Here is a 276219-nt window from a genome sequence, read left to right as displayed (position 1 = left end):
CCCGGGCTCGGTCACTGCTGAAAGCTCCATACTGCCAGTCACCACGCACTAATTCCTGGCTAGGAAAGTGAAGACCCCTCACTGCTCTGCAATGGCGAGTGGGCTGCCCTTGCTTTGCTCCTGCCCCTTGGCATGGGTGCCATGCACACCACAGCGCACAGCCTTCTACTCCCTGCTGGCAGCATTTCTCACAGCCATGGGGAAGGATCTGCATTCCTCCCTGTCAGGCCTTTAAATAGCACACTGCCGTCTCTGGCTCGCCGACGTGGTAGCATTCATCCAAGGCCACGGGCTGCCAACCCACGGGGAATCGTGTGGGAGGGAGAGGCATGTGACCAAAGCTGTCCCAGGTCTAATTCGCAGAATTAAAAGCACATGTCCCGGGGGGGCTGGGGGCAGCATGGAATAGGTGGGGCTGGGAAAACCCTACAGACTCTGGCTTATGCCCATGGATGACCCCTGTGTGGATGGCTGGGTGTCCTTCCTGCTAACAGGCCCATGCTGCCACTGGCTTTAGCTTCTGTGCCCTACCCGCCTTGCTGAGAGGCCTGGTGGGCAGGGCCCATGCATCCCCTCGCTCCCACTCTCTTCTCCAGTACTTGGGGGGGGGGGGGGGAATAGGGTATTCTAGAGGTGCAGCTCCCCCTTCTGCAGTCCTTGGCGGGGGAGGGAGCTGGCCCCATCCTGCTCCCCTCTGCACCATGCCATGGAGAGGAGCATCAGGACACGTCTACTGGAGGGGAATCTGGGTTGGGGAGTGCGGATGGGGTGAAACCAGCCAGCCAGCACACACCATTCCAGCTATGCAGCACTCCCCACCCCTGGGTGGTGCTAAGCCAGTATTCCCAGCCCCTCTTGGGTCGGCAACAAAGTGCCTCATGGGGGTCAAGAGCAACTACTGTCAGAAGCAGTGAGCGGGGCTGTTGGGCTCCATAAAAGAGCCCTGTCGTGTCCTCCTGAGTCCTTGCTGTGACCTGGGGCAGAGCAGGGGAACCCCCAGTGGATCTACAGCTCTGCAGTGCAGGGCAGTCAAGGTGCTGTTGAAGGAGACATCCCCCGAGCCTCCTGCCCTCTAGGGCACAGCCCATCTCTTCCCGGATGTCTCTGCCTGAGGAGTGGCCCTGAGGCTGTGTGTTTAGCTTATTTGAGGGTCAAAGGGCCCACAGATGTGGGTTATAGTAATTCCTCATGTGGTGCACTGTGCCCAGTACCATCTGGGATGGGAGTGTTTGGAGGGATTCTCTGGGCAGCCTGTGACACAAGCCAACAAAAGACAGGAAATTCAGCATTAAGGCCCCCAGCTGCCCATCTATACTTAACCTCCCATGGCTCTGTCAACATTTCACGCTGGTGTGAGCTAAGGGCACAGCCCCTGTACATGTAGTTTGACACAGCTGTTAACCACTTGTGTGCTGCCAAGCACACCAGGGATGCAGGAGCCTCAGGCAGATGCCCCCACGTCTCCTGGACACCATGCATCCCTGGAGCCTCTGTGCTTCAGAACAACATCACCGCAGCCCACTGCTGTCCAGCAGCTCCAGGATAATTCACAAAGGAAAGGGTTAATGGACGTTTCTTACCCAAATGTCTCGGAGACATGAACCACCTAGGAAGTGAAAGATCCCCGACAACGTCTATTTATCTAACAAGGCTGGGGTGTTCAATGTAAGGGGTGAGGTGCCCAAGCCCCACTGAAATTCAATGGAAATTGGACACCCAGGAGAGAGGAAGGAAGGTCCAGTGGTGGGGGCCCCAGCCTAGGCGCCAGAAGATCTGGGTTCCAGTTTCTACTCTGCCACAGACTTGGTGAGCGATGTTGGGCAAGACACACTGAGTCGCTGGGCCTGAGCACACCACTCTCCAGTGGACTTCCCTCCCTCACATGGGTGATGAGGACAAATGGATTGAGAGATGCTCAGATGCTATGGTAATGGGCGCAATTAGCAGCCTCTCACCAGCCTCCTCAGAAAGAGCCACCTCCATTGCCTTGCCTCAGGCCTTGTGCACTGGAAGTGTGAATTGTATCTAACCATCCACTGGGGGCGTTTTGAAGTAAATAACATTCTCTGTGCGACAGCCCGAGTACAAAACACCTTCGGATCATGGGCACCTTGTTTTCTTCTGGCTCCGAGGCTGGCTGAATGGTCAGAGAGAGAAAACATTCCTCCTCAAACATTAACCCTTTTTTTCAGTACTCACAGGGCGTTAGTACAGCTGGCGCACTCAGCATATGATCACAGATTAACTAAGCCTCCCAAGCCCTCAGCACGGTAGGGAACATTAGCTTCATTCGATAGGTAGGGAAACTGAGGCAGAAATGTTCAGTGACTTCCCCAAGAAGTCAGTATAAGACCCAGGACAAGCTTAGGACTTCCCATCCCCAGGTCTACACTGCCGGACCAGCCGCCTTCTTTAGTGTGGAGGGTGTTTTGTCTAGACTGGAGGTCAGACGGAAGACTAGGAGCCGGGGGGTCAGGACTCCTGGGTTCTATTCCCATTCTGCCACTGACTCACCAGGTTTACTGCTCCAAGCCTTTTTCTCCATCTATAACATGGGATAATAAAAATATACCTACCAACTCAGGAGGGGTTCTTCATGAATGCTGTTATGCTATTTTGAAATCTTCAGATGAAAGTCACTGTTGAAATGCAAAGTATTATTATTGCTCTTATGCTTTTAATGCAGCCTGTGAGCAGTCCAGCACTGTCCTGAGCATCTCAGATCCTGCATATTAGGTCTTGCTCCCCTTTATGTCCACTGTCACTATAATAGTGTCACTTGGGACTAATGATCTTCATGCTCAGTGTGTCCCTGAATCCATAATGTCTGGTCACTTTGGTAAAAAACCACCCCAGAAAGCTAGGGAACCAACCCAAACACAGACTTGATGTTTCATCCAGCCAAAAGGCCAGCAATCAGTACAGGTCCTTGGAACACATGGGAGCTCTTATTAGCAGTCAGCGTTTTACATGTGCTGATGACTGCCAGATCTCTGTGACCCATAATCATCTCTTCATTATTATTCATCTTGCAGTAGCACCAAAAGCCCCAGCTGAGATGGAATGGAGCCCTGGAATCCACTCCCTCCCAACTAGCTTTCAGTTCCGGCTGGTGTTTTGCAGGATGCTTCCGCCCATAAATGCATGCCCCTTTTCTGGTGGGTGAGCTGGCAAGGGGCTGTTAGACACATTTTCCCCTGTTTGTGCTCCTCATGTGTGCTATTGAGGGGCCTTACATAAGCCTCCCGGGACATCTGCTATCGAATCTGTCAGTATGCTGCAGCATTGCCTTCATGAGCACCATATGCTCTGCTTTCTACAGCAAGGTTGACAGAACACAAGCTCCATCGCTCCAGATTTTGATCTGGAGGGAGATTTCCTCATGCCAAATTTTCTGCAGTTGGCTGAATGCACCTCTTGTCTCTGCTGAACAAACTGGATCCACATACAGTCCTCTGGGTGATGTATGGAGATCACCTTCCCCCAGCGTGATGACGCGTCACCGTGCAGCATGCGAATTCAGAGCTTTCCAGCAGCAATTTGCTACCAACAGCCACAAGATGCAAAATGTTCTTGTTTTTCTCTCTCTAGCGACGTCACTGGCTTTGTTTCCAATAAAAAGTCATGGACAAAAACGAGACTCTCTATTTTTTATCTCGATTTCTTCTTCCTGGATTAATTTTTATGTGGCAACTTCAGTATTAAGAGACTAGTGCTCAAAATTTTACACTTATTCAGCTCCTAGATAAACATCACTTAATTTCTGGACACTGGCGTAATGCATCCTAGCCCAAAAGAAGTAGTAATCCAGAAGGAAAACAGCGAGTATCATGTTTACCCAAGGCTATGTCATTTCCTAGATCTAAGTCCTAACAAAGTCCACACAATTACTTGGAACAGGCTGCATAAACCAAGCTCTGTTAACAAACAAACAGGGAGCTGCCAGATTGACAATCTGACGAGAGTGCGTAGGGCTCAGGGAACGAATGTCCCATTTGCAGACACATGAAAATAGGGGGTTCCAAACTGCTTCAAGGTACATTAAGAAAAGGAGTACTTGTGGCACCTTAGAGAGTAACCAGTTTATTTGAGCATAAGCTTTCGTGAGCTACAGCTCAGTTGTTTAAAAATGTAACAGTCTCCAATATTCAATTAACCAAAACTTGTTTTCAAAAAATATCAGGATGTACTGTGCAACAACTTGCAATCGCCCTCTTCCTGTGCATTCAAGTGGGAGCTGGATTCCCTCTGACTCCTGCTCAACTTCTCAGCCTGGAGCTCCTGCTGGGAAGTATCAGTAAAATGATACTATCTACTGAGAGCACTGATCACAGTTATGGGGATCATGAAAGGCTGTCAGGGATTGCTAGAAACTCTATTGAAAATGCACCTCTTATACGACGGGCCTGATTCTCCTGGCACACCTGCTTTATACTGATGTAACTCCATTGACATCCTGATGTATTCTTGCATAACGGAAAGGAGAATCGGACCATATACCCATCTAGAAAATATATAATTAACTATGCAAGGTATTCCTTAATCCCTGTAATTTTCCTCCACGTTTCAGAGTGATGCATTCTGCCTTCAATGGATTGCTGCATTCTCGTTGCTCTGTATGAACTCCTTCTCATAAGTTCAAAAACATCAGCAAACACAAGCTCTACATAACTTTTTATGAGTGTTCCATCAGATATCGAGGCACCGTTCTAAGTATAGGGCTTGAATCTGCCTCTTTGTCATCTCCCAGGCATGCATACAAACATCTGGGTAATTTCTCTGCTGCATAAGTCTCATATGGCATCTAGCCCCTTTGTAAGGCTTCTCTGCTCCCTCAACTCTTGGTTTCTCAGGAACGCAGTAGCATCTTGTGACTCTCCATAAAGCTGCCCATCCGTGCTGTGCAAAGCTCTCACGTAGTCAACAAAGCAAAGCAACATCATGATGCAGCTGCTATATCACCAATAGTGAATGGATGAGGGTGAGTGTGTGTGACCATGTGTCAATGATTGTGTGCATCAAAGAGGTAAGTGTGTACATGTGTGTATTGGGATGTTCAGTGTGGTTGCTTGTGTTATGGATGGTAGCGCATGGATTGAATGTTTCTGGAGAGTTTGTGGAGTATCTGTATGTTTACTAAAAAACAACAACGAGGAGTCCTTGTGGCACCTTAGAGACTAACAAATTTATTTGGGCATAAGCTTTCGTGGGCTAAAACCCACTTCATCAGATGCATGGAGTGGAAAATACAGTAGGGAGGTATAAATACACAGCACAAAAAGATGGGAGTTGCCTTACCAAGTGGGGCACCCGATCTTTTTGAAGACCGTGACTTTTATTTTTGCAAAATAATTGTTGTTGCTTTTATTTTTGTTGACATTTTTCATTGATTGTTTATCGTTTCCCATTTTCAAAATAAGTCATTTTCAAAATTGGATTTGTATAATTGAAAAATTAAATTCCACCGTGGCCAAAAAATTCACTTGTAAGATATTTCTTATTTTGACAATGGAAACCAACAAATTACAAATGAAAATGTTTGATTTGATAAAAATTTATGACAAAAATCATGATATATTTTTGGATACAAAAAATTTTGAAAAATGAAAAAGTATTTAAACATTTTTCTAGACTTTACTTTTCATATTTTGACTAGCTTTAATCAGAGCATGAGGATGTGAATGTGTGTTGTGCATTGAGGAAGTATCTGTGGATGTGTATATTTGCAGGTATGTGTATGAGTGTCAAGGAGAGTTTCGGTTGCTGTTCCTAGATCCGTGTATGTGGGAAATGACTTATGTAAATTTGTGAGAAGAGTGTATGTGTCTCAGAAAAAGTGTGAATATGAAGCTCTACCTTTTAGTGTGTTTTAAATACCAGCATGCACATGGAGAGTACATATGCACAGGGCTGCTGGAACAATTTTTGTAGTGGGGGTGCTGTGAGCCATTGAACAAAACTAAAACCTGTATATAATGTAAACCATTTCAAGTCAGGGGGTGCTGCAGAACCCCACACAACCTTAGTTCCAGCACCTATTCATATGCATGAGAAAGACTGCAGGTGCATTTGGGAGAAAGTCTCTATGAGCGTTTGTGGGTGTTTCTAGGTTTAAATAACAGCAGGTGATGAGAAAAGGAGTACTTGTGGCACCTTAGAGACTAACTCCTTTCCTTTTTATGGATACAGACTAACACGGCTGCTACTCTGAAGCAGGTGATGAGCGGCAAAGACAAAATTTAGGATGTGTGCACAGGTCATAGAATATTAGGGTTGGAAGAGACCTCAGGAGGTCATCCAGTCCAATCCCCTGCTCAAAGCAGGACCAACACCAACTAAATCATCCCAGCCAGGGCTTTGTCAAGCCGTGCCTTAAAAACCTCTAAGGATGGAGATTCCACCATTTCCCTAGGTAACCCATTCTAGTGCTTCACCACCCTCCTAGTGAAACAGTGTTTCCTAATATCCAACCTAGACCTCCCCCGCTGCAACTTGAGACCGTTGCTTCTTGTTCTGTCATCTGCCACCACTGAAAACAGTTTAGCTCCATGCTCTTTGGAAACCCCCTTCAGGTAGTTAAAGGTTGCTATCAAATCCCCCCTCACTCTTCTCTTCTGCAGACTAAATAACCCCGTTCCCTCAGCCTCTCCTTCTAAGTCATGTGCCCCAACCCCCTAATCATTTTGGTTTCCCTCCGCTGGACTCTCTCCAATCTGTTCACATCCCTTCTGTAGTGGAGGGACCAAAACTGGACACAATACTCCAGGTGTGGCCTCACCAGTGCCGAATAGAGGGGAATAATCACTTCCCTCGATCTGCTGGCAATACTCCTACTAATACAGCCCAATATGCCATTGGCCTTCTTGGCAACAAGGGCACACTGTTGACTCATATCCAGCTTCTCATCCACTGTAATCCTCAAGTCCTTTTCTGCAGAACTGCTGCTTAGCCAGTTGGTCCCCAGCCTGTAGCAGTGCATGGGATTCTTCCTTCCTAATTGCAGGACTCTGCACTTGTCCTTGTTGAACCTCATCAGATTTCTTTTGGCCCAATCCTCCAATTTGTCAAGGTCACTCTGGACCCTATCCCCCCAGCTTAGTGTCATCTGCGAACTTGCTGAGGGTGTAATTCATCCCAACATCCAGATCATTAATAAAGATGTTGAACAAAACCAGCCCCAGGACTGACCCCTGGGGCAGTCCAACTAGACATTGAGCCGTGGATCACTACCCATTGAGCCTGACAACCTAGCCAGCTTTCTATCCACCTTATAGTCCGTTCATCCAATCCATACTTCTTTAATTTGCCGGCAAGAATACTATGGGATACCGTATCAAAAGCTTTGCTAAAATCAAGATATATCACAACCACCACTTTCCCCATATCCTCAGAGCCAGCTATCTCTTCATAGAAGACAATCAGGTTGGTCAGGCATGACTTGTCCTTGGTGAATCCATGTTGACTGCTCCTGATCACCTTCCTCTCCTCCAGGTGCTTCAAAATGGATTCCTTGAGGACCTGCTCCATGATTTTGCCGGGGACTGAAGTGAGGCTGACCGGTCTGTAGTTCCCCAGGTTCTCTTTCTTCCGTTTTTTAAATATGGGCACTATATTTGTCTTTTTCCAATCATCCGTGACCTCCCCTGATCGCCACAAACTTTCAAAGATAATGGCCAATGGCTCTGCAATCACATCAGCCAACTTCCTCAGGTGTCAGTGTGTTTATATGCATCTGTGTAAATGTATAAACAATGATGACATAGCTGCCTGCCTCAAATAGTTACAAGACAATGGACAACCCTCAGATATCATCACCCCAAACACATCGCCAAACTCATCCACTTCATCCTCACCCATTAATTTTTTACATTTTTTTACATTCAAACAACAAACACCTTTGTCCAAACCATGGGACCAGCCATGAGTGCTAGGATGGCTCCCCCACATGCCAACTTCTAAATAGGCCTCCCTGAAGAAGAATTTCTGGACAAATGCACAATGAAACCAATGATATACCTGAGATACAGCGATGATATTTTCATCCTCTGGACAGACGACTTCAACTGCCTTATAGATTTCCACCACAACGTCAACAACCACCACTCATCCATTAAACTCTCTCTGGAAAACTCCCAAACCAGCATCAACTTCCTGGACACCATAATCAGCTTCAACAAAGGAATGCTACAAACAATGATATTCATGGATCACCACACATACCTTCATAGATCCAGTAACCACCCTAAACACACCAAGAAATCTGTTATCGACAGCCAGGCACGCAGATACTACAGGATATGCTCTGAGGCAAAAGTGGGGGAAATACACCATAGTGCACTCAAAATTGCCCTCACCAAACAAGGACATTCCACCAGAGGAGTACATCACATCATGGAACAGGCCACCCAAATACCCCAAGAGAACCTGCTTCAATACAGAAATAAAACCCCGTCTGACCTCAACCCACTACTTGTTACCTACCACCACACCTACCACACTGAATCCATATGGAGTATCATCAAACAACTACAACCCATACTCGATGGGGACCCCATCCTGAAATAAATCTTTCCTGAACCCCCTCTTCTGGCCTACAAACAACCCCCCCCCAACCTTATCATCAGAAGCAATCTCCCCACGGATCAGGACACACCAACTCAAAGGGGCACCAGACTCTGCCAGAACAACGGATGCAAAACCTGCAGACATCTCCACTATTACAATGATCAACACTCCCCACAGCATACCTTGCAAGATCCCTCTTCCCTGGGTCCTATATCTGCCTATCACAACATGGGGTGTACCTTATCCAGTGCACTAAATGCCCCAATAACAACTATGTAGGTGAAACGAGACAATCACAACACTTTCAAATGAACTCACCGAGGAAAATGATAAAACACCCTGTCACCTGTGGGTTAATACTTGTCACAAAGTGATCTCTCTGTCTGCCTTATTATGCCTCTTCCTCAAAGGAAACCTGCACACCACTTTCAAAAGATCAGCCTGGGCATACACACCGACTTCCCCTCTAGCCGAGGGGTGCTCGACCCCACCTTCACACCAGGCCCCGCCCCCACTCCACCCCTTCCTCCAAGCCCCCGCCCCTTCCCACCCTGTCCTGCCTCTTCCCCGCCTCCTCCTCTGAGCGCGCCCCATCCCTGCTCTTCCCCCTCCCTCCCAGAGCTACCTACAAGCCATGAAACAGCGGCTCCTGTTTGCAGCGGGCGGGAGGTGCTGGGAGGGAGGGGGAGGAGTTGGTCAACAGGGCCATGGGCAGGTGAGAGATGCTGGTGGGCAGGGGGAGCTTGGCTGCCGGTGCTTAGCACCCTCTAATTTTTCTCTGTGGGTGCTCCAGCACCCACGGAGCTGGCACCTATAAGCCTGGGAGCTTAAATCCATAACTTTGCTAGACACTAAAAATCATGGTCTTAAAAAACACTGGATTTATGGTTTATTACAAGCAGCTGTAATCCACTAACTCCTCTTTTTGTCCTATGACTACAGGGGTGTTAATAGGCCACTTCACCTCAAATATTCACCTTAGAATATGTGCTAACTACTTATGCTAAACAATCTGTTCAATCTTGTATTTCTCTGTGATGCTCTTAGGGCTTGTCTACACTTACAACACTGCACCGGTGCAGCTGTGCCTCTGTAGCCCTGAGTGAAGACGCTACCTATGCCAATGGGAGAACTTCTCCTGTCGGTGTAGGTACTCCACCTCCTGGAGAGGCAGTAGCTATGTCCGCAGGAGAAGCCCCCCGATTGACATAGTGCTGTCTACACTGGGGGTTAGGCTGATCTAACTATGTCACTCAGGGGTGTGGATTTTCTGCACCCCTTCTTCTTAGCATATGTGCAACATGCCTCAGCTGGCATGTCACCAGGATTCATCACCGAATTTGGTCTGCTGGTTGGATCATTAGCTTCCCCAGCCTGGCTACTGATGGGGAGTGTGACGTGAATGCTTACCGATATAAGTCTACAGTGTAGACCAGGGCTTAGTACCTTTCCCAGACCTGGAGAAGAGCTCTGTGTAGCTCCAAAGCTTCTCTCTCTCACCCACAGAAGTCGGTCCAAGAAAAGATCTTACCTCACCCATCCTGTCTCTCTCTATGTCTACACTAGAGACACCCCTGAGTGGGTGAGCCTGGGTATGCGACACTGGGCACCTGCCAGGCCAGATTCTGAGCTCACCGACCCCAGCGCCCACTTCCAAGGATTGGCTCGGGGAGCTGGGAGCAGCGGGGTTACTCTGAGTGTCCGGGAGATCCGTCTGGCCCTGCGCCCGGGCCCGAGAGTGCAACCCTGGTGTGCCTTGGCGTAGGCTCGAGAGGCAGCTGCATTTGCTGCACAGTTGTAAGAAGCAGCCTCGGGGGGGGGCCGAAAATGGCATCTCCTCCCTCCCTCCGGACCCGCTGACCGCCTGGCCCCCAATTCGAAGCGCTTTCATCGCTCAGCGAGCCCAGCGCCGTCGCGCCGTGCCGCCTCCCCCGCCGGAGGGACCCCGAGAGCGGCAGGGCAGGAGGGGCCGGGGCGGGGCCGAAGCGAGCGGCTGGGCTGGGCGCGCACCGGGAGAAGCAGCCGCCCGGGAGCTGGGCGCGTTCGGGTGCCCGCCTCGCTCCACGCCCGCCGGCGGCCGGAGTTTGCGCTCCCGGGGGCTGGGGGCGAGGCTCGGCGGCGCGGCGCGGCTCTGCCCGGCGCCCCAGGCTGCTCGCCCCGGGATGGGGGCTCCGCGCTGGGCGCGACTCTGCCTCCTGCTCCTGGCGGCGGTAACGCTGTGGGTGCTCCTGTGTGGGCACGACCGAGACACGCAGGCTCCCAGGTAAGGCGAAGGCGGCGGCGGCGGCGGGGGGGTTGGAGCTCACAGCGGACGGGAAGAGACAGTTCCGGAGAACTTCTGGCTACAACATCGTGTCCTGCGGTAGGCAGCCGCGCAACACATGCTCTGCGGCGGGGCCGGGGCAGCGGACTTGCACGCAGAGCGAAGGACAGACAGACAGACGGACACACACCGCAAAGAACACACACATGGAGCGAAGGGAGGACAGACAGATACATATAATGAAGGACAGACACACACACACAGAGAGAGAGCAAAGAACAGACAGACAGACACAGTGAAGGACAGACACAGCAAAGGAGTAAGGACAGACAGACACAGTGAAGGACAGACACAGCAAAGGAGTAAGGACAGACAGACACAGAGCAAAGAACAGACAGACACGGTGAAGGACAGACACAGCAAAGGAGTAAGGACAGACAGACACAGAGCAAAGAACAGACAGACACTCACAGGGAGAGAAAGACAGACACACACAGCTAAGGACACACACGTGGAGCAAAGGAGGGCCCCACAGAGAGCAAAGGGCACACATGGAGACAACAGAGGGGAAAACACCACCCTGGAGAGTGAGGCAGGCAGCAAAGGGCAGGAGAGAAGAGGGGCATTTTAATCTGGGCCTCAAGGGGCTGGGAGTAAAAAAGACAGGGAATGTTAAGTGCATAGGGATAAGCCAAGCTTCTGGCTGCCCTTAGCTTTCTGTCAAGCCTCGGGATGTTTTGGCCAAGGGCTGTGTAATGTGCTGCACAGAGGCCTCTCTCTGGGCCCAAACCCGCAGGGTGCGGAGAGCCCTCCATTTACATTGGTTTAGGTGATTGAGCCCCATATGCACGCAGCGCTAGAGCTTCAGCTGGTGTCAATCAGCACAGCTCCGGTGACCTAGACTAGAGCTACACGGATTGACTTACCCCAGCTGCAGATCTGGACCTTGGACTTCAATGGGCTGAGGCTGATTTATCCCAGCTGGAGATGCAGGCCTCTGAATTCAATAGAGCAGTGCTGATATACACCTGCTGGAGGCCTGGCCCCCAGCACTTTGAAGGTACCTATGGCACCTTGTGATCACTGACCTGCAGTGATTCCCAGCACCTGCAAAACTTCATGGACACCATTTCCTAATCTCCTGGGATCAACCCTGCTCAGCCGCCAGGCCCTGAAAGGACCCTAGGAGGGTTCCATCCACTGCCAACCCAGATTGTGAAAATGTTGAAGTAGCTTGTAATGTAGTGGCCATGCATGTGGGAGGCGAGTTTCACTGCAGGGCATTTTGCTTCCAGGGGCATAATCCATCCTGCTTTGCTGGGAGGATCACAAAGCTTGCGCAGTATTTGCACTTGCATTTACCTTTAGGAGCATTGCTCACCTCTGTACCACGCAGCCTTAGGTCAAGTAGATGGATGTAAGGAGCATGGATGTAACAAGCAACTCAGGGTGATGGTTTTTACTGTATCATCCTGCAAAGTGAGTCTGTGATTGGTACTAGTGCCGGCATCTTTCTGTGCTATATGTAAATACAGTAACAACAAGGAGTCCAATAGCACCTTAAAGACTAACAGATTTATTTGGGCATTTATTTGTTTTTGTGGATACAGTCTAACACGGTTACCCCCTGATGTAAAGACAGTGGGAATCACCCAGCTGTAGGGACTGGGGATTCATTTGGATATTACTGAGGATCTCAGACATGATCCACACCCTCCCTCCTTTCTAGCCGTCGTCTAGCAAAGCTCTGCTAAATTCTCCGTCCCTAATATGCATTTCTACTCCTGTGAATCCTTCTCCTGCTGGGAAGTGGCAGAGCTGGAAACCTCTTTACCTCTGCTGCTCTCTGCAGCCCTGTTTAACAGTCAAGCAGCAGTGAACAAGTTGTGGGGCAGCCACACACTTCCTGTGTCTGCACTGAACAACAACATCTAGTAATCAGGAAGCAAGAAGGAGAAAACTTGGCTCTCATATAGAGCTTTTCATCCTACAGAGTGCTGTAGAAAGTGTTATTGTCCCCATTTTATGGATGGGGAAACAGAGGCATAGTGAGGTGAAGTGATTTGCCCAAGATCCCACATAGCAGGATCAGTGTCAGAGCTGGGAAGAGAAATCAAGACTCCTGACCCCCAGTCCAGTGCCATAGCCACTGGACAGAGCTGCTTCCGGGGGGCAGTGGGGATGCTAAAAAGGAGGAATATATTAGTAAAATCAAAATCCTAATCCCAAAACAAGGTTCAAAGTGCCAGCCTGGGTCATTAACCCCCATACATTCTAAACAAAACAGCAACACCTGCCACCCCATATTAAATCAAAAGCCCTAACCCTAAATCCAAACGATACAACCAGAGACATGGAACCAAATTCCTTTTCTCTGTGCACTCCATTGGATTGTAATTACTTCCCTTGAATCATGAATCTAAGTCAATCTGTATCTGACCTCAAGGCCATTTCTATAACCAGGGGCTGTGTTGTGTTTGTTTGGTCTGTACAGCCAAGCGCTAGGCCCACAGAACTCAATCCCAGTTTAAAGCAAGCATGCTGTTCCTGCACTACCTACAAGATTGGGAGATGAGCTTGCTGCCTTGCTTCATTTTATAGGTAGCTGAATTTCACTGTTGTCTCATGTTTAGTGTGTAGTTTGGGACCCTTCCAGGTAAGAGTGCTTTATACATGTAAGCCGTACCTATACACATGCCCACTTCCGCACCATGAGTCTGATTCTCCAGTGCTTTTGCGCAGCTGATCACACCTGTGCAAAGTGGATGTAAAATGCCACACTATCCAAATATGATGCTCCAGAGCTACAAGCATGAGCCTCTACTTCTTGAGCTCAAGCTCCTTGACTACTTGTTACAGGTGCAATCCTCTGGCTTGGCACGGAGGGGGACCTGTAACACACACTCACTCACTCACCCATGGGTGACAGTTACACAGGGTGTAAAGCAGTGCAGAATCTCATATACCGAAGTCCGTAGGAGTTCATGGAACATAAAGGCCTGGCTCCTAATTTTTTTTCCAAATGATGTACTTAGAAATGTCCGGTGTTGGCAGGATGGGAATGATTAACCTTGTCATTAATTATTAGCACATAGGAAAAGATGGTTGACATTTCCATAGCTCCGTCTGCCCTTTTCCACCAGTATGATCCTGTAAGGGGTGGGCAGCCGTCGGAGGGAGTGCCACATCTCGCAGCAGGTGCTCAGCGCTTTGCAGAGCAAGGCCTTTTTCAGAAGGTCCTGCTTCGGCTCCCTCTCCTGTGGATGTGCTTAGCCCCCAGTGTGTGTGAGCGTGTGCTTAAGGCAGCGGAGTTCCACGGCGGGCTCACAAGTGAGTTATCTACAGGGAATGCGATGGGGAAATGAGCCATAGGAAATGCCATCTTTTTAGATTCCACAGCTATTAAGACAACCCACCTGCATGCTTTGGGGACGCTGAAGGGTCCCAGGAAGGGTTGCCAGCAGACACAAGGTCAGAGTAGTGCTTTGGTGCATCACGTGGTGACGTCATGACTTTTCAACGTGATGCCCTGACAGGGAATCTGGCGTGGCTGCAGCTCCTGGCAGGCCTTGCAAGGCCCTGATGTTACTGCTTTAGGTCATGGCCTCGCTCCATGATCATTTAGCTCAGCAGAAACGTGCAAGGAAGTGACCTGCTGGCAGAGGTGTGCGTGTATGTGAGGCATCACATCACACAGGAAGGCACCCTGGCAATACAGGGCCTGAGGAGATCCTGGAATGCCTCAGGGTTTGACAAGCTCTGAATAAAATACATCGGGCTTGAGGCTGAGATTTTCAAACAAGCCTAAGGGAGTTAGGCCCCCAAATCCCACTGGAATTCAGTGAGAGTCAGGTTCCTAATTCCCTAGGCAGCCTCACTGCCCCTGCCAAACCTACTCTTCTTATTGGGGGCAGCATTTTAACAAACGGCTACTCCACCAGTAAATACCTCGAATTTGAAGTGGCCCAGAACCACCTGTCTTTCCAGGAATGCACCAGGGGCCTGATCCAAAGCCCACTGAAGACAGTGGAAAGGCTCCCATTGACTTCAGTAGCCTTCAGCTTAGGCCCTGATTGAGTAACCTCTCCCGATGCTCTTGCAGCGAAGTGGGTGCGGTTCCTCGCCTGAGGGAGGGGGCAGGGTCTGTTCTAAGAATCAGGTCTTAGCTGGTATGTGGGAGGGCTCTGTTGCTCCAGCTAGAGATGAAGGACCCAGGTTCAGGATTGACCCACAGCTTTTGGGGTCGTAGCAACCCCAAGGGGGGGATGGGATGACTCCTTCCTAAGCTGCCACTTAGGGGTGTTTTGACACAGATGTTTTAACACTGCAGCCACCACCTCTTGCTAATCTGTCTTCCACTGTCCCTGCTGCAGGAATGCTAGGAATTAGGGGAGGGTTCAGTGGAAGGCAGAACAGATGGGAACAACCTTCCTTTGATGGGGTGGAAGTCCCTTGCAAAGCTGTGCCCCAGGCCTGGACAGAGAAGTCACTCACAAGTCAGCTTGAAGCTGGAGCGACTCCTGTCTGCAAAGCCCTTTGACAGTCATGACAACAGTTACTTACCTATGGAAGCCTGTTGTGGGGGGGAGGGAGAGCCCATTAAAGGAAAAATAACTTTCTGGAGGGAGTGGGCCCCAGTTAAAATTGGGCCACAGCTCCTTGTGGCAGAGGGGCTGCAGGCCAGGTGTAAATTCCCCTACACTCCAGGGAATTGTGAGTTCAATCCTTGAGGGGGCCATTTAGGGATCTGGGCCAAAAATTGGGGATTGGTCCTGCTTTGAGCAGGGGGTTGGACTAGATGACCTCCTGAGGTCCCTTCCAACCCTGATATTCTATGAAATAATTCCCCCCTACTGCAGGGAGCCTCTGCACCAGCCCTGGGTGCTGGAGTGTCCTGGAGCATGAACTGGTATGACTGGGGCAGGCCTGCACCTAGGCACTTCTGCACCCCTGCCATGGGCCATAGTGACCATTATGGGAGGGAGGGGGCATGCAAAGTAGGGCAGCTGGTAAAGAGTTGTTCTAAATAGCACTGGGGCCTGTACATGCCCTTGTGATCCCCTAAAAGGCCAGGCACAAGTTCTCTCTCCCTTGATCCCTGCACCGGTGCCTGTGCAAGCAAAGGGATGAATTGGGCCCAGTGAGTTTAAACTGCTGGTTTGACACCATATAGTGCTTAATCACCACTGGGAGTGCTTAGATCTCCCAGTGCCAGGAGCCTTAGAAAAATCGTAGGGGTGGGATTTCCAAAAACGATTGGCCTAACTCTGCTGCCATTGACATCAAGGCCAATGCTGAGTGCTTGTGAAAATCCTACACTAGGTAAGTAGAGGGAGAGAGACATGTGTTACTTGGTTTGTTGGCAGATTGCAAGTTTTTCCACCTGTTTTGATTTTTCCAGTCTTTCTCTTGAAACATGTAAGTTTTTGATCAGAGATAGGCCCAGACCAGGGCTCTTCAGCTTTGAGAACAGTCGACTGTAGATCTGATTCCGGCTCTGAATGTCACGACTCTGCTCCTCTGACTCTACTTTTTAGCTGATTGCATTTTGCAGTAGAGTCCCAGTCAGATGTACGTATATGCCTTAAGCCTTATTTTAGCAGGAATGGTCTGTACAGAATTTAAAGCTCTTTATAACTCCACATACTGTAAGGTCCCTGGAATGCAATGTCTGGAGAGGGGAGGGGACGATCTTTCTTTTTAGTCAGGACCTTTCTTGGAGAAAGGGAACAAAATATTCTGTGCCACTCAATTGTTTCACAGACATATGCCTCAGAGATTCAGATCTTATCATCTCTGCAAACAAAGAGTCTGAAAAAGAAGGGTGGGGAGTCTCAGATAAACTAAATTCCCTTTCCCAGGCCTCCCAGACAATATCTGATCACAGTTTGGCAGGGTTGGGGTAGACACACTATTTCTAAGCACGGGTGACTTGACTACCTGTGTCTGATGGATCATTCAGAGACTGGGAGGGGACAGATCTTAGGAATGGTCGCAGTTCAAAGAAGCATCCCTGTGACTTCAATGGGACTTAAGTACATGCTTAAATGTAAGCGTATAACCTCCAGTGGACTGGCTGACAATACAGAACCTGAGGAAAGCCTTGCTGTTGGGCCCAACCTCTCTGTGGTCTCAGGGCATTGTCCCAGGAGCAGCTCGGGGTTGAGAACTTCAAAGCAGAGCAGAGCAGCTCTGGCTACCATCCCTCCTATAACACAGGCAGGGATGACTGACAGGGGTTATCAGCCACTTTCTATAGAGCATGGGGAATTTTTTAAAAATTATGTTGGGTATTGGATACGGCTGTGGGGAGCTAGATGGATCACCCCCAGAAAGCACTGTGAATTTCTCCCTTTTGCCCTTGGAGTCACAGTGGAGAGCTGGGCTCCCTCCAGAACCCATCGAAGGTGCTCCATCGATTGGCTAGCGGTGGACACTGCAGCTGCTGGGGGCCTCATGTGCTTGATTAAAATACAACCAAGACCCACCTTGTGGTTTGCCGCTGCATATCCCGTTCAGCAAACAAAAACGTATTGCTGCCGGCCCAAGACTTCCAAACTCATTCCACCAATGACCCCTGCTTTGATGGGCCCGCAGTGCTTGCACTTTGAGGAAGCATGTACCAGTGAGCAGCCTGCTGTGTAAGGACAGCAGTAGCTGGACAGCTGCCCTGCACTTTAGCCTCTGAGCACCCTTTGCAATGGACACCTCACTATGAACAAACTATACAGGTATAATTTGGTTTCCCAGACAGTTTGGAACGAGCAAACCTCTTTGGGCAGGGTAGATTTATTTAGTTTGCTTTCTGGATCGCGTACCCACACGTGGGGAGCTGAGACTAGAATGCTTCCTGTAGCTCCAAAAGCTCTCTGCCTCTTCACAGCAAGCTCCCGTAGCTGCTACCAGTAGCAGGTCTCTTATCCTCTCTGTACTTCAGCCACGAGGAGGATGGCATCAACTGAAGGCTCTGCATGAGCAAGGCCTTTCAATTCATGCTTAACTTTATGTGGCATTAATTCAGGCATGGGCTTGAAGTGGATAGAGCCACTTTAACCCTGCTACGTGTTGTGACAGTTTCTAACCAGGATAACTAATTTTTGAGTGTTCAGACCTGTTCCTATGTGTGCTGAGGGACCCCTGCCCCTCCATGCTTGCCAGTAGCAGCTGCCATCTTGATGTGGTCACCAGCAGGTGACATCTTGGAGCTGACGGCATCCCCCACATCGGGTTGCTAGGCAGCAGCGTCTTTGGCACCTGTTTCTCATCTGGTCCACATCACTGAATCGGAAAGAATCCAGCACCATGAGTGTAAGTCCTGGTGCATGCCGCACAAAAGGCGCCAGGGGATATCTGCCCTTCGAGTTGGGGGGCTGTTCTCAGTTCAAGGACACGTACCCGGTGTAGCTCCAATCAAGCCAGCGTGCTAAAAATAGAGCATAGCCATGGCCGCTCCAGCAGTGAGAGTGGCTAGCTGTTCTGAGTGTGTATCCAGGCTCTCGGACAGGTACTCAGATACAGTTACTCAGGTTTGCTAGCCCTACTTGCCGGGGCCGTGCTCTATTTTTAGTTCAATCAGAGCTAGTACCAGTCTATCTCCTTGAACTGAAAATTATATGCTTGAAGTGCGGATGTAGTCGCAGTGCCTACACCTGGCCTGAAGCTGAGGCCTTGCCAGAGAGCCTGAGTACATCAGGAAAGGCCAAGTGGAGGAGTCAGGGGTGAGCTGTGTCTCAGAGGGGTGAGGCTTGAGGAAGAAGGTGGCAGGGGCTCAGGTTGGGTTTTCTCCAGTTTTTGCCTGAAGGTGGCAAACTTTCTCTCAGGAATCTCCTTCCGTACAAGGGTGAACGTGCGCTGGGTCAGCCAAAAATATCCGGAGCCTGTAGTGGGTCTGGATTGGGCAGACCAAAGCCCTGTAATGTCATAAACCAGGGGTGGCCAACCTGTGGCTCTGGAGCTGCATGCAGCTCTTCATGGGTTAATATGCGGCTCCTTGTATAGGTGCTGACTCCGGGGCTGGAGCTATAGATGCTAACTTTCCAATGTGCCAGGGAGTGCTCAACCCCCTGCTCTGCCATGCCCTCGCTCTTCCCCCCTCCCCACCAGAGCCTCCTGCATACCGTGGAACAGCTGATTGCAGGAGACATGGGGAGGGAGTGGTAGGCACTGATTGGTGGGACTGCTGGCGGGCAGGAGGCGCTGCAGGTTGGAGTCGGGGGGAGCTGATAGGCTGCTGACGTATTACTGTGGCTCTTTGGCAATGTACATTGGTAAATTCTGGCTCCTTCTCAGGCTCAGGTTGGCCGCCCGTGTCATAAACTAATCTTCACCACTGGGCGATGAGAGACCCCGAGCTCCTCAGAGGCCACTGCTAGAGCACCCCTACTTGGAACCTCATCTCAATCTTTCCTCCACCCTAGCCTCCCCTGTAGCTTATCAGAAGTCTTGTTTTTTCCCTTCCTCCCACCATGTACCATCCTGTTTGCATAGCCCCTTCCATTCTCTCCAATCTCTGTTCAGCAATCCAGAGTCCTTCAGAATGTGTAAATATGCACGTAGGGAGTTAGAAAGAGCAGGCTAGTATGTGGGACAAGAAATCTTTATGAAAAGGGGTTACTGTCTATGTACAAGGGCTACCTTTCAAATCCAAACCTCCACTCTGTGTCATTTTCTCCTCTCAAAATACCCAAAGCGGTAGATTGTTCTCTGCTGCCCACTTTGCAACCCTGCAACCCGCTATGCCAGCTATGGACATCTTCCACCTCCTTGAAAGCATCACAATCATTTCATTGCTGCTTCAGGTCTGCAGAAGTGCTGGGAACGTCAGCTAAAAGGGGGCTGCAGTCCTCAACCCCTGCCAGGCATACTGGGGAAAAAGGCAACTCACCATTACTGTATTTGTTAGGGAATCAAAAACGCCTACTGAACTGCCAGGTATCAAGCGAAACACAGGTCCACCATTTGTTTATTCAGATGACAGTAGTGTCTGCAGGCCTCATTGTGCAAAGTGCTGTGCGAATACACAGTTAGGCACCATCCCTGCCCTGAAGAGTTCACAATGTAATTAGACAACGCAGGGAGAGGGGGAGAAAGAGAAAGAAAGTTGCCCTCGGTCAAACGGCAGGTTAGCAGCAGAGCTGGGACTAGAACTCACTCCTCCTTCCCTCCAGTTCAGAGCCATTCAGGCCAGCTGTACCAGACCAATCCGCAGATCATCTAGTCTGACCTCCTGTATAGCACAGGCCAGAGAACTCCCCCAGAGTAATTCCTAGAGCACAACCATCTGTCATGAGCCCACTGGAACGTCAGTGAAAAGTAGCAGCTCAGAAGGTGGCGATGGGGGAGCCGGGGGAAACAGCTAAGCTGGTAAAAAGACAAGAATGAGCCATGTTCCTCGTGGCTGGCTGAGACCAGGTTCGCTGAGATTCAGCCCAGAAAGAAGCTCAAACTGCAGACGAAGCAGATTTCTTTGAAGGGGGAGACAGGGGAAAAGGGCAGGGAAAGGACTGTGTTGGCAATGCTGGTAAGATCTATGTTTGTGCTGCTCAGTAATTAGCATCTTTGCTTCCTCACCAACTGGAGCATTGGTTAAAGGAAAACATGCACTTGGTTTGATCAGCAGTTAAATCAGAAGTTTTCCCAGCCTGAAACAGCGCCTAGATATCACAGGAGATAGACAGCCTGTATTGTATGTTAGAAAACAAAGAGGGATTTCACTCCGAGGAAGGAGGCCACTGCGAAAGTGACATCCTTAGTGACACTACAGGCAACCCTATCATTACAGTGTTTAAGGAGGACCCCTCAGCAGGCCAAAAGGAGGGGGCCACATCCCTTTGCTCCCCAGTGGTTGCAGCTGTGCATTCAGCTCTGTTTGGCACACAAGAACCCACCCCAGGTCTCACGGTAAGTAGGCAGAGGGCACTGGGGAATGGCGTACATCCTGGGAACCTGGTGGAGCTATCTGGAAACCCAATCCGGGAGTGAGCTCTGGCATTTTTCATACAGAAACCTGGGAAGAAGGGCCAGGAGGCAGGCTACATTATCCGCCTGCCTCTACCTGTCCCAGGCTCCTCAGACAATGTCTCTAACAGCATGCTTCTTGTCTTGTCCACAGTAAGGCATTTTAATATAGGCACCTCATGATACGCATCCCCTCCCCAGATGGGCCCCCTTCATCCAGAACAGAGACTGCCACGGGAGTCGCTTTGAAGTGAACCTTCTGTTTGCTGATGAATAGGAACCTCTTCTCCCCTTTCTTAGGGGTCCCAGCTGGCAGGCTGGAATGTGGAGCTGCTGTAAACTTATCTCTCCTGCCTCTGAAAGTACAAGTACGCAGGTGGCCTGCAGCCTCGGGAAGGCAAGCTCTCATCCACTAGATCCATCGCTCTCTTGCACACAGCGCACACAATCTGAGCACCTGGTACTGTAAGCCCTCCGATTTCCTACGGAGAGGTTTCAGGATGAGGGCGGTTTTCCATGGAAGTCAAAGCAGTTGCTCAGAGCAGTCTGGGCATTACCCCAACTCTGTTGCACAGCCTTGATCAGCTTTGAGGCTTAGTTTGTTTTGAAGGTGATCCTGATATACTGACAGGTGTCATTGTGGACAGAGTGGTGGAGATGGGGCGGTTGGGAGGGCATATGCCCTTTGCTCCTCCTATCAAAGGTTTGTGGTTCTTTCTTGGCAGCAGCTATGTACCAACACCCTGCGGGACCCATGCAGTCAGTCTAGCTGGAGCCTGCAGAACAGCAGCCTAGATTCAGCCTTTGGAATTCATTCTCACAGGGAGTCAGCGAGTCACATACGTAGACTCCATTTTGAAAAGGTCTGGGAGGCTTGATGAGTAGATCTGCAACCTGAGCGTGTGGTACAGATGGTTAACTGTTGTGCTTCCAGGGTAGGAATCCTCCCAAATGGCCCAGCATTGCACAGTTGCCCAAGTGTGTTTTTTATCTCCATTGGAAACATGAGGGATTGGCCAGTGGCGGGAACTGGCTGCTGGATTCCGTGGGCTGATGTGCAGATGTGTCATAGCTAATCCTGAGTTGTTCTGATCACTCCCAAGAGAGGCTTAAGGAAGAAAAAGATACTGGAGAGGCTGAGAAGTTCAAGTTGGATGCTGTCCACACCGAGGCTTAGTTTCAGCCCATTATAGATGTAGGAGCCAGCCATGGATTTCAATATTGGATCTGACTGAACTCGTCCCACTTTTGAGTGTGTTTCTATCCAGGGATTTGGCCTGGGCCTTTCTTTGGTTTGTTTATTTTAAAAAAAACTCAACAGGAACATGAGTCTTTTTCAAATTGCAAAGGAGTAAAGAAAATAATCCAGTAGGCCAGGAGCTGGTGACTAAAAGAGACTATTGTTTGCAGAGAAATTCTCCTTGCTCAGAGAGGGCAGCCCCAGTGAGCAGGTGACAACTGGCTTCCTGCCATAAAGTGATCTACTGACAGGTGACCTCTCACCCCAAGGGGAACAGTAGGTAGTTTAAAGAAAGGAACCCCAAGGCTGCACCCTCCCCTCAGTGACCTCCCATTCTGCTCTGGGTCGTGTTACCATGGTGACTTTGGGAGCCATGTTAAGTCAGAGGGCTGGTATGGAGGGCCAGAACTATCCGAGCTTGGATCTCCTCGTGCCATGCCAGGAAGCATATGTTTCTGGAAGGGGGTGGGATAAATGTGAATGTGAATAAACTCAATTTTCCCCGTGTGGTTCTCCTGGACTGAAAATCACTGCCGTGAGCACTGTCGTTCCAAAGAGACTGGATATCCAACCTACACAGGTGGTGTCGGAGAGAAGGCTTTGGATTCTTTGACCATGGGATGGTGTTTCAAGAAGGAGGAGTGCTAGGCAGAGACGGGCTCCACCTAACGAAGAGAGGGAAGAGCATCTTTGCAAGCAGGCTGGCTAACCTAGTGAGGAGGGCTTTAAACTAGGTTCACCGGGGGAAGGAGACCAAAGCCCTGAGGTAAGTGGGAAAGTACCGGGAGGAAGCACGAGCAGGAGCGCGCGAGAGGGCAGGGGTCCTGCCTCATACTGAGAAAGAGGGATATCAGCGAGTTATCTCAAGTGCCTATACACAAATTCAAGAAGCCTGGGAAACAAGCAGGGAGAACTGGAAGTCCTGGCACAGTCAAGGAATTATGATGTGATTGGAATAACAAAGACTTGGTGGGATATCTCACATGACTGGAGTACTGTCATGGATGGGTATAAACTGTTCAGGAAGGACAGGCAGGGCAGAAAAGGTGGGGGAGTTGCACTGTATGTAAGGGAGCAGTATGACTGCTCAGAGTGCAAGTATGCAACTGCAGAAAAACCTGAGGGTCTCAGGATTAAGTTTAGAAGTGTGAGCAACAAGGGTGATGTCGTGGTGGGAGTCTGCTATAGACCACCGGACCAGGGGGATGAGGTGGATGAGGCTTTCTTCCGGCAACTCATGGAAGTTACTAGATCGCAAGCCCTGGTTCTCATGGGAGACTTCAATCACCCTGATATCTGCTGGGAGAGCAATACAACGGTGCACAGACAATCCAGGAAGTTTTTGGAAAGTGTAGGGGACAATTTCCTGGTGCAAGTGCTGGAGGAACCAACTAGGGGCAGAGCTCTTCTTGACCTGCTGCTCACAAACCGGGAAGAATTAGTAGGGGAAGCAAAAGTGGATGGGAACCTGGGAGGCAGTGACCATGAGATGGTCGAGTTCAGGATCCTGACACAGGGAAGAAAGGAGAGCAGCAGAATACGGACCCTGGACTTCAGAAAAGCAGACTTTGACTCCCTCAGAGAACTGATGGGCAGGATCCCCTGGGAGAATAACATGAGCAGGAAAGGAGTCCAGGAGATCTGGCTGTATTTTAAAGAATCCTGATTGAGATTACAGGGACAAACCATCCCGATGTGTAGAAAGAATAGTAAATATGGCAGGCGACCAGCTTGGCTTAACAGTGAAATCCTTGCTGATCTTGAACACAAAAAAGAAGCTTACAAGAAGTGGAAGATTGGACAAATGACCAGGGAAGAGTATAAAAATATTGCTCGGGCATGCAGGAGTGAAATCAGGAAGGCCAAATCACAACTGGAGTTGCAGCTAGCAAGAGATGTTAAGAGTAACAAGAAGGGTTTCTTCAGGGATATTAGCAACAAGAAGAAAGTCAAGGAAAGTGTGGGCCCCTTACTGAATGAGGGAGGCAACCTAGTGACAGAGAATGTGGAAAAAGCTAATGTACTCAATGCTTTTTTGCCTCTGTCTTCACGAACAAGGTCAGCTCCCAGACTGCTGCACTGGGCAGCACAGCATGGGGAGGAGGTGACCAGCCCTCTGTGGAGAAAGAAGTGGTTCGGGACTATTTAGAAAAACTGGAAGAGCACAAGTCCATGGGGCCGGATGCGCTGCATCCGAGATTGCTAAAGGAGTTGGCGGATGTGATTGCAGAGCCATTGGCCATTATCTTTGAAAACTCATGGCGATCCGGGGAAGTCCCGGACGACTGGAAAAAGCCTAATGTAGTGCCCATCTTTAAAAAAGGGAAGGAGGAGGATCCTGGGAACTACAGACCAGTCAGCCTCACCTCAGTCCCTGGAAAAATCATGGAGCAGGTCCTCAAGGAATCAATTCTGAAGCACTTAGAGGAGAGGAAAGTGATCAGGAACAGTCAGCATGGATTCACCAAGGGCAAGTCATGCCTGACTAATCTAATTGCCTTCTATGACGAGATAACTGGCTCTGTGGATGAGGGGAAAGCGGTGGACGTGTTGTTCCTTGACTTTAGTAACGCTTTTGACACGGTCTCCCACAGTATTCTTGCCAGCAAGTTAAAGAAGTATGGGCTGGATGAATGGACTATAAGGTGGATAGAAAGTTGGCTAGATTGTCGGGCTCAACGGGTAATAATCAATGGCTCCATTGATTATTACCATTATTATTACCATTAGGGGCATTGCCAGCAGATGGAGGGACGTGATCGTTCCCCTCTATTCGACATTGGTGAGGCCTCATCTGGAGTACTGTGTCCAGTTTTGGGCCCCACACTACAAGAAGGATGTGGAAAAATTGGAAAGAGTCCAGCGGAGGGCAACAAAAATGATTAGGGGATTGGAACACATGAGTTATGAGGAGAGGCTGAGGGAACTGGGATTGTTTAGTCTGCGGAAGAGAAGAATGAGGGGGGATTTGATAGCTGCTTTCAACTACCCGAAAGGGGTTCCAAAGAGGATGGATCTAGACTGTTCTCAGTGGTAGCTGATGACAGAACAAGGAGTAATGGTCTCAAGTTGCAGTGGGGGAGGTTTAGGTTGGATATTAGGAAAAACTTTTTCACTAGGAGGGTGGTGAAACACTGGAATGCATTACCTAGGGAGGTGATGGAATCTCCTTCCTTAGATATTTTTAAGGTCAGGATTGACAAAGCCCTGGCTGGGATGATTTAGTTGGGGATTGGTCCTGCTTTGAGCAGGGGATTGGACTAGATGACCTCCTGAGGTCCCTTCCAACCCTGATATTCTATGATTCTATGAACCTGTAGGGGGCACCACTCCCACCTATTGCTGCTGCCCCTTCTCAGTGGGGCAGAGTCAGGGAGATAATCCCTCACCACTCCCCTCACCTTTCAGGCCTGAGGACCGAATGAAGGGATAGAAAGGAGGGCCTAGGAAAGTCAGACTTCCAGCTCACTGCACCCAGCTGCTGGCATGGAACTTCCATTTCACTGCCACGCATCTTTCCAGAGCACAGGGGCAGATTTGGATCTGCATTTACTGTTGACTTTAGTCACTGCTTCTTTGAACTCCAGGACAATGGCATCTTGACCCACCTGGCAGTGAGCCCATTGCCCTTTGTGCCTGCACAGAATAACAGAGACTTCTAGTGGGCTAAATCCTGAGCGGGTGAGAGCACGCTCCACTCCCGTGGGCTTCAGTGGGAGCCATGAGTCCTCAGCACCTCCCTGGGTTTAGCATGATGACTTCAGTGGAAGGGGCCCAGTCTCTCACAGGATCAGAGTCCCAGGTCGTAAGCAACTTGGTGCAGAGACCACAAACAAGCCTCACTAACATCCCAAGCCAGGGCTTGAACCCAGGTCTCCAGGGCCCTTGTCTAAACTGGGAATTGGTCTGGCACCAGCTCCATTGCTAGCCCAGATGGAGCAGCAAGAGCGCTAGTGCAGCCCAGGAGCTAGCATCTTTACTGTTCTGTCATCTAGAATCTAGCCCTGCTCAGAACATGGTTAATGCCACGATGCTAAATACACAGGAGCCCTGTCTACACTACAGCTGCACTGGTGGTAATTACGGATCTTAAATTTGCCAGTGTAGATGCAGCCGGGGATGCAGGGCCGGAGCAAAGCTGCATGTCTGAGCCCCACTCAGGCCCGTTACTGTGCCTTTGAGGGTCAATGAAACGCCAGCAGGCCCGTTTCTCTCACTGCTCCAGGCAGAGCATATTGAGGGAACACCAGGGGCTTCTCTGCTGGTTAGCACTGGCTAAGGCCAGATTAACCCCACCCCACCCTGGGCTGGCCTGTTGTGTGCCCTTTGGGGGCTGGGTTGTCTCTCATTCCCTGCATCACTGCCTTGATGGGCCACAGTTAATGTTTAAACAGGGACATTTTTTGCTGAATGATAAATACCGGTCACAAAGCTGGCTCGCTGAATCCCAGCCTAAAACGCCTCTCCTTTCCTCAGCCTCTGACTCCAAACACCATGACCTCATCTTCCTGAACCTCCTCTTCAGACTCACCCCCAGCAGACACAGCCATGGGCAAAGGCAGGACACTGTCCTAGCCCACTTGCTTCTGTTCTCAGCTACCAAAAAAGACAGAAAAACCTAGACTGGTTCTCTGGAATTGTGGCCTCTCTTTTTAAGGGGGCGTTTCTGCTTGTGAAGGGTGTCAGCCATGAAAGCTGAGGTTTGCTGTTTGCCCACAGGACAGTTACAGCATGGACAGCAGCGGTACAAGCTTCCCCTGTGACAAACTGTCAGTGCTCCTGCGTGTGGGGACCCCACTAGGGGCAGGAGGGGAGTTCAGTTTCCATTGGCCTCTCCATTAACAGCTTAGCCTCTCTTCTGAGAATGCCCACTTTGGGCAAATTGAATGGGTAGTTTCTCAGATGTGGACATGTGCCCACTAGGAACTCTTCTGAGACCCACCCACTCATTTCGTGTGGGCCGTGAAATAGCCATCAGATGCCAATGACTACAGCTGGTCGGAAATTGCCTGATAGAACAGTTTTATCGGAATATGCTGATTGGACAAAGATCAAACTGTTTCCTGGGAATGTTCCAATTTGGTCTAATGTTTCCTGGGAAGTTATCAAAATGTGTTTTGTTTGTGCTGTTTTGACTTTGATATCATATTAAAAGAAGCATTTTGATAAGATCAGAGTGAAATATTTTCAGAATATTTCATTTTGCAAAAAGTTCTTCGAGAGACTTTTTGTCCAAGATCGGGACAAAACCAAGTTTTGGAATCTTGGAGTTTCCCCTACGATGGAAATTCCAAATTTTAACCAGCTCTACTAAGGACTTATTCCCGGAGGTGAATGGCTCCTTAGGAACCTGCAGGATGGTCCAATGTCCCCACTTTTTCCAATAAAACAATCAAATCTGACCCCTTGAATTTCCCAGATTGCCCCAACTTCCGTCATTGGTCTCATCAATTTGGTATTAGTTAATGTTGGTGAAGTGCTGGAGACATAAAAGGTGCTAAATGCTCGGCTAATGGTGTAAAATACTATACACCTTTCATGCTCCTCAGGCATGCCTGGAGTTCCTCACTTGGGTGTATTGTACAGTGCTATAGGATAGATTGGTTCCCTGCATGTCTCATGTTAGAAGATGTACATGTCACAATGGGCAAAACTGTTGAGGGCCCAGCACTGAAGAGGGAAAACCCCTGGTTTGATGTAGCACCCAAGTCACAGGGAGCCTGTCCAAGCCAGTGGCCCCTGAATTTTCCATAGGGCCCCCCAGCTTTTGCAGGTCTAGTGCCCCTCTACCTGAAACAGACACTGTTGGGGTTGTTCAGGCCCTTACCTTTTGGCCCATCCAGGCCATGTTCAGATGTATCAGATCTCAGGTTGTCTCATGAATCCGGTTGTTACACGACTGGTCTATGCTGCTGCTGGTACTCCTGTGCTCAGTTGTTCTCACTTGAAGGGGACGGGGAGGCCTGATAAACACGGGAGGTGATGGCTTGGCTGCACCTTCCCCCCTGAGGCTCTCTCTGTGTGGTCTGTTCTAGCCTGCTGCAGCAAGAGTCACTGCTGTTGGTGCCTGGAGGGATGTCCCGACATACTGGGAGCCATGACCTGAGAGGAGAAAGCAGCATGGTCAGGTGAGTAGTGCTGGGATAAGGAGGAAATTAGTTGCCATCTCTCATGTTTTTTCCCTGCCGATTGTTCTCATTGGAGGGGCAGGGGAGTTACTGTGGCCTTCTAGACAGGGGATGGTTCCATCAGCATCAGACCGCTGGGTTTTGTTGTTTTCCTTCCCAGGTGACGGTTATGCAAGGGGAAGGCACTGGGCTGACAGCTCTGCACAGCAAAGCCCTCTAGGTATCCCCAGACCAGGCAGCAACAGGACCAGCTTCTACCTTGTCTTCCCAATGCCCCCAACCCAGCCCTCGAAGGCCCATCTGTAGGATGGGATAGAAGTTTAGTCCCCTGCCTCTGTGCTGAGACTGCCAGCCAGGGGCTTGCTTACTCCCAACTGCTTTCCCGTGATTGGACTGGAAGGAGGCCAGCACCTCAGCTCACAAGGGACCCCAGGCACCTGCCAGATGGTGACAGCCTTCCGTGCTATCTGGACGGGAACTGGCCACCGCGTGGTTTATTTCTTTCCATTCATCTAACTCCTTGGTGAGAGGGGAAGGGCTGCTCTTCCCCCAGGCTGTGCTGCCCATCTCACCTTCACCCCTCCCCCTGGTGCATTGACCTCCAGGAGAGAGCCCACACCAGGCCTGTACATTACCGATGCCCCACAGAGTTTTCAGCCTAAATGGACAGGGGCTGTCACCCCCAAGTTACAGCGGGAACCGGGGCAGAGAACAATTAAGGGACTTGCCCACAGTAACGGCGGGCAGTCGGCCGAGGCAGTAACAAAATCCATAACTCCTGAGTGCCTGTGCCAGAGCACGCTCACCATCCCCCCCTTGTGCCAGGCCACAGTGTGGCAGGGGTTTTTTACTGTCATGCCCCTTGTTGCTGGGCAGATTCCATGGCTCAGCCCTCCAGCCAGGTCCCCTTTCCATTTCTGGCCCTTTCCAGGGGTAAGGGAAAAGTCCAAACAAAACAAACCCAGAGTCTCCAGGCCATGATGCCCAGCCTTCCGTCCCCATCTGGGACTCCTGGTGCCGAGGCTTGTACTTCCCTCTCTTGTTTGGGGAGGGAACCCAGCCCACCCGCTCCTCTGGGTTCCAGCCGAGGGACCCGCGTGGGGCAGCTAAACGCTGCTCTTTATAATCCCTCACTGCTACTCTTGCCTTTGCCTTGTTTGTCAGCCTCTCTCACAAGGCTGCAGACTCCACTGCCCCTGCTCTGTCTGTAGTTCAGTTTCCTCATGTGTCTTCTTCCCAGCCATCCGCTCAGATGCTCCCTCAAGTCCACTCCCTGGCAGCTGGGTTATGCCTCAGGCATTTAATAGCTCTCCCCTTAGCTCTTCTCCTAGAGCTAGGTTCTCATTCAAGCCAGCTGTAGGTCCTCAGCCGGCTTCTCCTTCAGTTGTCCCTTTCCCCCCTCATCTGCCCTTTCACCTTTTTGTGTGTGTGTGTGTGTGTGTGTGTGGGAGGGAGGGAGGGAGGGGATGGAATGGCTCCAGCTAATGCCTCATCTGCCCCCGCTCTGCGGGAGGCAGCAGAATATATGCTGGTCCCCTTCCCAAAGCTCATCCCAATTGGCTGGGAGGGAGAGGAGCCTTGTCTCACGCACTCTGCAAGGCTTCTGGTCCCAGGCCCTTAAAGAAATAATAACAAGTTTGCCCCACAGACACTACTTATTCCTGGGACTCTGTCCCCCTATGTCTCCTATTCCTAGGTCTCTGCATACATCTGCCTGGTGGCCAAAAGTTTAAAGGGCCATGCTATGGGATAGAGGTGGGCTGCCATCACAGAGTCAGTCTGGTGCCTTAAGATAGTGCTTAATTTGTGCCTGGGCTTGCCACATCAGTTATGGAAAAAAACAAAACAAAAAACAAAACAATGGCTTGAGCCCCAGCACCTCTTTCATTACAAATTAAGCACTGCCTTAACCAGAGGACCAATCTTCTTCCTTATTGACTGCAAATGGAGTCACAAGGGCTCACCTCTGAATCGCTGAGCATCTCAAACTGGGCTCCCAAAACCCAAGGCGCGCAAAATTAGTGCATAGATTTGAACGCTTAAAGCAAAGTGACTACCTCAAGGTCACACACTGACCCAGTATTGCAATTGGGACTAAACCCCGGGTCTCCTGACTCCCAGCCTCCGATTCACTAACCATTAGACCATCAGGAATCCCAGTATGAGGGATAGGAAGAGCTACAGCAGAAGCTGTTGGATCTTCTTATGATTTCCCCGCACATGAAAGAGAAATGAACACAAGTGAAATTCAATGCAAAAGGAATATTTAGCTCTTCTCTTCTTTTTTTCCAGAGGGAAGCCATCTAAATATTCTTCTGAGCCTGGGAAGGCTAAACCCACCAAGGAACAGGTAATAAGCATATGCTTAGCGCTGTCATTCTCATCACTTTGTCCTTGTCTTTCCAAAGTTTTTAGTCAGTTTGGGGTCTGGGAAAAGAAAGGAAGGGAAAATGTTCTCTGAAAATAAGGTCTGTTTATTTGAAAGGTATTTGACTTACTCACCCACACACCCCATGGCACTTCTCCTAAGAGACTGAGTCATCCTAGATTTGCAGGAAGGATAGGCAATTCTGAAAAGGTTAGAGGTTTGGTTTAGAGAAGCAGACAGAGTTTCAGCCACTCATTAGCTCTCTCCAGACCTCCTGCCAAACTGGATTGGGACTCTCAAGAGACAGGCATTTGCTTTTGGATGCGAATGACTTTCCTCACGGCATGTTTGTGCCTGAGAACCCAGCTCTGGGTGGAACCCAAGGAAGCGAGAACATGAAAGATACGAATGAAAAAGCAAGCCAAACTCTTCTGAACCTCAGAAGAGCTGTAGCATGGGGTGAAGGTGGGGGAACCTCTTCTTTAATCCAGACAGCTATACCAGTGACAGCCTGCGTGGTGACACTGAACTAGTGCAGGAGTTGAATGTGAGCTCTATTATGTTTTGCCCAGGATGTGACTGGCAAGGAGCTGGCCTTCTCTGCACCTTCCCAGTGAAAATAAATAAGCAAGAAGTCATAGCTGGTGGGTGGAAGAGGAGGAGTGTTAAGCAGCATGTGTGGGAGTGCTAAGCCCAGGTCTGTACTGTTCATACCAGCCAAACTATGGTAGAACAGTGGTGGAACATCGGTGTTCTACCAAGGCAGGAGCTTGCTCCAGTGCCATTTGAAGTCAGTGGGAGTCGGATCTGGTCCACAGTACCTAGTCCTGCAGCTCTTGCTTACCATTGGGCCCACTGTTCTACCCATCTCCACTAGCTTGCCAAGCTGTGGCAAAACCCCATTTAGAATTCTGCTTTTGCATGGCTTTCACACTGGCTCGCCTGGCCACTGTAGATGGGATCTATCTAGTGCTCAGCTCCTCAACCCTGTATTCATGCTTTCCATGGACATGCTTGGTCTGGCTACGACTTCAAGCTTTAAAATCAGCCAAGGAAAGTACATTTGAGCTGTGATGAGGAATCATTAATAAGGTATTGGAAGCCTCTTAACATAGAATAAGTCTGTGGAGGAGACAATACTGCTATTGTTTATAGAGCACTCTTCATCTCTAAGTGATTTGTGAGCTTTGATTAACTGATTCTACCAACACCCCTTGTGAATTGGGTATCACCATGCTTCTTTTACAGATGGGGAAACTGAGGCAGAGAGCAGGGAAGTGACTTGCCGATGGTCACACAGCAGGTCAGTGGCAGAGCCAGGGACAGGATCTAGGAGTTCCCAGCTCACAGTCCTATGCTCAGACCAATATGTATAGAAGCTCCTTGGGAGAGGGTCCATCCTTTTGTTCTGTGTTTGTACAGCACCTAGTGCAATGGGACCTTCCTGGTCCATGATTAGGGCTCGCAATAATAACGAATAATTCAAACAGCTGCAGGTGCTGAAGAGAAATACAAAAACTTCCCTGTGGGGTTAGCAGATGTCTATAGGTGAGTGCATCCCTTTCACACCTCCCTGGCACCTGGTAAGGAATGGAGGTGTTAAGGAGAAGTGTGGGATGATTTCAAGACCGAAATGTGGTTCATTCTTCTTTCAGGCCAGCTCATGCCCCCAGTCACTGACGTCAAAAGTGAAGGCGGACCCCAGGTTTGGGAAGCTCTTTCGATTCCACATCCCAGTGCTGATGTGGGCGCGGCACGTCACCCAGGAGACCCGGAACAGACTGAAGGAGCGCAGCGTCCCATATGGCTGGCAGGGCTTGCCCGACACAGGTAATGGGAGTGATGGTGCACTGCAAACCCCTTTGTGACATGCCAGACGCCCCATTCCTGGTCCCAGGAATAGTCTACCCAACAGCCATCTGAGGGGGACAACATTCCCTTGAGGCCAATCGAGGCTGGGACTGGTACCTCCATTGTGTTGGGTCCATTATAAATACAATAGGCTGGATAAAAGAACGAAAGGAAAGTGATGTAGAGATGGAAGATTATGGATCTCATCACCAGTTCTCTTAGCCGTCTGTCCCCTGCTTTCCATCTATAATTCCTAGCTCAGTTCTAGTTGTGTCAGCATAACCCTATATCCCAGTGCTGCCCCTGCAAGCTTCCTAGCAGACGCCCATATCATAGAAGCCTCCAAACTAATGAGCTCTGAGTGGCAGAGAGGCCAAGGAGTGAACATGGCCACGGAGCGTGAGCTCCCTGCTCACCTCGAGGAGTGGCTCCTGCTGTGGAGACACATGGGCAGGGAAGCTGCCCATGCTGCAGCTTTTGGGAGAACTGCTCCTCCAGCATTGGGACAGGCACCTTCCACCAGCACTTGCTTCCTGTGTTGAGTTGGGTGGCTATGTGGGATGGGAGGAGGGGGTGGGGCAGCTGGGGTGGGCAAGCGGGATGGGTGGGGAGCAGGGCAGCTGGAGTAGATGAGTGGGATGGCGGAGGGGAGCAGGGCAGCTGGAGTGGATGAGTGGAATGGGAAGGGGGAGCAGGGCAGCTGGGATGGGGGGAGGGATCGGGGGAGGGGAGCAGGGCAGCTGGGCCGGGGAGCGGGATGGGATGGGAGGGGGGAGCAGAGCAGCTGGGTTGGAGGAGTGGGATGGGGGAGGGGAGCAGGGCAGCTGGGGTAGGGGAGCGGGATGGGAGGGGGGATCAGGGCAGCTGGGTTGGAGGAGTGGGATGGGATGGGGGAGGGGAGCAGGGCAGCTGGAGTGGGGGAGCGGGATGGGAGGGGGGAGCAGGGCAGCTGGGTTGGAAGAGCGGGATGCGATGGGGGAGGGGAGCAGGGCAGCTGGGGTGGGGGAGCGGGATGGGAGGGGGGAGCAGGGCAGCTGGGGAGGGCGAATGGGATGAGAGGAGTGGGGTGAGGCAGCAGATTTACAAACCAAGTGGTTACACTAAGATTTCCCCTGCTCCCTGCGTCTCTGTAGAGCAGCCATCTCATCCTGTGCCTGAGGGGAGTGGGGGAGGTTGGGCAAACCACCTCTGAGGGTAAAGGGTGATCTCTGACAAGAGGCTCAGGTCAGGCTGGAAATGCTGGGCACTGGTTGTTTTACGAACTTCTTTGCCACGTAGACAGAGAGATTAGCCAGAGGGGCATGTATGGGCATGGCTGGGTAGAGATCATCCTACAGCCTAGGCCTTGATTAAAATGCCTGCTGTGTAACCAGAGAATTAAATACCTTTCAACTAAAGCCCCTCCTCCCCGGGGAGTCAGAGTCCATGGAGCAGGAGGGGACTGTTAGGAAATGCTGCAATCAACATCTTGTGACATTTTCCTGAATAAAAGGTCCCAGTGTCTGTGCAATGATTAACTCAAACCACAAGGCTCTCAAACAACATGCTCCATTGTTGCTGGCGACTGGCTGCTGGGAATTGTTTCCCTTCCTACCTCACACCCACCCTCTGCACCTCTCCAGCCGCCAGCAGCACGACTGTCTCAATGGTGAGGTGACAACGGAGGCATTTGGGGGCTGTGTGGGCAGCACCAGCTGCGAAGAGTTGTGCCTGAAAGGGACAGGGCAGGGTTGCTTCTGTCTCAGCACCCCTAGTAGGGCAATGAGAGCAGAGAGCTCCATACGCCCCAACCGCAAAGAGCCATGATTCCAACGGTAACCTTTACACTGCTCCCAAGCCAGCCAGACACACCCAGGGAGGGCCGGGGAGCCGGTGGAAGTCGGGGCTGCTGAGCTCTGAGCTGGGCCCAGTTTAGACCTTGTAGACACCTGCACCTCTGCTCTTGCAATACGAGGCTGGTGCTGACTAGCCTCTTTCTTGCCTGGATCTGCAGCCATTGCTTCCGCCTTGCATCTGCTCAACGACTCTGCCAACAGCTGGCTGTTCGACAAAGCCAGGTTCCCTGAAGGCTGCGTCCGCTGCGCCGTGGTCGGGAATGGAGGGATTCTCAATGGATCCCGGCAAGGCAAGGAGATAGATGCCCATGACTTTGTTTTCAGGTATGGAGAGCTCAGCAGCCCACACATCCTGGGAGCTGTAGTTTGAGGAAACCAGGGGCACTTACCTTTGACAGGGACCGGGTCATTGGGGCTGTTTTGCTCCTTAACTAGCAGAGGATCCTGCTTAAAGATCTTGTGTATTAACAGTGGGCAGGTCTAATGGGGTCCCAGGGCATTCTTAGTAGGGCAACTCCGGCTGTACATTTCATGCCCTCTTGCAGCCATGGCTATTACTGCTGCCCATTGTGGGCAGTGCTGCTTGATAGCTTGTCATGTGGCCCCGATGCTCCAACAGATTATTTGACATTAACAGAGGCCATATGGCAAATCCCTATCTCACAGTTCCCCTTTCAGGCTGCTTTGGTCTTTCCTGGATGCCCCATTGTAAGGCACGTTCCAGACACTTTGTACCAGCACAGCCTCATCCTGTGGGATTATCTGCCCCCAGGGTAGGGTTTGTGCAATTAGGAGGAAGGTGTAACCGCTGTCGGTGCTTCCAAGACTGCACCTGCACTTCGGCCAAAGGGAAGACATCAGTATAGCACTCTGCACACCAGTGAGGGGAGAGGAAATGTACACCAAGGACACCAGAGCAAATCCTTGGTGCTGTAAAGGGGCTGTGAGATATTTATTGCCCAAGCGAGAGAGACCTCAGTTTGTAGCATCCCATCTGAGTGATGCTCCCGTCTCTCCTCATACAATAACTGCATGGTACCCAGCATGGCTACCTCAGAAGGATGAGGGATGAGTCATCCCTGCTGGGAACTTGAACCAGGACTCTAGGCCTTTCAAACTGCATGTGTGGCCCTCTGTGCCATCCCTTTGTAATAAGGTGTGAGGGACTTTAGGTAACAACTCTACAGCTGTAAACTGGCACACAACCCCAATTAGTAGCAGCATCAATGGGGGAGAATCATACTTAGTGCTCTGTGGTGAAAGACCAGTCCTTAATCAGAGCCTTTGTCTTCTCCCTTCTCCACCCACAGGCTAAATGGGGCTGTGATCAAAGGCTTTGAAGATGACGTCGGGACCAAGATATCCTTCTATGGTTTCACGGTGAACACAATGAAGAATTCCCTGATCGCCTACGGAGAGTATGGCTTCACCCAGATACCCCAGTCCAAGGTAAGCCATCAGGGCTGGGAGGTGTTGTGCAAATATTTGATTGGACCTGGAGAGTCATGCAGGCCGTGGCAACACCCGCTGAGGGATGGAGCTTTGCTGACCATCTTGGCCTTGCTGGCCACTGACACATACCACCTTAGAACCCACATAAAGTGCAGGAGACCCTGAGACCATCAATCCGTGACTCTTCCTGTGAGGTCTCCCTGGCTCCTTTCAGCTCCACCAGAAACCTCCTCCATGTTTGAGAAGCGCTGGGTGTCCACGGCTCCCCACACTCAATCTTACCGCCAAAGAACATGTGTATGTTTAGTTGCCCTGCGTTTGTGAATGAGGCTCTTGCATCTAAGTGGGGCTGAGGGTATGACAGCGCCTGCTACACCAAAACATTGTATGTATTTTGTGCCTCCCGCCCCGCTGCAGGACCTGCGGTATATTTTCATCCCCTCGGACATACGCGATTACGTCATGCTGAAGTCAGCCATACTGGGCAGCCGTGTCCAAGAGGGGTATGACAGAGGCGATGAGTGAGTAATGCTTCCAACCTGCTTTCTGCCCACCCTGAGCCATCTCAGGCACAATGCTACTGGGCAATGGATGTCCTCCAGCTGCAGGGTGGTTACAGCATAGACAGCATTAGTGCATACTGCCTTCTGCAAAGGTGTCTCAGCCCTCTCTAAGGTACTAATGTGGCCCACATTACAATAGTATCTGAGTGCCTCACTGTCTATATGTATTCATCCTCACGACACCCTTTTGAGAGAAGGGCCATTATACAGATTAGAGTACAGAGACTTAAGTGACTTGACTAAGGTCCCACAGGAAGGCTGTGGCAGAGCAGGGACATAGGTCTCCCACATCCCAGGCTCGTGCCCTAAACACTGGACCATCTTTCCTCTCTCTGCTCTGTCTTCAGGCCTCAGCAGCACCTCATTTTCACAACCCTGATTGAAGCAGCTCTGAAAGTATCGCCCGGACCTCCCCAACACCCAACCCAGAAGTAGTTTAATACAGAAAATCTCTGCACACAAATTATTCTCCTCCTTCTATTAATGACAATCATTTTTCACAAGCACCCTTCATTTGTAAGCAAAGTTAGAGGGGAGCAGAATCAAAACAAGGCTTACACTGTACATCTGGCTGCAACCTTAAGTCCATAATAAAAATGAAAGCTCTTCAGTGTCTCTCTGAGTTTCTGCCTCAGAGGAAAAGTGTTAACTCTGCGCTCCAGGGAGTTGTATTTTTTTTCTTTGTTTAATATTTTCTCTGTCTGATACCTCTGCTGCTGACAACCGGCACCACTGGTCAGTCTAAATATTCAGATTCTTTTCAGGTTGTAATATAAACACTGAGCTGTCTAAATACTGACTTGAAATGAAACTATTCCTTTTGATCTTCCCACCACAGCCCGCGGACATATTTTGGACCAGAGACATCTGCAAAAAAGTTCAAGCTGCTGCACCCAGATTTCATACATTATCTAACAGCGAGGTAAGAAAAACCAGGCGCCACCTTTGAGGAAAACATTGTCTCAAAACACTCCAGCTCATTTGGCAAATAGCTCTGGAACTGCCCCAGTTCTGTTCACTGAAGCCTGCCCCACAATCAAACCCCTCCAACCTCAATCCCACCTGTTCACTGCAGTCTTCCCCCATCACTGAAATGCAGTCCAGTCCCACTCAGTGCATTACATCTCCGTCACTGGAGCCCAACCCACTGTGATCCATCTTGGATTTATGCCCACGTGCTCCTATTCATTGCAAGCCAATCCAGTTTCTTGCAGGCCACTGTGTTTCCATTCACTGCCGTGTAGTCTCATCCTTTCCTCGGCAACCCACCTTGTTCACTGGGATTCAGTGCAGCCCATCTCTCTCTGTTTCACTGATCTCACCTATTATAATCCCTCTTTGGTTACAGATTTCTGAGATCTGAAATAATAAATACTCAGTATGGGTATCTGTACATGCCCAGTACTGGTGCCCTCATGCTACTGACAGCTCTACATACCTGTGACCAGGTAAGAGCCTTCAGGGCTACCTTTCTTCAGTGCCTAGTACTCTGCTGGTCAGCATGAATAAAGGCTGATGGAATGAGTGTGGGGTGGAGTTAAAGCATGTTCCTGGCTTGGTTCTTAACCCTCCTGTTGTAGGACCCAGAAATATTTGGGTAGAGCTCACATGAGCCCCAACCTGGTATGAATTATTTCACTGATGGTGCCTGCTCCAGTGTGCCACATGGCTTCCAGGATGTACCATTTAGGACATAGCACCGAGGCTGTACCAGGTACACGGGGCAGCACTGTGCCCCACACAGCTACTCCAGCAACTTCTGACTGACCAGGTAACTCCTTATCCGAAGCCCAGGGTCCGGTCTGCCTAGGACAGGCTGGGCACTGATCCCGCCTCCCAACTGTTCTGTTACCCTTTTCCCCGTCTGCAGGTCAGTGCCTATGGATTTATCACGGACAATTACCGAAAGTTTTCAGACCACTACTACGAGCGGGAGAAGAAGCCTCTGGTGTTCTATGCCAACCATGACATGCTGCTGGAGGCGGAGCTGTGGAAGAGCCTGCACAGGGCAGGCATCATGAAGCTGTATCAGCGGTGAGGCTGGGTGGCACGTCCCTTCTTGCTGTAACAAAAGTAGTCCTTCTCCTCTTCCCCAAGGGCTCCCTTCTCCCTGGCAGGGGCCGTCCAGAATTCATGGGCAAAGGTGGCAAACGGAGAGCTCATCCAAAACCAGCCTTACAAGCTGGAGATTGCGTGAATTGCAAGGCTGCCTTCTGCGAGCCGAGGGTGCTGCCTTGAGGATTCTGCTCAGATGTTGCTGAGATGGCAAAGCAAGTGTGGTGAGGTCTCTTTCTAGGGAACCTGCTGATTGGCTCAAGACAACAGACCCCAGACACACCCCAGTTCCTCCCATCAAATAAGAGACCTGTGGGGAGCAACTTCTGACACTGGGAAATGAAAAGGGGATTTCAGCAGCAATAAGCCCGAATGTTCAATGCGTGTCTCCCAAAGGGGCATGATGGCCCTGAGAAGATGCTCGCTCACCAGCAAATTCCAGCTTCCCATCGCCTTCAAGTGTTACATGCTGAGCACAGAGCTTGGGTGTGAAAAATACCCCGCCTGCCATTTCCACCTTTCCATCACAAGGGTCTGCCACAACCCTGAAAAGCCTAATTTGTTCTGTGTTCAAACTCATTCATGATGGGACACATCACAGCCACAATCCTATAGCTGAAGAGACCTGGATGGAGCTTGTTGACATTGCTCCTCAAAAGACTGGAGGGGGGCAGCCATAACTGTATGAAGGCCTATGGAGCCACCACATGCACATAAACACTCCACTTTCCAGACAGAGCTCCCATCGCTAGCAGAATACAGCAGAGGCTGATTGCCCTCTCCCACCTGTGCTTCAGCCACACTCCTTGGGTTTTCACTCCACATTGTGATGTCAACAGAGGGTCTCAAACAGATGGAAGTGGGGTTGCCACAGCTTAATTAGGCCCCTGCAGCAATCTGGGGGCAGGTGGACCTGATCGGATGGGACCCTGGGCATTTTTTGCATTGCAAACCTAGGGGGCCTGTGTACATTCAGAGGAAGGCCCCCAGCCCTAGTACAGGCGGATGGAACCCACCACTCCATTACTTAAAACTAAATCCTCATCAACCTAAATAAAAAACCCAACTAGCCTGCAGTGAGGAGGGAAAGTTCTTTACCCTGAAGCTACATTTTGTAAGTTAATTACATGTAACTAGAAAGAGTAGATCAGCAACAGGTTGGTTTTGTTCTACAGGGAGGTTGTAATGACTAGTGATGGATGGATGCTAAAGCACAGTGGAGGAGTGTAATTTGAAACATTTTCCCACTTTGTATAATTGCATAAATGTTGAATGATCTTTTATGTTTTCTTTTGTTTTCGCTTGGGGTGAAGGAAGGGGGTAGAATATGACTGGCAGAGGCTGGCACAGAAAGCAGAGCAGCAATACAGTGTGAATGGACAGCAGAGGATCGCAGGGTTTAGAGGGAGGGGTCTGACCTGGGAGTACTGCTGCCGTGAATTTCTATATGGGAGGGGAGGATGAATAGTTCTGAACTCTGTGAGTGGCAAGGGCTGAGGGAAGTGATCCTAACACATACAGCCAGGGGCTCAGCACTCACTTGCTTTGCTCTGAGCCTAAGAATTAACATTTAAAAATAGTTTAGTCCTGGTTTGGCCAAGTCATCCTTGTAGAACAGCACTCAGCACTGCAGACTGTAAAGGAGAACAGCTAGGGTACAAGATTAAGTGTCAGGATACCCAGAAACTCAACCTAGCTGTGCCACTGGGTCTGGTCTCAGGTTTGATTTTCTGTATTGTAAAATACAGAAAATAGCAGTGTTCACACTGACTCATTCCATACCTGTAAAGCACATACATGTTATAGCTCAGTAGTTTGAGCATTGGCTTGCTAAACCCAGGGTTGTGAGTTCAATCCTTGAGGGGGCCAGTTAGGGATCTGGGGCAAAAACTGGGGATTGGTCCTGCTTTGAGCAGGGGGTTGGACTAGATGACCTCCTGAGGTCCCTTCCAACCCTGATATTCTATGGTTCTATGAACAGATAGGGTACTGAGACAGATGTGAATTGTCCAAGTCCACATCAGTGCCCGCTGTGGATGATCTAGAACTTTAGCTCAGTTAGGGAACAGTTCTACTATACCCTACTGGTGCAAGCAGGTCTCTTGCCTTCTGCAGGTGTAGGCTAGTCATGGAAAGCAGTAACCAAGTCTGAAAACTGTTCCAGCCATAAGCCCCAGTGTGGAGGGTCTTACATTCTCAAAACCCTGTAAAGTGCTGCATGGTACTTGCTTTTTCTATAGCCTAGTGATGTAGCCTCTTTTAGTAATGAGGGACTCGCCCTTCACCTTGCAGTCATATAGTATAGACTGGAGTCTGACATATCACAGGTGAAAGGGCTGTTTGGACTCACTTAACTTTGAGTTTAGAGCATCACCAAAACTCAGACACTGGATATTTTTTATTATTTATTTCTGAAAGATAAAACCTCCTTGGTCGACAGCTCTCTTTCTCTCCAGCCAGCCCTGCTGGGGGAAAAAAACAGAACAGGATCTAGTCAGTAAAGAGAGAGACATTAACAAGCCCTTTTCTTCTGTACTGTCAAATCTATTGTAAAAAAAAAATCAGAGTAGTGAAGGTGGCCAAGCGCCAAGGACACAAAAGAGACTTCCATCTTTATTTTACCAGGAATACAAAGATGATTGTTTGAGGAGGTTGGCAAGACTTAACTGAAATGATGGACAGGCCAGTTCTGACTGGCATGATAAAAGACCTGCACTTTGACAGGAATAGCCTTGCATCTATTTACGTCACAGCTAGCCTCCCTGGAGCCATGTTCCTGTCACTCCAAGCAATCATCCCTTTTCAGCAGCACTCAAGTCTAAGACCCATTCCCACCTTAACAGACACCATGGAGCCATGTCAAACTCAACAGCAAAGAGGAAATCTTGCAGCTGCCCACAGGTGACTTCACTGGCACATGTCAGGTACCAAATGAGAACTAATGATCAACAAGGACTATATCGAGACAGACTGAGACCTTGCTTCAGATCATTCTCCCTCTTTTGCAGCAGCATCCTGAAGTTAGAGACTTAAAGTCAACTGACATGTAAAGTCTGCAAAAAACAGCTGCTACCTAGATACAGCAAATAAGATTTGCGTTGAACCAGTTCCTGAATCTCCACAAGTACTGAACATTGTTTACTTTTCTAAAATTTTCTATTTCTAGCCCCTCTCTTCTTTTTGTTTTACTTGCAACCTGGGAGCAGACAGCTCCAGTTTCTCTTACCCAATAAATTATGCCTTCTAATTAAACAAATGCTGACATTGTGCCAAAGTGTGACATTAAAAATCCACATGACAGAACAGAAAGTTTTCTACAGGAATTCACTGCAAATCTACCGCATATCAAACACCAAACACTTAAAACAAATGCACTGCTTTTCCACTATATTCCTCCCCATCCCATATACCAACCTCCAAGCCTAGAGGAGTTCTGTTATCTTTGGATCCATTGTCCAATTCATTTCAGATCTGGGAACCATGCACGTGTTACAAGGACCTCCGGCAAAATCGATCACACATTCAAATCCTGTTGAAGTTTAGATTACAGTGTGTTGCTAGAAAGAACACAGTTAATTGTCAGTCATTTGAAAACTCTTTTTTTTTAAAATCCAAGATCTCAGAGTGCTTAAAAAGGTCAGTATGAGTTCTCCTCTTTCCTCATTGTGACATGGGCTACAGAAATTAAGTGACTTGACCATGGTCAAGCTGCAAGTCAGTAACAGAGTCAGAAATAGAATGCAAATCTTTGATTTGATATCCAGTCTCTTGCTCTAGCCTCGAGAGCAAGAAAATCCTCTTGCTCTCAACACTATTACTCTTATTGTTTTCATAAAAGAATCAAGGTGTTATTTGGGGATGGAGAAATAAAGTGTCACCAAAGGACAGTGGGGCTCTTGTGTTCCCTGCGGAGAAAACAATGACTTTGCATCTTGCACTGAACAGGGCAGCGTACTGAAGAGAGCATTATGCAATGCACTTGAAACAAACACTATCCCAAATCTGGCTGCTGACTATCGCTTTGGGATAGGAAGTAATTATTGGCCCAAGTGTAGGGGGGAGGTAAAACACTGGTTTTGCTCTGACATGCTAGTGGTACAGCACATAGATAAACAAGTAGTTAAGGACTGATCCAAATCCTGGCTTCCAGGAGTACATTCCTCTGATGTCCCATCAAATCATGATTTCACTGACACCATAGGAAGAGACACACCACAGAAGGCACGATCCAGTTATTATAGCCATTGTTTTGCCTATACGTCTCCCCACCTGTTAGAATTAGTTAAATCAGCATTTTGCCAACAGAACAAGCTTCAAAGCTCGTTTGGCCAGAAACAATGACAGTGTTATTGCAGGGTCAAGGTAACCAGCAAAAACCAGATTGTAGGTTAACAGAAGGTTGGTCACTCAAGTTAAGCACAAACGTGTCTCAAATTCTCCCACTAGCCAGGACAAGCAACATGAGTGTCTCTAAAAAACCCTTTGTCACACATGAAATCCACAACCAATTTTTTTTTTTTGCCAAAGATTTTACAGAATACACTAAAGTGGGCAATGCCTATTTTTAAGGGTTCCATTTATCCATTATGTCAAAAAAGGGTGGTTCCTGGAAAATGTCACGGCGTGCACGTTCTATAGGATTTCACCAAGAACAAAGCTGTGATGGTTGCCCCATAGGATTCAGCACAGACACATGGGACACTCAAAGGACAGCCTATCCTTTATCTTGTCTTTCAGATTTTAATCTTCTACAAAGGTCACCAAGGTAAGAAAATAAACTGCCAGGGGGGGGGGGGGGGGGGGTTCAAAAGCCTCAGAATATTTGTTTTTCCCCTCACAGCTGAGTTTTCAGACAGGGATAACTCACATCACTGGCTTATAGGCTTCAAGGGACAGAAAAGCAGACTGAAAACCTAGTTAGGATACACTTGAAGAGCTCTGCAGAGTGTTTCAGCCTTTCCCACTGCACGTATAACGCAGATATGATCATTAAGATTAAGCAACTGGCAGGGAGGAGGAATGTGTGGAAAACTAGACTCAAAGTATGATCAACATCAAGTTGAGTTCTGCTCCTTTCGACAACACTTGGACCATCATTTCCTCAGCCCTTTGTTATTCAACATGTCAGGTTATAGCCTGCTAAGAGACAGGATTCGATCTGCTCAGGAGGGCAACAGCTGAACACACTAAGGATCACCCACTACATTTCTATGCTTCCCTGGCAAGGAATAGGTTCAAGAAATCAGCACTCTGCACACCATGACCCACCCCTGCTGACCAGAAAGCCTTTGGATTTCTCACAAGGCACCGAGGCAAACATTTCTCTAGCAATTCCTTACCAGCTTGTAGTCAAAGTTACCAGCCCCTGGCTTGAGACAGGCACTTTCTTTAGTGCAGGATCAGTGGGTGGAAGACACATTGCATCCTGTGAATGCAAGTACAAGCCACATGTTAAAGATTCATCATAGTAGTCCTTAAAGTAAACTTTGATCCTCCAGTTTCATTAAAGCAGATGTGAAAGTGCTGAGCCTCAGAGAGTCAGAATTCCACAAAGGAAGGTTTCTTTTTCAGACAGGGATAACTCATCATCACCAGCTCAGCGCTCAGGCTAGAGACCTGCCCAGCAGGAGGCCAAAGGACTTTCTTTTTGCAGCTGTTTACTTGTCACCCACTCAAGAGTAGGCATCCACACCCCAAGATTTCTCATTATAAATCCTTGCTTTCTGGGACACCAACTTAAAGTGTTACCTGTAGTTACGAAAATGAAAAAAAAGTCTACCACTTCCCCAACCCCCTCCCAATTTGGGCCCTTTGTACAATCAACATTGGGTGATTAGAGTTAGTTTCCCCTGCATGAGAGACAAGGCTGTAAAACCACCCACTGACAGGGACAAGAAGGGGACGGTCCATTACCTGAAGCTACTTTAACATTCATTTTTATTTACTATATTTCAAGCCAACAGCATCCTTCTTGGTTCAAACTTTTCAGTGCTCATGGCTGGATGCTAGCTTTGGGGCACCTCCACCAGACACATACAGAAATATGTGCTCTACAAACCAATGTCCTCCACACAATGTGTCGTCACATACAGTGCATGCAAGGTCATGCTGCACCCTGGACACCATTTTCTAGAGCAGGTCTGCTGTGGAGTGGACACGTTTGGGGGACACCAGTTGGACCACCCTGCGCTACATTAAGAATATAACATAAGAACGGCCCTACTGGGTCAGACCAAAGGTCCATCTACCCAGTATCCTGTCTTCCAGCAGTGGCCAGTGCCAGGTGCTCCAGTGGGACTGAACAGAGCAGGTAATCAAGTGATCTATCCCGTCGCCCATTCCCAGCTTCTGGCAATCGTTATGTGGAAATGTTGTAACCCCCCCGGACTCACACATACAGGAAGAATCCACCAGCACTTTCTGTAAGACATTTGAGGGCTTATTACATGAAATACACTTGGACATACGGAAAATAAACTATTAACACATCCTTTGGAGGTGCCTTTAGCTTTTATATTCCCTGTTGAGTCATCACTTGGTGATTCTGATCTATGCCTCCCCTCCAGCCAAAGAAAGCTTAAAAAGGCTTCAGTGTAAGTCTGGATCAATTCACAAACTAATTACTCTTTCACTAGCTCTATTCTTGTAACAAATATATTTGTGGGATGAGCTGCATCAAGTGTCTCCATCGCGAAGTGTTACCTAATCCCTTCATATTCCATTCTCCAACTCACCTTTTACGGTCACAACACCCAGCTGTCCAGCCTAGCACACTGACAGATTTAAATCCCCATTCACAGAACACTACCTTTCATCTTGTGGTCTTTGAAAGCAAAGGGGTTTGCACTCAAGAGTCTACTGCACCACAGCAGCAGCCATGACTGGTGGGAGGGAGAGTCGGAGTAATTACAATAATCAAGCTATTGAGCTTTTATATCTGCACTCATTAGCCATAGGGATCACAACATAGTCATCCAAAACCACTAAATAGAGCAGCCTTGCCTCCATTTCCCAACAACAATGAAAGGCACCTAGTTTTTTGACTGCAGAAGACAAATGCTAATATGCCTCACCATTGTGCAGATGAGCAGACAAACAAGGCTGATGAAAGGAATTTTCACCTCCTTCCTTAGAGACTCATGGGCAGTTAGTGGGAGGGATAATCTCATCCAAAAGCCTCATCCTTGATTTCCAAATAGAAAGAGGTGCGGCACCCTGGGAATTTAAGAACAGGGTCACAGGGTTAGGGTTAGTCACATATGATCAGACAAACTTTCATTTCTGGGTTTCCTTAAATCAACTTTGCAGTGCTGAGCCTCAGAATCACAATTCCACAAGTGAAAAGATCTTTTTCAGACAGGGATAACTTTGTATCATCACCTGCTCAGCTTTCAAAACAGTTAAGACCTGTACCTGGAAAAGTTGGCGCATGCAAAGCCAAAGGTTCTGCTCTAACTGTATCTGTTCCTTTGATTACCATGCTCTCCACCCCATGTGATGACGACACCTGGTGGCATCAGCAGTATGCACCTTCAATATTATTCATTTTCTATTTTGGACATTTCAGTTGGAGGTTGTGTTGTGCAAAGGCAATGCAAGTTCAGCATGAAGGCTGTTTATTAGCCAAACTCATCACTCGCTCCAAAAACAAACCTTTCTTGTATCAGAGTATTGCTTTTGTAGTAGAATTCACACCAGAACTGCTTAGAGAAGCACTTCATGCTGATGGGAAAGTCAGCTTAAAAAGAAATCAATCACTTCTTTCTGAAGAAGTGTCACCATTACCAGAACCCCCTAAGATTAGCTGGAATGAAAAGAGTGAAGGCAAAGTTTATTTACAGCAGAACCTCAGCATACAAACACCTTGGGAATGGAGGCTGTTCATAACTCTGAAATGTTTGTAACGCTGAACAAAACATGATTGTTCTTTTAAAAGTTTACAGTTGAACAAATTTAATACAGCTTTGAAATTTTATGTTTAACGCAGTACTGTACTGCACTGCATTTGCTTTTTTTAATCTTTGCTACTGCCTGATTGTGTCCTTCCAATTCCAAATGAGGTGTGTGATTGACTGTTCAGTTCGTAACTCCGGTGTTCATAACTGGGTTCGACTTTACCTTTTAAAAAGCTTACTTTGTCCATCACAGATACATGCAGCATATTGTATCATTAGCTTTACTGTTAACCCAAATCAGTTAGGGCAATGGTTGAAATCTTACTGACGTGAATGAAAAGATCCCTATAGACTTTAAAGAACTCTTCCAAAATCTCTTGGTTTTCCCTGTTTGTGCAGTTCTCCCACATAGCAGGAGAGAAACACACCATATACAATTACATGTTCATGTTTTGTATAACAGTAGTTAGCATGAGCAGTCAGCAGAACCTGGCATGACTTAGCTTTGTTATATTGACTGGATTTCCCACTGACCGTTCGTTCCCTGTTAAGGGAACCCAAAAGAGACCTTAAGAACACCATGTAATCCAAAAGCCTGTCCCTTCCACCAACAGAAGTTGGTCCAATGAAAGGATATTACTTCACCTACCTTGACTTCCTGTTAAAGTGTCAAAGAAGTGCATAAAATGCTTAAGTTTGAGCAAGGAAGAAAACAGACTCAGTCTCTGTTCCTTGGGAAAACCATTCCCTTTAGAAGTGAAAATTCTCAGACACTTCCCATGAGCTACCAAGACCAGAAGTGCTTTTCAGTTTACAGACAAAAGGAAATGATTTCAGCAACAAAAGCAGGATTCAAGCTCTCCCTTCAAAGTATGCAATAATATACAGGAGTCATTGGAACAGCGTATCTGAATAGGTGGTGTCCCTTTAAATCACAAACCTTAACATTCATGTGACATATACGCACCCCAGACACATTTAGCAGAGGTCATTAGCAATGCCCAGTGGGTAGAATCAGGAACCATTATGAGTGCATATTATACAGAGAACCCTACAGTAGTTTAAGGCAGTGGTTCTCAACTAGGGGGCCATGAGCAGGTTTTAGGGGGTCCGTCAAGCATGGCTGGTGTTAGACTCCCTATCGCCCAGGGCAGAAAGCCAAAGCCCCCATCCCAGCACAAAACTGCAGCCGGGGGCCCTGAGCTGAAGTCAAAGCCTGAGTAACTTATCAGTGCTCCCTGTGGCATGCCGCCCTGGCTTTTATATGCAGAAACACAGCTGCTGTGGCACAGGTGGGCCATGGAGTTTTTATAGCATGTTGGGGGGGGCTCAGAAAGAAAAAGGTTGAGAAACTTTTTTAAGAGACAACTCAACGGCCCAGCAAGTCACTGTGACCTAGTAGGGGTGGGTTTTAAACCTGAATTACAGGGAGACTGTGTGCGCCTCAGCCCAGGCTCTTGAACGCAGCTTTCCGGAGGCAGGGAAGGGGGAGCTGCCAGCTTTCCCCTGCGCCTGCACTGTCATTTAAGCCGCACGCTTACCAGGATCAGCAGGGTGCTGCTGGCTTCTCCGGCTGGAGCTGGGCTTTCCTCCCTCGTGCATGATTTTGGCAGGGACCTGCAATAGGAGAAACCAAGGGGGTTAACTGGGGCACCTTATCACCAGCCCAGAGCCAACAGTCAGTTGGCGCTGTTCCCTCTGAAGCTACTGGCCCAGCACCTTCCCCATACCCAGCTGGGCCAGTGGCTTCAGCGGGAACAGCGCCAACTGACACGGGGGCACCCGGGCCCTAGTCACTCCACCATCGGGGGCGGGAAGAGAACAAGCTAAAAGCAGCCATGGGACTTGCGGCCAAGCATCCTCTGCACAGGCTGATGGGGAGCGGGGCAGCCCTTACACCACCAAAGCGACACGCTAACCGGGCACCAACCCAACTGATACATCGCCGGGACGAGGCACAATCGCTACCCGCTCACATATCACGAGACCGTATCTGCCCACAAGACACCGTTACCGAGGATGGCATCGGATCCTGCCACACTCCGAATCTACTCACCACCAACACAGCCACCACTCCGGACGGCAGCGAGCGGAACAGACCGCAACAGCCGAAAGTGTCCCGCCCTATCCAGGCCAAGTCTCGTTTCACCTCTCGCGAGGCTGAGAGGGGGTTGTGGGAAATGTAGTTGTTTCGTCTGGCCCCTCTGAGGTTTCTTTGGAGGGAGGCTGAGTCTTGGGGGCGGGAGGGAAGGAATGGCGGTGTTTCCATCATACAGCCCGCTTGGGTCTCCCGGGTGTTTTATATGCTACTGATCCCTGGGGCAAGCTGCTAACTTTGTTAACAATGAGCTTGCATGATGGGAAGGCCAAATTCTGCCCAGGATTGCCCCGGCCTGGGCAGTCAGAAGCAATGGGGATACAAATCAGAGCAGAACTTGGTTAATTTCTTTCTCCGACTCCTGTCTTGGTGCTTTCTTCCGTGCTAAATGCCCCATCTAGCAGAGTTCACAAAGCTGCCTCCATATCTCCATTCAAGCCCTTTCTAAAATTATTATTATTCCTCTTTGTACACCCACAGTGCCAGAGGGAACAGGTGCTACTGGACTAGGCATTGTACAAACACATAATAAAAGTCTGTGTTGCAAAGATCTTGCACTTTATGTCTATATGATGAAAGACAAACAGGTGGCTACAACAAATAGATGGGGAAACTTAAGGCATCAGTGATATGATTTTCATTAGTGTCATAAAGAGTGATCACATCATGCTTGCTGCCTAGCCATTGTCAAGTGTTTTGTAGGTACCAGAGTGGAGGTGAGTTTTAAGATAACATTTGAAGGACAGTGTAGTGACTTTGTGGTTTTATTATGGAGAGCTCTTTCCATGATGGCAAGTACACTGGTGCTTGTTGGAAATTTGACTAATGGGCATTAAAGGTTGGCATCAGTGGTGGAGCACTATACCATATACAAGATGATAGCTAAGGTGAGACTAAATGATGAAAGACCCAAAGCCTCATACCTTTTGTGAAGGAGCTAATAACATAAATAAATAATTCTCTTTACGCCCTTCTGTAAATTCCCCACTACATCTTGTCTTCTCTACACTTTTGTGATAAGGATTGTCTTATTTTGGATTTAGAACAGAGCCAGGCTTCCTGTTGGCACTTAACAAAGAACAAATAAAATAATAATAAAGAATGCAACAAATTCAGATCCTGGGCTTGGTTCTGATCTCACAGGTACAGCTGTCACATTGGTATAACTCCACTCCAGCTGCACAGAAACCACAGCAATAGTACACTATAGATAGATGGACAGATTTCATTAGATGTCAGTGAGTTTCTCCTGATTTACACAGATGTGAGTTCAGAATCAGGCACTAGTGCCTCAGTGAACACAGTATTAGCATTACTGGTCATTAATGGCGTTTGTTGAATCTTCACAATTAATAATAAAAATATGATCATACTTAGCATTGATACAGAGCTCTGCATCTCCAACAGGCAGTACCAGCCTTAACTTTAAACGGCTAATTAGCTAGAGGTTTTGGATTAATTAGAGATTAATTAATAAGTGTGTGTATAATACTTTGAATATGTAATACATTCTATAAGTGGTCTGATTATCATTTATTATTAAAAGATGCTGTAAAATTATTAGGGCCCTACTCAACCCATGAATTGTAACAAAATTTAAATAGCCAAAATGTATACTGCTCTAAAAGAAACAGACGGAACAAGTATACAAAGTATCCATTTCTAAACCTCTGGGGTTTATCTGCTCATGTGTAGATGTTATCTTTAACCTGCAGGTGTATAATCTATAACACAGGAAAAACCCTGAGCATCTTCCCTACATTAGAAATCAGAGGTTTCCCCCCGCTTTTCTCAGGATTCTTCCCCCTCCTCCATCCCCCCAGAAAGCATAGTGCTGGTGAAAGCCCTCATGAATGACCTCCTAATTATTACTAATGTTACAATAGTGTAGTGTGCTGGGTACCGTATGAACACCCTGGGGGGGGAGAGTCCCTGCTCCAAAGAGACTGAGAGAGATAAAGCGTGGGAGGGGAAATGGAGGTGAAGTCAGCCGAGGTCACACAGAAGGTGAATGGTAGATGTGTAAATAGAATCCAGGTCTCACAGACCATTTCACTAAATCACATGACTGTACTGCCTCTGGATGTCACCCTCTGTCTAACCAGAGGCCTGGCACAGCATGGGCACCAGCCATTCACCCTTACCCACCAATGCCCCCCACCCCCACCAATGACCTGACCTGGAGAAACCATTTCCAGGGATAAGACTGGAATTCAGTCTCCATGTCCATTCAATGCTCAACCTCTCTGCAGAGGGTGCCAGCTAGTGCCAGCTGAGTGGTGCTTTGTGTGATGTGGGCACCGGCCTATTAGGTGCTGGACTGAAACCCACCACTCAGTCTCTCTGTCTCCCCTTTTCCCATCACCATATATCGTTATAGGTGATTGAAACATTCTGTAAACTTTTATCCACTTTCCCACAATTAGGGTACATTTGTCAGCCCAGTTTATTACAACACCCCAAAAACCCTAAACTGGCCAACCAAACAAAAACCCTTAATAAACCAATCATAAAAAACAATAAAGGTGAATTAATAAAAAAATTTTAAAAGCCAAAAAAACTAAAAGCCTACCCCATGCAGAACTTAGACCCTGAAAAGAGAGACGAGTCAAAGACACATTAGGGATTTTGCTATTGCTATAGATTTTGTATGGAAGGCATTCAGATACTACAGTCATGGGCAGCAGTAAAAGCCTAGGATAGATCGCTAGATACCCATAGCAAATGAATTAATTTTGCTAAATAGCAAGTAAGCAAACCAACACAATAAATAAGTGCCACAATATGTACTTAGGTCCTTTATCTGAGATGAGTGTAGTTCATGGTAATTATTTAAGCTCCTACACTCACACTGAAGCAGAAAATGTTCCAGGGGCTATTTTGTAGAAATGAGAAAGTCTCTGGTTACAACAGTGCTTCCACTCTTAAATCTTTGCTGGGTGACAGAGAAAGCTTTTTGTTTGTGTGAGCGGTGGAGTTTGTGGCTTAACAAAGTTAGAATTAACGAGTTTCCACTAAGCACATCACCCATTAGGTATCTTACAGGTTTCATTGCTTATCTGCAAAGACTTGTCTGCTTGAGAATGCTGACTCTCCCTTCATCTCTAGGGGGCGCACATGTCAAACAAATCTTCAGTGGTAGAACTTTGCCTTACTATTGCAGTGTATGGAAAAGCCCCATAGAATTCAATAGAAAATGATAGTCCTTCTGTAGGCTTTATGAACCATTCTATAGAACTGAATAGAGAATTCTATCCCTGCTTAAAAAACTCTATAATAGCCAGTACCAGATGTTGCATAGGAAGGGCAAGACACTCCATAAAGAACAATTATAGACTAATCTGCGCATTGGGGAAGATTTTCCCTAACCTCTGTCAGTTAGGAGTTGGCTTATGCCCCGGAGCATTGGGATTTATATCTGTTACACAATTCTATCCTGTCTCATGCAACGGTGGATGTCATCATCACTGTAAATATCTAACTCTATTCTGAATGCTAATAAGCTCTTGGCCACTGGAAGATTTTGTGCAAATGAGTTCTTCAGGTTAATTAGGTGCTGTGAAAAAACAAAAATTAATCAATTTCAACAGATAAGTAATGAGTTCTCCTGGATCAGTCATACAAATTAATAGCAGTCCTCACTGTTTACAAAGCTGTTTGAGCTCTAGTTTGGGGTACAATATTTCTGTGATACTGCTGATCCCCAGCTCAGATTCCAGGGTGATGAGCAAGGTATATGAGGGATGATCGATCGTTCGATCCCAGGGGTAAAATAAAATCCTGTCTCCACTGAAATCAAGGGGAAAACCTCCATTGATTTCAATGGGTCCAGGATTCCACCCCAGAATTGCAGGGTAAGGTTGCCTTTCCAATATTGTCACTTGACCCCACTCTTTTAGCATAACAAGCATTTCCACCTGGGGAACTCTGCTTACTTACTAAATGTATCAATTGAATTATGCTGCTCACTTTCCATCTCGGAGCCCTGCCCATCACAATCTTGCCAAGCAGCAAACGCCATGGGTATGTGAGGCTAGGAAAAGCAGCGCATGATTTCGATTTGAGACCAGCCACTGCAGTGACCTGCTTAAATATATGGCTAGGAAAAAAGGATATTTGGATTTATTTTAAAAAAGCCCCCCATTACTAAATGTTTCCTGTGGGCAGCCATTCACAAATGGAGTCTATGAAACAAAGTGGGAAGCAGCGTAGCTGAACTGACTGGAAGTCTAGTTTGTTACCTCTGCTCTTTGTGTCCTCAGATTTCAGCCTACTGCTGTACATATCAGGTTGGCCTTAGATATATGACTGGGGGCCAGATCCCTGTAATTCAGGTATTATTAGACCGTGAGGAGGAAAGACCTTTATGTTCCACAGTTGTACTAAAGAAAGCATAAGATGAGGCACTCAAATCTAATTCTCTGGAGTCACTGGAGGTTCAAATCAGTTCCAAGTGGTACAAAGAAGTGCCACTCCCTCCCCCCCCCCCCACAAAAAACAAAACAAAACCCAGAGCACAATGGACAGAAATTATACCCCACCAGCACAGGACAAGGCATACTGCAAACTAAGGCTCTGTGACCGAAAGCACTCCCGTATTCACATCCTACACATCATTGTAATAACCTTTGTACAAAATATGCCTTGTAAGGTCTCATTTGAAAACTAATAACTTGCTGGTCAATAATATCATGGTGAAATGTGTGCAGCAACAGTCTATGTAAAGTTATGAATTTCCCTGGTATGATGTTGTTAGCACATGTTCAAACCCACACAACCCTGACTAAGCAAAGGTTGTTTAACAGATCTGTCCTAGAATCATAGAATATTAGGGTTGGAAGAGACACGAGCACATGTGTTTATCTCAGTTTACATATAAGTAGTAAACAGAGTTCTTGAGACTGCAAGGGGGGGGAAACGGTGGGAGACAAGGCAAATCTGCATTTCAGCATACACAGGGGAGAAGAAAGAGCAAGGAGCCACCTTCACCACCAGACTCTACAAAGTCGCCTTTGTTATTGTTTGCATAAACTTTGCTTTGAGGGGTAATCCCCAGAAGAATCCACTTCGAAGGGTGACTGGACTATAAAAGTGAAAGACAAAAAACACCTCAAGGGATCTCTCCTGATCTCTGTCCCTATCTCTCTCTTTCTCTCTCTTCCCATCTCTCTCTTCCCCCCTATCCCCGCAAAGTCAAAAGAATCAGCCCTTTGACTTTGAGGGGATCCTGACTTGAGATTTTGGTCAGCAACATTGCTAGCTTATTAAGTTTTAGCTACCAGAAAGTATTTTATTTTTATTTCTCTTGTAACCATTTCTGACTTTAATGCCGTATACTTGTACTCACTTAAAATATCTCTCTTTGCAGTTAAATAAACTTGTTTTATTTTTTTAATTAAACTAATTCAGTGTTGTTTGGGTAACTCCAATTGAAGTAGCCAACTGTTGCATATTGACCCCTTACAGGGGCAACAGACTGCTGAGATCTGAACAGCTCAGGAGTGGGTCAGTGCAGAACACACATTTTGAGGGTATGTTGGGGTCACCCTGCAAGGCTGGTGGAAGCCAGTGTGTGACTGGAGTGCTGCTGACAGGCTGCTGTGGTCAGAGCTGTTGGGCCAGGGCTGTGTCTATATACACTTACTCAGGCTCTTACCTGCATGCTCTTAAGTTGTTTGTAAGTGGCCCAGGTAGGGAGCTACAACAGCAAAGCATTCTGAGGCACCCAGGGTTACTGGGCAGGTGGTGACTCAACCTCTCACTGGTCTGGATTGCACCCTGGAACCAGACAGGCCCCAGTTCAACAAAGCGCTTAAATACAAACAATTTTAAGTACACACTTAAATCCATCCCTCTTGATCAAGTCACTTAAGCACTTGTTAAGCTTTAAACACGTGTGTATGTGAATTGGGGCCTAACTGAGGGCAGAATTCAGCTGAGAACTGGGTGCACTGACTGATGGACCCCTTTGTCTCAAGGTGGAATATTAGTAAGGGCCTGGGCTGCAAACTTCAGATACAGATTCAAAAAGCAGCGTGTGTTCAGGGCTTTGATTTGGGCCCTTCACTACGGAGAGTTTATACAACGCTACAGCTGCACCATTGCAGCCACTATAGCAAAGCTGCTCCTACACCAGTAGGAGAGCTTTTCCTGTCAGCGTAGCTAGTCCACTTCCCTGAGAGGCAGTAGCTATGTCAGTGGGAGAAGCGCTCCCACCAACATAGCCCTGTCTACACAGGGAGTTAGGTCGGTATGATTATGATGCTCAGGGGGGCGGATTTTTTTCACAATTCGTTATACCAATGTAGGTCTGTAGTGTAGACCTAGCCTGAAACTGACCTCCTGCCTCACATCACATGTAAATGCCACCAGATAGCAGAAGAAATGGATGATTCACCCAGCCAGCCTATTATTTTGCTGACTTCTTCCCGCTGCGGCTCCACTCAGCCATTTGCGCATCCACCCTGTGTTTTGGGAAGAGTGCACAGGCTAGTCCTGAATGCAGTCTCCTCTGAATGCACTGTTGGGTGTATCGAGCTCACACAGAGGCATTGAGATACAACCTGAAGCCAGAGACCACTTGAATTTTCAGCTTCATGTAGGATGTTCCAGTCAGTCCAGGCAGCCAGGGTTTCAATATTGGTCAGATTGTAACAGCAGCTTGTCTTTGAAGGAGTAAATTATGACACGTATCCCAAATAAATCATTCCGATTACAAAAATAAATACACATAGTGGGGACACCCATGTGTACTTGTTGGACAATAACACTAGGGATCCAGGTTTTCCATGGGCAAGGGATGTAAACAAAATTTCCACCCATCACATGATTCCTTGCCAGATGACATTTCAGGCCTTGTGCCTTATAACATCCCATCACATCCAAGCCAGTGTCTGTGGCCCAGACACCTTCTTCTCCCACATCTCCCTAATGCATCTGACACCTTCCCCACCCCATCCCTCCTGCAGAGTCACAGCTGATGGGCTCTCCACAAGAAGGATGCTACATAAACCCCCATACCACCAAGTTCCTCTCTCTGATTTCCCTGTGTGCCCTGTCATCTCAGGGTACATCTATATGGCAAGCAGCAGCCTGCTGCTCTAGACCCAGGCTCTGAGACTCACTGACCTGGCCTGCTGCTTGCTGTTAGACCAGGGCATTCAAGTGTACGTATTGTACAGCACCAAGGAGGGAAGCAGCCTGGAGAAGGCACTTGACAAGGGAATTGAGAGATCCACATTCTATCCCCATCTCTGCCATTGACTCACTGTGTAGCTTCGGCTAAGTCATGGTGCAGCTCTGTGCCTCAGTTTCCCCATCTGTGTACTTCCCTTCTCTTTGTCAATTGTTTTGAGCTCTACAGATGGAAAGTGTTATCTAAAAGCTAAGAGCTAGATTTTTAAAGGTCTTTAGGTGCCTAACTCCCACTGCTTTCAATTGGAGTTAGGCACCTAATACTTTAAAAACCTTGGCCCTAAGTTTATTCGCAAATAGCAATTATCTTAGAGAGCCCATAGTGTGCTAGGTGTTGTGCAGAACAAACAAGATGGCTCAATACCTGCCCAGATGTGCGTACAATCTCCTTTTAGCCATGACGCAATGAAAAGGAGTAATAAAAAAACAGGGAGCATAATATATTAATACATTGCGTCTTGCCACACAGACTGAAGACGCTGGTCAGGGCTGGGCTGGCCCTTGAAACCCAGGCTGCTTTCTGTCCATTTCACGCTATCCATCATTAGCATCCATGTCATGTTTCGTGTCAGGCCACGGCAACGTCAATGGCACTGAATAATAGCAGTAATGATAATAAAGAGAAGCAGCAGCAGTTCAGTTTACTGGCTGGCTTTTCGTCTGTTGACCCTGAAACGCCTCCTCTGCATCTCAGCATCCTTTATCTCAAATGTGCAGGAATTCTTTCCTGTCAGGGCCTGGAAGGGATTTCAAACAAACAAACAGAGATTTGCAGCCAGTCAGATAATTAAAGTGAATCGGCCAAGTTCTAATTCCCTTTGTACTCGGAACAGACATCTAAAAAGAGGAAAACAAGAACGGAGGCTGCCAGTGGGGGAGGCCGGCCTGCTCTCTCCACCCCATCCCCCGTCCAACCTAAGCGGTTTGAATTCTATTTTGTCTTCCTTCAGCCTCCCAGGGGGAGCGCTCGGTGCTCGGGTCCATACGCCTGCCCGATGGCCAGAGTCAGCTCATGCAGCCCATATTCTGGGCTATACTGGGAGTGGGACGATGGGCCTGAGTCAGGGTGTAAAAAACACCCTGACATGACACACCTATGCAGGCCATGCAGGCTTTGGGCCCCTGGGAGTACCTGGTATGAAGTGCCAGTTTACCCCTTTCTGGGGGCAGGTGGGAAGGAAATGGATGGACCCAGGGTCTCCCTCCCTCCTCCCCCCACCCCATGCACAAACTTTATGGCCAGTGCAACTGCGGTAGGGGGCATTATTACTGGAATAGGGCAGGTGCTAATTACTACTTCCCACACACACACAATTCCCCCTCGGGCAAGGAGGAATTGTAATTGACAGAGGTGTTTCCGAAGCATGTTTTCTGGGGAGTATTTCTTATGTATCACTCCTTCTCAGGCCTGTGTTGAAAGGCATAATCTAGCCCTATATAAATCAACAGTGGCCACTAAAGCAATATTATCCCTGGGGCATGGCCCAGTTTAATCTCCGAGGTGTAAGGATGGGATTTGTCACCACCTCCTAAGCCTGGTCTGAATGGGCCAAACTCAGGCCAGGTGTAAATGGGGGAAACTCCATAGACATTGCATTTGGTTACACCAGGTCTGAATGTGGGACATCTTTTCTCAACTCTTCTCCCGCACGTTGGGTCTAGCAGGGATCAAGGGAGGCAGAGAGCCCTCCCCCAACACCCCTACATAATGGCTCAGCTATGGCATTGCAGGAAAGCACCTCTCTGCTCCCCAGCATGCTGCAGCTGTGACGGGCTCTGCCCAATGAGCCAATGCCACGTGGGACTGTAAATGGGCCTAGTTTGCAGTGAGAGTGGCTGGCAGTGAGAATGAACCCATGACAGGTTTTGCCCCAGATGGTGAAGCCTGGAATTAATAGAGACTAAAAATTCAGTGCGGATGTCAGGAGTTGGCAGGTTTAGTGCAAACATCCACTTGGACTGGATGTCTGCACAGGCTTGAAACACCCACCCCTTGTCCCAGCCTTCCCTAGAGCCTCTGCCAAAGTGGGCAGGGGGCATTTGGGGGTGGTTTGTTTTATCCTGGTAAGGAACATGGAGGCGGATTTTCCAGGTCATTACTTCAAATTGCTCCTCTTTGGCCTCCCCAAGTCCCAGTTCTCCAGACTCTGTCATGTGCAGACCAGACAAAGTGTTCCATTCTCATCCTTACACACCACTGGTTTCCTGTTCATTGGGAAGGCTCCACTTCAAAACCGCCCTCCTTGCCTTTAAAGACTTCTCTGCACTCACCTACAGCTTATCTCATAAATGGAGTCTCTGTCTCTCTTCCTGCTTCCACCACTCACTGCTCACCCATCTCCTCTCTGTCCTTTTACTCGGACTTAGCAATTGTGCAAGAGCCTTCTCCTCTGCAGCTTTTGCAATCTGAAACAGCCTACATGCCTCAGTAGCTCTCCGTCTCTTTCCAGATTTCAGCTGAAAACATATGAACCAAACCTGGGCTGCAAATCCACGGAGGTTTGCCCAGGACAGTTCAGGTGCTTCTCTTTCCAACTGAACTACAAACACATTTATTGTTGTTTTCTTGTTGATCTAATAACTCTGACATTGCTAAAGGCTGAAGCTAAAGGCTTCAGATGCCTTTGTAGCTGCACATTGCAAGCACCCCCCCCCCCAAAAGCTGGCTCTAAAACAGTCTCTCTGCTGAAGGAGGATGGGAGAGGAACACATATATTATGCGAGATGGTTGATCTTTTATGGCAGTCGTGTTTACTTGTGAGGAGAGAGGGGATAGCTCAGAAGTGGCATCCTCCTCTCCTCACTCAGGGAGATAATGTCCCTAACAATCATCACTCAGCATGTGTTCTTGATGTAGACAGTACACTTCATGCTGGGTTTCTCAGCCCTTGCTCTCTTCCAGATGCTGCCGCTGACTTGCTGCATGGCTTTATGGGAGTCACTTCACTTTTGCTTCCCCATCAGTAAAATGAGGATGATGCTACTTTATGTACCTTGTAGGACAGGGAGCTGTGAACCATTAGCTAATGGTTTTAAAGTATGTTGAGATCCTCAGGTGAAAGGAGCTAAAGAAGAACAAAATACTTATTATTAGTAGCACTTAAGTACTTTTCATCTCAGCTCTCACAGCATTTTGTTAAGGGAAGTCAGAATTGCTGTATCCACTTTACAATAAGGGAAAATGAGGCAGGGAGAAATTAAGGGACTTGCCCAAGGCTCACAGTAACTCAGTAGCAGAGTCAGGAACAGGCTGCAGCTAGCCTGCATGTTAGTTTAGTGTCCCAGCCATTGACTGTGCTGCCTTACACTTCCACAAGACCACAGTGCTGCTGAGTTAAGGTGTGATTAAACTGTGGGAGAAGCTGCAGATTGATTTGAGTGCCCCACAGTAATATAAAGAAGGGATTACAAGCTGGTAAATGCCCAGACTGCATGTAGAAAATCCATACATTGGGAGAGACTCCAGCTAAAAGGTTCAGCTGGGACAAGCGTTTGTGGACACGTGTACCTGATCTGCATGGGAATTTACCTCCCAGAACTTCATACTCCCTCGAGTTATAATCTCTGCATCCGTGATCATCACAGCACTGCCTGAGCCCCTTACAAAGAAACACCAACCCAACAACAAGGATTTTTTTGTGAGAGAAAAAGGTGGGCTTTTTTAATTGAAATTTTTAATGAAAATTTTGAATTATTTTCATTTTGAGGGGGAAAATGTGCAGTTTTAAAATATTTTTCAAACATTAAACAATTTTGATACTTTTTGCTATACATTTTTCAACAAATAGAGAAAGCACAAAAAATTTAAAAAGAGAGGCCCATTTGAACACTTTGAAAGGAAAACAACATTGACATTTCAGCGTCACCAAAACAGGTTTTGGTTCCAGCCTGCACGCCCCACCAGGTAGTGGCTCAGAACTGCCAATGCACATTTGTGTACACCTGAGCTACTAACAGATACAATTTGGGGCAAGAACTGTCTTTTGTTTTGTGTTTGTACAGCGCCTAGCACAATGGGGTCCTGGCTCCTAGATGCTGTGGTTATACACATAATAATAATATAGGTAAACCACAGAATGCAAAGTGGTGGAAGCACCATAGTTTAACTCACTTGGCTTTTTACTTTCAAGGACCTGGGTTCAAATCTTGATTAAGCCCCAGAATGAAATGGGTTTAGCAGTCTCAATGCCTAGCCTGTGCTGGAAAGATCACAGTTATGCAGCAAATCTGGTCACCTATTGGGGGCCTTAAGCAGGAATATTTGACCCCCCCACACACACACCAGACACAACACATACTAATAATTAATAGGAGGGCGCCTTGAGCTGCTTGGGGCCTGAAGGAATTGCTTAGTCTGCTTATGCCTAGCGCTGGCTCTGCCCACAAGAACCTCAGGAAGCCCCAGGCCTTGGGGGAGGATTTATATTTTGCCAACTGACCCTGTTGAGACTCTGTTCCCATTTCCTCCAGAAAACAGACCCTGTCCCAGGAAGACTCTGAGACTAAACTCCCTTCTCATCCTCCAGGTCGAATATCGATGAGGGAAACACCGGGGAAGCTTGTATGACAGTCACCATCCTAGTCAACCCCCAGGATCAAACCAGGGTGAGCCCGACTCATGATTTCTGAACATTTGGGGTTGGCAGTACTGGAGCACACCCTGACCAGTAGGTTACAGTTGTTCTGCCTGTTCCTGTTGTGTGGGCAGAGGGCTCATTCTCTGGGGATGGCCCCTCTCACTGGCACTGCACTCAGCAAGCAAGAAGAAAAACACACACTTTCTTCTCTTGGCTTGAGAAGTTTTTAGACCAATGGCCTGAGCCGGGGCTGTGACATGCGGTGACAGTTTGGGAAAAACAAAACTGAAGAAACATACTGAGGCTGTCAGGAAACATGACAGGCAGGTTCACAGCCCCACCAGGCCTTTGGCTTCTTGTTTCCTTCTGCTGATCTAGGAAAGAAGTCATCTCTGATGACCGAGCTAGAGACACCAAGTGAATAATGCAGCGGTCCTCAGACACCCGCTCAGTGGGTGGGAGAGCATGGATGGAGGCAGGGGCCTAACATTTTCAAAAGTGGCTCATCATTTTCGGGGCCTCAATTTTTGGATACTCAACCTAAGACAACTAAAAGGGGCCTGATGTTCCAAAAGGGCCAAGCACCTGGGCTCTGAAAATCAGGGCACTGGGATGTGTCTCAAGTCGGGCACTCACACTTTGCCACCCAGGCCCACTCTAGTGCTGGGCGGTGGAGAATGTGGCATAGCTTCCACCTAGCCTGAGATCATGCCCCCGTTGTGCGATGGCACTTGTTGCATGAGTGTCTCATTAGCACGGTGCAATCAGCTAAGCGCTCACTGCTGCCTAGCCCACACCCTCTGCTGCACAGTGAGCTCTTTCCCTCTGCTGTGACATGCACGGGAAGGGCCAGTGGGGCCCCAACAGTGTGGGCAAGTGAGGCAGAGACACTGGGACCCAAATCCTGCATTCCCGATGCACCTAAAATGCTCACTGGCTTAGATGGGGGTTTGGGGTGAGCCAGGAATGCAGGAAAGGGCTCTGGGGGAGGAGACAGAACAGAACCAGGCCTTGGCTACATTAGCAATGAGACACACAATTCATCGGGGTGCAGGTCCGCTACTGGTAGCAATGGTGGAGGCTGTAGTGCAGAGAGGGACCAGGCTTTTGCTATTTTGTTATTGCCTAACAGCTTGTTTACAGGCGGGTTTACTATGCACTGATCTGGGTTTGTGCTCACTGAAATGACCTGCATACACAAGCTGTAAACTCTTAAAAGTGTACTAGCTCCACCATTAAAGCGTAGTCTCTAGTACGTGTTGGCAGCGTAGCAAGTGCAATGCATACTGACGGATGTTCGCGTGCACACATTGCTAATTCAGACTGGTCTGGCAGTGCTCCCGCTATTCCCCCACTGCTTTGCGTGGCTCTGTGACTGACTGGTCTGTTCACCTGCGTGCCCTCCCATGCTCTGGGGTCCAGCTGACCGGCTGTCACCTTCCTGTTTAAATGCTGGTGCAATGCCAGGATCGGGCTATTTGCTCCTGGATTCAAATCCCTCTGCATTACAGCAATAGTATTAGGGAGGCCGCAAAAAAAGCCACCTAATAAAAAACAAACCTTGCGTTGTTTCTGAACTGAAAGAAGGTGTTGTGCAACACAAAGATACAGCTGGTTCCTCCAGCATCATCCTGACCTGCGCATTAGCTATCAGGACAGTAACTTCATTGATGCTGGGCAATCTATTCACGCATGCATCCGGCTGATCAATTAAGTTCCTCAGCAGCTTCCTCCAGCATTCAGGCTTGGATGGTGGAAAGAGTTTGTTATTCTAGGCACTGCTGGAATGGCATAAACTCTATTGAAAGAAAATTGGTTGTGCTCTCCGTGCGCTGGCATTTCTCGCTTACGGCTTAGCATTCTGGTTTCCCCCACAGTCTTCTCTCCATTCCCCCAGTCGACTCTGGGCACAGACCCTTCCCTTCCCACTATCATATTCCTCTTCAATAGGGCTGGCTTATTAAGCGTTGGGTCAGTGCTAGATTGTGGCCATTTATTTCTGGGACTGGGTGTCAGGGTTGCTAAATGTCCCAGCCAAAGGGAGAGGACACTGTGTATGGGGAGGGTAAATTTGACCATCACCTTTCTAGGGCTTAGCTCTTTGCATGCCCCCCCACTCAGTCCTGCAGCTCCTTCCTGAGCCATATGCAAATGCTGATGATGTGCAATGACATCGGTTTAGTTAGAGACAATAAAAGTGGGAATGGTCCCAGGATCCACAGGCAACACAGTGGGGCAGGGAGTGGGTCTCAGCGCTCTGTGTCAGCAGACACAAAGCCCGCAAGATGACTTCCTTCAGCATTTCCTTCCTTCTCTGATGGAGGACCTTAAAAGACTGCCCCATGTGAAAGCTCACTGGTGGGAGCGAGGGAAGGACAGGCAAGAGGGCAGTGGGAGAGAGCAAGAGAGAAACTGGCCTACGATGCTCTGCAGAGTCACATGGGTTACTCTTGTCCCCTCACAGGAATGTGCCCCTGATTTGGCTCTCATTTACACCGGTGTCACTCCATTAACCTCACTCCTGATTCAGCCCAGCAGCAAAGGAGCACTGGGCCCTGAGGTCCTCTGCTACGCTCCCAGCCCCTGCCACCGGATGGCAAATTCTCCCCTCGTCTCAGTTCATCCCTTTAGAACTGAACCTTTTCTGACCACTTTCTCTCTTCCTCCTTTTATTTTACTTTCTCTCCCTTGTAAGCTCTCTTCCTCGCAGAGCCAGAGCTGGGCATAAGCAGACTGAACAATTGCTTCGGGCCCCGAGCAGCGCAAGGGGTCCCCTTATTTGCTGTTTTAGTATGTGTTGTGGGGGTTTTTTGTGGGGGGGGGAGGGGAATGTACCTGCTTTGGGCCCCGATGGGCTAGCACCGCCTCTGCTGCCTTGCCTTTCCCCTTTCCCACTGTATTTCACGCCCCTCTCCCCCGATCAGAAGTGGCAGCTGTTTGATTTACACGCTGCTGCCCGGAGATACTCCTCAATCTTTGTGCATACGAAATACAAGAATGTTAAGTGGAAGTGAAAGGATTCCATGCACAGGTGGGGGCCCGGGGGTGGAGGGAGGCAGCAGGAGACATGGAGAGGAGGGTGGGATGGGGAATTTGGGGTGTTCCTGGGAAGATTAATGGCTGACAGAGACGAACAGGAGCTACTGCCAACTGGGCTGTAGCCTGGGTCTCTGCTAGCAGAAGTGGGGATATGTTTTCATCTGTGTATAGCAACCCAATGGCTTGCGTATGGGAATAACAGGGCAGCTGGGGGTCAGGAGAGGCAGCCGAGGTTTAGCAGGAATTCAGCAAATTATACATAATGGTTCTTGCTCCCCAGACTCCTACGTCTCTGTCTATCCTGTGACACACAGACACAAACACCACAGGCAGGCCTGGATCAAAGTACAGCATCCCCTGAGCATGGCCACTGCTTCTGTTGGCTGGGGGCTGGGTAGCCTAGCTCAGCGGGTGGGCAGACGAATAGAGAGCCTTTCACTTCAAGGCCACTGGCTGGGATCCAGCTCAGGTTGGTAATGAGCGACCGTTCTTACCATCTGGTGGCCTCTGTGAAATAAGCCAGCGCTCTCTGTTTGGTTCCCAGTGGAAATACTGCAAAAAAGAATGCCACCTTCATGGGCAATATCAGCAGAAAGGCCAAAGATCAAGTGGCTGTAGAGAATGAACTACTCTCTTATCAGGGCACCTTTACAGAACAAGGCTGGTGCACAACGATAGGACCAAGTCCAACCGAGTGTACTCCTCTCATCTACGCTGACGCAGCCTTATTGCTGTCAATGGCATCACAGCTGTGAGCTAAGTACCAGGTCCATTTTACACAGGCATTCGTGGTGAAGCCAGGAACTAAAGCCCAGGAGTCTCCTGTTCCAACCATTACCTGACACGCTTTCTCCAGGTTTAAGCCAATGGGAGATGTCTGGCAACGCTGCAGCTTATTCAGGCTTGGGAAAAACGTAGCCGGAGAAAGTTTGAAGCAAGTAGCTTCAAAGACCGATTCTGTTAAGAAGCATTTGGAAAAGTCTGGAAATGAAAATGAGAGAAACAGCTACAGCGAGTGGGGAAGTATCACGAGAGGGCCAGGGAGAAGCTGAAATCCCCCGAGGAGCGAGTGACCGTCAGAATTGATGAGAACATCTCATTTCCCATTAAGCCATGAGACATTAGAAATTGCATTTGAGTAAACAAGACTGCACAGGCTGGGGCTCCCAGTGGGAAGGGAGTCAAGGGAAAGACCACAAAGCTGCTTGGAAATTCCCCTCTGGAATGGAAATGCACACAAAGTGAATGGAACTGCAGTGCCAGCCCTCCAAGAATCCAGTGAAGGGCATGGCAAGGTCTGCAACAATGTGGCCGCATGCCTGCGTAGAGAAGAAATACCTGTTAATTCTAGGAGTGGATTTTGAAGGCTGTTGGACTTACAAAGGAAATACAGGGCTAAACTCATCATTGGCATCGTGCCTTTGGCTGCAGTGGCAATGCGTTAGGGAAGCATTTAGCCCATTGGTTTTGCTTTTGAGAACTGCAGAATACACATTTTTCCAGACCTGGCAAAGGTGGCCCAACTGAACTGGGAGGAATGAAGATGGGTCCCCAAAGTCTGGCTGTACAAACTCTACCCAGCTGTCTGAGGAGGGGTGTGGTGCTCTCTGGTCACTATCAAGCTGGAGCCATTACGCGAATCTCACCTGGGTGGCACGTGGGGTTGATCTTGAGATGGAATCTGTAAGCAAGTGAAACAGCCTCCGGCTGACTGCTGGGAGTATTGAGCGAGGAGGACACCCAGGCTGCATCTTGGCGCTGTCTGGAGTGCGCACGTGTACCAAGTTAAATGCAGTGCTCCCTCCTTAGGCACTGATCCCACACTTCTGAATTCTCTTGTGTGCTGTTCCTGCTCGTCTCACAGATGGAGGAAAGCTAGGCAGCTTCTCCGTAGGGATAAGCGCGGGTGCAAATTCCCTCTTCCTCTTTTGTTATAACTAGGATGGCAAATTTGCCACATGGATTTTTGCCTTATGATCACTGGTGATTTATGGGGGCTTTATGGAAAAAAGCCACAGTCATCATGAGGCAACGCTGCCCTTCAGCAGTTTCCATTCCTCTCCCCCGGGCTCCTATATCACCTACTTCTGCTTCCTAGCTGCCAGCTTCTAGTCTCCCTCCCTTCCCCCACACTGGGTTTTGCACACATGCCCGTCAGTCATTGCAAGAGCTGCTAAACTAACTCCCAGCAATTTCAAAATACCAGCTCCCCACCATATCTTTGGCCCAGATCTTCCAAATACCACTGGGGAACAAAGTACTGGTGTGGATCTGAGTCCAAGCCTGCTGGTCCAGAGCTGGGCTTGGAACCACTTGCTAGAAGTGGAAAGGCTGGAGGAGGAAGGAGGAGAAAGGAGAAAAGGCAGCTGCCTCCCCTCGCAGGGACCATGCTTAAAGAACCATGGAATCTGTGGCTGCCACAGCATCTGTGACAAGTTGGCCTCCCTAGCTACCCTCGCAAATGAGAGCCGATATAAACCTCACACTCGATTATTTCCATGGAGTATTAGAGACTCTCATTTAGTATAAACATTTTCATCTCCAGTAGAGCATGAACAACAGTAAATGAGATAGTTTAAATGTTTCAGGCCAAATATAGCCCAGGGGTAACTCCAGTAGAGTTACACCAGGGACGAATTTGATCCGTTGAGCTCTACCTCCCTTCCTAAACTAGGATTCCAGTGCGGGTACATTATGTTCTGTCTCTGTAAATTCCTGCCCTTTTAATTGGATACCATGGACCAGAACCTCAGCTGGTGTAATTCAGTGTAACTCACATATGAGCTATGTTGATTTACACCAGCTCAAGATCTGGTGAAATATTATTGTTCATTTCCTAGCCTATTTTCCTGCATAGGGTTCCTGTGTACTATCAGACCACTCCTACCTTCCACCCCAGGGGCGGCTGCACTGATCCTATATATACACTATTGTTTGCAAAGCACTTTGCTGTTCTGGAGCTGAGAGATATTATTGATCTCTGTCACTTGGCTGATACTGACCCCAATTATCACTGTTATACAGTGCAGATCTGAAGCATCCATATATTCCAATATAATCTTTGGGATTTTTTCCCCTTGCTTTTCTCTCCTTCACGCTTAGAAATACTGCAGTGTTATCATGAAGAAAAGACCATTTCTTCCCCCATCCATTTTGCCCTCCGCTCTTAAGGAGAGATTTTGCCAGTGGAGACCGGTGATATTTGAAAGCACGTGGGTGAAAGTGATGCAGAAAAGATTAACTCAACACCAGTTTACAGCAGAAGGTGAAGATCAGAAGGTATTTATTTCAAAACAGGCTAGGGCGTGCCCATGCTGCCTGCCTTGAGGAGCCTTCACAGAATTCTGGTCCCAGCAGCATCTCATGGGGCTGTGTGCCTTTAACTGAGAATAGAACATGGCTCCTGACCTGTTTCTAATCTGTTTACGCTAAATGCAGCGTCCTTTTATAAACATCCTTGTCTATGGACCATCATTGTTGCTGGCGCAAGCAAGAGCACAGAACTCTAAGTGAGGGGCCTGGTTCCATGTTGCTATGCTACTTGGCCCAGATACTCAAGGATATTGAGGCATCAGGGCCCTTGTGTTGTCATTTATACCAGTGCACAGAGAGTGTAAAATGCAACCAAAGTTGTTGTTCTTAACGTATGTGCAACATGCCACAGGTGGCACATGACCAGACAGGATTCATCACGAAATTTGGTCCGCTGGTTGGATCATTAGCTTTCCCGGCTTGGACCGGGTACTGACGGAGAGTGCGATGTGAACACTGATCCATGCCCCCCACCAAAGTACTGTGCACTTGTGTAAATGATGACACCGAGTACCTCTACACTGCCTTCAGAGGTCTGACTGCAGCGCAGGTAGGCATACTCATGTTCGCTTTAGTTTAGCTAGTCCCACTACAAATAGCAGGGAAGACATGGCAGCAGGCCCCCCTGTGCAACATGAGTACATATCCAGGGTGCCAGGTGGGCTTGTATACTCCGCTCTACTGCGGCTTCACTGCTATTTTCCACTGTGCTAGCTAGATTAAAACTCACGTGGGGAAACCTACCCAAGCTGTGTAGATGTTACCGGCAAGGTGTGGGCCGCTGATGAATCAGGTGCAAAGAGCCTGGTTTTCAGGTGTGCCTTTCCTGCGTTTGGAGCAGGGATGGCTTTCAGTCATCTTTGCACTCCCCATAGTCCCCTTTGCTACCTCTTGCAATTTTATGACGAGTCGGGTGATACTCTGGGTTTATCAAAGCCACAGCCTTTGGAGACAGGTGATTAATGGAGAATCTCAGATTTCCTTTTTGTTAAAAATACTATTTATTTCGGAAGTTTTAACAACTTTACAAATCCTTGCCAAGTAAATATCAGAAACAAAACAAAACAAAACAAAACAGTTAGCTTTTGTTTAAAGAGACATTGTACAGCAATCTAGTCATCAGATCTTTCTGTTTAACAGGTTGATGCTATATTATTGAGTGAGTGTCCTTACAACACCTATGTCATTTCTAATGATTTTATTAAATGGAGTGAAATCTCTATATACATATTTAATAGACCAGGTGTGTCTGTCAAATGTTAATATTCAAAAAAAATTGGACAGGTATGCTGGGTTTTTTTGCCAGAGAATGGGCTGTGTCTTGAGTACTGAATAAAAGATAAAGAAATATCTAAGTATCTATCTGTCCTTTGTCTATTTTGCTGGGTGCATAACTGGTATGTTAATTTTTCTATAACCACAACCTCCTATGTTTTGTTTTTTTTTGAACCATTCCTCTATGGTTGAGCTCTTTTTTCTTTTTCCAGATTTTAAGAAAAATCAGTTTCTAGCACTCGTGGTTGTAGAGGAAAAGTTGGGATACATGGCCTAGGTGCTCCCCAAAAGGCTTAGAAACCAGAAGGCAAATAAAAATACCCCAAAATGTTTTTTTTCTAAAAAAAACCTTTGTGATTTTTTAAGCCAATCTCATGATTTTTACTTTAAATGTTTGGGGTTGGCAGTAGAGCATATTCTAAGCTGTGCAGGGGCCTATGCAACTCCCAGTATGAGTTTTCACAGCCTCAGGGTTGCTCTGATTTACACTTTGCTTCTTATAGCCCAGGAAGCAGAAAGGATCTGGGGTGCAGAGTGCCTCCAACGTGGCTCAAACCCAGCACAGTCTGTGAGCAGGGCTGGTGTAGAGCCCTTATGCCATCTCTGTGCTGGGCAAGGAGGCACCTGAACAGGGGTATTTTCAGGGTGCAGTTTACACATCCTTTTTAGTACCAGAATGGCATAAAGGGGCCTTAGCAGAACTGAGAATCAGGTGCCAAGTTTTTAACGTAACTGCTGCTATAAGCCATCAGAGGAAATGAAAGGATATGAGACAACTTGAGCCAAAGTCTGTCCATGGGATACAAGTCAGGGAGAATTGAGCTCTTTTTGAGTCGGTCCAACCCAAATTGTGAGCTAGTTATTTGCTTTGGTTAAAAAAATCCAGAAGATCTTCCCCACAATCCCGTTTATTACAATAGTAACATAGGTCAAATTTCAGATCTAACCTACTTCATTATAATCATGATACAGCCCCTACTTTTTAGACTCGCTAAATCCTGTGCAAAACTGTCCCTTCTGGCTACAGACTCTGACATCTCAAATGCAAACAGACAGGAGGTGAATAGTCCCTCACCTATGTGCGTGAATCAGAATCCTGGCTCCAGATTTACTGAGACAGGCAGCTGGAGCATCTCCCGATCTTACTGCCTGGCCCTCTTAATAAATCAGCATTAATTAGTGGTGTGCAACCCCCTCTCTCCCCAAAGCAGCCTGAAAGGGCATGCTTTGTTCCATGAAATACTGGGAAACTTGCAGTCAATCCCTTTCCCCGCACCCGCTTTAGCTTTTCGGCCCTAAGGAAACATATAGGAGGCAAGTTACCTTCAGAACACTGGGCCTAGAACACAGGCTGCAGTCTTCTAACTGGAGCAGGGGGAGGTAGCACCTAGGGTACGTCAGTCTGGATGGAGGTTCTCTGAGTAGGACCAGCTTTGCCACAGAGAGCAAGACATAGGCAACACTGTGGTAGGAGCCATTCAGTGTGTGTGGGCTGGACTGGCACTTCCCCATTGGCTAGAACAGGAAAAGCTGCCACTAATCAGGACTTAAATTGATGGAGCCTCTTTGCTAAGATCAACCCCCTCTCCCTCCAAAGTCTGCATCAGAACATCTGGGAAAGAAACCAGGAAGACTAAGGGCCCAGTTCGACTCTCACTTGCACCTGTTTAACCTACATTGACCGGCGGGATGGAGGTGGGGAAGGGTGTCATGAGGTAGCAGAGCAGCATTCAGCCTTAATAGTGTCCTAAATAGCTGGCAAGCTAAGAAAAGGCCTTGTAATAGCACCTCTCAGGGCTGCAGGAAGCTCAGCTCTTCCCAGGACAGCACCTAGGGGTGTTTCTTCAGGCTCAGTTTGTGTGGGGTTTGCACCTCACCACTTTCATTCCCTCTTTGGGGGTTGAAAGAACTCTGAGAACTCCAGCCATAGAGTTTCACCTGCTTTTGTGAAGCTCACTGAGACGGCAACTGCTTTAAGGCGAAGGTCCCCAGGCACACTGGGCCCAGCGACCCTAGAGTAGAGAGATGGATCTAAACTAGCCCTCCAACATGGCTGCCAGGTTTGTATAATTTTTGGTGGTGCCCAGAACGGGTCCAAGCAGAGCCATCCTGTCCATAGGACGGACCGGGGCAACCACCCTGGGCCCTGCACTTTGGGGAGCCCCGTGCTTCAGGGGGACACGGGGTCCAGGGTGGCCTGGGGGACTAATGGGGGGGTGTGGCACCAGCAGCAGCGAGCGACCTGGCCCCAGCCTGCCCCGTTCCGCTTTGCTGGCTCCCAGCGTCGCTCAGGGCAGGGGTGTGGAAGCTGGAAAGAGGTGGGGCTGGGGCAGGGGCTTGGGGGAAAGGGTGGAATGGGGGTGGGGAAAGAGCAGGGGCAGAAAGAGGCAGGGCGGGCTGGGGCTGGGTTGCTCACTGCTGCCAGTACCAGGCCCCCCCACTATCTCCCCAGGCTGCCCTGAACCCTGAGTCTCCCTGAAGCGCGGGGCCCAGGGTAGTTGCCCCAGTCCGTCCTATGGACGGGATGGTTCTGATTAAATATAAGCCCAAACACTGATGGAGCCCAGCCCATGTTCCTGAATGTTGGTGAAGCATGGGCACCACAGGCCCATATAACTCACCGCCTATCCAACCTTAAGCATCCTAGAACTCTGGGCTCCAACCCGAGGTTTGCCGCCAGCCCCTCTTGCTAATGAGCCTTATCCAAAACCCCCTGGAATCTGGATTCCCATATCTAGACTGGGCTGAACTCTGGATCCACATGCCCCTGGGATCTGAGGCAGTTCAGATCCAAAGAGGGAGGCAAATAGGCCTGAAGCCGTGGGAAACTGGTTGGCGTTTCAAACCCCAAAGCAGGCAAGTTTTGTGCAGTTCCAGATCTCATTATGAACACTTCTTTCCTGCTCTGCTATTTCTGCTCTTCCTTTAATGCCCTTGGGCAGAGGCCTCCAGGCCAAAGTATCACAGCTCTCTTTAATGAGATCTGCTGCATACTGGAGATGGCTCTTATACTTTTTCCCAGAGGAATACATTGGCTGAGCTTCTGCACAGCTCTTCTCCCCATGTGGTGAAGAGAGGGAAGGAATTATAAAGGGAAAAGCCCAGCTGGCCCCAAAGAGACAGGGACCTTTCAGCCTCTAAGGAGAGGTTCTGAAGGGCAAGAAGTTTCTGTAGAAAAACCCCTGCCCCACACACACTTGGTTTCAGTCAACTGGCAGAACAATGATGAGCATGGCAAGGGGCTGAGGTCAGGTGCACATTGAGGGAGAAGCCTAAGGACTGAGGAGGAGATGAGACTTGGAGAGCATTCAGGGGAGAGGTGGACCAGTCGTGCATGGAGATAGGTGCCTTCCCTGCTGATTTCCTGGACTTTGTACTGCTGTATGGTCCCTTTATCTCTTCACAGGCACACTGGGAGAGATGATAAAGCAGCGGCACATCCACCAGTTCTGAAGTAAGCCAAAAATTCTTTCCTGGGAGCAGGTGCCAAGATCTGCCTTCCCACCATCATTGCCAGCTGCACAAGCAAGTTCTTCCCAGCCGACCCCATTGCCTCATCCCGCATCCACTCAGAACAAGATGGAGTCGTCTTTGCTGCATACTGGTTTCATTTCCCTTTGGCCCCGGGCACGTCTATTTTAAAGAGGTGGTGAGAGGAAAGAAGAAGAGAAAGTGAGTCACAACCCTTCTTTCCTCCCAGCACTCACAAGGGTCAGCCAGGAGCAGCCAGCAAGGGGAGGGGCCAGGATGGAGGACAGCGCTATGGCCGGGAAAGGAACTATCTTCTTCTCTAAAGGCGACGGCCGTGTAACATGGATGCCTTGACAAGGCTGCGGCCTGGCTCAGGACTTTGTTCCATCCACCTCAGGCCACCTCTGAGCTGCGGGCTGGAACGCATGTGACTGAGGCCGTGCCCCAGCTGAGCCTTTCCAGGCAGCATCTCAGTTCCAAAGAAGCTTGGTCGTTGTTAAATGCCAGAATGCAGAATGCCAGCGCAGCTGTGTCAGGCCAGGAAGGCTCCCAGAGGATTGGCAGTTCCAGTTTTGTTTTTCTTGCTAAGTGGAGTGTGGGTTTGGCCGGTAGTGAGGATGTGGATAATAAAATTACGCAAATTTCCCTCCAAACCATCAGGGGCCTTCTGGGAGCCACACAACTCTTAGCACAGACAGCAAATGCCTCATTGTGGGCCAGAAATCTTCAGTCAGCCATTCACTGAAAGCGGCTCCACCCATTATTAGCTCAGCTTCTGGCTGCAACTAATCAAGTAACTAAAGGGCTTCTCACGGAATGCACCTCCTTGGAGACTCCTAGGCAGGGAACTGGCCTTTCCCAAGACTAAGGGAAACGTCATCTCCAAAATCCACTATGCCCCACACACAGCCAGTGTTTGTTTACGAACCCATATCCCCATTCAGTAGTTCAGCAAGCCCGATCTCTCATATGCTTGGTGCCACAGCTGCCCATGTACTCCTCTCTTCTCACCTGTCAGTGCCCACTGCCCTCTTTAACTCCAGCTTATCCCACAATACTGCTTGCTAGACACTTTCATTACAGCCCTGAAGACTGAATGTAGAGATGGACTGGAGCTGCAACATTCAGCTCCAGATCTGAATCCAGACTTTCCCAAAGTTCTGCACGTGGGGAGTAGGGATTCCAGTTCCAACTCATCTAGGGTCTACTGCTAATATGGTTGTGGTTACCTGAAATGTATCTCCCCTCCACACTGATACTGTAACTCTGTAATAGCACTGGTCCGAGAGCATCCTCCTCTGCAGCTCTTAACATTTGGGGCACCCCCGTCTCTGCCTCGCTGACTCACCAGCTTTTTTGCAGCTCTTAACTGAAAATATATATTTCTTGGTCTAGCTCTTAGCTTCTTCTTTGCCTCTCTTTTTACTGGAAGGAGAGAGTGGTTGGAGCAAGGGGCTGTGAATTCAGAGCTGTGCCTTGGGAGACCTGCCACTATCTCAACATTTGTCCTTGTGCAAGTTGCTTAGGCCCAGATTTTTAAAGATACTCAGTCACTGCTGCGCTCAATGCCTAAATGATTTAGGAGCCTAAGCCCTGGTCTACACTAGGACTTTAGGTCGAATTTAGCAGCGTTAAATCGATTTAAACCTGCACCCGTCCACACAATGAAGCCCTTTATTTCGACTTAAAGGGCTCTTAAAATCGATTTCCTTACTCCACCCCTGACAAGTGGATTAGCGCTTAAATCGACGTTGCCGGCTCGAATTTGGGGTACTGTGGACACAATTCGATGGTATTGGCCTCCGGGAGCTATCCCAGAGTGCTCCATTCTGACCGCTCTGGACAGCGCTCTCAACTCAGATGCACTGGCCAGGTAGACAGGAAAAGAACCGCGAACTTTTGAATCTCATTTCCTGTTTGGCCAGCGAGGCAAGCTGCAGGTGACCATGCAGAGTTCATCAGCACAGGTGACCATGATGGAGTCCCAGAATCGCAAAAGAGCTCCAGCATGGACCGAACGGGAGGTACGGGATCTGATCGCTGTTTGGGGAGAGGAATCCGTGCTATCAGAACTCCGTTCCAGTTTTCGAAATGCCAAAACCTTTCTGAAAATCTCCCAGGGCATGAAGGACAGAGGCCATAACAGGGACCCGAAGCAGTGCCGCGTGAAACTGAAGGAGCTGAGGCAAGCCTACCAGAAAACCAGAGAGGCGAACAGCCGCTCTGGGTCAGAGCCCCAAACATGCCGCTTCTATGATGAGCTGCATGCCATTTTAGGGGGTTCAGCCACCACTACCCCAGCCGTGTTGTTTGACTCCTTCAATGGAGATGGAGGCAATACGGAAGTAGGTTTTGGGGACGAAGAAGATGATGAGGAGGAGGTTGTAGATAGCTCACAGCAAGCAAGCGGAGAAACCGGTTTTCCCGACAGCCAGGAACTGTTTCTCACCCTAGACCTGGAGCCAGTACCCCCCGAACCCACCCAAGGCTGCCTCCTGGACTCAGCAGGCGGAGAAGGGACCTCTGGTGAGTGTACCTTTTAAAATGCTATACATGGTTTAAAAGCAAGCATGTGAAAGGATTACTTTGCCCTGGCATTTGCGGTTCTGCCTTTGCAAAAGGTTTCTGGGGAGGGCAGCCTTATTTTGTCCTTCATGGTAGGACACTTTACCACTCCAGGCCAGTAACACGTACTCGGGAATCACTGTAGAACAAAGCATTGCAGTGTATGTTTGCTGGCATTCAACCAAAATCCGTTCACGCGGTGGGAGGAGGCAAAATGCGACCTTGTAACGAAAGCACATGTGCTATGTATGTAATGTTAACAGCAAGGTTTACCCTGAAAGAGTGTAGCGACTGTTTTATAAAATGTGTCTTTTTAAATACCGCTGTCCCTTTTTTTTTCTCCCCCAGCTGCATGTGTTTCAATGATCACAGGATCTTCTCCTTCCCAGAGGCTAGTGAAGCTTAGAAAGAAAAAAAAACGCACTCGCGATGAAATGTTCTCTGAGCTCATGCTGTCCTCCCACACTGACAGAGCACAGACGAATGCGTGGAGGCAAATAATGTCAGAGTGCAGGAAAGCACAAAATGACCGGGAGGAGAGGTGGAGGGCTGAAGAGAGTAAGTGGCAGGCTGAAGACAGGGCTGAAGCTCAAATGTGGCGGCAGCGTGATGAGAGGAGGCAGGATTCAATGCTGAGGCTGCTGCAGGACCAAACCAGTATGCTCCAGTGTATGGTTGAGCTGCAGCAAAGGCAGCTGGAGCACAGACTGCCACTGCAGCCCCTCTGTAACCAACCGCCCTCCTCCCCAAGTTCCATAGCCTCCACACCCAGACGCCCAAGAACGCGGTGGGGGGGCCTCCGGCCAACCAGCCACTCCACCACAGAGGATTGCCCAAAAAAAAGAAGACTGTCATTCAATAAATTTTAAAGTTGTAAACTTTTAAAGTGCTGTGCTTAAAGTGCTGTGTGGCATTTTCCTTCCCTCCTCCACCACCCCTCCTGGGCTACCTTGGTAGTCATCCCCCTATTTGTGTGATGAATGAATAACGAATGCATGAATGTGAAGCAACAATGACTTTATTGGCTCTGCAAGCAATGATTAAAGGGAGGAGGGGAGGGTGGTTAGCTTACAGGGAAGTAGAGTGAACCAAGGGGCGGGGGGGTTCATCAAGGAGAAACAAACAGAACTTTCACACCGTAGCCTGGCCAGTCATGAAACTGTTTTTCAAAGCTTCTCTGATGCGTACCGCGCCCTCCTGTGCTCTTCTAACCGCCCTGGTGTCTGGCTGCGCGTAACCAGCAGCCAGGCGATTTGCCTCAACCTCCCACCCCGCCATAAACGTCTCCCCCTTACTCTCACAGATATTGTGGAGCACACAGCAAGCAGTAATAACAGTGGGAATATTGGTTTCGCTGAGGTCTAAGCGAGTCAGTAAACTGCGCCAGCGCGCCTTTAAACGTCCAAATGCACATTCTACCACCATTCTGCACTTGCTCAGCCTGTAGTTGAACAGCTCCTGACTACTGTCCAGGCTGCCTGTGTACGGCTTCATGAGCCATGGTATTAAGGGGTACGCTGGGTCCCCAAGGATACATATAGGCATTTCAACATCCCCAACAGTTATTTTCTGGTCTGGGAATAAAGTCCCTTCCTGCAGCTTTTGAAACAGACCAGAGTTCCTGAAGATGCGAGCGTCATGTACCTTTCCCGGCCATCCCACGTTGATGTTGGTGAAACGTCCCTTGTGATCCACCAGAGCTTGCAGCACTATTGAAAAGTACCCTTGCGATTTATGTACTCGGCGGCTTGGTGCTCCGGTGCCAAGATAGGGATATGGGTTCCGTCTATGGCCCCACCACAGTTAGGGAATCCCATTGCAGCAAAGCCATCCACTATGACCTGCACATTTCCCAGGATCACTACCTCTGATATCAGCAGATCTTTGATTGCGTGGGCTACTTGCATCACAGCAGCCCCAACAGTAGATTTGCCCACTCCAAATTGATTCCCAACTGACCGGTAGCTGTCTGGCGTTGCAAGCTTCCACAGGGCTATCGCCACTCGCTTCTCAACTGTGAGGGCTGCTCTCATCTTGGTATTCATGCGCTTCAGGGCAGGGGAAAGCAAGTCACAAAGTTCCATGAAAGTGCCCTTACGCATGCGAAAGTTTCGTAGCCACTGGGAATCGTCCCAGACCTGCAACACTATGCAGTCCTACCAGTCTGTGCTTGTTTCCCGAGCCCAGAATCGGCGTTCCACAGCATGAACCTGCCCCATTAGCACCATGATGCATGCATTGTCAGGGCCCATGCTTTCAGAGAAATCTGTGTCCATGTCCTGATCACTCACGGGACCGCGCTGACGTCGCCTCCTCGCCCGGTATCACGTTGCCATGTTGTGGTGCTGCATATACTGCTGAATAATGCGTGTGGTGGTTAATGTGCTCCTAATTGCCAAAGTGAGCTGACCGGGCTCCATGCTTGCTGTGGTATGGCGTCCGCACAGAAAAAAGGCGCGGAACGATTGTCTGCCGTTGCTCTGACGGAGGGAGGGGCGACTGACGACACGGCTTACAGGGTTGGCTTCAGGGAGCTAAAATCAACAAAGGGGGTGCCTGTACATTAAGGAGTATTTCAGGCAGGACTGCACGGAGGGTTCCAATAAGAAATGGTGCACCTAAGTTATCGTTGTTATTGGAACAAGGAGGTTAGCCTGGCCTCTGATTGATACATGGCTAGATTTACCTCGCTGCACCTTCTCTGTGAGTGACTGCAGTGTGACCTAGAGGAATGAGTCCCCTAGACAGGGGAGGAGGCAAATGAGTACAAAACAAATCTGGTCTATTTCTTGTTTTGATCCACTCCATCTATCTTTTACATCTTTGGCTGGCAGCAGACGGTGCAGAAGGACTGCATGCCATCCACATCTCATGGCTGCTCGGCAGAAGATGGTACAGTACGACTGCTAGCCATCCCCATCTCTTGCCTGCCTGGCAGAAGATGGTGCAATACGACTGCTAGCAATCCTCATCTCTTGCCTGCCTGGCAGAAGATGGTACAGTACGACTGCTAGCAGTCCGTATCGCCTGCCCGCTCACCATAAGACGGTTCAATAGGACTGACTGCAGGACTAAAGAGAATGACCTGGTCAAGTCACTCCAAATTTAGTCCCTGCGACCATGTCTGCCCAGGCGCTCCCAGCCGACGCGGCCAGGAGCACCTCGGACACGACGAGGACGACTACCAATCGTATTGCACCGTCTGCTGCCAGAAGGCAATGGGTTGCTGCTACTGTGCAGCAAAGCCGTACCGCGTCTGCCAGCACCCAGGAGACATAGGGTGACGGTTACCTGAGCGGGCTCCATGCTTGCTGTGGTATGGCGTCTGCACAGGTAACTCAGGAAAAAAGGCGCGAAATGATTGTCTGCCCTTGCTTTCACGGAGGGAGGGAGGGAACGGGGGCCTGACGACACGTACCCAGAACCACCCGCGACAATGTTTTAGCCCCATCAGAGTGCTCCATTGTGACTGCTCTGGACAGCACTCTCAGATGCCCGATTGTTTGCCATTGCTCTGACGCTGGGAGGGGCGCTTACAGGGTTGGCTTCAGGGAGCTAAAATCAACAAAGGGGGTGGCTTTACATCAAGGAGTATTTCAGGCAGGACTTCATGGAGGGTTCCAATAAGAAATGGTGCACCTAAGTTATTGTCCTTATTGGAGCAAGAAGGTTAGCCTGGCCTCTGATTGATACATGGCTAGATTTACCTCGCTGCACCTTCTCTGTAAGTGACTGCAGTGTGATCTAGAAGAATGAGTCCCCTAGACAGGGGAGGGGGGGAAGCAAATGAGTACAAAACAAATCTGGTCTATTTCTTGTTTTGATCCACTCCATCTATCTTTTACATCTTTGGCTGGCAGCAGACGGTGCAGAAGGACTGCATGCCATCCACATCTCATGGCTGCTCGGCAGAAGATGGTACAGTACGACTGCAAGCAGTCCGTATCGCCTGCCCGCTCACCATAAGACGGTTCAATAGGACTGACTGCAGGACTAAAGAGAATGACCTGGTCAAGTCACTCCAAATTTAGTCCCTGTGCCCATGTCTGCCCAGGCGCTCCTGATCGACCTCACAGAGGCGACCAGGAACACCTCAGACATGACGATGACGGCTACCAGTTGTACTGTACCGTCTGCTGCCACAAGGCAAGGGGTTGCTGCTACTGTGTAGCAATGCCGTACCGCGTCTGCCAGCACCCAGGAGACATAGGGTGACGGTTACCTGAGCGGGCTCCATGCTTGCCATGGTATGGCGTCTGCACAGGTAACTCAGGAAAAAAGGCGCGAAATGATTGTCTGCCCTTGCTTTCACAGGGGGAGGGAGGGAACGGGGGGCTGACGATATGTACCCAGAACCACCCGCGACAATGTTTTAGCCCCATCAGGCATTGGGATCTCAACCCAGAATTCCAATGGGCAGCGGAGACTGCGGGAACTGTGGGATAGCTACCCACAGTGCAACGCTCCGGAAGTCGACGCTTGCCTCGGTACTGTGGAAGCGCTCCGCCGAGTTAATGCACTTAATGCACTTAGAGCATTTTCTGTGGGGACACACACACTCGAATTTATAAAACCGATTTCTAAAAAACCGACTTCTATAAATTCGACCTTATTCCGTAGTGTAGACATACCCTAAGCTTATGCTACAAAATTAAGTCCACCTAAGTTAGGTCAACATACAGCCACCACAGTAATTAAAGTGGTGGTTCATGTCCACACTTGCTTCTTTTGTCAGCGGCGTGCGTCCTCACCAGGAGTGCTTTCACCGATTGACATGAGGCATTGTGGGGCATTGACAGCTGGACCCCTGAGGCTGACAGCCAAGTGCCCCATTGCCATCCCTTGATGAGGGACTGGGGGGGCTGGGAGAAGGCGAGTCCAAGTCCAGCAGCCTCCTAGTGAGGAATGTGGGGGGAGCAGCTCAAGCCTGGGAAGTGGCTGGGCTTGGGCTCTCCTCCCGCCACAAACCATCATTGGGAGGCAGCTACAGGGCTCTGGGCTGTGAGCCCAGTGCAGGGCTGACAGCTAACAGGCAATGTAAGTAATGCACTGTTGATGCAGACGCTGCATTGTCCCAGCTACGTGGACCTATGCACTATGCCTATCGCGGAGCTGGAGTGATTAGGTTTGTGTAATGGGCAATGTTCATAGGCGGACCCAACATGGTAGTGTAGACACACAGTGTTAGGCCGACATAAACTGCCTTACATCGGCCTGACTCTGTAGTGTAAACCAGGCCTTTTAAGTCTAATTTTCTAAAATCCCATTGATTCCTAAGTGCTAAAATCCCTTTGGAAAATGAGAGGCACAACAGCACCTAAATACCTTCAAACATGACGCCTCTTTGTGCCTCAGTTTCCCCAGTTGTTTACAAAAGTAGGTGAGGATTTCTTTTTTAATGTACTTTGAGATGCTCAGCTAAAAGGGGCTCTGTAACGTATCCTGTAAAGTCTGTGTGAACCACGCTCTTATTGCACTAGAGCTAACTGTGATCATCAACGAGGTAACCCCGATACTGGCCATGGGTTTAAGCCCTGAGCTGATTAAAAATAAAAAAGCCAATACAACAAAAAATGTAAGGCCTCATAGAGCTAGGTCCTCAGCTGATGTAAATCTGCCTAGCTCTATTGAAATCAGTGGAGTCAAGCCAATTTACACGAACAGACCCTCTGGGCCCTACTTGGGAAGCTCTAGTGTATTCTAGCTTCAGCAGAACAGTCCTTCGCTTCATCAGCTTTGCCCTCACTGAATGCACGGTGCTGCCTCTTCCTTTCACCTGATCCTTCTTATATCTAATTATCTGCACCTTCCATGTCCTCCTCTTTATTCCTAATCTGCTGTAAAAATGGAAACAGCTCCAGCTAAGCAATGACTTTCTTTGCCCCAAGGCCATTGTTATTTCCAGACAAAAAACCATCATTACGATTGAGCTGAGGTTATAAAGACTTAATTAAATGCTTCAGGGGGAAAAAAAATCCATTAGAAAACATTTTGCGGACATTAACAAAAGTCTAACTATGGAAACTAGGAAATTATTGTCTACATTAGAAAGTTTAGTTAAAGCACTACAACCCCTTAGTGTGGGTGCAGTTATATTAGTATAGCGCTTCTGTATAGTCAGGGGAATAAGCTAAACTGGGATAAGACACCTTTACACTGGTATAATTGTGTCCACACCAGGGGTTGGATCGGTATAGCTATTTCAGTAAAAAAAAGCCACACCCCTAATTAAACTGATACTTTTGAGTATAGACTAGGCCTAAGGTAGAATTAAGAACAAGTAAGTGTTTGAAAGTCTAGAAGTTCTAAGTGAAAGTTCCATAAATAACTTCAATTGGGCAGGTCAAAATTTTTCCATCAAAACTTTTTTTCAGTGGAAAACTGGGTTTTTAATTAAACAAAAGATGTCATGGAAAGTATCTGTTATCCTCAAAAACAAATAGATTTTTCATTGGAAAACCAAGAGCCTGAGCCATTTTGTCCAAAACCCAACTATTTCCCAGTTTTGGGCTGTTTTCAGGCCCTAAGTTTTGATGCAAAATATTCCCCACTGCAGTAACAAGGGTCTTGAACGCTGAACGTGATGGTCACTGCTGCTAATAGGCAAAATAAAACCACCAAGAGATTGACATTTAACAGAAGCAAATGCGCCTTTAATGCTATAGGCTAGAGTGAGCTGGTCTTCAAAGTGATCTTTTATTAACATACTTATATAAAAGGAAACCCTCTCCAGGGCATGTATCCCTGATCACTGGGAGCAGGACTTTCTCCCAGGTGAACTGTGATCACTTCCTGGTTACCGCAGACCCTGAGGTTGCATCATGGCTTTTGGATGGCATTGCTGAGGTGACCTCCATGGGGCTGTCGGCCATCTTGTAGTTGCTGTATATTAAAGGCATGGTAACCTCTTCCCCTCAGCTCCAGCTGCCACAATAAGAGCCCTTGGTTGCATGGGGTTTGTCAGAAGTGTAGCTAGTTGCCTTGGCCAATATCTTCCAGCCACTGCTGCTTGTACCACGGCTGGTGTGAAGTGAAGGGCTGCTTCCGAACAAGCGGAGGTGATGACACGATCAGCACCTGCAGTCAGAGTGGGGGGAAGATCCAGAGATACTGAGAAACAAAACACAACAAGATTTTATTTATTAAATAGCAGCATGTCCTGAGATAGGCAAGAAGCTTGGAGACCAACGTCCCCCCTATATACACTGAACAGGTGGGAGGTCCCTGTACGCTGCCAGGGTTTATGGAGAGTCCATTGTTGTGATCAAGCCAGCTGTGAAATTTTGCTGTGGATCTGAGTGCACATACTGAGTGCCCATCCCCTACATACAACCCTGGTGTCCCCGGGTTATCCCGTCCACTCCCCTCCCATGTGAGAGGGTCTGAGTTTTCTGCCAGTGGCTAGTAGCATGCAATGAGGTGCTTACTGTTCCTTTCCTGATCCTTGGATCAGAGCCGTGGGGGGACAGCCTCCTGCAGGGATGGGAGCTCACTTTCTGGTTTCCCTGCACAAAGCACAAAACCATGGGTCGTCCCCAATGTCCAATACAAATCTCCCTCCTACATACACACCTGCTGTGAATCATGCACACAGCACCTTCCTGGCTGGGCGGGATGTGTCCTGCTGCCAGGTTGAGTTGCTCCCTATGGCCTCTTGGAAGCCTGGGCACACTCACAGTCAAATGGCAGAAGTGGGCTGATTCTCCTGGAGGACCCAAATTACGACTAGGTATCCACAGAGAAAGGACTTTTGCTGGGAACTGAAGGAAACCTGCTGCTTTTCCTCAATGGTTACTTGAAACAGCAACAACAGGTTCAGGACAGGGTTACTCAATCTCCAGTGTGTCTTTTCCCCCCGTGAAAGGCCCATGTCATGAAGCTATCTCAAAAAGCGACATTTTATGGGCCCGAAATTGTTGTGAAAATTTCCATGGGAGAAAAAAGCCCTGTCACCATTTTGCACAGCCCTGGTACAAACACTCAGATCTGTCCCTGAAAAGACAGCGAGGAACAGAAATATAATGATCATACTCTATGCCAGGCTAGAGTTTTGCTTCCAAGATTTTCCCAACTCCGGGCTCGGAAGTCTCTCACGCCCACACGGCCTTCCTACACCCAGCCACCATGCCCTGCTTTTATTTTGAAGCAATGTTACCTTGTGAGGGAGTCCGAGCCAACCTCCTGCCTGGGCTCCTCAGCTCCCCCAGGGTGTCTGAAAGAGGGAAAAGAACAGGGTGAACCAGCATGTACTCACCTCCTGGGGCAGTGCCAGGGAACAGCCAGGCACCCAGCATTCCCTCTTTCCCCTCCAGCTGGCCAAAAGCTTTCTGCTGAAACTTTTTGACAGAAAATGGACTGAACTCATTTTGTGTGTGAAAAGTGTCTGCTTTCCACGGGACATTTCGGCTTCTCAGTGAAAAAACCCAGCTCCCGAATTTCAGACTGGAAATGCCACTGCAGTGCCTCCTGGGAGCTGTGATTTGGGGAACTCATGCCCCATTGTTCTCTGTGGGCTGAGTTCCCTGCCTGGACAATGTGTCCGCTGGTGACCTGTGGCCAGGGACTCCCACGATTCACTGCAGTGGCTTGGCAAGAGAGGAGGCCGGGGTGCAGCGCAGGCGGTCCCGCCAGGAAGGCAATCTCATAGAGAATGGGGACATGGTCCTATGAAGTGCTGCAGCATCATTTCTGAATCAAAATACGAGTTTTGGGGTGAAAAAAAGACATTTTTTTTCACCCAACCCGCATCCCCCCCATCGTTTTCCAACCAGGTCACCTTCTCACCCTTATCTCACTCAGCCCTTCACTGGGGCTTTTGGGCTAGAATTTTTAAAGGAAGCCCAAAGGAGTTGGGCTTCCACTGAAATTCAATGGGAGTTGGGCACCTTACTCCTTTAGGTGTGTTTGAAAACCTCAGCGGGCATATTTAACAGTACAGTGGGGTTAGGGCTTTCCTCTTTGAATAGGGCCCATTCCTCACGCCTTTACATTGCAGAGTGCATAGAGACTAATGATGGAGCAGGGTAGTAGGCACTGCCTAAGCAGGTCTTAATTTAGCTCTTGCATAATCCAAGAGAAAAGCAATCCTGCGACATCCTGCAGTACATTGTGGGCAGGCATGTAAAAATACTTAGCACTTACTCTCTTCAGAATGCTTTACAAGCACTTGCTAATTAATCCCAGTCCATCCCTGGAGAAGCAGGTCAGTAGTGTTACCTTCATTATTGAGATGGGAAAACTGAGGCACAGAGACTAAGATGTTTCAGGTTGGGTGCCTAAGAAGTGAGGTGCGCAGACTCAGTGGCCACATTTGAAAATGGAGGCATAAGCAAGTTGCCTTCAATTCTAGCGCGAGCCAGTGTGAGAGCCAGAATTAGAACTCAGGAGCTCCTGAGTTCAGAGCATTAGAGCAAAATTGCCTGTGAGGAAGGCAAGTTCAGGAATTAAATGGGTTTTTTTAAAATTTCTATTCTCATGTGGTACAGACTTTTTCACCTGTGTTGTGATCAAGAGCACTGCCTCCTGCGGAGAGGGTGAACCAGCCTGGGCAAATACAGGGTCCCCTTACCTTCTGCCCCCAACTCAAACCTTTCAGAACTTGAAACAGTTCACTTAACCTTTGTTTGTCCCCTTTATTTTTATTTTTGCTCTGCCCGGTCCTGACACAGCCAGCAGTCAATATGCTGCAAAAACCAAATCCGCTACAAAGTTAAGGATTTCATTTTGCAACATGCCAGATATTTGTTAAAGCGACACCAGCACACTGAAAGGGAGACAAAAGGGCCCCACGTGCCCTTGAGTCCCCTCACCAAAGTCTGTGGTTTTACAGTCACATCTTTTAAAAAATGTTTGTGTACCTGGATTGTAAATTCTCTAGGGCAAGGACCATCACTCACTGTGCACGTGTACAATGCTTAGTACAATTGGGGCCCTGATCTTGGTCGGGGCTTTTAGGTGCTATTGTAATACAATCAATGAATGAATAAAGAATGGCTTTGAAAACAGAGTTCCTTTGGGTGTAGTGGGTTCAGCATTATTCTCTGCCAAGTTACATCTGATAGTGGAGAGGAATAAATACTTATCTGTTATGGTCCAGATTTTCAGCTGCTGAACACCCATAATTGGGAACAAATTTTTCAGCGGATCAGCTTTCATTTAGGCACCTAAACAGGGCCAGATTTTCTGTAGTGCTCAGCAGCCAACCTATTCTTCAGAAAAATCTGGCTGCCTGTTAAATGAGAAACTAAGCACTTTTGAAAATCTGAGCTTTATTAGTTAAGTGTTGATGGAGGATTGAGCCCCATACAAGACACACACTATACAATAGTCCTTGCCCTGGCGAGTTGGCAATTGATCAGATACAGCAAACAAGAGGCATTGGGAACCAGAGAAGGGAATGGTTAGGGTTATTTACTGCTTTTAATGGTTGTTAGTGTTCTGGTAACTCAATCAAAATGAAAAGAAAAGAAAAAGTCATAGATGATCAGGGAATTATTACTAGGAAATGCTAAGCTTCTTGATTGTGAATGAGGGATTAATTACATTCTACAAACAGAAGTTTTATCTGCATTGAAGGTAAAGAAAGCGGATTTTTATTCCAGTCCATGGTATGCTAGTAAACAGTGTTATGATAGATGTAAGAGTTTAGTCTTCTTGTCACTGTGGTTTAATCATCAGAAAACCTCTTCTTTTCTAGTACAAGGTACACTGAGAATTCTTAATATTTACACACAAGCGGGGCTTACTTCTTTGTTGATATATTCTGTATTCACTTGCCAGGCTATTAATAAGCATTGGCTGGTATTAACTGTAAAATAAATTCTTTTAAAAACCTATAAAACAGAAAATAATCCAATAAAGAGAGGGCTAAACAAACATCTATCCAGTTTGAGGGACAGCACCCTCCTAACCAGCAGCTCTCGAAATGGCCTTCTGCACAGATTTTTCTCTAGACTAATTAAAAACAGGCGCGTGACAAAACATTAGTTGCAACCAGTGTATCATCACCAACTTCTGTTTGTTCACAGACATTTATACAAGAATTGTTATAATTAATCCACAGACTAACATGGAACTGGCCCTGCTGATGCTGCACTAAAACATGACAATAGTGGAAAGTGCGTATCTAGCAACCTAAATGGATACAAGAAATAACCCCGGGGGGGGGGGGGGAGGATGTCATTGCTTGACAGACATTCTAGGAGAAGGAGGCTTTTCGCTTAGTTGTGCCATTTGCATGCATAGTTGTTTTGAAATGTATTTTTGGCCTTGATAATTTGAGAATATTTAAAGTCATTCAGAAATGAACAATACAATTGTTGTCTGTGCCTTTCTGCTAATGCTGATTGCACTGTTTGTAGCTACAAGCTCCATAGCACGGTTGAAAGAAGCTGCTGCTCCTGTCTGCAGCTCAGCCAGCCATGCTTCAATGGTGGAAATTATCTGAGGTCATACCTCCATTTCCATATGGGACTGAGCTGCACAACTGTTAAAGCCAAGAGATGTAAAGCTATTGAGTCCATTTTCACTGACCTGGGGTTCTGAAGACCCCTTCTTTAGCAGTAGTTTAGCTCTCATGCTTGCAAGCGACTTCTCAGGTTCCCCCTCATTAGCCCACCGGCAAGACTAGGAGAACTTCCGCCCTTCTGGGATAACAGACATCCAAATGAGAGTCCAAGCCTTCCCCCGTCACCCCCACAGTCAGGATATGAGAGCCCTATACATCCTGCTGGACCCACTCCATCAAAGGGGAGCTCATGTCCCCCTTCCTCCCCAAGCGCCAACCTTGGCAACTGAGATAAAGAACAGGCAGCCTCCGAGGGGACGTCTACGCTGCAGAAAAAACCCCAAACCTGGCAGCAGCGAGTCTCCAAGCCCAGGGCAGCGGACTCAGGCTCACGGGGCTCGCATGACAGGGCTCAGAAAGCGGCATAGACATTCCCACTTGGGCTGAAGCCCAGGGTCTGAGATCCAGCCCAAGTGGGAACATCTACACTGCTATGTTTATGTAACACCAAATCTCACTCCTCCTCCCCCAAAGCTATGTCCTTTGCTCTGCTACCATCCAAGTACCCATCCAACAGGTCCAAAGTCTTTTCTCCTTCCCAAATCTCCCCTGTTCGGTTGGAAGCCTCCTTCTCATGCTACTTCCCACGTTTCTTTCTAGCAGGCCTACAGTTCCCATGCAGCCTGGGAACTACAATTCCCAGAATTCCCCTGTTCCAAACTGGGACTAGGACCTTGTTGGACAGGTAGCCAGCCTTAAAGGGCTAGCATACCATCCTATAGCTTTCCTTCAGCCATATATCCGTCTACATAAAACAATGTATTATTAATAATTAACAGATAAACAGATATTACTGAAAGGCAGCGCCATCTAATGAGAACCAAGGAGGGGGTGCGAGAAACAAAGACAAAGCAGAAATACCCTCTGACATACAGCCTATAATCTCTATCATCTTCCCATCAACTATTGGCTAAAACTAAGAATACATCATAACTTATATAGAAAACAAAAGCTTTAAAGCCCAGGAAGTCACATTCCTGATCCCCTTTCCTTCCAGGGAAAGACTAGTTCAGCTTAGAATTTCAATTGGCTTTTATTTTCCCATGGACAGAAATCTCATGTGTACATTTGATCCATCCTGGCAAACACACCTGGGACCCTCACCCCTCTGGCAGCTGAGACCTGGAGGCAGGAGAGACTCAGCAAGGAGCAGAGGCAGGGCCACGCCAAGGCAGAAGAACAGTATCCACTCCACTCATGAGACTTTAAGCTGAGGACACCAGAAACTCAAGGGCTGACCCCTGCAACCATCAAGTTGCATAAACTGCAGACAGTGTACAGAGAATCTTACATAAGTTAATCTTCACTCTGCTGCTCGTTTGTGTCTGCACTCATCCTTTCTCATAACACACGCTCTGATTTTTGGTGCATGGGCAGAGAAAGAGGAAGGCCCCTATGTAGCAGATATCAGAGGGGTAGCCGTGTTAGTCTATATCCACAAAAACAACAAGGAGTTCGGTGGCATCTTAAAGACTAACAGATTTATTTGGGCATAAGTTTTCATGGGTAAAAAACCCACTTCTTCAGATGCATGGAGTGACACTACCTGGACACTCAATAACAGATTTAAAAGTAGCCATACTTCGACAAAAAAACTTCAAAAACAGACTTCCAAGAGAAACTGCTGAGCTACAATTCATTTGCAAATTAAACACCATCAATCTGGGCTTGAATAGGGCCTGGGAGTGGCTGGCTCACTACAAAAATAATTTCCCCTCTCTTGGTATTGACACCTCTTCATCAATTGCTGGGAGTGGACTACATCCGCCCTGACTAAATTGGCCTTCAGCATTGGTTCTCCACTTGTAAGGTAACTCCCTTCTTGTCATGTGCCAATATATATTTATGCCTGTATCTGTAATTTTCACTCCATGCATCTGAAGAAGTGGGTTTTTTTACCCACGAAAGCTTATGCCCAAATAAATCAGTTAGCCTCTAAAGTGCCACCAGACTCCTCGTTGTTTTTATGTAGCAGAGTGGCTTTTTTCCATGTCGTATTAGGTTGATGAGAGCTTTGCTTGACTATGGGATTGGTTTTCAGATGGGAACGTCTTCATCATGAGACGTATAATGACTAACCACCACAAGCATTGTGGCCCACACTTTGCAAGTGGGTTACAGATGGAAAGCATGGTCTTGTGCCTTTGTATGGAATTGGAACCCCTGAATGTGAATCCTTCCTCTACTCTGGGCTAGCCCCGTGACTGACTCACTGGGGCTTAGTAGCTCAAACCTGGAGTAAGACTCAGGGAGATGTGGGTTTCATTCCAAAGACGTTATGGGCTGGATGCAGAAATTATCGGGTGAAGTTCTCTGGGCTCAGTTGTGCAGGAGGTTAGACTCGATGATCACAATGCCCTCTTCTGGCCTTCAAATCTTCTGCTCCTGCTCCTATGACAACATCACACACACTTTGGAGTCTTTTCACCTCCTCACTGGCTCCCACTGAAGCAAGTTCAAACTTCACACTCTCACCCCAGACATCTTCGACCTACATTCCAACCCTGATCTCTACCTATTTCCCTCCCCATGCCTAGTGTTACGATTCATGTGTTGATTTAGGCCATGAGCTGAGAGCAGGGACCGGGTCTTCTTTTATTTTTTGTAACACCCCATGTACACTTACAGCTGCAGGGAGTAATAAATTATAACTGCAAGCCAGACTCTCTCTTTGCTTTGTCCCCCTGGGCTGTGAAACGAGCTGTGTTCTGGCTACCCACAAAGAATACTTGTGCCGAGAGTGGGAGTTCTCCAAGCAGAGTATCAGGGCGGTTGACACTCAAACCTACAGGCTGCTGTAGTGACATCACCATGGTGAAACACACCCTTAGACAACCATCTACAGTGCAACTGGGAGGTGCGATTGCTGCACGTGTAGACATGTCCCAGCTAGCTGTGATCTAGCTAGATCAGGGGTTCTCAAACTTTATTGCACTGTGACCCCCTTCTGACAACCAAAATTACTACATGACCCCAAGAGCGGGGACCAAAGCCTGAGCCCACCCAAGTCCCACCGCCCCAGGTGGGGAAGGGGTCAAAACCAAAGCCCAAGGGCTTCAGCCCCAGCCCGGGGGCCTGAAACTGACCCCGCCACCCAGGACTGAATCCCTCGGGCTTTGGCTTGGGCCCCGAGCCCCAGAAGTCTAAGCCAGCCCTGGTGACCCCACTAAAATGGGGTCACGACCCACTTTGGGGTCCCGATCCACAGTTTGAAAACTGCTGAGCTAGATGAACACTAGCTTGAGTAACAATAGCTGTGAAGACGCTGCAGCTGGCTACAAGGAGTAGCCATGCTGGCTTGGGACCCTGGGTACATACTCAAGTGGCCACTGGACCATGCTGCCACAGCTTCACTGCTGTTGTTACCAGGCAGTGTCCTGCCCTTTGCAACTCAGCATGTGGAGGGCCTGCAGAATGTCAGCTGTGCAAGTTCCTCAGCCCTGTCTCCCTCCGTGCAAGGGCATTTCCCTTCCTGACCGGATAGCACAGAGCCAGCATGTGGGCTTTTATTTATAACATGTTTTCTCGGGCAACCAATTAGTCTTTAATTCTGTGTCTGCTACCGGCAGTCCAGGAGGCAGCTTGGACCATCCAGACCCTGCTTAGAATCAGACACTTTCTCGTCTCTGCCCTGACGGAAGCTGGCTCTTTAAATGCCAATTTCACCGACCTGCTTTCAGATGTCTCCAGTCTCCGGCGGTAAATAGATTTCAGTGTCTACAAGAGAAACCTCTTCAAGCTGAGTCTCTCTTTGAAGAGAACAGCTGCGCTCTCTGCAGAGGCTCCCCCACTCCAGCTCGGCCTGCTAGATTGCAGCGAAGCCATTTGGGGGCTTTCATCCCTCTCCGCTGCGAGCACGGTCCCATTAGCGCTGAGTTGTTTCCATCTGAGCCAAACTGGGGCAGGTGCTGACCGAGAGCTGAAAACCTCAGCTACCCACTAAGCCCTCCTCTGTGAGAGGCGATGGAGTCCAGCAGACAGGGCAGTCTGCTGTGAGTTCAGAAACCTGCTGCTGGGTGACCTTGGGCATACTCTTTGGGGTGGGGACTGTCTCTTAGTGTGTGTTTGTACAGCACCTGACACAGCGATTGCAGGTGGGACCTCTAGACGTGACTATAATACAAATAGCAATATTACTGAAATCAATAGGCTTTACAGGTGCTCAGTGCTGCATAGGCAGGTCCCGCTGTACAAAACAAACCCCTGCTGCATGTGTCCGGAGAACTACATAGTGACCCTCACATTTACTTGAGTGGGGCTACTCATGGAATACGTAAGAAAGTGTGGCAGCATCTCAGGCTTAGCTATTAAATGCTCATTGCCAAATTCAGCCCCTTGTAGAGACTGCCCTAAATCATAACCCTCCCTGCACAAAAGGGACATTTACATATTGCCAGAAAATGTTACAGAGCAGCACTAAAACTGGCAGCAGGATCTTGCACCTGCAGGGTTGCAGGTCTGCACTCCACAGGGCTTGCTCCTGTGAGATCCCTGAGAGCTCTCAGCTCTCGTTAACGTCAGGGGGCTTTGAGGGTGCACACTCAGCACTTCTGGACCACACACGGAGAACACAGATGAAGGCTCCTTTGGAAATGCGGTTCTGCTGGTATGTAATTAGTGGCAGAAGAATGTCATTCCCAATGCACACACAGAGTCGGGCTGTGTAGATTTCTCCAAACCGAGACACAGAATTTATATACACGGCAATGCTAGTCGCAGCTTTCCCAATCACAGTAAACAAGGGCAAATGCGGGTTAATGTCCATACAAAACCATCTGCATTATCAGATACACTGAGTCATGGCATTGGGCATACACATTACGGAAAGGAAACAGCCTTACACTCTTGATCCGCAGACATTTCCCTAAGGTCTGAAAAGGGTTCAGGAGTGACGAGAACACAGCCCTGCCCCACCAAGCCCAAAGTTGTGCTAACAAGGCCCATAAAAGAGATTCAAGGATCCCGAAATGGGATTATAAGAGTCAGAGAAGGAAAAAGCTTGTTGGATAACAGAGGCCATGGATCTGCCAGGGCATGTATGGGACCTGATCCTGATCTCACACCAGTTATACAGCGGTGTGACTCTTGGTGGAGTCACTGATATAAGTGAAATCAAGCCTACCTCTGTATCAGGTGCCAGAGAGGTACAGTCCCCCTGTGTCTGGAACAATAAATGGAAACTACCCATATCCTTAGATCAGGTGCTGAGCAGTAGCAATAACCACTGTCCCCTGTGGCTGCAGACCCATACATTTCAAGCACACTAGATAGTGCCGGTGCAGCCGGGCTTCTTAGAAAGAACCAGCTCCCGTGCCCCCTCCCCTCCCCACTGCCCACCACAAGGCAAAGAGAGACGAGGAAGGACTTACGGTTCGACCCTGTTGAAGAAGTGGCGCCGCAGCAGGATGGCCAGGGTGCTGATGACCAGGAGGGTGGTGCACATGGCTCTTCCTCCATCACCACAGAAAGCAGGAGGCCGGCCACATCCCTGGCACTACCGAGGGGGCCGTGGCAGAGCAGCTCTGCTGCCCTCAGCCTGGTCCCGTCGGCTCCCACGGCTAGCGTGCGAGCCCAGCAGGTTGTTTCCCAGTCACTCAGTCACCTGCAGGTTCTCATGACCGGTTTTAGAGGGGATTAGAGCAGGATCAGATGTAATTAATGGGCAACAAATGAGGACACACTCCTCTGATCTTTGGGTAGGAAGGGGCTGGGCAGCCGGGCCATGAACCCTTTGGCTCTTAATTGGTTTAGGCTTTTCACCCCATTCTCATGTAATGGGCCAACCCCAGATATGTTAGGCCGGAGGCAAGTGTCCCCTCTGTGTAGTGATCCTGTCCTGCATGCACCCTTCCCCCATCACATGGGCCTCCCCTCCCCGACTTGCTGTCTCTGGCCATAAGGTTTCCATATGCTGCCTTCTGCCTTGTACCTACTTATATCCTATCCTTCTGATCTGTCTGAATGCCCTACAGTGCTCATCACAGCCATCTGCAGGTACTCCACCCCTGCTTTCTCCCTCTCTCTGGGTACATGGCTCCAGACTCCTTTTCCATCCCTTGCCACCCCCCATTCCCGTGCTTACAAGGCTCTGAAGCCTGGTTTCACCCCTCTCTCCATAGCCGGCCCTCTCCCCACATCTCCCTCCCTCGCTGCTAATCTGACAAGCTGCAGACTACATATAATTCCCCATGGATTTGCTCCTGCAGCCGATCTGTTAACCCTTGTCCATCTCCACTTCCCTCCTCTTTTCTCTGTCCCCTCATGCAGGCTCGAAAGTGATGCAGGTGCCTTCCCCTCTGCAGCTCCTGTCCTCCGAAGGAGCCGTCTCCTCATCAGACCTTTGTCCCTTTTCAAATCTCATCTGAAAACCTGCAGCAACGTCTTCTCTCTTCCCCATACCTCTTCATTCTTTCCTTCCACCGTTGGCCTTCTGAGAGTGTGCTTAGCTTATGCACCATCCCATTTCACTTTCCCATGCAAACCATGTATATCCTAGGCAAGGTGACTTTTAGTTCAGGGTCAGGAGAGCAACCAAGAAAGACGTCTCCATGAGAAAGACAAAGGCAGGGTCCAGGACACACATGTTTAGGCTTTATTCTCACTGCTAAAAGAAGGCACCTTTAACCACAGGCCGACTCACACGTGAGCTGTCCCACTGTAAAATCTTGGTGCAGACAAGCACAGTCGTTTTCACCAGAAGGAAAAGTCGTGAGGTCAGCCACGGGCAGAGGGATAGCACTGCCTCCTCTGGCTACCTCGCAGGAAACACTCCAGGTACCTTGTCTGCACCAGGATTTTACACTGAGATAACTGCTGCATGTTACTTATCTGGCTGAAAACCACTCGCCTTTTTGGCAGTAGCCACAGACCGACGGACCGACCGACAGACCACAGTGACTCAACCTGCCCCATTCTGCATCCTGAACTGATGGCAGCTCACAGCGGCCAAAGGGACTCCTCTGGGTTTAAAGGTCCAGCTTACACAAAGCAGAATGACCGCTTCCCCTTTCAAAAGCACATCTACATGCACTGCACATACAGTGCCTTTACCCCACTGCTTTCATGTCCATATCTACATGCACCGCACAGTTCTGGGTGCCACATGTCAGGAAAAATGTGGACAAATTGGAGAAAGTCCAAAGAAGAGCAACAAAAATGATTAAAGATCTAGAAAAGAAAAGGTCCTCAAAGAATCAATCCTGAAGCACTTGCATGAGAGGAAAGTGATCAGGAACAGCCAGCATGGATTTACCAAGGGAAGGTCATGCCTGACTAATCTAATCGCCTTCTATGATGAGATTACTGGTTCTGTGGATGAAGGGAAAGCAGTGGATGTATTGTTTCTTGACTTTAGCAAAGCTTTTGACACGGTCTCCCACAGTATTCTTGTCAGCAAGTTAAGGAAGTATGGGCTGGATGAATGCACTACAAGGTGGGTAGAAAGCTGGCTAGATTGTCGGGCTCAACGGGTAGTTATCAATGGCTCCATGTCTAGTTGGCAGCCGGTATCAAGTGGAGTGCCCCAAGGGTCGGTCCTGGGGCCGGTTTTGTTCAATATCTTCATAAATGATCTGGAGGATGGTGTGGATTGCACTCTCAGCAAATTTGCGGATGATACTAAACTGGGAGGAGTGGTAGACACACTGGAGGGGAGGGATAGGATACAGAAGGACCTAGACAAATTGGAGGATTGGGCCAAAAGAAATCTGATGAGGTTCAATAAGGATAAGTGCAGGGTCCTGCACTTAGGACGGAAGAACCCAATGCACAGCTACAGACTAGGGACCGAATGGCTAGGCAGCAGTTCTGCGGAAAAGGACCTAGGGGTGACAGTGGACGAGAAGCTGGATATGAGTCAGCAGTGTGCCCTAGTTGCCAAGAAGGCCAATGGCATTTTGGGATGTATAAGTAGGGGCATAGCGAGCAGATCGAGGGACGTGATCGTTCCCCTCTATTCGACATTGGTGAGGCCTCATCTGGAGTACTGTGTCCAGTTTTGGGCCCCACACTTCAAGAAGGATGTGGATAAATTGGAGAGAGTCCAGCGAAGGGCAACAAAAATGATTAGGGGTCTGGAACACATGAGTTATGAGGAGAGGCTGAGGGAGCTGGGATTGTTTAGCCTGCAGAAGAGAAGAATGAGGAGGGATTTGATAGCTGCTTTCAACTACCTGAAAGGGGGTTCCAAAGAGGATGGCTCTAGACTGTTCTCAATGGTATCAGATGACAGAACGAGGAGTAATGGTCTCAAGCTGCAGTGGGGGAGGTTTAGATTGGATATTAGGAAAAACTTTTTCACTAAGAGGGTGGTGAAACACTGGAATGCGTTACCTAGGGAGGTGGTAGAATCTCCTTCCTTAGAGGTTTTTAAGGTCAGGCTTGACAAAGCCCTGGCTGGGATGATTTAACTGGGAATTGGTCCTGCTTCGAGCAGGGGGTTGGACTAGATGACCTTCTGGGGTCCCTTCCAACCCTTATATTCTATGATTCTATGAAAACATGACCTAAGAGGGAAGATTTTAAAAACTGGGTTTGTTTAGTCTGGAGAAGAGAAGACTGAGCGGGGACATGATAACGGTTTTCAAGTACATAAAAGGTTGTTACAAGGAAGAGGGGAAAAATTATTCTCCTTTACCTCTGAGGAAAGGACAAGAAGCAATGGCTTAAATTACTGCCAAGGCAGTTTAGGTTGGATATTAGGAAAAACTTCCTAATTGTCAGGGTAGTTAAGCACTGGAATAAATTGCCCTGAGAGGTTGTGGAATCTCCATCATTGGAGATTTTTAAGAGCAGGTTAGAAAAACCCCTGTCAGGGATGGTCTAGATAATGCTTGGTCCTGCCATGAGTGCAGGGAACTGGACTAGATGACCTCTCGAGGTCCCTTCCAATCCTACAACTATATAAGTGTATGATTCTATAAAGTTAACAAAGCCATCAAGCTAAACAAGCAGGGAGACTGCTTAGTGATCACACCAGCAGACAGTCTGCACCTCAGGAAACCTTCCTGGCTTTCGAAACAGAGCCTAAAGGCTTTGGGTAACATAAGGGGGGGCAGAGACATTTTAGTTATCCTTCTCTGAGGGGACAACAGGGCACAGCACCATTGCCCCTATGAAAACTGGATCCTCTGGGTCTGGGAGGCAAGAGTTGCTGGAAATTTAACACAAGTGAAAAACTTGCTCAGACTCAGACTTTAACTGTCTGAAATTAAGTTTTACTCACCAGAGAGCAGGTTTTGTTTAGTTTCTAACCTGTCTGTCTCTTTTATTCTTGCTTAGCATCACTTAAAGCTCTGTTCTTTGTTAATAAACATATCCTTGTTTTATTACACAACCATCTGAGGGCTGTGTATTAAACTGGAGGGTGAGTCCTCAGCTAGCCAAAGAGACTGGTGTGTGTCTGTCTCTTTGGAGGCAGCAAACTCAGTAACTTCTGCAAGTGTCCAGTGAGAGGAACTGGGCACGGCAGAGAGACGTCTCTGGGGAACTCAGGGATTGGGATGCACTCATTGTTACCTGCCAGGCAAGGCTTGGCTGAGCAGAGTACTGAAGAGTTTGCTGGCCAGGCTGTTGAACAGGTGTGTCAGGGAGCTGAGACATATCTTAGCAGCATCAAAGCTCTCACTTGCTGAGGATGAGAGGGGTCACACAGGGGCTCACGGTTCTCAGTGTTGTGAGCAAGAAGTCGCACCTCCCAAAGAATCCAGTGCAGGACCTGAACTGTGGCTGGAATAGCTTCCCCAGTTACCGGGTCTTGATCTTCGGCTGGTATAAATTACCGTAGCTCATGGATTTGCACCAGTTTCCACCAGCTGAAGATCTGTGTTAATTGAACAGAGGGGATTTCTGGCCATTCTTTGGAATGACGAAACAGCACTTTTCCGCAGCCGGACTCAGCCCAGAGAGCTCAGTGAACTCACTTTAGGACACATCTTGTCCTGGGATGTAGCCTATCAGTTCCAAATGAGCTTGACTGACATGGCAAGAGACCCAGTTCAAAAGCAAGGTGATGTAAGCAGCCTAGTTAATGCTTCCTGCCCTAGACCTCGAGAGCAGGGATGGAAGGGAAAGGCAGACTTAATGGGTTCTGAAGGCTTTTCCTTTTAAGATTTGAATCAATGAATCTTTCTGGGGAGCCTGGGTAATGTGATCTGAATAAGAAATGGGGCTTGTCTTTGAACCTGAGCTAGGTTCCTTGACAGTGTTTGCTTCATGCTCTGGCTCCAAATGCAAGACGACAGGAATCTCTGAGCAGGCTGGCTTTCCGGCGCTCCCCCTGCCACGAGCAGACCAGCTTCACAAAGTAAAGTTTCAACAAAGAGAATTCTGTTGAAAGTGTTGGCTTGTTTCCCAATAGCCCTGTCGCTGCGGCTGAGCTGCCTGCCCCTGACAAGGGTTGCATTTATGACCGCTCTGGACTCGTGGTGGGGTCAGGCAGTAACATTTGGATCAGGTTCTTGAACATTGGCGCTTGGATCAGCTCAGGACCTTCCCTTCATTGTTCCACTAGGACTCCAGGAGGGGCAGATTACCTGGCCTCACAAAGTACGGGGTGCCCTGCCAACACAGTGCATAGACCTAAGCGAATGCAGCAGGGCAGTAGTAACTGCGGAAGGACATTTGAGGGAAAGGCTTTGCATGGCAGCCTGGAGCCTGAGGTGAGGAAGGAGAAATAGGAGGCTGATCAGGGCCCAAGGAGGGTTAGCAGCACAGCCTGGGGTCACAATCCTGTCCCACATGGCCTTATCTAATCTATCTATCCAATGTGGAGTGTTTTTAAAGCACCCTCTTGGTTACCCCCTACTCTCACCTGCCGTGCTTATCCACAAAGTTTCAGTTCTCCAGATCTCCATCTGGGAAGTTGGTGGTTTCACTTCAGTTCTCCCAACGGGTGAGTTTTGCACCAATCACAATAACACACACCCAGTTCCCCTCTCAGCTTCTCTGCCCTGTCTATGGAAATCTAACCTGCCACAAATCCAGAGGCATCCAGGGCTCTTCCTGCTATAGGGAGGGCAAGCAATCACTTACCCTGGCTCTCCATCACCCAGGGACCAGTCCACCATGCCTGCTTCAACACAGAGTGTGGCAGGGCCTCAGGCCCCCATCCATTTTCTTTTCTCCACAAGACTTTCCATAGAGGCTCGAATACTCTTTTTTTACAAGCTGGCTAAGCTGTTAGTCTCCGTAATATCGGATGGCAGCTCATTCCAGGGGGGGATATTTTTTTTTATTTAAGAGTCACCAGCTCCCCAGATGCTCACACTTAAAGAGGTCAGCAGGATACTGTACTTCCCCAAAAAGAACAGGAGTACTTGTGACACCTTAGAGACTAACAAATGTACTAGAGCATAAGCTTTCGTGGGCATCGGATGGAGTGAGTTGTAGCCCACGAAAGCTTATGTTCTAATAAATTTGTTAGTCTCTAAGGTGCCACAAGTACTCCTGTTCTTTTTGCAGATACAGACTAACACGGCTTTTACTCTGAAACCTGTACTTCCCCAGACACTCTCTTCCATCCTTCCCAGCTGTACCTATGCTGCTGGTCTGGCGCTGGGTGTGACAGTACATTACCGGCTTCCCAGGGCCCTCGGGCTACTCTCCCCGCCTCCCCAGCAGTACTCCCCCGTCTCTGCACCGTTTCTCTGTGATGCAGATGTGTGGCCGTTGTCATCTCCCAGATGGACCCTTGCAAGGACCTGCCTCAAGACCAGAAGCTGCAGCTAACTCAGGACGTGACTGCTGCCTCTTGGGGTATTCTCTGAAGCAGCACTGGCTTCCCGTTCAGGATTTCGCTATGGATTTCTAGAACCCTACATGGTCGAGATCCCTGCCGTCTGTGAGATCTGCGCTCTCCCCAGAGCTGCGGGAAAGGCTGGTCACTCTTACTAATGGCACTTGACTTAAACATCTGGGCCTGGGAGCTGGGTGTTCTCACTGGAGGGGCGCTGGCTCTGGAATTTCCTGCCCCAGTTGATCCAACAGCGCCATAAGCCTTGTCTACATGGGAAAGTCACATTGGTTTTTAAAGCAGTTTAGTTAAACTGGTGCAAACCCCTGGGTGGACATTTCTATTTCAGTTTAACAGAGGCTTTTGTTTAAACCTGTTCCCAATTGACTATAGTCAGATTTCAAAAGGCCTGGTTTAAACCACAGTAAGAATGTTCACCCAGAGATTTGTACTCCTCTAATTACATCAGTTTAAATTCATCCCTTAGGTTAAACCAGGGCTGCCATGTCATGTAGACAAGCCCTAAAGTTCTTGCCCTTCTGGCTCTTCTGTTGTGCCAGGCTCTTTCATGTGCAGGCAGTTGTGGCGGATGGGACTCCCCTGCCCCCGGGAATGGGGGAGCCCATATGAAGTTGGCCTGTGTTGGCAAACTCTGTATTTAGTATCTAAATTACCTAGTTGGACGGCTGAATAAATTAGCTGGGATTCTGTCACACTCCATGTCAGCCACTCCTCCTTGTGGCCCCTTCATCACCACCACAAGGCTCTCACACTCCTGGGCTACAGCAACGTAGAGTCCTGGAGTTCTAGGCCAGAAGGGAGTGTCACATCATCTCATCCGACCTCCTGCAAATCCCAGGCCACCCACCACCAGCCAGCACTTGCCCACTAAACCCAGCAACCAAAACAAGACCCAAGTATTACAGCCCACAGGAGGCCAAATGCAGAGAACAGGAAGGAGAGAGGTGCACTGACATCCTGAGCAATGGCTGGGAAATGATTAAGTGACCCAGATAATCCTGGCAAGTGACCTGCACCCACATGCCTCAGAAGAAGGTGACCCCCCCGCCCCCGTTGTTGAACGGATTCAGATACCTGAAGGCTTCGAGCTTCTCTCTGATGGGGGTGTGTGTGTGTGTGATTTCCCCACCCTCCTGCACTAATCACACCCAGAAAGGAGTTCTTCTAATTGCTAGGCAGGCAGCGTGCTCAGCTCTGCACTGGATAGGCCCTGTTTGCTGCCCAAGACAGGCACAGAAGTAGGACGCTCTGGGAAGCCCCCAGGACAGGGGTGAGTAGGATGTTTGTTTCCAGTTAAAATGTTTAACTTTTTGCGGGCTTCGCAGAAGGAGCGAGTCTTCAGGTGGGACCTCAAGGAGCTGAGGAGGGTGATTTGGTGGGCTGGGATGGAGAAGGATTTCTGGGCCTCCTTCCACTTTTATACCCACCTGGCACCTATTTCTTAGCCAGGCTGAGGAGCCCGTCAAAGCCACAGCATAACCTGTGTATGTTCCACGCCCTCCCATACTCTTCACGCTGCTCCCTGGGGCAGGGCTGCCTCCTGCAGGACAACCTCTGATGAGGGTTCTGCTCCCTGCTCCACAGGTGTAGCACACACAGGGCTCTGCAGAGCTGGCCCAGCAGCTAGGAAGCTGCAGGAAGAGCAAACTAGGGTGGGCATGAGTAGAGGAGGAAGCCAGCACAGAAAGATACCAGAGTGCTGCAGCAGAGCGAGGTTATCTCTGCAAAGAAAGGGAGAGCGAAGCAGCTAATGTCACAGCATTCGGCAGGCTCTGCAGGGCTTGCATTGGCTTTTGCGTGTTGCTTTAACCTTTTCTTTGAAGCTCAAGCTTGTGCTGCGGTGTCAGAGACAACACACATACACACAGGCACATTCTGCATTTGGTTATACCCTCGAATCCCCACAGAGCTCAGTGTAAGCGAGGGCACAACTTAAGCTACAGTTTACACACAAATCTCTTGGTGCTCAGTAATGACAGAGGAAAGAAACCTACAATGAGTCCACAGCATTTAAATGGGCTTTAGGCAAAATCTCTCCCTCGCAGGGTGCCTGGCTGTGGTGAGAGCTCGTTAAAGCCTCTCTCATTTCCTAAAGTCTTGTTAATTTCTTTTCACCCCAGGCCTTCCCAATCAACAGCAGGGTTATATTCAAGAGAGAGAGAAATTGCACTACACAGCACCGTGGGTAATGCGTGCAATCCGTTCTAGCAGCCAGAGGGCTTAGCCTCAGCAGCGTTAGAGGAGACAAGCTGAAAGATCCCAGAGCAAAAAGAGCAGCGACACTGAGCAGCGTTTTTTCCCTCCAGAGAATACAAGCACTGTCTAGGGTGGGCAGCAGGACCGAGATGGGCCCTGGGATTAGAAAGCCTACCCCTATACACACAAAAGGGTGCCCCCTCCTCCCAAAACACTCTTCAGGCACTTTGATTCCGATATGGGGTTGCATTCACACAGCATGCCTAACACACCATGCACACAGTGGAGAGTCCTCAAACACACACCCCCTTTCCTGGGGATTGCCTTGATTCTTAATTACAGTAACACAGGCCTAAGACAGGGCTGTACATACAGACACGAGCCCCAAAACTCTTTCCGGACAGGGCTGGTAGGATTTCTCCCTGCACGACCAATTGTCCCCCACCCCTTGAATTCTCTGTCACATCAAAGAGACTCTCTACCTTTAATGGAACTAATGCGACTCCCCTGTTCTGGCTGTCAGGGTGAGTCAGGAGAATGGCCCTACACCTCCATTCACGGACCTGAGACATGACAGCCAGTTGCAAGAAGTTACAAGGAAAAAGCAAGGGCTGGCACTTGTCATAAATATAAAGGGAAGGGTAAACACCTTTAAATCCCTCCTGGCCAGAGGAAAAACCCTTTCACCTGTAAAGGGTTAAGAAGCTAAGATAACCTCGCAGGCACCTGACCAAAATGACCAATGAGGAGACAAGATACTTTCAAAGCTGGAGGGGGTGGGAAACAAAGGGTTCTGTCTGTCTGTGTGTTGCTTTTGCCAGGACCAGAGCAGGAATGCAGGGTCAGAACTCCTGTAAAGGGTTAATAAGCAAACTAGTTAGATATGCGTTAGATTCTGGTATGTTTAAATGTCTGATAAAATAAGCTGTGCTGAATGGAATGTATATTCCTGTTTTTGTGTCTTTTTGTGACTTAAGGTTTTGCCTAGAGGGATTCTCTACGTTTCGAATCTGATTACCCTCTAAGGTGTATTTACCATCCTGATTTTACAGAGGTGATTCTTTTACTTTCTCTTCAATTAAAATTCTTCTTTTAAGAACCTGATTGCTTTTCATTGTTCTTAAGATCCAAGGGTTTGGGTCTGTGTTCACCTATGCAAATTGGTGAGGATTTTTATCAAGCCTTCCCCAGGAAAGGGGGTGTAGGGCTTGGGGGGATTTTTGGGGGAAGGACGTTTCCAAGTGGGCTCTTTCCCAGTTATATTTGTTAGACGCTTGGCGGTGGCAGCAATAAAGTCCAGGGAGAAAAGGTAAAATAGTTTGTACCTTAGGGAAGTTTTAACCTAAGCTGGTAAAAATAAGCTTAGGGGGTTTTTCATGCAGGTCCCCACATCTGTACCCTAGAGTTCAGAGTGGGGAAGGAACCTTGACAGCACTCAAAGTCAGGACTGCAGCATCCACAAAAGAAGTGCTTCATCCTGAGAACTAGAATTAAAGGTTAAACTAGAAGGTTAAACTGAGAACTAGAGTTAAATCAAACTGGGCAGCAATGCACAGGAATATCTAATGGGCAGACTCAAAGCTTTTGGGAGTTGGAGGAGGTCTTGGTTTGAGCTTCCTTCCCCCTCTGAGACCAGGAGCTGAGTAAATGTCACATCTCTCCCAGCATATCCATGGAACAGGAGAGGCAACACAGGAGAGCAAAGGCAATGGAAGAGGCAATGGAACTGGGGCAGAAAAGGGAAGGGAGAGAGGCTAGAACATTAAAGCTGGGGAATTGGAAAGGGAACATGGGCTGGGGAGGAGCAATGGACAATGCATGGTAGCATCGCTTCAGCACCTCCTGCGGCGGGGAACATGAAGGATGTCCTAGCAAGCACTTGATCTTGTAGGGCTGTGCTGAAAGGAAGCAAGGAGCCAGCACTGTCTGCCTCCAAAGCAGCTTGAAACTGACAAGACTCTGCTCTCTTCGCTCTCTGACTGGTGGCAGGTCAGCATCCTGTCATTTCCAGGACACTACAGAGGCAGCTGTGGTGGAATGGCTGGCAGAGCATGCTCTGGTTCAGAGGGGGGCAGGATGTGAAGATGGGAGACCGAGCAGAGAGGCAGAAAAGAGGGGCTGCCGAGGAGAGGGGACTAGAGTAACTGAAATGGAGAATGGCAGGGGCGGACAGAGAGAGAGAGAGAGACTGGGCCTGCCTAAAAAATTCAGAGGAGAGAGTGAATGAGACAAGGCAAATAGGAAGATAAATGATGCAGGAGGGAAAGTGACCAAACATAAATGGAACAAGGAAAAGCAAAGAAGGGAAGTGAAATGCCTGCAAAGAAAACGGGGGGACCCCTCCCCCACAAGTAGTTTTAAACCCTCACACAAATACAAGCACACATATTTGGAACAACTCTTCCAGCCGACTGGCCCACCTCTGGCCTCGCCTGCCATCAGATCACCTCCAACTTTCTTTGCTCTGCCAGCGGTGCCAGCCTGGAGGCCTCACCTGTTTGTTTCATTCCAGGTCATTCTCATGTCTTTTTCCAGGCTGCCCTTTTCCCACCCCAAAGAGCCCTTTCCCTAGTCCAGCCCACCGCGTCACCACTCTCTCTCACTCACTTCTCCTACAATGCCCACAAGAAAAGAGTCCACAAATGACTGGCCATTCCCTCCTCTGGGCTTCCTGTCGTGAGCTGTCTACTCTGCCCAGTTTAGACCGTAGGCCCTTCAGGCAGAGACTGTGTATCTTGTGTTTCGTACAGTGCTAGGCACAGCAACAATCCATAACGATAAATATGAGGCCACCGAGGAACTTCATGGTTTGTACAGCACCTAACACAAAGGGATCCAATCCTGCTGGGGGCCTCTGGGTCCTACCATCATATAAATACTAAATAATAGGAAGGGAATTATATGAATAAATAGACCTGTCAGGTATTAGCTATCCAAACACACCTTTTTCACTAGTGTAGGCAGAGCCCTACACATTCAATAGCATCTCTGCCTATCTAAGGTACTTTTATTTAGCCCCCTTCACCGCAGTTTCAGAGCATCTCACAATCTGTAGTGTATTGATCCTCTCTGCACCCCTATCAGGGAGGGCAGTGCTCTTCTCCCTATTTTGCAGATGGGAAACTGAGGCACAGAGCAGCCAAGTGACTCTCCCAAGGTCACACAGAGAGTCAATGGCAGAGACAGGAACTGAAGCCAGGTCTCCAGCTAGCATGCTAACCGGTGAACCACCCTTCCCCTCATTTGGTACCTACTTTGCAAATATATACATATGATACCATGTGAGCTGATCTAACTCCTAATGAAGTGAATTGAAAGACTCCCATTGACTACACTGGGAGCTGGATTGGGCTCATAAGGGGACGAATCAGGCCCTGAAAGTACTGTACCGTGCTGTACGTATATTTCACACACAATACTAACTTTACCTACCTTGCAAAACAATATTGCAATGACACGTGACAATTAAATGAAAATGCTGATTGGATGGTAGCATGACCAAGGTCCAGGATTTTAAAGAGACAGTGTCATTTTGAACTCAATTTTTTAAAATGAGTTAAAAGTGATTCATGTACTGAACCTGCCCGGAGTGCCCTGTACCTGCCCGGAGTGCCCCGCCTGTTGTTGTAACAGTAGCCAATGGAAACCATGGAAAATGACCACTGCCATGTGGCAAGAGGTACAACATGTTGTCCCCCTGACTCATGTCATGTGACCAGGGCCAGGCAATAAAGTTCAGGCCCTTACCAGCCCATCTGTGTGTCCCATCCTTATTACAGTGTTACAATCACATGCTCTTGTTTTTAAAAATGTGTCCTCTATCCTGTTGCTGTGTGAGAGATTTGCTCATTGAAAAGTGGTTACTGCAGTATTGCCAACCCCAAATGCTCAAAAAACAAGTCGGATTCCCCCAAATAATGGGATTTAGATTGTAAATTCTTAAGGGCAGGGATCTGTCTTTTTGTTCTGTGTTCATACAATGCCTAGTACAATGGAGGAGTCCTGCTCCACAGTAATACAAATGAATAAATTAATACTAATAGTGAGATTGGCTTAAAAATCATGGGACCTTAAAAATATTTTTGAGCCTTTGAATGCTGTCAGGTCTCATTGTTAAGCTTTTCTCTCAACCAACGGGGCTAGACACTTTTTTTTTTTTTAATGAAAGGTAAGATTCTCACATCCTTGCCTCCAGAAGCTGGGGCTTTAAGTAAAACAGCCAATATTGCCAGATTTATGATCAAATCAAAAGTTGGCAACAATGTAACTGACTATACTTCGGAAACAGTGAAATAGACTATACATTCATCCTAGATTATTTGCATGCACTTTCATATTTTCAGTAAGTGCAATTTCTCATTTTTCAATAAGTTGAAGGTTGCCCTAATGTTTATTTCTCTCTCTAATTTGGAAATTGATTCGGTCATGATTTCCTATATTTTCAATGGGAAGATGTAATTACTGAAATTATGAATTTACTGAATTCTGCAGCCTCTTTATGCAGTGTTGCCAACTCATGATTTTGTCATGATTCATTTTGGTTAAGGCCCCAGCTCCCAGAGTCTTGTGATTTTGTGAAAATCTCAGATGCCCAGAAAGGGGGGCGGGGGGAAGAAAAAAGAAAAGTACGTTTCTAGCCCTCGTAGCTGTGGAGCAAAGCTTGAAAATGCAAACCCCAAAAGCTCAAAAACCAGAAGGCAAATCAACCCCACCACAGTTTACGCCTTTCTTTTTAGAAATCTCGTTATTTTAAAGCCAATCTCGTGATTTTTGGAGGCCGGCCTGATTTTTTTATTTTTTTTGGGTTGGCAATATAGATCATGTGCAGTCGGGAGTCTCTCTTCCTGGGCAAATAAAATGCCCCTATAGTCTCCTTCTGATTGGCGAAAGAAAACACTTTGTCTCACCAAAATGGGGGAAAAGTTGCTCCACCACACCCATTCTTCTATCTTATAGAAGCATAAAATCATAGAACTGGAAGGGACCTCGAGAGGTCATCTAGTCCAGTCCCCTGCACTCTTCTCCCTGTTGCTGATCAGAAAAGCCCTGGCGGGAGGGGCAGGGGTCAGCAACAGAGACAGAAGTCAGGACCCAAAAGAGAAAAGGAAGAACATGAAACCCCACTGGAAGCAACAGGGAACTGCCAGTGCAACAAAGGGGGAAAGAAAGACATACAGTAACAACAAAGCACCATAGTACAGCCAAGGCAAATTGCTTTAGAGGGCATCTGCTGCTCTGGAGGATGGGCCAGTAGTGAGAGTGCTAGTCTAGGAGTCCCTAGCCATGAGTTCTATTTCCAGTGCTACCCCAGACTTCCTGTGTGTGACCTTGCATGAGCCACTTGGTCTCTGTGCCTCAGTCCCCTGCCTTTAGAATGGGGATAATAGCACTTTCCTCCCTCAGAGGGATGCACTGAAGATTGTCAGGTACTCAGATCCAATGGGGATCAACAGATAGCACCGCCCACTTCACTCTGGATTCAGGCTGGAGTGCTGACTGCTAGCCCAGGTTCTGCTCTTCGCTCCTAAGTTATGGAGGTGATAGCAACTCCCAGAGTGCACTCCACGGGTACATGCTTGCTCCAGCAATGTCCCCTGTGCACAGCTGCGTTACAGGCACATGATACACGCTCTCTGCTTTGTGGTGCACGTGTGCTCCAGCAGCCCGCTGTGCTCAGCATGGACCTGGCTTCAGAAAACAAATCAGACTGCACTGTGTGGCTATCCTTATGTAGCACCGGTGGGCCTGTCTTTCATACTGGTTCGGTCTGTCTATCTGCCTGCTTGCTGCATCTGCCTCTCCCTCTATAGCATTGGCCTGTCCGTCAGTCTGTCTGATCAATCTCTCTCCCTGCAAGAGAACACACAGACAGGCAAACAGATGAAGGAGAAGAGAGAGAGAGACTGATATGTTTACACACTTTTTCAGTCTGTCTATTTCTCTGTCTCCGATCCCCATCTGGGTATTGTCTATTATTACACGTCCCTGTAGGATTTTCTCTCTATCTATGCAAATGTCTGTGCTGCAGGTACAATATTCCTGATTTTCAATTAGTTTGAAATGTCATTTGGTTAAAAAAAACCCCAAACCCACAACACAAGTATTTCTCTTCTCTTCTAATTCAGTCTCCTTCCCTACCCGAGAGGTGGGGTGGGAATATCTGAACAATGCAATCTTCATTACAAAATTATTAACACTAATTAATAATAATACACCAATACACTTTCTCCCAGCGTGCCCTAAGCCCACCTTCCTCTACTACTGTGTTTGGAGAAAGGAAGACAAAGCAAAATCTTATCATTAAAAATATCCCCTTGGGACAGAAAATAATTTAGCTCATGTTGAAGTTAAACTTTGATTTAACAGGTATTTCTCTCCTTTGCCTTCCACCCGCAGCCTCAAACACACAGAGTAGAAATCAGAAGCAAGCAGGGATTTTCCCTTCAAAACACAATCTCCTGCACCATTAGGTAACGCAAGAGAGAGAAGAAAGAGCAAAGGCTAAGCCAGCTGTTGGGATAAGTTTAACTGCTCACTTTGGATGCTGCATTTCCTCAGAGTTGTTTACAAGGGCTGAAAAAAGACCTGTAGTCATAAAATCCCCTAAGCAGACGATCCTGATGTTCCACAGAACCTCTTTTTCATCTCTCCCTGTTCAAGGAGCGAGAGAGAGAGAGAGAGGAGGAGAGAGAGGGAGAGAAAGTGAGCTCACGTTCACACATTGGTAAAGAGGCTGGTCTTGCAATGCCTTTGAATATTTTACTTTTAGTCAGTTTCCCGTCAGAGTCAGAGTCACACATGCACACACTGAGCTGAAGCAAACTACAGCTATGGACAGCACTAGAAGATTTGAAATCTAATCACATGCATTATACCTCTTGGATATATTTTTAATCACACACACACACACACACACATATATAGACACACAGATATAGACAGAGACAATATCATCCACACCACCACCAAACAAACACCTTTTTCTTTTCTCAGAGGATACACATACCCACACATCTCTCTTTATCTCCTCCTGGCTTCCTGGAGGATTGTGCCGGCTGTTTTTCATGGAGAAAGTCCAGGGAGAAATGGAGATTGAGAGATGGGAAAGGAGCGAAGAGCTGTCAGATGCCGAGAGAAAGGTGATTCAAGAGACCTGGAGCAGAGTGTACACGAACTGCGAGGATGTTGGGGTCTCCATACTGATCAGGTATTTTAAAAGAAAAGAAACAAACAAAAAAAAAAAGAAAAAGAAAGAAAATGAAATGAAAGGAGTGACAAATAGACAGGAACCATTCTCAGTCCCTATTGGCTCTGATCATGGACAATTTCGCAGCACTTCTCTGATTTCAACATATGGGGGGGGGGAGCCTTATAATGTAGTTTGTGGGAATCGGTATTTCAGTTGGAAAGGTCACCTTATACCCTGTGTGCAGTGTTGGTGGGGGTGGGGAGGGTGTAGAAGGAGGAAATAGCTGTACACAGTTTTCTGCTCAGTGGTTTCTACTCACATCCCTGCTGATGGAATTATGTGTACTAGGTTCCTGGGTGAAATAATGCAACTTACAAGCCAGGATGAAACCAAAACAGATCTGTCTCTGACAGCACCATCTGTTTGTCGGACGACAGTGTCAGTATAAAGGATAATGCTGAAGTTGCCTGCTAAGGCTGGTACGAAGGTCATAAGGAGGCAGGAGGGGGGCATGTGGCAATAGCTAATGAGCATTGGAGGAATGAGGCATTATTGCATTGGGATTAGGATACGGAAACTACCTTACAGCACCATACTGTGTGTTGCACAGACCTTCAGGTAAAAGGAAAGATGCGTGTCTGTCCAGGGGTAAGAAAGGGGCAGGTTGCTACCTGGGTTTCTCATTCTAAAGTAGAAGGACTTGTTTTCTTTCGAAGAAGCTTGAACTGTTATTGAATGTTTATCTTGTTTTGTGCTTCTGAACCCTCTGGGTACGCCCGGATGAGCAGCACAGACTCCGGGACTGAGTCTCATCTCGCTCACACCAGTGTAAATCAGGAATAGCGCTGCTGAAGTCAGTGGAGTTACCCAAGTGCACCTCTGGTGTAGGTGGGATGGGAATCAGGCCTTAGGTGTAAAGGAGCGTGCAGAAGAACCGTAGAAGGAGCTGGGGAGGGGAAGCTGGGGCTGTAGAATCATAGGGTTAGATGGGGCTGCAAGGTCATCTAGAGTAGACTAACCCCCTGCAGATAGAAGCAATGACCAGTTGCCACTTGATTTGAGCAAAAATGTTTGATTTAAGGATGAACCTGAACTTCAGCCTCCAGCTCCAACCCCCCATGATTGCTGAGAGAAAGCTGAATCCAGATGCATATTTGGCCAATGCCCTCCTTCCCTTACAATGGTCCAGGATGAAACCCCAGACGGAGAAAGCTGGGGTGCTTGAAATCTGGCTGCAAATGTTGTTCCTTGAGATTAGCAGGTTGTGGTCTTGGGACTGATCTGTGTTATGAGAAACACTTGGATTGGTGCATTTCTCACTAGTAAGAATTACAACGTTTCCTTTAAGTTTGGGGGAGCGGCAGAGGTAGCAGAAACTGCCTCAGATGTGCAGATGACCCTTCTTGGCTTTCCCCTTGTCTGACTTATAGGAATTACTACAGGATTTCCTCACAGCATTCCTGTGCGGGGAACCGGTTTGGATAAAATACAAAGACGGCCCCATCCCACAGCCCTCCCTGAACCTCTCCCTACTTGTAGAGCTGGACATGGTTTGAGGCGGAAATATTTAGGTTTAGACACTGCTCAGAAGATCTCCTGCCTGAGTTCATAAACTCAAGAGGTTTAGCGAGTTTAGGTAAACATCAGGGGTGAGAGCTTGGCTCCATTGAAGTCAGTTGGAGTTTTGCCATTGACTTCAATGGGGCCAGAATTTCACTCCAGGATTTCCAAGTGTCAGTCTAAACCAAACCTTCCCTGTTCCCTCTCCTTGCGGAAGATCACCTCCAGATCTAAATCATCCAGCTGCCTCTCCCTCCCCCTTTCTAAAATGGGCCAAGCACCAGCCCCACAAAACACTAGGCCCCACGCAAATCCAAACAGGACCTGAGATCTGGATATTGTTAGGTCCATTTTCTGTTAGTCTTCTGAGCCACAAGTAGGGGCAAGTGGAATTGCCAATGATCTGATCTGCGAAGAGGGGCCTCAAACCTGCTGCTGGGAATTTCCCTAGGGCCTCCCTGCGGCTGATCATTCTTCCTCCCAATGTGCAACGAAACACCAAAAGAGTGCTCTGCTGGCCTACGCTCATGCCCGACATGACTGGCAGCTGCCACCTGCTTGCTCACTAGTGCGCAGCCCATCCAGCTGTGCCAGTCACAGGGGGAATCCAGACTGGATATTTAGTACCACTTTTCTGATTGTTAGAGATGGAGCTGGGGTAATCTGAGCCCAATTGCTTGGGCTCCTCTCTGCTGAAAGCAGGCTCTTGCCATGTTCCTGATGTAGGGCTGTCTCCTTGGACATCTGCCTCCGCCTCTAGGAAAACTGCTGGTGGTGTTGTGTGCATGCGGGATGGGGGGGTCAGTTCTTTGGTACGAGGGAGGGGAGCAGCTGTGGACAAGTGGTAGAAGTGGCACCCGACAGCCTATCCTGGGCAGTTTAGCATGGTAAACACCCTGGATTCCTATCTGATATGAACCACATGAAGACAGAACAGATCCGGTCCATCGGTGGTTGCAGGGAGGGTGTAAGTGACGCATGGGATGGGGATGAGCCAGAACACAGCAGTGAATGGCTGGTATCGATGCTGGGCAGCATGTGTGCACAATGCGTGTCATGTACATGTTGAGGGGGCAGGAAAGGGCTGTAGCCTTCATAACAGGATGGTGGAAGATGGTGCAAGGAGAAGCCAATAGCAGACATGCCCCGGGAGCCAAGCTCATCTCTCTTGGAGTAGAGGTGCTAAAACAAAGTTATTTCCCAAGTAGATGCAGCAATTCCAGCGGGAAAAGCAGTGGCCATCTGGCATGTGTGGTCTGGGGTGTTACACAACAGACCGAAAACCAGACAGAAACGGGAACAGGAGAGGGTGTGAAAACAGCTGGCAGAGGGGCCCTAGCTGCAAAGTTCCAACCTGGAGCTGAACTTCCTCAAAGCTTGGGGTGGTTTCTGTTCCAGGGTGGTTTCTAAAGACCACTGCATTCTGGGATTTCCCTGTCATTGTGCCAAGAGGAAAGCACCACCTCGCAAAACCAGCGCCAGTCCCTGGCAGGAGTGCGGACTCCTGTGGAGATGGAAGAATTTGTTAGCTAACGCTTAGCACCTGGGATTTACCCAAGTACAGGCCACTGCCAGAGACGGCTGCTGGGCTAGACGGACCATTGGTCTGACCCAGTATGGCAGCTCGTACGTTCTTAAACTCCAGCTGAGATCATTGCGTTTCTCTCCAGGAGTCCTGCAGGCAGAGGCGAAGGCAAGAGGCATTTAGGAAAGGATGAGGCAGTAGACAAGTGACCCATCCTTTCCCCTGGTGCAAAAGCAGCAGCTCACATTGTCACCCTGACATGACACGCTGCAGGTGACTCACTGCTCCTCTGCCACTGAGACCATGGAGGGAGGGGTGCTGAAGCACAGCCATAAGCCACTCACCCCGTGAATGCCAAGTAGTGAGCGGGAAGAGAGGCAGCCCCGGTCACAGGGGAACAGCAGAGCACAGGCTTGTCTCTGAATAGTGAGGACCGATCAAGAAGCTCTGAAATTGCATGTAAACCCTCCTTTGCTGGGAATGGATTCACTCTGCATAGCTCCCCACCATCCTCCCCGAGTTCATGCCAGAGCTCTCTGGGGAAATGCGGGCAGTGCAGAAACACGACAGCCCTGGTTTGAATTGTCAGTACCTGTGAGAACAGCTCTTGCCCAGCTGGCTCCTGCATGCCTTTACATTTCACAGCTGGCATCAGCAACAGCTCCCTCCAGGAGAACTAGGTCATGAGCAGAGGCTGTGGGGAGGCACAGGAAGGGAAAAGGAGACGGACTCACACGCTGCTTTTACTTTGTTATAAATGATGCAGCAGCTCAGCAACTACAAAGGTCACTTTCTCGTTCGGTTTGCTGACCGCATGCAGACACACTTAGAGCTATGTGTGCCTGGGAAAACAATCACGTCTGCCCATCACCCACAACCACAATCCACCGGTATACACTGGGGTATAGAAAACCCTCCCCTGTAGGCATCATATGCTTTGCAGTGATACAGCCCCTTTCACCTGCAGGTCTCAAAGGGAGTTGCAAAGGAGGGGTAGTGTCATCATGAAACCGAGGCGCAACGTGACTTGCACAAGGTCATCCAGCGAGTTGGTGGCAGAAGTAAGGAAAATAGGCTGACTCAGGTCTCTTAACCACAAGCTCGAACCACTAAGTCAGAGCAAACCTGCACAAATGAGCAACTATACTTGTTGCCTGTCAATGTCAGGTTTGAGGAGTAACTCAGGAATCATCTTCATAGCCTATTTAAAGTTTATCTGTATGTATTTATGCATTTCTTGACATGCCTGTGTATATGTTGTACCCTTTCCCCCTGCCCTTTCCATTCAGTTCTCTGCCTGTAGATTGTGAACTGGCCAGGGCAGGCAGGGCAGGGTGCCTTATTTTTTCCATTTGGAAAGAGCTTAGCACGTTGCACCCCTGGAAATAAATAATACTGATAAATATAGGGCCTGATCCTGTGCCCAATGAAGTCAATAGGAGCTTTGCTGCTGATTTCAACAAGAGCAGGAGCAGGCCTACAGGACAGGAAATCCAAGATCACCCAGCAAGGATAAGCACGTATCATATACAAAAGAGGCAAGATACACAAACACATGGCAACGGGAATATGTACAGCTGCATTGTGCAGTGAAACTGCATGCTGTATCAGCAACCAGACTCAAACAGCCCACAGGGAAATGCACAGTGCATGCCACCGTGCAGGCACTCTGATCAGTCACCACCAGACAGCTGCCCCTTTGCCATGCAGTAGCAGATTGTGGGTGGGTTAGTTTCCCATTGAAAGACAACGAGGTTCCTGGGAGCCAGGGTATTTTCTGGAGCACCGCATTTGCGCAAAAGTCCTGCTGATCTGGAAGAGAGAGGCCAAAACCGCAGCTAAGGCACCACTAAATCCAGCCCTGTTTCAAGGAACAGTTCCGTCCTCTCTCTCCTCCTTGGTCTATGTCCCTTTGATTCCAGCACACGCTGTCTGCTCCTATCTCCTGCCCGTACCCTGTATTTTATAATGGTCAGACTTAAACAAAAACCTCATGCTTCAGGATATAAACCCTACTCGTCTTTAAATGAAAGAAACTTTCCCTGGATCATAACCGCCTGGTGCAGGGGCTGGTACACAGGCTTGTTCAGGTACTGGGAGAGAATGGAACAGAGCACCCTGGTACGAGACAGTGGGTCAGTGGCAACTCAAGGGATTGGGCATGTGTTTGTGGCTCTGCGCTGGCCTGCTGTGTGGCCATGAGCAAGTCACCCCCATGTCTCAGTTTCCCCTCCCACTCATTGTGTCTTGTCTCTTTAGACTGTAAGTTCTTCAGAGCAGGGGCTCTCTCTTACTGTGCACGTGTGCAGTGCCTAACATCACATCTGGTACTCAGCTAGTCTGCACCCTCGCAGTAGCTGAGCACCTCACAATCTTTAGTGAATCTACCCTCCCAACATCCCTGCAAGGTAGGGCAGGGCAGTTATTCCTCTTGACCCGAGGCACAGAGAGGGTAAGTGACTTGCCCCTGGTCACACAGGAAGTCTGTGGCGGAGCAAGGAACGGGACTCTTGTGTCCTAGTCTGGTGGCCTAATCACTGGACCATCTTTCCTCTCTGAATCTTCCTTCAGGACAGGAAGGTTCCAGTCTTGGCTGGGGTCCCCAGGCACTACTGGAATATAACAATAATAATGCCATTTGGCTAAGTTATCCCTAGACTGTGGGAATAAAAGTTGTGTGGATAAAAGTATTTAAATAATTCATAGTTTCCTTTGCTGGGGAACCTCCTGCCTGAGGAAACACAATATCTTCATCTCACGCACCATCCTCCCCTGAGAAACCAGAGGTCTCTGCATTTAATATTATTATTATCTAACCATATGCTTAACTTTTAACAGAGCACGAGCGGAATCTAACTTAGGACGCAGCTGTGCCTTGGACAACCATAGATGCTGGAACTAGGGTTGCTGGGGGTGCTGCCACACTGCCTGGCTTGAAGTGGTTTCCATCATAGACAGGGTTTACAGTTTGGGTCAATGTCTCTTAGCACCCCCACTATAAAACTTGTTCCAGCACCCCAGGGACAGCACTAAATAGCACCTTATTGGGGCAACCAGTTCCACAGATCCCAGTACCTGAACTTCAGTGGGATTGCTCACAGCTGTATGGGGAAGTAGGGTGGCCCCAGTAGATCAATCACGTCCCCTCTCTCTGCCTCAGTCTTCCCATCTGTAAAATAGGTTGGCTGATATCCTTTCTTTGTAAAGCACTCAGAGCTGTAGATGAAAAGCCTCAATGTAACTGCACAGATTTTGCCCTGCTTAGTAGATGTTTCCATTGATGGTGTATTTGTAGATCACAATTTATTCTTATTTCTGTAAAGCATCGGTCTATATTGTTAAGGGTTATTAATAATTCAAACTGAAACCTTGCAAAGTGAAACACATACACATGACACATATCCTCACAATACACGCACACAGGCAGTAACCACCACAGTGCAGCTAGGCTGGGAGTTTTAAAGACACCAAAGAAAATAAGGTGCCTGCTTCCATTGCAAGTCAATGCGTCTGGAGGCCTAACTCCGTTAGGGACCTTGGAAATCCTACACCAATGCGCTTCTCATGGAAACACACACAAGGAATGCAAACACACGCATTCAGTGCATGTAACAATCACAATGAATGCAAACACAGGCACTCAGTTCACATAGAACACACACACACTCAAACCTATGCCACATGCAGTTCATATGTGCCATCACCATGCATATAGAAGATACACACGCAGGCGCTCCATGCTCGCAGGGCTAAGGCTCAAAGGCTGGAGCCCGGTGGATGCCCCTTCAAACGCTTTGGTGAAAAACTCAGATTCTTTCATTAGCTCCGTGCAGCAAAAGAGTAAATCAAAGATCGCATCCAATTTGACAGTTACACCCAGCAACAGAGCTGTCAAAACCATTGCAAGATGTACTGTCTCCTACTGAACCAGGTAGTAGTTGTGTGTGTAAGGCCCTGGCATTTCTTCACTAACTTTCCATAGTTCAATGCCTCGTCTCTGACCTTGCAGGGAGACTTCTCCCACATGTTCACAGCTCTAGTTTTAACTTCTCAACCTCGGAACATCTTCCTCCCTGTTTACACACCCTTCTCTCTCCTACCCCCGCTCTGTCACACAAACCAGAGCAGTGTAAAGTGGAGTTAGTACACATGGAGAATCAGGTCCCATTGTTTTCAATAGGCGTTCTGTCTGAGCCAGTCCATCAGGGTTTGCCCTCCCCACCCCCACTTGTAAAGGGCGTTGAGCATGAAAAGCACTCAATGAGTGTTAGACTTGTTCGCATTATTAGGTGTCTGGGGTTTAAACACCAAGCAGCTTTACTAATGAGCGGACATGGTAAGGAAGCTTATGAAAACACGAGAAAGGTTAAGTGGTTGTTTTCTCCTGGTTTAACTAGTGTGTACAAGAAGTGGGTCTTTTGTCTGAGCTTTGGGAAAGGCCCTTCAGAACAGGAGAGGCCAGAAAACAGCAAAACACAAACATGGTACGGTTTTACCTCGAATGCCCCAGTTGACCCATCAACGATCACTGTGGATGTTAGTCAGCAGCAGGGAGTCTCACTACGCCAGCGCTTTGCACAGTGTGGCTTGTGGAACACCTGCTGGCCTCATGCTACCAGTGGCCTCCTTTTCCTCTGCTGACCAGCTCTGGAAGATACTTAAGTGTGTTTTTAGCTGCCATTTTTCCTTGTGTGCGACTACTTTGAGGATGTTATACGGTGGCAAACAGGAGACGGGAGGTCAATTTGATGGCCAATGGGAGGGAAGGTGTCTGCATAATGTGGAATGCTAAGGGAGGAGGTCTTAGTGATGGCCAATGGGAAAAGAAGTGGTTTGTGAGAAAGTGACTGAGGGAAGGCCTCCATGAGACACTCTTTCTATTAAGTTGTGACCCCCACTTTTATTATCAATCTGGTTTATTTATTTGTATTACAGCAGTACCTAGGCAGAGGCTGCAATTGAGATCTGGTCCCCATTGGGTTAGGCGCTGGACACACACAGAATAAGAGACATTTTCTGCCTCATGTGTTTACTAGCTAAGTAGACAAGACATAAGATTGGGAGGGGAAACAAAGTTGTAGAGAGGTGTAGTCGTGTGCCCGATATCACACAACAGGGCAGTGGCCCAGCAGGGAGCGGAGCACAGGTCACCTGACTCCCAGCCCAGTGTCCTATCCGGTAGACCCCTACCCTCACAGTCACATGTAACATTTCTGTTTTAAGCTGCCATCCCGAGATTACGCATCCAAATAATTCATATTACATGTAACTGTCAACCGATCAGCTTCATTTCAAAACAAGTGCCCACTGGGGAAGAAGAACACAGGACATTTTAAAGTTGGATGCTTCTCTTCTTCCTTCCCCATCCCCTTTGAGACCTTTGTTATAATGATTACTTTTAACTCTGATCTGCTGTCTATGAAAGTTTCCCCTCCTGCAAAGCTCCTTCTTTAAGAGACATTCTGATGAACCAGAACAATTGTGAGAACCCCGCAGGGACTATTTCTCAGACTCACACGTTTGCCACAAAAGGACAATTCAGCAGCAGCAGAGTTAAGAAATTAAATGTTAAAGATAACTATTGATCAGCATGTGACGCGTCCTTAGGTGAACTGATTTGTACCAGCCCACGAGAATCCCTCATTTAGAACAGGGTACGTGGGCCACCTTCTCTGCTCCATTAAAGTGCTCTGTTTAATGGGGATGCTGGGCTGTCACTGCGAAGAGCAGAATGTGGTTCTCGGCGTCTATAAATGCATGTAACGTCTTTGCTGTGGGCTACAAAGTGCTCCTGTCTGTTGAGCTACAATGCTCATTAAAATCACTGAAAGGTAAGGACATTCCTTGTGGATTTGGCAGAAGCTAAGTGTTTCATACATTTGGTAGCAATGGGCAATGTTGATTAAACAGCATACATCTCTCAACCTTCAAAGTACAGGTTGACTGAAAAAGACACTCTTCCTAGGCTGAATCATCTACCTTGGCTGAAACATGCAGCCTTGGAATGTGGGTAACTGTCCAGGGTCCTTGGGCACCAAGGTATCAGACAGGACTTCTGAGCTGTGGAGCTGTCTATGGTATGTTGCCCATCCTTGAGGGTTTGAAAAGTCCTGAAGTATATCTAGTACTTGTGTGCTCCTGATGATCTGGGACCTGATGCGAAGTGTGAGGCACCCACTAAGCATATATTGCAGCGGATGTGGTTTGGGGATGTCAAGAACTCAGAGAAAATCGTGATCGTCAAAGGGCAAACCTCAGTCCCTTGCAGGGGTTGTGTGCCTCTTGAGAAATGCAAGTCTGAGCAAGGATGCATGCCACACGCATTACCATCATCTGGCAACTACAGCATACGCACTCTTAAGAGGCACAAGCAGGATGTAAGATCAACTTCATGAGCAATTGCCTCAGGTCTAAAAACGCCTAGCAGCGCGTGAGAGGAGAGTTATACAGGGAGCCTCGCACGCATGCCACCAACATTAAAACAAAGCGAGTGACAGGCATGATGTATGTCTGCTGCACTGCAAAGGGGATGTATCGGCAATGCTCCCCATGCTGCTCAGAGACTACAGCAGACTTCCAGCATGCTTCAGAGAAAGGCCAGCTGCCTGCCTGCCCACTGCACCTAGCCGGCTGTCCCATGCGATGCTAGCGAGGGGCTGTCACAGAACTAGTCAAAGGCCCCTCCTTGGGTACTCACCAGACAGGTGTGGGGGAAGCAGCTGCTGCATCCCACATGTTTTAAACCTCCAGAGCCTGAAGAGAGTCCAGGCACTGCCCCTGGGCCAGCACCCACTCCCCACTCTTCCCTCCGTAGCTTAAACACACCGTCTCCCAGAACTCCACCTGTGTGGGTGTCTTGGGTCCACAGTTAGCTCTGCAAGGGACACGCGATAGGTGTCACATGTAACACGCAGACAGACTCCGCGCAGGATTCTAAGGCACCAATGCTCTAAACAGATCTAAACAAAAATCATAAAACCTACACACATGCCCCTGCCTCAGTTTTCTCACCTCCCCAGAGCATTCTTTGGGCGGGGGTCAGAGTCTTCCGGGGGCAGTCAGTGCCCTTCTGCTGCAGTGCCTGGCTTCTCAACCATGGAGCCCTCAGCCCCACCCACTCAGCCTGCTTTGACTTTGCTCGGCCCTGCAGCTAAACTGGGTCCCCCGCTACACAAGCCTGCCAGTCTCTTCCCACATCTTCTGCCCAAAAGCTTCCTGTGAGTCTTTCCTTCAAGTTTATACATCCCACCACCAAGACCTGGTTCTTTTGGCCTGCTGCTGATAATTTTGACTATTCAAACCCCAACCTCCTACTGACAAACAGGAGGAGTGGCTTCTCCCTGCTCCAGTAAACCTCCTTAGCATATCTATTCACAGGTCAGAGTACAGTGGTTACGGTTAACTATTGTCCATTGTATCTAGTCTGGGATGTTCATGCTACAGGCCCTGTCAGCCCAGAGCAGATAAACACAGACATAGAGGCAGTCCATGAGACAGCAGGTTTCATAAGAACAACTTCCCAGTATCAGCCAGAATCCATAAATTGTACAGAAAAACTCCCCAAATTATCACAGACGGCAAGATTCCTTCCTGACCACTCCAATGAGCAGCTTACACTCTGCAGCATGGAGACTACATTCTGTTTAGGATAATTATTATTTAATATTATACTGCAGTACTGCCCAAGGCTCCATTCAGGATCAGGGTCCGACCCTGTGTGAGGAGGGGAACGTGCACATAATAAGAGACTGTCCCTACCTCCAAAAGCTTACAATTTCAATAGACCAAGCAGACAAACAGTAATTAAGAGACAGCAAACAAGCAAAATACTTGATGTGATGTCAGATATGCATGCAGGGCCCAACCCTGCAGGCAGCCCCAATGGATTTCAATTGTAGGATATGAACCCTAGTTATTTCTTTATTTCATCTTTACAGCTAATCATTAATAACTTCATTTTATGCTTAACTCTTATCTCCACTATTCCTCCTTTTCTTTTGTTCAAGCCAATTTTTTTTTTCATTTTAGATTTTAAAACCATTGTCTATTTTTCATTTACCATTTCTTTAGGGAAATGGGAGAGCCTTGTGGATCAGGCCTTAGACTAAGCCTGAAGAAATCTGGGGTCAAAAACCTGGCTGTGCCACAGATTCCCTATGCTACCTCAGTCAAGTCCCTTAATCCCTCTTACAATAGGAAGAATACTACTTCTACCTTGTCTATTTAGACTGTGAGCTCCTGGGGCAGGGGCTGTTTTGTACAGCACCTAGCACAACAGAGTCCTGAGTTTGGTGGGGGCCTCTGTCATAAAAAATCATCTCTATTTTTCTGCTTTGTAACAGTATTAACTATGTTAATGTCATGGCTGCCCTTGCTGGCTTTCTCCTGAAACTTTCATTCATTTCCATTTCCTTCTGCAGCCCCCACCCCCCCGATTTGTTATCCCATTATTAGCCTTTCTCAAATGTCTCCCCCCTTTCAGTCTAAACCCTGACATCCTTGCCTCTCCCCATCTCAGCTGGGGCCCAGAGATCACTGCCCCCACTCTCCTGCGCGATCACCCTTCACTGACAATTCCCACCTATGGCTGTCTGAGAGTTGTGGGGAATCAGTGCCAAAGGTCTGACCTTAGGTGGGTCCTCACCCACTGCTCTTCCTCCTCGAAATCTCTCAGGGCCTGATCCAAAGGCCATTAGCCTTGCTGCCAGTGGGCTTTGGATCAGGCCTTCTGAGGGCGATACCTGCTCCTCTGGGTTGGGGAGCTTCTCACTGGAGCTGGGCTGGGGAGACAGGGCTAGAAGCTCCCTGCAGAGTCTCGCTTGCTCCCTCCCAGGGCAGGGAGCACCTCCGCAGGCCAGCTGCTTGGCTGGGAGCTGAGAAGAGGAAAGGCAGTAAGACAACCCTTTGGCCGGACGATTTGCAGAGCTGTGTTGCCGTAGCTCTGTGTCACTGGCAGCATGGCGGTGCAAGTCGATGGCTTGTGAAAACCAGCACAGACAAGCTCTGTTCACAGAGAGAGAGAGGACTGAACAACGGGAAATGTACAAGTAATAATATTAAACAGTGCCAGCTGAAACCACAGCTCCAGTGAGACTTTTGGAAACAGGAATATGGGTTTCTTAGCGTGAGGCCAGATCACTTATGCCCGGAACTGAAGTAATTGCTATAATGGCTTTTGCAAGAAGACACTGCAGGAGCCATGTGCCTCCAAGAAAACCAAAATAGATACTGTCAGAATTAAGAGCTTGCAGAGCACTGAGTGGAAAGCTAGATTTATGCATCAAGGGGATATTTGGGTCTCTGGCAATACCCACAGCTTTAATGAAGACAGAGTGAAGCTGAGGCCCATTATGCAGTGTAGCAGGATGAGCTGCCTGTGGTGGCGAAAAGACTATACATGACCAGGGTTCACATTGTGAGGCTGGTAATTACTTCAGAGCACAGCAGTGGCCTCTGCTCTTTGAGGCGAGCCTCTTAGAAAGCCGCTGAGCAAGGAAAGCCAGAGCTGCTGAAATCTAGACAACAACATTACTAAGGACAGGCGGCTGTCTGCCGAAGGTCAACCGTGCGATGTAATGCTGAGGAAGGGACGGAAGCAGTTCGTCAGTTGCTAGGTGTTCCTTATTTTGCTGCCCTTGGGGGAACGGCAGAAACCATGAAAAGACAAAGCGGGAGGGAGGGGGAAAATCCACCCCATTGGATTTTGCTTTTTACAGAAGCGGAGACGTTTGAAACAGGGAAGACCTATGAGGTCATCCCAGCTACTCCCTTCCCCTCTCCAGTCAGGGCAGGATATTTTATCAGGCTTTCCATGGTCCATTTCTAAATACCCAACCTCTTCCCTTGGGAGACTAGTCCCAGGGTTGCTTCGTGAAGAATTGCTGGGAGCTACGGCAAGCTCCACTTTGGCACCTGAGACCATCCAGTGGATCTTAGTTCAAATATTGTCACTTTGGGTCACTTTCTCTGACAACATCCTCGCCTTCCCTCTGAGGATTTGTCCTTTCTCGTGTTCAGTTATGTGTCCCTCTTCTCATATGGTGCGTTTCTGCAAAGTCTGGAATGGGCGAAGGGTGCTCAGCGCCTCATGGTAGCAGCCAGCAAGACAAGGCCCTTTGCTGAGATCTCTGTGCACACACGTTTAGTGGGGTGAAGCCAGTCTCCAAAGAGGCATCTTACTCTGAGACTCCCAGCAGCAGCAGTTTCTGACCAGGCCAGACTAATTTTCTGCCCTGTATAAAGGTGAAGCATTGAGGATGGTGAACTATTGCTTTGAGCAGAAACTGTTCAGTAATTTACTCTATGTGCCATCTCCTAAGTCACATGGTATTGTTTCCGCTCCTTGATCGGATGACTCACAAAGCGCTTTCAAGATGGCCATATGAGTGCTCCTGGTGCAGATACAACTTTGCACCTGCATTCAAGGGAGACTCTTGTAGCTGCTCCTGGACCTTGAGAGTGGCCTTTTCTCACCCCTGCAATCAGAATGGACCAGGAGGGGAGAGGAGGTCTTTAAAATTGTCCCCTTGCTGGGCCTGATCCCCAGTGCTGATGAGAGTCCTCTGCAATGGGAGTAGAGGGTTCTCAGCACGCCACAAAATAGGGTGACTTTGATACTAGTGCTGCTCCTGGGTCCTGAGACTGGCAAGGCAGAGGGAGAAGTTTTGGTACCTCACAGTGAGCAGCATACTAACTGTAAGTTAGCTTTTAGCTTCAACTTTTGCAGCCGCTTTGTCCTTGGAGCAACTCTGTGGGCCTCGTAGCACATCCCCTTCCCACAGCTGTCACCACTCGTGGTGTTATGACTCATCCAGCCTGTGTTTTGTTGGGCTTGACGTCTAGGGATGAGAGGTTAAAAATATTTGCACCGCCAAACAAGATAGCCTGTGCGTATCTTCACAAAGAGCACAGCCTGAAGGAAATCTGTTGTATTTTATTATGTATTCCCGCTACTAATTAACTGTTGTAATGCCTGGGACCCCACCCTCATTTAGCTAGGCAATGTACACACATACAACAAAGAGAGAGTCCCTGCCCCAAACAGATTACAGTCTAAGAATAAGACAACAGGGGAGAGCACCCGATAAAGAGTGAGACAATTATAAGTCATTTGCAGTGTTGCTATAGCTGTGCTGGTCCCAGGATATGAAAGACACAAGGAAGCTAAGGTAATATCTTTTATTGGAGCAACTTCCCCCAGTAGAAGGTACAAGTTTTAAACTACAGAGAGTTTTTCAGATGTGGGGAAAGAAATCAGTGTCCGGGCTAAATAGAAGTTGGGACAGATAGATGAGCATAAAGAGGTGACATGTTGTCAGAAGTCACTTGAAATGAGGTGAGCAAAAAGAGGTCTGAAGTGGGCCATTAAGGGTTAGCAGGCAGGCATGTGTTACAGCTCATTGTAATGAGCCATGGAATCAGTGTCCCTGTTCACTCCATGGTTTCTAGTGTCTAGTAGCATTATGAATTTAAGCCCCTGGCTCATCTTTTGAAGGTGTTGTGCAGGCTTCCTTTGAGGATGAGTACTGCAAGATCACATGGAGTGATCCCTTTGTGAAAAGGGTTTGCCCATGGGGGACAGAGTGGTTTTGGTTTTTTATCATTTTTCTGTGTGAATTTTCTGAGTGTAGGGATTGTCTGGTTTCACCCACAGAGTTGTTATTGGGACATTTGATGCCCTGGATGAGGTATGTCACATGTTGCGATAGCCATATGTAGGACCCCTGGATCTTGAAAGGTGTATTGTGGGAGTGTTGATCATTGTAGCAGTGAGATTTCTGCAGGTTTGAGTCTGTTGTTCTGGCAGGGTCTGGTGCTGCTTTGAGTTGGTGGATCCTGATCTGATGAGAGCCTGGTGAGGTTGGGGGGGTTGTCTGAAGGGCAGAAGAAGGGGTTCAGGAAAGCTTTCTTTCAGGATGTGGTCCCCATCAAATAGGGGTTGTAACTGTTTGATGATACCCCACATGGGTTCCAATGTGTGATGGTAGGTGACAACTAAGAGTGTGTCGTCAGTGGGTTTTTTTCCCTGTACTGAAGCATCTGGAGCATCTGGGGTATCTGGATGGTCCTTTCTATGATGCAATCTACTTCTCTGGTGGAGCGTCCTTGTTTAATGAAGGCAGTTTTAAGTGTGTTTAGATGAGTATCCCACATTTTCTCTTTGGAGCAAATTCTGTGGTATGAATGCCAGGCTGTAGATAACAGATTTTTTGGTGTGTCTGGTATGATTGCTAGGGGCAGCAATGGAGAAAATACTGTGGGGCCTGTAGGAAACTTTAACAAATGGCTTCTAATGCTCAGTGCTTACGGGGCTCTTTTTATCTGTAGATCTCAAAGCACTTTACAGAGGAGGGGATCACTATTATCCACATTTTATAAATAGGGAAACTGAAGCAGGGGCACCAGAATGGGGGGGCGGGGGGGGGCAGGGGCCAGGGTCCTCCCGCTTTTTACTGGCAATAAGGGCCAGCAATGGGGGAGGGATGGAGAGGAATGAAGGGGGGGTGGGGTCTTGGGGGGAAGAGGTGGCATGGGAGCAAGGCCTCAGGGGAAAAGGTGGCTCAGGGGCAGGACCTTGAGGGGGATGGGTGGGTGCGAGGGTGGGGGCAGGGTCCTAAGTTCCCTCTAAGCTGTGCAGCCATGCAGCAGCCTATCAAGGGCCGCGCAGGTGCTCAGGGCTGTGGCGGGGAGAGGTGAGGAGAGACGCTCTCCCCCAGCCCGGGAGCTGCTGTGGCCAGGGAGAGGTGCCTCTCCCCCGGCCCCAGCCCCAAACCTGCCGTGGCAGGGAGAGGCAAAAAGAGATGCTCTCCCCCAGCCCCGAACCTTGCATGGCGGGGAGAGGTGCCTCTCCCCGACCTCAGCCCCAGATGGACCTGTCGCGGTGGGGGGAGGTGCCCTGCTCCAGCCCCGGGCTGCTGCAGGGAGAGAGGGCTGTGGGAGTCCTCTCTCTCTGCCACAGCCCCAGGGCAGCCTGCACCCCAAATCCCTCATCCCAGGTCCCACCCCAGAGCCCGGACCCCTGGCCAGAGCCCTCACCCCCCTACACTCCAACCCTCTGCCCTCGCTCTGAGACCTCTCCCACACTTATGTGCCTGCTGGGTTGGGACTTCAGAGCAATAAAATGACACGTGCTGCTTCTTCAGGTGTGTGTTTTGCAGGCTGTTGAACTGAATGTGGATAAATCAGATACTCGTTCAAATTCACAGTCAGGCGTTTGTAGGTCATTTTTTAAGGTCAATGATAGATATGAACTAAAGACCACCACATTGTCCAACCTCAGCTAGGTTGTCCTAAAGGGCCAGGCTCTGATAACTGCTCCCATTGAGTAGCAGGGGAGGCAAGCGCCCATCACCATAGTGTCTGACCACGTCACAGTCTTTCATGTATTCATCCTTGCAGCACCCCTGGGAGGGACAGCAACATTATGCCTAGTATACCGTTGGGAACCTGAGGCTCAGAAAGCCAGATTTACAAAGCATTTAGGCACCTCACTAAGGAAGAAAGTGGGGATTTACAACTAACTCCTGTTGACTTACATAGGCACTTTTTGTAAGCCCCACTAGGTTCCTAAATACCTTAGTAAATCCAGCCCCTGCCCAAGGTCTGTGACAAAGCAAGGGACTTGAACCGGGCTCACCAAAGTCCCGGGCTATCGCCGCAATCACTGGACCATCCTTTCTCCACTATCTTCCCCTGCAAGTTGCCCCATTGTTTACAGCAGGGCTACTTGTTGAGTACCTTCTACTTGGTGTGAGTAGGGATATCAGAACATAGCTCAGAGCTGTAACAAATTCATGGATTCAAGAAATTACACCTTTCCCTAGAAGAACTGAAATTTCAGAAAACAACTCTCCCGCTGCTAAACAAGTAAGTATTGCAATTACTGGAAGGGGAATCACCTTCTAAATACTTTCCTCGATCAAATATTTTATAGAAAATTCACTCTTCCGCCAACGTATTTCAGATTCCAAACAAATGAGAACAAAGAGCCGATTCCCAGTGCTTGCAGCCATCTTGCACTTTAATTATTTCCTTTAGTTCTGCTGCTGATAAAGGTCATGTACCTAAAATGGTTAAACGGGAAGAAGGAAAAAAATGACACTTAGGACATCCTGTCCATTTTGTCCAGATGTGTCTCATGCAATACAAATTAGGGGGCGCAGAATCGAATCACTTACAAGGAATTTAATGAAATCGGCATGCGGGCCTCTGTTTTGTATCAATCGCCATTTTGCTTATGCAATGGTAAATATTATATTTGTAATGATCTTGGATGAATCAGAAAACAATATTCCAGACACTGAGATGTTTGAACTACAGGAAAAGATGCAACATATAGAAAGAAAATCCCTATTCATCAGAATGTGTTATTTTTTTCTCTTCCTCCACCCCCTGCTTTTGTTTGTCCTTTATCAAAATGATAAATTAAACTTCTAAGTTAATTAACAACTACTGAAGAACTGCTTTTTTTAAAAGTTTCTTGAGATTCAAGTGAATTTTTATTTAATATGCCTTTCTTGAATTTAACACTAGTGTTTTTCTTCTGGATATAGGCCAAAAGTTTCAGTTTTGAATGCCCAGCTTTATTCACCCAGAAACAATTTTGGTCCAGTGCTCAGGGTACTAGCTTGCAATTCAGGAGACCTGACTTCAATTCCCTGTCTTGTCACAGACTTCCTGTATGAGTCACATAGGCCATGTCTACACTACAATAGCACAGCTGTGGCACTGTATTGTAGATGCGTCCTACATTGATGGAAGGGGTTTTCCCGTGTATGTAGGTAATCCAGCTTTCTGAGAGGCAGTAGCTAGGTCAACAGAAAAATTCGTCCATCCACTTAGCTGCATCTACAGTGGGGGGTTAGGCTGATCTTTTTCTATCCTTCACTTTGAGAGAGGGGACGTTCTGATTTCCTAGTCATGATACACATAGTGGCGGTTTCTTTCTACTCCCTTAGCCTCTTTCCCAGACACCATTTTTGCATTCGGAGCAAGTAATGCTTCCCAAGTACCTAAGAACATCACCAATTTCCAAGGGGGTTCCTCTTGATTTATATTGGCATGAGTGAGAGGAGAATCAGAACTTATGTGCTTTGAGTTGGACACACATTTCAGGATAGATGGTTTTCATCTTATGTGCCAGGTCAGCTATTCTTCTGGCTGCTGCTCCCCACTGCCCCTTCTCCGAGCCTGAATTCCCCTCATTCTGCCCTGTACAGAGGTGGTCGCTGCTGAGGGGACCAGATCTCTTTGTTAGCTGGGCTGCATGGGAGAAAGGCCGATCCTCTGATATTACAGCTTGCCATGATGGGTGAGACTCCAACACCCGGGATCCTCGAGAGGATGGTGCCATTAGCACTCACACTGGCCAAAGTGCCCCTGGCCCCACGAGGAGGAGAGATCTGCTAACGTGGGCATGGAGAAGACCAGCTCGGTCACAGAGAAGGACTTCTAGATATTGACATTGGGACTGATCCTTTCCTGTTGGCTCCGTTTTTTATGCTGAGTGCTGTAGCCTCTCTTATCTCCTGTGACAGCATGGTCAGGAGAAGGAAGAGAGAATGGGGGAAGAGAAAGAACTTCAGAATAATAGAGCCAGCAGGTATCCAGGCTTAGAAACCAGGGCTCAGGGTGAAGCAAGGATAACAAATGAAACCCTATTGCTATGGAGGGGGAATGTCTGTCCTGCTGGGAGACATTCTAGGCCGAATCCTGGGAACTCGGGGAAAAGGGGAACATTAATAGAGATGCTTCCATGTATATATAACAATAACCCAGACTGCTGCTTCTCCCCAGCCAGAGCTGCCCTGGCCTAATGAGACTCAGAGATCTCCCTAATGCTCTGTCAGAAGGATGCACGGGACCACAAGGCCTAGTTCCCGGGCCCTGGCACCGTGCGTATTCCACTTCAAAGCCCTTTCTCAGGCTCAGTCTCTCCCGGAAAGCTGTGAACGGACGGAGATTGGCTAAAAGAGGCGGGACGGTGAGACCTGGGGTTCAGGAAAATGATTTCCTCTGGCAAGGAGCAGACATGCCGTGAGGAGCCGCTTTAAGCTTCTGCCAGGAGAGGTTAAAAAATAATCCAAGGAGCTTGTTCGCGGCTCCCTCTCTGATTTTCAAACCGATGCCTTCCCCCCCCACCTTCCCTCCTTCCCCCTGCTGCTCACTCTTCACACATTGAAACCTATTTTGGGCCCGCTGATGAATCCCAGATGCCTGAGGGAAGCAACAGAAGCGATGTACGTTCCATTCGCTGCTTTCTTGGCAGCCCCCCGGATCCTCCGGGAGCCAGTGGAGGGGTGGGGGGAGAGGACAATGAGGTGGCACTACGAAGAGCAGGCTCTCGTTTGTAATTGCTCACGGGCTGGCGGGTACAGAGGATGAACCCACCTGGCCCTGGAGGCAGTGTGTGCATTGGCATGGGGCCGTGCAGTGCCTCCGAGGGGTTGCACCAACCTGGAAGAGGGAGGAGGCAGATGGCGGGAGGGAGGTGTTTGTCTGGAACTGCGGACAAAGAAGACATCGGGGGACAGCCCTGGGAGCTGAGTCTACCAGCTCCCGAGCAGCCTACGCTGGCTCCCAGCCAGTCTAATGTACACACATAAGGACGCAGAGAGAGCCCAGCTGCTCAAACCTTGGGCTGTTCAGAGTGGAGAGGATGGGCTGAATCCTGATCTCGCCCCCCCCCCCCCCCGTGTAAATCTGGAGCAATTTCACTGAAATCAATGGAGTTACAGACTGATGGAGGTGCCCCGCTGCAAGTGACAGCAGAATCTCACCTCTCATGCAGGGATTAAGTAACTCAGCAGAGATTTTTAGGATGTAGGTTCCTGCACACACACACACACACACACACACACACTCACTCCTCCGGCCCCAGGCTTCTGCCTCTGTTACCAAGCGGTGTATGGGTTCACTAGCCTATCGTAACAGAGCCTTCGCCCCTCCTCAGCTTGGAGTGGGACCCCCTGTGCACACAGCAAGTGGACTCAGAGCTTAGCAAAAACTTCCCTTTCACTCACAGCATTTCAGATCCATGCCCCGGGGGTTCTGCCCCAGGCAAAAGGATACCTGTTCCCAGCACAGAGCAAAGCTGCCCTTTCTATGCAGGGCTGGGGCAGCCTCAGCAAATTTGGGGAGTGTGTGTGAGACTCTTAAACAACCACAGCAAAGACACATGGACTCCCCCCTCCCCAGCTCTTTTCCTACTGGGGAATGGAGAGGGAGTCAAGGTTTTAGCTCCAGGTGGCCAATTCAACCACAATTCCTTTTATTTCAGTTGTGATTAATTTGTCCCGTGGCTTTAATCCCATCAGATTTGAGGGTCTCCTGTACCCCTTTCCTCGGGTCCAGGAAAGAGGGTTGGCCCCAGAACCACTCCACTCTCCAACAGGGGATGAAAAAGACATCCCTGTAGGGTGCAACTGTAACCCACACACCTTCTGGGTGTGGTGTTCTGTCCCATCTAGTGGCACCAAATCCACTTAGAGAGAGTTAAATGAGTCTGCTCTTCAGCCTTAGATGGTAGAGGCTCATGCACTAAGCTCCAGAGGCCCCATGTTTGATCCCGCCCACCGACGACCAGGGTCTGTCGGCATTAAACAATAACCTGGGATCGGTACATTGGAGACCCAGAAGCCCTAGGGCTCAGCACCGCCCCCCCGCAGGAACATTGGGAGCACTGATTTAATTTCTCATTGTGAAGCCCAGCTGGATTCTCTGGGCCAAGTGCTGCCCTTGATTCCCCCTGTGAAAACTCAGGGGAATCATGGGGGTGGCCAAGGGCAGAATTATTCAATTTGTGTGGACGTGCAGGGGCAGAGTGCAGCTGTTTCATTCATGAAAGCCATTGGAAAGCTGCTGCCACTGAATGGGCTCTGGAGGAAGGAAAACCTGTCTGCTGGGGGCTTTGCACAGACGGGAGACGGGCTTTGCAAATATCAGATTGCAAGCTGTGTGGGGCAGGAAAAATCTTTCACGTTGTGTGCATCGAGTGCCCTGCACAAGGGGGCCATTAGCCACAGCAGTAATAATGACTATGACAAATTCAGCCCCCCAGCACCTCTGCTAGGCGGATGAGTATTTACTGACAGGCCCCTGTTATAGCTGGGAAAGCTCCCAGAACATGGGTGGCAGATGGGCCACGCACCCCTGCCCCCGCTGAATTACTGGGAGATGCAGATGCTCAGGACTAACGAAACCTCACGCCATTGCAAGCCAGGAGGTCACACAGAGAGTATGTGGCACAACTGGGAATAGATCCGAGCTCTCTTGCCTCACTGGGCTTTGCTCTAGCCCCATGGTCAGGGGCTCTCAACCTTTCCAGACTACCATACCCCCTTCAGGAGTCTTATTTGTCTTGTGTACCCCCAAGTTTTACCTCACTTAAAAATGACTTGCTTATAAAATCAGACATAAATATACAAAAGTGTCACAGCTCACTATTACTGACAAATTGCTGACTTTCTCATTTTTACCATGTAATTATAAAATAAATCAATGGGAATATAAATATTGTACTTACATTTCAGTGCATAGTATATAGAGCAGTATAAACAAGGCATTGTCTGTATGGAAGTTTAGTTTTTACTGACTTTGCTAGTGCTTTTTATGTAGCCTGTTGTAAAACTAGGCAAATATCTAGAGGAGCTGGTGTGCCCCCTGGAAGACCTCTGCATACCCCCAGGGGTATGTGTACCCCCCGTTGAGAACCACTGCCCTAGGCCATTTCACCGCTCACTGAAATTCACGTGGCTTCTCTTTCTTTCCCTCTCCTTCTCTCGCAACTGCACTGTGCAGGTTTTTTGTCAAATTCCCATCTGCCAAGCAGTACTTCAGTCAGTTCAAGCACATGGAGGACCCCCTGGAGATGGAGAGGACCCCGCAGCTGCGCAAGCATGCCCGGCGGGTCATGGGCGCTGTTAACACCGTAGTGGAGAACATCAACGACTCCGAAAAGGTCTCGTCTGTTCTGGCCCTGGTAGGCAAGGCCCACGCCCTCAAGCACAAAGTGGAGCCTGTCTACTTCAAGGTAAAGGACTGGAGCGAAAGTCTCGGACACTAGATGGAAAGGGAAGGAGGGCATAAGGCCCACACTGATAAACGGGTGCTGGCAAGAGATGGTGGGGATGCACTGGTTTATTCTAGCCTCCAGGATGCTGGCCAGTCCTATGGATTTTTATATCAGGAGTAGTCAGCTTCCCGGGTATCCTGAAGGGGGTGGTATACCAGATAGGGTCTGCTGGCACTGGGAAGAGAGGCTGGAGTCGGTGCTACAAGTCAGCAAGTTCCCTCCCTGCTCACCTCCTCTCCTTACTCACTCAGCTGGGAGTTTTCTTTCGCTCCCGTTAGTAGCCAAGGGGCAGGTGGCACTGACAGGCAGCGAGAGAGCGAGGGAAGGGGTGAGGACTTCACAGGCTGCACCCCAGAAGCATCTCCATGCCCAAGAAACTCTATTGTAAGGCAGGTGCTTGCCAACAGTAGGGGCCTATTTTGGTGCTTCTGGAGGTGGGGGAGTGCAGGGGAGGGCTGTTACAGTGCCAGGGGGTGTGTCAAGTGAGTGGAAGGGGCTATGGGGCTGCATGCCAATGAGATGAAGAAGAGGGGAAAAGAGTTGGGATCCTCATTTGAGGGTTATCTCCTTTGCTGGGAATTGACCTGCCTTCAGATGGAAATGGCCAAAGGGTTAGCAGACAGAACAATCAGCTGGCTAGTGTAAGTGCAGCCTCCGAGCACCTCCGCATCCTCCGCTGAAATGCAGCTCGCAGGAAACGGCCATGCTCCTGCCAAGATGGGGGGAGAATTGCTTTCCAGCTTCCTCCAGGCACCATCCCCCCGCCCCGTGCCACACGGTGCCAATACCCAGTTCTGCTCTCACAGGCAGCACGGGTCCGCGGGATGGTTTTTAAGATGAACCTCAGGGGAAAAACCCCCGCCTCTGAGCCCATGAGGTCGGATTGAAAAGGGCTGTGGCCTACAGCCGTGGGAGCCTCGCCGCCATGGGCCACCTCCCCCAGCCATGGGCATCAGAACCCATCAGTGGAAGAGACGTTGGGTTTTCATTGTGAAACTGGGAGGGGTGGATTGTGGAAGAGAGAAAGCAGACAAGGGGCTAGCTCTGGACCAGGTCACCTACAGCTGTTTTATTTGCCATGGCAGTGGGGTACCGAGCTGCCCCAGCCCATGGAAGCCTGCCTTTCCCCCACAAGGAAGACGCAGGGAACTCCTTCTCCCACAGCTTCTGATGGAGGTAAAGGATTTCCTCCCACTACCAATTGCTAGCGCTCCAGTGGGGGAATGGGATAAAGACCCTGGGAAGTAGGGGAAAGCCGCTCTGCCCCTGCACGGCCAAGCGTGTCAGAAAGCAGCATTGCAGAGCAAAGATGAGGCGACTCAGGGCAGGCAACTCCTACTGTGTCCGTGGGCAGCCGGCCAACGTTCTCCTCTGCCGCACCTGGAGAAGCAGAAAGGAGAGGAAGTTGCCGAGCGCCTAGAGAGTGCACCTGTCCAGAGCTCCGCAGCTGTGCCGTTAGAGCAGAGGTGTGGGAGACAGGACACCGGGGTTCTGTCCCTGGCTGACTTGTGGCGTGACCTCAGGCAAGACACTTAGGCCAAACTTCTCAAAAGTGGCCTCTCCTTCTGGGCACCTGTGGGCGGGCAGCGCGAGATGCCTGGGGCTGATTTTCAGTAGCGCTGACTCAGGAAGGCAGTGGGAGCTGTGGGCGGTTAACACCTCTGAAAAGCAGACACTATAGGACAGATTTCAAAGTGCCTAGTACCCAGCAACTCCCACCGTGACGCTTGTGACCTGATTTTCCAACCAGCTCCATACCTGCCGTGCAGAGCTCTTTGGAAAGATCTGCCCTGGTCTCTAGTTGGGAACCCAAAAAGTGGGGCCCCTAAAATGAGCGAGCTCAAGACAATGTAGCTCACAACCTGCCTGGGGTTCAGTTTCCCCTCGGCACAGTGGGGCTAATAACACGGCTTTACATCTCCTGGAGCCTAATGAGCGTCTGTCAATCTCTCAGAGCAATGGCTGGGGGTAATGCAAAGCAGAGTAAAGTATCCCCATGGACCTGCTCAGCAAGATGGCAGAAGCCCCCTGAACTCATTCGCAGGGTTGCTTTGGAAAAGGGGCTGCCCCAGTGGCCCCTGACCACCTCCCCTTGTTTCCCGGAGAATCTAAGAAACCTTTCCTGTCTCCCTCTCCCCCAGTTCTTCACCGGTGTCATGCTGGAGGTCATCGCTGAAGAATATGCCAACGACTTCACCCCAGAGGTGCAGAGAGCCTGGACCAAGATGAAGAGCCTCATCTACACCCACGTGACTGCCGCGTACAAGGAGGTGGGCTGGGTGCAGTATCCAAACTCCACCATGTGAGCGGACAGAGGGGCAGGGAGGGGCGGGGAGGGACGTGCATCAAGACTTCACTTTGGTCTCCCCTCAAGAGCCTCACGAGCTGAGCAGCCTGGTAGGGTTAGCTCTATAATGGCAGAGGACAAATTTGATCTCCCTGTGGCAAAAAAAGTGGGTTGGGAGTGGCAGAGGGTGGGAATGGGGAATCATTTCACTCGGTGGCCCAGTCTTGTTCCAGAGGCCAGTAAATTATTGACCTCCCCAAACCCAGAGCCTGGCTTTGATTTGATCCCTGAGAAGTGCATTGGCTCAAATTCTGCGGTGAGCCAGAGACACACTGCCCGAATTTACTGAAGAATTAAAAGCCCATCCTAACCCACTACAGTCTGCAGTGCCCCCCGCCATCCTGGGCTCCATACCCATGGGGTTTGTGATTTATCAGGGTCATGTCCTGCTCTCCTGTCTGGTTTGCAAAGGCAACACGTAACTGTTGCATTTTTAAAAGAAAAAGAACCCAGCTGGATTGACTCCAGCCCGGAATTCGTGTGGGATGCAGAGAACCTCCCACTAAACTATAAATCTCTGGTACAGGAGCAGCCCACTCCCTCGCCCATCCTCACCCCATCCCTAGGCAGCAGAATTTCATTGGCACAGAAACGCTTCTCCACGGCTGTCTGTTGCCCGTAGTCCTGGGGGCTCAGCCCACCTGCAAGGTGTGCTGCTGCATTTTCAGAAGCAGTTCCGGCACCACAGAGCATGTCATGGGATGCCATTTATAGGGCTTGTAGCACAGCCTTGTGGGTAGAGAGTATGCCTCCCGAGGCAAGGGGGAGGGGAGGAAATTAGCACAGGATCGGGGCCCTGCTCTCAGAGAAGTGGCAGCAGCAAGAGAATGGGCAGTAGGCAGCGGATTGCTGCTGGCCAGGGAAACGCAGGCTCCGGGGAAAAGGGGAGGCACTGCGGAACCAGGCTGTCTCCCTTCAACTCCCTCAGTCATCCCATAGGAGGTGTGGGAAGCTGGGACAGGCCCCTGAATTGACTTAGCCAGTAGGTTCTACTCACAGTGGCCATGACCCAGGGAGCTCGCAACTGGCATGTGTGCGTCTGCAGGAAGAATGGGGGGTTTAGTGCACCTAAGCCCCGGCTACTCTTAGCACCCTCTGGTTGGGGGAAGGGGAATTATGCAATGAGCAGGAAAGGGGTGAAAAGATGAACTGAACATATTAAGGGTCAAATCCTGAGTGTGATGAAAAGTCTCTACTCACTGGAAAAAAAGCTTTGCTCCTTGAAGCATACATTTGCCCTCAGAGTGAAACTGGGTTCCTCCATATAAAGTGCCTGATAAAAATCACTGCATGAAAGACACTGATTCCGTCCTCGTCAGTATCATGAGCACCTGATAAATCCCCACATTAATTTATAACAAATGACTCTCCAGCATCCCCCTCTGGGAGAGATACATAGTTTAGCACAGCAGTTCTCAAACTTTAGCAACCTGAGGACCCCCCATTTTGATTTAAACATTTTCATGGACCCCCAAGCTTCCCGCTCAGACCCAGGCTCTGCCCCTACTCCACCCCTACCTCCAAGGCCCCCCCCACCTCTTCCCACCCCAACTCTGCCCCTCCTCTTCCCCGCTTCTTTCCACCCCCTCCCCCATGTGTACCCCGTCCCCGCTCCTCCCCCTCCCTCTGAGCACCTCCTGCACGCCACTGAACAGCTGTTCTGCAGCGTGCAGGAGGCACTGGGAGGGAGGGGGAGGCATTGATCAGCGGGGCTGGCAGCCCTGGACATGACTCACAGACCCCCAGGGGTCCAGTGACCCCAGTTTGAGAAACCCTGGTCTAGCAGCAGGAACTCCTTCTGCAGCCTTGGACAAGTCCCTTACCTTCTCTGTCTCAGTTTCCCCACATGTCAAAAGGGATAGTAATACCCCCCATCCCAATGCACAGGGGTGTTGGAGGGATTAATCAGTGCATGTCTGTAAAGCAGTCTGGTGATGAAAAGCCAATCTGCTCAAATAACTCTCAGAGAAGCTTGGCATGTTTTTCATCCAATAATTATTTCCAAGTAGATGTCTCCCGGATACATCCAGCTCGAGTGGTAAGTGCTACTACTCAAAGCAAGGGGCAGGGCTCTTTTCCTCGGAGGCTCCCATCTGCAGCAGACTACCCACAAACCTCAGATGTAGTCTGCACCTGGGGAGAGACCTGTTCTTATTCTGCTCGGCATGAGTGTCTCCAGTTATATTCCTCCCAGACATTCTCTAAGGAGCCGACAATGGTCAGTTCCTTGGGAGTGAGGCTGGGACTCTCCCGTTATCAGACACATAAGAGGACCAAAAGCGTGGGGCTGGGCTGAGTGTGCTCCTTGTACCATGGGTGCCAGTCCTACCCCCTCCGCAGTAGCTCCCTCTTTCCAGCCGGTCCTAAGAAAGTGGCTGTTCTCACTAGGGCAACTCTGTTATACGATCTGTGCTGGCAGCGAGCCCAGGAGCTTTCCCCATGGGCTAAATCGATAGTTACACCAGGGATGGATTTGGCCCCATGCAGCCTCTATACCAGGGGGCTGCACTGAGCAGGTCTGGAGCCAAATGACAGTTTTAAGTAGTAACTGAAGTGATGTCACTTCCCCAAAACTGCACCCAGTTTGTGGATTAACTTTTCTTCCACCTCCCCTCATTTTGTCACTCCTCCAGTTCCTCCATTTGCCCCCCCCCCCCCGCCCCGGCGTCTTTCTCCCTTTCCTCTCCCTGTATGACTTACAGGATAAGTAATGTAGTTGGGCCAATAAGAGATATTACTTCACCCACCTTGTCTCTCTAACATCCTGGGACTCACATGGCTACAACACTGCATACAGAGTACCACAGAGTCTGCTACCACATGGGACTTCCCTTGAAAATGCCCTACCGGTTATGTGGTGCTCACCCAGCACAGTACATTGTTCTGCCTTTGTAAATAGCCTGCTGCTACATCATACTTCTATCGTAACTACCTGCCCTTGGATGGTACTTACTCCACACACGTTCTGCCTTGTTTGTCCCAGGCAGACCAGCTAGTAGACAAGCGAGTCAGAGAGCAAGAGTCCTATTGAGATTGGAAGCTCTTTGGGGCAGGGACTGTCTTCTCCTGGACTGAGTACTGTTGATGCGTAATTCACAATACTGAGTAATAAAGAGCTGCTGGTGCATGTTATAGGCCATGAAACTCAATGATGAAGTTTGACCAAACAGGCATTTATCGTTCTCTCACCATTTTCCACCAATGAAGAAGAGAGTAATTCTGCTGTGAGTTAAATCCTTCCCCTTGTGCATTGGCGGTGGCCGGGTCCCTTTCTGTGAGCGTGGCTGGTAGAGCACAAGTCTCTTCGCCTCTCACAGGGAGGAGCAGGGTGGAAAGGAGCAGAATGTTTTGTACGTGGGCCCTTGTTTATTGCGTTTCTCTGTAACCTTCCCCACAGGTTTGGAATTCTTTGGGAGACGGAGGGCTGGGGCAGGGGGGTCATGTATGGAGGAAGCTGGGGGCCACACTTCCCTGTCACGCACAGTTCTCTAAGCTGCTCATCTGGACTTGGGTCCTTCAAAGTTCTGAGCCCTCTAGCCCCAATCTGGCAGAGCACTTGAGCACCTGATTCACTTTAAGCACGAGTGGGCCTGATCCGGATGTCAGCGGGTCTGGAGTGCTCAGCATCTTGCAGGATTGAGCCCTTGGTGCCTCTCTTCTTTCTCAGCATCCCGCAGCTATGAAATGGCAAATTCCAATAAGATTTCTAGTGAATCTAACCTCAGCTGAGCTGATCAGACACTAAACCCTTCTTAGGCTCTGGGGCAGGGCCCAGCCCTCCGTTCCTGTCTTCTTGTACCAATGGCTGTAACACCTCCGGTTTACAGACACCATCATGTCATTGTGTTACCCACAACCACCACCCTTCACCGTCTGTGCAGCAGCTCTGCTAGCAGACACATCCAAACCCCATCCTCTTCTGCCAGAAGGAAGCGATCTCTCCGCGCAGACCTCTCCCTTTACCCTGGGCCTACCCACCTTTCCCATTCTCTCTCATTCCCCCTTTGCCCTTCCTCCCCATGTGCCTTTCTACTCTTCCGGCTAATGGGTTAACTAGCTCTTTAGCACCCCGCAGCTCAGACTGATCTAGTAACTAGCCCCAGCTTCCCTGAACCAGGCCCTTCTCCGGGGAAACTAATTGAGCGTACAGTGACCAGAGTTTTGGTTCAGCTGCTGGCTCTCAGCACTGTCAGACCCGTCTGATCCCAGTGCCATAAAGTTCTCGGTACTATGGCTTGGATTTAGTCACGGGCTATGCCGAGATTTCATAAAAGCCTATAGAGATGTCCTGGGATTGACACATCAGACCCATGGCTCCACTTGCTGAATGTTCCCCCCTGGCATTTTGAGCCAGTGTTTTCATTATGTGCAGTTTCTGAAGAGTCCAAGTGAAAATTGTGGGGATCAGAAAGAGGGTCTCTGCAGATTTTTGGCGTTATCCCCAACCCCAAGTTCATCTCCTTTCCTTGTCTAAAGAAGAGAGGGAATTTCTTATGCATGGGGAGAATGGTAGCAAAAAATTCCGATCCCAGATTTTGATCAGAATTGCCAAAAAAAAAAAAAACATTCTCTTATCACCCACAGATAGGTCTCTTTCAGCCTTCTCTCTCCCTCGCGAAGAACCTGCACTGTCTCCTTGAGCCAACCTGAGACTAACCCAGGGTCCTTTAAAACATATATAAATGTAGTGCTGGTGGAAGGTACTGGACAGATAGTCCTGGAGACTGAAGTCCTCTGCTGTATTTATCTATTGCAAAAGGACAGCACAGGGAGCAGCAATGCAAACTTCCCTGCACCATGCTACCAGAGCACTGCCTTGACCTTGACTTGGAGGGACCGTCTTGAGCAGAGAGGCCAGTTCAGTCTCCATCCGAGTCTCTCTGCTGAGAGCATCAATTCAAGAGTTTAAGGCCAGAAGAGAGCATCAGATCATCTAGTCTGACCTCCAGTATATCACAGGCCACTACATTTCCCCCAGTTACACCTGCACTGAACCCAATAACTTGTGTTTGGCTAAAGCATCTCTTCCAGAAAGGCAGCCAGTGTTAATCTGAAGACATCAAGAGCTGGCAAATCCCCCAGTCCTCTTGGGAGCAAAGATGGCTCAGGGTATTCTAGGGCATGGAGCCCTTTACCTCAAAGTCAACGGTTGAAATCCCCACCAGCTTGGTGGAGACAGAGAGAATTTTTTAAAGGCACAAAGGGCATTTCAGCGCCCAATCCTCATTAAAAGTCAGCGGGAACCAGACACCGATTTCCTATTGTGAACTTTGAAAATCTCCCCCAGAATTATTATCCTCTGATTGTTAGACAATGGCCTCTGTGGAATAGCTCAGTCTCAGCCCAGACTCTAGCAGACCGGTGTCCATGATGTCACAGTACCCACCACTGGTCTATCTTACCCCCAGCTGGCAGAAGAGAAACTCAGGAACAGAGGTCTGAGCCTGCTTAGGCTCTGTGCTGCTCTCCAAGCCGCGCATGGGGAGAGAGAACAGCTTTTTAGCTTCAGACATGACATGACTTAAGGGTAGCAAGAGGCCAATTTTTATATATATATAAAAAAATCCAAGCGGGTTGAAGAGAATTAAGCCGAATGAGGGAGTTTGTTCCAAGACCGAATGGAAGGCAAGCCTGTGATAAATACATTAACTCTCCCAGGGAATGATTTCTCCCCAGGTGGCAAGCAGCCAGACATTCCTGACTTCACTCACTAGCAGCCAGATTGATTTATTCTTTGAAATAGCTCAAAGGGTTTTTTTCTTCAGTTCATGAAATGCTCTGGCCTCTCTGTATTGGCTGCCCTAGGGCCAGGTTAGGGCATGTCTATACGTACAGCACTGCAGCTGGACCAAAACAGCTTTGCTGCTGCCTGGTGAGGACACTCTGTGCCGATGGGAGAGCACTTTCTCGTCGGCGCTAAAAAGAAACAACCCACATCTGCGAGCGGCATAAGCTATGTCAGCGGGAGCAGCTCTCCCACCAACATAGCACGGGGCACACGAAAGCTTGGGTCGGTGTCGCTCAGGGGGGTGGAAGATTCACGCCGCTGAGTGACACAAGTTTTGCTGACATCGGTGTAGTGTAGATACAGCCTTAGTAAGAAGCCCAAAAAGCAACACGCGCACATTGCAGTCTTCCCAACCAAACACAGTGTCGGCAGCCTCTGCATTTGCACGACTCAGGAGACTTGAGAGTAAGAGGGACAGGGCTGCGAATGAGTCCCTCCACAGGGTTTTCATTAGGCACCTTCATGAGCACCCCTGCCTTTCCTGGCACTAATGGGGGTAAAGATATTAAATAGGATTCTCTACCTTGTTCACTAGCCAGGTGTGGGGTGCAGAAAGATCCCCATTCAAGGTCACCCCACTCTGATCCTACCAGATAGGAAATGGATCCTGCCAGGGATGTGTGCCAAGCCCACTGAATTCTATTAAACAGAGCTGGTTGCTTTCTCCTCCCATCCTTTTCCCCTACAATCACCTTTCTCCCTCTCTGCTGCCTAAGACACTGAGAACCCCACAAGACTTCTAGGATCGCCCAGGAAAGGAATGTGAGCTGACACAATGTCCAGATGCGGAGAGAGCAGCCCCTGGGCCAAAGCCCAGTTAAAACAAGATAGAAATGGAAACATTATGAACAAATTTCTTCCCCCCCCCCCCCTCTTTTTTGAGCCCTGGATTTTAGCCAGGGTTTGGGCTTATATAGATCATAGATCATTGCAGACTCTGGTGTAAACTAGCATTTGTGAAACATTATAAATCACCTGGCCTCTTTACACAGCCATTACTGTAGCACCCAATCATCCCCACTCTCCTGGATTAGCTTCATTCTGCCACATATGGCTCTGCTCACTGGCTGCAGCACTAATAGGGAACACCCAGCACAGGGGCCTTCAGACCTTTCAGGAAAGGTAGAGATTTGACAACCAGGAACACAGAATACAAATTTGTCCAGGAAAGGAACAAAGGATACTTTAAAAATCAAATAGCTAGAAGTAGGTCCACACCAGGCCACCAAATCTGATCCATCCCAGAGCACTGGAGAAGTTAGAGCCAGATCTCAAACTCAAAAGTGGACCATGTCAGGTCATTGGGGCGGAACCCCCAGGTGTGGGATGCTCTGGATTCATATCCCCTTCTAGAGCTGACCTTTGTGAATCAAACCCAGGCCTAGAATGACAATAGCCCCATGAGTCGTTTTGCTTGGTGCCTCTCTCATGGACAGTGCAGAGCTGCAACCACCCTGCTTTGCAGCTCTTTCCTCCAGAGCACAAAGGCAGAACGGATACGTTAAGAGATACCCTTCCAGACAGTGTGTGTCTAACCATTAATGGCCCTAGCAAAGGGTATTTCCTGGGGATAAATGACCAGTTGGATAGAAATAACCATCTGACCTGCCTACCTGTCTTTCCAGGTACTTGTCTGATCTCTGTCACTAGAGTATCTGAACCCCACATGGTCATAAATCCCCAGTGTGGAGGCTGTTATAAGATTAAAGGGTTTAAAAAAAACCCACAGGAACATGGATTTATAATTAGGGACAATGCAGGGTCACTTGGAACGTAATGGGCTTGATTTAGAGAATTAATACCCTGTATGTGCACAAACATCTCAACAGCTAAAATCTGAATGTCTATTCAGCTGCTAGCCATTTGTATGAACTTCAGGGACGTGTTCCACCTGTCAGCTAAGTTTGCAGCTGGGTCATTTCATAGCTAGGACCATATTAATTACAAATGGGGAAAGAAAGCTGTTAATTCATTGAGTTTATTCCTGTGCAAGGGCAAGGATAGGTATCTAACAGGTGATTTCAGATGTCGTCTACCTAGCCCCCAGGAGTGTAGTGTGGGTTAATGCATTAATTTTTGCAAAGCCCTTTGCAATCCTTGCCTGGAAGGTATTCTAGAAGCAGAAACCGCAATCAATTAGCTCATGTTATCTAAGTGCTATGCAGACAGTGGACCAGATCCTCAGGTGATGTAAATCAGCATAGCTTCACATACTTCTACGGAGCAATGCTGATTTACAGCTGGCCCATTATGTGCTAGGTGTTGTTACAGTCTATGAGTAAGGTGAGTTAGTAAATATGTGTTTTCAATCATTGTCTCCTTGAGGGAATTACCCACCCCCATCAGACCTTTTCTCTCCATAAGACGTAATGGACCAAATTCCCCCTTGGTGTAATTGGGTGCAACTCCACTGACTTAAATCCAGTCACGGTCACTTACTCCAAGGCTAGATTTGGAGCTAGGACTTTGGTCCTGACACAACAGCCACTGAAATCAACCGAAAGACAGGTCAGTGGGCGTGAGCTTGGCTATGAAAGGCCCGGAGGATTGTGACTGTGGAGGTATGGAATTCATTGCAAAAGTCTGGCATGGGAGGTGCACAAAAGCCACAAGGTTCAAGCGCACAATCAGTCTGGGGGCCTCGGTTTCTTGATGGCCAACGGGAGACACCCAGGGCTGATTTTCAAAGGCGCTGAGCACCCACAACTCCAGCTGAAGTCAAGTTAGGTCTTCGTGTGGTTCAGGCTGTCCCCCACCAGGAAACTGTGACACCCAGAATTAGTGGACACTCAAAAATGTTGGTATTTTGTGTCCTGAGCAGATTGTCTGTAGCGTCTGGAACTCAGCGCAGCAATCACATTAGAAAGACACATCACAACTTGGCGTATTTTTTTTAAGATACATTTTTCTTAATACCATCCAGCTGTGCACAGCTGCTGTCCCTGGAGGATCCACCCAATAAGCCAAATCGCAGGCCACTCAAATACATGCAAACAAAAACGTTTATTTTTACCAGCGCTGTAGGAAGTAGAATGAATGGGGCCGTGCCAGAGAATAGACACAGATAAAGTCAACACCCCCTCTCCACCCCCAAAACAGAACAGGGCTTGCTTAGATCAGGAAAATCTCAGCAGAGAAGAGACAAAACCAAGTTGAACATTGGAAGGGAAATAATTCCTGAGCAAGACAGGAATGAGAAAGGCTGTGAGGGAGAGCAGAAGGGAAGAACTGGTCTTGGCTCTGAACGTGGTTTTCTCTTGCATGCACAAACATACGCGCACACACACAGCTGCTGCATGTTCCCGACAGCTCTGTTTCGTATCCCAAATGGTCTCCTTTCACCACCATCCAAAATTCTGAAATGGAGATTCTTGGAAACTGGACTTCATTTATCTCCAGCTCCATCTTCCCCTGCCCAGTGGATGTGCAGTACATTGCTTCTTGGCTTGTCTGCAAGCCGCCTGTTACGAAGGCATGTTCCAAAGCAAATGCAGGCTGAATATACTTCGGTTTGAATTAATGATGAAGTTGCCTAAGCCCACATAAGTAGGGGTAGCAGAATCTGGGCCTATGGCAAAGAGTATCTCACTCAGACTAGTCTATAGAAATCTGGGAGGCTACTTGCTCAATAAGGTATTATTCATTGTAAGGGTAGCCAATTCAGGATCTTACGGCCTGCTCCAAACCCCACAGATGTCAACAGAGAGGATCCCATTGAACTTGGGATCAGGTCTCCTTTGCATTCCTCTGCTATCCCCCATCTGAGTCTTCCTGTCCCTTCACAACATGGCCATGTCTACCAGACCCAGGACACTACCTGTTCTTCTGGTTTACCGGGTCCATGGAGTCCTTCCCCTCCCATCAAAGTCTCACCGCTACCCTCTCTGCTCCAATAACTTCAGTTCACTAAATGCTCTTTAGTTCAACTTTAAAAGCATTGATTGACATGCCAAGCTGTACCAGCGTTGCTGTGACAAGGGGAGCAGCTGCCTGGAAAGGATCCCTGCCTGTCACATAGCTGAGCATACAAGGAAGAAGCTGACTCCCAGAGGGGAAGGGTGTGTGCGCTTTTCCCATGGCTGCGGGAGGTAGGGAACCTTTAACCCTTTCCAGGCGACTGCCTCACTTTCTCAGAGGCCAAGGGTAAAAGTGAGAAAACACAGGGTATCAAGCACATGCCCAGCACATCGTTCACACTAGGTTTTGGGTTATATATCTATCCATTTCTGGTTCAATGGCAGGCTGCTCCATAGTGCAATACCACCTCAGCTGTCCATCTCAGCGATACAGTTTTCTGCCCCACTTTTCAGTGGAAAGGCTTTGATAATCCTTTGAAGAACAGTTTCCCTCCTCTCCCTTCCTACACAGACAGACTAGAAAGGGCTTGTTTAGCCTCATCTCTCCTCTCACGTGGGTTGCACAGCTGTTACTCTCTGTGCTTGCACTTCAGCCTTGGGCCTTCCAGCTCCCACCTCTAGTGCAGCCCTGGGTCCGTATTTGGTAAGAGTCTGGTGCAGTTTGGCATGTTTTCCTGCTGGGGGGGGTGGGGGGGGGTAGAGTCTTTCAGGATGGAGGCTCTGTACAGGGGGGTGCAGCAGTCTAGGTTGTCTTTTTAACCTGTTCTCCCCAGTGGCTCCAGCAGAGTGGTTTGAGATTTGGGGCTGGTGATTTGGACGCTGTTCCAGGGTGGATGAGGTTCAGGCTCCTCTGAAGTGACTTTGGCGCATTGAAAGTTTTTCCTTAGGACTCTTCCGTGGTGTAACCTTGACTCCATAGAGTGAGCGTGCCCTGACTAACAAAACCCAATACATGAGTGACATGGGTAGAGAGGGTGGCTTAGCAGTCTAACCCTCAGGTTTGAAACTCCCCACCATGTGCCCCACTCAAGGTACACACACCAGCCACCTGTTCCAGGGGTGCTGTGTCTATGATGCCCCTGTATTCCTAACTCAATAGAGGCAGTTCATGCTCCTTTTATTATCTCAAAACTGCCTCTGCCCCATCTGCTGCACCGTACAAGCCCTGACAATGGCCTTCAGTTCTTCTCCTTCATGCATCAGTGTTGTTGCCAGAAAACTGAGCTGCCCAGCCTCATCCCTCGTTATGGGGCTATTGAGGAAGGAAGCTAGAGGAGTAGAGAATCCTCAACAGGGAGGGGTTCTGCACCATGAGAGCAATGATCAAACACAACAGATAGCCCGCATATGGATGTCATCTGTATTTATTTGTAGCCTATATACACACACATTTTTTATAGCTACAGAGGAGTTTCTGTATGAAAGCTAAATAGAATACCTGCATGCTAACTTCAGCATTATACATGCTAGTGGGAGAGCATAGAGATATATGAATATGTAGTACCCATGTAGCAGAAGTATAAAACATTGTGGCTGACATTTTTAAACCTCCCAAAACAATTTGGGTACAAACAAGGGAGCAAGCAGTGCCCACTGTACAGGTGGTATCTCGCACATGAAGTCCTGTCCTCTCCCAATGGAGGCAATACCACCCATTCCTTTTGCACAGGCTGCCAAAGAACCTTCAGAGGGAGTCTAGTTCACCTCAGTGCAAACTGGGGACCTGGACATGAAAGGTTTTGCAGCCTATGGCTTATCCCAGGATGAATGATGAGGATCTAGAAATTAGGTGCCGGGGGAACAAAAAACATGCTGCATAGGAAGTGGACAAGGCAAAGGTCCCATCTACCTGGTCTCCCCACCCTATGAGATTTGCTTTTGAAAACACAGATTTCAGAGCCAGCTAAGACCAGGACACCAAATCCCTTAGGGATCTTACAAAACTCTCAGCCCTACTCTACAGGCTATACTCAAGGGCCCAAGCCTGCAGCTTACAATAGCGATATGGCCACATTCAGACTGTTACAGTAGAATCCTGCTGTAGTTTGGTTTTTTTAGTTTTGGATCAAGGAGATCTTAGGTTCATTGAAATCTATGGCAGAATTCCCATTGACTGAAATGGGACCTGAATTTCCCCTCCAGAGCATGTCCTCCCTACTCACTGCTGTAGTGAAGCTGTGCAGTTGTGTTGGTGTCCGCGCAGGTGTTGCCATGGTCAACACAGGCGATGTCAGAAGAAGGTTGGATGCTCAGACAAGAGAGTGCGAAAAAAAGCTTCGACCAGCTTTATAAAGAAAGCGTGGGATAAATAAGTGTGAGTCTGAAATATTTAACGACCTGTAACGATACTATTTTCCATAGCTAAAGTTGTCTGTTAGTGTGTCCTTAGCTGGTCCCACGGTGACCTGCACTTGTGAACCCATTTGGTCAGATGTAATTCTGTGTCTTCAGTGTTAAGAATACTATAATGGGTACTGTTCATGTACGTGTTATCGGAGCTCATGTGCTTTTTTTCTACATGCCGTTTAGTGTACTATGGATGTAATTTTTCTTTTTGTAGGTTTTTAGTATGTTTGTAACAGGACAAAATTGTGTCATTAAACTGAACTTGTACCTTCCATCGATAAACCAATCAAACCCATTATCCTCAGACTCTTCCTGGTTTCTTTCATACTGGTGATAAATATAAGGTGGCTGCTAGATTTAAAGAGTCTTGGTTTAAATTTACCTAGCACAGCTACCCTACTGTGCTCCTCTCCAATCCTCAACCCTGCTAGTTCAGAGTTTAATTACACTGCTAGGCTCTGCCACTCCCTGAAGTATCTTCATCCCTTAGCACCTTGGCCAACTCCCATTGAAATAAATGGAAGTCTTTAGTTCATTTCAATGGGAACTGAACGGGTCCCTTGCAACAGTGGCGCTCAACCTTTTGGACTACTATACCCCTTTTCAGGAGTCTGATTTGTCCAAGTGTCACCTCACTTAAACTACTTCCTTACAAAAGTCAGATATAAAAATACAAAAAAGTGTCCACACTATTACTGACAAATTGCTGACTTCCTCATTTTTACCATTATAAAAAAAAATCGATTGGAATATAAAGATTGTACTTGCATTTCATTGTATAGTCTATAGAGCAGTATAAACAAGTCATTGTCGGCATGAAATTTTAGTTTGTGCCGACTTCGCTAGTGCTTTTTCTGTAGCCTGTTGTAAAACTAGGCAAATGAGTTGAGGTACCCCCTGGAAGACCTCTGCGTACCCTCATTGCTACTGGGAGAAAGACTAGCCCCAGGCCACACAGCAAATCAGTGGCAGAGAAAGAATGAGAACCCAAGAGCTCCAGTATCTTAGGGCTTGTCTATGCTTGAAACACTATAGCAGGTAAACACTCATTACAGCGATAGGAGGGGTTCACCCATCACTGTCGTTAATCCGCCTCCCCAAGATGTGGTAGCTAGGTTGATGCAAAAATTCTTCTGTCGACCTAGTGCTGTCTACACCAGAGCTTAGGTCAGCTTAACTACATTGCTCAGGCAGGGTTGGACTTTCACTCCCCTGAGCAATGTAGCTGAGCCAACTTAACTTCCGAGTGTAGGCCTGGCCTTAGTCTGCTAGATCACACTACCTTTCCAACGTCTGACGCACACAAGCCCCGTCCCTAATAGTCTAGCAGAGTGACCAAAAATGAGCGTTGGTTCAGTGTGGAGACTGGGCTAACCTGTTCGTGCCTTTCAGGGCTTCCTCCCAGACAGGGCTAGAGGCACCATGGTGGGGTGGCCTGGTGGTAGCTTGCACTGTGGTTGCATCTGCTCCCTAGACAAAGATCGATTCAGTCTGTGGGGCTGATGGACTAGTGCCAGCAGGACATTCACAAAAAGGAAGTGTTGGGCAATTTGAAACAAAATGAAAGGCACCAGGATCAATAGCAGCCTGGAAAGCTGTGGGGTTACCATGCAAAGAACCCACCACTGCCCTACATCAGCTTTACACTAAGGTAACTTAATGGAGTTACAGCAGCAAACTGGTGTAAGAGTGGGGAACTAGGCCCAGCTCCCAAAGTCACTAACCTACTACACCACAAGAAAAAGGATAACAGGAAGTGTGGGGTGGGGAGGGACATTTGTGTGCTAGTAATATGAGGGACTGCTGAGTGGGAAGTTATTTTTCCCTAAAGGACCCCTTTAGTATCATGCTATGGTCATCCTTTTATTCATTTCTAGAGCTAACATACAGGGCTCTCCCCAACGCTCTCCTGCAAATAACCCCGGCCACCACTCAGCCTCCCACAAGTTATGCAAAGACCCCAAATCTCCAGCCAGAGATTGTAGAGGGCCAGGCTCGGGCCCTCTATAATCATACCCCAAAACTAAACAGGTTCCCCTTCCTTTGTGAGCCGCATTGAGCTCTCCTTAATGAGATCTCCCCAGTGGCTAGGATAGGATCAACTTGCAGACACATTGTCCCCTCCCAGGTCAACCCTGCAGATGTCGAGTGCTGTGGGTATAAGCGCAGGTTAAAGAGTGAAGAGCAGGAAAAGGAGCACAGGGGGATACTAGGCTGCCACATTACTGAGGTCTAGTAGCTCGAGTGGGGCCTAAATGCCTAGCTGACTATCCTCCTTGCAGGCAAAAGCTTGGTGTACTTGAGTGCAAGTGAGGGAGAATGTAGGAGGCCTGAGACTTGCATCCTCTCGGTGCAGAAGCAGTGCCGGGGTTTAACCTTTCTTGGGCCCACATAGCACCACTGGCAAGCGACCGCTTTGCTCTCCCTGCCATGCATTGCGCAAGGGCTGGGAGGGTCAATGCTGCTATGACACTACTTGTGTCAGCAGTTCATGGGGCCCTGTTGCCCTAGGCATAGTCTGCCTAAGAGGCATTTGAATGCATTCCAGCAGTAAAGTTACCTCAGCAGCCATGGCGGCGTTTGAGAGCCTGTAAAACAGAGAGGGCAAAGACTTCTCCTCTGCAGCCACAGTGCAGAACCGGTCTCCCGCCAGGCTGGTGGTGCAATAGTTCCTCGTCCCTGTGCCTGCGTGGAGAGATTAGGCCACATGCTGCTCAGCTCAGAGCTGCTAGAGTGACTTCCAAGTTCCACGCTTAATAGCCGCAAACAGCTCAGTGAGCCCCCACAAATCCAATTCCAATGAATTATGAATACTTCAGAGTTTGGTGCAGAAACAGTCTGCTAGGTAGCCTGCCTCCATCAGTGAGCCTCAGCTCCCTGCCTGGGTCCTAGCACCTCCCTTCATCACAGATTCAAGAAAAAGCTATTTTGAAAAAGGGAATGGGAAGAAACTACACAGAGAGGAGAACAATGGGAATACAAGAGGGAAACATTTGTAAATGGAATGAGATTTAAAACAAACAAACTGAGAAATAAGACAGAAAAAGATTTGGGCCAGAGAGACCTTTCCCTGACTGTAAAATGGGGAGAATATAATTTGTTACTGTTTTATTACAATAGCACCCAGAGGCCCCAGTGTGCCAGGCCCTGTGCAAACATTCAGGAAGAAATGGCCCTAAAGAGTCTGTGTAGCCCCTCATTTAGAAAGCACTTGGGATGAAAAGTACAACAGAGGCATTATTATTATTACTGGAACAGCAAGCAACAGTCTTCTTGAAAGTACTTGTGGGAGTTTGGAGTGGAGCCCTCCACTCCCAACAGAGAAGCACTCACTGCTGAGTCTTCAGAATAGGGCCCAATGGCTGGCAGCTCTGCCTCATCAGCAGGGGGTTTGCACATCCCCTAGTCCCGTTCAGCAATGCCTGTTTAGTTTGGGTGAATTTTCATGAACGTGTGCCACACTCCAGGCCTACCCCTGACTTCCACAGTTAGTGGTTACAATCAACTGGCTATTTTTTGCCAAAGAACATCCTATACAGGACATTTCTTGGTGTTCTCTGTATGAAGGTGGCTCTTTATTTAATGGCCTATTCCAAAGAGTGGGGGGGGGGGAGGATGGCCTAGTGGGCAGAGTGCTAGCCTAGGACTTTGGACCTGGGTTCAGGGCCCTGCTCCACAACAAGCATCCTTGGGCAAGTCATTGAGTGTCTCTGTGGCTCGGTAGATAGAGAACTATTCCTAATCTGTCGCCACTGGAAATGGGCCCCCCATCATTGCTCAGTGAGTTCACCTCGCTGGAAGAATGGGCATGGGTTTGTAGTGAGATGTGACCAATATTGTGGACTGCCTGCACATTTCTCATTCCCACCATACTTTGTGGTTAGCCCACTGAGGCTATGTCTATACCACAAAGAAAAACCCGCAGTACCGAGGCTCAGAGCCAGGGTCAGCTGGCTTGGGCTGGGGCTGGAGGGCTATGGAGAAACGTGTGGGCATTCCCATGTGGGCTGGATTGTGGGCACAGAGACTCTCCTTTCTCATCAGGCATCAGAACCTGGGCTCCAGCCCAAGCAGGAACACGTACATGGCTATTTTTAGTTCCACAGCCTGAGACAACTGACCCAGGTGCTGAAATGCAGTGCCAGGGGGTTTTCTTTGCAGTCTAGACTTACCTGGAGACCTTTCAATTAGAACCCAGTGTCTTCTCCGCTCTAATGAGGAAGGACAATGCCAAGAGGATGGATTCTGCTGCCATAAGTGAATGGAAATAAGGCTTTTTTAAAAAACAAAACAGTGAGTAATTAACCATTAGAACAATTTACTAAGGGTCATGGTGGATTCTCCATCCCAGGCCATTTAAAAAAGCAAGATTGGATGGTTTATTCTAAAACACCTGCTCTAGGAATTATTTGGGGGAAGTTCTATGGCCTCTGTCATACAGGAGACCAGACTTGATGATCATGATGGTCCCTTCTGGCCTTAGAATCCATAAATTTCATTTATTTCTACCTTGGCTTCTGTTTCCTTCTTCTGTCCTTTTATTTCTGTATTTTTCCAGTTCTCTCTCTTCTCCACTATCATTTTCCTCTAAGGTCTTTATTCTGCCACCCATCACTGTAGTACCTGAGCTTCTGCCATGCCCCCCCCTCCCTTTTGTCTTTTCACTATCTCCCTTCTACCATTGCTTCTATCCTTTTCCTTCCAGCAGTACAAAAGGACAGACCGACGAACCAGTAACATCTGGTCCCTCCATTGGGACCACTGGCAATGCACTCAATTACTACTACGAAAGTGCTGAGCCCTGCACAAAACAAAGACAGATGCTGCCCAAAGGAGGTTACAATCTAAGGCCCCAACTCAGGAAAGCTTCCCGTTCAGGGAGCATGGAACTGAACTGGGGTTTAAGAAGTGCTGTCAGACTGATTCCAAGGCATGGCTATTGCATTCAGCCTTCTAGGCCTGATTCTGAGCCCTCATACACTGCTGAAAATTAGGAGTCGCTCTGAAAACACTGGAATTACACCAGCTGCAAACCAGCACCTGGGAGGTCACAACCAGACCACCCAGTGTCTTAAAACACTACAGCCAAGATTTTAAAAACTAAGTGTCCAAAGTTAGGCTCTGAAGTCCACATTGAGTTGCCTAAATGAGATGTCCAATTTTCAACAATGCTATTGACTACTGGGGGTTGGGTGAAGGATGCTAGGAGCTCTGCTGAAAGTCAGGCCACATGGTTAGCTTCCCACATATGAACTTGGAGCCTAAAATCTTAGGCTTAGGCTAGCATGCTGGCAAAAATCATTTAATAGTTTAGCAAGGATAGACACTAATTGGACCATTCTTTTAGACTAATATTTAAGTATGGAAATGAGTACTTGGCACACTGCAGAATGGAAGGAACCGACCAAAGCTCCTGATGTGAGCTTCTCATTATACGCCTGCAACAGGGGTCTTGGGGCAAACATCTTCCAACCATCAATGAAGTGCCAGGAGTTGCAAGCCACCCATTATATTACAGTAGCACCTGGAGGTGTCAACAGAAGTTGTCAGCCCGTTGTGTTAGATGCTGCACAGATAAAGTGAGAGACTGTCTCTGCCCCAAAGAGCTTGCAAGTCAAAAAGAGAAACAGAGGCTCAGACAGGTGAAGTGATTTGGCCAAGGTCATCCAGCAAGTCGGTGGCAGAGCAAGGAATAGAACCCAGGTGTCTTAACTCCCAGTCTACCTCTTAGCCATTGGATCACATATTTGCCAGAGGTGGGATTTTTAAATGCTCTTAAGTCAGTTCGGAGCACGAGTCCTGCTGAGTTGAGGGACTTTTGAAAATCTCACCTTTTAGAGGAGGAAAAGAAGTTGTGAACTCTAAGTTAGATTTCTTCCAGGCTGATTCAAGTCACCCCCTAGAACCACAATGGGGCAGAGCCTCAGCTGGCGTAAATCATCATAGATCCAGCAATAGAGTGGTGACACTTTACAACCTGCTGAGAATCTGTGCCTGTGCCCTATGTTTTTTTTCATGGAAGGGACTTGCTCTGTATTCAGACTGCAGGGACATCCGTCCCCCCCACCTCCCTTGCAGTCAGCCCAGTATAAGTGGGTGCCAACATGGGATGAACACATTATATTAAGTTGAAATAGTGTCTGTTCAGGATACTTGTTGATTCCCTCCCCCCACTTTTCTTTTCTCCAGTGTCTTTCACCCTCCCTATCAGCTGGTCCATTTTTTAAAGCCATATCCCCCAAAAGAAGGGTGGGCTCATCATTGGCACATCTCTTGTGGCTGGGCATGGTGTAGCAGCTCTTTCCTTTCTAGCGCCTCTGGTTCTGCAGCAGTTTGCCCAGCTCTCCACCAGGTCACAGGTTAGTCCCATTCTTTCCAAAGGGACAAAGTCCAACAAACAAGAGTCCTTATGTCAGATCTTCAGCACTCAACTCTGGGCCCCTGGGTCCCTACACCCCTTTGTCCAGGATGTTCAGTCCTCCACCTCCCCATCTCAGTGGCCTCATGCCACCTTCCCCAGTGGCTAGTGGGGAACCCAGTCCTCCCACCATACTGGGTTCTAGTCCAAGGATCCTATAACCAAGCACTGAAGGTCTGCTCCACAAGACTCCTTGCGGTTTCCTCCCTGGATTTCTTCCCACCATTCACTTTTTCAGGCCTTTTCTGTAGCCCCTTTCCAGGCTTCTCTAGTGAAGAATGCCTCCCAAGGCTTCTCCTCAGTTCCTGCCCTAGGCCACGCTCCCAATCCATCACAACCCTCATGTCAGGGCAAGCAGGCCTACTGCCTGGGCCCCTGTGAGTCCAGCCCCTACCACACTCCAAGGTCACACTCCTGCTGTTGGCTGAGCTACTTCTTCCCCATCACCTCATAGCCCCACACAAGCCATCTACCCTAGAGGGTACACCAACCCCGGCTATCTCTTATATCACCTTCCTGTTCCTCTACCACCAACTGAGCTCTTCCTTTGCCTCCTGCTCCTTCCTTTATGAAGACCTACCTCCTTCCCAGCTGGGTTTGATCACCAATTATGCCTAGCACCCTGGACCAGGTGCCATCCTGCTTACCTGGGCTCAGGCTCCTGCTAACCCCTGGCTAACCAGGGTGGGGTTTGTACACCCCATCATATTCCCCTTCACTGGATTTTTTTCTCCTTCCCTCCCACAAGCTCAATAAAGCCAGAGTCAATCCTTTAAACCTAGGATGCTCCAAGCGGTTTGACACCAGCTGGGTTCCCCCAACCTCAAGCCTGGCATGATGATGTATCTGCTAACCCTAAGCTCACAAACAGATACAGCTGGGCAGCTAGAATGAGGTGGATCCAAACTTCTGCCCAAACCATTCATCCAGCTCTCAGATTTGCCTGGCCTCCCTGTCCCATTAAAGTTATTATCATTAAGGTGACTTTATTTTTTTAGCTGTAAGGGCTCTCAGCCACTCTGTAGTGAAAGGCAGCTGTAATATGACTAAGGCAGGCTCCAGAGACAAGATAAATATATTACGCCATGCTCAAACACTCAGAAATTCATCTCCCACCCGGAGCAGCTTTCACTTCCAGAACTCAAAAACTTTTGACTCCTTCCTGCCCCGAAGGAGAACATGAATGGAAAAGTCCAGTTTAATAAATGGCTAAGACAAAGCCAAGTTCAGCTCTACACCTGTGCTCTGATCCTCAGCCCCCGCAGCTGTCCCAGTGCAAATTCCTCACACCAGTCTGCCATTGCGCCAGGACAGTTATCCAGCAAGCAACGTGCCACTGCCCATCCAGTCCTGCACCCTGGCGCGTCATTGCGAATCAAAGCTGGTCCAGGCAAATCTAGCCCTCTCTGCAGTGTCCTTTATTTGGGAACACGGCAAAGACCAAGAATCAATTTGCAAATTTCTTCTCCCTCCACCCCAGAAGGTGAATAGAAGATCATTTGAAACAGCTAACATGCCAACCAATAGAAATGCATGCAGAATCAATATTTCATTATTAATGTAATATGGATAGATAAATCCTGCAACCTCAAAGGAACTCTATCCCCTTTTCTTCATCTCCTCCTTTATTGTATTGAACCAGGCCCCCATTGTATTAGGCGCTATACAAACACAGAACACAAAGCCCCAGCCCCAAAGAGCATACTTGCCTGATCTCAAGCCCCCATCTTTAGTGGCATCGTGCAGTGTTTTGGATGCTGATTAAGTTCTACTACACTTTATGAGCCAGGGCCCAGATCCTCAAAGATATTTAGGTGCCTAACTCCCATTGATTTCAGATGCCAATCTGGCATAAGCTGAGACAACTCAATCAATTTCATTGAAGCTGCACTTGACTTACCCTAGCTGAGGATCTGGCTCTGTTTTCCCCTCAAAGAGCTTTGCTAAAAAGAAAGAAAGAAAGAAAGAAAGAAAGAAAGAAAGAAAGAAAGAAAGAAAGAAAGAAAAGTCTCTCCCAGCAATGATACTAACCAGGAGTCCATTCCCATTCCCTGTCTTCTCTTCATCTGCGCTGGGTGATATGGTTTATCTGAACAGTACTTACTGTAAACTCTGTCAGCCCAGACCAAGATTAATTCTCTGCAGTTTGGCAGCAAAGAGATTAAATAACAAGGGGGGGAAATACACATCTGAAATTGAAAAATTCTTCAGGGCTAATTTACAATCAGGTTCCTCTTCTCCTCCCACATTTTCAAATGCTAACACAGGAGAGGGGAGGAAAGATAGGGAAGGAAAGGGTGTGGGGGGACTCTTTTGGTTGTACCCCCACCCAGTGAAATGGGAAAGCAGGGCAATGACCAGAACTTACACAGCACCAGGCTGCTGGTTTCACAAGAGAGATGAAGTGTGGAAAATTCCACTTCTCCCCTATGCACAACCCTGTCAATGGTCCCACAGGGGCCCTGGAGTCTCTCAGTATAATACAATCACCAGCTTGGAGCTCTCAGCTCGCCTTGAAGGATTGGAGTCCCCACCACCAATTGAAAGAAATATTCAGATTGCACCGTCTGGTTAGTAATAAATCCATCAGGCCCACTTGCCCCCAGTAAAGGAATTTATAAAGCACTAAGGAACATATGGTCCATCTAATGGCTCGATTGGCCGGCTGTCCTCGCCTTCTCATTTTGAATAGACAATGCTCTGTGCAGCCTGGGAGTTCAGTGTTACTCTCACTCGCACTGGTGTAAATCTGGACTAGCTCTGCTGCCGTCATTGGAGTTACTCCAGATCTGGATGGATAAAATGCCAAGCAGAATTCAGCCCCCTGTCCATATCCGTGAACGGTTCCGTTGGGCCTTCACAGAGGCCGGTTGGAGGGATACAGAGAAGGGAGATTCCTGGCTTTATTTAGGGTACAGATTGGGCCAAAACACAATGCCATCAGGAATCCTGATAACGTTGCCACCTCTGAGAGACAGAAAAAAAAAAAGCCACTGCCTCCCTCGCCCACCAGCCTGATCCTCCCCTTGCCCTCCCAGGCACCCCCCCAACAACCAGCCTGACCCTCCTCTTCCCCTCCCAGGCACCCCCGCAACAACCAGCCTGATCCTCCTCTTCCCCACCCAGGCACCCCCCCAACAACCAGCCTGAACCTCCTCTTCCCCTCCCAGGCACCCCCCCAACAACCAGCCTGACCCTCCTCTTCCCCTCGCAGGCACCCCCCCCAACCTTCCCCTTCTCTTCCCCTCCCAGGCACCCCGCCAACAACCAGCCTGACCCTCCTTTTCCCCTCGCAGGCACCCCCCCAACAACCTTACCCTCCTCTTCCCTTCCCAGGCACCAACCCCGCAACCAGCCTGACCCTCCTCTTCCCTTCCCAGGCACCAACTCCGCAACCAGCCTGACCCTCCTCTTCCCTTCCCAGGCACCACCCCCGCAACCAGCCTGACCCTCCTCTTCCCCTCCCAGGCACCCCCCCCAACAACCAGCCTGACCCTCCTCTTCCCTTCCCAGGCACCCCCCCAACAACCAGCCTGAGCCTCCTCTTACCCTCCCAGGCACCCCCCCAACAACCAGCCTGACCCTCCTCTTCCCTTCCCAGGCACCCCCCCAACAACCAACCTGACCCTCCTCTTCCCCTCGCAGGCACCCCCCCAACCTTTCCCTCCTCTTCCCCTCACAGGCACCCCCCAACAACCAGCCTGACCCTCCTCTTCCCTTCCCAGGCACCCCCCCCAACAACCAGCTGACCATCCTCTTCCCCTCCCAGGCACCCCCGCAACAACCAGCCTGACCCTCCTCTTCCCTTCCCAGGCAACCCCCAACAACCAGCCTGACCCTCCTCTTCCCTTCCCAGCATCACGCCCAACAACCAGCCTGACCCTTCTCTTCCCCGCGCAGGCACCCCCCCAACCTTACCCTCCTTTTCCCCTCGCAGGCACCCCCCCAACAACCTGACCCTCCTCTTCCCCTCCCAGGCACCCCGCCCCAACAACCAGCCTGACCCTCCTCTTCCCCTCCCAGGCCCCCCGCCAACAACCAGCCTGACCCTTCTCTTCCCCTCGCAGGCACCCCCCCAACCTTACCCTCCTCTTCCCCTCGCAGGCACCCCCTCACAATGAGCTGGGGAGTCACTTCACCATCCCCTCTCCCACCCCGGTCCCCACTATGTACTCGTCCCTGCTGGTGAGCCACGGGTCCATCTTACTTTCCAGCGCCATGAGGAGCAGGAGCCTCAGCCCCCGTATTGGCATGCTGAGGGCCTGGCACATCGAGCAGCACCCGGATGCCATGCCAGCAGCTCTCCCAGGTGCCATGGGACCTGTGCTCTGTAATGGAAGCAGCCCCTGGCACCCCTGTACATGCACGCGGAAGTTGTTGCCAGTTGCAGCTTGCCAGGGTATTTTCACTAGTGCCAAGTGAAGAAAACCCCAGCACACTGCAACCGGCAAGAGAAGAAAAACCAGCCAGGTTGGTTTAAAATCACCCAGGTGGCAATCTTAGGCCCAATCCTGGTTGGTGGCCCCTGAGATTGGGGGCCCCATGCAAGCACACAAAGTGCACACTGGTTCATCCAGGCTGGATCCAGAATCAGGATTCCTGACTCTGCCACTGACTAACTGCAGGACCTCAGGCAAGTCATTTATGGCCACATTTTCCAGAGCAGCCACTGCCTTTGGGTATTTTAATGGATGGCTGCCGAAGTTGGACTTCAGAAAATGTTGGTCCCAAGGGGTTGTATTGTGTTCTGTCTAGCAGGAGGCTACCAAAGGCCCTGGATCTGAACATGCCCAGGCTTTGGGAAGTCCAGAACCAGATCCAAATTTTGCAGCTATTATAATGGACCAAACCAAAACTCTGAGGAAATTCTAGATCTAAACTGTGCAGCCCAGGACCATCTCTACCTAAGAGCCCACCTAGTGTCTGGGAGCTGGGATGAGACACCTTGAACCAGCTCTTGCCAAGCATGGGGTTAGCTACAGGATGGACACGGACCATATGATGGAGCAGTGCCACTCTAGTGGTCCCCCGGTTGCAGGATCAACCTTGCGAGCAGAAGAGAAGTTGAGCTGGTTGGTGTTTTTCTGCTCCTCCCTGGAGGCAGATCTTCAGGACAGAAGATTTAGCCCTTACACTGGGAGGGAGGGGAATTACTGACAATATTTAAGGGGGCAATGAACTAGCAAGATGCATCCTCTGGTTTTTCAGGAGCCCCCTGGTGGCAGTGGTGGTGGCAGCAGCAACAAGGTGACAGAGACTCCACTGCCAACCTGAAACACTGCTGTCCATGAAGAGCAGCTTGCATTGAACCATAACAGTGCCCAAGGGAACTGCATCTGTCTCATTCAAAGTGATTATTCAGTATATGTATATTAGAATGTGGGAGAACCTCAGGGGATTCCTGTAACCAGACCAACAATGTTATACGCATGCATCAGCATTCCCCTGACTGTGCTGTGACTGGGAAAAACTAGCTTCCATTTCCTGATATGACCATTAGCAGAATGAGATCATCTGACTGTCATGAGACCTTCTATAGTTCCTGAGAATTAAGATGCTATCGGCCCTGCAGTGTGCGTTACATTGAACAAACACTGAGTTCTTTTAAAAAGAAATTCCAGCCTGGAAGAATGGGAAAGACCTTCAGATTGCAGAGCTCCTATCCTACAAACATTTACACAGATAAGTAACTTGACACCCATACATACATACAAAAAGTTATTCATGACCATCAGAGTTTTCAGGATCAAGACTGTATATGCATGATCCATTCTGGCAACATCCACATGATACAGCTGATCACAGCGAATCTGGTCTAGATCTCAACTCTTAACAGTGGACCTAATTCTGACCTTACTTAATCAATTTCCAAGTCGATTTCTTTTATTTACACTGGATTAGCATAAAGCAGAGTCAGACCCAGATTTTACATCATTTTCATGTTGTAATTCTTTTCCTTATGATTAGTATTGGAAGGATTTGACTTTTATCTCTGGTGAAACTCAAAAAGAAATATTGATGTTTATTTCTAAAGCTTTTACAAATGATTGACTAAAATGTTTGCATTAGTGGGAAATAAAGAAAAAAACAGGTACTAGTTATTCAAAAAATTAATGGTTTAGAAGCTGAGATTCAAAAACAGCTTCAGAAATAAAATCATGATCAGATTCCATGATGTGGACGTACTTATATTTTATTTTTAAGCAGAGTAAATAGTGATTTTTTTAAATGAACACAAATACTTATTAGCCTTTAAGCACTATTTTAAAATAATTAACTTTCCTTTTTTTGTACATTTTAATTAGTAACTACACATATTTTCTCTCTTCTTCTATTTATTTATTTATTGGTAGAAGGAAAGATTGACTCTACACAAAGAACAGCCATAAACTTTCAGGCTAAATTGCTTTTATTTTAGATTAAGGGAAACAACAAAAGAAGAAAGAACAAAAAGAAAGTTTCCCTGAGAGATCACAGTGAGTACTTCTCTCTAACAATCTGTACTAAAGTCTGAGAACAAAATAGCTGTTGTCTCTGCCTGCAGGCTGAGGTCTTAGATATTGTAAGATGCAGGACACAGAACAATGAAACATAGGCTACTTCTACACTAGGGATGTAATTCCTAGCTCACATACATACATTTGCACTAGCTCTCAGCTCTCAGTGTAGCTGCAGTAGCCCTGGCGGAGGCAGCAGCGGCATGGCCTAGTTACCCCGAATACAAACCCGCACACATCCCATGGGTAAGTACTGGGGACATCTAACCCACACCGCCGCCTGTACTCCTGTGGCTTCACTACAATTTTAAGCATGCTAGCTTGATAAGAGCTAGTGCAAGTATGTTGGCTTGTGCTGGGAATCACGCCCCCAGCTCTAAGTGTAGACATAACTGTTGTTCCATAGCTACCAGCACCACACCATCTACTCAGCCAAACCTAATCCTTCCAGCCCTGTTCTAATCTGCAAAATCCACAACTCGTCTGTCATTTGATCTGTCTGTCAAGTGTCATGCACAACTATGGGGTTGTATAAATAATAAATCCATAAATATTATTATAATGTAATAGTATATTTTATAACAAAGGTGATTTCGGAACGTGTGGGATGCTTCATTCTGGGTATCATTCTCCTAATGAAAACACCCTCCTCTTCGCGGTCCTACATACTGGTGACCCCAACTGTACTTCTTCTCCCTTATGACCAGTGTTTGCACCCAGGATGCTGTCTTGTGGATTTGTTTCATCTTGATACATTTGTTCCTCGTCACACGGTGTCACGGCCTTGTGTGTGTTAGCGCTCAATACAGCATAGACAACGCCAAGCATTTAAAAATCCCAAGTCTGACCCCCAAAAATTCATGAGGAGCCAGAAGTCATGAGATTTTAAGAAATCATAAATGCTGGTTCTTTTCATTTGCATTCTGGTGCATGGGATTTCATTTTGATTTTGGCTTTTGGGTTTGTTGGTAGTTTTTTAACCTTTAGGGGTCCCCTTTTTCAAGATTTCTTTGCGGCCATGAGGGCTAGAAAGTCACTTTTTTAAAAATAGAAGCTAAGATTTTTCCCATAACAACGTGACTCCAGCAGCTGGGATTTTACAAAAAACACCGAATCTCACAAGATTCACAATGAATCACAAGAGCTGACACCACTTGGAATGCCCAGGAACCACTATCACCTGGAGGGGGGAAGGGGAGGCCTGGCAGCCGGAGGGGACCGAGTACAATGCTGGGTTGGTAAGAAACCAAAGGGCAGATGGTGGCCCTCACCCACATAAAACACTGAAGTCCAGGAGTCCATTGAGGGGCTGGAGTGAGGGGGAGCAATGCATTTTGGAAGCATATGGCGAGGGAGATCAAGGAATCCAGGACAGGGAGAAGCTAAGGTTTGGTAGTTCTGGGTCCCATTTTGTATTAAACACCTTTTAACAGGTTGCTCTGCCTTTTAAAGTGCTGGTGTGGGGGGTTGGGCCTTGACAGCCCTGTGCAATTATCAGAACCAGCTGGGAAGGGATCAGTCAGATGTTTTCTAGAAAGGGCCGAGAGAGAGCCCAGTTGGCTGGGTGCTATAGAAGGGAGGGTTGTGTGGAGTAGAGGGATGGGTGCAGGGAAAAGGTCGCCACACCCTGGGTTGGTCTGGGGAATGGCTTTGTTTTGTGTTACTTTGTGTAGTTTTGATTTAATTAGTAACCTGGGCCCTGAGGAAAGGGCATGAAAGAGCCTTTGGGCCTGGTGTCAGTAGTTCCTGGCCTAGGGAGAGGGCCAGCAGCCTACTGCCCACCCCACCCCCAATTGGTAGGTTAAAACATCCTCCCACTATTGATCCTGATTTGGGGCTACAAACTGCCCTGTTCTGTCGTTCTCGCTAAGATTAAGAATCCAGCCTGGTTTCTGCCATTTGAGCATGGGCCTCTTCCAAACCAAAGGGATTCTCATTAGCTCCTAGCAGTACAGCATCTATGACACACATAGAGGGCAGTGTTGCATGGACACATTAGCCAGCTCATAGGGGGAACAGAACATTCTGGATGGAATGTCTTTTGTGATGTGCTAGCTGCTCTGAGACAGCTGTTCCTGTCCGTGAGAAAATGACTGGCAAGTCACCTTTGAGAGAGTGAGAGCTGATGGTGATAAATATCACCTGTTACTACCGACTGGCACCTCAGCCATAGCCTAGACCAGGTAAAAGAGCATTGCAAAGGGCAGAAGCTGGTAATTCTGTGCAGTTTCTAATCAGCCCTCTAGGATACTAATTGCTATTCCTGACGTGCTGGGCGAAGAGGGAAATGCCTTGATTTTTTTCTGTGCTGATGCGACACCACTGCAAAGTGCCCGAAACGTAATTAATCCTCTGTTGACCCAGCTTGGTTCTACGGCTGCCCCTCTCCTATCACCTTCATGCTGGTCCCAGAGAGACAGCCAGGGATAATCAGCTGTCAGAAGGGCACAGCACTGATTAGAGAGGGGGGAATCAAAGCCAAACAACAAAAGGATGTGGCTGAATGAAAGCATGGCTGTCTGTCTCCAGCCTCCTACCCACATCAGGCATGACTGGCTCAAGGACATTGGCATCTAAAGCCAAGGGGAAGCTAGAAACTGGTGCAGGAAAGGAACAGAGCGAGATCTTAATTCCAGCTCCAGCTGAGTTCTGCTGTGCTCATTTAACAAGACCCCTACCCACCTTCAGTCATGTTTAGTCCACACAATAGCAAAAGCAAGGGTTAGAATTCAGAACCCCCCGTGTCAGAAAGTCCTCACTCCTCTTATTCCTGGGGCAGGGTCACGATTTTTCTGGTATTGAAATACTGATAAAAAATAAAAAGGGAGGAAAATGCCAATCACATTGTTGTTAACTGTTTCCCCTATTTTTGACCAACCATCGAACAAAGGGAAACATTCTGAATTTAGACATTTCAAATTTCAACAACAAAAACCCAGGCATTTATTTTTAGACAGAATGTTCAATTCCTTCCCCCACCCTGTGGTGTTTGAGTAGCCCTAATTATTTAAATTAACCTTAACTCTGCCCATTCAGAGCTTCCAGCCAACCTTCATTTATGAAGCCTCTTGATATGGGCCAGAGACTCTGACCTCACCTCAAAAGGGGCTCCAGATCCCAGTACTTTCCCCCCATTATTCATGTCTAGAAACTTTCCCACACATACTCTCTTTCAATTGCCACCATAGGTGCTGGAACTAGGGGTACTGCTGCACGCCCAACTTGAAGTGGTTTCCATCATAGACAGGGTTTACAGTTTGGTTCAATGGCTCTCAGCACCCCTGCTACACACATTGTTCCAGCACCCCTGATTGCCACCCCAAGCTTCACCTTGCCCCTTCGTTCATGAATTACAATGGTATGGTTTTTTTTCATTATTTGGTACTGTACAACCTTAACCCACCCTCTGGCCAATAATCCATGTAAGGAGGGGGATGGTGAGATGAACTATAAGTCTCCAACTAAAGTACATTGTAGTCAGGACCTTGGTCTTGAACCCCAGTCTCAAACTTAGATTCCCTGGGTTGAGGAAGCAGCCTTGGCCAACACATCACACCACACCACACCAACTGATCAAAGAAGTCATACACTTGAGTGGCCAACTTTCTGCATTCTGCAACCTGCTTCCTGATTGGCCACATAGTCTTGACCCTGATGGGCTGGTGACCATATATAAAATTCCTGCTTTCTTTCTGGCCTTGTCTGAACAACAAGCCATTGCCTGCTAGCTGCTACTTGGACCTGGCTTGACCTGGCCTTGCTGCCCCACCCAACCTCACCAGCTGCCCTGCTGTACCTTCCCCTTGGATTGGATCTCCTGGCTATCAGAACTTCTTGCATGAACTCCGACCACTGATATAGACTGCCCTTTGACCTGCCTGACCCCTGATATTACACTTTGACTGATTGGGGTTCAGAGCATGACAGGTGGACAAGGGCACAGGGTGCAATCTTCAACCCAAAGCAAAACTGTTACAAAGCTCAATATAAATCTGACCCCCGTCCAAGGTTATGCTCACAATGTGTCATCCTGGAGTTGGGTTTGCAAAGGGGTGGTCAAATCTACGGTGACCATAACCATCTAATGCATTTTAATAATTTCTGTCCCAGACTACATCCAGGACAAAATCATGCTTAGCTTACACATTTTAACCAACATGATGTTAACACATTTTCCAACATGGCACATTTCCCAGTGTAGACATGGCTACTGTGACAGTCACTCTGAATGAAATGTAAATGTTTAGGTTCATCCCAAACCCAGTCAAGCCATCTGCCCTGGAGCAATTAGATAGAACACTCTCAGCAAACCAGTCCGGGGGATGTCTCTTCAAAACCCAGTGCACACATTGGCCTAAATACAGACGTAGCGTAATCCCGTGGATGGAAGCTAGGATAATAAGTCTACGTTTGGTCACCAATCTACATTCAGAACATGGCCAAGATCCAGCTCTCAGTTTCCATGGAATCTGATAGAATTATACCAGTGTGAATGAGAGCAAAACCTATGGTTCTTGTCTGAACTCCATTACTGTAGTATCTGAGCACTGGACAACCTTTGCTGTATGTATGCCCACAACTGCCCTGTGAGGTAGAGTAGTGCTGTTACCCCCATTGTACAGATGTGGAACTGAGGGACTAAGGCCAGATCCCCTAAGGTGGTAGGTGCCTAACCCCCACTGAAATTAATGGGAGTTGGGTGCCTCATCCTTTGAGGATCCGGTCCTGAGTGACTTGCCAAAGCAGCAAGAGCAGGGACACACTTCTCCTGGGTTCTAGCCTGTGGTCTTGCCACTGGACTATCCTTCCTTTCTGACCCTCTTAGCCTGAATCCACCTCTTTCAACACACAGTCCAGCTATTCACGGCAACCCTCTGAATAGTCATTCTAAACCCTGTGCAGATGGGTGGAGCCCCAGATCCATGCAGAGTGGGAGGGGAAGGAAAGGCAAGAAAACCGAAGGCACCAGAGCCCCCAGCCCAGACACGATGGGGGTGGGGAGAGGCCCTTGCAATGTGTCAGACTGTAGCAGCGAGGTGGAAAGCACATAACGGGGGCGCCAGCCTTCGTTACATGCTTCCACCCCAGATGCACGGCAATCTCAGTTTGACTGGGGATTTCAGCACATTGTCATGTCACTGGCGTCATGCTGATCATTGTCTCGGCAGATCGGTTGCACGCTTATCTATTCCAGAAAGGCCGCTGACACTTTCTCTGCATGCTTGTCTGCCTCTGAGGTCTAAAGAGCTGTGAGAGCCCTGTAGCATTCTCATTAGCACCTTGATCACAATGTTTACCTTCAGCCATCTGTCAGGCAAAAATCAGATTTTTCATTTGAGAAAAGACAGCAGGAAAAGGAACCGCTGAAGTGTCTGGGAGCAGTGCACGTTATTTACACAGGGCACCTCTCCAAGTCCAGAGGGCTTTCCATCTCCCTCTCTCTCCCCCTTTCTTAGCCTTGCCTTGTTTGCTAGTACAGGCCAGATTCAGAGTGGGTGGAGGAGAACAGAGCTCCACCAATTTCATCATCACACTCTGCATGTTGCCTGTTCCACGCTCTTTGCAGACACCCCCAGTGGGTATTAATCCCTCAGAGCTAGCCCCAGATATCATGTCGTATTAGCCTCATTTTGAAAAAGCAGAAATGGAGGCTTGGAATGCTGAAATGGCACAAGGACACAACGCGAGTCAATGGCAAAGTCCTTGGTATTGACGTGGAGGGCTGGTGCCAGGACTAATTCCTTGCAATGTCTGCATAGATTGGGTAGGACTTTTCCAAATCCCCCTATGATGGGGTGGGACTCACCACTGTGGCACCTCCTACTGGCTCTCTTGGGAATTAGCTCTGTACCCTCTTCTGCTGGTGTCTCGCCCACCATCACCTCTGCTCTGTCCAGGGTGCTGGCACTCCTTCCTCCTACTAGGAGCCTGATCTTCCCTCCTCAAGCTCCAGGCAGCTACCGAACTCTGCTCTGCCCTGCAGCCCTACTTATATGAGCCTACCGGGCCATGATTGGCTATTCCTCTCAACCCGTTTCTAATTGACTGCCTCCAGTCTGCCAGTGAGGTGCAGCCACCCCATCACACCTCCACAAAGGACAGCAGAGCACACCAGGCAGGTGGAAAAACAGCTTTTAAGGCTTGGGTGGATGGGACAACAGGAAGGGTCCTTTATTAGCAGAGACAACAAGACAGTCCAATCTGAATGGCCTCAGAGTTTGAGACAGTTTGGCTCCAGGGCTCTGGTTTGTTCCATGAGTTTTTTACACATAACTCATGGAACGTTCCTATCCAGCAGTGAAGACTGGCCCTTTGCCCTCCAGGGCAAGGACGTACAGAGTCAGATGTTACTGGCCAAGAACAGCTCAAGCTCTATGGACCCCAAAGGCAGATGGAGCGCAAGTCAGTTCCAAGCACTGCTCTGGATTGCTGTGTAGGATCTCAGGGAACAGGGTCACTGATCCCAGCTATGAGGCAATCCCCATACTCTGTAATCCCCATACTCTGTAACTACTGCAATAGGTGGCCCTCTCTGCAGGAGCTGGCTGAGCAGCTGGTTCTCTGGATGGAGGCAGCAAGGTTTGGTCTCTTGGTCAGCTACTGTGCTAACAATAAATGTTAGCTTAATCTCCACAGACTGGAGCACTCTTAAGCCGCAAAACTGCTAAGAGACTGGCCCTGCACCAGGACAGGACAGAGGTAACATCTCCAATGTCCATAGGGTTGCTTGACCCAGGAAACACCTCCAGGGCTGAAGCCGAAGAGACATTATTTGCTGGGATCTCTTTTGGCTGTAACAGTGTCATAAAGTCAGTGACAGTTCTATGGTGTGAACTGCCCTCGTTTGTATTATTCCCACAGCAGCTGGAACTGCCGGCCCCTGGCCTCAGTGCATTCACGTGTGTTCTCCCTGGTCCAGGTATCCCAGAGAACCAGGAAGAGGAGCCTAATGGCAGCATTGTCTTGTGCACATAAGCTCAGGTACAGCATAATTAGTCACTGGGGACAGCAAGTCAATAACAAAGAGGGAGAAGGAAGGCCTTTCAAATGTCTTTGCCTTCTTAATGCCACCGTGAATTTGACCTGGATCTCCATGGCACTCACTCGTCACATAGCTATAATGCTCTGGCTTATTGTGATGCTTTGACACAACGTAGCCTTCTGCCAGCCCATTATTTATTTGTCTTACTGTAATGCCCGAGAGCCCTCATCAGAGACCAGGAACCCATGTGCTAGGCGCTGTGCAACCACTGAACAAAAAGACAGTCCTCATGATGCAACACAGCGTCATCTCATCCCATCAAAATGTTGCCCTGGCACAGTATAACTTTGCAATACAATGACACTTCTTGACTAGGGCCCTAAAGTGAGGTCCTGTGAGCACATGGGATCTCCCTGTTACAAACGGGCTACCCCAGAACCGCTGGGATGGTATTTTTACCCATGGAGGAAGTCCCCTGAGCTCTCTCCAGCCCCATATTCACTTTCCCGCCCTTTCCACATATACAACCCTCCCTCCCCCCAACAGACATTGCTTGACAACTCCACCTGGGACCTTCAGAACTGATCAGTGCTGCTTTCATGATGGCCAGAGGGGTTGATACAGAACAACAAAGGAGAGGATCCTGCTCCGGTCAAGGGGTTCAGCTTGCCACGTCCTCAGCTGTCCCAGCCATTAGTATCGCCAGAGCATGGGGCTGGCTTTGAGACTTCAGCTACGATGCCCCATCCCCTGTCTGCCCCCAGGCCACCCACACAGCCCTCCCCCCGCACCGATCACACACTCCTGCACGTCAGAAAAGGGCTCCTTTGGTGTCTGGAAGAGGAGTCGTTGCTACGAATGGTTTCCGGTGACTACCACCCATGGCCCTCTGACCACGTGCACATTCCCCTTGTTCCCCGTTCAAGCTAATGGGAAGTAGTTGAGATTTCTTGCTTTCACACTCGCAACCCAAGAGCAGACCCTCCCTAGCCAGCCTGGGTCAGGGTGAGTCTGGCCAGGCCCTCTCCCAGACAACCAGCCCCCTTTGCCTGACCTTGCCAGTGCTACCTGCTGCCTCCCCCTAATCCTGCGAATGTGCCTTGCGGATTCCAGGCCAATGGGGGCAAGGCAGCCTTCTACGAGCAGGCCTGGGGGAGTCTATTTATAGCTTCAGCCTCTCACCGAGCAATCATTTATATGGGAATAAAACCCAGCCAATCTAAACTATCATCCGGCAAAACGTGCCGAAGGTAGCGTGCTGCTTCCCATCCCCTTGGCCTTTTCCTGTTTAACTAAATACTCCCAGAGCTCTCGCAAATGTTTATTCTTTGGGAAAGCAATAAAAAAGCTCCCACCAGCCCGCTTTATTTTTAATACTTTCTTTCCACAGAACAAGTGGGAGGATAAAAATAATAGTTACCCAGAGAGACCTGTGGGTAGAAATGTCTAACAGTGCGCTGGGCCAGCCTTCCAGCCAAGGAGCTCTTGCTGAGCATCTCAACAGTCACTTGGGATGACGTGGCTGCTGGTTCCCACAGCAAAGCTCTCAGAGGCCGAGGGGCTTCTCAGGGGAACCTCGCCAAGTGTGGAATTCTCCACCCCAGGAGATCAGGATGAACATGAGTCTTCCCAGTTTTAGGGCCTGGTGCAAGACCCTAAAAGTTGCAAAGTTGTTACGGAGCTATAGAGAGTGCGTCCAAACTTTAAGGTGAGACGTGAATTCACATGAGATTGCATTGGATTAGATCTATCCAGCTATCACCTGGAAGTCAGCCATCAAAATCAGCTCGTTGAGGACAGCGAGTGATTGAAGGGAAGGGTGAAAGAGGCAGGTCCTTTCCTTGAGCAGCATGTTTCTCTTGGTTTGGTAGAGAGGCCCTAGATACTATGGCAGCATCTCTCAAACTGGGATCTGCAGGCCCCACTGATCAACTCCTCTCTGTCCCTATCTCAACTGTTCAGTGGGGTGCAGGAGGCACTGGGAGGGAGGGAGGGGGAGGAGCAGGAACAGGGCACATTCGGGGGAGGGGGCGAAAAAGGCAGGGAAGAGGAGGGGCAGGGGTGGAGCAGGAGCGGGAAGAGGTGGGGTGGGTGTGGGGCCCTGGGGGAAGGGGTGGAGTGGAGGCGGGGCCTGGGGCTGAGACGGGGGTTGGGGGGGTCTGCAAAAAATTGTAAATCAAAATGGGGGTCCTCGGAATGGTAAGGTTTGAGAACCGCTGTACTCTGGGATGAATGGGGTTGGAACGCAAGTAGATAAACACCACGCTTGGTCAGTATTGTTATCCCCTTTTCACAGGTGGGGAAAAGGAAGCCCGGAGAAGCTGAGGGGTTTGGGCCAGGGCAGTGTCAGAGCCCGGTTGAGAGCCCAGAGCACAGCTGGGGTGCTGACCCCAGTTCCAAAATGTTCCTGTGGAAACCTGGGTCTGAAGATCAACTTTCCCGCTGAAATGCTGGTTGGATGCAAAAGCCCCCTCGAGTCTTCTGTTGCTGTGGTGGCAGCACCCAGTCATGGCTCAGGGACCCCGGGAGAGGCGCTGGACAAACCCAAAACTGAAAGGTGGCATTTGCCCAAAAGAGCTTCCGATCTAAGTAAAAGCCAAGAGACAACAGGGAAATGCAACAGATGGAGGGGAGCGCAAGGAAAGGCTCATAGAAACGTAGGGTTGGAAGGGACCTCAAGGAGTGATCATGCCCAGCCCCCTGCACTGAGACAGGACCAAGTAATCCTAGACGATACAATACAGATCAGCATGCTAGGCAGAGATCACACACTGACCTTCTGGGGTCAAAAAAACTGCAAATACATGCTCAAAGAATGGGCTGTTTTCTCCCAACCAGTTCTTACCCAGCTCCCTCCTCCCAGCGGCCCCTTTGACGCCAATGGGCCTGTTCTCCAGCCTGGAGGAGTCATCAGTTGGGATTGACTTTTCCCTCTTGTGGGGAATCAAAGAGCATTTGACTAGCATGTTACACCAGAAAATCCCATTTGAGACCCTAGTGTCCCAGGGTAGGCAGTTTGTTTCTCAGGCCAATGGATCTGATTCTCAGAGGTGCTGACCTCTGAGAGACCTCAGCTGGAGATGAAGGTGCTCCAAACTGCTGAAAATCAGGCCCAGTAAGACTGCTAGTGTAAGGTGGGCGGGGTGTGCCCTGAGCTATGGACCTGGTTCAGAAACGACAAGAGAATATTGCAGCAGGAATAATGTGGTGACACACACAAGCCAAGAGATCCACCGTTAACGCTGGCACTCATAAGCCCAGGCAAACACAAAGGCCAGTGGCAGGAATTCAGGACAGACTATCACCAAAGCATCTCTACAGCGAGCAGTAAACGGCAGCTAAGAACTGAGGGGGCCATGGTGCCTGAACTCCTCTGTTCTCCCTCAAAGAGACCCCTGCCCCACCAGGATAGGTAAATGATGGGGGGGGGGGGGGGGGGAAATCTCGCTCTGTCACTGCCCAGGGCTGTGCTTACTCTGTGGACAATCAGCTGATTTCAGTCGTCAGGGCTCTCTGTCCACACTGAATTCACTTGAAAACAGAAGACGAACAGAATCTAGGCAAGGAACTGGGATAATCAGTTTATCCGACTTCCTTGCGCAATTTTAAATGATTTCAAAATCCTTTTGTCTCTGTTTTCCCCCTTCATTGTTATTAAGTGTTTATCTGGAAGGGTCTGCAACCACTCTAAGTGGCTGGGCCAAATGTCTGACTCTAAAGGTTGGTCTACACCTGGACATTTACCAAAATAACTACTCCTGAATAATTATAAGTGCAGACAAGCTCTAAAACCTGGCAGTCTCACCCACCTCTGGTTGCTTATAAGTCCTTTGGCAGGGTAGGACATTTTTGATAAGAGACTGCAAGGTGGAGACACTCTGTAATATCAGACTTGCCATAGGCTGTATATCTAGGCTTTTATATCACATGTAGGCATTTATATCACTGTGGTATAAGCATTTGACATTGGCCCTATGTTCTGGGTGGCCCCTCACTCAGTGGTGCTGGAAATAATCTTTACCGCTACTCCAACCAAGAACCAAAGTAGGCTCAGTCTGCCCTCTGCTGTTCAAGGTGAGAACACTGGCAAAATGAGGAGAGAGAAATGCCACAGGTATATTACCTAGAAATACATCAGGGCATGCAAAATGCAATTGACATTACATGGGAACAGTAACAGACACACTGGAGGGAATAAGGAGTCTTATTTTGTTACTATACAGTGACAGAGAAGGCACCAGAGATATGGGGATTCCAACAAACGTATACAGAGAGTAAGCCCCAGAGGATATGGGAAACTGCATAGATATTATAGAGGACAAGATATTAGATGGTGCCCTGGGGTATCCTGCAGATGGTGCATAGAATTAAGAACAGCTGCCAAGACTCTATGGGCATGGGAAATCACCCAGCAGCTATAAAGGATAAAGTCAATACACCAGACATGCGAGGACTTCTAAAGGCTGAGTGCGAGGATGATAAAGGTTATATGCATTACTCTTGCATCTTTGGGCCTATTGTACATCATACTGCCTTGTGCTCTGAGCCTCCCAGATCTGAGGGCCAGGTCTGGACTTGGATGGGAGACTTTCAAGCAATCCCCTCTTGTTACAGGGAATGGTCAATTGGTGACACGCTTTCTTCTAGGTCAGTTCTGAACCTACTCCCTAGGCTGCTGTTAGTGGTTCTGAGCTGCCGTGTCTCACTGGCTGCACTATCAGACATTTGATCATGAAAGATGCCACAGCACTTTCCATAACAAAAGGGGTATGAACTGTATCATAGCCCTCATGTCCTCGCTGAAGTCCATTGAAGCTAATTACATACTGCTGACCTAAATTCCCTCTCTTGGTTAACTGGATTCTTCACTTCCGGTTCTAAGGAAGTGTTCTGTACTGTCACAGGGCATTGTTAAACAGGGGCTGTATTGTAGCGGTGGATTCACTGTGTCGTTGCGTGTTCTATCTCGAGAGCCGAGTACATTACTCATGCCCTTCGAATTCACAATATGACTTTCAAGGGATGAGAACAACATGAAGAGAACACAATAAAAATAGAAGTGAAGCTAGCCCGGTATGTTCTTACTTACCAGCCACAACCACCCTACTCCATTCTTGGGGCAAGTCTCCAATGCCAGCTGTGACCCCCTGCCACCCATCAAGTCCTTTGAATTTAGCCCTCCCAGAATGCTGCAGAGTCAGACCTCAAAAGTGCAGGCACCAAATATTTAAAGCTCCAGTCACTCCATTCAAGCGTCGGAGGAGCCTTAGGATGAAAGGCGCTAGCTAAATGTGAAATGATGAGGTTGCTACAATACCAGTAGGTAACATATGTCTGGGCTTGACCAATTAATACTCTAAAGGACAGTGGCTAGTAATATGGACACCAAGGCCCACAGTTTTCAAAAGCGTCCATTAATTTTAGGTGTCCACTTAGAGACACCCAAGACCACATTTCTGAGGGGCTGCTGAGGATCAATAGTTCCCATAAACTGCAGTGGGAGCTGTCAGTGCTGGACACCTCTAAACGTTAAGCAAATTGGGGTCCCCAAAATGGAGAGCTCCAAAATCAATAGCCACTTTTGAAAATTTGGCTGAGCTGGGGTTAGAATTCCAGAGTTTCTGGATCCTGGGCCTGTGCTCAGCCAACAAGGTTTGTTCCACCTTGCTCCTTGTAGGGCCTTGATCTCGTCTCATAATCACGTCCGTAATAATGACTCTTATAATCCAGAAGGAGAGGGAGTCTGACTCACTGCTGCAGGAATGTGTGCTATGGGTTTACGTTTTTAACAAGATTCTGGCAGAACAAAGGTTAAAGCTTGAAGAGAAACTTAGTGGGATGGTTACAATTATCCCTCAGATGTGTGAGATTGTGGTGCCCATCTCAGAGTTCAGGCAAATAGCTACCTTCCTTCCTCCATGTCACCTTTATTTAAAACTCTGTATTGGCACTGGCATGAAACACTCTTTTTCTGAGCTGATGAAACGTCAGTGAACTAAATCTTAACTAATCACAGAACATGTGAAGGGATGGTGCAGGGACTGCATTACCTAGCACTCCCAGTAGATGGTGACACTGTCTTATAATTGGCTCACAGGCCATCAGAGGAAACCCCTTGGCGGAGATGTTCAGAAAGTCAGTTTCGCTCTCAGCAACCAGATGATCTTCCTCTGCCTGCCGTGGCCAGCCATGGCTCAGGAATATTTATCTACCTAGGTTCTAACACCGTGTCCCTCAGCGTGGTGGTATCTAAACACCTGTGGTGTCCCCTGCATGTGTCATTCATTCAAATATGGTGCTGACTTCTGAGCAACCTTAGCCTTCCTGTCCAGCCCTGGGAATCGGAGCAATAGGCATCCTGGAAAAGCTTGGCAAATGGGGCACGAACATTTGGAAGGTGAGAGCTTTTTCCCCCTTCCCGAGAGAGGGAAAATCCTGACGCAGCCCCTTCTGAACAGATGTCCCCTCTAATAAAACGGAGCATCTTCTTTCCCATAGGACCACCTGCAGCATGAGGAGTGCTCGAAAACCCATAAAATCCCATAAAAACCTGATATGAAACTGCAACAGGCAGGGTGAGCATGGAATAGTGCTGGATTTTATCCCTCCTCCTAAAATCACACATTCATTACTCATTGGAGAGGAACCTGAACCAAAACCTTCTCCCCACCCCGCCTTGAGCCTTGGGGAAGTTTCAGAGCCCATGTGACCTTTGCAGCACAGCCCCCTCTCTAGTCCTAGTGCTCACGGTAGGAACATAGGACCTGCCACAGTGGATGAGGCCAACCACCCAGCTGGTCAGGTATCCTGACTCCAACAACCAATTCCAGACGCTTCAGAGGTAGGTGGGAGAACCCTATAATGGAGAAGGATACAATAGCCTGCTCCCGCAGTAGTTTCTTCCCCAAGCAGTTAGTGGTTGGAGTCTATCTTGAAGCAGGAAGGTTTCAATCCCAGCTAGTGTAACTGTGGATATTATTATTCATGGTAATCTCCTTCTCCAGGATATCTAGTGGCAGTGAGTCCCCCTGGTTAAATCCACGGTGGGCAATCGAGTGGCTTTCTTAGGCTGATGGTGCAGCCACCCCCACTCAGATTAAAGCTCTTCCGCTGTACATCCTAGTTGCAGGGCTCTTTGCATTTTCCCAGCATCTATTTTCTGATCAGCTTTGCCACAATTACTTTGGCCTGCAGCCCAGCTGACACTTTATGGATCTTCGATCTAACTATGTTGCTGCAAAGGGCTGTTTTCAGATATTCAGCGGCCCATTCCCATTGCACTGCTGCGTGCACTAACCACTCCATGGTAGCCACATAATTAGCACTCAGGCACCTCAATGCAGCAGGATTATGACTTTGGCTGGGTATTTATCATGCTCCTTTATTGCCCAGCACACAGGACCTGCAGAGCCCTGCTATAGTTCCCCATTACACTCTCCCTGCTTTCCTGCTGCAAATGGGGACCGGTCTGAACACCCTTCTCCCCAAACTCTGGAAAAGGTCTGTTTAGATCCAAGCCTTGCGCCTACCCCTACGGTGGACCCTGCAGTGTCTCTAACAGTAAAAAAGAGACAGGACTCAACCAGAACGAATGTAAAAGAGATTCTCTAGTGAGGATGCTGCAAACAGCCTGTCCCTTTGGTTCCCCAGCTCCCAGCCTGTGCTGTCACAAACGGCCTCCCTAAGCCTTGTTCGCACTGAACAGTCACATGAAGAATGACTGTTCCCACCACAGGCTGGTCTGAACACTTCCACACATGGGGAAAAGTTGCATTTAGTCTTTGTGGCTCAGGCCCACAATACCCACCTGCAGATCGTTTTGTGTCCCAGCCTGCAGCTCTGTCTAGAGTGGTCTATTATACAGTCAGTGGCTGGAGACCATGCCTAGGATCATTTTGCCTTGCCCTGTAGGGGTCTGCCTGTTCCCACCACACTTGGTTATGAATGGAGCGAATACTGTACACTTGAACCATGCTGCATTCGGTGTCAGGATTTCACTGCTCAGTTTCACAGCCCAACAGGGCCAGGTTACAGCTCTTCCCAGCTATGAGAACATGAGCAGCAGCAGTAGGATCTTCGCAACCCCATCGCCCCCAAATAACGACGTTGATCAGGAGAGTTACGTTCTTAAGGTCTGTGACTTGGGGCTGGGCACCACAGGGTGAGACACAGGGTTTCCCTCAGGCAAGAGATGTTTATCTGGCTGGCTGGTTACTTGTAAACTGAGCATTGTATGGTTCACAAGGGATGCCCATTTCCAGCCTGAGCTGAATGCCAGTGAAGGGATTGTGAAATCCTCCAGAGAGGGATTTACAGGAAAAAATAAACTGGCAGGAGTGAGTACTGTTTATCAGTGAAGACATAGATTTTTGGGCTGCAGCTGTAGGTCCAGAGCTATGCTCTGCATCCTCTATCGAAGGGACAAGCTGAGAGCATGGTTTGTTTCATGACAAAGGGATCACAGCCCACCTGGCTGAGAAATGCAGCTGAGCGATACTAAGTTCTAGAAGGCGTGTTATGGTTTTATTTTATATGTAACTCTTTGTTTCCCATACTTCCTTCAACTTGCCATTACTTGCATCTCTGTTCGTTGTTAAATACACATCTTGGTTTTATTACAAACATCTCTAAGCACCGTGTGTTGAGTGGAGTGGTGATTCGGAGGTGAAACAGGTAAGCTGGTGGGGTTACTCCTCTGGGCGTCTCAGAGCTATGAATTCTGTGAGTGCCCAAGGGAATGGGGGCTGGGCACTCTAGGTGGGATGCTTAGAGGACTCAGGGGCTGGGGTGTACGGGCCATTCCCCTGTACAGAGAAAGCAGGGCCTGCAGTGACCTGGAAGGCAGTGGTTGTGTTGCCAGAGGTTGGTGGAATTGGGAAACTGACCCGCAGCAGGCACAGACGTGGTTCCCTCTCTCTACCACCAGGTGGAAGTAAGGTGCCTCCCAACTCTGAGTACCCACAGGAAGTGTCTCACAGGCACTGAATAGGAGGATGTGGCTACAGCATGATGTCCCTGCATGATCTCATTATGATTAGAAGTCTAGATGGGGCCTAACTGTGTCCTGTAACTGGGCTAAAGCTTTGGACAACCCCACTTATAGTAGGTCCCATTTACACTATAGCTTTTAACCACTTTTCAACCAAGTCCCCCTTACTCAGGTATAATGGCATAATAGACTTAGCCTAAGGGCTTGTCTGCATAGGGAAAGGTTTCAGAGGAGCAGCCGTGTTAGTCTGTATCCGCAAAAAGAAAAGGAGTACTTGTGGCACCTTAGAGACTAACCAATTTATTTGAGCATAAGCTTTCGAGTGAGCTACAGCTCACTTCATTGGATGCACAGGGAAAGTGACTGTCATAGCTATAGTGGAATAACTATAGACAAGCCCTAAGAGGAGAAATGGAGTTTGTTCTCCATGGCCCATTTGACCCACAGCCTCCCTGCTGAGACTGCCTAGCCAATGTAGACCCTCAAACTTGTTCCACACAGTCCTTTGAATGGCCCAGATGACAACAACTTGTAGCTATTACTGATCTGGGCTGAATGAACCTTACAGTTTCAGTGCCTACAGCTGGCCCTGAGGTTAAGGCACCCTTGCAGGACACAGAAGAGCTGTGTTCAGTTCACAGGTGTAACCTCCCTCAGTTCACCATCTGTAAAATGGGGAAATAATCCTTTCTTTGTCAGTTGTGTGTAATTAAACTGTAAGCTCTTTTAAGGAGGGACTATCTCCCACTAAGTATATGTACACATCACAATGAAGCCCTGATCTTGGCAGGTGCCTTAAGGCACAGCTATAAGTAAAACTATTATATCACAGTCTAAGGCCAAGGTGCAAACTGTGGCGTGGGGTCAATTATTTACATCCCACAAATTGTATGCCAAAACTGGGAAACAATTCATCAAATTAAAGAGAGCCACAAGTAAAACCTGTACACAAATCTTAACTCAATAATGAAAGATTTCTGCTAGGAACCAACTTCATCTTTAGAAACTGAATCAGCTTAAATTTAGGATAAAAACAAGCAAACCAAAAAACCCCCAAAACCATAAGCCTGTGTCCCATACACAGAGTATTTCCTACTCTTCAACTGATCCTCTTCTTTAAGCCATTTTTGCAAGAGCAAACACTAATTGCTTTATAATCCAGCTCCCAGAGTAAACTTGGCTCCAGTATCTGAGGCTGACTTTGGAAGAAGCGTCACCTTACAAAGGAACAAAGCCCTTGAATGCAATCAAACGTTGTATGAGGATACTTGATGTGGCTCTGCATTGGCTGCCACCGAACATGCCTGGACATGAGCAGCTATTCCAATAAGCCCCACCCTACCCTGTCCCTGCTATTCACTTCCAGTCTCCCCAGCACAGATCACCAACACCACACTCTGTGCTATGGAGAGGCAAACGTCTACAGGTCTCCTTTCCCCATCAAGCAGTTACATGGGACGTTCCTAAGAGAGGGTGGAAGCCACATAAAGGTCTTGAAGATGCAGACAGAGGTAACCTAAAATACTACTTAGCTCTTTTATTGGCTCAGTTCTAACATTAACCAAGTCATCCTCAGGACACCGGTGCAAGGTGAGTAAATAGCACATCATAATGTATTCGGTGAATGCTAATGCAGACCATTAAAACACAGAGACAAGATAAGAAAAATGTATTTCCTGGGGCTGAAGAATTACTGACTTCTTGGAGCCATGGATAGATACTACAGAGGGCGTATGCATTCATGATTTCCTCTGCCTTTTGTCCTTCCAAATAACACTGCCCACTCTGTATTTCCAAAGCCCTGTACAAACATTAGCTAATTAAGCCTAATTGTACTTTGGCGAGGTAGAGCATAAGGATTATTATCCCCTTTCACAGACAGAAACAAATGATTAACTCCTTCTCTCAGTGCAGGATTATTCCTGTGGATTTACTCATGTAGTCCAGTTCCAACTTTCAGTAACGGAGCCCCCGGCTCCAGCACTTCCCAAAGGAGCCTAGGCTATCCCTCTTCCAGATTTAACTCTCTCCCTATCAGGAAGGTTTTCCAGGTATTCACTCTAAAATTCCCATTTCGTAACGTCACCCCCTTGCTTGTAATTACCACTATGCTGGCCTCCTCCCATTTCCTAGATGGGCAAACGGAGGCAGGGAGAGGTGAAGCCCCAGAGCCTACTGCGGCCCCGAACTCCCACTGATTGCTGGGGGCAGAGCCCGACCCAAAGAGAGAAACGCCCCCCCGCGAGAGATGGCAATTCCCACAGCGTTTTCTGGGCCCCGTGAACCGGCTGGTCACAGACCGGGGAAGCGCTGCCCGGGATTGCGCGGAGGGGACTAGTTTTAGGACTGGGGGAGGGGGAAAGAGACTTTCTCCACCCCACGTGCCTCTCACCTGCCGCCGCTTAACAACCAATGTCCCGCCCGCCCCAATTAGCCTGGCCACGCCTCTCTCCTCCCCCCAGCGCAGCCCCGCCCCGTTCCCATTAGCCGCGCCCACCTCCCCAGGTAGAGGAAGGGAGGGTGGCGAGTTCCGCCCCGCTTCTGCCTTAGCCGGCCCGAGGGACAGGACGGATCCTGTGCGGGGCTGGGCGGTGAGTTGGGTTCCGCGGCCAAGGAGGGGTCACGGGGGCATTGCACGGGGGCAGGCTGGGGAGGAGCGTGCAAGGGGCAACTAAGGGGGAGCGGCGCGGCAGGAGTGGGAGTTGAAGGGGGGCAGGGCGAAGGGGGCAGAGAGAGGCGGCGAATGCAGGGGGCAGCTGAGGGGGAAGGGGGTTGCAAGGCAATAGAGAGAGGAAGGGGGAGTTCAAGGGGGGCAGGGACAGGAGGGCGGGGCAAGGCGGCGAATACAGGGGGCAGCTGAGGGGGAAGGGGCTTGTAAGGGGGCTGGGAGAGGAAGGGGGAGTTCAAGGGGGGCAGGGACAGGAGGGCGGGGCGAGGCGGCGAATGCAGGGGGCAGCTGAGGGGGAAGGGGCTTGTAAGGGGGCTGGGAGAGGAAGGGGGAGTTCAAGGGGGGCAGGGACAGGAGGGCGGGGCAAGGCGGCGAATACAGGGGGCAGCTGAGGGGGAAGGGGCTTGTAAGGGGGCTGGGAGAGGAAGGGGGAGTTCAAGGGGGGCAGGGACAGGAGGGCGGGGCGAGGCGGCGAATGCAGGGGGCAGCTGAGGGGGAAGGGGGTTGCAAGGCAGTAGGGAGAGGCGGGGGTTGCCAGGGGGAGCGGTGGGGCAGGCGGAGGAAGGAGTTTCCGGGGGCGGGGAGCGGGCAGAGTCCCGGCTCGCTGCACGTTGTGTCCGTAGCTACTTTGCTACTGAGCCTAGGCGCGCTGCTTCCTTCCTTGCTCGAACGGCTCCGGCCCGGCGCTTCCCTTCCCGGGGCCGCTCGCTCCGGGCCCTGCTGGGTTGCGCCTTCCTCCTCGCCCCCTGCTCCCCCGGCCGTGCGCTGGCTGGCTGGCTGGCTGCGCGGGGGCTCCGGGGCCGCAGCTCCCCGGGTGCCAGCGTTAATAATCCAGGGCGAGTAGAAAGGCTCTGCCCCAGACATGCCTCGCCCTGCCCCTCCTGGGAGGGTGGCTGTGTGGTCACTATAGTGCCTGGGTGCTAATGAGCTCTCTGTCGCGTTTGTTCACGTGCTGAACTCGCAGCATGGGTGTCGTCCCCCATCCCTTTTCTAGATCAGAACCATCTCTAGTTTCAGCTTCCCAGTGCATCCCTGCCACTGGGGCTGGCTTTTCCCCCTCCGCCTCTTAGCCCTACTGAAACCAGCTTTTGGAATAGGTGGCTTTATTCTTTTCATAGTGATGCCATTCCTCTTCACACCCTTTTCCCCCCACCAGGCTCTCAAATGAGGCTGTGAAGTGTGATCTTTTGGTGAAACGGCTCTTATTGGTGTCTCAATGTGTTCCATAAAATGATAATGTTTAAAGGCGCACAGTACAGTAGTTGCTGCGTAACTCTGGGCGTGAAGTAGGGTGACCAGACAGCAAGTGTGAAAAATCGGGACGGGGGTGGGGGGTAATAGGAGCCTATATAAGAAGAAGACCCAAAAATTCTGACTGTCCCTATAGAGTCAGGACATCTGGTCACTCTAGTGTGAAGAAAGCTATTTTCTCTGATACTCGTTCTACCCCCCCCACACACACACACCTTCTTATCAACTGTTTGAAATGGGCCACCCTGATTACCACTACAAATGTGACTTTTCCTCCTGTTAAAGTGGGCTATTATCGAATTTTCATTAGAATTGGTAAGGCAACTCATGTCTTTTCATGTACTGGGTATATATATCTTCCTACTGTATTTTCCACTCCATGCATCTGATGAAGTGGGTTGTAGCCCACGTAAGCTTATGCCCAGATAAATTTGTTAGTCTCTAAGGTGCCACAAGTGTAGGAACGCCAACTCCCTGAATGACGTTAGCTACCTCAACAGAAGCATTTTTTCAGTCAACCTAGCTGCGTCTACGCTGGGGGTCAGGTCACCATAGCTATGTCGATAAGGGATGTGATTTTTTTTTTCACACCCCTTAACTGGCCGAGCTATATTGATCTAACTATTAAGTATAGACCGAGCCTAGAAATGGCAGTGTTTTCACATCCACCTCAAACTGGTGTAAATGGCTATGCATAGTGCAGAGGCAATGGTGGGCAGGATCCCACATCTTTTGAAATGTCAAGGCAACTTTTTAATCTCCCCATTTCTTACCAGCTCGCATGGGAAGGAGCACTCTGGGCTATGTGCACAAGTTTGTTTTGAAAATCTTTGAGCTAAATTGGCAACTTCCCCCCCCTCCAACCCTCCCCCCCCCCCCCCCCACCGGGGAAGGATGCCAATGGTGGTGTGGTTTGTGCTAGCATGGTGAGTGCCTAATAAGAGAGTTTAATCTATCTTGTCTCTAGTATATTGCTGGGTATAAAATGTTTTTATTAGCAAGGGTTGTTAGATCAGAGGTTCTCAAACTGAGATCCGTGGACTACCAGTGGTCCACGAGCTCCATTCAGGTGGTCTGCAGAAAGTTCCCTCTAAGGTGCATGCCTGGGCAGCTGCACACAAGAGAATGAAGGGCCACCCACCTAATTAGTGGAGCCACACAGGTGTGGCTCCACTAATTAGGTGCCTGGACCCTTGAGAAGATGCACATGTAAGGTGAGGTGGGGGTCGGGGGGGGGATAGTGGGTAGGGGACGGAGCAGTGGGGTGAGAAGAGGGGTGGGGGGAATTTGGGATGCGCAGGGCTGCAGTGGCCAGAAATAGAGGCAACTTTCCCCAGCTCCAGGGCTGTGGCTGCCAGAGAGACACCCTCCTCCTTCCCAGCCCCAGCTCAGGGGCTGCCGTGGCGGGGGAGAGACCCTCCTCCTTCCCAGGCCCAGCTCGGGGGCTGCTGCGGCAGGGGAGAGGGCACATCCATCACATTAGAAAGGTAAGACTACTGATATTAAAATGAGTTGTGTGCTTTTATTTGTAGAACAAACAAAAGTTTAAGGTTTTTTTATATATAGCGCTTTTATCCAAAATACTTTACAATAGTTAGCTAATGGTACAAACAACATTTGGAAAGATCATTAAGTGGACCATCAGCAATTTTCAAGTGGTCTGTGGGGGGGAAAAAAAAGAAGTTTGAGAACCACTGTGTTAGACAATAGCACCCTTCTGATGCTTCACCAATATTCAAATGAGGTACAAAATAGTACAGATGCTTAAATGGGTTTTCCTTATTGGTAGTGTCACACTTCAGCAAAACAGCTTCCCCAGCTGCAGACTTAGTTTTAATTGAAAACTATTTTTGACATTTGTATATGCTGTCTGCTTCTCTTCCCACTCCCTCTCAGCCTTCTCGATGTTGCATTGAGTGAACTGGGTGCAGCTTTTCTGTAAGGCTGGGTTTTACATGAATGCTATTGCATAACAAAAAGACACAAACAGTTAGCACTTCCATGGTCATGCAAAGCAATTGAATCATCGGTGACAATTGGGAAAGGATCTGGAAAACTGGTTAGAGAAACACATGATGCCGCGAATGGAATTTCCACTTAAAGGGAAGAAATTGGTGAGAGAACCTATTTTATCCAGCACTCTTTCTTTTCTTAGCAATACTGGTGCCAGACTTAAGAAATGTTACTTGTTTATTTGGATGTGTTGAGCAGACTCTTCTGGTCCTGGATGTAAACCGGTGCTGACTTGCCTAGCTAGAAAACTAGGGGTATGTCTACACTACGAAATTAAGTCGAATTTATAGAAGTCGTTTTTTTAGAAATCGGTTTTATATATTCAAGTGTGTGTCCCCACAGAAAATGCTCTAAGTGCATTAAGTGCAGTAACTTGGCGGAGTGCTTCCACAGTACTGAGGCAAGCGTCAACTTCCGGAGCGTTGCACTGTGGGTAGCTATCCCACAGTTCCCGCAGTCTCCGCTGCCCACTGGAATTCTGGGTTGAGATCCCAGTGCCTGATGGGGCTAAAACATTGTCGTGGGTGGTTCTGGGTACATATCGTCAGGCCCCCATTCCCTCCCTCTCTCCGTGAAAGCAAGGGCAGACAATCGTTTCGTGCCTTTTTTCCTGAGTTACCTGTGCAGACGCCATACCACGGCAAGCATGGAGCCTGCTCAGGTAACTGTCACCGTATGTCTCCTGGGTACTGGCAGACACGGTACTGCATTGCTACACAGCAGCAGCAACCCATTGCCTTCTGGCAGCAGACAGTGCAATATGACTGGTAGCCGTCATAGTCATGTCCGAGGTGCTCCTGGCCACATCGGCCGGGAGCGCCTGGACAGACATGGGCGCAGGGACTAAGTTTGGAGTGACTTGACCAGGTCATTCTCTTTAGTCCTGCAGTCAGTCCTATTGAACCGTCTTATGGTGAGCAGGCAGGCGATACGGATTGCTAGCATTCGTACTGTACCATCTTCTGCCCGGCAGGCAAGAGATGGGGATGGCTAGCAGTCATATTGCACCATCTTCTGCCGGGCAGCCATGAGATGTGGATGGTTTGCAGTCCTTCTGCACCATCTGCTGCCAGCCAAAGATGTAAAAGATAGATGGAGTGGATCAAAACAAGAAATAGACCAGATTTGTTTTGTACTCATTTGCTTCCCCCCCTCCCCTGTCTAGGGGACTCATTCCTCTAGGTCACACTGCAGTCACTCACAGAGAAGGTGCAGCAAGGTAAATCTAGCCATGTATCAATCAGAGGCCAGGCTAACCTCCTTGTTCCAATAAGAACAATAACTTAGGTGCACCATTTCTTATTGGAACCCTCCGTGAAGTCCTGCCTGAAATACTCCTTGATGTAAAGCCACCCCCTTTGTTGATTTTTAGCTCCCTGAAGCCAACCCTGTAAGCCGTGTCGTCAGTCGCCCCTCCCTCCGTCAGAGCAACGGCAGACAATCGTTCCGTGCCTTTTTTCTGTGCGGACGCCATACCAAGGCAAGCATGGAGGCCGCTCAGCTCACTTTGGCAATTAGGAGCACATTAAACACCACACGCATTATCCAGCAGTATATGCAGCACCAGAACCTGGCAAAGCAATACCGGGCAAGGAGGCGACGTCAGCGCGGTCACATGAGTGATCAGGACATGGACACAGATTTCTCTGAAAGCATGGGCACTGCCAATGCATGCATCATGGTGCTAATGGGGCAGGTTCATGCTGTGGAACGCCGATTCTGGGCTCGGGAAACAAGCACAGACTGGTGGGACCGCATAGTGTTGCAGGTCTGGGACGATTCCCAGTGGCTGCGAAACTTTCGCATGCGTAAGGGCACTTTCATGGAATCTTGTGACTTGCTTTCCCCTGCCCTGAAGCGCATGAATACCAAGATGAGAGTAGCCCTCACAGTTGAGAAGCGAGTGGCGATAGCCCTGTGGAAGCTTGCAACGCCAGACAGCTACCGGTCAGTTGGGAATCAATTTGGAGTGGGCAAATCTACTGTTGGGGCTGCTGTGATGCAAGTAGCCCACGCAATCAAAGATCTGCTGATATCAGAGGTAGTGACCCTGGGAAATGTGCAGGTCATAGTGGATGGCTTTGCTGCAATGGGATTCCCTAACTGTGGTGGGGCCATAGACGGAACCCATATCCCTATCTTGGCACCGGAGCACCAAGACGGCGAGTACATAAACCGCAAGGGGTACTTTTCATTAGTGCTGCAAGCTCTGGTGGATCACAAGGGACGTTTCACCAACATCAACGTGGGATGGCCGGGAAAGGTGCATGATGCTCGCATCTTCAGGAACTCTGGTCTGTTTCAAAAGCTGCAGGAAGGGACTTTATTCCCAGACCAGAAAATAACTGTTGGGGATGTTGAAATGCCTATATGTATCCTTGGGGACCCAGCGTACCCCTTAATGCCATGGCTCATGAAGCCGTACACAGGCAGCCTGGACAGTAGTCAGGAGCTGTTCAACTACAGGCTGAGCAAGTGCAGAATGGTGGTAGAATGTGCATTTGGACGTTTAAAGGCGCGCTGGCGCAGTTTACTGACTCGCTTAGACCTCAGCGAAACCAATATTCCCACTGTTATTACTGCTTGCTGTGTGCTCCACAATATCTGTGAGAGTAAGGGGGAGACGTTTATGGCGGGGTGGGAGGTTGAGGCAAATCGCCTGGCTGCTGGTTATGCGCAGCCAGACACCAGGGTAGTTAGAAGAGCACAGGAGGGCGCGGTACGCATCAGAGAAGCTTTGAAAACCAGTTTCATGACTGGCCAGGCTACGGTGTGAAAGTTCTGTTGGTTTCTCCTTGATGAAACCCCCTGCCCCTTGGTTCACTCTACTTCCCTGCAAGCTAACCACCCTCCCCTCCTCCCTTTAATCATTGCTTGCAGAGGCAATAAAGTCAGTGTTGCTTCACATTCATGCATTCTTTATTCATTCATCACACAAATAGGGGGATGACTACCAAGGTAGCCCAGGAGGGGTGGTGGAGGAGGGAAGGAAAATGCCACACAGCACTTTAAAAGTTTACAACTTTAAAATTTATTGAATGCCAGCCTTCTTTTTTTGAGCAATCCTCTGTGGCGGAGTGGCTGGTTGGCCGGTGGCGCCCCCACCGCGTTCTTGGGTGTCTGGGTGAGGAGGCTATGGAACTTGGGGATGAGGGCGGTTGGTTACACAGGGGCTGTAGTGGCAGTCTGTGCTCCAGCTGCCTTTGCTGCAGCTCAACCATACACTGGAGCATACTGGTTTGGTCCTGCAGCAGCCTCAGCATTGAATCCTGCCTCCTCTCATCACGCTGCCGCCACATTTGAGCTTCAGCCCTCTCTTCAACCCGCCACCTCTCCTCCTGGTCATTTTGTGCTTTCCTGCACTCTGACATTATTTGCCTCCACGCATTCGTCTGTGCTCTGTCAGTGTGGGAGGACAGCATGAGCTCGGAGAACATTTCATCTCGAGTGCATTTTTTTTTCTTTCTAAGCTTCACTAGCCGCTGGGAAGGAGAAGATCCTGTGATCATTGAAAGACATGCAGCTGGTGGAGGAAAAAAAAAGGGACAGCGGTATTTAAAAAGACACATTTTATAAAACAGTGGCTACACTCTTTCTTTCAGGGTAAACCTTGCTGTTAACATTACATACATAGCACATGTGCTTTCGTTACAAGGTCGCATTTTGCCTCCCCCTACCGCATGGCTACCCCCTCAACTCTCCCCCCTCCCTGTGGCTAACAGCGGGGAACATTTCTGTTCAGCCACAGGTAAGCAGCCCAGCAGGAACGGGCTCCTCTGAGTGTCCCCTGAAGAAAAGCACCCTATTTCAACCAGGTGACCATGAATGATATCTCACTCTCCTGAGGATAACACAGAGAGATAAAGAACGGATGTTGTTTGAACGCCAGCAAACATACACTGCAATGCTTTGTTGTACAATGATTCCCGAGTACGTGTTACTGGCCTGGAGTGGTAAAGTATCCTACCATGGAGGACGCAATAAGGCTGCTCTCCCCAGAAACCTTTTGCAAAGGCTTTGGGAGTACATCTAGGAGAGCCGCGAATGCCAGGGCAAAGTAATCCTTTCACATGCTTGCTTTTAAACCATGTATAGTATTTTAAAAGGTACACTAACCGGAGGTCCCTTCTCCGCCTGCCGGGTCCAGGAGGCAGCCTTGGGTGGGTTCAGGGGGTACTGGCTCCAGGTCCAGGGTGAGAAACAGTTCCTGGCTGTCAGGAAAACCGGTTTCTCCGCTTGCTTGCTGTGAGCTATCTACAACCTCATCATCATCTTCTTCGTCCCCAAAACCTGCTTCCGTGTTGCCTCCATCTCCATTGAAGGAGTCAAACAACACGGCTGGGGTAGTGATGGCTGAACCCCCTAAAATGGCATGCAGCTCATCATAGAAGCGGCATGTTTGGGGCTCTGACCCGGAGTGGCTGTTCGCCTCTCTGGTTTTCTGGTAGGCTTGCCTCAGCTCCTTCAGTTTCACGCGGCACTGCTTCGGGTCCCTGTTATGGCCTCTGTCCTTCATGCCCTGGGAGATTTTGACAAAGGTTTTGGCATTTCGAAAACTGGAACGGAGTTCTGATAGCACGGATTCCTCTCCCCATACAGCGATCAGATCCCGTACCTCCCGTTCGGTCCATGCTGGAGCTCTTTTGCGATTCTGGGACTCCATCCTGGTCACCTCTGCTGATGAGCTCTGCATGGTCACCTGCAGCTTGCCACGCTGGCCAAACAGGAAATGAGATTCAAAAGTTCGCGGATCTTTTCCTGTCTATCTGGCCAGTGCATCTGAGTTGAGAGTGCTGTCCAGAGCGGTCACAATGGAGCACTCTGGGATAGCTCCCGGAGGCCAGTACCGTCGAATTGTGTCCACAGTACCCCAAATTCGACCCGGCAAGGCCGATTTAAGCGCTAATCCACTTGTCAGGCGTGGAGTAAGGAAATTGATTTTAAGAGCCCTTTAAGTCGAAATAAAAGGCTTCATCGTGTGGACGGGTGCAGGTTTACATCGATTTAACGCTGCTAAATTCGACCTAAAGTCCTAGTGTAGACCAGGGCTAGCATTGTTTGGCTGCACAAACTTCACTTGGTAAAATATCTCTGCAGACATATTTCCTTTTCCTTTCTACTAGATAACAGTGGGGGCTAATGGCTGAAAAATTTTTTCTGTTTGGGTTTTTCAAGCTTTCACATGGGCTCGTAATTCTGAAGCCTGTCGGGAGCAAATCTCTTTACGTCTTGGGGGGAAAAACTAAAACAAATAATGTAACTGTCACTTAAATGCAGCCACAGGGGAAGGAAAGAGGCTGGCTGTTCTCTTCCTCAGTGTGAATTTTGTCATTCTCCCCATCCCCCCCCCAATTACAATAAACTTGGAAGGCTGACCTTTAGCCGCCCACATCTTCCTACATGCCTTTGTGCTGTAATGGTCACTTCTCATGGGGATTTCCAAAGTGAGCTCATGAGCACATGCTGCTGGTCTAGGCTTGCAGAACCCTGTGGGCACAGAAGGAAGCTCCCCATCCCTTTGGACTGTCCCTGTAATTCCCTTCTAGTCTGGGAGGCGAAGAGCAATCTTGTCTTGGTTACAGGAGTACTACCCCATTCTTCCCTAATGGGTAGGCAGCGGGATAACTGCAGTGCTTTGCCCTCTCAGAGCCTTTTGTGTGTCCGTGAAGTCTAGGCTTCCTCTAAGCAGGGCTACCACTAAAGTCCTGTGTGGCCCTGTGTGAAACCATGCATGGAGGGCCCCATTCACCTCTTCCCCCACAGTTGCTCCCCGCTCTTTTTGCGGCTCTGCACTAAGTTGGTATAGCTTCCCAGTCTCTGACGACGCACTAAGCGGGGGGTGGGGGGGGTGTAGAATTGTCCCTGTTGGCTGCTTGTCTGACTCTCGTGAAGTTTCAGCCTTAAAGTTCTTTCCAGAATGGGCAAGTTCATGCCCTTGTCAAATACACACAACTTTTAATGGTAGGTAAGCCTCTTGCCGCTGATCCTTCACTGCGCGTGCCGAGTTGCTGTTGCCAATTAATCTTCCATCAGCTCCCGTGGAACGTTAGTACATACTGCGCTTTCGCAGCTCAGCGGGTGGCTCCTCCCTGGCCATTCCCGAAATATTCACTAGAATGCGGGTGGCTAAAAGGACAGTGTTCGTACGATGGGCTCTCTGTGTTCCGAGAGACAAGGACGCCTGTACTGATGCAGCAGTGCAAACCCTTAGCACAGATGTGCTGCGTGGCGCCGGTGTGCTTATGCCGGGGGCCGTCGCGCCCTTGAACCCTGGGAGTTTGTGCTAGTATAACTATATTGCTGCAAACTCCACGCTAGAGACAAGCCCCGCCCTGTCTGACCCCCACATGCACCTCCCACCTTGTGAAGACAGACTACACGGTGCTGCATTTTCTGTGTAACAAGAAGTTGCCCTGGGATGCTCCACAGAGTGACACTGCAAAGGAACAATATATATCAGTTTATGCTTTCACTGCCCCAGCTCTTAAATTGAAAAGGCCATAGCTCACGTGGCTGAGCCTAAATCTATACCTAGGAGATTTGGTTAGCCATGCCATTCTGCCTGCCGTGCTGCCCCTCAGCTCTGATTTGTGGGTCAGCAGGGTATTGCAATGTGAAAATTGTGGGAGGAAAAAGGGATAAGTAGGGAGGTGGCAAAGTTTGCCAGTGACACAGAATAGTTAAGTCCAAAGCAAACGGCAAAGAGTTACAAAGGGATCTCCCAAAACTGGGTGACCGGCCAACAAAATGGCAGATGAAATTCAATATTGATAAATGCAAAGTAATGCACATTGGAAAACATAATCCCAACTCTACGTACAAAATTGATGGGCTCTAAATTAGCTATTGCCACTCAAAAAAAAGAGATCTTTGAATCATTGTGGATAGTTCTTTGAAGACATCAACTCAATGGGCAGTGACAGTCAAAAAAGCAAACAATGTTAGAACCATTAGGAAAGAGAGAAAACAGAAAATATGATGATGCTGTAATATAAATACACTGTGAATACTGTGTGCGGTTCTGATCACCCCCATCTAAAAAAAAATACTGGAGATGGAAAAGATACAGAACAGTTTCCATATAAAGACTGGGACTTTTCAGCTTGGAAAAGAGATGACTATGTGAGGATACAATAGAGGTCTATACAATCATGAGTGGCTTGGAGAAAGTAAATAAGGAAATGTTATTTACCCCTTTGTATAACACAACTAGAGGTCACCCCATTAAATTAATAGGCAGCAGGTTTAAAATAAACACAAAGTACTTTGTCACACAACTCAGTCAGCCTATAGAACTTGTTGCCAGGGGATGTTGTGGAGGCCAAAACTATAAGTGGGTTCAAAAAAGAATTAGATAATTCATGGAAGATGGGTCCATCAATGGTTATTAGCAAGCACGATCAGAAATGCAACCCTGCGCTCAGCTTATTAACCTTGATAGTTTCTGTATTAACCATTAGAGTCATCTATAGATTGGGACTAACTTTGTGCCTTAATGCAAGACTGTAGTTACTGACCTGGGGCTCTGTATATGGAGAGAAGAGGAAAAGAATTAGTCTCTAATCTAGACTCTGAATCCCACAACATGAAATGTTTCATTTTTGTTAAGGCTGCCTCTTGCTACAATTTAAAAAAAAAAAAATTGCTTTGGAAGCAAGTAATTGGGTTAGTTTGATCTTATTTAAAACCTCTTGCTTCTAATAACCAGCTACTCAGACACTATAAATTTCCTGTCACAAAAACAAGATTGATAATACAGACTCAAGTGCTGCTCTGCAGAAGTCAGCCTCTCACAATGTGTATGTTTTCCTAGTTTTCCGATACTGCTCCTCACTTTGACATACAATTACCTGCTGATCCAGTCATTGGCTTCTTCCAAGCAAGTTTTTCTGCTGGTGAATGGTGTGAATAAACTTTGACCGGGGACTAGACTGAGTTCACCTAAACTCAGTCCATTTGTGACTGCCAGGAATCCAAGGTGGTTCAGGTAGGAGGGTTTTTTTTAATGGCTTTGCTTTCTATGCAACAACTGAGGATGTTGCAAACACCTAAAGCCATGCTAGAGGTGCATTTAATGGGAAAACAGAAGACTTCAACTGGAGGCCTGGTATGTGAAAAAGGAGCAATTATTTAATATTGATGTAATTACTCTGTGTGCACTGTTGTCTAGGGATCATAAACACTTTTACTTAATTAAAAGCTTTTCAGCTCATCACCAACAAGTCCCTGCTTCCCTGCCAGGTCAGTGTAGTGTTCACTTCATATGACACTAAATCTGTGCCTTTCTGAGAGGTATTGGACCAAATATTCTTGTAAATCAGAATCCAGGGCTCTAGGGGGACTTGCTAGCTTCCTGCTCACTGTTGTGGGAGCATTATGGTGCTTTGGTAACAATTTGCTATCCTCCATCATTCTAGTGAGTGCAGAAGGTGTCCTTTTAAAAATACCCTTTTCCTCTTTCTCTAAATAGCGCACCGACACCTGGTTTGCTGTCCTCTGACTTAATTTCTCATTTAGTCACTCACTTCAAAATATATACAGGGAAGGGGAGGAAAGAGCTAGCTCACTATTTCCCTGGAGTATTACCAGCAAGATCTGCATCTGAGGCTGAGAAAAAGGATGTCGGACTTAATCCCTGTGCAAGCTGGTTTTTTGTGATATGATAAGGAAGCTTTGTCTAGGGGCTGGACCATGACACTGCCAGCCAGGACTCCTGATTCTATTTCTGGCTGTCTCTGTCTTTTGCTATGTGGCCTTGGGCAAGTCCGTTAGGCTCAGATACTCAGAGATATCCTCCACTGAAGTAATTGGGAATTAGACACCTCAGGTTCTGGGCTTTAACCTCTCTCTTATCAGGTCTGCTTGATACTTAATATAGGAGTGTTTGTCACACTCCTGGTGTGAATTTGCTGTACGGGTGTAAAAAGTGAGTTGCAGTGGGGAGGCTCACCTCTGCTCTTAAGGTGGCACAATGCATCTACACTAGGGGTTTGCACCAATACACCCCTCTTCTTCTTCCTCCCCCCCCCCCCCCCAAAAAAAAATATCCCCAGTGCAGACAAGGCCTTGGCCTCTCCTGGTGCAAAGAGAGGCTGTGTGGGGTTTTTTTTTAAATCCATCTGGCAGGTGCGTTGTGAGGCTTACTCTCCATAAAGCACTCTCAGATCTTCAGATACTTTGTGCTTATATAGTACATTTAATCGTAATGTTTGCTGCTGGATCTGTGCCTGGTATCTCAGCAAAACCTTGATGCATTTCTATACTCTCCTTTTTCTTGATTTCAGCAGGCTGCTGTTCTTTCCCCAGTCTATACAGAGTGCCCTCCGGGGGCTGTTGAGTAGGTGCTGTGGGGGCAGGGTGGGATGGATGTGCATTGTCCTTCTGCCATAGGTGTACACACATACACTGCTCTGTGGGCAATCCACAGGAAGGTTGGAAAAGCCACCTTCTATGCTATCAAACCCACTTCTAAGAGAGGTTCCAGGGACATTTGCTGCTGGAAGAGTCCCTGGCAGTGTGGGGCAGGAAGCCCAGGTGCTGGGCCGATGGTTGTCTGCCTCCATGGGTCCCTCCTAATTGTAGGCCCAGCCTCTGAGAAGGACCCTCTCCCAAGAGAATTCAGAGGGCCCTGCACAGGATGGGGGCTCTCTTCCCCTGGGGTTCATCTGGCCCATAGAACAGCTGGAGTCTGAAGCACAGACCTGGCTTACTCTGTATGTTCCCAGTTCTGGCTTTTTGGAGTGGCCCAGGCTCTGAAGTTGCAAACTGGCAGCGTCTGTGAATGCAGCATTTGCTCCCCTGGGCAGCATGTTGGGGTGGATGAATGCCTCGGTGGGAAGCCTGGATTATAGTTTTCATATTGCTTCTTGTTTTACGAAGCTTTTCTCCATTGCAAAGGGATGTTGTGGAGAGGTTTTCTTTAAACCTTCGGTGAGGGACTGAGCAGAACGCAGTTCAGATGGAAACACTAGGACAAGCTTGGCAAGCAGCTCTCCCCTGAGGCTGTCAAAGGGTTCTCTTCATAGCACACAGATGGCTCGAGCAGAGAACTTTATCTTGGCTGCACTAATGCTCTGGGAAACCGTGCTGCTCACTAAAATGCTTGTGTAGAGGAGGGGAATGGCACCTTGCCAGCATGCAGGCAGATAGCAAGTGTCCATACAGAATTACACATGCTGCTTTTCTTCACGTCTGCCTTCTAGCTGGATGCAGTAGCCTGCTTGTGCCAATACCTGCTAAAAGAATAGGGTACAGAGCAACACAATGCAAAGCTGGCTTCTTCGAAGAAAATGAGAACACCCTTTCTGTGCATGAGCTAATGTACATCAAAGCTCTCTGTAAAATTGCGCTAACACTAGGCTGGAAGCAGGCATAATGTGTAACCTGCTCCAACCCAGCTCTGTCCTGAGCTCCGCTGCCCCATGTTCTCCACTGAGTGTTGACTGTGTCTACACACAAGGAGTTGACGCCTTGTTCTAGCCCCTTCCTTTCCCCCAAGCTGCGTGTGAGCTTGGCACAGCTAAATATTCCACCTACATTCTCTTGCTGGGCTGCAAACATTTCCCTGGGGTGTTTGCCACCCAAATGTTGCAGCATTGTGCTAATGTATGAGAGCCGCACCATGAGACTGTTTTCATTGGCAGATGGAATAAGCCGCAAGAAGTCAATTACATATTTAAGTCTTTAATGTCAATGATCCTGCTAGTGGCACGATGAGCACTTGTTTTAGGTGATGGCTTTTAACCAAACTGCCTCCCATAAAAGTCCGAGCTTTTCCCTCTGAATCCTTTGTGTTCAAGTGGCTCAGGTGAGAAGTGGTAATATGTTCATTGGTCTCCTGTCTCTGTTCCTAGTGGCCATCTGTTACCCATCTTGTGGTGATTTTTACTGTCACGATAGTACCAAGCGGGTGCTGACAAGATAGGGGATGGGATTAGGCAGGTCAGGGACTGGGCCCCAGGTCAGGAAACACGTGCTTGAGACCCCAATGATTTAAGCACGCGCTAAAGTGCTGTTGTCACTAGGGATGCTCTCCTGTTGGCCAGCTGCATGCAAGAAGCTTGCCTGTTGCCTGCCGGTGGCATCCATGGGCCAGTGCTGTTTAATTCTATGACTTTTTAAAGCTTTACTGTATGTATATGTTTGCTAGGGGAGTGATGGGTGCCCATAGTACAGGTCAAGAACCCCTCACCCTTCCTGATGCCCTTCAAGTGGCTTTCAGGCATGTTCCACCTTTATCTGAACGGGAGGGAGAACTGTTAGAAAAGGCATGATGAGAAATTGCTGGAGAATAAGAAACGTGCTAAGCCAGAGGGGCCTGGTGTGAAGCTGTCATGCAGCCAGCCAATTATTACGTGTGCTATATACTCTGGCCCCAAATGATCCACACAGGAAACCCCCCTGCATAAGTGCAGAGTCCCATGGATGCCTGCATTGGAGTAGCAGGTAGGGTGCAGGACTGGGACTTGGGAGACTCCTGACTCTGGCCTTGGCCTGCTTGGGTGACCATGAGCAAATCACTGCCCAGCTCTTTGCCTCAGTTTCCCCATCTGTCAAATGGTGATACTTTATACTGACCTCCTTTTGTAAAGTGCGTTGAGCAATATGGATGAAAAGCGCTATACGACAACTAGGTCAGGGCTGTTTGCATGGGGCATTGTTATGGTCCCTCCTGTTCTGCTGATGACCCTTTTGGCTTAAACGAAAAAGTACAGGCGTAGGCCAGGACTTTCAAACAGCAAGTGGGGTGCTCTGTGCAGTCTGAAAATCCAGACAGTTATGTAGAGGGAGATTTTCAAAGGCACAAATGGGGAATGATGCACACTTAATATTTGCTTATGCACCTAATTCCTGGCATGGCATTTCAAAAATGTTGGTCCTAAAATACTTCAAATTATTTGGAAAAATATACAAGGTGACACAACAAATCAGAGAGCTCAGCTTTAACCTGCAGTGTGATGAGTCACAGAGTGGTGGAAGTGATTGTTTTTTCTTGTCAGGGTGATGCTTGTTTGGGAGAAGAGGGCTTGGCTACTGGGACAACGATTTTGCAGCTGTTAAGTCTTCAGTTTTTCAAAGCAGCAATTTGGGGACATTTTGGAAGGCTCCAGCAGGAAGGTGCCTTCTTGCCTGAAGTTAAAGCATCACTTTGGAACTGCAGAACTGGCTCCTCCTGCCTTTAAAATTGTACAGACTTGGCTTCTTCCTGGTACACAGACCGCTGCAAATCTTGAGGTGTAATTGAACTCTGTCTCATCAATGTTTTGTAATTTCACTTACTAACTGGTTTGGCAGCCTCTCTCAGAGCTGGAAGCCACTGTGCTAGCTTGTCTGCCTCCCATCCTGGGAAGCTTAAAAAAATCATTTGCTGGCAGTTCATCGGCTTAGGGACAGGAAGCTGGGTAGCTAGAGATGTCTCAGTGTGTAAACTAAGCTTCCCTAAAAGCAGGATAGTCAAATGCCAGTCAAGTGCGACATAGCACACCTTTACATGCTGACTGAGTGATCCCTGCCTTAGCATGGGTAAGCTGTTTGGAAGGAGGCTGATCAACTCCAGGCTTGTGTTGTGATTGTATCAAAAGGAGCAGTCTCTGCCAGGTGTACTTGTACTAAGCAGTACCGGTCACAGACCCAAGCAGCACACCCACAGAGTTCCCAGCCGATGTGTCTGTAATTGTGTGTGTAACTTTCCAGAGTGGGCGCTTCTCTGGCAAGCACAATAGGTGGATCTGAAAACTTCCTTGCACGTTCACGTGCTGCCTCGTGGCTTGGAAAAGTCCTGAGGTGACCTCTCTGATCTCATAGCTTGTGCATCAGTCCGGAGGATGGATCTCAATGTTTTGTTTGTACTGATGCAGTGGGTTACAGTCATTCCTAAAAGCTCTGTAAACAGGGGATGTAGAAACTTGACGTGATCGTAGCAAAGGTGGTTTCTGCCCACTCAGTGGATTTTTGTCATGTTTTAAAAGGACACCATTAAAGAGTGGTTGTTTTTTTTTTCTCTCACCCTGCTTATAACAGGATAAGTGCTTGATGTTGACGTGTTTCTTAACAGCGTGGCTTGACACCCAGGTTTGGAGGAAGGACCCTGAGCTGGCGGTGAGGTTCTGCAGCATGCCCTAATTAGCAGTTCTCACCCCAATAATCTGCAAACCTTTTGGTTCTTACAAAGGCACTAAAGCCAGCAGTCTGGCCCCACAGCTCAAAGCTTTAATAGCAGACTCCTGTAGCAAGGCTCTTATCACCATGACTGGCCTAGTAGAGAGAGCGCAGATTTGGGACTTGGAGACCTGAGTTCTGTTCCCACCTTGGCCTCCAGCCTGCTGGGTGACTTCCCTTCCCTGTGCTTCCATGTTCCCATCTGTAAAAGGGCAATAATGATGCAGACCTCTTTGGTAAAGCGCTTTGAGATCGACTGATGAAAAACTGTAGGGTTTCCTTTTATTAGCAGCACATTTGCAAAGCTCTCTACAGCAGACTTGCTAATATAGGCCCTAATCCTGCAATGAGATCCACCCCAGTGCCTGCACAGAATTCAGTGGGGCCTGGTACAGGCACTGGGGGCTGCTCACACGGGAGCTATAAGTAAGGCTACAATTTATGTGTCAGAACCCGTGACTTCCAAAGACCTCTGACATTTTCTGCCCGGGGCTGGAGCTGTCAGTTGGCCGGCTACATAGCTCTCAGCTGCTGCTGGCGGTGGGCCCCTAGCAGCTCCCAGGCACCGAAGGTCCACACAGCTCCATCCGTCGCAGGCAGCAAGGGGACCCTGGAGCTCCCACTCCTCATGGGCAGTGGGGGGACCACAGAGCCCCCAGTTACTGTTGGTGCTGGACCTTCCTCGTCCCCATTTTGTCAGGGATATTTTTAGTAAAAATCACAGACAGGTCCCAGGCAATAAACAAAAATTCACGAAAGCCCAGGACCTGTCTCTGATTTTTACTAAAAATATCCCTGACAAAATAGGAGCCTTAGCTATAAGAAGTGTTGTCCCCACTCTAACCACTGGACTAAATGTCATGAGAGCTGGTTCTGCCAGTGACTCACTACCAGTATGTGATCTTGGACAAGTCACTGAGGCCAAAGGTTTCAAAAGTGGCCACTGATCTTTGGGTGCCTCCATGCCTGGGTGCCGGCAAAAATCACCGAGCTGGTGTTCCCTCTGTTTGGGTAACTTCCCTGATTGTGCCTTATTGCTTTCCGCATCTTTACTGCTCCGTGCTTCGGGTGAGATCAGTCTGATGAGAGGTGTCTGGGTCACTTATTGCTCCTGATGCAGATGTATGTGTGTGTGTATCAGTGTTCTATTAGCATCATCTTAGCCTTGAAAGGGGCTGAATTAACCTCTAAAACACCAGCTGAAGCCATGCACCTGTCTCAACCTCTTGCATACTGTGGTTTCAAGTAACACTTGAAATGCTAACACTTTTCTAGTTTATAAATCATGCTCACTGTCACCGGACCTGACACTAGTTTGTAGTCAGTATTCCCTGCTAATTGTGTGGTGTCTCACACACTAATGGGGAAGAGACATGTTAACAAAGAGAAAAATGTGGTTGCTTGCTGTCGCACGTTGGCAGAGGGAGTCTGAGACTGATCCAACACCTGAAATACTTCAAACTCTGTGAATTGCCCGGATTTCAGGCTGATGTTGCTCCTTTTAGCTTATTTGTGGCTCATTTTCCCACTAAAGGGTGCCCTTGTGAATAGGGCACTGACTTGGGACTCGGGTGATGTGAGTTCTAGTCCTAGTTCTGACCTGCACTTCCTGTGTGACACTGGGCAAGTTGCTCTAATGCTCTTGTGTCAGTTCCCCGTTTCTACGAACTGGTGTGTGCTAAAACTCCCTACCGTGAACACCGTTTTATTGGTATCGAGGTGCTCTCTGCCCATATAGCTTATTTCTGTACAGGAAGGGGAATAACTATACCAGTATAAGGCACATGTCTACTGTGTAACTGTTGTCCACCGTAGGGCTTTTACCAGTGTAACCATGTCGGTAAAAAAAATCAACCCTAACCAAATAGTTCTACCACTACAAACTGCATGTGTAGACCAGGCCAAACAATGGGGAGGTGGTCAAAAGCCACAGTGATTGCACTCTAGAGTACCCTAGATGTAACGCGCTTTCTCGGACTCTTGAATTTATTCATCTCAATGAGGGCTGGATTGAGCCATTTTTCAGAAATAGAATCAGAAATGTGCATTTTGGTGTTCCGGGCACTTCTGTCTCCAGTGGAATTGGTTGGAGATTCCTCTTGTTTCCCTCCAGACTGGCATCTTTCCTTCTTCATGGTACTTAGTGCTCCCATGGCCTAGTTTCCAGAGATGCTGAGCGCCCGTGTCTCTGAAACCAACGGGAGTTCGGCACTTCAGGCTCCCTACCTCCTTCCCTCTTCAAGAGGTTCCCAAGCCCCATGCCTGTTAATGACCCTGGGAGGTGGGTACATGTTGTTCCCATGTTACAAATGGGGAAACAACTGCCCAAAGCCACATGCACTGAGCTATTGGGAGAGGATGGATTAGCACTTGGGAGCCCTTGACATCCAACCCTGTGATCACTCCTCAGTCTAGGCCATGCTGCTTTTCTGTTGTTTAGATGCAGTCTCATGTTCTAGGCAGCCATGTTCTCCCTTTGGTTGTGTCTTCATTGCAGAGTTAGCCTTAGCTAGCCTAGCCCTGGTGAGCATCCCCACTGCAAAGCACTACCTATGACAAACCCATGTAACTGCATCCATAATGGTGCTGTACTAACCTGTGTGCTGGGGTGGATGTCTGGTGGGGTATCCTGTGGTTCTTAAAGGTACATTAACCTAGGCTGCTCTATGAATTTGTTCTCTGGGTGCTCTTGCTTAGCATGGAGCTGTTGCCTGTGTCATTGACATGAAATACTGTTCTCAGGTCACTAACTTCCTAAGGGAGTGACTCATTACTACAGGCAGTTCTGAAGGCAAAAGCAAACTGCATTTGGCAGTAAGAATGTCTAATGAGAGTGCCATTAAGGAATTCAGTCTGCAAGCCAAAGTGTCATAGTGATCAATAGTGCACCCAGCTGACTGCTCTGCCTTGCCATTTCTTTCCTGTCCACTAAACAAAGAGGTCACTTTGCATACATTCCTCCCAAGTTCCTGGTCTTAGTGATCTCATTCTACTGGAAAGCTGGTGTCCGCTTCTGGCCAACTGGCAGCATGGGAGGTTTTCTTGGACTACATCTCTGTTCAAATGCTGTGCAAGTGCAGTGGAACTAGGGCAGGCAAACCTGGGTTCAAAAGTAGTGCGGAAGAGTGGAGGGATTAGACAATGGCTGTCCCCAGTGGAATTCTGGGATAGCATTGGACGACTAACAGCCCCCAGGCTTGGTAAGCCTGCTTGTTCTCATTGCGAAGTAGGCAGATTGAAAACCTTGGCTCAGCCAGTATTGCTAGTCCCAGGGCGTAAAGCACCTTCTAACTCGGGCCTGAAGTTTTTGTGTGTAAACAAAAGGGGGGATTAGGGGCAACAGCTGGGCTAGAGCCCAGACTCACTGCAGTAAAGACAGACCTTTTGATGGGCTTTTCCTTATGAAGCTGCTGGCTGATGGAAAGCTGCTGCCCTTTGACAGCCAAGTCGGTTACGCTGGATAACATGCACCAAATGCGATCAGCGTAGAGCAAGAGAGCCTGGGAGCTGCTTGAGGGGGTTACCACTTACCTACCCATCTTCTCGAGTAAAAAATTTGCTTTATGGCACCACACTATGGTGTCCACTCTTGTGACTTCTTTTCATCGCCCTCTGCTTCCAAAGCCTGTATGGTCCCCAACTGTAGCTGATGTTAGACATGCATCTATAACAGGTTGACTGGCTGTATTGGCTCTGTGCTTTTGTGACTTAAAAGCTGGCTTTGTTTCTAAGGTGCTGAAAAAGATTCTTGTCTCGGGAAGCTCAGTCGTGCAGTGGAATTGGTTACTCTTCCCTACCAAACTCCTGAATCCACCCGGCCCAGGGCAGTGGCATGCACAGAACTGCTCAATTCTGTGTCTGGCTCTCTGGTGCTGACTGTTATCAGCTTCTCCCATAGATGGTCAGATTTGTCACATCCCATTACTTTCATTACCTTTCTTCACCAGCAACCGTGCTGAACAGTGGCCACTTCAATAAGCAAGCTAGCCTTCATCTAAGGTTCCTTCCATTTCAACACATCAAATGATCTCTCGGGTAGAGGAGCAGTGGCTGGGGATTTACTTTGGATTATCCCTGTAATTTGCCAGTCAACAGGAACAGTCGGAGAGTGACCTTACTCATAAGCATTGGCCTAAAAGTTGTATAATGCATTGCATGTAGCTCTAGCTAATTTTCCATAGCTACAGCTACGCTCACCATTGCTGTTCTCTCTCCTGAGATGAGCTTTTCGTACTGAGGCACCTGACTTCTAAGCATAGGCTAGAAGCAGAAGCTTTGCTAGAGGATGCACTTGAAGTGTGGCTTGGATGAGCAAGTACTGAAGCTGGGAACGAAAGCATGCAGGCATGTATGCAGCAAACTGCCTCTTATTGATAGAGCCAGAAGAGTTCCCAGAAGTTACCTACTACAGGACAGGCCTAACAAAGAAAATAACAGAACGCCACTAGCCGTCACCTTCAGCCCCCAACTAAAACCCCTCCAACGCATTATTAAGGATCTACAACCTATCCTAAAGGATGACCCAACACTCTCACAAGTCTTGGGAGACAGGCCAGTCCTTGCCTACAGACAGCCCCGCAACCTGAAGCAAATACTCACCAACAACCACATACCACACAACAGAACCACTAACCCAGGAACTTATCCTTGCAACAAAGCCCGTTGCCAACTGTGCCCACATCTATTCAGGGGACACCATCACAGGGCCTAATAACATCAGCCACACTATCAGAGGCTCGTTCACCTGCACATCCACCAATGTGATATATGCCATCATGTGCCAGCAATGCCCCTCTGCCATGTACATTGGTCAAACTGGACAGTCTCTACATAAAAGAATAAATGGACACAAATCAGATGTCAAGAATTATAACATTCATAAACCAGTCGGAGAACACTTCAATCTCTCTGGTCACGCAATCACAGACATGAAGGTCGCTATCTTAAAACAAAAAAACTTCAAATCCAGACTCCAGCGAGAAACTGCTGAATTGGAATTCATTTGCAAATTGGATACTATTAATTTAGGCTTAAATAGAGACTGGGAGTGGCTAAGTCATTATGCAAGGTAGCCTGTTTCCTCTTGTTTTTTCCTAACCCCCCCCCCCCCCCCCCAGATGTTCTGGTTTAACTTAGATTTAAACTTGGAGAGTGGTCAGTTTAGATGAGCTATTACCAGCAGGAGAGTGAGTTTGTGTGTGTGGGGGGGTGGGGGGGATGTGAGAGAACCTGGATCTATGCAGGAAATAGCCCGACTTGATTATGTAAAGAGTTGTCACTTTGGATGGGCTAGCACCAGCAGGAGAGTGAATTTGTGTGGGGGGGTGGAGGGTGAGAAAACCTGGATTTGTGCTGGAAATGGCCCACCTGTTGATCACTTTAGATAAGCTATTACCAGCAGGACAGTGGGGTGGGAGGAGGTATTGTTTCATATTCTCTGTGTGTATATAAAGTCTGCTGCAGTTTCCACGGTATACATCTGATGAAGTGAGCTGTAGCTCACGAAAGCTCATGCTCAAATAAATTGGTTAGTCTCTAAGGTGCCACAAGTACTCCTTTTCTTTTTGCGAATACAGACTAACACGGCTGTTCCTCTGAAACCTGTCGAAATGAATCAGACTGTAACTGCGGCAAACTAACAAGCTGACGTCTGATGTGCTTTCTGACTATCCTCCATTTCTTTGGAGGCTTGCTGTGTCCAGATTTCTTGAGTGCTGCTGGGAGTGAGTTCATGAGGGTTTTATAAATATTTCAGGTTCCTGACATTGGGGTCTGAAACTAGCTTGTTCTAGTTCAATTTAATGAAATTTCCCTTTAAAAATGCATGGGCCTTATGTATAATGTATATGGTCCAAGTGCTGTATGCCAGCCTCTGTCACATGCAACAACAAGGAGGGGTTTTTTTCTAGTGGCTGAGCATGTAGAAGGCTCCCGGTTCTGGGAATTGGGGTCTGAGCCGGAGTCTGCTCCCAGGCTTTGGAATGGAGAGTTCCCGGAAGCTGGCAGCAGTTGGTTAACCCTTTGATCTTGGGTGTTGAATTCCTAGCATTGCAGGTGTTGCTGAGAATTGAGCTGCATCCAGTGCAAAGGAGTGAATTAAACAAAAGGGAAGGCTGAGACTACTGCTTTCTGGGGGAGGGGGAGGGCTGGAGCAGTTCACACTTGGGGACTCTGGTGTACGTCCGTGCTGGTCAGGAGAAGGCTTGCCTGCTGGCTGCTGTTTTGGGTGTGAATAGGAACTGGGATTCTTGTATGGAGAAGATTCTTGTATTACTTTATGCTGTAAAACCCCTGACCATTCCAAGGGTAAAGCTGATCAGAGTGTGTGGGATTTCTGTGCTCAGATCCAAGCAATCTCTTGTTCCATTTGTAATGTACAGCACCAGCGTGTCACCCCCTGTGCCTAACAACTCCCGGACTGGTTTGGCCTATGTTCCTTCTTCATAGGAATGAGCTGGACATTGGAGGAGACTGTTCCTCCCATGGGTGCCTTATGGTGGCATCCTTTAAAGGGAGAACCAATGATCATGCTGCTCTTAATGCTAGGGACCAAATAGAGAGAAATGTCTAGTCTCTTCTCCCTTCTCTTTCCCACTCCTTCTTACACAGAAATTCGGAGTGAGTGAAGCAGGGTCTCCAGACTTAAGCTGCAAATTCTCCCTCCGTAAGGGTCTATGGAAGGAGCAGCATCAAAGCCCAACGAGTCCTGGGTGGTCTGTGTATCCCACAAAGACCTTTCTACTTCTCACCTTGAGTGACCTCTTCCCCTTCTGCCTCCAGGATGACTCGCCGGGGTGTGTATGTGCGCATGCAAGACTCAGTGGGTTCTTTACCTCTCATGTTTCTTTGGCTCATATGGGCCAAGTGGAGTTCAGCCAGATCAGTCCTAGACCTTCATAGAAAGCCCAGTTGCTGTGGGGAGTGGTGACTGCCCTGCAGCAGGAGGCGCTGGTCTGTCTGGGCTCACGTTGAACCCGTGCCCACTGTGAAGGGCGGGGATGCCTCCCAGGCAAAACCTAAAGCCCTGTGTTCTTGCAGCCAGTCGGACACTCCCTCCTCTGACCTGGTTACAGCAGACGTGGTTGGAGGCTGCTGAGTGGACACCCCTTTCGCGCCTCAGCCATGGCCGAGCAGTGCACTTTCCAAGCTGACTAAACAGGTTTGTATCTGTGCCTTCTGGGAAAACGTGGGCAGCTGTTCCATGGTGCAGCAGCAAGGGGTTGTGTGCAAGTCCTCAGGCACTCTGCGTAGCCCAGCGGTCTCAGGGTAACCACACCTGTGTGTCTCTCCCAGGGCTCTGACCAGTGGATTGCCTGCAGTTACAAGTTACCCCACCCAGTTCCTAAGCAAACACATTTGTTCTTAAGGTAAAAGCATTGCAGAGAAGGCATTGAAAAACAATAAAAAACCTACACACATGCTAAAAAGCTTACCAGAGGTCACCCTTAGCCCTAGCATAGGGCTATGGCAAGGGTCAGCCCTTCAAACCCAACAACCGGGTTTTTCCTGTGTTTACAAGTTCATATCAGCCTTTAGATCAGGAGCCAGAGTCAGTTCAGGCTTGGGCTGTTTATCCAAAAGCCTTTCTCTGTTTGGTCTCTAGAAAATCCAGTTTGAGGCAGGATACATGAGCCTTCCCACCAGGCAGTAGCTCTCGGCAGGTGTTCTAGCCGGAGCAACTTGCCTCAGTCATCCCCTGCTGTGTTTTCACTCCCCTGGTGGAGTGCACACAATCCCTGGCCCACACTGCTACCTAAACCGTTCAGGGGTGTGGGCTCTGGGAGGGAGTTTGGGTGTAGTAGGGGGCACTGGGCTGGGGTTGGAGTGCAGGAGGGGTGCGGGCTCCAGTTGGGTGGCTACTGAGGTCTTCATGTGCTTCTGCCCCCGCAGCTCCCATTGGCTGCAGTTCACGGCTAATGGGAGCTGTGGAGTGGTCGCTCGGGGCAGGGGCAGCATGCAGAGACCCACTGCACCCCCCCCCCCCAGGGGGCTGGAGGGACATGCCAGCCGCTTCTGGGAGCGGCATGGAACCACGGCAGGCAGGGAGCCTGCCTTAGCCCCACTGTGCCACCAGACTTTTAATGCTTAAAATCTCCCAGTTTGGCTCCAGTAGCTTCTGGGAAACTCCTGGTGAAACCAGGAGGGCTGGCAACCCTCGGCCAAAGTGGTTAGTCTTGGCTTGGAAACTGCTATGTGGATGGAGCTGAAGGCCAAAGTTCTGGCACGTGTGGTTGCTCGCATATGATGCCCTGAGACTTTCTGGTTTGCTGGTAGAGACGTGGACTTAGCGACCCACTGTCCTGGCTTCATCCTACGTAGAGGAGCTGCCTGCTGCCGGCAAGTGCTCCCCCTGTAGTTTTGCTTGGATTCTTCCTTTCCTGTCCTGAAGTGCGCTATAGCATTCCTGCATCCTGCTCAGTAGCTGCCTAGGCCAGCCTCTGAGATGGCTGCATTTCGGTGGTGGGATGTAAACCCTAAATATATTGTGTAAAGTGTCTGGGTGATATTTCAGAATGCATGGCCCAACATAGATCTAAACCCTTCAACCTCTCTACTAGCTGTGGCCATGCCGTGTTGGGAACAGCTCTGGCCTACCCCGGAGCAGACGGTTTGTTTTACCCTGCCAGGGTGGGACAGAGCCATTTGCACTTTTCCCTTTCGCTTTTCACAAATCTGGGGGGTCAGATTCTGGGGGGATGAGCCAGCAACAGGACTGCAGTTTGCAGGTCACTTCTGTGGTGGCCTTGCACCAGAACAGCTCAGGATTCCTCTCCTGCTCTCTGCCCTCTACAGTCCTCATGGTCCCACTTCCTATTCCCCAGGCACAGGTGCTTCCCCGTTAGCCCCCTTGGGGCCACGTGCTGCTACAGAACAAAGCATAAACAAGGACACTTCCCCCTCCACCAAGAAACAGCAATCCTGGTACTTTTCTATCGGCTTCTGCTCCAGGGCCTGCAAGTGCATGGCAAACCAGCCTCCTCTCCCCTCTGAGGTGGTCTATATAGATGGGGAGACTGAGGCATGGATAGTGACTTGCCCAGTTCCACGCACTGAGCCAGCAGGAAACCCCAGGCCTCCTGATGCCTTCGCACCCGAACAGCTGGACCATATATGATAGAGTGGCCAAAGCTCAGCAAAACTCTGCTTCCCCCTCCCCAATGCCCTCTCTGCCACACAGAGAAGAGCAATTCCGCCAGGAGCGCGTGTGTGTGTAGGGGGACGGTGGAGCTGGGAAGGCAGAGCCAGCAAGGGGAAAACTGGGAGAACAAAGCCACGTATCCCCCTCCCCAAAACATCCATGTGTCCTGGAGAGAGGACAAGGCCGCAGCTAGAGGGAAGGAGTGGCACTAGGACTATGCTCCCTTCTAGTACACAATGTGACTCATCCTCTGATGCGGCCAACTCCGAACGTGGCCTGATGCAATGCGAACATCTGCCCTGTGCTCCGCAACTCCCCTCCATGGAATCTGCCCTTGGTGAGGCCAGTGCGTCACGTGCAGAAGGGCTCTTGGTCCTGTCATGCCTGGAGATTCTGGGGGGTGAGGCAGACGTGGATGTCCCAGCCTTCAGCCCTCCATTCCCTTCTCCATCCCTGCCCCTTGCTCACTATGGACCAGGTCAATGGATGTTCGGGTGTCTAGCTCTGCTGGAGCTTGGTGGTATTTTTTCATTAGCGGATTCCCTTCCATGTGCCTTTGTGCAGCTGGTAACATAGGGGCCATCCTGGCTACACGCAGAACTAAAGCGCCCATCACTGCAGTATGTGGGCACTCAGGTAAGCATTACTGATTGAGCCCAGATACCGGCCTCTTCCATGTGTGGGTTCCAGTCTTGCACTCCTTCCTTGCTGGTTGGATACCAAGAAAAGGAACAAACCTGCCCCTTGGGAGGTATCGAGCGTGGGAGTATCCCAACTCCTCAGGAATGTCTGCTGAAGGCTTGGCATTGCTGCCCTGAATGGGGATGCCAGATTCTTGCTGCGTTATTTTTGTGCCAGGCAACGTAATCCTTTTACACAGACGTAGCAAGCAGAGCATAGCCTTTTTGCACTACAGCTCCCTCTCTGAGTTGTTTCCTGCCACACCCTTTCTAGGAAAACTTCCCCATAGGTCATTGTTAACACTGTCAAGCCCCAGCATGCAGCAGGCTCTTATCTGAACTTTTGTTTTGGTTTCTGTGCTTTCCTCCCACCCTTGCTCTAGGTTTGTTTTTTTTTTTTTTAAACAGAAATTGCTTACCAGACAACAGTCCTTCTCCAGTGAGGACTGAGTGCAGGGGAAGGTGCCTCCGCTACGGAGTCTTATGTGGGAGTCAACAAAACTAAGTTCAAAGTTTTTGCTTGTCTGTCCCCCTCCCCAAGAAAACAAAACTTAAGACAACCACACATCCCACACCTCTCCTACTCAGGCAATGATCTCACTGCCTTTTCCTGTGAATAGAGACACTGCAGTGTGGATTGCTACAGAGCATCGCTGTAAAGCAGTAATCAGCCAACATCTGTCCCTCCAGACTCTCCTCCAGTACCCCAGCCTTTTGGAACAGAGATGGGATTGCTTTAAGAGGAACTCTTCCTTCCAGCTCTCGTTAGAGTGAGGCAGGAAACAGCTTTCCCGTCCTGGGAAAGCTTTCAAAAGTTGGAAGAATTGTTCTGTTCTGAATTGGGACAAAATGTCAAATTGTCACAACCCAGTAGTTCAAAAACATTTTTGTTCGTGTCAATCACAACATTTACATGAAAAGATTGAAATCAAAGCTAATTTTTTTAACTATAATTACCTTAAATCTTGTTACAAAAAGTGTTTCATTTAGGAAATGTTGACATGGGACACGCTGACCATTTTGAAACTTTTTTGACATAAGAAATTTTGTCAAAACTGACTTTTTCCTGCAAACAGTTTTGGTTGCTGATGAATTGGCATTTTCTCATCCAAGAAAGACTGGTGGGAAAAACTCCCAAGCAGCTTAGTTCTGACCTAGTGCATGTTTCTGCCCCAGCTGTCCCCGTTGTGGTGTACTGATAGGGGTGCTGTCTGACCCAGTGTACCCCCTGCTGACCCTCAAACCCATGGTGCTGTGCTGATGGAGACTGAGGGACTTTGCTTTTAATCTCATCTGAATAACTTAAAGATCCCGTGGTCTGTTTCCTTAAAGGACAGCTAACTCCAGAGTCCTGCACTCTTCCTCCTGAAATTCCCTCCTGTGGTTTCAGTTGGATTCAGTATTCCTCTGTGCTTTGGATCCTAAATTGTAGTGTAATAGCACACGGCACTGAACAGCTGGCATGGTTGACCCCAGAGATAGCTGCATTTCAGAAAGGGATGATGCAAGTTGTGCATTTATCAATGTTTTAAAGTGACGTTGAGCTTAATAGAATTATCCAGCTGTTTTGCAAGCCAAACTGAAGCTCTGGTCTAGTGTCTATTTACAGTAACTGGGGGCAGGACAGAATTCCTGAGAGGTGGTGAGCCCCAGCCACTCCCACTGAGATCAGTGCAGGCTTTGGCTGCTCAGCACCATTCTGGATCTGAAGATCTCTTTACCAGAGGGTTTGAGATGTTCACTAAAGCAGACTTTCAGCAAATTATCAAATCTGTGTGGTGCTCTGTAGCAATTAAAGGGAGACTCTTACATGCAGTAAGCCAGAAGCTCAGCAACACTGATGGTCAATATAAAGCCAGTTTTCTGAATGCGAGCAGTCAGAGGTTTGCAGAAACTCAGTACCCATGAATGTCCCCGTCCCTGGGAAAGAAGCTGTTTGACAGCAATTCCTAAGTCACCCTGTGGTACCTACCTCGCTTCTGCTGACAGATCAGTTCCTCCTGAAATAGAAAAACGAGAACAAGTCTCTAATAATACCAAAAGAAAAACCAGACAGTTCATGTGGGAGCCCAGAGATCATTAGCACTGATATAGAAAAGGGGAGGCAGATGGCTGACACAGCAGAATGGCTTCTGCATGACAGACCCTGGTCCCCTAGGGAACCAAAGGCTCTTTGAAAACAGGCTTGCAAATTCTTCTTCTTTGGGTATCGTGAAGAGCCACGTAAAACAATACAATGGCACTTACACAGTGCCACCCTAACTAACCCTGGTTCCCTATACCACCCTCCCATGGAGGTAGGCAGGGATCACTCCCATTTTACAGATGGGAAACTGAAGCAAAGAGTCAGTCATTTGCCACAGTGACAAGTGGTAGAGTTTAGGGCCTTGTGCTTGACCCCTTAGAGCATGTGGTCTCCTATCCTGAATTTAAATGCTAATAGATTTTGGAAAGGGCATAAAACCTTCTGCTTGGGAGCTTAAAACAATCTCTAGCTTTGGGGGTTTGCAGTGGGGGGGGGGGAGATTATCCCATAAACGCAAGGCTGCCCCTCCCCAGTGTCTCTAATGACGCAAGAGTCCCCTCACGTTTTGCTGCAGTGCACGCACCAGCAGCCTCAAGGATATGCACAGCTTCCAGGATGTCTTTTTGCCTTTGAGCCAGCCGTGGAGCCCAATGGCTTGGAAAGCCTGCTCAGACTGATCTCGGCACGCTCACTGCCGCGATTGGGATTGTTTTCCAGCACTGTCAATAGCCTAGTCACAGTTCCTTGGAAACTCTTGCTGCAACTTAGACTCCTTTTCCATTTTTTTTTTAAAGGAAACTTTTATTTCTAGCCAAAGGGCAACATATGTCTGGGGTTGGAGTGAGCATCCTGCTTGTCATCTCTCCTCTATGCCTGAAAAAGAGCAAGGCTGATGCACGTGGCTGGCCCGACACATAGTAGTTTGGTTTTCCATCCCTCTCCTCCATGTCACTCTCTCTTGGCCGGGATGCAAACCCAATAATATGGAAACTGAACTTTCCAACCTGCACTGCATAGCTGGCTTTTGAAAGCTGATATAACAAGCTGGCTCTTTCCTAATCAGCACCCCATCTAGGAGGAGCTGCTCTGCTGCCAAGGCTCGGTGCATGGGGTGAGTTCAGGACGCGGATGCAGTTATAGTGGAGTTGATCTCACTGCACCTGCCCAATGCATGATGTGCCCAGCCACGTGTTCTCATGAAGGTTCCTCCAGAGTCGTCGCTGGTGGCTGCAGGGGGTCTGTGTGTTGCCAGCCAGCTAGATGCTGCTCTCCAGCCCAGCCCAACTCAAAACTTCGGGAGTGACCCCAGTTCCCGAGTGGGGTTCAGTCGATGTGCTCCTCCAGGTGTCCAGTTTCCCTGGAGTCCTTTCCCGGAGTAGTGAACTGCTCTCCCCGACGGGTTTGATTCATTACCCTCTGTGCCCAGAAGTTTCTGTTGCTAGAGACTTGTTTGCCTCAGCCAAGGGTGACTTGAATTTTGTTTTTATTCCTTTGAGGTTTTTCTACTTTGAACCAAATCCCCTATGTGCACCTCCCTCTCCCACAAGGGGGATCAGAGCTAGAGAACATGGGTTGGTCTCAGTTTTACAGGGCCCTGAGCTGCTAGGAGCAGAGGTGTTGGCTAATCTATTCAGTTGCTTCCTCTGCTAGGGAAGGTTGGGCTGATCTGCGAGCGACAGGTCAGTCAAGGAGTTCAAGCAATAGCTGACTTCCATGCTTGGAATGGCCCTGGGGAAATGCTTAACCAAACCGCCAAAGGCCACACCTCTACCTGGGCTAGAACATGGGGCCGACCTACTCTGGCCTGGCCTGGCCAGCCAAAATATATTGCAACCTGGCTGGACTACAGTGGAATTTAAATCTGCTGTTAACTCAATCTGCAAGGCCTGTGTAGATGGATAAAACCCCCTGCCACCACATAATAGTGTGTGTGTGTGTGGTTTAAAAAAAAAAAAAAAAATTGAATGTGCTGCCATTAAAACGAGAAACCTTGGTGACCAGGACACACCTCACACTCTCTTGATTTGATCTCTTAAGGCTTCCTGGTTTAGTGGAAGCTTGTGCATAACCTCTTCCTTTCCCCCTCTCGTTCCCCAGGACTCATCCCTCCTCGTTAATCCGGGTTCTGCCGTTCCCAGTTCAAATGCTCTTTGGTTTCCTGAGCATCCCTTTTACCTTGTTCTCTGCTCGTCCTGTGTCCTGCTGTTTAACGACCTTGCTCTGGAAGGGCATCGCAGCTTCCCACTGTGTAGATTCCTTTGGTCAAGTGACTGGTGTTTGCAAGGTATTTTTGTAGCACGTTTACCCTTCTGGAAGGGAAGCGTGGCGAGGTCACTAGCTGGCCTTCATGGTCTGTACACAAAGCAGTGCCAGCCAAAGTGTGTGTGTGTGGGGGGGGTCAATATTGGGGGGGGGGGGGGGGGACAGCATTCTTAGAGTACCATCCAATTTGCACAGCTACTAATTGTTCCTTCGCCAGCACAACACACAGAGGAAATGCATTGTGTCCCCAGAGTTGAGCCTGTGCAGGCACCTGGGTATTTCAGATCTGCAGGCCTTCCTGGGGGCTCGGGGTCTGCAATGTGTAATGCAGATGCCCAGATCAGTTCTTGGAAGGAAACCAAACTCCTTAGGACATTGAATTACCGGCTGGCTGCAGTAACTCTGGGGTTAATCTTGACATGTCTGCCTTGTGGTTTCTGCACTGCCTGCGTGGGGTCTCTTCTTACCACTTCACTGTGCAGAAGGGAGTCTGCTGATACTGGATCATGCAAGTCAGGCACCTAAAGAGCATAGCTTGAGCCAAGCACAATGCAGTAGTTTCTGTGAAAACTTCCCCCACCCCCAGCGCTCTTTCCATGCAATTCTAGTTTCATCCTCATCACTTCCTTCTGTTCCAGGCCTGGGCCTCCACTTATTTGAGTCAGTCAGTTATGTGGTGGGAACTGTGTGGTTTACACCATGCTCCTTTGAGGGACTTCCAGTTTACAACTTACACCAGCTGAGGATTTGCCCCCACATATCTTTGCTCTTGATCCATGGCAAGATTTGAACCAGTGTTTTCGAGAGTAGCTACTGCACTACCCCCTTGGGCCACCTGTTGCTGTACTAGTCCCTGGAAATAGTTCCAGGAGGTTAGTAGCTAGAGGCGTTACCCTGAGTCACAGAATAAAGTATGTCTAAACTGCAAAAAAAGGGTGTTCTCTCCTGTTACCTAACCCAGGTTCAAATAGCAGTGAAGACATGGCAGCTTGGCTTAGCGGTTCAAGATCAGCCCCAGGCTTCCCTGTAGGCTTTAACTCAAACAGCTAAGCAGAGTTAAAAGCTGAGTTCCTGTGTCTTCACTGCTATTTTAACTAGTTAGGTAATGTGAGTTAGTTAAGCCAAGTTAAGAACAGACCCTTTTCTGGCAGTGTGGACATACCCTTGGTCTTCCCTGGACAGTACTAGCCTCCCTTGATCTCAGGATACAAAGGAGCAGGTATCAACAGTCTTCAAGGCTGTATCTTGCCTAGGAACTTCCCCTCCCTGGACAACAGAAGCCTTTGTGGAAAAGAGACGGGGGGGAGGCTGTTAGGTTGAACTCTGTAACTGTATTCCCCCCCGGCCCCTCCCCCAATGGGGAAATAGAGGAATATGGGGAGTCAATGCTCATCTGAAGGGAGCAGTGAAAAATTGTAGTCAATTGTTTGACCACATTTTGGTTTGTTGGTTATTTGGTCAGTTTAATACCGACACCCTGAGAGCCCAGGGGTATAAGGTCCAGATCCATGCCCTGGGCATGTGGGACCCCCACAACAAGCAGGTGCTGAGTGTGCAGAGTCAGTCAATGCTACGCCCGGTTCATGAGACCACTCATGGTGTCAAACACCATCACGTGGTCCAGAGACGCATACATAGCACATCACGGGACGCCATCCGTACCAGATCGAGTACGGTCAGGGAAATAACCCACTTCCTTTCTTCCCTGACGAAACAGGGGACGCACCCCACCCATGTACTTATTCACTACACCAATACTGACTTGGACTCTAAATACATTCTATGGGTGGTGTACCAGAGATCACTTATCCACTGATGTTTTAAAAAATCCCGTACCCCAATCTGGGTCTGTGCTGGTTATGTGCTATGTATGTATCTTGTGAACCCTGTAACCGACACTTGTAATCCCTCATAACTTAAGCCTGACCCCAGATGTACAGTACCTTCCTTCTTTGTGTACATTTGACTTTAAACATTAACTTTAGTAAAAAATTTTAATATTTCACATCAACCAGGTTCACTGCTAAAAGCCAGTAAGAATGCAGTACAGTATGATACCAGTCTCTGGGAAGCTGTCTCATGCAGTATTGGTATGTTCACCTTACGTAGAAGGGGTGCTCCCAAAGCTACACATTTCAGCTGGGAGCATCTCTAGGGTGATTTTTAAAAGTTACAAAACTTTTAACCCCTCACAAAAATCCAGTCAGTTTGTCCCAGTTCCTTAACTTCTTGTTCTGTTCCTTCCTTATCTTTGTTTAGGACAGTAGTATTCTAAGTGCAGTGAGGGTCCCTTCCTAGCTTGTACTAAGACCCAGAATGAATGTCTTGATTTTTGGCAAGTTTCCTATCTGTTTATGCCAAGTGCTGAGTTGTACTATTGCAGGGTATTGTAGGATGTAACTTGAACAGAACTCGGGGGAAACCTAGGGCAATTCAGCCCTTATAACTGCCAGGCATTCGTATAATGGGGTATATGCTAAACTAATATGTGCTGGCTAACTGTGATAGAGGGACTGTTGCCATATGCAGTAAGAGTGAAGAGGGACGTGGACATGAAGTGGTCACAACATGACGCCCCATAATCCAGGGTGCAGCCAGCTGGGGTCTGAAATGGATGAGGGAGCAATACGGACACTTGCAAAGGAATCTTTTTGTTAGGGTGGGGTGAGACTGTCCCCTCCATGCCCCTCACTCCTTATCTGCCTCAACAGGGGCTGATCTCTCCTATTGTTCCCAGATACTGTATTGTGGCGAACAGAGCCTTTGTGAAAGGGACACAAAGGAGGCTGGGTCTCCGAGATTAGCAAGAACCTCTTGTGCAATGGTGGCAAAGAGCTGAGTTGGTGTCAGCGAGTGCACTTGCTTCCTGTCGTCTTCCCACCCACCAGCTGATTTACTGACAGCGTGTTCATCCTGCTGTTTGCTCTAACTGCTACATGTCACTGACGGGGTTAAAAGGCCTCGTGCCAATTTATCAGTAGCGTCCAGTTGGATTCTGCAGAAACAAAACATCATTATTTCCATTCTGCAGCCCTGCTTCCTTCTTGGGCTTATCGTGTTGTGCATGAAAACTAGGGGATCGACTAAAAATCCAGCATTTGATGGCCTAATACTTAATGACTGATTCATGAAAATGGGGGAAATAGTAGAGCTGAGCTGCTAACTCTGAATACTCATCTGACAAATATAGCTGCTTCTGCTCATTGGCAAGTCACTCTCCTCCTCCTCCTCCGTTATTCAGTGTAGCTTTTTTGGTTTTATTCTTGGTTGTTTCTGTTTTAAAGGAAAGCTGCATTGCTTAGTTGTGCTTGTCGGATAAGAATTATATGATGGATTTGTTTGATCAGACCAAAACGCAGCTGCTTGCTCACTGAATTAGAGCTGGGTGACAGAGTTTTGGGATAAGCAACTTGCTGAAAAATGCTTTTTTTGGGGGAGGGTACCAAATCTATTCGTGAATTTGGGTTGAATTCGGTGAATAGTTTCAGCTGGGGGGGGGTGGAGGGCTGGGGGGGAGATCAAATGTTGAAACATTTTGTTTTGACGCTTTCTAAATGAACCATTTTGACGTTTTGTTTCAATTGGACACTTTCTGAAACAATGTTTTTGAATTAACACTTGAAACCATTTTGTTTGATCCAAACACAATTTTTGGTGGTCTTTTGTTTCAGCCACCAAACTGAAAAATGAATTATATGCTCAGTTCTGTGAATTCAAAAATTCTGAGATTACCTGTGTACATGGCTTTGTACTTTACAGTCCACAAACATTTGCCTTTAAAGCCGGATTGCACCAATGCCTGTACAAAGTGAATGCAAGGGATAGCTGAAGCCCAGCCTAAGAAAATTCATTAAAAAACATACTAACTTTGAGTAGAAAATGTGGCTGCATTCACCCAGCTCTAGCAGATCTCAAAGTGATGAGCACAGAGATGCTGCACTGGATTTATTCTAACAAGTTTCCAATCCCTGGGCATAATTCTGCCCCTTGGAGTCCGTAAATCACTGACTTCAACAGAAGTAGGTACCGAATCGTTCTCTCCAGACTAAAATTGCCGAATGGAAAGACAAAATAAAACATTTTTGCTTATTTCTGGAGATGAGTGAGGCTGAGTTTGGGTAAGGGTCCTTTCCACTGCCATGCTATGGAACTGGGTAGCTTGGATTGGGACAGTGGGTAAAATGTGTTTGAAAGTGTCTGGAGGCCAGTTTATAAAGGTAGTTAAGTTTTCCAAAGCCTCTAGGTGTCTCTAACTCATCGAAGTCTTTAAACCACGATTTGAGGACTTCAGTAGCTCAGACATGGGTTGGAGGTTTGTTACAGGAGTGGGTGGGTGAGATTCTGTGGCCTGCGTTGTGCAGGAGGGCAGTCTAGAGTAGACTATCATAATGGTCCCTTCTGACCTTAAAGTCTATGATTTCAATAGGTATCAACTGCCTAGGTGCTCTGAGCACCTGACAATGACCATATGTCCCATTTTCAAAAGTGATTTAGGAGCCAAAAATCTCTGGTATTTTTTGGAAACTTGACCCATCGTCTTTAGCTGATGTGGGGTTTTCAAATCTTGAGGAGGTGCCAGGATTGGGGCAGTTTGCGGAAACACCCCTTTTATCGTAAATGGGGTTCACTGCCATCCACACCTGCTGCGTTGGGATTATCTAACTCTGATGGTCTCCACACTCCCCTTCATTCAGCTCCATCCAACCGAGGTTTTAATTAGCGCACGCATTTTCTACTTTATTTGATTTCTAAGAGTTAGTGTCTCACATGACCAACTTCCTGGTGACTGGATGGAGTGTTGGATCAGTGTACAAAGCACGGGGCTTCAAGGGGCTCTGGCTTAGAGCAGTGAAATTAGTCTGATGGCTTTAGTCTGATTCCTGGCGGTTTTAACCTACTTCCTGTTGGCAGTTTTATCTCCATGACAGAAACCCGGGCACATTTGAGTCTGCTCATGTGACGATTTCTCCATAGGACTGCAAGAGCAGCATTGGCAGAGCTGCGAAGGTGGGAATTTGTATAGTACCTGCGTGAGGCAGGGCCTGTTTCAAGTGCCATCCATTTCAATGAGGAATTGAATTGCACCGTAAAACTTAGCTTTAGCCAGTGCTATTGGCCAATTGCTTTCCTTTGTCATCTCTCCCCTTGAACGCTGTTTTGTAGGCGTTTAGGGCTTCACCCAGAGCTCTCTAGGCATTGGCATCCGTAACTTAAACATAATCTAATTTAACAGCATCATGTCCCCAGTAGCTGGGGGTAAAGTCTAGTTGGGAAATGGAGGGAGGGAAGAGGCTTTTGATTTTTCTAACCACTCATAAAAATCTCCCTTCTGCAGCGTTGCTGTAAATAAACACATTAAAAGTAGTTTTACACCAAAAACCAAGCAGAACTATTTGAACCATTAAAACACACATAACTGCTTTTATGATGGATAAAGGTCCCAGGGGTTCTTTTCCTGCTTTTCTTTTTCACTAGCAATTCAGGACTTTTTTTTTTCAGTGTAGCATGCTTGCGTACTGTAAAATTTTAGTGTAGTAAACGTTACAGGCATTTATGAGCTGTCTATAGGTGGCATTTAATTATGGACTCTTAGCCACACTTAGAAGGGGGTAATGGTTAATCAATTCCTAGAGTCCAGCAGGTCAATAGGCTGCTTTCTAACCATGGTTTATAATAACCTAGAACACTTTCCAACTGTCTGTGCTCAAACAATCTGTAAAACACAGTACACATGTCTGTAACATGCTAATGACATTGATAATTTATAAACTATTTGTAAATGCGCCCTTAACATAGTGTGACCAGATTCTTTGCCTGATTAAAAACAAAATAAACAAAGCTTTCGCTTATTTGAATTTGGAGGTGGTTTACTTTCTGGTCTCTAATTCCCTAGAGCTCTTCTCTGTTTAATGTATTTGTTTACCGGATCTCAATAAGACACAAGTAATGTCACAGACAGTAAGACAGAAAGGGCTACTTTGTACCTGCTGCAGAGAAGGGAAGAGGTTGGCTGCACTTTGCCATTTGTGAATTAAGGGGGCTCTTCTGTTGGTCCTGGAGCTAAGCCCATCTACCTGGGATCATATTGGCCCCTCTTGCCACAACATGGCACCGGGAGCTCACATTGGGCTGCTCGTCCACTGTGACCCCTAAACCTTTTTCAGTCCCCACTTGCCAGGACACCATCCCCATCCTGTTGCGCATACCTGCGTTCCTTGTTGCCAGATATGACCTTGCCTGTGGCTGTATTGAAACACATTTGGTTTGAGTGGACCCGCTTTCCCCGTGATCCCGATCACTCTGTATATCTGCCCCGTCCTCCTCATTGTTTAATCTATGTCTCCTCTGCAAATCTACTAAGAGCTTTGTGCTGGGTGTGCCTGCCCTGATGGCCTGGTGGTGTTGAAAGGGGCATGTTGGGGATGTCTTGAAGCCACAACCATATCCTGTTGTTACCAGCTTTACTGGACAGTCCTCATCTCTACCAATCCTAGGCCGATGACTCCTATTCAGCGCTCTGCCTGTTTGCACCCCAGTTCCAGGGGCTTGGAGGAGTTGGGCTTCACTGGGTGGTGAGAGCCAAAATAGTGGAGTCCTACTCCACATCTCCCTGTCCAACACAAAGACTGGTGGGCAGAGTCAAAGGGAGCCCTGGGAGTTTTGTTGTCCAGGGCAGAAAACCTTTTCAGACCCTCCTCCCCAAATGGCCAAGCCAAAAAAACCCCCACACCTGATTTGGGGCCCCCAAGAGCTGAGGCACAGGTGACTGCCCTCATCACCTGCCCCTAAGCTGGCCCAGGTCAGAGTAGGGAAGATTCAAGTACCAATCGCACACAGGGAGGCACCAGTAAGGGGATGCTTCCCAGTGGGAGTGTATCGCTGGGGGTGGACTCTTCCGCCAGCTCCGCCACCCCTTTGGCCATAGTCAAGCTGATCAAAGAGCACTTCCCTCACTGGTGAGATTTTTATACCCTTCAATCGCTGCACTGCATAACGCTGGCAGCTCCACAATGTGGGTGAGCAGAGCGTGCCTCTGACACCTGAAACCAGTCTGGCTAGAGCCTGGGATCCCCCAGTCAGTCACTCTCCCTCCCTGGCTTCTTTCCACACCATGGAGGCTTGCTCAGCACTTCTGCTGTGGGCTGAGAGAAAATATCAGTCGCCCCACGTGTTGGTTTTCCCCTACCTCTCCTGGTGCCTACTTGCCCTCTGGCTGAGCTAGCTCTGCAGACAGATGCAGCGTTGGCAGGCTGCTAGCACATGTGCGTGACACTTCTGTTGCAGTGCTTTTACTGCATCCCTAGGGAGGGTAAGTGTAACTAACCATACTTACTTCCCTTGCGTGTGCCTGGGGCATGCGCCTTCTCTTGCTTTTAAAGAGGGGTGCCGAGGCCGTTCTCGGAGTAACTCTGCTGGCTTTGGTAGATCTGTACCAGCACTGAATATGGCCCATGCTTGCTTCTGTTCCCAAGCCTGCTGCCACTCGGTTAAGAGGGCAGTTTTCCCTTTGTTTTAATCACTATTCAAGATCTTGGTTTCTTTTGGTATTGAATCGGTAGAGCCCTGCATGGATGCAAACTTTGTATCCACATCTGATCCGCAGCCATGGTCCACAGATAAAAGCAGGTAGGTGCAGCTTTGCAAGGCTCTAAGACTAGGTATGTTAGAGCTGTGGGGACTGGCTGCTTCGGGGGAAATGGCTAAAGAGCCTTTTGCCAGGTCAAATCCAGCTGGGCCAGTGCCTGAAATGGCTAACTCTGGATGGCTGCGTGCGGTAGCCAAGATACATTGGGCTGGTCTCAGGCTAGATCAGTGGTTCTCAAACTTTTTTGTATTGGTGACCCCTTTCACATAGCAAGCCTCTCAGTGTGAAACACCCCCCCCCCCAATTAAAAACACTTTTTTAAAAATATATTTAACACCCTTATAAATACTGGAGGCAAAGTGGGGTTTGGGTTGGAGGCTGACAGCTCATGACCCCCCATGTAACAACCTCGTGACCCCCTGAGGGGTCCCGATCCTCAGTTTGAGAACCCCAGGCTAGATCCTAGCGGGCAGGAATTGGCATTGAATTGCCACTGTCACTGGCAGTTGCTGCAGAGAGGCAGAGGAGGGAATGGGGATGGGCACTGAACTGCTCACTGCCGCTGTGGGGCTGTACCTAGTGTGCTGATGAATAGGACTGCAGGCTCCAGGGGCCTGTCCCCAGCATTGAACTCCTTTTACTTGTCTCTACAGAGCTCGATCTCGGGAAGTTCTGGCTAACGAGCCAGCCTGGAAAGAACTGCCTAAACCATGGAGGGGAAGGGAGGAGAGAGGACGGGGGTGGGGGTGGGGGCTCAGTTTTCCAATGTTCCATCTCCGCTTATAAATTACCGTCCTTATAATTTGTCCTGTTTGTGAGTTGGTGTGGGGGAAGGGAGAGATGCATGAAACCCGTTGGCGCGTTCCAATGCCAGTCGGAATCTGGGTGTTTGCATGCCTTGTGAACAGCCCTTGCCCCACTCAGCCGGAGGTGACCAAAGGGGCAGAAGCTGTGACAGCGTGCCAGGCCCTGGCGTTTTAAGAGCCCCAGTGGTTTAGTGGTAGGAGGATAACACAATGCATTGCCACAGAAGTAAGCTGCAAACAAATATATACACACACACACACACAGTCTTGCTGTGCCCCCAGCAGACCTGCTGGACATGGTGGAGAGGTGCAAACTCTTTAGATTGCTTAGCAGTGTGGTAGAAAGTCTGTAGTGATTTTAAAATAACTTCTCAGCATTTCCTAGGTGAAGTCCCTGGTGTGGCCTCTTCGCTGGTGTGTAGACAACTTAATCTTAGCTGCTGCCGTTGGTGCATGAATGTCACTTGGCACTGTAGTGGCTACTTGGGAAGCTTTGGGGGAATGGTCATTAAAATATTTTAGACCTTAACTGTGTATTTATGGATGTTCCCACAACAGCCCTGCAGAAACTGTCTCTCCCTCTCTCAAATTCAGAATGAGATTAGTTAGGCCTTTTGAGACTGCAAATCTGAAATGTTCTTTGCCCAGGGTGCTGTGTGACCGAAGGTGCAGGAGCCCTTCAGGTGAGCTAAGCCGGTGCAAAGTCCTTGCAAACTTGGATTCTGGGTGGATGGTTTCCAATGTGACTGCTGCAGTCCTGCCCCTGTGGAGCTGGGCATGGCTTCCCCGGCAGGCTCTTTGGCCTGTGCTTTTTTGCGTATAGCTGCTTGCTTCAAGAGCTGGTCCCAGTAGCTCTGAATACCTGTTGCTATCCATGCAGGGGGCGGTCAAGTGAAAACAGGATTCACCACCAACATAAACTGAGCACTTGAGGGTGCAAAACAGGCAATTCGGGCTTAACTTCAGCGGGCACCACAGTGTGACCCTGCTTTTTAATCCGTTTCTGAGGTCCTGCTCTTTCACCCTTCCATCTGAGCTCCAAGGTTTGACTCTTGATCCCCAGTTGTGTGGTGGTAACATCTCCGTTGCTGTAACATCTGGGTTAGTGAATTACAGGTGTGGAAACGTCCGTTACTGGGGCCCTGTTGGACACCTGGCATTGGATGGGGAAATAAGAGAAGGGCATTGAATCTCCAATGCATTAACAGTGTTAGGCCCTTTGAAATCCTCAGATGGGAAGGTGCCATTAAAGTGCAAAGCCTTGTGCGTGTGTCTTGTTCAGTAGGAGGGGGATTTTTGGCAAGCTCAAAATTCCCCACATCTCATTCTGCTGCCCTGTGAAATCTCAGTCAGTCCTGTTGCTAAAAGTGCCCTGATGTCTCTACTCTAAGATGCAGCTTGGGTTTTTGCTTTGCCTCTTGTTTTACTTTGAAGTTGCTGAGTGTTCATTCACTCCCAGGCACCAGGGATCATGACTAGCTGCAGCTGGCATCCTCTGACTTGTTTGCTGTCTGCCCTGTTTGGGGAAAATAAAGTACCTCTCTCTAGGTCACTAGCGGAGAGAAACTTTCCACCCAGGGCTTAAAATATGCTGCCCTGGAATCCTTCCAAGCAAGCAGTTATTAAATAAGGAGTAAGCTGGTTGCATGGCTACACGTTTCCCAACTCTGCTCTCTGGCATCTCTGCAGTGGGGAGTTTTGGACGTAAGGGAGGATTGTTGTGTCTGGCAGAAGTCAATTAAAGAGACTTTGCCACATTAATGTAAAAGTTAAAGCAAAAAGTATCTAAAGGGAGTAAAGTCTGACTGCAGTGCCAAACGAGAACCAGTACATGCAGGAAGCGAGGGAGAACAGGGCTTTGTATTTCTGATAACGGGACGGGCACTCAGTGTAGGTTTGGAATCCCAGTTTGTGAGGCCATAGACTTTTCCTGCCCATACTCTGCAAATGAGAATCCTGATCTAACTTGACTCTGCCTTCAAAGGGCTGGGAGAAATCCACACAGTTTATTACAATATTTTCTTGGCGTAACATACGCTCTCCACCCTCCCACCCCACAGTCATGCAATGTACATACATACCCTTCCGCATAACATCAACGGTACTCCACTGTGTCATAGGCCCTATACTGCTAATCAGAAGGTCAGTTTCCCCAGTCGTGCTGCCGTGATGTACAGGCCCTAGCACTTGTTGCAGTAGCAGGGGGATCTGCGCCCTGGCCTGGCCGCGGTCACACAGCAAATGGCCACGGCTCGCAGCCTGACTGCCGGGAACTTGTACGTAGCGGCCATAGCTTTGTGCCAGTTTTCAGGCTCTGGCTGGGCAGCACCAGTGCTCTTGGATGAGACGTAGCTCACACCATTCTAGCCAGATTGGTTGAGATGTAAGGAAGTCCAGTGCCTAGATTAGAACCCAAATCCTCCCAGTCCCCCTCCTTTTGCTGTCCCCTATAAACCACACAACTTCCTCTCTGGTATCTGAGCCACTCAGGGCAGGACCAGGCTGTCCAAGTGGGTAAATCTCCATGGCATGTGCTACTTGGGAGAAGTGTTGCAGAACAGCAACCGTTGGAGAACACATCCTGCCGTCACCAGGACATGCAAATCCAGCAGGTGCCGTGGAACCGGAAAAGTCAGTTCAGTGCTATTGTGAGGCAATCCCTGAGAAAACAAGTGCAGAACACGCTGTGCGTGTTGTGAAAAGAGAGGGCTAGTAGCTGTGGGAAAAACAGTGTTCCCCTAGGGTAATGCTGGCCTTACTGGCAGGTGGGGTTCAGTCACTGTTCATAGAGCATACATCTAAGCAGTTCTTTTTGCTTGACTGCTTAGTTGGTGTTGTCCTTTAAAGTAACCCCTCGAGGCCCCAGCTGAAGTCAGGGCCCCTTTGTGCTAGACACAGCATGAACCCCTGCTAAGAGACAGGCCCTGCGTCCAAAGAGCTGAGCATCTCAATGGAGAGGAGGGGGTGGAAGATCGGATGTGTGCCCAGGGGGAGCCAAAGCTCGGAGAGGTTAAGTGTTTTGCCTAAGGTCTCCCCGGACTGTCAGTGCTCGGAACTGAATGAGGATCACCTAAGCCCCAGATCACCACTTTAACCACAAGACCACCTTCCCTCTTCCTTGAACAGCCCTGGGGGATGTGTTCTAAGCACTCAACACGTTAGTGCTCTGTCAATGCCAATGCCGGATAAAGTAATCATAGGCGTGTCTCATGCTGCTCGCACTCCTGATTCCAGAAGTGAAGTTGATTTTTTCCCCCCAAGTCGTGTGGCTCTTGTCTCCATCCTAGTGCTACGTAGCTGCTTTTGTGCCGATTGTTACGGCACTGCTCTGACCCACTGCTCTGCTACTGGGAGCCTCTTGGGGCCCGGACATCTGGGGAAGCCATTGGCCAGATGCTGCGCGTGGCAGGACTGATGCTGAAGCACAGCAGGATCTTTCGAGGAAGATCAAGTCAGTTTCCTGCAGCATTGCCCCAGTTTTTTCATCGCTGAATCACTGTGTCTCCCAGACAAAGTGAGAGGGGGGTCACACCGTGGTCTGGAGCCGCCCTTAGGCGACGGACAGAAGAGTAGGAGGGAAGCAGAGCACAAGCCCACGCCAACGAGACGCTCCATGCGGGATCCTGGCTCTCTTATAAGGGAAGGACGCCAGCGTGGGAAGTGGAGTTCCTGCCAACGTGTTGTAACAGAGCCGGGAGATCAGACCAAACAGTGGTGTCTGCTCCATGATGTATCTGAGTCACCGGGGAGACTTCCCTGGGTAGTGTTGGGAGCTGGTGCTGGTGGTTACTACTCTGCTCTTGCCTTCTGCAGAAGGTCTGTGAGGTCCCTTCCCATTGCATGATGCTGATGGGCCATCGACCGTGCTTTCCCTTACACAAGAACTGTGCTGTTCTGGCCCAGCCTGACTGTCTCCAAGCTCACCTGGCACCAGGACGGCAGTTCCAGGGCTCACTCCGTTTCTTTAGGCCAGGGCCAGCCCTCCTGCTGGGAAGTGACCTTAAAAGAGCAGGAGCCTATGGAAATGGATAAACAGCTTTAGTGGATACTGACTTTCTGGAGGCGAGCTTCTCTGGGTAGAGGGTGGTTTGCCTTTCCCAGGCACTCCAATGAAAGAAAGTGTACGTAGCTGGGGATTCTGGATGCGCCTGCAGAGAACGGGGAAGGGCCTTTGTACAAAGGGTCAGAAGTGTCTAGCTCCCACAGGAGCACTAGAAACCCCAAAGAAGGCAGAGCTGTGGGTCCCCTCTAAACTCCCCAGCCCTTGGTTCACCCTCTTCAAGGGTGTGTGGTGCCCTGGGGCATTCTGCCTGCTTAGCACAATGCTGCTGGGCGTTGCCATCCGGTGCAGAGCCCCTTCACTCCTTCCAGTGCTCTGCAGCATAAAACCTCAGCATTTTAGGCTGAAATCGGAACATTTTAACCATTCAATCATTAGGCATAAGCAGAAAATAGTGTCCCAACTGCCCTCAGACCTTACAGGGCATGTTTAACTGTTACATGGTGACATTGAGGGGTTTTCCTTATGGCTCAGCCAGTATCCAGCATAGGTCTCTTTGCATGGGAAGAAAGCAGCAGCAGCAAGGTATCCTCCAGTAAGTGTAGGGAGCTTGATTTGCCTTTGGTTATGCGTCAGGATGCTCCATTTCCTGTCCAGGCTGTTTACCTGATCAACTGAACTCCAGATGGCGCCTCAAGCGAAATCTTGGACTGGACTAATTGAATTTACGTAGGTGACTGCATCGTTCGTGGCCTGCCAGATCCCCAGTTAACGGATTTGTGGTAGCTGCCCCCATCAGAGTCAAGATGAGATGATTTAATTTTAGAATGGAAACTTGCTCATCAATCATCTATGGAGCAATTGGCATTTCCTGAGATTGGACTGTGTACGTCACTGCAGCGTTTAGGAGTTTCATCTGCCTCTGCTTCCTTTCCTTCAGCCAGGTCTGCAAAGCGCTGTTGATGAGGTAAACGAGGAGAATGTAACGGGTTTCAAACCGGGGGTCTGAGAAATCGGCTGCTAGGGCGCTCAGGCTTATTTATTAAAATCCTTAAACTGGAGGTGGCACTTTCTTCTCCTGGTATTTATGGTCTCGTCTGCTGTGAGATGGGAACTGCGTGCATTTGGCTAAATAGACGAAGGGCCACTTTCCCAACTGCTCAGCGTCCAGCTGCTCCCATTGTTCCTGGTGCTGATTCTGGCCTAAAATATTTCACTGCAGCCAGCGTGTGTGAACCTAACCCGAAATCTATTGTCCCGAAGTAGGGCTTGGTGACCCACACAAACGTAGCCATGGTACAGCCTAATGCTGGCTGGCTGGGCACTGTGGCACAAAGGACATCCTCAAACCCCCATGCGGCCTTTCATTTACCAGCTGAGGTGCAAACCTCCTGTGGTACTTTCAGTGAGTTGTAATTGTTCATTGCCGAGCCTTCCGTTCAGAGCGGCGTACAGTGCTGGCTGCCCTGGGGAAGTAAGTCAGCTATCTCGTTCAGAGGTCTGTGCCGCATCTCTGGTGTGGTGTGTGTGGCTTCTATTACCAATGAGCACCTAGCTATGTTAATGATTGTGATCCTCACACCACTCCTGTGCTGGAGGGAAATGCTGCCATTTTGCACATGAGACTTAAAGACCAAACAACTCACCCAAAGTCACCTGGGAAGTCTGTGGAAGAGGCAGGAATTGAACCCACATCGTCTGTCCTTGGCTAGTACCCTAACCGCTGCATCATCCTTCCTCTCTACTAAGCCTTTAAATGTATTCACCAAATGACCCTCTTTCTTTGCATGCACTTGTCCATCCTTGCTCTGCTCCCTGCTTAGGGTGACCAGATGTCCCGATTTTATAGGGACAGCCCTGATTTTGGGGGGCTTTTTCTTATATAGGCAGCTATTACCCCCCCATCCCAATTTTTTACACTTGCTGGCTGGTCACCCTATCCCTGCTGGTGAGAACTGCAGATTTCCCCCAGGCCAGTGGTGGTAGGCAGGGCTCCGGTTGTATTGATCAGTCTATAGGGCATAACTTAGTCCTGCTTGTGCATGCGCTCCTCCTCTCCCTGAGAGAGCTGTCTGCAGCACATCTGGTGTCTGAGCCAAGGCTTACGCACTGAGGACACAAAGGGATGCTGCTGTCCTCTGGTGGTCAAATTTATTCTAACTAGGTGTCTTGAGACAAGTCACATGGTTGAATGATTTAGCTCAGTGGTTTTCAACCAGGTGTCCGGGGCCGTGAGCACGTTTTAGGGGGTCTGCCAAGCAGGACCGCTGTTAGACTCGCTGTGGCCCAGGGCAGAAAGCCTAAGCCCTGCTGCACAGGGTTGAAGCCCGGAGCCCCACCACCCAGGGCTGAAGCAGAAGCCTGAGCAACTTAGCTTCACAGGGGGCCCTGTGGCATGGGGCCCAAGCAGTTTCCCTGCTTGTTACCCCCTAACGCTGACCCTGGTTTTTATATGCAGAAAACAGTTCTTGTGGCACAGGTGGGGCTTGGAGTTTTTATAGCCTATTGGGGGAGCCTCAGAAAGAAAAAGGTTGAAAACCCCTGATCTAGATGATGATGGTAAATTACCAGCACTATTCACCATCTTATGGCCTGCTTTCTTTGGAATCAGAGGAACAGCCGTGTTAGTCTGTATTCGCAAAAAGAAAAGGAGTACTTGTGGCACCTTAGAGACTAACCAATTTATTTGAGCATGAGCTTTCGTGAGCTACAGCTCACTTCATCAGATGTTTACCATGGAAACTGCAGCAGAAAAGTCTGCTGCAGTTTCCAGAGTAAACATCTGATGAAGTGAGCTGTAGCTCACGAAAGCTCATGCTCAAATAAATTGGTTAGTCTCTAAGGTGCCACAAGTACTCCTTTTCTTTCTTTGGAATGTGTTATGTCTTGGGAGAATAGGCCTGTAGCTCCAACTCAGGATTTGGAGTCAGGGACTCGGCAGAGCTGGGAGCAGAAATCCACTGAGTTACTATGGTCTTTAGGAAGACTCTTAACCTTTCCTGTGCCTGTCTTTCCACAGCTGTAAAAATAACACCCGCATCACAAGGGGGCAGTGAGTTCTTTCTTTCAGAAGGCGTGAAAGAGCCGTGGGTGAAAAACACCATAGAAAGGCAAAGGAATAGATACTCCAGGGAGAAATGGCCGGATCCTGTTTAAGCAGGATTCGTATAATTCTCCGCGTACCCGTTACAAATGGGATGGGGTGTGAAGAGTGCTATGTTCCAGCATGCAGTTCTGATACCTGGCTTTCTAGGGTTTACTGTAGAAAGTTTTTGTAGGAGAAATGGCTTCAGGCCAATTGCTAAAGGGATTCCACTTAGACGAACATCTCCAGGGTGAAAGGTGTCGGGGGAGAGAAGGGCGAAGAGCTGAGGCTCTATTTTCAGAGGGCATCTATCCTTTGGTGACTTCTTACCTTGAGTTAATTTATAACTTCCTCCAGATCAGCGGGGAACATGCTTGTAGTCTGGATGCTCTACAAGCCCCAGGGCTTGGGGGAGCTCCCAAATGTTCGTGCCCTGGAACAAACGTTAGGGGAGTCTCCAGACTGGTCTTTACAAGCATGTTAACGGCCTTGAGTTAAATAGCTATTGTTAACTCCTGGGTGTAAAACCCAATGCTGCGTAGACAAGTCCAGAGAGATTTTGGTCTGACTCCAGGATAAGTAGGGTTCTCTGTGTATAGAAGTGCACACGGGTAGGGGTGATGTTGCTGGCATCCAGCTGCTACAGCGATGAGTGTGTTAGAAATACAAGTAGCATCTCCTGGGAAGGCTTGTGTAGTGCATGTCCTGCTGCAGGGCTGAGGAAAAGACTCCGCATGAGGCTCAGGCTAGCGTGAGAGCCAAGATGCCATTTCGAAGGTGGTAGATCCATTGTGGAGCTGCAGGTCTAGAGCATGGCTCAGAGCGAGGGCTCCAAGACTGTCTGAACAGCTGGGGGGCCTCATCAGGAAGCAGCCAGGAGCATCATTGCTGCAGACAGGATTGCAGACTTTGAGGCTGCCCGGTCGTTGCCAGACGTGTGGGGACCTCTACAGCTTTCCCATGCTGCACTGGGGTCTCGGGCACTCCCTCTTCCCCAGGAACCCAATGCAGTGTTTGCCAAAGGCCCTCCTCTTCATAAGGTACTACTCGGATGAATTAGCAGATCTACGTGGTACATGTGTGGCTCTCAACCCACCCTAGAACTACTCAGCTTCAGGTGGAGGTGCTTGTGGCCCAGAGCCCTGGGGGTGATGGCACTACCCGAGCCCCCAAGCACTAAGGAACAACTGGTTCATGTAGGTGTGTCCCTGTGCTGGCATGGTGCCCTGTTGCTGGGTCTGTTGGGCCAGAGGCTGCTGGGCATGTCTGAGTTAGGCAGCTGCGTCTCTCTGGTTCCAACGACTCGTAGGCACCCTCCCCCTGGATTTATCCAAGTTTCTCCCTTTGCTTTTAGAGACAGCAGCGTGGCCAAAACTGAGGTTGGCTGCTATTCAAAAAAGCCTCTCGGAAACAAGGGGGTTGGTTGATTTCCCTCGGGACGCAGAGGGTGGGTGCCTGGTGCATCTTGGGTGCCTCTGTCCTTAGTGCTAAGAGACAATAAAACCAGGTGCTTCCTGACTGGCGGTCGCTCTTTCTCTTGGTCGCTTACATCGTACCGTTCCATAGCAGTGCAGCCTTTGACACTGCACAGTCCTTCCCTCTCAGCGTTTGTGTGATCAGTCGGTGCCTTATGCTTGCCTGGCCAGCTGCCTTCCTGCTTCCTCTTTATGCTGCATTGTCACCTTCCTCAGAATCTGACCCTGCTGTTGTGAAATTCTCTCCAGCTCACTGCCTGGACTCTCGCTGCCCTAGGCTTTGCTGCTTGCAGGCTGGCTTTCCTCATGCAGCGTGCTGAGCGCTGCGAAACCCAAACTGCTTCAACAATACCTAGCATGTCTAAAGTGCCTCTAATGTAGCGCTCTTCAAGCCCTTCCCAATTAAATGCCTCTTACGACCCCTCTGAGCTAGGGGAGAGCTGTTACTTCAGTGGTGAAATGTAGCAGGTATTCAATAACAGAGCGCTCTGCATGTTCCCCACTCCCTACATCAGTCATTCCCAGTGCACAGTTCCTGTGTGGCAGTTCAGGACAGGAAGTGAAGAATGCCATTAATGACAGAGAGTGCAGGAGGGTAGCACGTTCTTTGGAATTTGGCCAGCGTACTGGGTTGCATCCCTGCGCTTGCAGGAAGTGTTTTGGACTCTTCCACGACCTCAGTCACTCAGGACAGAGCACGAAGTAGAGGCCCTAACGAGATCAACGTCTTAGTGTGTCAGGGCATCAGAGCAGCACTAACTCTGAATGCCAGCTGCTGGATTGCTGGTGAGTGGGTGCTGTCTGGGGGCTCCTGGCCTAGCGCTGCTTATACTGTGAGTGCAGAGCAGGGTTCCGCTGGAGCCTGTTGATGCTTTAAGCAATGTAGACATTTCTGCGGGTGCAGGAGGGGCTCCTCCCATTTCAGACTGAATGGGCTGCCAATGAGTAACAGAATGAACACCCCTGTTGGGATCCGGGCACCAAGCAGCTACTCTGTTGTCTAGGAAGCAAACTGAGGTGCTCGCAGAGGGCTAGCTAGCAGAGGGGGTAGGGGCTAGAGAAATGTGGGTAGAGTAACATCCCAAGCAGGCAGGCTCAGCGGGGGAAGGTGGGCATGCAGGTGTTGCACCAGGAACAGAGTAATGCGGACTAGAGCTGAGTAACTCTAGATCCATTGCATGTGCCCCAACAAGAACCAGGCTAGCCGTTGATTGGGCTGGTTCAAAGCAGATTCTGCAGCGTCCTCCCTAGGTTAGTCTCTCTCATCAGGAGTCAAAAATCCCATGCGCGTCCATTTTCGTGATATGGATGAGTGCTGCTTTAGCACTACTGCGCATCTCCAGGCACCTTATAGGCACTAATAAATTCAGCAGCATCACAGCTCTATCAGGTGGATATTTATCCCTGTTTTACAATTGGGGAAACTGAGGCACAGTGACTTGTGAAAGCATGGTAGCAAACAGGACAACTCGGCACCTCTAAGAGCAGCCCTGCCCGGGGCTCTTCCGTTCCCGGCTGGCTGGCTGGAGGATGGGGTGAGTTACTGAGTAGCTTTGTTAGTGGAAGCTACGCTAATTGGGCAGAGCATTACCTCCTCCTCTTCGAGGCCTGAGCTCAGGTGTGCACGTGAGACTCGAGCGTGTGCACGTGAGACTCGAGCGGTGAAGGTTTGCATCCCTTCCAGGTGCTGCATAATTTCCTAATAGGATCCATGCAATTACTTTTCTCTACTAAAACCGTGCTATTCTCTTCGCTCAGCTCTTAGTTTTCTAAACGCAATAGAGATGTTTCCGCTTGTGGAAAGTGTTAGCTTGAAGTATTAGTCCCCCCTGTTAAGCCTCTCTGCTCCCCGCATGAAATACCTGCAAAGCTTTTTGGTTTTGCATGGCCTGATGCACGTGTTAGGGTGGCACGCTGGAAGCGCAGAGCTTCAGGGTTTCTCCTTCTCTCGTGCTTCTGGTGTCCATCCTGATGCCGTTGCTGAACAGTAGGCAACGGATGAAAATAATTTGTTTTGCAAAATATTTCCCACTCTGATTAGAAGATCTAGCTTGGAACTGCATTTTATGTGAAATGAGGTGTCAGGCCTTGGTGCCTTTACCTCTCTTGGGGTGGGATTCTGCACTTCTTCCACTCTTACACCAGGCCTGGGGCTACAGTACCCAGCTGTGTATCAGCTGTTCTTAGCCAGCTGATTTGGCTGGGTTTAGCTCCTGCTGTTCTTCCCTTTGAGAGTCTGACCAACCGTGTACACAGTGATCAAAGAGCTTAAACAGTTGCATTGTTTAAACAGTAGGAACAACGCATTTGTGTGTGTGTTGGGGGGGGGTTTAAAACAGTCTTGTGTGCATGTCTGTCTGTCTTACCTAATGCCCCAGCATCCTGCGATGGTGACCTGGGCAGGACTAGCATCTTTAGACACCTTCAGCATGTCCGTGTGCTGTCTGGTTCCCCTGGACAGTCGACTCTCCCCTCTCAAGAGAGTTCCTGTTCCTACCTGCCAGAGTTCTTTCGATCTCCTTTGCTCTGGACCTCTTCCTGTCCTGGTTCAAACCAGGTTTGTAGGTTATCTGGAGAAGAGGCAAAAATCTCCGAACCTGGGAATCCTGGCATTTTCCCTTAACAACTCTCATGATTGCAGCGTGGTCATTTGTCTTAAAGACTCATAGACTTCAAGGTCAGAAGGGACTATCATGATGATCTAGTCTGACCTCCAGCACTTTGCAAGCCACAGAACCTCATCCACCCACTCTTGAGCCCTTCTTTCCCTTCCTGTTGTTCTCCCCCGTCTCCAGTTGTTAGCCTGGTATAGTCATACAGAAAACCTCTCAGTATCCCAGTGAACATACAATATTCATGCATTACTATAGAGTAGCTCCAAATCTGTCACTGCTAGTTCATAGCTCCAAACCTTCCTGGAAAATCACTGGTTTTAGCCCTTGTGGTTGCAGAGAAGCTTGAAAGCATGACCCCTAAAGGCTCAAAAGTCAGAATATTGACAAAAACATCTCACCGTTTTGAAGCCAATCATTTTGGGGCTATTGTTTATGCTGGTTTTTGGATGGGGGACGTGACTCGTTATGTTTGAACTCCTGGGATTGTCTGGGCTGCAATAGACTCCACCCCCCACTGTCATAACATTTGCACCCAACATGGCAGAGGATGGGGGGTGGGGCGGATAAATTTGTGAAGATCCAGGACTTCCAGCCTGTTTCTAAAGGAAGCTTGACCTGTGCGGCTTGTGGCGTGGGAGAGAGCTAATGAGAGTTTGGGTTAGATTTGCATCCCTGGAGGGGAACGGCATGCATTGCTAATTGAGCTGATGTGCAAAAAATTGTACATTGTAACCTGCCAGTGGAAAGAATGTTAGCGGCTGCCCTGCCAGGTGGAATATGCAAAACATGAAGCAAGTATTGCATCTGCCCCCATTGCAGGAAGGATGGAGGATGGTGAGGTGTCAATAGCTGGGCTGAAGAAAGGGAGGTGCCCACATTACTTGACACTGAGGGCTAGATCCTGCAAGGCGCTGAACATGCAGGCAAAGCAGTGAGTGTCCTTGGGGGTGAATGGAGCCAAAGGGCTCTTCAACATACTAAGGTCGAGCTGTGCTGCGAGTCAGCTTGCAGTGAATACTAGGAAGTGATGGTTCTCTCCCCCACGCCAAACTCCATGCTGAGGTCCAGTTGCTCTCCCCATCCCTGGTAAATCCACGACCACTCTTATCTCTCCTGGACTCGAACTCCCATCATGTCTGGTGTGGAGCGAGGAGGGATCCTTGACCTCAGATTCCTTTTCCTGACAGACTCCAGTACCGCACCAAGGAGCAGGAGGGCAAGTATCCCAGTATTTAGAAACCAGCCCACCGAGGGGGGTTGGTTTTGCTTATGTGTCTTGTTTACTGGTTCAGGCAGCACAGCTTAAAAAGCCCAGCTCTTAAGCTTTGATAGCTTTGTGCCTCTGCTGTAAAACACCCCTTTTATAAGAGATTGGTGGTGCTTGGATACAGGCACGCAAAGCTGCTCTGATGCCCTCGTGTGCTAAAGTAAGCCAGGTGTGGGGAGTTCAGAGCCTCTTGCTCTACCTAGCTGCAAGGAGTGCTGTTTCCTCACAGCTCCCCCTCTTCCTCGGCTGTTGTGCAGTTCTCCCCTCCGGTTTGTTTCCTTTAGCTGCTCGACGCCTGCTGCATTTGACATATCTGCAGTTCTGTGTAGTCATCCCCTTAACTTCATGAGTCATTCCTTTTGGAGCTGAAATGTGGGGGCGAGATCTTCGGTCTTGGTGGTTTTAGTCTGCATGTCATAGTGGCGCAAAGAAAGGCGTTGAGGTGGGAGGCAGGCTGTCTGAAGGGTAAGGCGTTTCACAGAAATGTGGGCCTGGAAGGGACCTGAAGGGACCTGCGTGGAGGCAGGACCAAGCAAACCTAGAGCATCCCTGATGGGGGTTTGTCCAACCTGTTCCTAAAAACCTTCAATGAGGGGGATTCCACAATCTCCTTTGGAAGCCCATTTGAGAGCTTAACTTCCCTTAGAGCTAGGTTTAGAAAGTTTTTCCTAATATCTAAGTCTCCCTTGCTGCAGATTAAGCCCATTACTACTTATCCTACCTTCAATGGACATGGAGAACAATCGATCCCCATTCTCTTTATAACAGCCCTTAGCCCATCTGAAAACGTATCCCGTCCCCGCTCAGTCTTCTCAAAACTAAACCATGCCCAGTTCTGCTAAGGCCAGATCTACAACTATATCCATATAACTGTCACCCCATAGCAATGTAGTTCCACCGCTGACCTAACCCCCCATGTAGACAGCACTCTGTCGATGGGAGAGCTTCTCCTGTGCCAGTGTAGTGCGGCATGTGAAGACAAGCCCTAACTAGTGGAAGCCATTTCTAGTGGTCCTGTACTGGTTGGTCGTTAGTCTTAAAGCGCCTTCACAAAAGAGGGTAAAAATCATCCCTATTTCAGAGAGGGGGGAAACAGAGGCACGCTGGGGAAGTGACTTTCCCAAGGCCAGGTCCTTGGCAGAGATGGTAACAGAACCCTGCTATGGTACCCCAGACAGTGCCTTTTCCATTTGACCATGCTGCCCATTCTCCTTCAAATCCTCATTTGTGCAAACCAACGTGCTGAAGACTTTGATCAGAGGGTCTTAATTTTTAAGACTCCTACAGTAACTAGGCTAATGTATTCAAAGGCACCCAACCAGCTGAGCGTCCCTGCATTTGTAGATCTGAGTGTTTGGGTTTGCAAGAGGTCAGGATGGAGGTAACACACAGTCGATCTGTTGGCTTTTAATTTGGTCTCTTGTCTCACCTTCCAGCTTCAACACTATTTTCTCTTCATTTCTCTCCCACGCACCCCCACCCCCGGCTCCCAAATCTCTCTGCTAGAGCCTTGTTTTTAAACATACAAGCTAAACTCCACCCTGCTGACATGACCCATGATGCTGCCAGACGTGAACAGAGCAGGCTTAGAACCCCCCTATTTGCTACGTGGTCCCCCTAGCACCATTCTAGCTATAAAGAGAGAAGAAGTGGATTTTAACCCTTGCCAGTCCCGCTTCAGATAGCGCTGGGCTTAGCTTGCCTGACCCAAATAGTTATATAAGCAGATGAGGAGACCACTTAAAAGCTGTACTGCAAATCCAGCTGACCCACTGCCCACAGCTTTCACCGCTAGTCCCTCCAGGGCACGTTTCCTTGATTGGACTGAAGGGCTGAGGAAAGTCCCTTGTTATGACAGCTTACAGCCAGCCAGGCTGGGAGCTCTTTCATGCACTTGTGACTGCTCTCCCTGACCTGGCTTCTATCATTAACTATGCTTGGGTAAGTCTGCACCAGGCTGGGATTAGGAGTCTATCGTGTTTACATCAAGGGGGCCTGGGGCTAAATGAGTGCTAGGGTAACCCTTACATCCATCACACTTGCACGGGTATCCCCATCAAGTGGTATTCCACCAGCATGAACTGGAAGCAGTGGAGAATCCGTCCCATAGACGAGAAGATTTTGCTCTAAAGCATAGAATCCAAATACAGAATTCAGAAGGGCACAGCTGTTCTAGAGCTCCCTTGCTCACAGATTGGTGCAACAGCTCAGACGGAGCAGGCACAATCTCCTGGAGGGACTGGGGGGTAATTCACTGCCCTCGTAATCAGCTGGGACAGCGGGCTTCCATTTCTCCGGTCTCCAAAAATGGGCTAACGGGGATGATGTCGCTGCAGCCTATTACTTTTCTGGCATGTTATATCAGGGTCAGAGAGGGGAGTTATGAAGCAGCGTCCGCTGGATGCTGAGTGTGCTCCCGTACGTCAAACGCAGAACCGCAGTGGGACCAGGCCAGAGCAGGGAAGGAGTGTTCTAGTGGACCAGGCATTCTCTGCTAGCGAGAACAATGAGCCTGAACAATGAGCCAGCTGGCAATGCAGCAGCAGCAAACTGGCAAACACCTGGCTCATGCAGAAGGCAGAGCGAGGCCAACAGTGAATGCAAAATGTCTGGTCTCAAATGATCTGCTTTCAAGGCTACTGAACAGAGTTAGGATATTTGGGGGCGGGGCGAGGAGGAGAGAGAAATGAGGGGCTGGTAGCATTGACTCCAGTGTCGCTAATGCCATGTGTTCAAAAATAGTGAATCAGGCCCCCTTGCAAAATCATGAGATTTGTGGGGGAGGGAGGAACAAAATACAAATTTGAGTTCTCTAGTCTTTTGAATTTTTAGCCTTTGGGCTCATGCTTGGGTCACATTTTCAAGTTTTTCTCTGAAACCAGCAGGGCTAGAAACTTTTTCTGAATGCAGAGCTTCACAGTAATCCTGTGACTCCAGGAGCTGGGGCTTTAATTAAATCATCAAATGCCACATGACTCCAACGGATGGTAAAACTGTAATGCGTCTCTGCTGGTGCTCCTGAGTCCTACCCAGGGCATCCTCTGCTCACCTGGTCTCTGCCCAGAAGAAATTCAAATGAAGCAAAAGTGAGCCAATCCCTAATGAAGGCTCCATGTCTACTTGGTGCATGGAGGAAACCGACTAGCTCATTTCAGTCATGTCAGGGTTTGTGTGAGGTTTCTGTAGTAACCACTCCTGCTCCTCGGCCCTTTCGCTTACGTGGGTTTGATTTACAGTTCTGTAGTGTTGCTCAAAGTTCGTTTTAATACTAGAGATTTTGCTACCAAGCTTCCCACTCATTGCTCTTCCTGGTGCTACTCACTTAAAGCTTCCCTTCTCCCCACCCCCTGCAGTGGGAGTGTTGGCTAGTTGGTGAGTGGCCTAAATGGCTGCCTATGTGCTTGTTGCTCCAGGGCACAAAGAGGAGATGTGAGCCCCTGCCCCTAAGAAGCAGCTTCCAATCTAAATAGACACCCCCAGCACTGCACTAGATGGGGAGAGGGGCAGAGAAGTGCTATTCCGTGAGTGCACTAAGGTTTATAGATTACAGCCAGGAGGGACCATTACATCCTAGGACAGCCTGTGCTGGTTACTAGCTGCCCCAAAGTCTACCCCCATCCTGGGCTTCAAAAGCAAGGGACGCTGACTGCAGAACTGTAAGTGCTTCCACTATGTTGCCTTTAGAGAACAGTCTCTTCAGAGGGAAATGCGCTCTTGTCTCCTAGACTAAACCTGAAGAGAGCTGGAGGGGATGGCACCAACCCCAGCAAAAGGGATGGCACAACTCCCCAGTGTTCGTAGCGAATGGAAATGGGCTGCTCAGTATGATGCCGTCTACTCGGCCGCCACTCCAGTGTAGCACCCACACTTGGGCTCTCCTCCTTGGGACTTCCTGAAGACGCTCTCCTAGCTGCCTTTGCTGTAGGGTTAGAGAGTCCCGTTCCATGAGTGTCTACACACTTAGCAGCCGTGGAACAGGATTAAATGCTAAATTGAAGTTGAAGGGATGTCTGGCTAAATCCTGTGGTGGTGTAGAGCTTTCTCTCCTGCGCACCTTTCCTTCCTCTCTTCCACCGCTCTTCTCTCTGCCCCACCCCCACACACACAGTTTGAGAAGGGCAGGTGAGTGACAGTGACCTTGACCAGCCAGTTTGCTGAGGCTTCTGTTGAGCTGGGAAGAACTTCTACTGTGCTGCTGCCCCCCCCCCCCCCCCCCGACACCGTGCACCCAGTGCTGGACTGGGTGATTTTAGCTAGACTGGGGCAGGAGAGACCATAATGCATCATGTTTTTTCACATTAGGTTGCTCCAGATAGGACCATGGTATAACCGCTCTCTCACTCCTATCCTGACTGACTAGTCCACAGGCCTTTAAATACCTTACAAACCAGAGACGGCCAAGACTTATGATGACCCACTCCCTTTCTCTACTTGTGCGCTGGCTCGTTCTCTACGGGACACTTTCTGGTGGGAATCTTGCTTTCGATGGCTGGAGAGTCCCACTGCTTCTCTGGGGAGACTATTCCAGAATGGAAATAGGTTTCATGGTCTGAAAATGTTTCTGCTCTTGGTTTCATCTCCTTCCACTGAGCTCAGCGCAACTGCCTAAGGTGGGGGTCATCGTTATGGACCCACACCAGGTTAGTTCTTTGAAAATTGGAAGTCTGCTTTGAGTGGGTGTGACTTCCGACGGCTTTCCTGCTGCTATGGTCAAGCTGCATGTACTGTAAGCTGGGCGTAGCCATCGGTCGACATTGCCGGGCATGTCTCTAACTCCACAAGCACCTTGGGCTGGAGGTGAACCTCTTCAAAGCCTTTGTCTTTGCTATGTTAAGCTGCAACGTCCAACCCTCCTGGGCAGCGTCACAAGTCAAAGCGCTTGATAGGACTAGTGGTGGGAAATTTGCCGCATGGTTACGATGAAGAACAGCTTAGAGCAGGGGACTAGGAGGTGGGAATCTTGTTTTTTTGTTCTTATCTCTGCCGCTGAATTGCTGTGCTGGGCAAGTCCACTTGCTTTTTCCCCATCTGTTACATGGGGATAGTGGTGCATGAGTCAGACCTGTTGTGATCTTTGGGTAGCACTTGAGGACTCTTGCATGGAAGTCCCTGTAGAAGTGTGAAATGTTGATCTCTAGTACCATATGGCTGAGGAGCGGGGGCTCCCACTGGCCCTCTGGGAAGTGCTTAAAGGAAAGGATTCTGCATGTCTCTCCTTGCGACAAGCACTTAAAGAACTGATGTGCCTCCAGGGGGTCTCCGCGGTGCACAGACCCATTAGCGGTTATCTGCAGTAAATCCATGAAATGGCCATTACCTCACCTTCCCCCTAGAGAGGAAACCGATCAACCTCCTCCCCTGTGCAATCAGCAGTAAGGGCCAAGAAATCTAGGGTCTCACTTTTTTTTTTTCCTCCCTCCTCCCCGTTTAGCCTGAGTAACTCCTCCTGTTTGAGATGTCGTCCAGCGATAAGAACGGGGGCAGCCGGTCGAGCACCAGCAGCAGCCGCCTGCAGAGCAGGAAGCCGCCTGACCTCTCCATCACCATTCCACCAGTGGAGCTAGAGGAGGAAAGCAGCCAAAAGGTGGTAAGAGGGGGGATCCCCAATGTCCCAATGCCTGTTAATTCCCAGGGACCCTGGAGGGTGTGTTTGGGGGCAGAGGAGGTTGTAACAGTGGTAAGGGACTAGGGAATGCTGCTCCTCTGGGAGCAGGGTCGAGCCCTGTTCCCCAGCCCAGCACTCATCTCCTGTCCCATTCTGCTGCTTGATTAGAGCCCTGAATGCTGCCATTTTCCAGGCTGCTGCCTAGCTGGCTGCTCAGAATGATCTCCAGGGGGTTAGTTGTTCCCCCCATTAGCTGCCCATTATGAAATGGCTTTACAGAGCTCCCTCCCCACAGCATTGCTCTTCCTCCCTTCTGCCAAGGGCTGGAAGCAGGAGCTGTCTAAGGGGCCTGGGATGCGCCAAAGGGTAGGCAGATGGGGTGCTGGGGGTGGGGGGGGCTCAGTTTTTCAATTGGAATTCTTGAAGCTACTCCTTGCTTCCCCATGCCAGCAGAACATCTGAATGTGGGACCCCTCTGTCAAGCTCTTAATTTAATTTGAGGTCAAACACAGGGCATGCCCTGCGAGAACCCAAACATATCGGTAGGAGGTTGAGCCCTGGTGAGAAGTAGGTCAGTCTCTTGGCTGACCGGCTCTGTTCCCGCTGCCTCCCTGAACAGTGGGTTGCAGGGGGATCCCAGCCATACACAGAAATGTGTTCCCCTTCCCAGCTCTGCTCCTAACGGCTTGGCTCCCCTTCCAGCCTCTGAAAAACCCAGTGTATCAAAAGAGCGTGAGCCTACAGGAGCCCAGAGGGAAAAGGGATGAGAACATGTTGGAGAGACGTCCCGGCTTCCACAGACAGACCTCCCTGTCCCAGAGCATCCGCAAGTAAGGAGCGTGTGGCACTGGGTGTCACAGCACCACGTGTCGGACGCTGCAGCACCTGGCGCTAGGCTGTGGGGAGGGGAGCTGAACAGATTTGGCTCCCTGTTTTTCTGGTCTCTGCCTTGGCTGCAGCAGACGTGCTGCGGGACCAGGCGTGGAGGTCGAAGCTGCGTGTGTTTAGAATCAGGAAGTTGAAATAAGTTAACCAGGTCTTGTGTTGGGTTTTCATCTGTTGTGTTTTGCCCAGCTGTCCGCTTTTCCAGGAACAATGCCAGTCTCCTCCCTTAGAATTCGAACTCATGCTTTTCACTGACCTGCGTTTCTCTGTAGTATTTAATCACAGGCGCATTCACTTGTGCTTCTGTTTCAGCACCAAGCTAACAAGCCTGTTTCCAGTGTGGTGCAGGTACCGATGCTGTTGCCAAGAGGTTTGAATTCCTGGCATCCTCTGCTACTGCGGGCCTGGGCCCCTCCAGAGCCGAGGCTGACAACTGAGCTACATTATGGCCTGCGTCTGTGGGTGAAGTGGCTGGGATCAAAGAACTCCTTTCTCCTGTAGTGTGAACGCTTTGAACGTCACGTGCACCTTGCGTGTTCTTAGACCCTTAATGCCATGTCCACCCTGCCATTGTGTATTGCGTTGCAGCACAGGGAGGCACGTTGGTGCGAGCTGTCATCTAGCTAGCATGGCTAAAAGTAACTCTGAAGATGTGATGTTGCAGGCTTCAGCCAGGCTATAAAAGCACCCCGGACATACTTGCATTGCTAACCAAGTTCAGGGTCTGACCCACTGCATCTTCGCCGCTGTTTTCAGCGTGCTCGCACAATTAAAGCTAGCGTGGGTACGCCTGCCTGAGGCTATGTCTACACCGCAAACCACAATCAACGCAAGTTGCGGTGGCACGCGGCTGCTGCAGTTCGTATGTCGCTGAGGCAGGCGTGTCCTCGGCTGCTTGCGCCTGCACTGCGTGTAAATTGTGATGCCAGCATGCTGTGCACCATCGTCCAGCGCAATGCCTTTTGGGGCACCGTCGCAATGTTTTGTGTAACATTAGTAAGGGTTCACCCAGAGATCTCTGGGAGCAAGGGGCCAAGTACCCAGCGTGCAACTCTCTGGGTCCCATAAGCCCATCCGTTTCCCATCATTTTTGTGCCTTGGTTTAAAACAATCCCACAAATCCACTCCATGCTTTTCAGGCTCTGGCAGAAACCCTGGAGCCCACAGAGTTCTGCACTGTTCTTGTGTACATCCTGCATGCGCTACGTTCAACTCGTCTGACTTTCAGACCCTCAGGAAGTACCCCAACAACCAGGGACATGAGGCTATCTCGGAGGACAGTTGGCTGATGGACATAGTGAGAAACAATTCAGGGTTGCTTGCCGTGTTCGCGAAACGAGCACTGAGCGTTGGGATCACATTGTAATGTAGGTTTGGAATGACAAGCGGTGGCGGCGGAACCGTTGGATGTGACAGGTCACCTTCTTGGATCCGTGTGCAGAGCACACCCCAGCTCCCCAGCACAGGGACACCAGAATAAGAGCTGCATTGACAGTAAGAAGCCTCGGGCTTGGTTCTGACCCAAACACAGCGCATGGTTAATTTGTGTCTCCACTGTGTGGTGGAAAAGTAACGATTGCGCTCTGTAAGTTTGCAATGGGAAAGCATTTTGGCATTGGGAAATTCACAGTGGCGACCACTCTCATGCAAGTGTATAGCCCCATGAATCATATCCTCTTACGCAGGACTGAGACTCTCGGCAACATGCAGGAGCTGCTAGTGGATGGATTTGCAGCAGTGGGGTTCCTGAGCTGCAGTGAGGTGATGGACAGCACTCGTATCCCTATTTTGGCACCAGCCCACCTTGCTACAGAGTACATCAACAGAAAGGGCTACTTTTCCATGATGATGCAAGCGTTGATCAATCACCAGGGATGCTTCACCAATATCCATGTAGGTTGGTCAGAGAAGGTGCATGATGCTCACCTCTTTAAGAACACGGGACTTTCCCAAAAGCTGCAGGCAGGGGCATTCTTTCCTAACTGGTGGATTACCGCTGGCGATGTTGACATGCCAGTGGTGATTCTGCGGGACACAGCCTATCCCTTTTGCTCCCATGGCTCGTGAAGCTGTACGCCAAGAGTTTGCTGTCTGAGGAGACCCATTATGTGCTGGTGCGTTTCCTGCTTCTTGGCCTGCTGGAATTCCCATGCCTTTTTCCTGTCCTCTCTATATCTTTCTCCATGTCGTTGGTCACGTTGGCTCTCCAACCCACTTTGTTGATGGGTGGATGCAGCATTGGCTTATAGGATCTCACAGAACATGTCCTCCCTGGTCCTCATCTGTCTTCTGCTCCTCCACAGGGCCAGGCATTCTGTGGGTGTGGATGGGTCATCCCTCAATGCCTCCAGGTCAGAATAGACCCATGTATCGTTACATTTATAGTCACAACAGAAAGGGAAGAATCAACGTCAAAACTCCCTCCCCTTATTCCCATAAATCCTTTTAATGAGAAATGCCTGGGGATGGTTGTGCTACGGAGCGCCTCAGCTCAGCACCACCCCAGCCATGGTGAGTACGGCCTGCAGGGGCAAGGAGTTGGTTTTGTGTTTCATGAAGCGACAGAATTTCAGCCCCTATTCAGCATGGGTCTGAGTACAGTGCAAGGGCAGTAAATATTGGCATTGGCTTTCACAGGGTGTGGTGGTTTTTATCTGATATTTCACTTGGAAGGGGCACAACAGACCAGTGAGCCCAGCTGCTGTTGGCATCTCGAAGCCGCCTGAGCCCATATGCCTCTGGCCTGTCTCAATGGTGCTAGCTGAACTCCTCACAGACTGGCCTGGGAAAGTGTCCTTCCGCAGCCATGCCTAGAAATGTTAGGGAGAGGCTTGCCTCCATGGCCATTTCATCAAGATCTCTCCAGAGGGTATGAGGGACGTCCATCTCTGTACACAAACTGCTCCTATCCTTCTCTCCCGTCTAACCCAGCGGCTGCCTGCTCTTCCCTGCTTGTTGTACTGTTACCTCTTCTCACACAACGAAAAGTCAGGACACCAGCTTTAAATTTAAACATAGTAAGGAAAAATGTATGCACACACTTCCCCAAGCTCCCTTCCCCTTCATCTGCGGGCTGATCCGCGCTCACGTGGCGGGACTGGCTAGTCTCCAGCAGAGTATTCAATGGATCCTGGCGAGCAGCACGGCTGGAGTCCCCTGCTGTGTGCCCGTGCCCATGCCCAACCCACCCCCCATCCATGACAGGGATCTCCATCCCTGGCTCCTCGGAGGCATCGGCAGTGCTCTGTGAGGTGCTGGTGCAATCTCTGTTGAGCAAGGCATGCAATTTATTGTAAAAGTGTCAGACCTCCGGCACAGCACCAGCTTGACTGTTGCCCTTCCTCACTTTGTGGTATCCCTGACAAAGTTTCTTCGCTTTCACGCGGTCCTGCTGCTGATCCCTGTCTGTGTCGGAACTCTTTGTCTGCATCCCCTGTGCAACCTGCTTGTAGATGTCCGCGTTTCTAGAGCTGGTCCCTAGTTGTGTCTGCACAGCCTCTTCTCTCCCCAGGCCTGGGAGATCAGTCTACTCCAGGCACACTAGCTTGTCTACTGCCTCGTGTGCATGGAGTTGGAATGGTCATCTGGGCAGCGGCACGCTGTGTGATGAAGTGGGATTTTCTGTAATATTTTTATGAATCTCTTGTGTGCCTCTCCCCACCCCGTTCTCCTGCTGGTAATAGCTCACCTTAAGTGATCACTCTGGTTACAGGGTGTATGGTAACACCCATTGTTTCATGTTCTCTATGTATATAAATCTCCCCACTGTATTTTCCACTGAATGCATCCAATGAAGTGAGCTGTAGCTCACGAAAGCTTATGCCCAAATAAATGTGTTAGTCTCTAAGGTGCCACAAGTCCTCCTTTTTCTTTTTGCGAATACAGACTAACACGGCTACTACTCTGAAACCTGTCATTATGCAAGGCACTGAATTTAGCCATATGGAGTGGAAATCTATCCACTTCATGAAAAATCTCGTACAGATACAGACAGACATTATCTTCCTTTCCAAATGCAAACAGACGGACATCATACCAAAAGGACTGAAGGTAAAAAAAAAATCCATTACAATCTACATACCACACAGACTATGCTGACAGCTTGTGCCACACGCTCTCAAAGAAACTGCGGAACCACCTGATCAACATCCTCTACAGCAAACAGGGAAAGATTAAGAATGAGCTCTCAAAACTGGATACTCTCATAAAAAAACAACCTTCCACACAAACTTCCTCATGGCTGGAGTTTACAAAACTAGACAAGCCATTTACAACACACACTTTGCTTCTCTACAAAAGAAAAAGGACACTAAACTACTGCATGCCACAAGGGGCCACAACAGTGGTTCCCTTAACCCATCCAGCAATATTGTTAATATATCCAACTATACTCTTAGCCCAGCAGAAGAATCTGTCCTATCTCGGGGCCTCTCCTTCTGCCCCTCCACCCCCACGAACATGATACAGTTCTGTGGTGACCTAGAATCCTATTTTTGATGTCTCCGATTCAAGGAATATTTCCAACGCACCTCTGAACAACATACTAACCCACAGAGACCTTCCTACCAAGACTACAAAAAGAAAGATTCTGCGTGGACTCCTCCTGAAGGTCGAGACAGCAGACTGGACTTCTACATAGAGTGCTTCCGCCGATGTGCACGGGCTGAAATTGTGGAAAAGCGGCATCACTTGCCCCATAACCTCAGCCATGCAGAACACAATGCCATCCACAGCCTCAGAAACAACTCTGACATCATAATCAAAAAGGCTGACAAAGGAGGTGCTGTCGTCATCATGATTAGGTCGGAATATGAACAAGAGGCTGCTAGGCAGCTCTCCAACACCACTTTCTACAAGCCATTACCCTCTGATCCCATTGAGGGTTACCAAAAGAAACTACAGCATTTGCTCAAGAAACTCCCTGAAAAAGCACAAGAACAAATCCGCACAGACACACCCCTGGAGCCCCGACCTGGGGTATTCTATCTGCTACCCAAGATCCATAAACCTGGGAATCCTGGATGCCCCATCATCTCAGGCATTGGCACCCTGACAGCAGGATTGTCTGGCTATGTAGACTCCCTCCTCAGGCCCTATGCTACCAGCACTCCCAGCTATCTTCGAGACACCACTGACTTCCTGAGGAAACTACAATCCATCGGTGATCTTCCTGAAAACACCATCCTGGCTACTATGGATGTAGAAGCCCTCTACACCAACATTCCACACAAAGATGGACTACAAGCCATCAGGAACAGTATCCCCGATAATGTCACGGCAAACCTGGTGGCTGAACTTTGTGACTTTGTCCTCATCCATAACTATTTCACATTTGGGTACAATGTATACCTTTAAATCAGTAGCACTGCTATGGGTACCCGCATGGCCCCACAGTATGCCAACATTTTTATGGCCGACTTAGAACAACGCTTCCTCAGCTCTCGTCCCCTAATGCCCCTACTCTACTTGAGCTACATTGATGACATCTTCATCATCTGGACCCATGGAAAAGAAGCCCTTGAGGAATTCCACCATGATTTCAACAATTTCCATCCCACCATCAACCTCAGTCTGGACCAGTCCACAAAAGAGATCCACTTCCTGGACACTAGCCTGCTAATAAGCGATGGTTACATAAACACCACCCTATACCGGAAACCTACTGACCGCTATTCCTACCTACATGCCTCCAGCTTTCATCCAGACCACACCACACGATCCATTGTCTACAGCCAAGCTCTACGATACAACCGTATTTGCTCCAACCCCTCAGACAGAGACAAACACCTACAAGATCTCTGTTAAGCATTCTTACAACTACTATACCCACCTGCTGAAGTGAAGAAACAGATTGATAGAGCCAGAAGAGTACCCAGAAGTCACCTACTACAGGACAGGCCCAACAAAGAAAATAACAGAACGCCACTAGCCATCACCTTCAGCCCCCAACTAAAACCTCCAGCGCATCATCAAGGATCTACAACCTATCCTGAAGGACGACCCATCACACTCAAAGATCTTGGGAGACAGGCCAGTCCTTGTTTACAGACAGCCCCCCAACCTGAAGCAAATACTCACCAGCAACCATACAACAGAACCACTAACCCAGGAACCTATCCTTGCAACAAAGCCCGTTGCCAACTGTGTCCACATATCTATTCAGGGGACACCATCATAGGGCCTAATCACATCAGTCACACTATCAGAGGCTCGTTCACCTGCACATCTACCAATGTGATATATGCCATCATGTGCCAGCAATGCCCCTCTGCCATGTACATTGGTCAAACTGGACAGTCTCTACGCAAAAGAATAAATGGACACAAATCAGACGTCCAAGAATTATAACATTCAAAAACCAGTCTGAGAACAGTTCAATCTCTTTAGTCACTCAATTACAGACCTAAAAGTTGCAGTTCTTCAACAAAAAAACTTCAGAAACAGACTCCAATGAGAGACTGCTGAATTGGAATTAATTTGCAAACTGGATACAATTAACTTAGGCTTGAATAGAGACTGGGAGTGGATGGGTCATTACACAAAGTAAAACTATTTCCCCATGTTTATTCCCCACCCCCCACTATTCCTCAGATATTCTTGTCAACTGCTGGAAATGGCCCACCTTGGTTATCACTACAAAAGGTTCCCACCCCCCGCTCTCCTGCTGGTAATAGCTCACCTTAAGTGATCACTCTCGTTACAATGTGTATGGTAACAACCATTGTTTCATGTTCTCTATGTATATAAATCTCCCCACTGTGTATTCCACTGAATGCATCCGATGAAGTGAGCTGTAGCTCACGAAAGCTTATGCCCAAATAAATGTGTTAGTCTCTAAGGTGCCACAAGTACTCCTTTTCTGTGTGCCTCAGTTTCCCATATATGCTGCGTTGTTGCCCGGTGAGGGGAAAAGGACTGTTTGCTCTCAGGGCAGGCTCAGAGACATGGGTATTAATGCTGCCTGCCTGGCTGAGCTTGAAATGAGCCATTTTAAAAAAAAGACTAGTTGAGACCGACCTCCTGTCAATGGAAGATACAAGAAGAGGCTGGCAAATCCAATCACCCAGGGCATTGATACCTAGCCACCAAGGACCCAGCGGGAGGCAGATTTCCCCACCTCTCCTCAGGGAAGCTGAGCAACATTCCCAAGCTGGAGAACAAAGGACTGGAGAGGTGAGGGGGTAAAAGCTGGCTGCTGGAAAGAGTCTGGGCTCTAATCTGGAACCTGACCCAGGAGGTCAGACCAGAGCCTGAACAATGGCGTTCACCCAGCTTGGCTGGGCTCTGGGCTAACCAGAAAGGCCTACACTTTAACCTTCCTTTCCCTATACTACTCTAAGGACTTCACTGTGCTGCAGTTGACTAATAAACTCGACTGTTTCTTGACAACGCTGTGTGTGTGTGTCACTGTGAATGCTTGGGGAGGTGCATGAAACCCTGCAGAGTGGACAAGTCTCTAGCAGGGGCCTGTCTCAGCTGGACTTGTTGAACAGAGCTCATGGTGTGAAGCTGAAGCCCAGAGGTTCAGCAGTAGAAGGCAGTGAGGCCATATGGCTCACCCTGTAGGAAGAGAGAGACTCCTTGGGGGTCTGGCACGCTGAAGGGGTTCCTCCGAGGACTATTTCAAAGCTGGCAGCGTAGCACTGAATCTCTGGATCTATGATGCACACAACAAAGGTGATCAGCTAGGTTTGCTCATCCAGGTGGGCGATCGGGGGAAAAATCAATTCAAAAATACTCAGTTTGTAAAGGGAATGTGGTGGGCTTCCGGTCTCTGAACCCTGGGCAGTGGAGTTTAAAATTGTGTCCAGAGCAGTCACTGTTGCAGGGAATGGGGCATTGTGGGACAGCTGTTGGCAGATATGTTAGGATCGACACAGGTCATGCAGTATCTACACTCTCGCTGCGTTGACCTAAGTAGGTCCACTAAGGCTCTACACGGTTGGGGGGAGGATGGTTTTACTGCATTGTCGTAATGGGGCACTTACATGAGTCAGAGACACATTTGAGTGTAGACATGCGCATAAAGAGGTCAATGCAAAGCGACTTATGTCAACCGAATTCAGTATTGTAGAGCAGGCCCCAGTTGCAGTGTGGACAATATCCGAAGTTGCTTATAGCTCTGGAGGTGACAGTCGTGGTGTCTGAGATGTGTATGGTGTAAAAGGCTCAGAGATGGTCTATTTCAGATACTATTTTGCACTCCAATTCTGTATTTAAATGACTTGCCGCGTTCTCGGTCGTGTGGACTTAGTCCCTTTGCATGCAGTATTCCTCCAGTAGAGATGAGCACTGTGTTTCTCTCAACACTTGCTTTGGCAGGGGCACAGCCCAGTGGTTTGGTGTCAGCAGTGACTGGGAGGGAAAGCGGGAGCACTGGCAACGCAAGAGCCGGCAGCACTGCAGCCTGCGATATGGCAAGCTCAAGGCCCCCTACCGAGACATGGAGCTACCCAGTCAGGAGGTGCCCTCCTTCCAAGGCACCGAGTCACCGAAGCCATGCAAGATGCCCAAGGTAAAACTCTCAAGAGTGTGGCCGAAAACCCACTCACAGCAGGGTTCACTTGCATAATGTGTATCTTTGTGTCTCCCTTTTCTGTCTCTTACGTTCATGTGCACATGGAGCTAAAAACCAAACCTAGTACACAGCAGGAGAGTGAATTTGTGTGGGGGGGTGGAGGGTGAGAAAACCTGGATTTGTGCTGGAAATGGCCCACCTGCTGATCACTTTAGATAAGCTATTACCAGCAGGACAGTGGGGTGGGAGGAGGTATTGTTTCATATTCTCTGTGTGTATATAAAGTCTGCTGCAGTTTCCACGGTAAACATCTGATGAAGTGAGCTGTAGCTCACGAAAGCTCATGCTCAAATAAATTGGTTAGTCTCTAAGGTGCCACAAGTACTCCTTTTCTCTCTGTCCATGTGACTCTTAAGATCATAGACCCTTTGGCCAGAGGCCGTCCGTTCCGGCATCCGGATGAAGTCGATCGTCCTCGGACCCCTCATCCTGTTCTACCACCCCAGACGCCTGGAGTCCTCTCCCTAACATCTTTCACCAGTGTGCGGTCAGGCTACACCCGTTTGCCCCGTAGGAAGAGGGAGTCTGTCGCCCACATGAGCTTCAGGGCAGCTGCGGCTATAATCAAAGTGAGTTCTGCTTGTGAATGCATTCCCAGCTGAGCTGCTGCCTAGTGAACCTTCCTCCGAGACTTGTCCAGGGCACCCTTATGTCCTGTCACTTGTGCGTTCCCAAGTTCTGAACTGGAGCCCTTACTAAGGTTCTCCCAGGGCTCTACAAATGCAGTCATTTTTTCCCCCTCAACACTTAATGCAAGACAATTTTTCATTGCATTCTGGGACACTTTGCAGACCCCTACATGGTTTGATACTTTTGCAAGATGTTTTGGTTGGATGACGTACGCAATGCCTATCTACATATTGCAGTGCTTTATTTTAAGCAGAATTTTAGCTAGAAAAGCTCAGTGGTTTGAGGGAACCGTGCACTGTTTAAGAAAATCAGCACTGAATGGCAACCTTTAACATGTGGAGGTTTTCAGATTTCATTGCAAACGTTGCATGAAACCCTTGTCATGGCTGGTGTTGCTGCTGGGGCCCATTAACAGGCCTGCTCTGCACTAGAGAATAACCTGGTTTCACAGGCTGTATGAACCAGATGTAGCTCACCTTGTAGGCAGAGGTGGTTGAAAATTTTCTGACAAAACCGTTTTCCATCAGACCATGCTGATATGACAAAATCAAAACACGTTATCGGAATGTATTGATTTCACTGACCTGGGGAAATGATGAAGAACGTTACATTTTGAGAAGGCCAAAATGTTTAGACTTTGAATTTAGTATTGTAGTCAAAACCTCATAGACACCCACTGTTTTGTGTCTCACAAATTTGGAGATTTTGACTTTTGGGCCCGATTTGGGACAAAACCAGATTTCAGAATCTCTCTCAATTTTCTACAGGATGGAAAGGCCAAATTTTGATCAGCCCTAACCATCGAGTTTGGCAACACTGGCTTTTTGAGCTATGTTTTAACATGTTAATGTACATTTAATCTGCAGCAAGGGAGGTTTACGTCAGATGTTAGGGGGGCAACTTTCTAACTCTAAGGGCAGTTAAGCTCCGGAACAGACTTCCAAGGGAGGTTGTGGAATCCCCATCACTGGAGGTTTTCAAGAACAGATTGGACAAACACCGGTCAGGGATGGTCTAGGTTTGCTTGGTGCTGCTTCAGCACAGGTGGCTGGACCTGCTGACCTTGGAGGTCCATTCCAGCCCCACATTTCTCTGACCCTGACTGTGAATTCTAGTGTGGGCAGGACAAGCGTTGTGTTTAGCTCGAGGCTGGAGTTTGATGGCTGCACTTGCCTTTTTACTGAGTGTTCTAATAACTTAGTGTTATAATATTTGATCCAATGCTTATGTACTGCTGGGTGCTGGTGGAGGTGCATGCAACACTTTGCAAACTTCCACAACAGAGATCTGAAATGCTGACGGATTCCTTCTTTGGGAAATCTGTGTGCAGATTCCCGGCCATGCAGGTTAATCAACTTGATGATCAGCCCCAAAATGGCCTGCTGGTCCCCCACTATAGTAGGGCAAAGTACAGCTTTCCTAGTGCATTTCATCACCCAGTGTTTTGCCTTTTCCTCAATGAAAGGGACGTTCAGTTTTGGAGCCCTCGCCATCGAAACACAGAGGCAACAAGCGGAGCTTCCTGTATCCCAGCTTCCTGGATGAGGACATGGTGGATGCTGCAGATACACTGGACTCCTCATTCTTCAGTAAGGCAAGCATGGTTCCATGATATCCTAGCTTCACCCCCTTTCCCCTGTGGCTTTTCCCTTGGGGCTGAGTCACCAGGTCTTGGAACCCCTGTGGCTGGTGATGCATTCTGTGAGACCCCGGGCTGGCCCTGTTGAGACTCCACTCTGAGCATGTTGATGGAAACTGGGGCTTCACTTCCCTAGTGCTGATATTTTGATTGTTTTAAACCCAGTGTAAATTTTCCCTCTCTTCCCCCTTTTATTTTAAATCTTTCTGACACTGGTGCATGGCATCCCAGGCTGTTATCTTACAGGTCCCGTGCCCTAGAGAGCTTTTACTGCTTGGGACGTTGACCTTGCCTTCTATTGCCCAACACCAAATAATTCCCCTGCCATCCCAATCTCGCTCTGTTAAACTTGTTGCTTTTCACCGTTTTGGGGTGGGAGGGTTGCTTAATATGCTGGGAGCGAGTTCAGTTTTGAGTAATAAGGGGCCCAGAGGCTACAGTCTCTATTCACAAGCAAAGTGGAAAATACACCTTAATTATTGTCACCGGTTTCTCCCTACGTACATCCTATCCCACAGCAGCAGCGCTTAGCCACATCTACACTGCGGGGACTATAGCAGCGTAGCTCTGGCGATGTAGCTATGCTGGCTCAACCTTGTCATGCAGACGACGCCAAGAGAATTCCTCCATCAGCCTAGCTGCATCTGCTCCAGGGGCTAGGTCAGCATCGTTATGGCGCTCAAGGATCTAGACTTTCATATCCCTGAATGGGGTAGCGAAGACAGCCTAAGCTTTAAGTGTGGCCCAGGCCTTCAGTCTGATTTAGATTGTAAGCTCTGCAAGGCTGGGACTTTTTGTGCAGCACCTAGCCCAAAGGAGCCTCAATCTCCGCTGGTTCTTAGACATAACTGTAATAAAAATGATTTTAATAGAGCATCTCCAGCACTGTAGAACCCAGATAATCTGTGAGTTCTTTGGGCAGGGAAAGCCATGGTCTTACAAATGGGACAGGAACTCTGTTGGTGCTCGGTGAATCAATGATCAGATACCACAATGCCGTGCTAAGCATAAATCTCTCCATTGAATTAATGGTTGATCATCCCACATTGTCTCACAAGGCCCTGTCCTGAAGCCAGGTCTGAGCCAGGAGTAAGGTTGGTTGGGATGCCATCTGGATCACTTATCTGTCTGAACTAGTCCATCACGCACGTGTCTCTACTGTGTCCCTCACAGATAGATGCGCACGAGGAGATGTATTCCATGCCGGATGACGTGTTCGAATCGCCACCCCTCTCAGCTGCTTACTTCCAAGGGCTTTCTCACCTGGACGGCGCCCGATCCTCTGAGGTGGAACAGCCTGTTCTGTGAGTATTGATTCTGGCTTGGGGCTGTGCGGGCTCGGGGCTGTGCCACAGAGATTTGCCCAGTGCCTCAGACTTGACATGTGCTGTCCTAGATAGCTTCTGAGCTGACCCATTGCGCTGAATGGTGCTGGGGGGCTGGAGTTGGGTTAGATATCCAGAAAGGACTTGTCCCCATTCCTTTCCCTGGCAACTCCTTTCACTTCAGGCAATACTGGCCATGCTGTGATGAGGCCATGCTCGAAAGGGAGTAAAGCATTTAACTCCACCTCTTCGAAGGGAATTGAATTAAATGCTTCTCGCTGCAGGAAGGAAGGTGTCGGGTTCTCGGTGTCCGCAGTCCCCGGCCCCAAGAGAGGCAAGCGGATTGCTTCCAAAGTGAAGCACTTCGCCTTTGACCGCAAGAAGCGATACTACGGGCTGGGGGTGGTGGGCAAGTGGCTGAACAGGACGTACCGCCGGAGCATCAGCAGCACGGTCCAGTCTCAGCTGGAGAACACAGACAGTCACAGGTGAGGGCCGGGCTCTGGCTGGCTGGGGCGGGTGTGGTTATAATGGGCTGGGCTGATACTGGATCCTCATGCTGCCCCATATGTAAACGCTGGGCCTGGTTCTTGATGTTGACTGGTATGGAGTTACTCCTGATTGACGCCAGGGGAGCGAGATCAGGGTCGGGGCCTGTCAGTTCAGCGTGGCCCACGCTGAGTGGTTCCAAACATACGCAGCAGGGGGGCTCTATTCGCTTCAGTTCCAGTACCTTCGCGGGCCCCTCGTCTGAGCAGAGATCCTCCCAGACAAGGAGCTGCGTGGAGAGGCGGGTGGTCAGGGAAAGGGCTCTGATGACTTGACTTCTATTTTAGTGGTTATGGATGCAAAATATGCCTTGCACTGGGGTTGTGAAATACTAACTAAAGCAATCCCAACAGCAGCTCCACCAAGGCGCCTCCGAACCCAACCTACATATCCCTGTCCTGAGCCCCTCCTACATCTGACCTAATTTGCCATGTCCTGCTGCGTCGGATGTGGGCATCTCCAGCCTGCTGGTTTAATGTGAGTGAAGGTTGGCAGGGATGGAGCTGCTCAGTCTGTGAAGAGTGACCCTTGTTTGTGTTTCCCTTCCCCTCCCCTAGGCCGTATTTCACCTATTGGCTCACCTTTGTCCATATCATCATCACCCTGCTGGTTATCTGCACGTACGGCATCGCGCCAATCGGGTTTGCCCAGCACGTGACGACAGAGTTAGTAAGTTTAATCGATACTGGCTGTGCCTATTGTGGGGTCTTGGTGCTGTCTAGCCTATCGAGTCCCTTGGGCTAATGGTACCTTTGGCACTGCCTGTCTCTCTGGGGAATCCTGTCTCTAATGCCAGGACTCCAGTAGCTGATTTAAAGCAAGTCTGTTGCCCCAGCTCTGCTGAATGCCAGCAAAATGGGGATTATCCCATGCAGGCTTAATTCTCCAGCATCTCTCCAGGCATACAGTTAGCCAGGTGGCTCCCTTTCTCTCCTAGGTACCCAGGCACTGAAAGGAAGGCAGGAATTAAGCTTCCTGGGAAGATGGCCAACATTTATTCTTTCCTGTAATCTTTTTTTCTTCTCTTAACCTCACACTCTGGAAAAAGCAGCCGTTGTACTACCTCCCACTGAACATGTACAGACAGACTTGGATTTCTTTCGGTTTTAAATGGCCTCAGGAGTGATGGGGTTACCATGTTTAGTGTCTTTGTGACTCCATATCAAACGTGCTCAGTTTCTGAGCAACAGGAATGTCTTTTCCCCCTCGCTGATCACCCTGAAATCCAGCCTGGGATCTCAGTAGCAAGGATGGTCCAGTGGATAAAGCACTGGACTGGACTTGGGAAACATGAATCAAATTCCCAGCCCTACCACTGTCTTCCAGTGTGACCTTGGGCAAGTTACTTGATCGTCCTGTTTCTCCTTCTGTAAAATGAGGTAGCACTGCCCTACCTTGTAGGGGTGCTGAGAGGCTCAAATCTAATCATGATCATGAGGTGAGGCTGCATAAGTACATAGAAAGACTTGAAATGAAGCTGGTCTTCCCCTGTGGGCCAAGTTATTCTCTAAATTATACCTGGGCAACACAATGAAAGCTCCTATGTCGTTAAGGCCCTTCACTGCTCTATGAGACAAAGAGAACCCAGCCTGACTCTTGGATCCCAGGCCAAGTTTGCAGGGCTGGCAGTTGGAAAAATCCATCTTGTTAAACCTTGGGTCCTTTTTGCTGTGAATTACACTGTGTGACTTTTAAACGTTGTGCCCTCTTGGCAGGTGCTGAGGAACAAAGGTGTGTATGAGAGTGTGAAGTACATCCAGCAGGAGAACTTCTGGATTGGCCCAGGCTCGGTAAGGGATATGTCTAGGTTGTTTTGTTTTGGTTTTTTTTTCCTCTCCTCCTTTGCCCTGCAGGAAGCAGAGAGGAACGTACCCTTTAGCGCAGAGGGAAGGAGAAACAAGGTTCTAACAGCTGCTGTCCAAACGTCTCTTGCACACAGCTTTATCCAGCAGGTCAGGCCTGACCTGTTGCAGCCCCATGCTGTTCCGTCTCTAGGCTCTCTTTCAACCCCCATCTGTGTTGCTGGTAACTTTTTGTGATGTGGCTCAGCCCACTGAGTGCTATAGACTGTGACTATTCTTGGGGTACCCCGGACTGAGAGCCACCTTGTTACCCCCTAGCCTTGTCTGGGGTGCCTGGCTGTTAGTTCCTCACCCCACCAGACTTTCAGCCACTCCAGCGCTCTCCCATCTGCCTTGCAGGATCACAGCAGGTGCACCCAAGTCCCTTGGAAGCACTCCCCTGTGATATCCAGCCTCTGAAACTGGCTACACGCAGAAATCCCAGATCCTCTGTCCCAAAGGTGCAGTGTACGCCAGTTTTCCCTTAAACCACCGCTTCTGTATAACCCACAGCACTTTAATGGCACAAAAGATGGCTTGTATTGAATTGTATTGTGTTTCAGATTGACCTGATCCACCTGGGAGCCAAGTTCTCCCCTTGCATCCGCAAGGACCAGCAGGTTGAGAAGCGCATTCAAAAAGAGAGAGAGCAGGAGCGTAACTCGGGCTGCTGCGTCCAAAACGACAACTCGGGCTGCATCCAGACTCAGCGAAAAGACTGTTCGGTGAGTGCGATAGGCTGCCTATCGGCTATGGGACAAGAAAACCTCCAGGAATCCCAAGGACAGCTGCAAGACTAATGCAGACAGGACTTTGGGGTGTGTACGATGTGGGGGAGGGGGAAGACTGTCTACTTGCTGTGATTAGGTCAGGGAAGGAACCAGGAAAGATACCTGCTAGCGAAGAACCAAGAGAGTGGTGAGGCAAGGTGGGGTTCAAGTGTAAAGTGGTGCTGACCTCTGGCTTTGTCTCATGTACCATTTTAACTTGTTATAAGTCAAGCGTTAGGAATCAGGACCTCCCTTCTGATGGCTCCACTTAAGTTTCCATCTCTCTTTGTGCCTAATGGTCTCCGCAAGCTAAGACTCTTAAATATGAACAATGCTGGAATTCCACTGTGCTTACCTTATTCTTATGCTTCTGCGTATTAACACTACAGAGACCATTAGACACAAAGGAAACATAAGAGGAGCCCATCAGATGGTAAGTCATGATTCAGTTCACACCATCTCAGGGACCCAATGAACCTGAAAATTAAAACTAGACTGGATCTTTTATACCCCTGCTTTATGCAGCTCATGGGATATACACCATATTGAATCACTTTCCATGATCACAGCAAGATTAATATCTGCCTACTATGTGGCACTTTAGATCCTCTCTAATTGTGCTTCTAATTATTATCTCACATCACTTATTTCTTAATTCCTGTACCCATTCATGTGATGGGTTACTCTTTTAATGGAATCTTCCATGTTAGCTGCACCAGACATGATGAGAGAGCAGCAGGTGGTCCTTCCTACCAACTCTGCACCTGGTACTGCTCTTCCTGGCTGCATGCAGCAGAGATGACTTTAAACATTGTGCGTATAGATGCACAATGTTTACTGGTGGTCTTGCACAGCAACTGGCAGTGTGCAGGGCTCTGCACATGTGGGTGTCATGTCACATTGCTGTGCCACCAGGAGAGGCAAATTCAGTTGCTCTTTGAAGATATTTTCTTCAAGTGGGCCCACTGGATGGATAACAGCTAATGTGTTAAGCAGGGTCAAATGCTGACAACGAAGTCATGAATGATACATGCAAGAAATTCAACACACTGTCGCTTCCGTTTAAATAATATGAATTATGACTAGGGTGTGCTGCCACAGATTCCAAGATTTGTGCAATGCTTAGGGGTGATTTCTTGCACCTGATTGCTTTCGCTCACTTTTTAGAGAACATCCTAAATAACACAAATTGATTTTAATACAATTGTTTTTCCCAATGTAAGTCTCTTTAATGTCGTGATAGCTACACAACATTAAAGAGAATTACAAAGGGAATTAGGGGGAGCTCACCCACAGGACAAGAAGCTCACTAAAACAGCCATCCAGGAGGCAATATATGATTCCAGGATGGCTCTTCCACCCAAGCGGGTGGATATTTGGAAGTGCAGAGAGGAATTGTGGGGTCTGACTGAATGGACCCATGTTCGAATGAGCTGGTTTGAACACATCAAATCTATGTATCTGTTTAACAACTAAAAAACCCCACACTCCAAATTCCCATTCTCTGGAACTGCAGGAGACGTTAGCAACTTTCACAAAGTGGCCAGATTCTAACTCCCCGACGATGCTCAGCAATTCCAGCTGGAAGCGAACATCCGGGGCTGTATGCCATCAGGACCCCAGGTATGGGCACCACGCCGGAGAAAGGGGAGGGAACAGGAGGGGTAGTTGAATAGGAACGAGGCATTGGAGGCAGGCCGTGATAAGTCTCCATGTCTGCAGGGGGGGCTTGGGAACCATATACCATGGGTGGAGGTGGGTGGGTCTTGGCTTTGCTATTTCCAGCTCTGCTATAAAAGGGTTGTACTGAGGGAGAATGTTCATGCCTATGGCACCTTGCATCTGAGGCTCTCAAAGCACTTTTCCAAACACACGTGTTCCATTTTAAAGATAGGGAAGGAGAAACTGAGTGAACTGAAACCAACTTACCTGAGCTCTCACAGAAAGTTGGCATCAGCTAGAAGTAGAACCCAGAAGCCCTGACTGCCAGTCTTGTGCTGTAACCATGTCTGTCTGTTTGTCTTAATTCATGGGGTGAGATAGAGGAGAAATGCATTTACCCATTGGATGCTTACATTTGTGTGCATGTGACCCGGGCCTCTGGGCATGTGACACGGTCCACCCAAGAGCACATTAAACTGTCTGTGTTAGGGAGCGCACACAGTCCCCTTCCTTGTACTGCCGCAGTCAGCCCAGGCATGGTCCATAGTAAAGTCTGGCCCTCAGAGACCAAAGAGAATGAACTGGGGACTCTGCACTGAGGTGGGAGGAGAGAGAAGCTACCCAGACCCCTGTGAGTGCTCGTCCAGGACTGACAGCCCAGAGGGTTTCGCTGTCAGAGGGTCCCAGACAAAGGCTGCACCAGCAGAACCCTTCCTCACTGATTGCTCCACCCCCACAGGACGTGCGAGGAGCCAGCCTCCACCCCGCCTCACGTCTGGCCAGATGACATTACCAAGTGGCCGGTAAGGAGTCTCCTGGGAATATTTTGCTGTTTCCCTTCCCGTTCATCGCCCATAGCGTTCTGGGAGAGGCCTCCTGGCCTAGAAAGACAGAGAAATTACAGGCTGCTTTTGGACCAAGCTGGGGAACCCCTGTGACCAGAGAAGTGCCAGTGTGGATGTAACATACCCCAGCATGATGGGTCTGGGTGGTGGAACTCCCCCTTGCCCACTATCCATCTGCACTTATGCACTCAGCTGCAGTATGTGCATGTCTCCCGTCCTATAACCAGTTCTTTACTTTTCCTTTTAGATTTGCACCTATCAAGCCAAAAACAACCACACAGGCTTTTTGCACCTGGACTGTGAGATCAAAGGGAGACCGTGCTGTATCGGTACCAAAGGCAGGTAAGCTGCAACCATGCTCCTCCAGGCAGCATTCCTGATGCGACTGGACCTTGCCATGCCAGTGGTTAAGATCCCTATTCTACTCATAGCATTAGTCTTGTGTTATACGGGTAAAGGAGAGGGGACAGAGCCAAGGGCTGATCTGAGACAACTGCTCTGGACCCAGTGGGGTAAAGCTCATTCCCACTGGCCTTGCATGCCTGACTCTGTCGTCATGTACCCAGAGGAATGTAGAATGTGCATGGAAGCGACTACTGTGCCCTTGGGAGACCAGTGTCCTGGGGCTATGCCTTATCATAGGAGGGTTTGCTTCTTCAGTTAACTTCCTTGGGATCTTTCTTGGAAAAGATGCTTCCTTCTGGGACATCAGTCATTGACTTAAGGCCCCTGTAGGTCTGTTGTGATGGGCAGATAGCCCTTCTTGTGAAAGGCAGAAAATGCCCCAGGGCATTAATAAGCTGGGAGCTGCAAGTTTCAGCCAAACCCTGTAAATGCAGTGTGGAGTTAAGCAGCTAGGCCAGACTGAGCCTGGATAGACTCCTCCATCTTGTCCCTGGGCCGAGGGAAGAATAAATGAGGATCTGGGCTTTGAGCGCGCAGGGGAAGGGAACGAGATCCCTGCATGAAGTGACCCCACCTTGTCCTCCTTTGAGCTAGCTGTGAGATCACCACACGGGAATACTGCGAGTTCATGCACGGCTACTTCCATGAGGAGGCAACTCTCTGCTCGCAGGTGAGCCGAGCCTGGGGCAGCTGGGCTAGAGAAATGCTGTGCGGGGGGCCTAACGCTCAGTCTGTGCTTCCCTGAGCTGAATGCTTTGTGTGTTGGCCAATGGCCAGGCTGGCGGTGTATCTCCATCGGGGGCGGTCTGCCAGCTGCCTTGAGGAGCTGGATCAGCACACCGCTCGGTGGTGGCTGGGAATAAAAAGGGGTAGATCCTTGCTGGTCCCAGGCAGAGCAATCCTAGGGACGAGGGCATGCTCTGAGAATGACGAGCCTGATCAATAAAGCAGCATCCAGCCCTGAAGCAGCCTGCAATGGTGTATCAGCACCTACCAGGCAGGAAAAGGCACTTCCTGGGTATAAGATTGGGCGCCAGAGAAGTCCACCCACCCCGTATCTCTGCTGGGCACCCACGCTGCCCTGGCGCTGTGCCCCTTAACCTGTGGGAGTCACACTCCCCTCTGACCTGACCCATTCATGGTGGGGTTTTCAATGAATGAGCCATGGGCAGGTCGAGGCTGCTTTGCTGGACCTGATAAATAGCCTGAGAACGTGCTTTGCTATGAGTTGGCTGTCACCTGTGCTCTCCCTCTCCAGCCTCCATTCGTCCCTCTGGGATGTGGCCGTGAGCCAGCGCTGCTCATTTCACCCTGTAGCGCTTTCCCTTCCCTTTCAGGTCCATTGCTTGGATGATGTGTGTGGCCTCCTGCCCTTTCTGAACCCAGAAATCCCCGATCAGTTCTACAGACTCTGGCTGTCCCTTTTCCTTCACGCCGGGTAAGAAGCAGGGTGGGTGCGGGGAGGGGATCCTCCGTTTTTCCAAGAGCCTCCCTCTGCAGGCATGTCTCAGACAAGCCCACTGATGCTCATGCAATCAAATGAAGTGCCCCGGACCAGGGATGCGACTAGCCATTGGACGGTGGCATGCCCATTGGTTGATCCAGTCTCATTACTCCCTGACGTGACAGATGCTATGGGTAAAGGGCTAATGAAGAAGAGCATGAAACTGCATTTCCCCCACCCAGCCTCCAAGAATGAAAATGAGCTGTCCCTGCACCCAAACAGTCTCTTCCCATCCTCCCGTAGCTGCCAATCCAGACTCCTCTGCTGGGACAGTTCTTGTAGGAAATGAGTTTGGTTTTGATTTAGATGAAGCCCGAGTAGCTCTAATCCCCACTGTGAGTGGGCGATGGAGTGGGGTGAGAGGGAACGGGATAGGTGCAGAGGGTTGCAGACTAAGCATCTGTGTGTATATTTCCATAGGATAGTTCACTGCCTGGTATCAGTGATCTTCCAGATGACAATCCTCAGGGATTTGGAGAAGCTGGCAGGCTGGCATAGGATCTCGATCATCTTCATCCTCAGCGGCATCACTGGCAACCTGGCCAGTGCCATCTTCCTTCCATACCGGGCAGAGGTAAGGGTGCTCTGAGACCCAGGGGTGGGGTGTTTGCCGTTGTCGCTCTTTAGCCCTGCCAGCTTTCAGGCACTCTCGCCATCAGCCAGAGATCTAGGGCCTCGCGGGGGACTGACCGTTAACAGCGTTGTTTAGTGCAGTTGCAAGGTGCTGGTTTGACGTCCCTGTGGACTGAAGCCCTCTAGCTATTCCCAAAGCAGGTACAGCACAGGCTCCAACAGCACCAGCTGCCCTGCCCTGCCCTGCTGATGGGCCTCAGGCTGCCCCTTCTCTGGGGACCAGCTGTGAGGGTGAAAAGGGCTTGGCCCCCCTGCTCAAGGCTATGAGTCCGAAGCATGTGGAGTAACCCAGAGACCCAGCCATGGCTTAATGTGCAGGAACTGCCTGGTGGTTCTGCATGGCAGGTCCCCCGTACGCTGGTCCATTCTGCCCTCCGTACAGTGTGTGATGCCAGGCTGCTCTCGGGTTGGTGGCCTGAGCTCATTTAACATTCTCTGTCGTGGGCATTCAGCCAGCAGCTGTTTTCCCTGGTACCCTTTGCCCTTTCTGTGCCTGATGCTGCTCGTCACACCACCCGGGGAATAGCTGAGAGGGCACCTCTGTCGGTTCCTTGTAACAGGCAACTTGGCCCCCGGGCTCCTGACCCAGACCCAGAATGTGGGCTCGGTAGCCTGTGACGCAAAGGAAATGGATAACGGGATTAACCACCACAGCAAGATGGAGAGAGGTAGGGGAGAAAATCAGTGGTAGCGGTCCAGCTTTCTCGACTTCTTAAACCGATTGCTCTAGTTCCTGAGCTGAGAAGGGAGGTTTTGGAGGGATTTATAGGTGACCCCAGTCTGCAAGGCAGCTGCTGCCTTTCACTCATTCTTCCTCCTTGCTGCTTCCACCCCACACTCCCTGACCTTGCGGGGGGGAGGGTCTCCCCACTGCACAGCCTTTTGCTCACTCAGAGGCACCTTCCCTGGAGCTGTCTGCTCATTTTGTCGCAGGAAAGGGGTGATTGATTGTAGAGATCAGGTAAAAAAAAAACAAAAACACGCTTTCTAGGCTCCAAGCCCCACACTGGGTAAAGGGGAGAAGAGACAGCAGCATCCCTCTGAGCCGTGTCCTGCAGGCTGGGCTTTTACAGCCCAGTGAGAGCTGGGGGTGCTTGGCATCTCAAACTCTAGTGCTTAGTGCTCAGTACCCCAGTTCAGGATTGGTTCCCCAGTGTGCTAGGTGCTGAAGGAGGCGATTACAGTTGTAGGATGATGATTTTTTAAGGATGTTCTGTAGCTATCTGCTTCGGCACTGACTTTCCAGGTGCAGCTGCCCCTCCAATGCAGGGGAGTTTATTCCTTCTACTCATGGCAGTCGGGAGTGGGGGGGCTTCCTGAGCTCTGAACTGCATTGGAGCAGACCTATGGTGATATGTATTAAATAGGGACAGTCACCCACTGTGTGAACAACTAGGGGTATGGCTTAGAACTGGTTCCTTTTTGTAACCTGAGTTGACATTGACTGTAGACTAGTCGAAGGTAAGCAAAGGGCATAGTTCAGCTAAACTGCATAAATCTTAATCTTTCTCCAGACTCCTTGCTAGTGGGGATCGGGCCCTGATTTCTCTCCTCAGTCATAATCCAGGAGTCCTAGGTACAGTAGCCTGAGCAAAGAGAGAGAGTCCAAAAAAGTTTTCAGTCTGAGTTGTGGCTGACCCATGTGTCCTCGTTACTGGGGGTGCAGCCTGGCCGTAATCCACTTCTCTGTCTCATGTGCAGGGTTTGCACGTGCCACGCCATCTCATGTACCCGCACGTGAGCATGCATGCACCCTGCGGGTTTACGCACCAGGCAGATGGCTAATCTGTCAGCAGACTTCTGATGGGCTTTGCATTAGATCACACACACATAATCCCTTTGATTTGTTTGAGTTAGCCTGTGGGGCGGAATGGCTGCTGAGACACCAAAAGTACTGACTTCTCTGGAAACCAAAGTACTGAACTCTCCTTTTCTATGGCCGCTTCCCAGCAGGTCTGAGCAGCCCTGGGCACCAGGGCTCTTGTCCCAAGCTGCCAATGGGAGCCTTTCCAGCTAGGAAACAGTGTCCAGTTCATTCTTCCTTCCCTGTCCTCGCTGTCCCTCTGCTTCACCTCTGTCATCCCTGCCCCTCTGGTGTGCAGGGAGTAGGGGGAGCATTGCTGGTCAGTCCCCTTTGCTGGGTCTCTTCCTGTCTCACCCACCTGCACCGGTAACAGGTTCTGCCCTTGGATGAATCAGGAGCCAGAACAGATTCCAACTCGCCCTCCGGTGGCTGTTTGCTGCCTGTGATAAATTAGACGCGTCTTGGGAAAGCTGATGGCTGTGCTAGCTGGATGCACCGAAAGCGTCTGGAGTGCCATTGGCTCAAGCTGGATATTTGTCTTTAACTTGGCGCCTCTAGCGGTAAAGCAAAAGCAACTGACGAGACAAAGCCCAGGTCACAGGGGAGCAGCATATTGCTGTTTCACCTCGCCAGGATTTAAACGAAGGACAGCACGTGTCAAAATAGTTGAATGAGTCCATGACGGGGTTTACCTAGTCCCAGCCCTCCGTGTACAGGCTAGCAGACAAAGCCTTTGAGTAGAAAGAGAGGCACCAGGAGGGCAGTGACTTGCCCAAGGTCATCCAGCAAGTCAGTGGCAGACAGGGAATAGAACCCAGTTCTCCTAATTCCCATGATGCCCTAATCACTGGACCATGTTTTTACTCCTGTAACTGAACTAAGTTTGAGTGGGACTCACTGTAACTCCCATCTTTATCTCCCTCAGGTTGGCCCTGCTGGATCCCAGTTTGGCTTGCTGGCCTGCCTCTTCGTGGAGCTCTTTCAAAGCTGGCAGATCCTAGAGAAGCCCTGGAAGGCTTTTCTAAACCTCTTTGGGATCGTCCTCTTTCTGTTTCTGTGCGGCCTCCTGCCTTGGATTGACAATATCGCCCACATCTTCGGCTTTCTCAGCGGCCTCCTGCTGTCCTTCGCCTTCCTCCCCTACATCACCTTTGGCACCGGGGACAAGTACCGCAAGCGGGCCATGATCATTGTCTCCCTGCTGGTCTTTGTGGGTCTCTTTGCCTCCCTGGTGATCTGGCTCTACGTCTACCCCATCAACTGGCACTGGATCGAGTATCTCACCTGCCTGCCCTTCACCAGCAAGTTCTGCGAGAAGTATGACCTGGACCAGGTTTTGCACTGATCCCACAGCCTGGAGACAGGGCAGGATGGGGCAGAGGTTTTAACATGGAAAGTTGGCACCAGCTGGATTTTCTCAGTGACTGGGAAAGTGGCTTCAAATCAGGGTGCAGCGGAGAGGGGCGGACATTGCCGTTAAGTGCCCCCAATCCTCTTCTCTGCTGTCTAAAGCCATGCAGGATGTTCACTCAGGGCTAGGCCTGCCTCAGAGCCCCAGTCTGTCCCTTAGCGCTGGTGCAGGGCACTGGGCAGGTGCTGTTATTTTGGGGACACGGGGGGGAACTGCCCTGGTTGATCACTGCTGGATGTGGGAAGGAGTGGAGCTGAACTGACCTGGTTTGCATTTGGTTCAGCCAACGTGGGACAGATCTGTCACCCCACATTGAAAAGCCATAATCCCCAGGTCCAGCTGCCGGCATGGGAGCCCAGCAGCCACTTCACATGGGAAAGACTCAAACCAAATTGGGAATGTGGGAGACTTTGGTGCTTTTGTTCCATGCTGGGGAAAGGCCTCCAGTGGTGGGCCGTGCTCTGAGGTGATGACCCTGTGCAGGGACTTGTGTTGCCAAACAGCCCTCACCAGTGCCTCTCCCTCTCGCCCTCAGTGAATCCTTCCATGGTGAAACTGCTGGATCCTTCCTTATGGGACTGAAGCCCCAAGAATGAGGCATTTCAGGGCTTGCCTTGAAAGCACCCAAAAGACACCTGTTGAACTCTGTCAGCAAAATCTGCCTCTTTTCCCCACCTGCTGCATCTCTTTCAATGGTCTCCCTTTCCTGACCTGCACTGTACAGCCCTTCCTTCCTTGTGCCTAATGGCATGAGATGGGGCTTCCCATCCTGTAGCCCCATCCCATCTGAGTGCCTTGCGGGTACTGTGAATTGTACTGTGAAAACGAACCCCTTTTGCAGGGGGCACTTTTTATATGCCAATATTTCTTACCTCCATAAAGCTCTAGAGGAAAACACCAGTGATCAGCGATAGTGCCTGAACCAAATGCTCACTGGTAAGAGTCCTCGAGTGATCTTTGGGAATACTAGTCGTTCTAGCGGCTCCATTCAGTGAATGCTGGTGCCTGGCTCAGAGGAAATTGATCGGTTTTAATGACACTGCTCAGGCTGATGCAGAGTCTGATCTCCAGTGTGGTGCATAAGGGCTAATTCTGCCCACTTAAGTTGAGCAGTGCTTTGCTGTGAAAACCGCTCTGTTTGCGTATTTAAGGTACCACTTCAGCCCAAGGAGGGGTGGTGGAATTGGGCCATCAGCAACACTTATTTTTTCAGTCCCAACCTTCATCATCAAAGTATCCCAAACTTTGTTTGCTCTTTAAAGTAGTGAAGGCCCCTTTTTAAAACCATTGGCGCTTGGGGATTACATGCAAGGAATAGGATTTTTGAGGCTGGAGTTTTCCTTGTGTAAGCACAGAGACGCAGACTTGCCTCCATCTGGCTTGCTACCGGAATCCGTGTGTTCCTCGCCAGGAAACTGTTGTAAAGATGAACTAACAGAGTAACATGCTGCTGACAGTTCTGGGTCAGTGTGCATGCGTTTGCTGAGGAAGGCACAAGAAGGGGGGGGGGGCATGGGTTAGTTAGCAACTCTTACAGCCCCACCTTGCTTCAGACCCTTGGGGTTTCTAAATTCTCCTCTCACGATATGACTGTCAGAAGGTGATTCTCCACATTTGGCACAGTATTACCTCTTCTTTTTTTTTTTTTAACCCATAAGGGGGGGCGGGTAGATTTTGCGTGAAAGAGGAACTGCTGACTATCCCTTCAGTGTCCAAATCGTGATCTTGGAGAATGGACCAAAAAGTGCACAGAGAAATACCAAATCTTAGTTTATTCCTTATCTTCTAGTGCCCAAGGACAATAACTATCCAGTTAGTAAAAGCATGCCAGATACTATCCTATATGGTTCCTGTATATTAACTTGGCCATTCGACTCTTTAAGTTAACAAGTAATCCAACGTTTAATTATCTTGTAACTAGGAGACTGGATCTCATGATAGAGAGAAATAACAATTAAGCTCTTAAGCATGGTATTTGGACCAGGTAGAGCTGGGCTTTTGAAATTACACTGCTGCGTTACTGGCTGAGATCTTGTTTTAAAGAAGCAAATATAAGTTCTTTTTAAGTCCTCAGTAAATTAAAATGATTCCATCCATGAACCGAAGTGGAAAGTGCCTCCTTTAACACCGATTTTTGAAGCTTTAAGAGCATGTTAATAATGGGAAGACAGAGGCATTCTCCTTGGGGTCCCTCGTTCTGAGACAGCCTGCGACGGACCGTGTTTACCTTCTGGCGGCTGTTCAGTATGTTGTGTGCCATGCGCTGAGGCGAAGGCTTGAATAATGGATGGAGACCAAACTGCTATCTCCTGCACAGATGTGGGCTGGGGTTGGGTCAACAATAAAGGAGGAAGCTTGCCCTACTGCTGCCTATGCTGTACTTCCTCTCTGGCTAGGCAGGGATGTCAGTTAAAGATTGAATAATGAATGCCTGGCATTGCTCTCCTGAGCCCGGTGGCGCAGTCTGAGCCATGGCAGCATACGGTGTCAGTACATATTGCTCTAAGCACCCTAATGGCCTGTCTGGCTTATGATCAGCTGTCTCTGAAGCAGGGAGATGGGCCCCTTCAGCTCATACATTTCACACCGATTAAACAGCTTCTCCCATCGCACTTGTGCATCTGGAAACTTCTCCCTGGGTTAGCAAAGATGAACTGTGCTGGTGCTGGGCCACATGGTGTCCCAGTGCACTTGGGCTGGGTGGTTGGCTACATACAGGGTGTGCTTCGTTACTGCCTCCAGTCCCACTCTGACCGCCCTCCCCCTGCCCTTCCATGCTAGTTTATCCAAAAACTGGAGCGCTACCCTGTCATCACTGATGCTTTTCAGTACTGTTTCCTTTAATAAATGTGTCTGTATTTAATGAGAAGCGCACGAAGCCCATTTTCCAGGCTCAGCTGCTGCCACTGGATGGATGACACTAGGTGGGGGTAGTGACACTTGTTTTGTGACCAGTTGGGGGAGGGAGGGTGAAATAAACAGAGCCATGGTTGACTCTAAAGCCGAAGCATAAATTAAATGATGGTGAAATACAAATTGTCTAAACTCTTCTTAATTAGCCTGGCTGTTGTCTTAATCTGTGGCCCCTGAAGGGTCTTGGGTCAGTTACCCTGTAGCAGAACCCACCAGTGCTTCCTTGGCTCTTCTCCCAAATGCAGTCAATCTCCTAGGCAGGTGCCCTCATACCACTGCCCAGTAAAGAGAGAACAGTGTGGTCTCATTACGACTTCATCTCTTTCGTAAATGTATTACCATGCACTGCATAATTCGTATCAATGGCACTTAGCATCTGAGCACCTCTCATGCTAACGTGCCTGGGAGGTAGGGCCATGGGATTATCCCCATTTCACAGTTGGGGGAGCTGAGGCTCAGAGTCAGTTGCACAAGGACTCTCAGGAAATCTGTGGTGGTGCAAGGAACTCAACCCAAGTGTTCAAAGATCATAGACTAGTGCTCTAACCACTGGACTATCCTTCCTCTCTAGTAGTGTGCTACACCAGCCTTCCATGCACTTTATATATGGCTAATGCTGTATCCCAACTCAAAGCTCGCTGGAGTCTCTTCATTGGTGCTAGATCAGATGCTATTTAATGGCACTTGGCACTTTCAAATGCCTATATCGTTTATTTCTCTAGTTGTGGGTTTCCTTACTGACTTGGTCATCTGCAATGGCCTCTTACAGCAGATTCAACAAGGTTTTGCTCTCTGTGAAACTTAGGAAGCTACTGAATCCTGGCGCTTGGAGACAATCAAGGGCATTCCAGTGACAAAACCCATGAGACTTCCACGTGGCTTGTGGTGTTCCTGGACTCCATTCGGTGGCGTTTGCAGTCCCCGAACTCAAGTCTGCCTCGTGTGGTGATAAATGGAGCTGCACTGCCCATCACGCTGGCTAGTGCCAACTGCCTTTTCCTGCTGCTGCCATCTCCCCTTTCTCACATGAAGGCTTTAAATGCTGCCTGCTTTGACTGCCACTACAATAGCAGTCCCTCGTGCTTCTGCAGCAGCCTTCACTGGAACAGTCCTCTCCTACAGTGGAAGCTGTCCCCTGTAGTATTGGGACCAAGCAGGTGGCCAATTTTTGTACTGCTCAGAGCCAGGCCTATGTCCTGTCTGCATTCCATGCTGGTGCAAGTTCACATGCAGGCTCTGTGTTTGCTTCTTGGCCAAAGGCCCTCTTATGGGATTTTAAACAAGTGCCCGCATGTGGTAACAGACTGAGCAGCAGGAGCGGAGCTGCCCCTTTACGCAGGCCTAGTCGACGCTAGGAAAGGTTTGCCCATGTAGCTATACCAACCAATTCTCCCAGTGTCCTCACTGCTTATACTGGCAACAAATGCTTTTGCCCGTATAGCTTACACCAGGTCTCCAGACAACATATCCTGGCAAAAGGACTCCTCCATCCACGCTAGGGCTTTGGCTGGTCTAGAAGGTTCACAAAAGCAACACCCCTACCCGACATTACGATAATGGCGACATTTTCTAGCATAGACCTGGGCGCAGTTTCCCTGCGAAGGACAGAGGGTGGGTTAACTCCAGACAGTGAGCAGAGTCCAGTGGGAGGGGCTGCAGCCATGGAGCAGGAGTGGGGTGGATGGAAATCCTGTCCTTCCTGCTTTAAACTCAAACTGCCCCGATGGTGAGAATACACCAGACAGGCCTGGCCCTGGTGTGGGAGAGCCAGGTATGCTGGGAGTCCCATGTACAGCCTGCTGTATTTGTGGTGTGCTGACAGCAGCCAGGTCCTATTAGAGCGCTCTGATCTGTCCTTCCTTACGAGAGACGTTCCCGAAAGGTAGGACTGCATTTCCTCCATCCTGCACAAAACCACTCTCCCCTCCCTTCTGCTGTAACTTCCGAAGATGCTTTTTGGGAAAGGATTGATTTAAAAATTTGTTCTGAATGAAATCAAACTCCAGGCAGGCGAAACTGACCTTGATTTTCTTGCAAGGGGAGGCTAGGAAGGTGAGACAGGCTGGATATCTTTGGAAAGCAGATAGGGCTTCTGAAGATCAATGGAAAGGAAAGGCGGCACAATTCTCTTGTCAGTGACCACCTCCCAGGCTGCTTCAGAGGCCCAGACAGAAGGGAAGGCAGCAGACTTGAGAGTGAAGGACTGTCATCCTGCAGTATCCCTGCAGCAATCATCTTTCAGATTGGGGGTGGGGGTTACCTCCGTCCCTTTCGCACTCAATCTTTGCATCAAATGTTCCTTTGTGCAGCAGGCTGGATACTTCCAACCTTCCTGTAGCTTTTAGACTTAGCTAAAACAGCCAGGGAAAGATGCTTTGTGGCCCACTGGCTTTTTGATGTAACTTCTCAAGTGTGCAAACCAAACTCTGCGCCCTTCCCTTTGTTTACCGCTGTTACAGGCTGTTGAATTGTGTTCCAGGAAAAAACACGCCCATCAGAACCCAATTAGAAAACACAACAAATAAATCCTTTATTTGCTGATGAACAAAAGAACTGACAAACAGCACAGGGTGTTCCCAGGGGCTTTCAGATTTCCAATGAACTAGGATGGCATGAGCTAGGAGCTCAGGTCTGTACACAGCACTCACTGGTCCATGCGGTGAGTGAGGGAGAGTGGGCTGATATACCCTCTTGTTCTTAAGGAATAAACTAAATGGGGGTGCCACTTTTTTGGATTTTGGAAAACTTTTTGTGTGAGTATCAGATCAATCTGATAGGAATGACTTTTAATCTGTGATTCTCTGGAACCATTATAGCCGTGCTTTGGATTTCACTAGATGAGGACCACAAATATCTTATAAGGATCTGTTGAAAAAGCTACCCCTTAATGACCATTTGGGAGTGGATGGAAATGTCTATCCAGTGGTGTAGCCTCCTTGCTGGGCCCCTTAGAGAGCATTCAGTCCCATGTTATATTTTGCTCTCCCTCAGGCCTTGAGCGTGCTGTGGTTTGGGGACAGTATCTCCTATATTGGGTTGGAAGTTGGTGCCCTAGTCTGTTGGAGCAGGGGTAGCCATCACTGAGCCTACATTATTATGGGATTTCTCACACTTCCGTTGGTTGTCAACCTATACCAGCAGGAGGGCGAGGGAGGAAGGGGGAGACTTGCTGGAGCCTAGCGTAGCTGAATGTCTCTCACATATGTACAGAACACGCAAGCACGGATTCCACTGAATGCATCACAGCAGAACATGGCAGCGAACAACTAGCATGAGAAGGCACAGATGGCTCTTCCCACCAGAGACCACCAGAGGTGTCTGCCTCATGTTATTGGCCTTGGAGCATTTGACAAAAAACAAAAACAGGGAATCGATGAACTGATCCATGCGGTGCTGCTTCTCAAGCAATGTTTTTTTCCCCCCTCCCTAACTGCATAACATGCTCTCAGAGCTTTATTACCCCCACTGCTGCTTTTAAGCCAGGAGCTAAAGGGAAGGCCTCGGGCTAGCCAGAACTGACGTACCCCTGTCCTGGGGAGGTCAAACTCAACCGCTGTAGCCTTACGGAGCCTGCCTGTTGAGCCCTGGCCTGGAGAAGAGGCAGGGGTGCTTACTGTGGTTCTGCTGCCTTTCGCTCTGGGTCTGTAAGCTCGATGGCAGGGTCAGCGCTAGGACCAGTTGAGAGGCAAGTGGGCCGTGCCTGGAGCTACTAGTTTAAAGGCAGCCAGCTGGAACACCAGGCAGGCACAAAAGTCTGCAGTGAGTGTGGCTGCTGTTCATAAGCTGTCTCCCTGTACGCGGGGGCCCGCCCTAACAGTGCCTGAGAAGCGTGGAGGCTGGGGGAAGGCACCATCTCAGCAGCCGCTGTTTCTGCGCATGAAGGCGTGGCCGCACACGGGGTACTGCATCTCGACGAACGCCAGCGAGCCCACGGTGACCTCGCAGGGGCCCTGCACCTTGAAGCCGCACTTCCGGTAGAAGGGGACGAGGAAGTCCTCGCACATGAGCACGGCCCGCCGCACGTAGGGCAGGCAGCGGAGGTACTGCAGGTAGCGCCACATCAGGATGGAGCCCTTGCCCTGCTGGCGGAAGGTGCGGTGCACGGCCAGCGCGTGGATGTGCACGGTGGTGCCACCGGGCCTGTGCAGGGTCAGCGCGTCCTGCCGGGGGAGGGGAGACAGGAAAGCGTGTCAGCTGGCGGTTCGCTCCCGGCCGCAGGGCCCTCTAATTCTGTATCCAGAGCATTCGTTTGAGTAGGCTGCCGATGCAAAGGGCCAGATCCTCGGCTGGTGTGAATGAGCAGCTTCCATGGGAATAGGCAGACGCACACCAGCTGCGGCTCTCACCTGATCTATTGGAGGTGTTGTCCAAGTACAAAGTGCTTTGCAGACAGTACCCAAAGGCTCATGATACCCCTGCACCCTGAATAGGTGAAGTCATCCCCATTTCAGAGGGGGAAACTGAGGCACAGAACAGTTAGGACCTGATTGTTCAGAGGTGTTGAGCTCCTAGTCCCCACCTCCCCAATCTCCAAATGACTATAATTGGAGCTGTGGCTTCTGAGCCCTTCCTGAAAATCAGGTCCTACCTGACTTGCCCAGGGTGCCAGAGAGGCAGTGACGGAGCCAGGCACACACCCCCAGAGTCCAGCCTCCTAGTTTCCTGCTCTAACTGATTATAGGGTGCTCCTTCCCCTGCAAAGGCTTACAGGGCCCTTTTCAGTTTTAATTACTTATCATTGCGAAGAGTGGGGTTTTTTTTAATATTAAACACGTGTTAATACCAAAGCAATAACTCAGTTTTTACTTATTTTTATCCTGTAGCAATTAATACTGCAAGAGATCTCTCTCCAGGAGTGAACTCGCTCTAGGTTGCTTGTAGAAATGGATTAGTTTGTAAAGTGCTTTGCAGAAGAGAGAGGCTGAATCAGCAGGAAGTATATCTGTCCCTAGGAGAACAGCCCTGTTTGTATTGCAGTTAATCATTTGATGGAAGTAACAATATGTTGAGTTTTGGGCTTTCAAGAGAAGCCACACTGTGAATGTGAATGACAGGTGCCAATGGGGAATTTTTTACTTCTCCGTTTCTAGTCCGTAAGGTGGCACTTAGCCAAAGCCCTGTTGCCCCAAGAGTTGTGGATGTCTCTGAAATGGAAAAGCCCTTTTGGCAGATAGGGCTGAACCGTGGCTGCAAAGCTGGAGGGGACTAAAGAATGGAGCCTCCCCTGCCCCTTTGAAATACATATAAAATGGGTGTCTTACAAACTGAACTAATTAGGTGCCTTGAGCAGCTCCCGCTCTCCTTCCCTGCACTTGGGGGCTCAGCTCAGCACCCGGGTCATATGCTCCCTTGGAGTAATCTCCAATAACTACAGTGATGCCTATGCACGTTGGACTCCAGCCTCTTGTCTCAAAGCTCCGACATCGTTCTCTCCATCCCGAGCATGGAAAGGAAACGGAGACAAGATGCAGTAACAGGAGCTGGTTCTTACCTGGCTGAGTTTTTCCTGGTCCCAAAGGGACCCTATAATGAAAGCCACCAGCCGGCCTTCTTCAAACCAGCCAAGTGACAGCTCAGGGCACAGGTTCAGAAAGTGGCGGATCTCATCCAGGTGAAGGGGGCAGTCGCCCGAAACAGAAATAAATGCTAGAGAAGAATAAAAACAAAGCAATGTCAAGAGGGAACAGCCTCTCGGAGCTACACTGCACCCTAGGCTGCGAGAACCTCAGGCTAATTGATGATGGGCTGGGAATTGGAGTTTAACAAACATGAGGGGTTTGAACCAGGTACTCGCAGACTCTGGGGAAGTTTGAATCCAGATCTGAATTTTGTGGCTCGAGTCAATCTCTCCTTCCAGGAGGAGAAGCCAGAAAGGACTGGGATTCCCCTTCTCACCCATACATGTTCTGTAAGTTACTGCCTTTTAGGAGTTGGGCACTTCACACATGAGGAAGCAAAGCCCTCGGCTCTCCCAAGCAGGAGATCTGTTCTAGGAACCTGTGCCTGCTCTGTTCTCTGATCAGGACATCTCTGATCCTGGCCACTGCTTTAAGGCTCACTTGTTCGCTGTGCTCTCCCTGTGGGTTTTCTGGGTCATTCTTACAGCATTTAGCGCTCCATTTAAAACCAGTCACAGATATTTATATAGTTTCAAAGTTCCTGCTAACTGATTTGGAAAACACTGGTCTTGAAATTTTAAGATTCTCTCTCCAGCTTGGGAAATGATCAATAAAAGGGAAAGCTGGTTAGCAGTAAAAGTAGTCTGGGTGGAATCTACAAAGGGACTTAGACGTTGCAACACTGAACCTCCCAGCACCTAACTTTTAGGCGCCTCGAAAAATCACAGGCACACCCGGCAATCCACACAGTCGAGTTAAGCACCGAGATTCCCGAGATAATGAACAGGGAGAGACAGGCTCCCTAGACTGGGATCCACAAAGCCAGCATGCTCCGAGCGGAGCTGCCTAAGGTAGTCAACGGGTGATTCTGATGAAAGGAGTGTGCGCTAAGCCCCTCTCCTCTAGGACACAGGTGCTCTGCAGCCCCGAGGTAGGTGCCTATCTCTGCTGGCGATCCCTGAACAGCAACAGGGCACCTGCCTTGCCCTATACCAAACAGCTGGAGGTCTCCCACCTCTCGGAGCGCTCTAACCACTGCGCTACAGAATCTCTCTCTCTCTCTCTCTCTCTCTCTCTCTGGCCCAAGACTGAGAGAATGATTCTGCAGTCCAGTTATACAGTGGGCAGCACCATCATCTCCTCCAGCTGGATTTTGAATGGGACCAGATCTGGGAGGCAACCTCTGAGCATGCCTGCCGGATTGGGCACCGAATGCCTGTCTTCCCCTGGTTCATGAATTGCTCTGGGGCTTAGGTGGGACATGCCTGGAGGAAGGCAGCAGTGCACATGCTTAGAGGCAGAGACACAGGTGCCTAGGGAACTTCTGCTCTGAAAACATAGGCCCTGAGTGAATTTAGGGAGTTTTGTGCCTCACAGTGGAGCCAAAACTGGGATTTAGGTGCCTAAGTCTTAAGTTTAGGCACCTCAGTATCTGGATCTGAGCCTTTGTGTTTAGGGTTTGAGAACATGGGAAGTGTATATTGCCTTCCGGTAAGAACTGTGGTAGTTGTCTCCCTCTGCTCTGGGCTCCTCCCAGCTTTCATTTCCAGCCTGGTTTTCCATTGCCCTGTATCTTGTGCAGTCATTTACACCTGTGTACAAGAGATCAGAATGGAAGTATTTACATCCACTTTGCTCTCCCTTTGCGCAGGTGTAAATGACATGATGGAAAATCTGATCTTGTTGTCACTAGTGGAAATCCCTCCCTTTTTTTACAGCAGGTGGCAAGTTCTCATTGGTTCTCATACAGGCTTATGCTAGGCTGTCTCTTGCCATTGGCCATTGCGACTGTTGCATGGAAATTACTCCCCTTTCTCTAGCAGGTTTGCTGGCATTTCCTTCAAAATTTATCACAAGAGGGAACAAAGGGCCAGACTCAGCCCAGACCCAAGTGGTGATGCGGTTCATGGTTTGCAGGTCTTGCAGACCCAGAGAAATCTCATGAGAAAAACTAGGCTAGATACAAATGCTCTTGGCTCCAATGAGCACTTGATCTGTAACTCTCAGGTTTGAAGACTGAAAAATTGATTCTGACTAATCTGTTTGAATCCCAGCTGGCTTCAGTGTTCAGTGTCTGAAGCACACAGCAAGAGGGAACACCCCACCTGGAGGAAAAGGGTTATTTGTTCCCAGTGGAATCTGGCCCTTCTGATCCTGCTATGGTGAAAAGCCCTTCCTAGGGCAGGATAAGAGGGCCAAGTGCTTTCTAATGTACCCCAAGGTGTAGGCTGCATTCCTGGCTGCAGGGAGCCTCTCTGGAGAGAAGTGCTGGTATGTGAATAAATGTGACTTCAGCGTGGCTCTGTGGAGTCTAGGCATTTTGCTGTTGACTCCAATGGGACCAGGAACAGGCCCTTAAATGGGTTCCACCCTATAACACCAGGCTTCCAGCACACTTAAACCTGCCTCCACCTCTGATTCTCCCTATCCTTGTAGGAAGAGTGGGGAGTGCTGACTGGCTTTATCGGGGGAAGGTGAGTTTTCAAATACCCTCACAAAACAGATTGACTGGGGCTTGTAACAGATCTGACCCTGAAGAAGCTGGGTGAGAGGTAAATGGGTCGCTCATTCTCTCTTTCCATTTGTCTCTCCATTGCTACTTGGTTAGCTCTGTAAAGCACTTTGGGCCCCAGCTTCCAAGACAGATGCCATAACAACTCTCAGCTGTTCCTGCCTAGGGTGCTCAGCCCTGGTCCCCTGCAGAAAGAGGGACATTTCCACTTGCATGCCAGCGCCGGGTGCATTTCTGAATTAAGGGCTGGGGCAGTACTGTAGTTTCTTTGATTGAGCAGGACTGAGGCAGATGGCTAGTGGGGAAGGAGGGCTCTTACCTTCTCTCTCAATCTCAAACACGCTGATTGCATCCTCGGGCGTGAGGCTCCGGAACTCGCTGGCGGGAAGCGTGTGGCGGCGTTGGCGTCCGGGCGAGCTCCGCGGAGGCCTCAGGTGAATGGGCTTCAGGAAAGGCAAGGCGCTGATCACGGACATCCTCCTCCTTTATTGCTGGCGTCCTCCGTAAACTTTTCCTCCGTTTGGCCACCGGTGTCGTCAGCGAGTCGCTATTTCAGTAAATCGTCTCCAGCGGGATCAGCCAACCGGCCAAAAATACCTGCCAAGCACATACTGGATTAGGCAACCTCTCTCCCTTGCTATATATGCATGCCGTGCCCTGCGTGAGCCTGCACAACCACCCAGCCTCTCAGTGCAAACGCGCTCAGGTTCTCGGAGGTAATCGCCGCCCCAATGCAAATGCGGGGCCTCTGCTCAGGGCAACGGGGCTCTGGCATGGGACAGGTCACACAAACCAACCCCACCTGCCAGGCAGCTGAAGCGGAGGAACAAAAGCCAGCCACCTGGCGGCTGAGGCTCTGAGCACTAATGACAGAGCGGAGGGACGAGAAATGGCTTTTAGAGCCTGCGGCCCAGCCAGCAGGGTTAAGTGGTGAGACGGGGGGGTTAATGTGCTGACATGAGTGGGAGGGGGCGGGAGGGAGGGAAGGTGGCTCTAAGGTCACCAAAAAGCTGGATCTGGTGACTCAACAAAGCGCTTTTAGGGCCTGATCCTGTCTGGCGCTGAGTCTCTCCTGCTGGGTGTTGAGCACCCGCAGCTCACTCTGGTTTGCATTGGAGTTCAACACCTCGCAGGAGACCCTGAGCAGCTTGCAGGATCGGGCCCTTAATGCTGTCAAGCCAATCTTCTGCTTTCTGGGAAGCTCTTATGGTAATCGTGTAATTAACGAGCTGGGCGGGGGGGAGGCTCAGAGCCCAGTTGCTTTTTCCCCTTTTGAGAAGAGGAGGAAGTTGGGGTCAAGGTGTGGGGGAGTGGCCTGCAGAGCGACTGAACTGTGGAGGCACTTTGGGAGAGAACTTGAGGGTTTGGAGAGGGTGTCGCTGAAAGAAGGAACCTCCTTCAGCCCATCAGAAAAGCCCCTTAGCAGGACAGAGCTCCTGCAAGCAGCTTTCTCAGCCTCAGCAGCTACTGGCAGAAAAATTGCCTAGCCGGAGTGTCCATGCCTGGATGAGAAGAGCCACCCCCAAGCAACTGCCTCTTCTGGAAGTGTAGGGCTGGCATTGCCTTCTTTCCTCTTGGGCGCACGCATTCTGATCTCTGCCCTCTCCTGGGCAGGGCTGCTGAGTGCCCTTTTGTGGGGCAGGTTTGCCCACCTGCTTCCAGACTGCCCCCAGCCACCTGTGTGCTCCAGTCTGGGTTAGTTAAGGTGGAGGAAATGCATTTCCTATGGTACAAATAAGCGGCAAATGGAGTGAGTATAAAGGCATGGGCCGAGAATACACTGGGAAGGGAACATTATGCACTGGTACAGGCTGTCTTCTGATTCCCCCGGCCTAGAGGTGACTCTGCAATGTGTCCAGCATCTGGCCTGTCCAGTGTCTGTGTTCACAGGCTCCCTGGGTAGATTCGTCAGGAGGACGCAGAGTCCACAAGTGACTCCATTAGTGAGGGCAGTTACGGTGCTGGCATTAGGTCTGTGGCTCTCAGTTGCCAGAGAGAAAAGGCTGATAGGAAGCATCAGCTGTTGCTCAGACTCTGGGAGAAATGCTGGAATTTATCTGCAGAAGCTGTTTAGCACTGGCTGTAATGCAGTGTCTGCCACTGGGATGCACTGCAGGTTAGCAACAAAAGAAAAATCTCCAGCCAATGGTTCCTGTGGCTTCCTGGACTCTCTCTCTCCAAGCTCCTCAGAGGTTGCTCAGCTTTACAGATCTGTTTATCTATCTACACAGATTTCTTTCTCTAGAGATTACTGAGGTTCTCTGGTGTATACACAGTAGACAATCTGGGCCAAATTCAGGGATGAGCCTAAGCTGTTGTGGTGTACATCTATTTCTAGCCCTTTCAGCAGATAAATTACACCATCGTAGACTCTGCTGTGCTTTCTCTGGCTGTCTCTATGCTCAGAAAAAACAGTGGCTTACAACCAGAGAGCTAACACACACTAGCTAAGATGTTGCAACACCCTAATGTAGGGAGGACAAGTTGTAGTATTTTGAGGTAGCTGGTTGAGGTGAACCTTAGACACATCTTTACTCCTCATCTTTGTTTCCCTGGCTGAGAGTCTAATTTAGATACCAAGGGGTGGAAAGAGAGGAGTGCAGCAGGAAATGCATCTCACTGGAAGGTATATATGGAGGTAGGGGAGGCCATGTAGATATCCTAGATATCGGGCCTGGACTAGTAAATTCCTAGGATGGCTTTACAAGGCAGCTTCAGTGAGAGCAAATGCTATGTGTCTGAGCGAGCTATGCAAGGAATAGTAGAGCAGTGAGTGCCCAGCTGGTGGGAGATTAGAAAAGCACAGCACCCCTGGCCGTAGCACCCCAGGTGATGGTGTGGCAGAAACTGCCAGCAGTGTGCTGCTCCACTCAGAGAGGGGAGATTTTGAAAATATGTTTAAGTGATTTTTGTTTCCTTCAGGAGATAAGGCCCTAAACTCAGTCCCTCCAAACTCTGAGGAAGTTGGGAGCTGGCTGCAGACACAGATCTGAACTTTGACACTGGCCCCCAACCCTTTTTATGGGCTTGTAATGTCTCTCCTAGAGGAGACAGGCTTGACTGTGGTGGATACAAAGGGAATTATTTGTTGAGGCTGCTGAACTCAGACCTTGTGATTATCTCTAACTCCCAAGTAACTAAACACAGCCAGTTCTGCCTGACTTATCAGGCAGGTCTACCCTATATGGCCCAACCAAATCCCTAGCTTGGAATAGCCCCAAACTTGGGGGTGGGGGGAGAGAGAGAGATCAAACCAAATCAGTAAACTTATTTGTCAGATGGTACACTAGACACAAGTGTGCAGAAAGTTTGTGCAAATATCTGATAAATCATTTCTCCCGCAGGCAGAGATCATAGGTAACATTTCCCGAGAGCTGACCCTGTGTAATGCACTTTTATGCATTCTGAATCATTTGCCAGCTGAATATTATAACAGATTGCTACAACCCCAGTGATAAATATGAGACCAGGACACGAACTATTATTGTTCAACAGGTGCTGGCCTCCCCTTTCACTTATAAGCTGGCAACAAGCTAATAGGATTTGCAGAAATAACAAAACAAACAAGCGCTGCCAGCAGCCACAGTGCATCAGAACTAGGACTGCATGGTATTATTAGCCCAGCGCTGCTATTTTCTCTAGTTATGGTGAATTGCTATATTTGCTATGTGGGGCCTGAGGGGTCTGTGGTGGTTTTATGCAATCCCTCCACAAATGTGCCAGCATCTGAGCTCTGGAAGCAAACTATGACGACGTGACATTCGTGCGTGTGCAGTGAGTGTGCTTTGCAGAGCGAAAGGGGAACTGGAGGAAAGAGATTAGGACATTAACTCTTAGATCCCGGAGGTCTTTTTAGACCTGACAGGAGACTGCTGGGTGGAAGCCTACAGTGATACCCCAACCACTCTGACTGCTGTGGACAAAGGGTGAAATCCAGGCTCTACAGAAATCAATGGCAAAACTCCCATTTTTTTGGGAGGGGCCAGAATTCCACCCTCTGAATTTAATGTAAGAGAACTGCAAAAATGTTCATGTGCCACTGTCCTTTTTCTAATAGAACAATTTAACCCTTGACTCAGGCAATGTCTCTTCTCCAAGCACCTCAGATCTTTTAACTGTGCTCGTTTAAGCCAGGTGCCATCAGGTTTTATTTTAAAAATTCTTTAAAAAATCACTTTATTCCAATATTCACCTGATTCGCATTTTATTTATTATTGTCCTGATCAGCTATATTGGTGAGAGTTATTTTCTGTGAATAACTGCAGCTAGTTATTTAATGCCTCTGTTGTGCATGTCTTTAGGAGTTATTTCTATTCATTAAGATCTGAGTGTAATAAGGACTGTGAGCCTCTTTGTGCTAATTTAATTCACTCCAAAGATAATTTTACAAATGGATATTTCATGTTCCTTTGATGGATGGATCATAGACTAAGGGTGAAATATAGCAATGGCCAAACTACTAGGAGAGTAGTAATGTCTATGGTTTTAATAGTAGTTGTAAGATTTACTATTGAATCTTATGGAGTCAATCGTACTGCTGATTGGATTAACCATTTATGGTGATTAATGGTCCACTCAGATATACCCCAGAGGATGCAATAAGAGTTCCTTTAGACTGAAATATGCACACCAATGGCTTCATCCTGTGAGGTGCTGAGCTCCTGTAGCAGGTTCTCAGCGCAACCCCAGATCAAGCCCTAGAAAAATATTTAAGTAAATATATAAGGCTAGATTCTCATCCCCTTACTCACAGTGAGTAACACCTTATTCCGTGAGCAGTCCCATTGACATCAATGGGATTTTTTGAAGAACAGGGAACTATTTAACGTGATTAAGGGTTTCAAAATATGGCCCAACAAATCATTAATATTGTATTGGGCCAATTTTGCAGCAGTCATAGGGACTATGGATGTGGGAATTCACTCCCTGTTAATCTCTCTCAATATCTGTGTCATGCTAAATTAATTTGTCAATTATTGGTTTGATCATGCAAGGAACCACTCCATCAGAAATCTTTCCAGCTGTTCTTTGCCCAATACAGTAGAACCTCAGAGTTACAAACCCTTAAGGAATGAATGTTGTTCGTAACTCTGAAATGTTCGTAATGCCGAAAAAAAGTTCAGGTTGTTCTTTCAAAAGTTTACAACCGAACATTGACTTAATACAGCTTTGAAACTTTACTATGCAGGAGAAAAATGTTGATTTTTAACCATCTTAATTTAAATGAAACAAGAACAGAAGCAGTTTTCTTACTTTGTCAAATCTTTTTTTAACTTTCCCTTTATTTTTTAGTAGTTTGTTTAACACAGTACTGTGTTTGTGGTTTTTAGGGGGTTATTTTGGTCTCTGCGGCTGCCTGATTGTGTACTTCCGGTTCCAAAGAAGGTGTGTGGCTGACCAGTCAGTTGATAACTCTGGTATACATAACTCTGAGGTTCTACTGTACCATATAAAGACAGTATCACTAATGTTAGGATGTCTGAGCTGGAGACCTTTATACACAAGGGGTAGGATTTTTCAAAACCACCTAAGGGATTTGGACACTCAATTTTCAATAGAAATTAATGGTAATTCGGCATCTAAATCTGCCAGGCAGCTTTGGAAAGCCCACCCAAGATCGCTACTGGGGACCATTTAGGGCAAAAGTCAGTGATACTGAGGAAAGGCTGCCCTTTTTTTGTTTTCCCTTTCATTCTCTGGTTTGAAATGACATTTTTTTGTTTTGAAATGTAAGTTAATTGGTGTAAATGGCTTTTGATAATTTCAAAATGTTTTGACCATTTTTAATTTTAAAAGTGAACATTTCCATTTTTTTTAAGGACTTCCAGTTTGCTAACATTTTCACGAGTTTGATTTCTTAAAATTCAGGCTGGGAAAATTTGTCCATCTCAAATTTTCAAGGGATGGGGACACCATTTTCCACCCAGTTCTATCATTATCCCATTTCAACCTTGGGGAAACTGAGGCACACAGCAGTGAAGTGACTTGCCCAAGAACGAACATGTAAATGTTATATCTCTCCCTTACATTCATGTGCTGAAGGAATTTAAATGTTCATATAGTTCATGGAGATGCATGTGCTCATGTGTAAACAGACCAGTATGCTCATAATACACATTGACAGGCAACTCAAACCAAGGTTTACTTTATTGTGTACATCTATTTGGATTGGGATTTGAATGCTCGGACCTTTTAGAAACCTTGAGGGTTTGTTTGCATCACAAACCACAATTTTAGGTCTGAAAATTCTTCCTGCAGTAAAGCCCTGTCTATTCCCAGATCTAAAATGTGGGGTTTTCACTGCAGAGACTCATCACCCTCCGATTTTAAAAGCATGTGGGGGGGGGGGAGAAGGAGGGGGGAGGAGGAATATGGTGGGATCCACATTCTACTCAATGCCTATGCAAGCAAATTTTAATTTAGCAAAGCTCCATGCTCTAGAAGGCAATGCACCAAGTGCAATTATATGGAGAGTAGAATGGCCTCTTTAAAGGCTGCTTTCCACTCTAGAAAATCAGTACCACACATATTACAGTAGAAATGCAGACAATTACCTGTATGCGTGTGTGGAATAAGATTTCTTGTAAGCACTCCAGAAGTTGTTCCTCTGGATGGCGTGGTCTGGTCTTGCAGTCTTCCTGCCAGAGGAGAAAACAGACAGCAGTGAATTTTGACTTGCCTACTGCTTTTATTCTGCTGTGACTTACGAAGCTTTTGCTTATATATTTGTTATTTATAGAACACGTGATGAAATTGTAAGTAGTTTATTAACCCTGATGAGTCACAGAGAAAGGTGAGAGGCTTTAAGGTGACATGCCAGCAAAAGCATCCTCTGAGGCTTTTCTTTCCTGGTGTGATTGTCTGCAGGGGGATAAAGCATTTTAGCTGATTGCTAGATACTCAGTGCTGCTTGCATGTCTCAAGTATCCAGGTAGATAGAGCCAATGACTAGATCCATAGCTAGAAAATATGAAATAATACATCAATATGTAATACAATTAGGGTCTGATCTAGATTCATTTGAAGTCACTTTACAATTATTTAAACAGGCTTTGCACCCTTAAGTGAGCTCAATTCAGCCATGGTGAAAGCGGATGTAACTTTATTTCTTTTTGTGCAGCTGCACCCACTTGCATCACCAACTGGGGCTGCATTTAACCTAGTGTGTTTAAGAAAAGTAGTGTTCTCTGCAGAGCTTTTAGCCATTAGTCCATCACTGTGTTTTGGCTGTAGGCAAATAGAAGTGGAAAAGCTTATCAATCCCCAGCAAAGCAAGAAATAGACTAGTGTGACTTACAAAATGAAATACAGGGAGTCCGAGTTTACTCACTTACGTGAAAAGATAACACTATTGAAGCCATGGCAGTCATGCTGGTGTAAAACCAGCATGAGAGAGATCAGGAAAGTAGAACCGTGAACATGTTATCAGGCTTGGATTGTGAAAAGAGAAGCATCAGGAATTTACTAGCACTTAGGGGCAGGAGGGTTGTTTTCAGACTAAAACTACTTATTAGTCTGCAAGATGCTTTACAAAACACAGAGAGAAACAGCCAGATGTGGCTCTCAACACTGGTGTCAACCTGGAGTAACTCGAATGATGTCAATAGAGTTACAATGATGTAAAATTTGTGGAATCAGACTTAAGGTTTCTGCCCTAAGGAGCTTACAATTTAAGGAGCAAGGCTGTAGTGAGATTTATTGCATGGGTAAAGCCATCAGGATTTTGCCCTCCTAGAAACAATACAAGATATAGAAAATATTCCAGACACAAGGTAGTATAAAGGAAGATACCAGCAAGGAGATCAGCAACAACTTATGGGCCAGATCCTGTTTGGAATTAGTTGATGTAAAAGTGAAGTGACTCCATTAAAGTCAATAGTGTAACACTAATGTAAAACAGGAGTAACAGAGAGCAGAACCTGGCTCCATATGTGCCTAAAGAAAAGCTGGAGGAGGTCAGGATGTGTTTAACTTCCAAGTCTCAACCAAAGTGACCCCCAGCATAAACCGTTTTTCTTCTTTTAGTATTTTTGATAGAATCCAAACAGAAATACAACCGAACCAGTAGAAAAAAAAACTTTCAGCAAATAGCACTAAAAATAACCAACCTACCCCCATTACAACCAAACAGAACAGGGCATGTTGGAATGTGGTTAAAGCTATCCTGCTTTCCATGGTATGGAGACAATTTGTATTTACCAGGGTATTTTGAACCAGTCCCTTTCTCCCTGTCGCTGTCTAGCAGCTGTGGAGGGGTCAAAAACTCTATTAGAATTGGAGCACTGGAAATGTACAGAGATTTACATATTTAGCAGCTCCCACAGCATCTTCAAAGGGCCCAGAGCTGTCATTTTTTGCATCTGTCTGCAACCATCCTTTGTCCATTGCTCTAGCCACTTAGCCAGCTGGCAGTTTTGTTTATAATTTGGGGTTGTGGGGGAGAAAGAGAGAATTACGTCACTTTCATTTTCATCACTTTGGAATTAACTGACCTATAAATTCAGCCTCCAGTCTCCAAGGGGTCTCATCTGCCATAATGATCTATGCAACTTTCTTCCCTTTTCTGTTGTAATGCATTATGATTATGACACCCATGAGGATTTAAGCAGCTTTTAAGAGTCGCAGTGTAACAGTAGCTTCCCGTAACAGGGCAGATCTGCCAGCGAGAGGGGTTCTGATGATGTAACATTTCTACCTTGCATTTCATTGGCCAGCGTGTTATTACTTTATAACCTGCGCAGATATAGAGAGTCTAGTTGGAATGAACCAACTATCCAGCTTTCCTGCTTGTGTAATTGAATTTAGCACCTATTAAAGCTGTGGGCTAAATTCTCTGCTGGTGTAAACTGATGCAGTAGCATTGCTGTCAATGATGTGCCAGTTTATGCCAGTGGGGAATTTGCTCTGATTGTTTTTCTAACTCTCCTCCAGACTTTTAATGACCATTTCTCCAAAACACAGCATGGGGCTGTATCACTTGATTGCTTGTGGAAACTTAGAGACTAACAAATTTATTTGAGCATAAGCTTTTGTGAGCTACAGCTTACTTCATCGGGTGCATCCGATGAAGTGAGCTGTAGCTCACAAAAGCGTATGCTCAAATAAATGTTAGTCTCTAAGGTGCCACGCGTTCTCCTTTTCACAGCTGCTACTCTGAAACTTGATTGCTTGTTACGGCAGTAAATTCACAGCAGCACACCATGTTTGGCGTGCATTCAATGCATTTAAAGATTTCCTAGGATTGCTGCTTAGTAGTTGAAGAGGCTGCCCTGT

General features: G+C 48.9%; 4 protein-coding genes, 2 long non-coding RNA genes and 2 other non-coding genes across 15 annotated transcripts; 3 read left to right on the top strand and 5 right to left on the bottom strand.

Moving 5' to 3' along the window:
* The first annotated feature begins 10358 nt into the window (after positions 1–10358).
* Positions 10359–39558, top strand: ST6GALNAC2 (ST6 N-acetylgalactosaminide alpha-2,6-sialyltransferase 2). 2 transcript variants are annotated; one of them, XM_048818206.2, is made up of 10 exons: positions 10359–10828; positions 28061–28153; positions 30446–30503; positions 32177–32351; positions 34366–34531; positions 35518–35656; positions 36077–36180; positions 37061–37144; positions 37571–37670; positions 38093–39558. In XM_048818206.2, exons 1-10 carry the CDS (start codon positions 10728–10730, stop codon positions 38258–38260), a joined length of 1188 nt encoding a protein of 395 aa, XP_048674163.2. In that variant the 5' UTR covers positions 10359–10727; the 3' UTR covers positions 38261–39558. The 2 variants fall into 2 exon arrangements, with proteins under 2 accessions (XP_048674163.2, XP_048674164.2); XM_048818207.2 differs by lacking the exons at positions 10359–10828; positions 28061–28153 and adding an exon at positions 31770–31824.
* A 1111-nt stretch (positions 39559–40669) lies between these two features.
* Positions 40670–48315, bottom strand: LOC125621377 (uncharacterized). The gene is made up of 5 exons (XR_012664914.1): positions 48229–48315; positions 47714–47789; positions 45351–45492; positions 43617–43702; positions 40670–41834 (listed from the first exon to the last, which is right to left on the bottom strand). It is a non-coding gene; the product is annotated as an uncharacterized LOC125621377 (long non-coding RNA).
* Positions 43801–43877, bottom strand: LOC125621907 (small nucleolar RNA R38). Its single transcript, XR_007352619.2, has one exon. It is a non-coding gene; the product is annotated as a small nucleolar RNA R38 (small nucleolar RNA).
* LOC125621908 (small nucleolar RNA R38) lies at positions 45588–45665 on the bottom strand. The gene has a single exon (XR_007352620.1). It is a non-coding gene; the product is annotated as a small nucleolar RNA R38 (small nucleolar RNA).
* A 32019-nt stretch (positions 48316–80334) lies between the features above and the next one.
* Positions 80335–106361, bottom strand: LOC125621378 (uncharacterized). Its single transcript, XR_007352485.1, has 4 exons — positions 106224–106361; positions 81859–81915; positions 81131–81208; positions 80335–80780 (listed from the first exon to the last, which is right to left on the bottom strand). It is a non-coding gene; the product is annotated as an uncharacterized LOC125621378 (long non-coding RNA).
* On the top strand, positions 106282–156372 carry CYGB (cytoglobin). Of its 4 annotated transcripts, none has more exons than XM_048818228.2 (4): positions 106282–106424; positions 128290–128521; positions 130705–130833; positions 154528–156372. In XM_048818228.2, the coding sequence occupies exons 1-4, from the start codon at positions 106282–106284 to the stop codon at positions 154591–154593; spliced, it is 570 nt and encodes a 189-aa protein (XP_048674185.1). In that variant the 3' UTR covers positions 154594–156372. The 4 variants fall into 4 exon arrangements, with proteins under 4 accessions (XP_048674185.1, XP_074975411.1, XP_048674184.1 ...); XM_075119310.1 differs by having other exon boundaries at positions 130705–130865; XM_048818227.1 differs by lacking the exon at positions 154528–156372 and adding an exon at positions 142698–143199.
* Positions 156373–173166: 16794 nt separating this feature from the next.
* Positions 173167–258939, top strand: RHBDF2 (rhomboid 5 homolog 2). 4 transcript variants are annotated; one of them, XM_048818188.2, is made up of 18 exons: positions 173167–173298; positions 231249–231404; positions 232125–232252; positions 240630–240822; positions 241242–241454; positions 242981–243109; positions 244328–244458; positions 244764–244967; positions 245586–245697; positions 246744–246818; positions 247433–247594; positions 249156–249262; positions 250041–250104; positions 250394–250488; positions 251146–251221; positions 251889–251989; positions 252476–252629; positions 255418–258939. In XM_048818188.2, exons 2-18 carry the CDS (start codon positions 231273–231275, stop codon positions 255835–255837), a joined length of 2496 nt encoding a protein of 831 aa, XP_048674145.2. In that variant the 5' UTR covers positions 173167–173298; positions 231249–231272; the 3' UTR covers positions 255838–258939. The 4 variants fall into 4 exon arrangements, with proteins under 4 accessions (XP_048674145.2, XP_048674147.2, XP_048674144.2 ...); XM_048818190.2 differs by lacking the exon at positions 173167–173298 and adding an exon at positions 174288–174378 and having other exon boundaries at positions 231249–231401; XM_048818187.2 differs by lacking the exon at positions 173167–173298 and adding an exon at positions 174288–174378.
* Positions 258940–261321: 2382 nt separating this feature from the next.
* On the bottom strand, positions 261322–273621 carry AANAT (aralkylamine N-acetyltransferase). Its single transcript, XM_048818230.2, has 4 exons — positions 273501–273621; positions 267266–267543; positions 264308–264462; positions 261322–262976 (listed from the first exon to the last, which is right to left on the bottom strand). The coding sequence occupies exons 2-4, from the start codon at positions 267420–267422 to the stop codon at positions 262671–262673; spliced, it is 618 nt and encodes a 205-aa protein (XP_048674187.1). The 5' UTR covers positions 267423–267543; positions 273501–273621; the 3' UTR covers positions 261322–262670.
* Between the last annotated feature and the right edge of the window lie 2598 nt (positions 273622–276219).

This window comes from Caretta caretta, chromosome 14 (assembly GCF_965140235.1).
Source record: "Caretta caretta isolate rCarCar2 chromosome 14, rCarCar1.hap1, whole genome shotgun sequence".
Taxonomy (NCBI): Eukaryota; Metazoa; Chordata; order Testudines; family Cheloniidae; genus Caretta; species Caretta caretta.
The sequence above is the reverse complement of the archived record's forward strand: the minus strand, read 5'-3'. Positions and strand labels throughout refer to the sequence as shown.

Bases quoted from the DNA above. Each gene is read 5' to 3' on its own strand.
- AANAT (XM_048818230.2), bottom strand. From the start codon at position 267,422: ATGTCCGTGATCAGCGCCTTGCCTTTCCTGAAGCCCATTCACCTGAGG. The intron at 264,463-267,265 runs GTAAGAGCCCTC...ATTCTTCTCTAG, and splicing joins GTTTGAGATTGAGAGAGAAG to CATTTATTTCTGTTTCGGGC. The intron at 262,977-264,307 runs GTAAGAACCAGC...CTCCCCCGGCAG, and splicing joins ACCAGGAAAAACTCAGCCAG to GACGCGCTGACCCTGCACAG.
- RHBDF2 (XM_048818188.2), top strand. From the start codon at position 231,273: ATGTCGTCCAGCGATAAGAACGGGGGCAGCCGGTCGAGCACCAGCAGC. The intron at 232,253-240,629 runs GTAAGGAGCGTG...TTGCTTTGGCAG, and splicing joins CTGTCCCAGAGCATCCGCAA to GGGCACAGCCCAGTGGTTTG. The intron at 249,263-250,040 runs GTATGGGCACCA...CCACCCCCACAG, and splicing joins GTATGCCATCAGGACCCCAG to GACGTGCGAGGAGCCAGCCT.
- ST6GALNAC2 (XM_048818206.2), top strand. From the start codon at position 10,728: ATGGGGGCTCCGCGCTGGGCGCGACTCTGCCTCCTGCTCCTGGCGGCG. The intron at 34,532-35,517 runs GTATGGAGAGCT...CTCCACCCACAG, and splicing joins GCCCATGACTTTGTTTTCAG to GCTAAATGGGGCTGTGATCA. The intron at 37,145-37,570 runs GTAAGAAAAACC...CTTTGGTTACAG, and splicing joins ATACATTATCTAACAGCGAG to ATTTCTGAGATCTGAAATAA.
- CYGB (XM_048818227.1), top strand. From the start codon at position 106,282: ATGGAGAAAGTCCAGGGAGAAATGGAGATTGAGAGATGGGAAAGGAGC. The intron at 106,425-128,289 runs GTATTTTAAAAG...TGCACTGTGCAG, and splicing joins GGGGTCTCCATACTGATCAG to GTTTTTTGTCAAATTCCCAT. The intron at 130,834-142,697 runs GTGGGCTGGGTG...TTTCCCCTCCAG, and splicing joins TGACTGCCGCGTACAAGGAG to AGCATGTCCTCCCTACTCAC.